This window comes from Talpa europaea (assembly GCF_964194135.1).
Source record: "Talpa europaea genome assembly, chromosome: 10".
NCBI lineage: Eukaryota > Metazoa > Chordata > Mammalia > Eulipotyphla > Talpidae > Talpa > Talpa europaea.
In genome coordinates, this window is record NC_140077.1 from 108,350,065 (window position 1) to 108,601,623 (window position 251,559).

At 40.9% G+C, this 251,559-nt stretch overlaps 2 protein-coding genes across 2 annotated transcripts; one reads left to right on the forward strand and one right to left on the reverse strand.

Moving 5' to 3' along the window:
- Positions 1-54,870: 54,870 nt before the first annotated feature.
- Positions 54,871-217,351, forward strand: TTC29 (tetratricopeptide repeat domain 29; the record flags this gene model as incomplete). Its single annotated transcript, XM_084245598.1, has 10 exons — positions 54,871-54,962; positions 56,762-56,845; positions 79,005-79,228; positions 81,882-82,067; positions 104,061-104,273; positions 109,997-110,082; positions 136,611-136,702; positions 144,675-144,798; positions 149,020-149,248; positions 217,023-217,351. The coding sequence occupies 10 exons, from the start codon at positions 54,871-54,873 to the stop codon at positions 217,349-217,351; spliced, it is 1,659 nt and encodes a 552-aa protein (XP_084101724.1).
- Positions 217,352-240,759: 23,408 nt separating this feature from the next.
- On the reverse strand, positions 240,760-242,434 carry POU4F2 (POU class 4 homeobox 2; the record flags this gene model as incomplete). Its single annotated transcript, XM_084246181.1, has 2 exons — positions 240,760-241,701; positions 242,156-242,434. 2 exons carry the CDS (start codon positions 242,432-242,434, stop codon positions 240,760-240,762), a joined length of 1,221 nt encoding a protein of 406 aa, XP_084102307.1.
- Positions 242,435-251,559: the final 9,125 nt, after the last annotated feature.

Consider the following 251,559-nt stretch of genomic DNA (forward strand, 5'->3'; position numbering starts at 1 on the left):
TGAGCAGCTGCCTTCCAGAGACAGGCAGAGGACACCACCTGCCAAAGACCAGGGTGCGGGCAGTGGCCCCTGAATATTGACTTCTTAATAATTCAGGATAACAGGAACCCCAGGTTATTCAAGCATGGCATGGCCCCTTCAGCGCGGCTACTCTTCACCCTAATGAGTTACTTGAAGAATTAGGTGGCTAAAATGTCTTCCAGCAATTCTCCAAAGAGTGGGACTCAAACAGCTTCCAGGAAAAGTTCTCTGCAACTCATGGTCCATTTCCTTATTTTATCTCTCTCTTCCTGTCTCTTTTTCCCCTCTCCACCCTGGCTTGTCCTCTCTTCCTTCCTTCCCCGGTTCTTATTTATTCCATCCTTGCATTGACATTGTTAGATTGACAGGACAGTACTAAGATTAAAAAAACTTTGGAATCAACTTTCTGCATAAATTCCAGGTATATATATATATATATATATATATATATATATATATATATATATTAAAAGGCCAAAAAGGGTGATACATGGTGGCCTGCTTAGGTTCCTGTAAGAGACATTTGTAGAAGGTGGAGTGCTCCGGGACTTTTCCCTTGACGCCTTCCAGAGCCAAACTTGCATATGAACCCAAGCTTCCTGTCGTGTCATGGAGAAGGAGAGAAACTATAGATTCAGAGCAATTGTAGTCACTGAACCACCCTGAGGCTCTCCTAAGGGTGACCAGGAAGCAGATCTTAATGGCAAGAGGGAACTGGAAGTTCCATTGGCCACCCGAAGGAAAACATCAGCCCGGTGATGGTTTTGCTTACTTGTTGAATAACGATTTTCTTGATGTTCTTTCCCTCACTTATTTAACAAGGATTTATGGATCTCTGCATGTGCCAGGGATGAGATTGGGTTCTGAGTTTACAACAGCAGTCAAGGTTCCTCTCAAGGAACTACCTTGTTTTAAGGCCAAAAAGTCACCTATATAATTTATTATTGACTAAAAGTTATTTTTAAATAGTTTGCATTTTACTAGCTCAAGCTTTGTCAGATAAACATTGAGAAACCACGTGTGTGTATATATATATATATATACATGTACTCATATATTTATGTGTATATATATATTTATATATATTTATTTCAACATGGTTTTCAAATTTCAAAAGAAAAGTTTTCAGAGTTCAAGGAAATAGAAAGTTAGAAATCTTTTTCTTGACTGCCGCTGTTCTACCACATAGAAAGAAGAATTCCTTTCGAAAGATGTATTTTTAAGTGTCTTTCAAAGAAGTTTGGATGTGGACTCCTGGTGGTACCCAGGAAGTGAAATGAACCATAAATGAGACACATCAAAAGTAACTTACAAAGAACTTTTTTAATATTAAAATGATGAATCAGAGCTCAAATTAACAAGTAAAGGAGTCCGCCTATAATGAAAATCTTTTTCCAACATAACACTTCATTATAAAGGGAGTTTTTCTATAATAGAAGCAAGTGTAATTACATTTTTATATATAATTAGGACATTATTATCATTTCACCATATCAAAGTTCATTATAAGACATCTCCGATACATTTTTCATAGAGTAAAAATAAAAAGAGAACAGGAGTCCTTCAATTAGACGCGTATAAGGACATCCACAGAGACTGAGAGAGGCTGATCAAACAGCTTACATAGCCCAGAAGGGACCAGGTAGAACCCACGTTGCTTTTATGACACAGAAGTTGCTTTTTTGTGTGTCCTGCATGATTTCTAATTGCAGTTTTTCACCCCATTTTTTATTCAACCATAAGAAGTTACAGGTGCAGCAGTCTCAACTGGACAGAGTTTTCTCCCAGTTTTCTCTACCATTTCAAGCTGCTCACCACCTGCCGGGGTGTTTACCCAGTGAAATTCTCACTACTGAACACAGAAGCCTGGTGAACCGGAGGGAACCCACTAACTGCGCTCTTTCACCAGGTTTACAAAAACAACTGACGCTCCCTTCTTACACCATCAACTTGAAAAATCTTTGGAAGATAATTAAAGTGACTTCGAAAAAAATGGTGTCATGTTTTAAAGCAGATTATACAACAGAAATGTGGTCATGAAAAATGTGTCCTGTGTCAGGATCTGAAAATGTGTATGCGAATACATTTTGACTTGTAGAAATGACTGTAGAAACATGGTCAAACGTTAATGAAGACAAAATGCACTTTTTGTGCATTACTGTGTAGTTGATGTTTCTTCTGCTGCAGGTGAAATAAGGAAGATGACAAGATTTGGGGAGTGGGCTCTATATTTCCAGCTCAGGATTTCTTTTTTTCGACTTATGTAAGACTCGTCCCTGGGCAGTGCCCTGGGGGATCCGTCGTGTGTGCTCAGCTTGGTCTTCAGATGTCAGTGTCACCATCAACCACTGTGCCCCTTCCCTCTTTGTTCTTTCCCCATCCCCGTTGGTGTTTCTGTTCTGGTGGAATATGGGTTAGCTGGTGGCGGATGCACTGTGGTGGTACTACCTGATGGGGATACCTCAATGTTGTCTCAGCAGCAACATGGGTGGAGCTGGAAGGGATCATGCTCAGCAAAATAAGCCAGAAAGAAAAAGAAAAATACCAGATGGTCTCACTCATAGCAGGAATTTAGAAAACCTAAATAAGGGACCAGGAAAAAAGACTAATTATAATAAAGTAAAAATCAAGATCAACAAGCAACTATAAACCAGGGACATATTACAGTGGGGGGAGAAGGGAGTAGGATCAAAACAAGCGGGGGTGGGAATTGTATGGGGACTATAACCAAGATGAAAATGCATACATTGTGCAAAAATGAAAAATAATGTAAGAAATATATAAAAGAAAAAAAAGAAAAAATAATTAATTTTAAAATAGTTTAATTAAAAAAAAAATCAGCATCTCCCATAAGTGCAGGCTGTGTGGGATGTTTGAGGGAAAGGTTTTTTTTCTGACCAGAGGAATTAGAACTTCAGGGTGTCAGTGTGGAGAAGCTGTAGAACTTTGCCCTGTGCAGACAGAAAACACACACACAAAACACCGTCCTTGACCTTGGAACTGGGAATCTGAACTCCTGGCCAAGGACCTTTCTCTTCTTCCCCAGTCCATAAGCGCTTGTCATGTTTCCCTACAACTCCCACACTTCTGGAAAAGAAAAATCATTACCTCTACTGCACAGTCACTCCTTTAGTTTAAAGGTCGTGTGTGTGTGTTGTGTGTGTGTGTGTGAGAGAGAGAGAGAGAGAGAGAGAGAGAGAGAGAGAGAGAGAGAGAAGGCACACCAGCTCAAACACCTCATCCTATTTTTTTGTTTTTGGATAGGAGTGTGGTATTAATTAATGTATATAAAACCAGGGAAACACATGTTGGCTATTTCCAGAATGAATGATTCAGAAGGTACATCAAGAGTTCCAGATTTATAATTTTAAATAGTAATGAGTATTAATAAGTTATTACAGAAATATCAGAATTAGTTGAATTTGCTGATTAATAGAATCAAACTAAGATAGTATATGGCAAGCTGTCCTCGGCTCTACAGATTCTTTTATTCTTTGTGTTTGACCCTTTTAGGTGCATATTATTTCTTATAATATCCCCAAGGATTGCATAGCAAAATGTTAAAGTAGACTTTAAAGAACCAGGTCACACCTGGCAGAGATGGATTTGAAATAATTCTTTTATCACTTAAATCAAACCGCACCACTTTTCAAATAAGTGGTCAAAACTGTGTTTAACTTGTTTGACCATTCACTTGCATAACAGTAAGTACAGTTATTAAAGACAGAATGAAACCCCAATTAAAAATTAACTTGGCTCCCTAATTTCTTAAACTAAATTTAGAGATCAGTCACTTCTTTCTGTTGGGAGCCTGCTGTGTTTTTGAGCTTGCCAGGACTGTCTGGGAGTGAAGTCGTTATCAGAGAGAGCAGACAACAGCCCTACCCTCAGGTAGACCTTTGGCCTCTTGCTTTGGGATGCTCGTGAGGTTTGATTGTAAGTATTAGAGTTTTCCATGAGAAATTATTTCTCAGAATCTAACACTTGCTTCTTTCTGTCTCATACTAAAATATTCAGAGGACAGTAAAATTAAGATAATCTGTTAGTTATTCTTAAAGAGGATAAATCTATTAATGCTTTCTCATGCCTTGCCTCCTAAATTTAAAATCCCTAAATTAGTAGAGAGATGTGTCAATTTTCCCTCCAATTAACCCACAAAGAATCATCTTTCAGGTACATTATTCAGCACTGCTAATTAAAAGTCTACACGCTATCTCCTCTTTTTTAGCTAAAACCAAATTTATGATGTGTTGAAACAGTCAATGGAGGACAAGTAAATCAATTAGTAGATTAATTTCATTGTACTCTTATCATATGATTAAACTATGAAACCTATCCCTATCTCACACTAAGTAAATGCTTGGACAGAAAATGAGCAAGTTTATGTTGCGGACAATCCTGTCACCCAGCTGATTCTGTGCCTGGAGTCTCAACTGCGAAACTGTCTCAAATGCCACCAGCCCATCAGTGACTCGCTTCTGCAAGGACAAATGTAAAGAGTTGTCATTGGTTTTGTGTGCGCAGATTTTCTAAGATTCACATACTGTTTGTCCATAATATGCATTTATTTATGTATGTTTCTTCCATTTGACTGTAGGTCTTTTGGGAAAAGAAATCTATTTGCTATTTTGTTTATGCCTTTCCATGTTCTCTGTCCAATGTAGATCTTCAGTAAATATTACTGATTTATTTTCTAACTGCTGAACACTGTTCCACGATGATTTTTGCTTTTTTTTTTTAAGTGACAGGATATCATGATCTCCCTGGTAGGCTAGGCTAAGAATGTCTTCCTTCTAAGATCGTATGAATATTGTGGAGACAACCAGGATTGAAAGGCTCTAACAGAAGTCCCCACCACATTTGTGATACAGTCTAAGATTTCTGATGTCTTCCTAAGGAAATATCAAGGATGTGCTTCTTCCTTACAGGAGAGGCATCTTTTCATAAATCAAGGAAAGTATAGGTTTTGCTGCTTTGCTTTTGGAATATAGGACTGGGTGATGCATCCCTTTAAGCCTATCAAAGGACCGATCACACGTTCAGAGAGTCTGAAGTTATGCAGATTCATATTTAATTATGTTGGCCAATTATTTTGCTACACTCACAGAAGGGAAGAAGGGTGACATAGACAAGAATTCCCAGACCGCATACACTACTGCTGTCCCTCCCAGCCATCGCTCCCATGCCTGCATAGCCTCGTGTTCTTGTTTTTTTACAAATGAAACTTTCGTCTGTGAAAAGAATAGCATTAAAGTGCAACAGAAGGAAGCTGTGTTTGGCATTGAGAAGATGATGGAAGTGCTTACAATTTAGAAATGCAGTTTTTGCTTCTCCAGAAGGAAAACTTCTCAATCTCATTGTGTTTACAGTAAAAGCTCTAGACATGTTTTTATAGTCTTGACTCCGAACTGAATGGCTGCATTACTCTGGGGAGTGGGCGCTCTGCTGTTTAGTTCCTTTGGGTTAATATTATTTTTCACAAAGAATACGTGTATTATATTTGCATTTCTAAGTCATGGCTATAATAGGGACACTATTCAGAATAAAATTTAAAGGAGGCTTTGCAACCTTTAATGAAGATCAACCCTCTATTCAATATGCTATTTTCTTATGCAAGAATAGAAATTTTATGAATGATAAAGTTAAATATCTAAATCTATTCCCTTTATTAATATTTCTCAGTAAGAGTGAGGGGCAATTTATAAAAGGCTGAAGTGATTTTGTTTTAAGGTTGCATTTGTGGTTTCATATTTGTTCAGACAGAGTAAATCCTGTGATCATTCTCAAACGAAACTTTAACTTCATGTTTCTACTCCAGGAAATTAGGCAGAGGATGTTGTGCTCCCGCTCCCAGGAGTGCAGCTTTTTATTTGACTGGACAACCAAAGGGATAGGCTTCAAATGATTTTTTTATGCCCCGAGAGCCGCTTTGAGAAAGCTCTCCCTCCTGCTCTCCACCAGGCGCCTGTGTTTTGCAGTCCTGCCATCAATCCCTTCACCCGTGCCCTTGTGCGAGCTTTCATTCAGCTAGATGCTTGCGGACCGACCACCATACTAATAGCTGCTTGGTGGAGCCCCCAGCCTTGCAGTGACGCGCACCAGGAGAGCACACACTGAGGCTAGTGCTTCCATTATTTCAAAACCAGAGTTGGCTTGCTTCGCCACAGCCTCCTACAGAAGAGTTGCTTCTGTAGGAGTCTCCTACAGGAGACTTGCCCTGGGGCTGAGATGCTGCTCCCTCAGTTGGTCAGGCAGACAGAATCCTGTCTCTGTGAGAAGAGGCAGCCCCGTCTGTGATGCTGGGCTGCTGCACCTGCAGGGCAGCATGGCCAGCTGTCATGGCCAGCTCATCTCTTGTCTTTCCTGACCTCTTCTGACCTCGTTTCATCCATAAGTAATGTCTGATGTTTCATCTAGTAGATGATAATAAAATTATTAGGGTCCTGCAGTTGACCAGTTGGCCAGATGAGCATGGTGCACAGCCTCTCCCAGATGCCCTCCATGCCTGACAGATGGCTCTGTCAGTGGTATTTAAAGACATGGCATGTGCCAATTTCTTTTCAGGCCCCTTTAAAACTGCACCAGCCAAGTTTAGTTTGAGAGAGACGGTCAAACAATGTTACTAATATAAAGCTTGAGAAAACTACTTAGAGGAAATAAACAGAAGAGAATTTAAAAAGGATGTGATGCGGTCTGCAGGATGGGTGTGTTTGGGCCATTGTCCTTGAAACTGGTCTCTGCAATATGTTTTTCCAATCATCTCAGTCCTTTTACCTGAAATCCAGGACCCTGTTCTCCCACCTAAGCATGAAAGTGTGAATATGAAAGAGACCCCTCAAGTTTGACATGACTCCTGAATTTCAGTCACTTGCCATCAAGCGGATGGCCTGTGCAGTGCCCAGCCTGCTCAGCTGTCCCTGCCAGCCATGTTGCCTATTGCTTCTGTGGTAACCTCAGCAGGAGGCAGTGGACCACTACTCCTGCAGGATGGGGAGCTCACTACCTGCCGAGGCTCCAGGCATGGACTGTCACTCCTGGAAGCAAATACACCTTATAACTCCATACACAGTCTGTGTATGTCACTGGGAGGCCAAGGTATCAGCATTATAGGCCACTTCCTAAATACATACACCTCAGCTCTACAGAGGGATGGGCACATGGTTCCACAGAGCACAAGTCAGGAGCTTTTTTCTTGCTTAAAATAAATGGGTCACTTTCTGTCTCTCAAAATAAAAGAATAAAAGTGATCTTTGTACTCTAGCAACTATTTTTAATCTAATGCTTTTTACAATGGGCCGGGGTATGCACTCCAGTTTTGTCATTTATTTTTATTTATATTGAAGTAACTTGTTTCAGGTGTTGATGACCATTCGTCACCGATTTTGGTTCATGTATTCAGGGATCTTTTCAATGATCTTTTTAGGTGTGGTGAGAGGTGACATGGCAGGTGAGGGCAGGGCTGTTGTGCTCACAACGCTCACCATGCAGGAGGGAAGAAGAATGACATTTCTCCCAGGTGTCTTACTAAGAACTGAGTTCCTCTGACTGGGTTAAAAACCTGGGCTTCTCAGCAAGTTGCCTTGGAACTGCCCATGTCAGGTAAGACAACACTGGAAGGGTGAGGGGGTCATGCAGGTGGCCACTGGCGGAAATTTTTAGGTAAAGCTCAATTCTGCTCTGCTGAGTCCCTCAAAGTGCTTCCTTGAATCCAGTCTTTTCTTCAGCTGGCTATTGTTGTCCCATGTGGAGAGTCACACGTATCCTAAATTATCTCCCTGCTCCACTTCCTCCTTAAAGAGGCGACATTCCTTGCTCACAGCTCTCGGGAGCTGTTACACAAAGAACATCAGGTCGTGTTACTCTTCTCATTGCTGGAAGCTTCCATTTGGCTTCTTGTTGCCTGTCGGGTAAATTCTAAATGCCTTCTTTTAGTATGTGAAGCTTGTAGAATCTGCTTCAAACCTCCTTCCCTCATTCGGTATCATTCTGTCCCGCACCCCACCCCTCCACCTACTACCACACCTGCAGTCTCCGCTCTGGTCACACAGACAATCCCACCATTCCCCGATGTGCCTTCTTGCTCACCCACAACCCCAGGCCTCCCTACACACCTCTTTATCACCTGTGCCCAGCTGGTAGGCATCTCCTCACACTTTAAAGGTACAAACCCCAAATGAAGTCTTGTCACATTTAGCCTAGTGCTGTTTCCTTCTAGGAGAGCCACAGTGCTTCGTTATTCCTGTAAGAGATGATATAAGTGATTTGCTTACACCGACTTCAGTGGACCCCTACCTTGTGGGAAGGGGTTGTGTCCCACCCATCCTCATATCCTGGGAACCCAGCAGAGTCCCTGGCATGGAGTAACCTGCTAATAAATGGCATGAATGGGATCTTGAATGAATGGAAACCTCAAAGAAAAATTGATTGTGTCTGCTCCAAGCCTTATGCCCTCTGTTCTCCGTTTTACTCATTGTTTCATAAGAGTTCAGTGAGAGAGTAATTCCGGAGACTTTTCCAGAGTGCGGTGTGGACACCTCTGGCACACATCACATTCAGTTTCTGAAAGAGGAAGCTTTGAATGCGGCTACAAAAAGCCAAGTTCAGGACACAGCACATTACTTCTTAAGGACAGAAACTTGGTCTCTGATTTCTCCCAGCTTCCCCTTTGTTAGCAGTTGGGTCCGCCCCCTCTGTATGAAGCCACTTGCAAACTTTATTTTCTCCATGTTTCTTTTCCTCTGGCTTTGAAGAAGTACAGAGCTGTGGCTTGGCATCATGGTGATGCCAATGTTATGATGAACAATGTTAGGATGCCTGGTCGCACCTACGACCACTGAGACAAGCCCAGAAGTTAAATTATGAAGCAAACGTAAGCTTTGAAGAGATTTTTATTTAATCTGTATTCCCCTGTTTCATCTGCACATCCATCCAACACAATCTGCATCATTATTAGCCACATCAACTTGCTAAAAAAAGAAAAAACGGAGCAAAAAGTAAGACATCTGTGTTATAGCATTAATATATTCAAAGGTTTTGACTTTCATCTTGCAGGCATTAACAGTGTGTAAATGCAATGTAAGTGCAACTTACAACGGCACCCAGTTAACAGAGGAATCGTGTAGTTAGGAGCAGAGAAAGGGAAGGCGGCTGGCAGAAAAGACAAGGAAAAAAAGACAAGAGAAGAAAATGTGTGTTTGCGTGGAGGGGACAAGCAGGTTGGGATTATGTAAAAAGCGAGTTTTGTCTATAAATACGGTATTTTGCCTATCGCGCACACAGAGCTTGATTTCTAATTGCCAGCACCATTTCTGAGGCACGGAGGCAACCCTCCAGCACTGTGCTGAAGGTGTGTTTGTGCGGCTATGCCCTCTGGCTTGGCTGCCAGTCTATTCCCTTAGATCAGAGCAAGAAGGCAGACTGTTTTCGAATACCGATCACCTCACCCGGACCTAATCCTTTGAGTTCTCTTTGGCATCTATTCCTTCTGCCAGTTTCCTCTTCTGTTCCTCTCTTTTCTTCTGAAGTTGACAACAAAGACATCCTCAGGGCCCTCCTTGATGTAAGACCACTCTTGATGTTATTACAGTGTGTTTTTTTTGTACCCTAAAGTTGTGCTACTTTTATATTCAGCTAGCACAATATTTGCACACCAGAAGATAAAGAAAATGTGAATATGTTATACGGAGTGATCGTTTCTTTTTAATTTGTACCCCTCAGTGTTTTTGATGTAAACCCTTTTCTTTCCCTGTCACTCATCTACATACCTGATCAAGAACCCGAAGGTCTTCCTTTATAGACAATGTTACTTCTGTACCTTAAATTGGCCTGACCTGCCACTTTTAATTTTAAAAATATGACTGTGTGAGATATGGATGAATATGGAATTTCTATGAAGCACAAAACTTTTGAACGGTTCCTGTCCTCTGTGATAGCGAGTTTTAAAAAGGAAATCTCCAAAGAGCTAATTAGTAGACAAGTAGAGCTCAGCCTGAACAAAGCTGAAAAGATAGCAGATAACTAAAAGGACCTGGCCAGAGCTGACAAAAATCAAAGCCCTGACAGAGAGCTGGCAGTAACCTTGGGCTGTAACTGACAGGGACAATAAAAAAAAGAGTGCTGTGAACCCCAAGGAGAGTGACAGCCTAACTGTGGGCTCTGGGAAGAGATTCTGTCTCCATCACCAGCAAGTGGGGATCTTCCAGCAGGCAAAACAAGACCCCTAGCCGCTGTCCTCAACTCCAGAGAGGTGAACCGGTCCGACCACCACTCATGGCACTCATGGTGGGTGGGGGGGATGGAGGCCAGGAGCTTCGAAAAGTTCCTTGGAAAATGCCAGGCTAGTGGTTACATGGACACTGGTGGTGGTTCCTGCCAAGGTGCCGTGAAGAAAAGCTGAGGAAAAACAGAAAGAGCCAATCCCTGCAAGAACTTATCCAGCCCAACCACCCCTCCCCGTGATAGGAAGTGGAAGGAACAGCAGTTGACGGGAACTTGAGGCAGGCAAGGAGAGAGTGGGGAGCATAGCAAAGAGGAGCAGCAGGGGTCATGGTTTCCACGGTGACAGCAAGGCGGGAGGCAGCACAACAGACTATGGTGGAGGATGATGGGTGTCTTGGTGGTGGGTGTGATGTGGTGACAACACCTGAGCAGGGGGAGTCTTTACTTCTAATCCACAAACAATGACATAATCCAGCGTTACTGCAATAGAATAAGTTAATAAATATAAACTTCATTTGCGGAAATCTCAGATGTGAGGCCTTCTGGCCCAGCGTAGGTGTGTTCATGTTGCTGGAGCATACATTGTTTCCCTAGGGGTGGCAGTTTTCTGTAAGTTTGTTGTGGCGGAACCAAGAAATAAGGCAGAGGCAGGTTCCTATAGAAATTCTGATTCCATGAGCGATGCTGAGGAGACAAGGGAGGGTGGTCGCTTGCAGAGTCATTTTGAAAAACAAAGGTTTTCTTTGGCCTGACTTGTCTGGAAGTCTGTCCCTGACCTGAGCTCCTGAACTGTGAATATGAATATTTGGGCTAAGGATTAGTTTCTCTTGATAAATAAACAAGAAACAAATACAGCAGGCGAGGAAATAAACCTTAATTTGTAAGGAGGGGATAAAGCAGAGAGCCCTATTTTAAAACTTCCGGAAGGGAGAGAATACACAACACTAATCTTAAATCCCACCTCTTCAATTCACCGAGAAGAGAGAGGAAGTTCTGCTAGGTTTATGTCAGGTTTTGGCACTCATCAACCCTATTCTAAAATCCCAAGGGTGCTAAGTTCCTCAGAGGCAAGGAAAAGAAGCTTCCGTTAACTGAGTGTTCTTAAAATTTCTCTATGTGTTTATGAGAGTCCATCATATATTTCTGGGTAAACAATTATAAGTAGGAAAGAAGCCAAACCCTAATGACGTGCTATCACGAAGATGAGGTAGAAGCTGAAAGCGAGCACTTAAAAAGCATTCTGCTTTGAAACCCAAATGCTAATAACATACATTAGGTGGTTTCATTTTCCTAAATAAGGTCTCAGTTCCAGACAAGTTCTTTTGGTTCTATATTCGTCTCCAAGATACTGAGATCTAAATCCTCACTAATACGGTGGCACTTGAAGACATGATCGGTGATTGCAGACTGCAAGATATTATCTCAGAGGAAAATAGGCAGCAAACTCAGAGAAAGCCTCAGAAGGGTAAATCTGAGGGATTTTCTTTTTTTTTTAAAAAAAAAAAAAAGCATATAAACATCCTTTAATTCAGGGGAAATGCATCTCAATTTGCTTGCTCAGACACCAGTGTCTATAATCACATACCCCAAATGCCCATCCCACTTATGTAAATTATATTATTATGGTAAATGGTATATTTACCATTCGTTTTAAGAGTGTCATCGAATCCTCCCTGTACAAAGAACATGTGTGACAAGTTGAAAAGCTTGACTTGGCTCAGAATGAGTCCAATCTCGTCCCGCTGTCTCAGGAATGACAGATAATGGAGGAAGGTCTCCCAGAGCCAAGCAATAGTGAGAACATGGATCATGGAAAATCTACCCCATGTTAGACTTGGGGTGAAGGCATAATTTTTTTGAGATGGGGAGGAAATGTATAGCAGAACACTGTGTTTTTTGCTAGGTCTGCCCATATTTGGAACTGAGTATAAAATCTAAAGCAAATTTTTTTTTTCCCAGCAGGCAACTTAGAAACTATCATAAAGCCTAGGACAGCAAATATTTGCTTTTGGTTTTCCTTAATTTACATCTACAGAAAAAAAGTAAGGATTTTCTGTTTCATATTTAAAAGCAATGCAAACAACTCACCCACAGTAGAACATATGGCTAATTATTTTCTGTAGGAACAGAAGTAGATTTTTGGGAGCCATTTCTAGAACAAAGCCAACTGTCTTCAGCCTAAAACCCTAGCAGGATTCCCTGATCAGGATTCAGAATAATAGCAGGAAGGGCCTGCTGTTGTGAGGAGTTTCCCAAGGTCCAGAATGTCGATAAACTAGGCCACTTGATAACGGCTGCACTAAGGTCAAGAGCCCAGGCTGGCTTTCTCCTGTCACTATTAATATAAAATAAAATAATCATTTAAAAATTTAAAAAAAAGAAATGCCATGTTAATATCTGCTTATTAGTCTAGCATGTGGATGAATATAAATTGTTCAAACATTTTCCAGTTTTTGAACATTTAATTAGTTTAAAATTTTCAGCATCAAAAATAATGCTCTGAGAACAATAACAACAACAAAAAAGAAGTGCAGGAACCCTTGTAGTTTAATCTTTCCTGGCTGGTTGGCCTGCTTTAGTGTAAATCAACTACTGCTTTGACTTTTGGTAAAAATAAACAAGAATTCATGAAATAAATAAACTAGAGATCTTGAATAAAAGGTGAATCTACTCAATCAAATTAATTTTAAAAAATAGTTGCATTAGATCAGTTATGCTGAGAACAAGCCATTAAATTCAATCAAATATTATTTATAAAAGAATTGTCTTCTAATGATTTTCCCCTAACTAAACGATGACTAAATTACCCATTTTATCCCCACTTAACCTGTGTGAAAACCACTGATATAGAAAAAAAGGACATAAAAGTGATCTAGAAAAACATGTCTATTAAAGTAAGAAAGCTAAAAATGTGTAATACTTACCTTTTAAAAAAATCATATTTTAGGGCCTCCCCGGTGGCGCAGCGGTTGAGCGCTGGGTTGCGAAGCTGCCCGCAGCCTCTGCGGCGCCGGTTTGATCCCCGGCTGCTCCCCGGCCACCGGAGGAGGGTCCCACATGGCGCGCAGACCTCTCCTGCCGCCCGCTGCTCCCCTCAGCAGTGTACTTTGGTCCTTCTGCCTGCTCTGCTCCCCGCTCTGGCTCTGGTGAATTCTCTCACCCTCCCGCGCTTCTGACTGTACCCAGTGCATGTATAAACAAAACAAACAAACAAACAAATAAATAAATAAAACATGCCTCTATTAAAAAAAAAAAAATTTTAAAAAAAAATCATATTTTAAAGCACTTGCGGAAACTATTGCTTTGGGCTATTTTTGATTAATAGCATTAAATAGCCAATTACTTATTTCTTTATGATCTATATAGAGAAAGGGGGGGAGAGAGAGAGCAAGAGCGAGCGAGCGAGAGAGAGAGAGAGAGAGAGAGAGAGACTGACTTTCATTTATTCAGTTCAAATGATGAGAAAAAACATTGTGTTATAAAATATTCCCATTGAATGAGGATTTCTTTCTTAAAGCAATTTCAGCGCAGAATTCTCCTGCTCCAGGGTGGAAATGTACATCTTATGTGTTGCCTTCCACGATTACCATGATGTAGACGCGACAGCATTGATCATCGCCTCATAGTTCCTTATTTAACCTGAACATAACAATATTTCTGGTTATTTCCTCCTGTTTTCCAACCTTCTTTCTAAGCAACTTGCAGTAAAGAAGCTTCAACAAGTAAATACTCTCCCTCTGCTCTTCTTGCTTTTCTTCAACAACAAACATTTATTCCATTCTATTTAGTGAATTCTGTTGAGTGCTTGTGTGTGTGTGTGTGTGTGTGTGTACACCCACACATACATACAAATATATATATATATATATATATATACATGCATATATACATACATACATACAGGTAGATAACCTTGAACTTCCAGAAAAGCTCTCCAGTGTTCCTACATAGCTGGCCACCAAGCTTGTCCATGAAAGCTGATCTGAAGGAAATAATCACCTTGGCAATAAAAAGGTGAATATATCCCCCTAGCTAAATTTTACTTTCATAATTTGAAAAGGATATTTGTGCTAATGATATAGCTTTTATTGCCCTTTATTATCAAATACATTTGTTGCATTTATTACATATTACTATATATTAAATTTCTTCTTATAACTCTTTGGATTAAGAGTAAAATTTATCAGCCGAGGAATGGAAGCAATATCTCCTTATCTAGCTCACTAGCAGACCTCTCCTGTCTCACCCTCTGCTCCCCTCAGCAGTGTATTTCAGTCAGTCTGCCTGTTTTGTTTCCCACTCTGGTGAATCCTCTCACCCTCCCGCACATCCCAGTTCTTGTATGCATGAATAAATAAATCTTTTTTAAAAATTAAAAAATAAATAAATAAAACTCTAGCTCACTTGAGTTTATAGGTTTCCCTGTTCTCTGTTATCTTATTTGTAAAACAATGATTCAAATTAGAGGAGAAAATACTACCAGGTGACTTGTCTTCAAATTCTCTCCTTGAAGGGTTGTTTTATTAGATGAGAAAATGAATATAAATTCTCTAGCGTCACACCCAACAACATATACTAAGTCTGAATTGCATATTGGCCCCTTTCCTTTCCTCTAGAGCTCTATGTAGATGCTCGTGGTATTCATACAGAGATGCTAAGGGAAGAATTCTTAAGAGCACATTGAAATATTAACCTTCTCTTTTAACTTCACGGCAACCTGTGAATTATGCATCCTGGATTTCTGCTGTTTTCCCTCCCAGCTTTAGATGGCATATCATATCATCTGCTTATTTAATCTAGGCTCTCTACAAAACATATAAATTGGCTCTTGACTTCTACGGATTCATCATCCAAATTAAGCATAGACGTACAGACATAGATTTATAGCAAGAATATAAATGGCTACTTAAAGGAAATCAACATTAAACTCAAGAGGCCATATTAAACCCACATTATATCCACCTGAGCTGCACTTCCCTTGTGACAGGGTAATTGTGGGGCCAGTTGGAAGGCTGAAGTATGAAGTGGCTGCACAGATGGTGTGAGGGTGGACGACAGGTGTTTGAATAGATACAACCTTCCCACTTGGTCTATCCAACTCAGTGATTCTCAATATATTTTTCTTGCCCCACAAGTTCCATTTTTACTCATATTGGTTCTGCAGATGGCTACTGAGTGAACAGTTACAAATAACAGTAGCGTGTCTTTAAATATTAATCATGACACTGACATGGGCTGATCTAGCCATTGGAAAGATAATTGTGTACATCGTGTCCTTTTGTAATGAGAGGCCCTGAGTGTCTCATGTCATCATGGGCAGGAATTCAGCAAGCAAGTTTGGCTGCCTGAAGAGACTCACCAAGTTCTAGGCTATTATCTGATCACTTATTTTGGAGTTAACAGTGCTTTGTCTTCCTTAGTCTCTATCATCACTAGAAAGAAAGAAGCACATTTAATAGGTCAGCTATGTTGGTATCTTTAAAACAATATTGGAGAATATAGGGAGTTATCTAAAAGTTGCATTAGGCTGAATCAGGCCCTGTCACTTAAACCTAACTGGTCAAAAGTCCTTGAGGCGGTCATCCTGGAGTGTTAGAAAACTGTCCAGCTACAAAGTACAGACTTTGGACACTTGTTTTAGATAAAGCATGAAGAATTAGTGACTGGTTTGAAGGAGACTGAGATTGCTCATCAGGAGATGATACGAGACTTGCTTTGAAGAAAGTAGTGTCAAGTAAGTAAAGAACCAAAGATTCCATCTCCTTCGTTTTATACATAGTGCTAATGATGCTTCTCTTTGCTCCAGCTACATTCTGCCCTCTGGCTGAATCTTAACTAAAAAAACAGTGCAAATTCTCTGTAACAACTGAGAGATTTTGAGTACTGAGCATCACATTGCTTTCATGGGGCAATGGCAGGCTCCATTCTGCATATGAAAGACTCTCTGTCTTGCTATCTCTGTTCTAATCTGTGGGCCTGCAATACTGAACATCTTCAGAATGATTCTAAGTAGGGGTAGCCCAAGATTTTCTGGCTCCTCTCTTCAAATAATGCATAGAAAACACTGTATATGTTCTACGTTGAGTCTGAATCCTTGAGGTTGTAAACAAACCTAGGATATTAGAAATGCAAATCTCATTTACTCTTCCACCCAACTGATTGAGTGCTTTCATGGAACAGAAACCATGGCAGGCAGGGGGACAGAGTGATGGGAAAAATAGAGCAAATCTCAGTTTTCATAAGACTTGGCAACCAACTTGGACTTACAGGCAGCAAACAAGTAAGTATTAAAGCGTAATGACATGAATTGACTTATAGAAATGAAATGTGCAATGAGTACATGTAACAGAGTGACCTGTCTAAGCTGTGGGGCAGGGAGAGGAAAGGGGAGTGGTGTTAGGTAAAATTTTTCTGAGGAAAGTGGTTATGTCAAGAGGGTGCATGAATATTGGTAAGCCAGATAAAGACTGGGGAAGAGTGCCCTAGTCCTAAGACAGAACATATGCGAAGGTGCTTGGACAGGACCTAGGAAAAAAAGGAAATTTCAGAGTTGAACACAAAGATAAGATGAACAGGGCCAGGGTTATAGTCATCCTTGTGTGAACATGGAGTTATCCCTTGTGCATTGGGAAACTGCTGAAACATCTATGTAGAGGCTGAGGGGCAATGTTCTGGAAGGTTTGGATGCACATATGTAAAGTGGCTTTTCTACAAACTCTTGTCATATAATCCTTTTTTCCCCCAGCTAATTGGTAAATGAAGCCAAAACATTTAAATTGCATTTCATTTTCTGGGGAAAAAATGGTTTCCCTTTCTGGAAGCAAGTACAGCAATACTTATATTGTCAGGAACAGTATTTAGTACAATTGGGCGATGCCAGGAACAATTCCAACAACGTAAGGTTAATTCATGTGTGGATAACAATAGATTATACGTGAAGCTATATCACCTCTACCCCTTGATCAATACATGAGGCTTTAACCTAAAAGTTCAATAGAACATTAAACAGCAAAGTTTGTTTATTTAGGATCAAAGAATTGCAATTCAAGGTACATAGCTTTAGGGAGAATGTAAAATTGGCCCCCAGAAAGGACAAAGTTAGGGGGTTTTATAGGAAGAAAAGAGGAGACTAAGGTAAGTAACCAGAGAAATGAGTTGATTAGAGCTAGCAGGCTGAAACTATTTTTGGCCATACATAATTGGTTATTGATTCTATTCTTTGGCAAATAGTCCGTGATCATCAGTCCTTAGAATCAGGCTGTTCATTCTGCTAATTTCTCAAACAAGAATTAGTGAAACAATTGCCATCTGGCTCAGTCCAAAGGTCTTTGGCCAAGTGCAAACAAGACAGGGAGTGCTTTTTCTCCAGCACCATTTTAACATGCTCCACTTTCTTCAGCTTTGTCCAATGCATTGAAAGCAATGAGTTGTGTGTAATGAGCAAAATAACTGTAATGTAATAAGCTTAACTGAAATTCCTAAATGTATCATACAAAATTGAATCACTAGAATCGTAAGTCAACAATGTGTGTTTTCTGTAGACCAATTCTCCCTTACCAAGATGACATTGGCTACTCCCTGTCTTAATGTATTTGTGTCCCGTCTCTACCCGAACCACGCTTCCCTACCCAGGTGTCTCAGTTGTCCAGAATTCCCTACATTTCACCCCCTTCTTTTGTGCTAATTCCCCTGCTCTCTGCTTCCCCCTCCTACTCCTTCCTTTTCCCTGTTTGCCTCTAAGCATCCTCTTTGGCAGCCCCATGCTCCTTGAGCTGTCCTTTATCATCTACACTCCACACTCTATGCTGATTTCTTGTCCTCTCCTGTTCTTTGCTCTTCCTTCTTTTCTGCTCACCCTCAGGATTGCCCCAGGTTTCTACTACTTTTCGCAGGAGAGAGAGCGAGATGTTACGTTCTAGATTTACCAGGTCAGGAAAGAAGCCCCTATCTTTGTTGACATCAGAAGAACCTGGAATCTCCCCTTTCCCTGGGGACCACCCTGTTACACTACTACTAGTGCTTCCACTACAACTACTGCTCTACTACTAGAGACATTAATTAACACATAAGGCTTACACTTGGCCAAGCATTATTCTAATTCTTTTGCATGCATTAGCTCCCTTAATTCTCACAACCCTCTTTTAGAGCAGCAACTATTGTCATCCCCATTTTAAAAATGAGCCCAAATGGGTGAAGTAGTTTGCGCAAGTGGAAGCATTATATAATGTCAGTGATAAAAAAGGAAAGTGCAGGTCAATGCGCACCTTCTACAAATATGGCCAATGGAGGTAATACAGTTTAGAGAGTTATAACCTATTCTTTGGGACCTGTGATCTTGGCTCAATAGACTAAATCTGGCCTGTGTGACTTTAAGCAAAGTATATTGTTTATTTTGAGCTTTAGATTTCTCATCTGTTAAATGGGGACAATAAACCCTAATTACAGGGTTTTAGGAAGTATAGAGTAAGATTAAATTACATAATGTAAAGGATTTAGCACAGGCCTGGAATATAATATAGACATCAAAACTCAGCAACAGGACTTGAAACTCAGCAATAGGGAAAACAAAATGAGAAAACAAGTTGTAGGGGAATGTTTCTGGTATAGAACATAATTGTGTTTCTTCAAGGGTTTAATAACTCAGAGGACTAAGAAAGAATATAGGGGATTCAGGTCTTTCCAAGGGACATAAACAGACTCTCCCCAAAAGCCATCACTTCAGCAGATGGATTTGCTGAAGCTTTGCTGGTCTTTGCTGCAGATCTTTTCTGTGCTTAAATGAAATGAAATGAATCTTCATAGTTGATATAGAAACTGTAAAGGGCCTCCCCGGTGTCACAAGGGATTAAGCACAGCGCTGTGAAACTGTCCGCAGTCTCTGCAGCATGAGTTCGATCCCTGGCCAGCCAGGGAGTTACCCACATGGCACACAGACCTTTCCTGGCTCACCTGCTGCTCCCCTCAGCAGTGTGCTTCAGTCTATCTGCCTGTTCTGTTCCCCACTCTGTCTTCTGTGAATCCTCTCACCTCCTGCACCTCCGGCCTGTATGCCAGTTCTTGTATGAAAAAATAGCAAATAGAAATGGTAAAAAAAAAAAAAAAAAAAAAAAAAAAAAGCAAACATGTACATATGGCATTTAATTGTTTGAGAAAAAAGAGTTAAAATAATTTCTTAGGATTTCTGAGTGATAATTTCTACATGTTACTGTTATTTGGTCTTATCTCAACATTTTACTAAAGTGTCTCTATCATTCACCTTCTATAAACCAATTGAAGACATGAGGCTGGTAATTATTTAAAAAAAAGGAGAGTATCTTTTTGGTTTCATTTTGGAGAAAATCCTTTGATAAACATGCATGTCAGCAACATTTTTAATGCTGTTTAATAAAGCTTCTAGCATGTATTTCTTAGAATATTTTCTTAGAATATTGACTAAAAAACTCAACTATTTTACTACATGCTTGTGAACAGCATCTCCGTTCTTCCTTTTTGGGAAACAGCTGCTTCCTGATTACAAATGATGTGTCTTTTGTCTAGTTTCTTGATGTTGCTGTAGTTAAAAAATCTCAGCGGAAAGTCAATCCCACTTCAGGGACATTAACATATAAAGGCAAAGATTATCTTGCTGTGGGCCATTGTTATGCCCTTAAATAACAAAAATTTTCATCAAAATTTGATACTGAAGTAGGCGACACCGGCTGGAAAGTTTGCCTTTCTTTCCTATTTTCTTAGAATCCCCATAAACTTATTTATTTCAGTAAAGAGCCCGCCAACTTCCAAATCCGTCAGCCTTTGGAAAGCTTTATTTAAATGCGTCCGCCCAATGAAAGCCTCCTTTCATGCCATCTCAAGCCCTGAAGTACCAAAAGGGTAAATAACTTGAAGTATCAGTTTTGACTGACTTGACTTTGAATCAGGTGGCGCCTGCGTAAACAGCTCAGTGAGAGATGCCTCCCTGCCTCTGCTACAGGCTCCCCTGCGATCCCTTATGTTGGGAACAATGATAAACACCTAATTCACTGGACTAATGAGTTAGAGCCAATAGAAAAGGACAAAAACCCATAACTTTTCCACAAACTTAGTTAAATGTCAAGGTTTTTAAAGGCCTAGTTAGCAAGTATATTAGATGAGATATGTCAGTTTCCCAATTTACGGCTCTGACTTGTCTCTTGTGATTCCTTATAGCCTCTAGCCATTCTCCTCTTACCTGAGGCATTCTCTGGCAAAAACCTGATGCTTCCAGTCATTCTGTATTCTTGTGTTGCTTCAAAAATAATTGGACAGGCACCTTTCCATAAACAATCATCATTAGTTATATACGGTACACAGACACGAACTCCACACAAATAAGTTTCAATGGAATGTCTTGAGCCAATCGTGGTAATTTGGCTTGTGCTACAGATGTGATTGACAGAGAGTTAATGCACTTAGCACTTTTCCAGAAGGCTCTGAGTATTAGCTCCTTGATGCTCAGAAAGTCCTGCTCCCAGAAAAGTGACATAGACTTTGACCATTGAGTTTGTTGCTATTCAATAGCCAGTTCCGTTTCCATATGATTAAAGTCATTATAGGAACTGTCAACAGGGGAAGAAATGGAAACTGTCACAAAAGTAACTGTCTGAAATGCTAAAGATTCCCATAATGTCGAACAGTTTTAAAGCAGGGGATTTTAACTTAATGAAGATCAACCCAAATTATAAGGCTGCAAGTTTCAGATATTTTCTGCTAGATTGATCAACCCCACATCCCTCTTTTTTTTTTTCCTTTTAATCTTGGGAAAATTCTGAAAAAATAGAAAAAGATCTCAGTACTTATGGCTATGAACAAAGTTTACAATAAAAATGAATTCCTATCTTTCAAGGATATGTTCTTAGAAGCATGCGGAGACGATAGAAGAGATGAATGCAGTGAAAATTTAAACTGAGTAAAATAAAAGCCTGAGATTTGAAGCATTTTAGTAATTATTTTTACACTCAAGGACCATGATAATGTTAACATTCAATAGAACAGTATTTCCAACCTGATGATGAGCCTGGATGTGTTTACAAATTGCTTCTAGTTACTTTTTTCCTCATGTTAAAAAGGAAAATTCATTATTGATAATTATGATTTATTGCTGTTTTATAATCATATGTACAACCTTGATTTACAAACCATTAGACTGATTTACAAGTTACCCATTTTTAAAAAAATCATTTAACAATTCTGAGGAACATCGGTCGTTATTAACTTTGTTAGATTATCAACTAATATTTTAGCTCATTTTCTTGTGTATGTACAAACTACATGGGAAGTCTGAGAAGTTGTCACAGACCCAAGGAGCCTCTGGGACCTGCTAATAAGTAGGATATCCTGAATGGGACCCTAGAATAGGAAAGAGACATTAGGAGAAACTCGTGAAGCCAATGAAGTATCGCATTTAGTTAACCCATGCTGCTTCCTTAGTGTTTGATAAGTGTACCGCCGTAATTAGATGGCCATTAACACACACACACACACACACACACGCACTCAAATATGATTTGTTTATCTGAAATCCACATTTAACTGGTTATGCTGTACTTTATTTTATTTTTTTAAGATTCATTTATTTATGCATACAAGAGCTGGGGCACAGGCCAGAGATACGGGGGTGGCAGTAAGAGGACTCACCAGAGACAGAGTGGGGAGCAGAACAGGCAGACTGACTGAAATACACTGCTGAGGGGAGCAGCGGGAGAGACAGGAGAGGTCTGCTGCACCATGTGGGTTCTCCCTGGTGGGCCAGGGATCAAACTCTTGCTCCAGAGACTGTGGACTGTTTCATAGTGCGATGCTTACCCTGTTGCGCCACCAGGGAGGCCCCTTTGCTGTACTTTATCAGTTGCATCTGGCAACTCTGTGAGTTGAGAAACAAGAGCAGGAGAAACTAGATGAAGGATTTGCAGGAATTCTCCATAATATCTTTGTGACTTTTCTGTAAATCTGAAATTATTTGAAAATAAAAAAGTTTTATTTAAATTTTAAGAGATAAGTGGAAAAACAGAGAGTAAGCATTTTGCTTTAATATTTTTCTTGGAGCATTTTGCACACCAAAGATAGATTAAAATCTGACACCAGCCTAAACTAATTTTTTTCAATATGTAAACAAGTTTGCCCTTTAAAAATGTATGTTTGCACCCCATTCGCCAGTGAGAGGAGAGCCTGATACAACAATACTAACAGTGATATTCTATTTATTTTTCTTTCTTCACCTGCTATGCCCAGGTTTTGACATTAAGAATATTGTGTTTGATGTTTTCTGCATTAAAAACCACTTTAGGCTTTGGTTCCATTTTACTCCTAGTCAGAAAGATCAGAAAAAGCTCAAGTCACACAGTGAGAAACTTTATCCACTGAATGAGACATTATCCATTCCACCAGACTGCAAATCAAAGAGTATCTCTTAGGCTGCTTAAAAATTCATTTTAAAATCTGATCCTGATTGTACTTTTATGGTAATTTCATACCATCAATCATCCTTTTACCTTTACTCTCTGGGTCCACTGCTCTCCCCATAGATCTCATTCACTCTGCCTCATTATAATTCTTTAGGTGAAAATACAGGGTAAGAACCTTAACAGAAAATGAGAGAAAGATGTAAATTTCTTGAGAAAAGTCAGGTTCACTAAGAAGCAGAGCTAATGATATGTTCTGATCTTTTTTTTTTTTTTTGGTAATTAAAAGATGCAAGGAAAAGGGACCCCCAAAAAGGCAAAAAAAATACCCCAAGTTTCCCATGCAAACAACATATCAATAATCTGTATCTGAGCTCTCCGATATTCCTGCAGGTGTAAGCCGTCAAGGTTCTGACTGGCTTCTGCCATTTGAAGTGAACAAAAGAAATGTTTCTGAAACTCTTGAGAACTTTTCTTTCATTGTGTGACGTCTGCCTGCCCTTCACCGGCCTGCATCCTTTCTAATTCAGCTTTTAGTGGATGAATTATCCCAGTGTGGCTTTATCAGCAGGCAGCCCTGCGCCCACAGAGTGGACCCTGCTCTAGGTATATGGGTTCACATGAGTTATAGGAAATCAATAATATAACTGGTTATTATTCTCCATTTGGCGATGTATATGTGGCCACACCAGCTAACAATTAATCACTGGGAAGGAATAGCATTTGGCTGTGTGTCAGCCAGAAAGCGCTCGTGGCAAGTGAAATGATTTCTAACATCCAGTTTAAGTCAAGCCTGTGTTCAGCCTTTTCAGCATGATTCAATTTTACTAACAATAAATGTTATATTTTTGCTCCATTGATTTGAATGCTGACTCCAGTGTAAAGCATATTTCTTAGAGCAACAAGAAATGTAGTAGATAATAAACTCAGCAGCGCAGCTCAGCCTCGGTACATTTAGATTGGAATAAAAAAAAAAAAGGCCATTAACCACAGGAGGAGGGATGGCTGTCTCTGAATCACCAAGTCCAGCTATTGTGTCATTTTGATGTCTTGAACAAAATGTTGCCATAAACCACAGAATGCCAATAAGAGCAATAATCCCCCCAAAACGGGTTGTTACCGGCAGTTAGTGACCAGTTTCTTAGTTAATGGCCTGAGGGGAAAGGCTTTAAGAAAGCTGTATTCACTATTTCCTCCCAGGCAATTCAACTGGCTGCATTAAACTCCATTTTCATTGGGATTTCAAAATGTTTGTGCTCTGACAAGGCACTCATCTTAAGGTTTTTTTTTTATTAAATCTCCTTCTCCACAGTCTGAGGAAGAACAAATAAGCAACACCTCCATGTGTTGGGGGAGAGATAATTGAAACAGTCTCTTAATTAATAACCTAAGTGACAAGTGACGTACACAAAAATAATATGCCGGTACAGTCACACGAGCGTCTTTGTTCATGATTCAACACTTGCTGCCATGGGTGGGGTGGAATCAGACTCTCAGTTCACTCATTTTGACTATAATAATCCCTGTGCCGTATTTGTGGGTTATTGTGAGGGTCAAGACGAGTCTATTTGTGAGACAGATGAAAAGCTGGGGTCTCAGCACTGCGCCGTGAACGGGGTACCCTGGCCAGTGCCTGGCAACCACCCCGCAGGGACCCTCTCTCTGGTTCATCCTCACAAATGCCCAGAGGGGTAAATTCTACTCTCTACACTAAGGCAGTGCGGTGGCAGTAAGAAAGTGACCAAGGAAATGAGTTTTGGGGAACTGCTTCTAGCAAGTGACTGCACCCAACTTTAGATCGAAAGTTCAAGATTTAAGGGATTCAACCTTTACGTGGAGGTTCAAAAAGCACCACACCCAATGTAAACATTTTATCTGAGGGAATGGAACACCTGTTTACTGTAGGACAGTTTCTGTAAGAAAAATAATACCCGAGGATGCAAAGTAACCTACCTCTAACTCCACAGACCTGGGACTTGGAAGTGATTACTGGGAATGTTTACATTCCACAAGTGAAAATATAAGAATGTTCTAGTAACTCTGTTGGTGCACACTGCCTGCTGCGTTCTTATTTGATATCTGAATGTTATGATGACAGGAATGTTTTACAAACAAACGAGGGAATAGCTGACCTACGCGTATTTCAGGTGATCATGTGGAACACCATGGCCGAAGTTTCCATGATTGCATCATCATCTCCATCATCAGCAACAAACACATTCCTCTTAAGAGCTTCAAAATAATATTGACTATGCGTCTTTTTCATGCACTATTTTCCCTCATCATAGCTACAATAATTTCTTTTTGTAATTTATAATTCATATATGCAATTAACATATTAGAATGAGGCATAGCTACCACCCACTCTTCTCATTTCTTTTTTTCTGTGTGTTCTGAAATTAAATATAAATTTATTTTTATTATTTTTAAAAATTTATATATATTTACATCATTTTTCATTTTTGTACAGTGTATGCATTTTCATCTTGGTTATAGTCCCCATATATAATTCCCACCCCTCTTGTTTTGATCCTACTCCCTTCTCCATGCCCCGCCCCTGTAGTGTGTCTCTGGTTTGTAGTTGCTTGCTGATTTTGATTTTTACTTTATTATAATTAGTCTTTTTCCTGGTCCCTTATTTAGCTTTTCTAAATTCCTGCTATGAGTGAGACCATCTGGTATTTTTCTTTTTCTTTCTGGCTTATTTCGCTGAGCATGATCCTTCCAGCTCCATCCATGTTGCTGAAAATTGCATGAATTTATCTTTTTTGATTGCTGAGTAATATTCCCCAGAATAGATGACTGGCTCAAGAAGATGTGGTACATATATACTCTTCTTATTTCTTTGCTCTAATCATAGGAATACATTTTTTTAGACTTAAATGAAAATGTTCTGACACTATTTGCATGTAGTTCATAATCATGCAGAAATAAGTGTTATTTAATTCACCTGCTTCTAGTCTATTGGTTTTTAATGAAACACCTCAATTACTCAGTAATTGCAAACATTAAGCTAACTTTATAAATAAAAGTAAAAATTGACATTACAAAGAAAATGGCACATGAAAGGCACAGGTCTACTCAGAAATTCAATGCTACCTTAGATTATAAATACTTTTATGTGTGCAGTGAGAAGACAGAGGTAAAAAGCATGCTCTCTTTTTATCTATATTATTATTATTATTATATTATATTACATTTCATTATATATTTGTTCTGTGTGAAAAAAATCAAAGCAGTGTAAGTGAAAGAAATCAAAGTCATACAAGAAAAGCCTTACATAGTAAGTTTATCAAATTGAAATCACATTTCAAAGAAAATAAAAATCATTTGAAATAGGAAGATTTTTGCTAAGAACCAAAGTTTATGGTGGGTCTGACACCAATCCCTTTGAATGGGTAGTTGGAAAATGCTGCAGGCAACAGCAGGATCTCTTACCCAGCGGGGATGGAAGATAAGAGTGCCTGGGCGGTTGAGGGTAGAGTTGCAGACCTGACCTGCTCTGAGTCACCATTTGCAATACAAAAGGCTGTGGAGGGCCCCAGTGAATGCAGGAAACGTGTTTAGTTTGGGCAGTGGAGGGACATGTTGGACCTGCTTCCTTCACATCTGCTCCCTCTCCCCCGCCCAGTGCCCCCAAATGATAATTTCACCAATGTCTGAAATCTCCATTATAGGGACAAAGCTTTTTAGCCTGCAGTGTGCCTCAGGAAAGGCGAGGTATAAAAGTTCTGGTTGAAAGTGAGGCCATGGCCTGTGCAGGGAAGAGGGAGTTGTACCAGCTGTGGCGTGGAGGCTTGGAAGAGCCTGTCCAGACAGATAACTCTGTAGTTTCTAAGTGTTTCTTTCTTTGGCCAACACTTTTGCTTTTCAGTTCATCTCTTAAGGATGTTACGCAGATTTAAAAACAGGTAAAGTAGATGGGTTTTTGTTCTGCAGCAACCATACAGGCTAATACGTAAATGTTTTCCACTCACTGCTTCCTCATCGGCTTCTTGTTTTCAGCCATTAGGAGATTTACTAGAGATGCACTTTCACAAAGACCACGTCACTAACCTCAAGCTACTTATGGAAACACACAGTGCATCCTGGACTTATCAAAATGTGACACATTTCTTGAATGGTGAGGCTATCCAGTTTCCTAAGCCATTAATATGAAGCATTTCAGGGCTAACAGGGATAACAGAATAGTAAGTTCAGCTCCTCAAATGTGCTTCCTTCATTAGGATGAAGACCTAATAAAGCAATTTCTTTCAACACCTTTACCTCCATATGGAGCTCCCTTTGCTAAGGACATTGTATTATAGGCAAATCTCAGCATTATGGCTGGTTAGCAGCCGCTGAATGTAAACAATGTGAATAAATCTGATTTGTGCCTATAACCAACATTCTAACAAGGCAGTGAGCACCAGACTCTGTTCCCATTGTACAAGCTGATCCATGGGGTTTTACTCTGTTATATGTTCTTTTTCAAATTTGTAGGAAAAACTTAAAATAGTAAATAGAATTCTCTCTGCTGAAATTTTTACACCACACCCCCTCTATTTTTAAAGCCCCTTTTATATGAGTCTTTAGTATGAACTATTATCTCATTCAGAACAAAATTACCTTGAATTGGTTGTGTTAACATAGCCCATTTCAATTATGATTTTTAGTTGTTCTATTAGTCGAATACATTTGAGACTCACCAGTAATAGGGGCTTACTTTCCTGACCAAGAAACTAGGGCCTACTTTTTTTTAATAGAACTGGACAGATATGTAGTATTTCATTAACTGTCACACTTTTACACTAGTTCACTTTTACATCACATAGCATAAAATGTTCTAATCACATATCTGGAAATGGTGAATTATAAATAACGCGCTAAGTTACTTGTTAGTCGAATAGGGGAGCAAGAAAAGAATGAGTGACATACTTTCATCCGGTGCATTCCTCGAGGAACCCTGGGAAGCAGCTGAGGACGACAGGCCTAGAGTAAGGCTCCAGTCAGAAGGTAGGGGAGTTCCATCCCAGCCAGGTGCTGTCATTGGTTTGCACTCTTAGTAAGTGTTCCAAGTAAAAAATGTGAGTATAAATTCCAGAATTTCGATCATATGAATCCCAGCAATTTGGATCATGATGAGTCAAGAATGAATCATATTGATGATGAAAGAACAAAGTAACAGATAGAACTCTATTACAAAATACGTGGAAAGAGAGTATAAGAAGAAAGGTTTAGTTCATGAAATGGAAAGAAAATTCAAAGAATTTACAAAGCAATTAACCATGTGATCCTGGTTCATCACAGAGACCTCAGCTTATATATCCTACTTGTAAAAGCTTTTTCTCACCATCCAGCCACAAACAGCCCCAGATGATGGCTGGGACAAAACTGATTATTTTCAGCATTCAATACTATCCCCAGCTTCTATTTTTTTTTTTTTTGGTTAACTTTTTGTTTGTCTCCTCTGCATTAAAACTAAGTATCACAAGACTTTATTCAAATATCTCCAAGAACAAGAACAGAGTGACATTTAGTAAGAGTTCAGTAAAATATTGTTGAAAAAATAAGGAATGAATAAATGAGTTGTCTTGGCTTGTGAAGGATTCATGGTGAAGAACTTGTTGAAGAATGGGTTGTCCTGTGGGCTTATATATACTTCTGTATATATCCCAAATGCCAAACTCACAAATTAATACAAGGGGGAAATCAGTTAAACAAGAATATTTTTTTCTGGTATAGATAACACAATAGCTTCTTGAAGGAGATTCTTTTCTTTTCAGCCTCTGATTTACAATGCTCATCAAATATGATCTGTTTTAATTTCATGGGGGTACATTTAAAACTGGAAGTTTTCAAGGGGCTCTTTTCTCATAACTACCGACTTGCTTCCCCAAGACTATGGGGTTTTAGTGTGATTCTTCCCATTCAATGTAGGCAGGTTGGTGGTTTTTTGGGAGGGGGGAGGTTCATGCAATTGTTGACAAATAATCACCTGCTGTGTCAGGAGCCAGCATATTCCTAGGGAGGGTCTTGTAATAGGAATTGACGATGGGCTGAGGGACGGAGTGGTGATGAAGTGGGAATCTGTCCACCTACACTAGTTGGAAAACCTACTTTAAAACTCACCCAGCACCAACTTAATACGGTTGTTACAGGGAATATGTGAGCTGTGATGGCAATGTGGCAGGCCTAATTGGGACCTTCTGAGAGCTAAGAGGACATGTAATTCTAGCAGGAAAATGTTATTCCAGTCACCAACACTATATTTACTGGAAACTTCCTTCAGCCCTCCCTGCCTTCCTTACTTAGCTATTCAAGGGATGTGATCGATGCATGCAAACTTATAAAAATTTAAACTATTTGGGTACTTCTAGAAATGAGCTACAGAGCTCAAGTAAACAACAAAAAATTCCTCCACAAAAATGAGATATTTATTTAGGTATTGCTGACTTCTTTCTCATGTAAGAGCCGGTCCAGCCAGTCAGAGAACCACCTGGATTTACAGGAGTGACATTTTTTGCAGGTGATTCAAATTCAATCTGAGTTGACCCTCTGAAAGTGAGCCTCAAGGAATTTATAGCTCTGAACATTGACCCTAATTTCCAAATTTAGGTAAATTCTCACCAACCATTTCTTGAACAACAAATGGAAAGTAACATTAGAGAGAAATCTCTACTTTGCTGGCTTAGACGGAGGTTGAGAGAGTGGAAGAAGCTTGTCCTTGGTGGGGAGGTCAATTCTGGTGTCATTAACACCCAGTGAGGGCCACTTTGTGCAGGGGACGCCCGGCTAATGATCTTCTTTTGTCTTTTGCTGGAGTGGACGCCTGGGGTCAACGCACTTCTTGTGTCATGAAATTTCTCTAGGTAATTTCACCTTGATCATGGACAAATAAAGGACAAGAAACGTAATGATTCACAGATGCAAAGAACAATGCCCCCCCACCACTTGTATGCCCTACTCTGTGGTCCTCCATGCAGAAAAGCTTTGAGCAATAACTGTGATTCCTATAGAAATAAAACTAAAAGAAATCAAGCAAGAGACCTGAGAGAAATGTACTTTACCATGCCTCTCCTTTTTATTTGAAATATAACAAAACAGACTTTAAGGTTTTTGTGGGGTATCCAGATTTGGGGGGGGAGAATTTGAAGTCATTCTTGAATATTTTTTATCTTAGGGCTTGTGCTGCCATTTATTGATCATATACTATGGGCCAGATACTATCAAAGTGCTTTACATACATCAATTCATTTAGTTCTCAACTCTAAGAAGCAGGTATGTTATCATTATACCTATTTTTACTGATAAGAGGATGCACAAGGTCACAGGCTTCAACATTGTAGCATTCTGATGACAATAAATTACCATCTAGTTGATCGTTTATAAAAGGACTTGGACAGAACTGGAGAAGATGTTTTCCCAAGGCACAGTGGCAGAGGACCACAAGCACCTTAGTGGAGGGCGTGGTGCAGTAACATCCATCTGAAGAGGCGTGATCCTGTCCTTCTGCTTCAGATACAGTGCTGTCAACCGATATCACCTTCATAAAAAATAATGCAATTAAAATAATTTTTTAAATTAACAGTCTTAGACAATACTGGGAAGGACATTAGGGCATATAACCAGCTGCATTCCAGATGCTGTTAGACACTGGACATGAATACTGATTGGTCAGAATGTCAAGCCCCAGCGACTGTGAACCTTGTAGTCCTACCTTTTCTCCTGCTACCTAAAGTGAAATAAGTTTATTCACGTTCATTACCATTGACTGTGCGCCATGCATCCTATGGACTGTTTACAAACATGTTTGCTTTATTTCACGGAAACATTTTCTCTCAAGTGCTGTCAGGACACTCTCTTTGACAATAGCTCCTCCGTGAGATGTTTACCTCCCTTCATCTCGTGGGTAACTTACAGGAACTTCCTCGTTGATTACACTGGGGACAAGGTAGGGTGATGTGTCCTGCCAGCTTCCCCAGCAGCAATTCTGTTTATCCAGATTTCTTCCAGATCATCTCCAAAGATCTGTCTACTTGCGTTTTATTTCACCAATGTTTTATTTACGGCATCTCACCGAGACCAGGCAGTGCAGAAAGGACCCTGTGTTTTGTGCTAAGTTCTCCTTTCAAAGCTTCATGCTCAAAGAGAATAGACAACAGCATGTCAGGTGACCTTCAGTGGCGGCTTAACAAGCAGGTACCCGACTCTGCACAGAAAATGACTTTATGGGATGTCGTGCTCCAAACCACACCGTGTCTTAGGTCTTTCCCAAGTATTCAAAATTAAAGACTTATTATGAAATACATTTTTAAAAAATTTCACCAGGGGCATTTTATTTTGTTCCCTTTAATATTTTTCTTCCCGGCTGAAACTTACACAGATGTAACAAACATTATTTTCCATTTCTGCCATATTCACTTCCAGAGGATATAATGTCAGACAGAGACATTAATTCCCACTTTGTGTGCGTGCGGCTGTGTTCTCATTATTTGCCATGCCAGCTCTAAACTTTTTCAAGAAGGAAAAAAAAAAGATCTCAGCATGAAACTCATTCCGACTTATGGGGCCCCATGAACTGTGTTGAAAAATTCAGCAGCAAATGTCCTCATCCCATACATGAAGTTCTCTTTGTAAATGCCTAGGGCCTTGAATGTTAGGAGTCACTTTCATGATTGTTTTTGCAGGGAATCTGTGCTACCAAGAAAAGATGCTACTGTGTTTGGCGTCTCCGAGAGCACAGTGTTCTCCTGGTTAGGAACACCTCGGAGCTGCTGGCGTCCTTGCTGGATTTCACACAAACACTGAATTCTTTCAACATTGCCTTGTAACGCTGACTTCTGAAACCAATGAACCAGCCAGTGGCAGGCAAAGCGAGGGAAGTTGCGTCAAACAGTTTAAGACACTGAAAAGACATTGCCCAGGCACCCCAGTCTCCAACTACCCGCATCTGGTCCTCCAGTGAAGTGGAGGGGATAACAGAGAGGAAAATAACACGTGGGGTGACACACCCCAGGAGGGCATGTCCATGCCACTCGGATGGTGAAAGTAGGCTGTTCTCTCTTTTAGTCTCCCCAAGTCGTTTCGGCCAGCTCTGCCTTGGCTCCTGTGCTTCCAGTAGATCTGTGCTGTCCTTGAAAGGTTAGGCCAAAGGAGGTTTCCCTTTTTCCCTGGGGGGATATTATTCTAAGCAAAATAAGTCAGAAAGAGAAATACATACATTGGATGATTTCCTTTGGATGTGCAACATCCAGAACAGTAGAGAAAACGAAACAAAGCAGAACAGCAGACAAAACTAAGCCAGTAACAAACCCTGGAAATCTGACAAAAGAATTGAAGCCACAGAGAGGAAGGGGTCCCACGGACTGGGGGTGCCCTGGTGGTGGGTGTGGATCATTCTTTGTTGTGGGAAGGGATTGTCTTGCGCATTCCATGATATTTAGCAGAATCCCTGATTCTACCTACTAGATGCCAGCAATACCTCCTAAGTTGTGACTGCCCAAAATATCTTCCAGACACTGCCAAATATCCACCAAAGGGCAAAACCATCCCTGGTTGAAAGTCATTGAGTTAGGGAATTGTTGGAAGACAGGACTGGGGATGAAAGGATCATAATTTGAGCGCTTTGGCATGCCAGCAGAGAGTACTTACACGGAATTTGATAGCTAAAAATTGTTGGTGAGAGATTTCTGACCTAGGGAATTATAGAATTAGTATCACGGTTTAGGAAGCACAATTAGCATCATGATTTAGGAAGAATAGTATCACAATAAGTTCTATAACTTTGCATTTTGTAAAATATAAGTATGTATATTATATATCAAATAAGGAAATTCTTAATAACCTTGTGCTTCAGTTTTCTCCTGTGTAAAATGGGTATAATTATAGCATTATCATGAGAATGAATGAGTTACTTCATTTAAAGAGATTGGCTACAACCTGGCACAGTGCAAGTGAAAAATAATTTTTTTGTTAATATGTTACTGTTACTGAAAAACAAGGCACTGTTGTGGCACAAATAACATTAGTCATTTTTGAGGTACGGCTCCCATTTCTAATGTGAATCAATCTCGAATAAAATATTCCAAGTCCAAGACTAACCCAAACACTGACACACCATTCCCTTTTTAATCCAGGATTAAAAGCTAAAAATAAAATGAGAGGAAATGATAAAAAGAGGAAGAAAACTGATTTTAAAGCCTCACAAATATGCATCGGAGCTCCCTGAAACCACATCAAGACAGACGGAAGGCAGCAGCCTGCGAGCCCGCTACGGGGGCGACTCTGAAGGGGTTGGCTTCCACAGTGTAATTGCTAACAAGCCACAGGTGCCAAGCCGCGGAGGCCTGATTCTGAGGAGGGAAATGACAATTCTTTACTCATCATTCATCCCAAGGCGTGCCTGTCATCTCTCATAGCACACAGCGAGTTACCTTTTTATTAGTGGCGTTGGAAGTATTTTTACAGGTGAGCAGCGGCAGCACCCTTCACTGCAAAACTGATGTAAATGAGAGTGTGCAGGGTGGGAGACTGCGCTGCTCCTGCCAGGGGGGTGAGCGTGTGTGTGGCACTCCCGGGCACTGGGATTAAGGGCCCTTTGCTCCCTGCCTGTCTCACTACACTAACCAAGTTGGTGGCAAAGTGCAGATCTGACTTGCTTTGCTCTTTCCCCTACTTCCCTGGCCCTCTAACCTCCCAGACCTGAAATACAGAAAATGCTTAAAAAGTTTAAAATACAAAAATCAAGTTCATTTCATTGATGGCTTAATAATAGGGTCTTACGTTTCAAAGTTTTCAAGATGCTTTCTCATAAGTCATCTTGCTTGAGTCCTACTGATTCTTAAGATAAACCAACAGCGCATGTATTAGCTGCTCCTCACGGAAGGAAACTAACAGGGTATTCAGTGAGGTGCAGAGCCTCGTGCATGGATGGGATGTGACTGTGGCAAGTCTCTTAGTCATTCTGCACCACGGCACCCGGTCATTCACATAGCTCTTCCTTTTTCATTCCTGCAAGAATTTACAAGAATAGTCAGGCCTTTGTCATTCATTGACTGATTTCTTCAGCGATTCTTGCTTGGTCTTTATGCCTTTACTTTTAACCCCCTCAAATCCTTCATCACCCACTGTTGTCAGAATCAAGTCTCCTCGACACCACCTTGCAAGGATTCCATCCCTTTTCAGCTGCGTTCAGCTGTTGTCCAGTCCCATTCTTGCGGCAGAGATTTGTCCTTTTGCATCTGGGCTTTGCTGTCCATGTAGCCCAAGGTTTTCTTTCCCATTCTCGAGGCAGGTGACCTGGATGCTGCTCACGGGGTGGGGAAAACATGGTCTATGTCGCTGGTACCTAATCTCCCTCCCTCTTCTAAGTGAATTTCTTTAGATTTTGAGCAAAGGAAAGGTAGAAAAAATATTCCCTAACTGCTGGGTTGCAAGGACATCAAGCTGTGGAGGGAACAGAAAGTAAAAAATCCTTTCTGTGTTTTGGAGCCACAGCAACCAGGTGTTGAAGCTGGCCCGCTGATTCCCTTCTGTGCTGGAGGCTGGGGCCGGGGGTGCAGCAACTCTCTGTGACCCTGGATCTTCGTTCAGCTGCTCTGACTCCTGGGATCTGAGGTCAGTTCCATGGAGATGAGGTCTGGCTTTTGCAGGATGTCTTCACCATTAAGATCAGAGACTTTCAAAACTTTCATGGGGGCCAGTCTATTCTTTGTGGTTCCAGCCTGCTCATAATCTGCCTGTCCATGCACTTCAGGCTTTGACATTAGACACAGATTCTCACAAAGGGGCTAAATGACATGTCCAAGGTCACTTGATTCATAAGTGCTGCCCTCTAGTAACTGTTGGTGCTCACAACCTGATGAGGCCCATTCACTTAGGTGGTCTGTCTCCAGAGACTGGGCTTGACTATAGCATAGCTGCCTCTTGCAACACAAATAAATTTCAAAAATTTTAAATTTACATATCAAATTGGATCACACATTTCCTACCTCTCCCATTTGTATCAGTTATTTTCCATTTATTACCACGATGGATGAGATGCTCATCCTTTATTCCCATGACAGCCAGTCATTTACAGCTCCCCAAACATTCCCCAAGCTCCCTCACACTCCTGTGCCTTCACACGCCAGTCTTTATTCCCACTGGGCACCGCCATGTTCCTTCTTTGCCACCTTTGGTCCCCTCCAGTAAATCTGCCTGAGAGAAACCTACTCTGTGCTTCTCTGATCCATCCTTCTGTTGAGGATCCTTCTGCTGTCTTTCTTATCCTGGGCATGGAGGTCTGTTCTGGAAATTGGCAACTGGAGCAACAACTTCACAATCTGGCCATAGCTCGCTGAATGGCTAATGCCCAATAAGGGCTCCCAAGGTCATTTCCAGAGGGTGGCTTTACCGTCTATGTCTTCAGCCTTCCCAGCGAATTGTGAGCCACTGAACATTCCAAGATAGAGTCATTTCTGCTTAGACATGGTAGTGTAGCTTCTGTTCCCTGCAGCTGGATTCTGTCTGCAACATCGCAATGGAGTTGTCACGTTTGCCATCAGACTATGCTGATAAACCCAGAACTCCAGTGCAGAGAAAGTTCCTCTTCTGTGGACATTTACCGGTTACTTTCTAAAACAGCAGGTCCTGAATTTTGCTTCACATTAAAATCACCTGGGAAGCTTTAGCAGGCTTGAAAATAGGCAAAGGGCCAGGCTGTGTCTCTTACCAATTAAACTAGATTCTGGGGGTAGACATAGGCATTGGAATGTCCTCAAGGATCCAGCAGAGACCAGTTTGTGCAGTCCAGTTGCAAAGTCAGTGTCCAGGATCCATTAGACATCACCAAACTATTCGAAGACTAATTACAGAAGGTGAAAGGGATTTGGTATCAGAAATGTTTCCTCCCTCTTAGAAGAACTCATTCCACCACAAGACTGAAGCAGAGAGAAGGAACTAGCTGTGGTGGCCAAGGTCACTCCCAGATGGATGTCTTCAAAGACAAGGTCTTTAATTAAAAATTACATTTATACACCAGTTGGTATCCATATCAGCTTGTGAATCAAGAGCCCTGGTCCTGAGGTCTTGAGTCTTATACTTCAAAAATTGTTTTTTTGTTAAATTATTCAAGGTTAATTTATTACCTAGAAGGACTTGAGAAAAATGAGGGGGAAAAAAAGGACCAACACAGTAAATCGTCAGCTACCTATGATCAGTTACCTTTTTTTTTGAAGATTTATTTATTTATGCATACAAGAACCCAAGAACCAGGGTACAGGCCAGAGGTGTGTGGGGTGAGAGGATTCACCAGAGGCAGAGTGGGGAACAGAACAGGCAGATTGATTGAAATGCACTGCTGAAGGGAGCAGCGAGTGAGTCAGGAGAGGTCTGCTGCGCCATGTGGGTAGCTCCCTGGCCGGGAATCGAACTCGTGCTGCAGTGGCTGTGGATTGCTTCATAGGTTGCGTCTTAGCTCCTTGCACCACCAGGGAGGCCCTAGTTACCATTTTCTCTCCCTGTTCCTTCTTTGACTCATCTTGATTTACTGCCTTTTTTTCATGTGTATGAAAAGTGGGTCCTTAGGATTATGAACATTAATTATTACATTTGTAGCATCCATTACTGTTTTCACAAGCACATGTGGTATACATGACTTCAATCTCTTAGCAATTATTAGAAGCAAACAGAATAAGAAATGTTAGCCCCATTTTACAATCAGTTCAGAAACTGATGCACAGAGAATGAAGTAAGCTCCGGAGATCAAATGGAGCTGAGACAAAAGCACATGTTTCTTACAGAAGCTGCTTAATCACCCAGGTAGTGCACACCAGCTGGAGCTTTGTCTACTGTGTTTACAGAAATATGGGTCATGATTATTAGTCAAGTTCACTGAGGCTACACTGAGGACACATTTTAGCAGATGCAACTCCAATTATTTTTCCAACAGAAATATTGTGAGATAAAATAAAAATTGAGGGCTAGCTTATAAAATGTAGGTAGAGCCAGAAATCAGCCTAGAAAAAACATACATCTTGGGTTGGGTTTGCAGCATCAAATGTCACTGTGGTGAATGTAGCCTGTGCAATGGATTTATTTTTATTTCTCACAGACATGAAAGTTGGTGCTTTGAGACAAGCTGAGCTGTGATCAGTTTTACAGAATCAATTCAATTTGCTCAATTTTAGGCCAAGTCATGATTCTTTCCCATTAGAATGGTTTATCTGTACTGCCAGGGAGATGGCAATTTTTGGGTTTCTTAACTTTCTCAGCTCTCTTCTTTCATTTCATTCCTTGGCTTCCCTATCTTCATTAAGACCCATCCCCTAGTCTCCCTGGTGGCACAAGGGTTAAGATGCAACCTATGAAGCTATCCTCAGCCTCTGCAGCAGGAGTTCGATCCCCAGCCAGGGAGCTACCCACATGGTGCAGCAGACCTCTCCTGTTTTGCCCGCTGCTCCCCTCAGCAGTGATTTCAGTCAGCCTGCCTGTTCTGTTCCCCACTCTGTCTCTGGTGAATCCTCTCACCCCACCCCCCAAAGCTCTGCCCTGTACCCTAGCTCTTGTATGCATAAATAAATAAATCTTTAAAAAAAAAAAAAGACCCATCCCCTAGCCCACTCCAGCTTAAAGAGGCTTTGGTTCTGGGCTCAATTTGGCCAAATTAAATGTTTGAATCGACTAACTAGAAAGAAGATATGAAGGATGATCAAGTGCCAAGTCAAGTATCTTACCTGAGGAGAGAAATTTTATCTTGTCACTTACAGTATGTGTTGCCTATTTAGATAAATCGCCCACAGGTCAAAGCTTTATATTTCTATACCTTTCATCACATACTCCAAATTTCAACACTCATGGAAATAAAATACTAATATATCGTTGGGAGTACATTATTCATAATTGCTCATAATTCTGCATTATTACATCCAGATCATACAAACAATTGTGTGTCAAAAAGTAGAATTCCGTGGCAACTGGTGATGAAATTCTCACATGGGTTTTTTTTCATGTCTGCCAGTTAGCATTTATTGCATGCTGATAGTGATACTAAACACTGCCCCAAAAGGAAAAGTCTTGTCTATGCTATATTGGCTATCTATAATTCATTGAGACAAAAAGAAAAGACACACACACACACAAATACTCAAACCCACAATCAAACTGCCAGCTAGTCATATGCTCTGAGAGCACATTTGCGGATAGGCAGGCAGTTAGCTATGGCTCCACAGGAGAAATCTGCCCTCTGCATGCTTCGTGTAATCAGAGAACAGAATATTCTTAACCTTTCATGGATGGATGAACAACAAATTAGGAATTTCTAATTGCCTTCTCTCTGAGGGCTGTCTCCCAACTAAGTAGGGAAGGTTCTAGCAGAAAAGTGTTGTTCATCTGAGGTGATGTTAACTTTTTGTGAAATTAAGAGACCTTTATTTGAAAACAGCTTCAATAGCTAGAGGCATAGAATATAAGACATGTACTCCAGGCTGTAATAATTGCTGGCTGCCCTGGGAAATGGCTTCAAGGCCAGAGCAGTCGTGGCTTCCTGCAAGCACATCCTCTAATTATTGAAAAACCTGTGTAGAGTCTCCATGTTAATCAGTCTCTCAGAGACTTCAGCTTTATGTGGTTAGTGCAGATTTATGGCATTTTTCTTTTTCTGTTATTAAAACTGATATTTCACAAGGAAGAAACTATCTCCAGACAACTGTTAAAATGCAAAGTTTCAGTCATAAAAGAAAACTGTAAGATTATTCTGAGACTATTCCGTAGAGAATTCCAAACAAGGATAAGAAACAACACATCAAAGCCAAGGGGGTAGGAATGGAAAGCAAAAAGGCATGACTTTAAAATATTAACAAAAAAACTCAACAGTTGGCCCATAGAATCAAGAGGTTAGAGTGTAATTAATTTAAGTGCTTGTTATAATTATGGAAATAAACATTTCATGCATAAATGCAAACTGAATTATACATAATTATGAAAGCACTAAACTAATTGGAACATTTGGATTAACATGGTAGGTGCCAAATTGCCTTTATAAACCAATGATAAGGGCCTTGCCTGTATCTTGCATGTCCACAGCAAATATCAGTTAGTAATGGAAAGGGGGGGGGCATATATAGAAACATCTATTTCTCTCGCGTTAGTGTCTTATTTCTCTTGTAGAGTATGCACATATATTACAGACTAAGTCAGAGTGACTCTTACTGAAGAAGGACAAGCTAGGACTGGCTGGTGATGCCAGTTGTAACTGATCTTAAAAGGTGGAAGAGCAGAGACTCAAGTTTCCTTGCCATTTCACCATCTGCCATATTCTTACTAACGTAGACTTGATGGGATACTGGAGATGGGTGGGAGGAACTGGCCACCTGAGAAAAGTTAAAGGAAAGTTGTGCTTCATCATGATGAGACAAAGATTGAGTGTGTGATTCTCCCTCATCAGATGTCAAAGTTTATGTGGTTCCAGCTATCTACCTTCTGGCCCGTTAAAACTTTGTCTATAAATGTATTCTCTGCTCCCAGGTGTACCATGCCCTTGTACTACTTGAATGCTGTCTAAGTCTCTGTAATTTATGGGTGTGTGTGGATATGACCCTCCTTCTACTTTTCTTCTGTCACTGAAAACTCACATTCCTACGAAGAAGCAAAATCCGATCATGGCTTGACTCTAGGAAAACAATCTGATTAAACTTTCCATAGGCAATTTCTACAACCAGATAGCCTGGAGATTGGCAGATGTATCCAAAAGACTGATTCACAGTGAGTCTTACAACTTCTCAAGATTGGAAATAAATATGGTCTGAAGTTCAAGATGGGTGGCCAGGTGATAAGTATGAACATCCAAGAGGCTTCCTTGACTTTATTTTTAGGTGAAAGGGACCAGTTGCAGTTAGGGTAAACCAGTGGGAGAAGCTGATTTAGCACAGGTAGGGACAAGGAACAGCAAGGATCGGAAGCTCATGTTTGTGGTATTATACCTATTTACTGAGGAGAATGTTGAGACCTGCGAGTTTGCCAAGATAAAAGGACAGTCACTTTTATCTTTAGAATACTTGTCATAAGTCTTAGTTCTCTGAAAATCTCTCTAGTGAAATGGAACTCATCCCTCACGTCTACGAAATTGACTATATACATGTACACATATACACACCCCCCCACAGCTCCCTGAGATTTTAGTATTTATGCATCCATATGCTCCACTGTTATTTACATGAATATATATTATAAATACCTCTCTTAGTCATTGTGAATGTAACTTCATTTAAGAAAAATGAGTCTCATGCTAGTTTAATTCCTATGTATATGGGTTACTACATAAATTCATAATACATAATACATGTGAGTTACTGCATAAAGTGGGGATGAGAGTTTCACTCGCCAGTGACTCATCCCTTGAATGTTTCGTATTCTAGGCCTTTTTTCTCTTCCTCAATCCTATCCTCATGTCTTTTCCATGCATTTCTCTTTATGTTTGCATTGTCTGATAATTTGGATATTTTTATTTGAGATTATTTGGCCTATGTCAGGTTTTCTTCCCTGTGGTCCCCAGGGTCTTGTATCATGTTTTTAACTTCTTCTCTTTCCTTGCTCTCTTTTTATCAGATGTCATCCATTGTGCCTCACTATTTTACCCTTGGGTGTTTCAATTATGCATGAATGAGATCTGCCTCGCAGCCGTGCGTTTCCATTTTCAGTCTAAATAACTGCACAAGAATAAAAGTCTCTGCATTGAACTTGAGAGGCTCTCAGCTGGTCGCAAGTCTCATGCTGGCTCACTCTGGCTCTCTCCCAGGTGCGTGTTCAGAGTGGTGTTTAAACTTGCTCTCCTCTGCCCATACCCAGCTATTGATAAGGCCCAAGATTTTGCACTCAGCTCTCTTCAACCTTCATTACCATATTCCAGCTAAGTCACTACTTTTATGTTTGTATATTTGCAATGACTGTGGTAACTTTGCATCTCCTGTCGAATAAGAACAGGTAATTTTCCAGCAGTTTTCCTAAGAACCTTAAATCACAAAGGTTCTTAGTGAATATGGTGGATTATGCTTACTAGGCTCCTCAAAGCCTTCCTTGGGTATTTTTCAGTGTAGTTTGATGGCTTAGTTCTCCTTGCTCTATAGTGATTTAACCTTAAATCAGTAAGTCACTATTCCCTTATTAGATCCCATGGTTTGAGTCAATCAGAATTTCACAGCATTTCAAACTTACCATGGTTTTGAGGAGGTGGGAAAGAAATAGAAAATATCGTCTTAGTTAGCAGGTGTGTGTACCTAACGTGGACAGAGAAGAACAAAGAGAAGTTATTGGCTAAGATGGTTTCCTCTTGTGAAACATCACATTCTCGCCATCAATATAAATTCTCTAGCTCTCCCAACCTGCTCTGTCATGGAACTTACTACTTGTTATCACTTACCCTACTGCACTTATTTGATTATGTGTCTGCAATGCCCAGAACAATGCCTGACCCATGAAAGAAACACAGAAACAAAGGAATAATCACATGACTAAATTAATTGCAAGGATGTTACAGCTGTAACAACAAAAACCATTCTTATGTTACACATTTTAACTATCCACTGTAAATTAGTGCAGTAAGTATTAGGTAGCTGATAAAAACAACTGACCTACATAATTCACGGCTTTATAGCTAGAATAATGTTAGGTGATCTTTTTCCTGAACATTTTTCATATGCATATTTCTTTGAATACAATGCACAAAGTCACTTTAAATATGTCTATGCCATCCTTACATAAGAAGCCTTCTCTGTTATCCATATGATCGGAGCAGCAGGCGTAATGAGAGAAACAACAATACAAAGTCACTTCCTTGCTTGAGTGAACATGGTGGATTATGCTTAGGAGGCTCCTCAGAGCCTTCCTTGGGTATTTTTCAGTCTGGTTTGATGGCTTAGTTCTCCTTGCTCTACAGGCACTAGCCCGTGCAGTGGAAATGTCTGCAGAGGCTGTCCGGGAGTATCGTCCAGGATCTCCTAGCAGCCTCATCTAGAGGAGAAGCTAGCATCATGCCAAGGCGGTGTGGGGGCCGTGTCCTCGCTGTTGTAGCCGCACTTATTAGAGGAGACGTTCTTCCTTGGTCACTCCTATCATGCCACCCGGTCACAGCTATCCGTGCCCTGCACTATAATGTTGACAAACAACCGTGCGTTCTCTGTTGCACCAAAATACCCCCTTGCGACAGCAGAAGAGTGGCTGGAGGTCAGAAATGGTAGCATCAGACATAAGCAAGAAGCCTGCGTTGTCCATGCATTTGGATTTCATGAGATAGAACATTTCAAAATATTTTTAAATGAATGTATAGAGCCAATATAGAGTTGCAAACATTTTATTGCCAAGTGGAGCATTAAAAATCTCTCTCTCTCCGCCCCCACCCCCCACCCCACGTCTCATTGTCTTTGTCATCGATGATCAGAACAAAACGGTGTTTACCAGAAGGGAAGGTGAACTGGGAGTGGGTAAATGAGGCCAAAGAGGCCAACAGGTGGTGATGGATGGAAACTAGGCTTTGGTGGTGAGCATACTGTCGTGTGCATAGATGTTTTTCTGTAAGTCTGTACACCTAGAACCTGTATGTTATCAACCAATGTTACTTCAATCTAAGTAACTGAAGCTTATCAGCTTCAATTAGCTTAGTAGCCCCCCCCACATAAACATACACCCTACTATTTACTGTCACCATCATAAAAAAAGGACACATTAATGAAAAAAAAAGTGGGTAGGGCATCATTTCAGCAGTTCTTTAAATGGATGTGTCCTTAGTTTTCTTTTTTTGCAAGGTTCGGCCCCTGTGGGTGATGGTTCAGTCTTGGTAACCTCCCTGCAAGCCTCTGCCCCAGCCTCGTCAGTAACTGCTTCATACCAGAGACCCCCACAGGCCTATGTGGGTACAGGGAAGATGTTTCGATTTTCATTGCTTCTTTAAATAACCAAATAATAGTCTGTGTTTGTACCTGAGGTAAATATTCCACACTCACTCAGCCAATACCCGCATGACCCTCTCGTCCTGTGGATATCCACAGAACAGCACTATGAAAAACCCTGGGATAGAGAAGTGCATAAGAAAACCAAGGAAAAACTGAGTTTTGCTCACTTACCAGCTAAATCTTTTCTTTCAATAGGCTCCACTATTGTTCATTTTCAAGAAAAATAAGCAAGTGTTCATGGGAGAGGTGATCAGCAGTGGTTCTAAATTAGGAACCATGATGAGAAGCAAAGTAAATACCAATCAACAAACATATGACTTTAGAAAAAACAGCACCATGCCTCTAGGGAACTGTAGAAAAAAATTCAGAACACACCAACCTGCTAGAGCGAAGACTGGGTAGATGAGACATGATTATTAGTTAAACCATCTTAATGAAATGTACAGACCTCTGTGCTCTTTGATAGATAATTCATGTGCAATTTTATTATCTTTCAAGGTTTAATTAAATATTTGCCTTTTGGCTAATCAACAGCAATTAATAAGCGATGCTTATATTCATGCAACTTATAAGAAATGTGGACATGGTCTCCCCTGGAACTGCTGTAGTCTTATGGATGGAAGCAAGAGAGGGTGCCAGAGCAGAAGTAAGAACCTGTGTATTTTTTAGGGTTCCCCAGAGAAACGGAACCTGTAAGATGTGTGGATAAAGATAGAAAGAGAGGGAGACTGATACAGAGAAAAAAAGAGACAGAGGTTAATTTTGAGGAAGTGACTCCTGCAGTTGTGGGAGGTGACAAGGATGAAATCTACTGGTGAGGCCATCAGACTGGAGACCCAGGGAAGAGGTGATACTTCAGGTTAAGCCCAAAGCACATCTGGAGGTGGAATTCATTCTTCTTCCAGGAAGTTCAGTCTTTTTGTTTCAAAGTCTACTGACTTAAGTGTTAATCTCATGTCAAAACAAAACAAAACGACACTTACACAACAATATTTAACCCAGTGTTTGTGACCCAATATCTGGGTCACACTGTGGCCTAACCATGTTGTCACATCAAATCAATCATCACCACCCTAAAAAGAAGACAAAATGAACATCCTTATTTCTGAATACTTTAAGGCTTGAAACAGATGAGAAGGTAAATATACTAAATGCTTGGTACAGTCTCTTTGAAATACCCACCTCTCAGCATAGAAGTAGGAATAGGAATTTTACTGATTGAAAGGGAGAGTGTGACCATGGGGAACCATCTGGAATCCTGTTGGTGCAGAAAGTCTTCTTGTGCTCTATGTCTGGATGTGCACTCGTGACCCCCAAAACATGCACATGTGGAATCCTTTCATTGTCTCCCAGAACAGTATAAAAGTTCAAAGTAAAAGGAGGGCACTTATTAGAAATGTAACCAAGAGTATCATTTGTTTCATTGCTTCAAATAAAATAAATGATGACTCTTTGATCCTCAGCCTGGTTGACCATTTCAAGCATGCAAGATCTCTGTGATTACTGTCATAGTCACGTGAAAAATAAAAGATCCAGGTAGGAGCACAATCATGCTCAACAATGAATGACCAGTGTGCTTGGTCCATGTGGACAGTGGTGACAATTTGGGCATATAATAAGCAATGTCAAGTAACACCCTCGTGGTAATTAATTTGGTCTTTAAAGTATCTGAAGCTTCATTAATGATGTCTAGCAAAGAGAGTCTTAAGATACAGGGGTTTGGGGGAAGGGGAGAAAGTTAGACCCACCTCCCCTGCAATCCAGAATGTAGCCAGAGAATTCTGTTTTAGACATCAAGTTTATCAGAATTTGGGGGGAAAAATTATTCAATGGATAAAAAAAGCTTGAAAAAGCAGTATTAAGGCTACTGGAACCAGTGGAGGTTATGGAAATTCGTTTGCAACAAGAGTCCCTACATCTATCTAACCTCCTGGTACCATTTGTTATCATTTTATGAAAAAGTTGACTGGAAGTTCAACGCCATTTTTTGTTCATAAAATAGAGCCAGAAATTTAGCCTTGTTCTTGTTAATTCCTCACTCCTTCACATGATCGAACTTTCCCTGCAGCTCTCTAGCTAGTTATTATTGCCTGGCTTTCCTCTCTGTTTTCAAGTGCTCCTCTGAAATGACTTCTCCGTCCATCTTCAGGCTGGATGTGGGAACCCCACTGTGAATAACCCCTTCATCCAAGGTCAGGGACCAGTAGATCAAATCTATCTCCTTAGCGTCTGTAACCTCAAGGCATGCAAATACTAGCTCTTCTAACATCATTCAAACGTTTACTCTAATATACCTGTCTCATTCTAACATAACTCAAACATGCTATTTCTACCTCTTTTAAGGATTCATTATTTTCATATTCATTATTCATTATGTGGACAGAGAATACAATTTTGCTGTGTCTTCCTTATTTCCTGGATGTTAGCAGAACAGCTGTCTCAAAGTTATGTTGGGACTTTGACTTTATCCTAATTTCACTCATGGTATGTTTCCTCATATGGAACCAGTATTCATAAGCAACAATATGAATGAAATAATAAGATGAAGGAAACTTCTAGCATAAACCTTTCATGTGGTTAAGTAATAGACTCTTAAATACCCACGGTTCACTTGTGATATAGTACGACGGCAATGACTGTTGAAATGTAGATCATATGTACTGCATATCATGCAGTATAGCTTAATTTCTCCCATAAAAAAGTATTCATGCTGGATAATTACTGTTATTCCTCACCCATGGTGGAATACAATTGTACTCCGCCTTATGAAGTTTTACTATTTAATTCTCACATATGTTTTCATTTCTTATATTTTAATAATTGTTACAAGATTGAATAGACCTGTGCTGTTGCTAGTGATAAGAACAGTCTCTTCCTCCTGGTTCTCTGAGAATAAACTTTCTTTGTCACGACTCACATTAGATCCTTCTTCTTTGCCACTTCTTCCATTCTTGTTCATTCTTTTTTGCCATAACCCTTTGTTTTCATTTTCTCTCTGAAAAAGCATATTGAAGTTTCCGAAGCTTTCAGGCCCATACCGCATACCTGTGTCTTGAGAAATAGTTAGACGCAATGAAGGAAGTTTGATATCTTTGTAATGATAATTTAATGGCCATACTACTTGATGTTAGAAAATTCCTCAAAGTGAAATAGTCAGAATGAGATTACAATGTGTGCAGTCATTAAGAATATCTGATAGGCATGCCATGAATCATATATTAAAATGTGTTCTGACTTCAATTTAAAGCATTAGTTTAAACAATTCTCTATAGAATAAATAGTATCTTGACCTAGATTTTGATTATTATCTTTCATTCAGTCTCAGGACCTTCAAACTCACTTGCCTGAGGCACTCGTGAGCTCCAGGTTTTTCATGCTCATGAAAGAAAGATAAGAGTCACTCTTAAGAAGTGAGAAATCCAACAGTAAAAACACAGTGTGAGGTTATTTTAGTTTCCTTTAACCAAATCATGCTTTGTAGACCCTTAGTTTATGATTATCAATCTATCTTATTTTTTAAACCATAATCCACAAAACTTAACTAGCTGTCATGTGTTAGCACTGATACAAATAAATGGAAGAGAGGGTATCGTTTAAATGGACCCCTTTAGGTAATTTTATGTTAGAGGAAAATACTTTTAACTATCAAAACAAATGACAAATCCCCACTAAGATTTACCATTCTGGAAGCTCACTATCAGCAAACAGCATTACCCCATACTTATACATATTTAAAATTACTCCCATACTTATGCATAATACAATTTCCTGTATTATCTTTCTTCCAAAATACAATCTCCCTTCCTGTAATGATCAGTCTATTCCCCAAAAGGTGTCAACCCAAAATCCTACCTGTTACTGTATTCAGATCCCTGTCCAAGATCATCCAATAATGTCTGATCTTCCTCAAGTTCTGGTGTGATTCCATCTCCATCTTTGGGCTAGATGCAAGTTTGTTTCTGCAAGTTGCATGCTTGGGTATAGACTAGTATGCAGAATTTTCCTTCTCCACTCTATGTTTTCTTTATTTTTTTCCATTTATTACCTCAGCTAATCAGGTTCTTTTCCTGATGAAATAACTTGAAACTTCAAATGGATATAAGCCCTAAGTACTCCATATATGTGAGATTTTTGTGTCTTCTAATATCTTTAGCCATTAGACACAGAAGCTCTGGAAGGAAGTACAACACTTCATTTACCTTCTCCCTTTGTCTTGGTAGCCATGATGAAGCATCTTATTTAATTCCCTAACCCCTCTAGGAGCCTGAAATACCAAGTAGCAGGCTCTGCATTCCGTTCATGGAAACAAAATAAGACCCTAGTAGAATAGTCTCTCCCTTTGGTACTAAGCACTGTAACTCAGCACATCTTAGAATCCTGTTGCTGAGAAGTAAAGTTTCGCAAATGGGATATTATTAGGTGTAATATCAAACAGTACCACTTTCTCTTTTACCTTTTAGATTCTGTGGACCCACCTCTCCTGGTCCCACTCTGATTCCTGGTTCACAGTGCATGCGGGTGCTGTGGGACAGCACCCCAGTCTTGGAAAGCAGTGTATGCCGACTGGCGGGTAAGTCTTCTGTTGTTTCTTTCTATACTGCTGCATATGGGTATGGGTAAAAGCAGCAAATCCATGAGTACTAATGAACCCTCCTACTTCATCCCCTAGAAGCTATTTATGTTGTGGTCATAAATAAAACAGTTATAAGTCCACAGGCGATGCTACTGCCAGAAGTATAGTCAGTGGGCAGGCTAATCTATCTATAGAATCCATGTCTATTCTAATTTGGACAAAATGCTGTCTCCTCTGTGATGCAGCGGGTATAATATGATGAACTTGCTACCAACTGGTGGGTTGGCCTTTCCAGCATATGGCAGCCCATCAGGAACACGGGGTTGTTTGTTGCTGCTTGCAAAGTGGGCTCTCGGTGGTGGCAATGTCCAGGTCATCCCTGGTAAGGCCGCGTCCTTGCTCCTCTGCCTGTCCGTGTGTAACCTCCACTCCTACCTGTACTGTCACATTGTCCATAAGTTGTCAAGTGAGCACCAAAAGAAATTCACCCCCCTCTGAGCGGGGAAGTTTGTCTATCTGGTTATCAATAACCTCTTCTCTCCACTCTGGGTCCATTTTAAGTTGTCTATCATATAATTCTTTCATATCAGCGGTCCTATTCCTTCTAGGTCTCTGATCAGTCAGGAAGCCAAAGTAGCCCAGTGTCTCTCTTGGGAATGGTTTGGCCTTACTGCCTCGGTTGCACAAATGTTGGGAGGGACCTGTGGGAGGCCTGCAGCCACACATTTCAAAACATTGTTGCTTTCAAAGGGCTCACGAGCAGCCACACATTTCAAAACATTGTTGCTTTCAAAGGGCTCACGATCTCTGGGGAGATCATATATATCAACCACCGTGCAAAGTGATACTCATAAAATAAAAGTAGATTGAAGAGGAAGGAGTAGAGAGAAGAGATTCATTATATATGGCAAAAGGAAGGACTGTTCTAGAGTCCACAAAGTTTTCAGAAGGGCTGAGTCTGTACATAAAATTGCATTCGAAACTGATGTCCTTTTGTTATGGAAAACAATCAATTTTCTTTTCTGCTTAAGTCAATTTCGGTCAGGTTTTCAGTCACTTAGAATTCCCTAGAAGTGGGAAATCTTACACTATGCAGAAAGAGAAGGTATTTGTCAAAGGACTTCGAGAAAAATCAGCAAGGGGAAGTATAAGGTCAAAAAGCAGAAAGGGATCACCTAGAAAGCCAGGCTACAAAAGCCTCTTGTGAGAAAAAAGGTGCATGGAATTCACAGTGCTCTCAGTTGAAAAGGCAGCTAGGCCAGAATTCTCACAGGGCACAGTGGGGTGCATTACTGATGCTGCAAGCCTGGAGATGCTCTCCTGACAACAGAAGCGGCCCTTCTGGTGTGGGACATGCCTGGAGCCCATTATAGGAATTCTAATGATCAATAGAATGTATGATGTAAACATGCTTGGTGGAAATAACTTAGTTATTTGCTGTAGCAAATCAGATGTTAGAACGGAAGTGGTTGTTATGCTGGTACTCCCAACAGAATCTATTTATGGTTAATGGGATGACTTGGGTGAGCCTCCTGCTGCTCACTCTGCTACAGTGGACAACAGCAGGTAAAGAAAAAAGCCTTTTCTTTCTGGCTTATTTTGCTGAGCATGATCCCTTCCAGCTCCATCCATGTTGCTGCAAATTGCATTTGAGTTTATCGGTTTTGATTGCTGAGTAATATTCCATTGTGTATATGTACCACATCTTCTTGATCCAGTCATCTATTTTGGGGCATTTGCTTTGTTTCCATAGCTTACCTATTGTAAATAGTGCTGTTATAAATATAGGGGTGCAGATACCAGATGGTCTCACTCATAGAAGGAGTTTAGATAACCTAAATAAGGGACCAGGAAAAAGAATAACCATAAAAAAGAAAACATCAAAATCAACAAGCAACTATAAACCAGAGACACACTACAGGGGCGGTGGGGGGGGTGCGGAGAGGAGGGATTAGGGTCAAAATAAGGGGGGTGCAATTGTATGGGGACTATAACCAAGATGAAAATGCATACATTGTGCAAAAATGAAAAATGATGTAAGAAATTTATAAAAAATAAAAAAAAAAAAAAAAAAGAAAGTCTTGCTCTCCAATACATTTCTACTTGAGAAGGTACAAGCAACAAACCTCGCTCCTGCCCTCTGCATGGATGAGACAGAGCAAAGGTGTCATTTCCTTGCACTTACATGTGAGGAAAAGGAAAAAATGATGGGCTGAGAGGAACAGGCTGACACTCTGTATAAATATAAAACCCTGAGCTCCAGGTAGATATTTAAGAGGTGATAAGACAGGATGCAGGAAGAGTTTCTGAAAGAGACCTTGAGTTGTTCACCCCAGATCAAAATTGTATTGTTTTTAGAAAGGCATTTGGGGCAGTAAAGATGGCTCTTATTGCGACAGGGTCTGAGGGAAGGGCCTCAGGCCCTAAGGGTTATAAGGAGCCAAGCCCAGGGTTCTTTTTCCCATCAATCCTGCGAAACACAAGGAAATGTAAAACATCGAGAAGGCAATGCGGCGCAAAAAATGACAGATGGGCCTCCCTGGTGGCGCAAGGGGTTAAGCACCGCACTATGAGGCAATCCACAGCCTTTGCAGCACAAGTTCGATCCCCGGCCAGCCAGGGAGCTACCCACATGGTGCAACAGACCATGTCTCACCCGCTCCTCCCCTCAGCAGTGTATTTAAGTCAGTCTGCCTGTTCTGCTCCCCACTCTGTCTCTGGTGAATCCTCTCACCCAGCCCCCCTGCATCTCTGGCCTGTACCCCAGCTCTTGTATGCATAAATAAATAAATCTTAAAAAAAAAAAATTATCCAGGGAGGCAAATCCGAGGCCCCTGGGTCAGGTGAACTGGTTTCTGAAAGATGGGTGCATCTGAGAGCAGCCTGGCTTCAAAACCGGGCTGGGTCTGGAGTAACCCCACTTTCCTGGCCCCCGCCCGGCCCTGCACGGTCCTCCGTAGGCTCCGCCCAAGAGGGGAAAACGGGCCAATCACGAAGCCCGGCCCGGCCCAGCCCCGCCCCCGTAACCCTGGAGACGGTCGCGTCCCCTGCGGGCGCCAGCTGGGCCCTGTGCGGGTCTCGGAACCGTCCGGGAGGAGGGGCGCGCCGGCGCCAGCACCCTCCTCGGGTCGGGGAGACGATCAGGCGGGAGCGAGACCAGAGCCGCCCTCAGGGCCGGTGCTCCGAGGTGCGTGAGGCTCCGGGCTGCACCTGCCCAGGTGCTAGGAGGGGGGTTGGGGGGGGCTGTGCCTCCAGACGGGGCGCCCCGGACCCGGCCACCTTCCTGAGCGAAGCCCACACCAGTTGCTGGGGATGCTGGAGCGGGAGTTCTCGGCCAGTTCGCAAGACCCTCCGAGAAAACGGAAAAATAAACAGTTGCAGGAATAAATCTGTTAGTACTGCTTTAAACTAGGGGGTAGTGCAGAGGAACTCCATCTCCCCGAAGTGGGAGACGTCACACTATTGTTATTCCTCATGTCACGTCTGTGTTGGGGTGGCCGGGCACATGCACTTCAGAGGTACTGGCATTTCACTGAGTTGGTTTCTCCCGAAGGGTCTGTCAAGCCTTGGGAACTGTTTTCAAGTTCACATAAACCACAGTGGGTACCTGGTACTTGTTGTAGGAATGACTCTGATTCCATGATTTGGGGCAGGGTCAGGAGTTGTTCTCTTAACTAATTTTTAACTTTTTTTTTTTTTACCTTCTTTGCTATGGTGCTTTGCTTTCTGATATTCAGGCTGAAGTCTGCAGAGGCCTTCAACAGCAATCTTAAATGTAAGTCAAATGAAACATGACCTACCTCCAAACATCTTTCCTGCTTTATATTTTTATTTAACTATTAATGACAGTCAGTGGGTAGGAAATGTATAATTTCTATTTCTTTAATAACTGTCCACTTAGTTACTTATGTCAGAGTTTTAGAACTCTATCCAGAATGTATGATACAAAGGATAAACAGTGACTCTCGAAACTACTTAATATGACTTTTTTTTTTACTTTTCAGAACCTCTCCTCTGTAGTTTTAAAGTTTCAGAGTAAAGGAACTTGTAGTAATAACAAAAGTTCTCATTCTTACATATGATTTCATGGTAATAGTAAAAGCGTATTTATTTTGAACTGTCTTGATGACAAGTCATAAATTTGCTTGCTGTGGCTTGTTGACTTCATTATTCAGATCTCAGCTTTTACCCCAAGTGACTGGATTCTGCAGACAATGGTCAGCCTCAAGCATAGCTAAGTTCCCAAGTAGCCTCTGTCCACACAGTGCGAGGCCTGCCCTTATTTCGTGTTTCCCAGTGCGGGTATCTCTGGGAGTAGTCAGCAAAGAGGGTTACTCTTTGAAGAATTTGACTTGGGGGCCAGAAATTTAAACTCACACCAAGGGACAGGTACAGCCTGACCCAGCACCCTCAAACCTTTCATCCTGTATTTTACCATTCTCATTTGTCTTTGTGTGGGGGCACCAAACTTAGACACTGTAACTGTGATGCAAGAGCCAACCAGCAGATCAAAGAATCCACCAAATCTCTTCTGAATAGCCACAGTGGGATGGCTTCAGGCGGCCTTTTGATCTTAGGCTCAGCACCCCTGGTGCCATCGGTAGCATGCCCACTTGCTGGCACTGGGGGAACTGCCTCCAGGTCCTTCCTAACAGATTGCTTCACCCTGAGCTCCTGGGGCTCAACCCATTTTGAGACCAGCCAGAGAAGTATCTCTTCTCCTTCTCTCTTGCCTGAATTGGGGCCACTGTCCTTCTTGCAGTCACGCCATCTTGAGTGATCTCTTCCGTGGTCTTGAGCTGGTGTTCCAGGGCAACCCCAAAGGGACACGGGATGGCCTGGGTGTGAGTCCTCATCACGCACTTAAAAAAACTCAGGGCAAGATCCAAGTGCAGGAACTCAGAGAAAGGTTGAATAAGAGGTGTATTTACAGGGGAAATGAGAAGAGGGGGGAGCACAGAGAGAGTGATTAACTGGTCAATATGTCCTACTGGTAATGTCTGAGCTGGGACCCCATTGCATTGAAGGCAGGCAAAACCCAAACTCACATGTGTTCAGTTTTATGCTCAGCATGGCTGCTTAACTCCACTCCTAGTTCCTAGCTATCCCCCCTTGAGTTATGGCAGATTTATGACATGATGAGTGCTGTAGTCCTGAGCACCTAAGATCTCTTTGGCACGGAGGTGGGGGTACAGCCCATAAAACATCAGGGGTAGAGTTTATTCAGGACATACTATTCCCCCAACACTAGGAGAATCCAGATGAAGATCATTGTCAAAGACGAACTGTACCATTTCTGCTTCAAGCCCACCTCAGTCATTTTTTAGCACGAGTCCTGTTCCTTATGGTGAGATCTCACCTAGGCCATGGGAATACTGTTGAGCCAACACCAGAAAATGATCCCATTCACATTAACAAAGAAAAAAGTTTTTCTTCAGTCTACAGGTATAATTTAAGCCTGAAATGACAGACACCCCCAAGCACGCTTGCATTTTTCCTAACATATATTCCCCTTGGCTACTTTTCTATGCTAGAATGTAGCTGCTTCCTGCTTTAAGAAAATTCAGCATAAATTAGATTGGACTTATAAATCATAAAGGAGATGGTGATTACTTAGATAAGAAAATAATTTGTTACAGGATTCTTTTAAATATTTGATAAATTTCAAATATTATGTGTGCCATAAAATTCAGTGCACACATTACCTGTAAAATAAAATATCTTTATGTGGCCAAATGTCGATTGTGAAAAACAAAACCTCTTTCCCAACAGGCATAAGCAAGGGAGGGAGTCTGTTCAAGGTGCACCCTAACTCTGAGCTTGAACTTTGCAACATAGATTGGTTGAGGGGTATTTTTTTTCCAACTTGCCATTAATAACTTTTTTCCACTTCATCATTCAGCTCTGACCGCCCCCCATTCAGAGTTTGTGCCTTGAGGCTTGCCAGCAGGGCTTGCGGTGCTAACATTAAACTAAATTTAAGAGTAAAGGTGCACCTGCTGCTAATGTTCTCAGATCAGAGGAGAGCAAAATGAAGGAACTGGCAGCTGAAACTTTAATGGTAGGAAACATTGACTCCGATTTTGAAAAAATCATAGTGGATCCATGTGACAAAGAGGACATGTTCCTTTCTATATATAACATTTGCATTTGATGTCATTCGATGCCTGTATTTTCTGGTAAAAAAATTATCTAACCCAAGTAAACATCAAAAAAGATAAATATTAGATCACATACTGGTGAGGCAGCTGCTGGGGGGACTTATGCACACCTAGATGTGTTATGTTGGCTGGATCAGAACTGCTGGTCAGATCCCTCTGTCTGTCTGCATGTAGCTGAATCATCCTACTATTTGGATGTGTTCTCACTCCATGCTGAACCCCCCAAAGACCTCTGCAATCATTCAGAGATCATCCTTGCCCTAATGCCCTTGGTAGGCAAAATGGGGATCTCAGAACAGAGTCTTAATTCACAGAGGATGGAACTCCCTGACAAGCAAGCATGGGCATTGTTTCCTTCTCTTCATTTTGAAATCCACCAAGGATAGCACAGATCAGAGGGAAGAACAGACATGGCAGAAGGAGACAGATACCTGATGATTTCACTCATATATGGAATATAGCAAAACAAAAGATCTGACCAAACTAAAACAAGACCAACCTTAGACATTCCCCAAAGATGGCCACACAGTATTGCCTCATCCTGTCTCCTCTTACAAATGACTTTGATGCTCTTATCATTGTGGGGATCTGTGTTCATTAGCCTTGAATCTGGGTAGGCCTGTTACCACAGCAGGAGCCAGGCAATGTGCCTTCCAAGGTCAGGCCCTGAAAGTGGGTATAGCTTCTGCCTGACTTTTCTTTGGGAGCCTTGAGTGGCCCCCTAGGGAGCTTGAGGATTCCATGTTCAGTGGAAGACCAAGTCCCATAAGGAAGCCAGGGGTGTGGGCTCTGCAGATAGCCCCAGCTGAGGTTCCAGCAAATGGTCAGCATTAGGCCCCTGATATATAAGTAGTGACGCAGGTGATTCCTGCCCCCACCATTGAGTTACCCCCAGACTTCTTAGTCTTCCCGGCTGCAGCCCAGTCTTCATGGAATAGAGAAAAGCTTTTCCCATCAAACCCTGTCCTAAACCCTCACCCACATAGAATGTGAAAGATCAGAAAGTGGTGGTTGTTTTAAGCCCTCATTTTAAAGTCACTTCATTTTGAAGTTATTTGTTACCCTGTTGTAGATGGGGGCTCTCTCAGGGCACCTGACTCCTTGTTGAGAACCTTTTACTTCTAAGAAAAAGCCTTTATTTAGAAGTGACAGGGTTTTTAGAAAACGGCAGAACATGAGCAATTTTCAATTATTGATCGTACCAGGAAAGCGAAGCGTGATGCTTAGAAATCCATCGTGAAAAGTAAAACTCTCCACTCTTTAATTGCGACTGTGTCCCTAAACAACTCATACCAATGAATCTTCGATTCATTTATCACATTCTCTTCCCATCCACTTCGTGGTGGAGATGCAGGCAATAAATTGGCCAAAAGGCACATAGTAGAAGAAAATAATGAGAGAAGCAACCTGCAGAATCCGCTCACTGAGCGTCGTTCCTGAATAATGGAGCTGTAGCGCTGCACGCCAAGGCAGCTCAGTTCAGATGACAGACTGGGGGGCTCTAGTCATGGTTTAAAGGATTCTTTGAAAGATTTATTCTTTGAAATACCACTTCTGGTTTTGTCTTGTAGTCCACAATGACCACCCTGCCCCCACTGCCCATGACGCGCCCAAAGCTGACCTCCTTAGCCAGACAGAAGCTGCCATGCTCCCCCAGATCCATGCCAAGGTACGTGTCCCATTCCCCTTTTTTTTCCTAGAGAAGGAATTTCTTGCAGTAAGAAATGTCAATAGCAGATCTCAGAATATTCAGAATATTCAAATTTGCTGTTTCAAAAGGATTTAAGACCCCAGTCAAAGCCTAAGAATATATATGTATTTCACAATCAAGTGGTTAATTGATCATTTTATTTCCTATTCCTATTATGTCCTGGCTCCTTAAAGCTTCTGAGATGCATTTCCTTTTTCAAATGTGTGTGGAGAACAGAAAGCAGAAGCTTTAGGAATGAAAAGGTGTAGGGCTTCTGATCCACAAGTTTCAGGGTGCTGGGCTCTGTTCTGGAGGGAGGAGAACACACGTTTACTACCAGGCTGGATGGGCAGGCATCACTTAGCCCCTGAAATGATCCCGGGACCTGAAAATGCATCATCCAACCACCGCTGCCTGGGAAAGGCTGCTGAGCTCCTGGAGGAGCTGCGAGAAATTATAGGACAGAGAGCTCCATGTGCTTTGTGATAATTAATGAATATTAATTAAGGTTGTGTCATTTAGAAATTGTCATTTCTAGTTTTAGTGATTTTTAGTAATGCATATATTATTTATCAGTATAAATAATTTGCATGTATAGGTTTGATTATTTCCTCTGTGTGCATTCTTTTCAATTCCTGCAAGATATAATGATCAAAGTAGTTTGAGACCACTTTGTTTTGAGAAGGATCAGACCTCATTGTTAGTATCTCTGGGGAAGGCCAAAACCTCTGGACCAAAAGAAATACAGTCACCTGAACTGACATAAAAATTCTTTTATAATAGAAATTTGAGAAAAGTTTTCAATATGTACATAACTCAGATATACATGCATTCTTGTTTTTCACTTTGCTTTTGAATATGTGAAATATTCACGAAGTCTGAGAAAGCTTGTTCTTCCTGTCTTTTTTAATGATTGAGATTACATTTTCTTTGCAACAGGAGCAGAAATATAGCCCCTACCTCACATCCCCAAAATAAGATAGATTTTTAAAGAAAACTTTTTCTTATATTTATTTTATTAAAGAACATATTTACCCTAACTATTTAAGACAAAGCTTTGTATCAGTATTCTCCCTTAACTTCTGAAAAAAAATTGTTTAGTACCATATTCTCACAGTTATGAGATGTTAATAGTAACCTTATTTTAAAAGGTGCCGGGTATCTGAAGAATGAATATAATATGCATATATTTCTCAGTAAAGTCTTATTAAAAATCTGTAAAACCAAGTAAAGTCTTCTTGGAACACTGGATCTTTCCACCTTGGATTTTTAATAGTAATTTGAGGGTTGTTTTTTTTTCCACATGAGATTTAAAAAAAAAAAATTCAAACAGCACTTCAAAACAAGCTTTGGTAATGTTTGGATCAAAAAATTATAGAGATTTGTATCAAAACAGGTCTTTTCTTAGTTCCAGATCCTGTGCAAAACAGAATATGACTCCTGTGATTGAAAAGTTATGCTGTGAAATAAGATGAGTAAAATGGAAGGTCTTATAAGCTTTGAGGAGAAAACTCCATTTATTTGAGAATGCAGATTATTTCAATGTATTGGCATTTTATTTGTTTACACTCTGGGTTTAATATTCTTCCCTAATTTGCCACCTGAGAAAATTAAAACTTTAAAATGATCAATCAACAATTAATTCTTTAATGATTGAAGAACATTTATTCTATATGGTATTATACCCTGAATGCTTCTGTCCTGGTAGCATTTTATATGTTTGGTAGCTTTTCAACTTGATAAGGCAGTGCTTTATTACTTCCTCCCCTTTCATTTAGATCTCAATTGATCAAAGAAAAAGATGACATAGATCATTATGTGGAGGTGAATTTCAAAGGATTGTCAAAAGAGGAGGTTGCTGCGTAAGTATCACCTCTTAAAGGTACTTTAATATAAAGTTTGTTTCTTTTGTCTTGATTCTTTATTGAAATTGCAATTTTCCTGTGTGATACCCTTTTTCACTGGAACGTGGCATTTAAAAATTAAAGCTCATTAAATAGAGATAGGTCATGTCTATTGATCTTTCACATATCAAAGTCTTTAATTTTATAGCTTTCCAAATTCTCATATTTACCAAGATATTATAAATTTGCAATATTTTAGTTAAGTCTGTGCTATTAATTGCTTATTAACCTCCATTTCAAAGAGAGTTGCCTGGAATGGGGAGGGCAGAATCTTTAAGAAAAATATTCATATTTTTTTTTCTTGGTCATTAAAACAATAATCCCATACTAATGTATTTTCTTTCCCCCACCAAGAGCTCACAAAAAGATTTAATGGATCATAGTTTATTGGTTAGTTCACAAATAATTCTAAAATGTCTGCATTTTGTTTTGTTTCTTAAATGAACAATTTCAACTTAGTCATTTTACGATTAGCTAAAAACTAAATGTGGTATATATAAAAACAGTATACAAACCCGTGTAGGTTAGTGAAAAATGAAAGAAACCTATGATAAAAAATGAACAGGTTCAATATTTATTACCTTCAGGCCTTTAAATGTAAGCATTGAAAATATGGAAATATTATAAATGTGCAAACATCTTATGGAGGTCATTGAAAAATTAAAATATTTTATGCAGTAAATGCTTTTAAAAAGTCTACAAGTGCTGTCTAGTTAATGAGAATCCACTGAAAGAGTATTCTTAGTGATATATTTGGTATAAGTTTCATGTATTTTAAAATTCTGTCTCTTGATATATTTCATTTAATTAGTTATTATTTTGTCAATTGCATATAACATGGAGAAACATGTTTATTGCTACCAACAGTAGCTATTTTATAGAGTGACAAAACTTTACAATAACTATAATCACTATCTTGCTTGGAACTCTACAGACTGTTATGTGTAGTACCTGGAACCTTTGGTTAAATGCTGTTCTGATTGCTAATTCATTAACTTTCCATGGTAACCTGTTGGATAAAATTAAAGATCAATATTGTATGATAGTATAATCACTTCTCAAGAGAAAAACAAGTCTGAATGATATCTGCATTCTGATTTAAATATAATGGTATCCAAATAGCTGTAGTTGACTTAATAATTTAAAATTAAATAAGCAATTAATCCACATAATCAACAAACTGCAAATCCAGATATCTAAAATGTGCTAACTTTCAGCCTACTCTGAAGAAAACTTTGATCTGAAACAATACAAAATAGGTTGTACAGATGAGTGTTCTTTCAATAAAATTCTTTTCATTAAGGATGCTGGAAATGATTTCAAATCCATATTATTCTACAGAAAGCAAAAACACGGGGTAATTCTGTCCTTATTGCATTCTCTTTAAAACTTCCTAGATTTGAATACTGTTTTTAGACCAAAGCTCTTTTCCTAAGGTAGTGGATGCGAACAATTGGTAGGGTGACTGCTTGTTGTCAACCCACCATTATGCTTTGATTGATATATATTCCAGACCTTGTCCCAGACAAACTAATTGAATAGCATGTAAAAGAGAAAATTGATGAATGATTTCAGTATCTCCCAGCAATAGCCAGCAGGTGCTGTGAGAAATTGTGCATATTCTGTTAGCCAAAGAATTGCTGCTTAAAACTGTTTTATTAGTGATTCAGTATTGAAATAATAAATTGGTCAACAAGCATATGTTAAACACCTACTTCATATATATTATTAGGTTTTTCATGGTGAGAAAGTCAGTGATATTTTATTATAAAATATTTGATCCCACCCTTGCCTCTGAAACAGCAAGACCTATGAGCCATAAACAAATATAGAATGAATGAGTGCTGATTTTTCTGGAGGTATAGCCTAGAGCTCTAGAGGAAATCAGAGAAGACCAAGATGGTAGGGTGAAACCTGACAAGAGAGGTAGGTTTGGAGTTTGACTCCCTGTCTGGTAACATTATAAAATTATCAGACTCACTATAAAATGATCAGTCATAGATCCTTAGTATACAAAGATGTAATGGGGAGAATTTGAAGAATAAAATTTTCAATGAGGCCAACATAGTATCTGAGATCACTGCCAACTCCTTTGCTACACTGCCTATTCCTTTCTAAGATGGCAACAGGTGTAGTTATATATCCTCATACTCACTATGTAATTGATACACAGCAGCCTGGATATTCATAATACACATGTTCTCTCTCTCTACTCCTCAAATAACCTTTCGTCGTCTGCCTCAACTCCCCTTACATGTAAACTCACAGTCTGTGACTTTCCTCCTATTGCAGTGGGTGGAGAGTTCCTAATCTTGTCTAGGGACGACGCCTCTGTTTTGCTTCCATGCAAATATCCCCCTCTTACTTGTTCTAAGACCTGTTCCACACTAAAACGTGTTCTCCTCTGCATTATCAACCTCTCCTTTTCCATAGGCTCAATCTCATTGGCAATAGTACCCACCCTAGTGTTTCCCTTGACTTCTTATCCCTTCCCGGTCCTAGCCCATTTTTCTCTAAACTTTCAGGCAACCAGAAGCACTGTCTCAGTATTTCCACAACCCGTTCTTGCCTCACTTGACTCTACATAGGTTTTCAGCACCAAGAACTCACTGATCTTTCTGTTAAATGCGACTCATGTCCTCCATTTTTACATCTGCTGGTCATGGTTCTGTCTCTGTCTTGCTTGATATCTTCACGGAATTTGACAGAATTGAGTAATTTCTCTTTGCACATTCTGTGCTGTGGCTCCCCGGATGCCATGTTTAGGGTTTTCCTCCAGATTTTTGGACAGTGCTGCCCCAGTCCCCTTTGTTGGCTAGTTTTTTTCTTTTCATACTCACAGTGGTGGGCTGTGTAAGACTAGGTCTTAGCCTCTCCTCCAGCCTCACTCTGTCTGGACCCAGTCTTACATCAGTAAACTGATGACTACCGGTTTTATAAATCCAACCCTCATTTGTCTGTCAGGCTTCAAATTATTATATCCGACTGTCTCCTTGACATATCATATAGATGGATTATAAACAGTCCAAGACTAATATGGCTCCAAACTAAATTCTTGTTTTACCTTTACTCCCTCTTACTCCTGCTTCTCCCCACCAAATATTTCTCCCATAGTCTTCTCCCAATTCTAGTCAGTGGCACCAAAGCAACCTTGAGCTTTACCTTACCTCCACCACATAGCCCGTCTAACCTATCAGTATGTCATATAATATATAGCTCCAAAATACATTCTGTGTTCATCCACTTCTCTTCATTGCACTACCACCACCATCATCCCTTGCTAAAATCACTAGAATGATTTCCTAATTATTCTTCTGACCTCCCCTCTAACTCTACCAAAATTCAGCTACCAGCTCAATCTTTTGGAAAAATTAAATCATGGTGCTACCCTGCTTAAAATCCCCCAAGAATGTCCAACTACTCTTCGGGTAAACTCTAAACTCTTCTCATGCCCTAAATCTGTGCATGGTTTGAACTTTGCTGCCTCTCTGATCTCATTTCCCTGTTCTCCCCACTGCTTACTCCTCTCAGTGGCCTTCTTAGCATGCAGGTGTCACCTTGAGTGTGGCCACTTCAGTTTGTCCTTAACCTCCTAATCCAGTAGCCCATCCCCCCAACCCCCACACTCTTAGTTAAATCTTCTGGGTCTTTTTCTTCTCTAATATGTTTCCCACCTTGTATTTAGAGCTTATATGTCAATTGTCTTCACCCCCAGCTGAATGGAGGTTCACAGGAATAGGGGTATGTCTGTGTGTGCTCTGGCATGTGGTCGGAAACTGGATGTTAAATGATTGAATGAGTGAATGAGTGAAAGAATAAATGCCATTTTAACAACACCATGAAATAGGTATCCTGCTGTGGATAGTCTTTGACTACAGCATTTTCAGGATAGTGTTGCATGTAACTGGTTTGATTATTGAATTGAGGAAATGTAGCTCTTTATATGTGTTTTCTATATAAAGTAGGAATAGAAAATTTATTTTCTTTAAAGATGTATTTATTTATTTATACAAGCACTGGGTACAGTTAGAAGCGCAGGAGGATGAGAGAATTCAGCAGAGCCAGTGCAGGGAACAGAAGAGGCAGAATGATGAAATACACTGCTGAGGGGAGCAGCGGGCGGCAGGAGAGGTCTGCGCGCCATGTGGGACCCTCACCGGCGGCTGGGGATGGAACTGGCACTACAGAGACTGTGGGCAGCTTCGCAGCCCAGCGCTCAACCGCTGCGCCACCAGGGGAGGCCCAGAATAGAAAATTTAAATAAGTAATTGAGCAAGACAGGTTAAAGTATGTCACTGGCATGATCAAATCCAATTGATGGGGGTTCATTTACTTTGAATTGGGTAAAATAATTCAAAAGCAAAGGACTTCTGGTTTTTCTTTCAATCACCTACCTTTACCAAAGGAATTTTCAGTATGCTTCATGACTTACTAAGTGACTGAGTTATCGCCATGCCTTATAGTTAACATTTTGTTTTCAAACAGACTGTACTCACCTATATTTGACACTGATATTATGACTTTATTAGATACATCTTCAAATACTTTTTGGATAGTATATAACTGGTCTTTAACAACTAAAGAAGGGCATGCTGTGTTTTGGTATGTTGATTTTCTTGTTCTGTACTGTATTATCAGGATGCAGTATTGCTTTTAAAGGGACGTAAAGTACCATTTATTATCATAATTGCTTTGAGTAACTAAGTAATAAAAGTGTCATTTATAGATTTAAATAAAAATTTCTTGGGGGCAGCTTTTACAGCTTTAACTATGTATATGAGGATAGAAATAAACAAAACCATCAAGGGACAGAGGATGTTAATCTGCTCAATATTATTTTCTGCTTCAGATATCAAGTTCTATTATGTAGAGGAGTAGATTTAGTTCAAAACTGTGTATCTCAAAGATATTGCTTTCTTTCCAAATATCTTTTAGCATCAACAGTTAGGTTGTCACTTTGTCAGCATAGTGGCAGCTAAAATTACCTGTTACCATATTTAAGGAGTTTGGGTTATGAAGAAACAAAGAACCATTCATTTTCAGATCTTTTAAAGTCTATTCCTCCTACCTCATTTTATACTTACTCAAATTAAATGGCCAGTCTTAGGTTTTCATTTCGCATTTCAAAACTGTCTTCCAGAGCCGCTGTTAAAGACCCTAGGAATACTTATTACCTGCAGATTTAGCACGTGGCCTTTGCACAGTGGCCAAACATCAAAATATATGGAACAAGGTGAAGACGTTTCTTGAGGGTGTGATGTTTCATGGTAACTTGATGGGAGTTAAGACTCCTCCTTCCTAGGTTTCATGCATTTTCTTTGCTTTTGAATAATCTTGTGACATCATTTTGTTTCCTCTTGAAATCATTTTACTCTTTTGTAATAAGCTAATTCTTTATGGACGTTTGTAACTTACATTTTCTGAAAAAAACTTACATTACATTACATAGTGGTGACATACATGACAACATATGTGACAAACAGAAACATACATGACAAACAGAAACAGGGAAGGAGAGGAAACCTCTCTCTGCTTCTAGGTGCTAGACAAGGAAGGAGAGGAAGCCTCTAATAATATATTTAGACTAATAATATATTTAGACTTTCTGAGTGAAGTAAAAGCTGGGATTTGGTGTTCTGAAGTAGAGAGACAATGATTCCTTGCTTTCTCATGAAAATATATTTATTATATATAGTGAATATATGTGTATATGAGGCCTCCCCGGTGGCACAGCGGTTGAGCACTGGGTTGCGAAGCTGCCCGCAGCCTCTGCAGCACCGGTTCGATCCCCGGCTGCTCCCTGGCCACTGGAGGAGGGTCCCACATGGTGCGCAGACCTCTCCTGCCGCCCGCTGCTCCCCTCAGCAGTGTACTTCCATCCTACTGCCTGCTCTGCTCCCTGCTCTGGCTCTGGTGAATTCTCTCACCCTCCTGTGCTTCTGACTGTACCCAGTGCTTGTATAAATAAATAAATAAATCTTTAAAAAAAGATATATATATGTGTATATGAATTTGTGTATATTCATGAAAATTTAATAGCAGAGACTATAGATGGGAACAGAACCAGGATGCCAATGTTTTTTATATAGTTAGTTATAGTGAATGTTTATTTATTTATGCATACAAGAACTGGGGTGTAGTCTAGAGGTGTGGGGGGTGAGAGGATTCACCAGAGACAGATTGGGGAGCAGAACAGGCAGACTGACTGAAATACACTGCTGAGGGGAGCAGCAGGCAAGACAGGAGAGGTCTGCTGCACCATGTGGGTCATCTTCCTGGCCAGGGATCAAACTCCGGCTGTAGTGCCTGCGGACAGTTTCATAGTGCTGAGACTTAACCCCTTGCACCACCAGGGAGGCCCCTTATTTACTTATTTACTTAAATTTTGGTGTTATTTTCCACAGCAGATCTCTAGGATGTGAAACTAAGAAAGAAAAAACCTTTTGACCATAACTTAAAATATAGATAGATAGATAAATAGATCAATTAAGTTTAAAATTGGGAAATTTACAAAATCACAGTTGGAAAGAATTTTTTAAAAATTTGCTCACTAGCTGCAAATTATCTCAGCTTTTTACCTAAACCAAATTTAGGGATTAAAAAGAAGAGCTTAAAATGTCAACTGAGCATGGAAATACCAATTTCCCAGACATTTATGTCTCCGTGTCCTTTAAAGGTTTGCTTTAAAATGCTGTTTTCATGTGTGCTATTTAAACTTCACATCTCTAATAAACTTAAAAAAAAATCTTGATAAGGAAAGGCACAGACTCCTGCCATCGTAGATCTGGCTGTAATGGGAGCTGATTTCTTCCTCAGTCAGTCACACTAGTTTGCTGCTTAGTACTTGAGCGGTCTTGTAATGTTATCTGACCTTCATCTTTGCTTTCCACAACTATTTGGAGAACATAAAAAGTCACTTCTATATAACTGTCAGTGGTCATTTTCTTTGGCTTTCAAAGCATTTATTAATAACAAATAAGTATTTTACATTAAATTTTAGGTGTTCACTTTAATTTACTATTTTTCTTTAAATATGTATAGTCATGTATTTTACTTTGTACTGGGAATTGTTTTCATCATACTCAGAAGTCACATCTTGTAATGAAAGGTACATTTCAAACTGAGTCATGTTACCAATGACGGCATTTAAAAAAATGTTTTCAACTCATAGTAAACTTTTCAGAAATCTTTTTTGATGGACTAAGTAACACGAATTTGTACAACCTGCTGAGCAGTTCCAAACAGATTTGTAAAATTTCTATAAATTGCTTAAACTTATTACTACTCTGAGACTGCTTTCCATATAAACCTAGTTTTAGAAATAGATGGAAGATAGCCAGAGAATGTGGCCCTCCTAACAGTAGCTCGTAAACCTGGAAGCGCCATTGCATGATTTGGAAATCATTTGGGAAATTGCTCTATCAAGGAACAAAGGAACAAAATGAGAAAAGGAGATAAGCAGCAGCTACCATGGAGGTTAAATCAGTTGGATCTGACAGTCGGGGGGAGTCATGACTGAGCCTCTCATCACCAAGAAGTCATTCGTTTTTCCCTCTGTCCTGTTTTCTCCTATGCAGCAAGATGGTTTCTTATTTTGAGTTTTGTCCCAATTGATATTGTATTCTGTCTGTATTAAGAAAGCAACATGAGAAGATCTGAAACTAATTAGACCCTTTCCTGTTCTATGATTAAAAACCAATTCCTAAATTGTCAATATTGCTGTGATTATATAATAGGGATTGCGTTTCATTCTGCTGTTATTAAGACTTCTAACTTACATAAATTAACATTTTATCTCTTGCTGACTTTTTCCCTAGAAAAGAATTGAAGAACCTTAAAGTTATCATTTTGTATTACATGTATGTCACGTGATAAATAGAAAATGAAAGGCAAATAAAGAAGTTTGTAAATATACTCCCCACTGGAGTTGAGATACTTCTCCTGAGGGAACATTAAATTTCACTCTGAACTTGTGTGCAGACTGGGGAAAAAGGGAGCAGTGATGAGCTGTGGAACTCTTGTTACCTGATGAAAGAAGCATATCCGTTTTCTCTTAATATTAAATTCCAAAAGGAAGTTATTACATAGCTTTCTAGAAGAAAAATGGAGCAGCATAAGACTGTTGCACAACTAATGAACAATAAAATGGGTATTTAGACAGCTTGTCATAAATATTACATGTTAGCTTAGCTTCATTTCAGGCAGGATAGTAGTGGGTAAGAGATGGGTAATGGGTGAAAGATGGTAGATGATTACTGTATGCTGATCTCTGTTTTAAGAGATCCTGAAAATAGCCCCGTAAATAGCTTTTATTACTCTCAGCAACCAAAGCATAGAGAGGTTAAGTAATTTGACCAAGGCAATCTAATGTTATAAAGAAGCAGAAACAATAAGATAGGAAAATGATTTATAAAGAGGATGGAAGGAATGAGCTAGAAAGAAAATGGATGAGAGATCAGATCTCCAGATCCCTCCCGAATTCCCAGTACTGCTGTGAGTCTGGAACCTTTCCCTGGGTTCACCTCATTAGCACCCAATCTTTTTGTTTGTTCGTTTCCAGTATTTCTTTTATTTCTTTTTTCGATTTTTTTATTTTAACATTTATCATTTTTTACATTTTTGGACAATATTTGCTTCCCCTCACCCCCTCAGATTGAGACCACATAAAATTTCCTTCCCCAAGGCACCCATGCACCATCACCACATTCCCCTGTGTTAACCCTGATTCAGATTTCCGTACAGTCCCCTGAAGCTTGTCAGAAACAATCTCTTATCCTACAACCTAGTCCAAGAAATATTTACTGAAAAAGGGAATTGTCTGAAAAGTTTAATTTAGTTTTTTTTTTTTCCATTTCAAGATTAAGGTCAAGATTGATGGCTAAATAGCTTTCCTTCCCATGTTTTGAAATTAACCCACAGGGGTGCAAACAGCAGAGAGGAGGAGAAAGAGCTCTCTTGGGGCATAGCAGGAGGTGGGAGGATTTTGCATATAAAATTATAATTATATTAACCTTTAATTTTCCTTTCTTTTGCTACACATTTGGCATTTCTGTAAACAGGACTAAAGAATTCTTTTTATGCTTTGCCCTTACACTGGAGCATTTTGGATGAGATGGGAATTTCTCATTTATTGAAAGTTTGGTAGAACCACCCTGGAAAGCCAAATAGTTTTGTTCCATTGGTGGAGGATGGGGGTGGCGGGTGTTAGAGAAAAAAAATCAGATCTCATCTTGTGTGACTAGCCTTCTGAGTCTTATGCAGTCAGTCTTGATAGTCCATAGTTTGATTTTTTTTAAGTAAGTGTCTACTTATGTAGGTTTTGTATTTGTTGCAATAAAGTTTAGCGTGATGTTTTCTAATCATATTTAAGTCTCTTTGGTACTGTAGAAGCATCCTTTATATCTTGAAGATATGACAGTCATGATCATTAATAACAGATGCTATTGAATTTAAACTCTGGGGTTTTAAAATTAGAATTAAAAAACTCCAGCTCCACTTTTTGTGCAGTGTATGACCTTCAACTTGCTTTTTAAACTGTGCCATAGTTTCCTCATCTGTAGACTGGAGCTTACAATACCTGACTCATTAAAAAAAAAAAACATTGTAAGGTTTAAACAGAATGCATTTGATGTATTGAAAACAGCACCTGGCACATTGTAAGCAAACAATGAAAGTCATTAGTGTAATAACTATAAGAAACGATAATGAGTTTTTCATTCCTGAACTATTTTGGTGACTTCCTTTTTGGTTCTTGAGTCTACAAAGATGTGTTTTTTCAGTTCTTTATTTCTTTATCCAGTTCTTTTGCTTTGTGGGCCAACGTTTTTGTTCTCTATAATTTTATGCATTTACCTTTAACATGTCCTTGTGTGTTCTTTATCTGATTTAATTTCATTGTTAATTTTGTTAGGATTTCATTTTGTTAGGGTTTTTTTTCTAGTATCCTGAGTTGAAAGCTAGCTTTTTCACCTGTGTCAGTTATTTTTGTCTTCTAGTAACTGCGTTTAAATGATACATTTCCTTTTAAATGATTTCTCCCCCAAGGTTTGATATTTAGGTTTTTTTTCTACCAAATCTAAATATATGAAAATTGCTATGATGGCTTCCCTACAATGAATAAATTAGAAATATATTTGTAGATTTTCAGTTAAGTGGGGGTTTTTGTTTGTTTGTTTGTTTGGGGAGGGAAGGAGATATAGGGTGGAGGAGCAAATCAGTAAATGTATGCTTATGAAAACAGTTTACAGAATTTCTAGTATGGCGACAAGATGGTTGATTTTTATAAATAAATAGTTCTAGACAGAAAAAAATCTACATTGTTATTTAAATCAAACTAAGCAGTTATTCAAATATTCTCCCCCTTTACTCCATTTATATTTCTTGGGGAAAATGCACTAAATTTCTGCTAATTCTGTTGATTTTTTTTTTTTTGTATTTTGAAGCTATGTTTTTTAGATGTATTATTTCCTAGCTGCTATATTTTTCAAAAAAATAATTGATGAATTTCTGATTTGTATATGCCTCTTATTTTTATACCTGATTTTCTGCTTTATCTGACATTAATGTTACACAGGCTTTCTTTTTTGTTGACATTTGCACTATTATATGAAAATTCAAAAGAAAGAAAGAATACGTTCTTTGCCTCAAGGAATTATATTCCCTATTACCTATCCATTCAGGCTATTTTTTAAAGTTTGGATTCAACACTCTTTAATTTTTATCCTCTCACAGCTACTTACTTTTGTTCTTACAATATTCTTATTGATACACATATTTCATATGATAAACACTTTCTTAGTTATAAGTAGGCATTTTCTAAATGCTTGAGATTGCTGCAATAAAATTAATACAACATTCAGGGAAAGGAGATATTTACACACAGATGTTGCCTGATCGAAGCATCAGAATGATCAATTACTTTTGCTTTTCATTACTTCACTTTTTGCCCATGTTCTGAAAGTTTGCTTGCTGCGCACAGACATTCTGCAAGAAATCCTGGCTTTGCAGTTCGTAGGCTGCATTACTCACCTCCCATGTAACGCAATTAAAAGAGCACACAGTATAAAAGGATTCTTTTCCTGGCTTACAATTTGGTGGTTATCTTTTTAAGCATTCAAATTGGAACGGGAAAAATAGAGTCTTAATTTAGATTTTAATGTGGAAAAATTAAAATATGCTTAGTGAAGAGATGAATTACTCCACAACAGAAACTTAAGAACCCAAAGATTTGAGGCCGCCTGCTGCTCTAAAATAGTCAGACTTGACTTTTCTCTTCAATTGAGTTTACTACACAGTTCTCACCCAAGAAATACACAATGATAGAACACGCAAGGAGCCGAAAAGTCATTTGCTTTAAGTTTTTCCGTTTATCCAAGGAAAAAGAAGGCAAAAGAGTATAGTTTATGAAGTGCCAACACAGTTTGTAAAGAGAAGCTTTGTAAGTGTATGTATTTTTTTCTCTTGACAAAATATCTCCATCACACCAGATGTCATAATAAGAGATATCCAGAGATAGGTTTTGTCGTTTGCCTTATGCTATCCTCAGTGCTGAAAAGAGCATGAATACTGTTTTGTGAATCATTTTACTTTGTGGTTTTTTTCCTTTATAATTTACACATCAGCTGCATTTCTCTTAGATACTTGTCATGCTTATAGTTCAATAGAGACTGCTTTTCTTGCCGTTATTTTAATACTCCTTAGGTCTTTTAAAAGAATGTATGTTTAAAAGAAGCAACATTTGAATATATATATAAGATAAAACTGTAGAATTGTTTGGTTGACTTTTCCTAAAGAAACCTCCTCCTGCAGTTATTTAATGTAAAAGGTTTTTTTCTTGAAAAGGTTAAAAAAAGTTCTAATCAACTTTTGTACATTATGTAGAACTTCATTTTCTAAACTCTGCAAAAGAAAGTTTCATATTTAATGGGAAATCATGAATTATTCCATTTATTATCTACTTCCTCCTTTCAAAGACATGATCTGGATAAAAGGCGGGGTGAATAATTTCAAAAAATACAATACATTTTTAATGGGAAGGTGCAAACTACAGATTCTCATGACTATTAGCAAGTGTAGAGGAAACAGAATTTTACTTGCAAAACTCATCAAACTCTTGCAAAGATAAAATGTATGACATACTTTAGTAAAAAAGGGAACACAGGGAGCTGAAGTTTTCTTTTTAATGCAACTTGTTGTTTTTATTAAGTTTTATCTTTATCTTCTCTAGCTTTACATTTTCATTAAAAATGTGATAGAATTCAACTTACATAGAAAATGGATAGTTCTTTTATTTATAGAGATGTATAAAGACCTAAAGAAAAAAATTTAACTGATATTATTTGAGGCAAAATTTCCTAGGTAATAGAATTTCAGAAAAATTGGACAGCAGCAATCAGAGTAATGTTCAGAAAAGCAGAGTGACAATTGTATGGAGTTTTACTGTTAATAAAAATGTTAAATGCCAATTTAGACAAAAATATGGAGAGATGGGCCCACATAATCATGCCTACTTGTGTTTGTGGTCTGCGGTTTGTATGAAGTTTGTTTTAGGGGGTGTTTTCCTCTTTTTTATGTTTGTTGTCATATTAGAATGCAGGATATAGCACAAGTAGATTACTTATTCATATTTCTTTTATTGATCATTATAATTTAATATAAAAACTAACATTGTTTTTAGACTTTATTTTTCAGTTAATGTTTAATTGTTTATATGACCAATATACTCAGTATGAATTGGTTTTATGATTATACTTTCCTTATAGTGAAAAGTTACAGTGTACATAAAAGAAAAAAAAGAAAGAATCCATGTAATTGTCTCATTAAACCAAAGGTGTTTAGACCCAAGTGCGGTACTTGTGGCTTGAAAATACTTTCACTGAAAATTCTTCTTAAACAGTGACACTCATTTCATATCTTTCTGTATCTCATCTTTGACTTAACATAATCCTTTGTAAAAGAGTTTGAATTTCTAGAGTTTGCAAGTGACAAGACCATTATAAATATGTGAAACTAGCCTGATAGAAGGAGCTTTCTGCCAATTACTTTTCACAAAGCCTCTAAAGAAAAACTTTCTAATGTGGTTAAGTTTGAGATTTTTAGTAAAGAAAATGTGTAGGAGTTACAAAAGAAACACTTTGTAATATTTTTTATGGATTGATGAATGATTTACACAATTGATGGACAATCGTGTTCTTCAAATACTTGATTAAGTGGGAATCACTTGATTAAATATTTTTTAACAGATTATGCGTGTAAAAAGTGCCTCTATATCATTAGGGAATAAGTTGTTATTTATATCATTACGGGAATTAAAATTATGTAATTGTAAGGACTGGGGTATAAATATTGATATATAAATTATATAATTATGCAATTATATCATTTTAAGGATTGCAGTTATATAATTGTAAGCCTTGCATCTAATACTGGTTCACAGTAACCAGCAAAATACTGTTGATTGATTAACCTTTTCATTGCTCTCTCAAAAATTTACTACCTTTTATACTAAATATCAGTTCTAGCAAAATTGAATCTGAGAAATAATCTTTGTTCCACCCTGCACAAGTATTCCATATATCCCAAAATAAAATTGTCCATGTTAAAGGGATTTTTGTTGTGCTGCTAGGATAATTCTTGCTTATCAAATTTTTTAATATTTTTTTTTATTGAAAAGAATTATTTTAGTAATAGTCACATTTACAAAATACTATTGGACAAATTTTTTTAGTTACTACTATTTGGTTTTTTAAAAGAACTGAAAGTGAACTTGGGTTAAATTGTTATCAAATAGCATTTTTCAATTTTGTATATGTGCTTTTAAAGTATTGATATTCTGACTATGCTTTCTAAGTTTGATTATTAATAGATGAAAATTTGCCCAATCTAAAAATATAAGCAAAACTTGCATATTTAACAGTTTCCCTTAGATATTAAAATTGTGTAAAAATAATCACAAAAATTTCTAGTCTACAACCTCTTAGGAGTGATTTTATTTATTCTTGTCATCAAATAGGTTCAGCTATCTAAAATAAATCTAAATCTAAACTGAAATAGAAATCATGCTATCTTAATACTAATTTTCTGAATTTTTGACCTTTTTTTACTGATTCATTTTTTTCATTTTACACAATAAAAATGATATCAAATTTATTTGGATAGTAATTTTAATGATATTTCTGGATAGTATAAACTAACACATATATGTGTGTTGTTTCTTTGGAATGAAGATAAAATGTTGTACATTTCAATCTTTATTAAAAGGGGCTTCTATAAAGTTATAGCAATATGTAAAGTATATTATGGTACATTGTAAGTATAGCACAATAGATGTACCTTCAAATCATTTTCTCTTAAAACAAATATAGCTAATAAATTTCACATAGAAAATAAAAGTCTTATAATGACTGTGATATTAAAATTCCTATTACACAGTTAGTCATAACTGCAATAATATTGTTACAAGAGTTATCTTGTTTATTGAAATATATGCTAAAATTATACTTCAGCTGCAGTGATTGTATTATGTTTATTATATGATCATTTTTCTTTAAGGAAATTCTCCTAAAATGTTTAGGAAAATTAATAATAATGTTTATTTTAATGACTAATTCTAACTGTAATGACTGATTACAATAAAGGATAGATTCTTTTATTCCAAGTATAACAAATTCTACTTTTAAAGATATAATCATGTAAATATTTAGTTAAAATAAATTATATAGAAAATAAGCAGTGATTATCAGGTGCTTATACTGCTCTCCAAATATTTAGAGAAACCATCAGAATTTAAAAGTGCCTTTCATATTCATTTTATTTGGATTAATAGAAATGCTTCATTAAACATATGTATTCTTATCTTTAAAATATATTTCTAATTTTTCCAAACATGAGAATTGAAAGGTTTGAAAACTGCCTTATTTACATTTGGCACTTGAGTATTTGTTAACTGGTCTCACAGACAGCTACATATTTTCTTGTTAACAGATGGATGAGATAGAATTCCATGCATAACTTTACATTTATCTTCTTTGAGTGTCACCTTATTTGCATATCAATTAAAATAATATCTGTATTAAGATGGAAAATGAAAGTTATCAAATTTGCATGATGTAACTGCAGTTTGCTAAATTTCCAGTAGATGCCCCCAGAGACCAGTCAACTCATTGGAAATCTTTTAAATTTAAAAAGACCTTTTTGTATATTGAAAATTTCTCTTGCTATAAAGTATATGGAAAATAAATTAAAAGTCCTAAAAATCTCAACTCTCTAATAACACAAGTGTTGCTGAGTGGTAGGTAGTGTAGTTCTTACCAATATTGTCAGTAGTGATTGTTAAGGACTTAAATGTGTAAAATTAAGAAAAATGCTTTCAACTTTCATTAAATTCTGTATGCCTTAAAGTAAAATAGTTTCAAACATAGTTAAATTTTTCTTTTTAACTCCTTTCTCTCTTTTATGTTTATATGACTAGGGACATCCTATATCTTTTGTTTTAACTTTTTGGGGAAAATTATTCTCACAGTAATAAAAGTGATCTTTTTCACAATTACAAAACATACCTAAATAGCTTTTATGATTTTTATTGGTTGTGTATGTTAAGAAATGAATTTTCTCCTTCATTCTAAATATACACAATAGCTACTACCTACTTTAAAAAGTCTGGTAAGAATAGTGACTCACTTTATCCCATGGAAATTATACTAACTGAAGCTATTTAAGTTTTAATGTAAGAGTGAATGCAATTATCCCATAGGTGATTCCAATAACATTTATTCCGACAGTATGAATGTAAGACTGTTATAACTGACACATAGATAACCCACTAGTGACTTATAAATATTAACTTAATGGAATAAAAATAGTATTCTGGCTTTTGGTTATAGATTACATATCTTTTGAGTTTATCTTTGTCAGATTACCTAAAAATTTTATGATCTTATTTTAAAGTATGGTTTTTTAAAATTGCTTTCAAAATATTTTACTGAAGTTTTATCTTGATACAGTCTTTCAGCTCTTCCTGTACAAGTATCTCTGTTAAAGCATATTAAGCACATACTTGAATAGTTGATAGTGTATTTTGATGCTGAAAGTTCATCTAATAACTAATATAAATAGCTGTTGTATAAGTGCAGAGAGAAGAAAATAAGTTGTCATCTGTTCATTCCATTCATTCGTGTTTTCCCTGTATGTAGAAATATGTGCTTCGTATCCTTTTCCCATTATGCTTCACACCTTTGAGTGGGAATCACCTCTGTTTAATTTGTTTTGTGTAAAAGTCACTGGCTGGCTGCTCCCTCGTTTTAAGTGAAGGGGGGTTTTGGAAGAGTCACAGTGTGACCCCAATTTCTTCCCCTGATGCAGCACGCACATGCACCAGCATGGATAAAGACAACAGTTTTCATGTTGGAGAGTAATGTCGTAATTGATCAGTTTTGCCAAATTCCTAAATAACCAATGCAAGCAAACAGAATATTGCATGGAGGAGGAGATGAAAAAGGTTCCACAATACTTAATAAGCGAGGAGGCCATGGGGTGCCATGGGGTGCCATCTGAGAAACCTGGGTGTGATTTCCAGCACTAGCACTTCCACCTTGCGTGGTTTGGGCGAGCCCGGCCTCACAGAGAACACTCTTTACCTGTATAAGTGCGAGCAGTATTTGTAGAGTTATTGTGCAAGTTAGAAATGATGCTACATGATTCTTGACAAGTTGGAGGTGCTCTATAAGTGGTATTTATTCAAAGTGGTTTAAGACAGAATTTAAAATGTTGCAGTATCTCCATGGCTGATTATGGAAAACTCCCATTCCCTCACATCTCCACCCACTCACTACTCTGGAGTTTTGTCCAATTGTTCAACTTTACATTGTTAGATTATAGATTTTTTTTTTATTAATCTCAGAAACTTTTAGGGAAATTTTAATGTAAATTCAGAATACTTTCTTGTCATCTCCATTGAATAATTGCCTTTATGTAGTAGTCAAATCTCTATGAAATGCATGACTGCTTAATTCTGCTGTGATAAATCTGTTTTCTAAAGCTGCATCCCTAAGCCCGATGCAGCCTCAAGTACCAATGTGGCAAATATCTTCCTTAGGCTAAAGACTGAGAGAGGGCCAGGGTGACGGTGAACAGCACCACTGGCACCTCTTGGAACAGCAGGCTGACGGGAGGGAGCTCTTCAAATTCCGTAATATCAAATCGCTACATAAATTTTACCAGAACTGTACATCCTCCCAGTACCCTGACTGCAGGTCAAGATTTTTTCATCTTGTACTCGAAAAGAACATATTTTAACTTAGACCAATATTTGCTTTAAGAGCTAAATGAAATAAAAAACCAATAACTTGATGTCCAAATGAAATCATGAGTATGAATTCTGTTCCTCTTCCTATTTGTGTTTTGAAAAAACGCCTTTCCATAAAGTGGGTGAACTTTGGCTACATTAATGAAATGTAAAACCTGACAAATCCAAAGGGGATGGAGGAAGTTGACATACATTTTAATTTGGGGATAGACAGTTCATTTTAACAGGTGGAGATGATTCTGGCTTACAAAATTACCTGCGTGAACCATGAAGGCTTAACCAGGCCCTGTGTGGTGACCACCAGCACTGTCCTCTGGAGTGTGAGCAGCGCAGCTCAAGCAGGCCGCCGTGCCTACCAGTGCTCAGACAACGTGCATAGGAAATACAGGGGAGATGAGCCCCGTTAGATATGTATTTTTTAATACATTTCTATTTGAAATCTCTTCGGCAAGACTGGTCTTTTTTAAAAATGTACTAGAGGTTTTAAAAATTGATGTTGGTTATCTATCATGGATGTTTTGAGGCTGAAAGATGTCTTGGAAAGAATTTTAGTCCTGTCCCTTCTGAATTAGTTTGTGTTCTTGGGTCTCAGGTGGCAGACACTGATTCCAGCTCAATAAAGTGGGGACGATTTTATTGCAAGGAATTAGGTAACTACCTGAATTTGGGAAGAACCGGCTCAGATGAAAAAGACAAGGCATGAGTTCCCTGAAAGCATCAAGGTACAAAAAAGCTAGTGGAGACTAGCCAGGCTGTCCCGGCCAGTTTGACTGACCTCTGACAACTTTCGTTGTGTCCTTGTTTCAAAATCTAGGAGAGAGGCTAGTGGCTTCATCTGGATGACTCGCCCCCTGCTGGGCCAAGGAGTCTTTGAAATGAAGACCCCACCAGAGGATGCACAATGTGGGCCGCCATTTCCAGCAGTCCCTCGGGGAACCACCCCTTCTGGGGGTTCCTTAGGGAGCTGCTCCCTCTGAGGGTTCCTCAGGGAACTGCCACCTCTGGAGGTTCCTCAGGGAGCTGCTCCCTCTGAGGGTGGCCCAGGTCCTTCCAGAGCACCCTGCTCTGCCAAGGGAGGGATAGAAGTCTGGGAGGAGGTGGGTATTGTTTTTCTGTCCACATGGGATTAGGACGGAGCAGGCCTCCTGATTAGTGTTTATCTTCATTGTTTAAAGTCAGTGTTCTAATTTTTTAGTTTTCAAGTCATTTTCTTTATTTTGCAACTAAATGCTTTCTTCACTCACAGGAAAGCATCAGCAGCCACGGCGCAGACATGCAAAGGGAGCAGCCCTTATCTGAAACGAGGCTGGATTTCCAGCCCCTTGCAGATCTCCTATACTGCCCCCCAAAACTGCCCATTGGGGTGTCCCTTCAGGACCCATGAACTCAAGTTATCTCAAACCAAGCTCATTGTCTTTCCCCAACCTGGTCAGCCTTCTGTGGTCCCCTCTTTAGCAAGTTACAGCTCCCCAGGACCAAATCCAAAACCGTGTTGTTGTGCTGGTTCCTCCCTTTCCTTCACCCACAGCGTCCACTCAGCACCGAGCTGTCCATTCGTCTGTCTCCTCAATATGTCCTGAGCCCACCTACTCCTGCTCACCCCACCTTTCCTGCAGCCCCAGCCCCCTGGCCCCATCTTCCCAGGACCACCAGTGTCCATCTCTCCTCAGCCCTCAGCCTTACTCTCCTCGCAGCGATTCTCTCGGATCAGATGTGAATCTCAGAGACACAAGCTCAAGGATTGAGCAAAATTGAAAGTCTTTATTTTTTCATAACTTAATTTTAATTCCTGGCCCTGAGCCTTGATCCTCCCTAGTGTAAAAATCCAATCTTGTCCCCGCAGGTAAAGTCAGTCCAATTCAGTGATTTCTCAGGTTATTCAAGATTCAAACCTCTCTCTCCCACACCCTATTTTTCTGAATAGAAGCAACCGAGCACTGGTGCGGGGTTACAGGACCGTGGAGGTGCTAGATTTAGCAAATAAAACTACAGGACATACACTGCAATTTGAGTTTCAAGATGCTTTCAAAAATGTGTCCTGTGCAATATTTGGGGTATACTAACACGAAGATATCATTTGCTATTTGCCTGATGTTCAAATTTAATGGGGTATCCTGCCCAGTATATCCCAGCAACTCCAGCCTGGGGGGTTGTCAGCATCTACTTTCAGATCTTGATCTAGGACCTTGTGATGCACACAGAACTTGCATGTGTAGCATCCATTCTTCTCAGCTAACGTAACTCCAGCTTTTCTTTGGGCAGCCGTGTGCCTAAGAGCAGGCAGGGCATTTGGAACCAAGGTGGAGACCCACTAGCAGGTGTCTTTCCCAGAGAAAGACACAGTGGGTGCCACCCACTCTCTCCTTTCTTCTTGCCTTGAAGGTGGACATGCTGTCTGGAGCTGCAGCAGCCCTCCAGAGACCAGCCGGGGGACAAGCATGAAGGAGAGATTAGATGGTCCCAGAGGCATGGACCTTGAATTTGCCAGGTCACCAAACACGGGCCAGCCCCTGCCTGTGTTAGGCTTCTTATGCTTTCGTCTTACTTGCAGTTGGATGCATTCCTAGCAGCCATTTCTCTCAGCACTGGAAAATGCTGGTCCACCTCCTTCAGTAGCCTCCCACCCCAGCCACTTATGCTCAGAGTCACAGCTGTGCCCTCCTGTCCCCAGAGGGCAGCCCATACAGTACCCCCTTGCTGTGACCCGATGACATGATGGTAGAGTTACCAGCCATCTCTTTCCATTTTGTGACCTACATGTTGCCGACCAAACTATTATGACCTTCCACTCGTACCATTCGGGGTGATGGGGAACTGTAGGCTGGTTCTGGGCCTCTTCTTCCGAGAAATCCCATACAGTGACTTCTGCTACCTTGACTTTGTATAGAAGGAGATTCCAGGGAGGACAGGGCTCTTCACGACCTCCTTCTCCATAGTTCTCTGCTCACCTGGGGCATGGGGCAAACAAACACCTGCTACTGTTTTCTCTCTTCCCCATTTCAGATTTAGGGTCTCATACAAAATGGTGGCTTCTGACATTTTGCCCTAGGTAGGTGATATCCTCTGATGGACTAGACCTATCACAGTGGGGAAACTTCATCTGGCTGCCAGTAGGGAGGGAGCAGGTAAGTGGGATTCCCCCCAGATTTTTCTAGAATGCATTCTCACCATTCTCCTGACTCCACCCTTGACTTCCCTTCTGCCTTGGAGTCCAAGCTCTACACCATGACTCTGACCCTTTGATCCGGGGCATCCTGCCCTTTTGTTTTTTAAACTTCTCTCTCACCAGTCCCCTTCACTGTTCTTTTACCTGACCATCTACTCAATAGGAATTCTCAGCAGGTGGGACTCAGGCATTTGGGTTTCCATGTTTGTTTTTAAAATCTCTATGGATGAATCTATTGCTAGTCAGGAGCTGAGAATCGATAGTGCAAGACTTCACATTTCACATACATAATTTTGTTTGGTTCTTAGAAGAATTCTGTGATGTAGGTCAGGTGTATATTCATGTCCACATTTTATAAATAAGAAAAAAGGTTAGGTAGAATGGGGTTCAACTTTGGGCGTTCTAACTTATCGTAAGCTCTTTCCAACCCCACTGAAATTTTTGTTGCTATTATACTATTAATGTTACATCATGTCAGTTGTTCTGTTTGTCTCCTACTTAAAAAAAAATTTAAAATAATTAGTAGAAAGTTCTATTGGTCTCTGATTGTCATTTAGTGGACGAATGAACCACCTGTTACCCAACATCTGTGTTTATTTCCCGTAGAGCATTTTCATGACTGGAAATTATTTGTTTACCTGCTTGTTGATTGTGTTCTGCCACTAGAATACAAACTATACAAGGGCATTGAAACTGCCTAAAACAGTACCTGACACTTAGCAGGAAACTCAATAGTTATACATGACTAAGTTAGTGGAGGATTCATTTGTTACCTTACCTCCTTGCATATGATTTATTACTAAGTTAGAAGTGAATTATTAATCTAACAAACCATGAGCTTAATCCTACCTGAAAATTATTTAAAAATATATTTAATAGATTTCATTAGACATTTCCTACAGAATAAATGAGCGAACGAATGAATGTCCATAACATACAGTGAAAATACTTAATATAGAATGTGCATTTTTTGTATTGACTGTCATGTTTAAATTTTGCTTGGTTTATTGATTGTTTCGTTTTGGTGGAAGGCTAATTTATCAAGTATTTTTGGATACCATCAATTGCTATGTCCAAATGTTTGTGTCCTCCACCTATGTTGAAAGCCTAACACCCACAGGTGCTGGTATTTGGGGAGAGGCTCAGTTCATGAGGGAAAACTAGTACCTTATAGAAAAGACTCCAGAGGGACCCCTCAGCCCTTCCACCATCTGAGGTGCCAGCTACGAATCAGGAAGAAGGCCCTCACCAAAAAGTGGTCATGCTTATGCCTTGATCTCAAATTTCCAGCCTCCAGAATTGTGAACGTTGCAGTTTTATTGTTCATAAGCTGGTAATATTTTGTTGGTAATATTTTGTTATACCGCCTGAACAGACTAAGACATCAGCCAACTCGCTTATTTATTCTTATCCAAGGGAGCTCAGCTCTGGAACTAATATATTTATAATGTAGTTTCATTAAAATTACTGTATTTAGATAGCTCCTGGCATCTTTCATTAAGCTGAAGTTGTTCAATTAGAAGTGATTGAAGCAAAGGTAGTTGTCGGTGAGGGAAAAAAGGCAGCGTGGTGTTTTGTGAGAGGACAAAAACACTGCACGGATTTAAAGGATTAAGCAACATTATGAGTGTTCTAATTCCTATTCCCAGTTACCGGAACTCGTACAAGAAGAACATCTGTGTGGACATGCTCCGAGACGGCTATCACAAGTCCTTCACGGAGCTCTTCGCGCTGATGGCCAAGTGGGATGACCTGAGGGAGGCTGCCAGACGTAGGTCCGTCTTCTGGTTGCAGAGACCCCTGGAGGAGCAGCCAGATAAACTGGACCACCTGTACCACCACCTGACCAGGGCGGAGGCAGCTGAGAGGAATGGTGAGTGGAGCGTGGGCAGGAGCACCCGAGAGCCAGCAGAGCCAGGGCCTGAGGGGAGACTGAATTGCTTCATGTATGAATTTGAAACATGAAGACAACTCAGGGTCTTTGTGGAGTAACTGATAGGGGATGTGAGTCATGAGGCTCCCCAGACATGGGGGGAGGGGCGGGGAGGGGCCTGGTGATGTCATCAAAGCCAGGAAACACAATGCATAGTTCCTAATAATATTTCCAGAACTTTCTAACATGCTAAAATCTCTAATATCAGTAATGATTAATTAAATCCTTCCATAGTATTATATAAGCATAACCTGAATATTGACTTTCACCGAGGAGATTCTTTCAAGGAGTACCGTAACTTGAAATTATACTGATTTTCTAGCATTTACAGAATGGCATTGGAAGGTGGTTATTTTGAATCATCAAGGAAAGAAAGGAAATCCTAGAAATGAATATTTAAATTTGATATTCTGAATCATCCTTTCCTTCAACTTTTTGGGTGAAAAGTAGCACAGGACTCAAAGAGAGAAAAGCTCAGGCCCCAATATGACGATGTCTATTTTTCAATTCAGGCCTTTCTATGGGAAAAATAAGAGTTTTAGATGACTGTTTATTATCTAATGCTACAGTGGGGAAAGTTCATGGGGCCTTGCAAACTGGACCAGAAGGGTAGCAGAAAGTCTCTAAACGTCCCTAGTGGAGACAGGACATATTTGCCACCAGATTGTGTCTGACTTAATTAAGAACATGAGATACAGAAAAATCTGAGCCATTGAACTGTTCTGTGTGTGTGTACAGGAGGTCACGTTTGTATTATGAAGAGTGTTTAACTGCCTAATTGAGTTCAAAAATAGAGTCCTTTGGTGAATTTTATAATGTGAGTTGCATATAATTTCTGAAGAAATTAATTGTTATTAACAAAAAAATGCTATTATAAAATACCTACATTCTACTATCAAACTCAATTTCTGAAATGATATTTGCACTGAAAATAGAATTGATGAGGATAAAATTTGCCCATTATTCATTTTTTCAAGCTGAATTCATTTTATTCACTAAGTCTTTTAAATAGAGCCTTTTCATTTGAGTAGCATGAATATAAGCCAAATACATCACTGTCACAGAGTGTCATAAATATGAGAAACTTGTCGTAAAGCATTTTGTAATTATAAAGAAACTGAAATGCTAAATAGTCTATTTCAAGGAAGAAAACATTTTAATTTATACTGTTACATTAAAGAATGAATAGTAACTATACATATAAACAAAAATGTTTGTCTAATTCCAAACATGAATGAATTCCAAACTTTATAATAACTAAAGTCTTATAGAATGGTATAATTAGAGGACATATTTTCTTTACTAAGTGATTTCCATATATTCATGGTAAGTAAGGTTGTATTTATAAAGTGTCCCTGATATCATTTCTTATATTATCCATTTATAAGATATATCTGTATTGTTACGATCAGTGTGTTGTGCCCCACGAGACTGGGGAAGAGATGATAATAATGATACTGGGTAACCCCATCAGTAGAAAATTCAAATATTATTTACACTTGACTTTAAATTATTGTCAAGAGTAAAGCAGAAATTTCTTTTTCTTTTTGTTTAGGATATCCAAAATATGTTGTTCTCAGAGTTCACAGCATGTTTGTAGGTTTTATACAGAGCAAAACAAAATTAATTGGTGAAATAAGTTTGAGAAACACCAAGTGAATTAATATTGGCATTGAGCAGCTTAGTCTATTGCAGGACTTGTCAGGACCTTTAATGTGCTGGTATATCTTGTCTGTTTCAGTGAAAAAGGGAAATTGGCAAGAACATTTCCTAAATTAATTTCACCATAGAATCTTCGTTTAAGGTAGTGTAATGAATATTGATCTAAACAAGCAACAATAAGATTGATTTTCATGTTCGAAGTATACTGCTGACAATACAAGAAAGTTACCTACAAATAAGGATAAAAGTCTGTTTAGAATATTAAGGATGCAGGATATATATTAAATTGTCCTGAAATACATTCCTTTATGTTTAATATTCTGAAAGCGTTCTGTTTTCCATAGGATATAGAGCTTAGCTGACAAGTATTCTTTAAATATGGAATTTTAATAGCTTATATAAATATAGGTATTCCCCACTTTTTGAAAATATCGCACTTCACTTTTACAAAAGGCTTTTTTTTTTTGATGACTGGAAAAAAATATGAAGAGGATTTTTACAGCAAAAGACAAAAGTGAGAAAATCTTATCTCCTTTATTTACATTATCTTTTTTGCCATTGCTTTCCCTGGAATTTAAATTCTTTTCGAATCTTTAATAGAAAATATACTTGGTGATGTCCCATATGCATTGTTCCAAAAGGAATAAGCACATTGCTGGTGTCATTATCTTGTCTTTTGCCTAACTTAGGCAAGTTCTATAGTATGTTAGCCCCTAACATGTTTTAAATCTTCAGAAAGATTTTTATTTTTCTCATGTCCATATACTTTAAATGCAACAGTTTTAGTAGTTAGGCTCCATTAATTTTTGCATTTAGATACTTTAAGTAATCATGCTTTTAAGGAAAAAAGAAAATAAACACAAGTTTGCCAATGGAAGGGAGAGGCCACATTTTTCTAATGCAGTCTGTGATGTTTTTTCTCTCTTCGAAGGGTACTTTGAAGATGTCTACACTAACTTGTATGCTCTGGCCTGTTACTTCAGTAATCCTGAAGACAAGTGGGTGAGGAACCACTTCTATGAACGCTGTTTTAATGTTGCACAGCTGATCAAAGTCGACGGTGGACGGCGAGAAGCCGAGGCGCACGCTCACATGGGGCTGCTGCATGAGGAAGAGGGTGAGTAGATGCTGGCCGGGGGCTTTAGGGGGTGTAGAGGCAGGACTGGACACAGTGCAGGTTCTCTGATCCCATGCAGACCGGGTAAAGGGGGAGTCAGAGTCCTCAGTAGTTTTGCAGGTTTATTATTGGGGTTCACCAGGCATATGGCAGGCAGGGGTGCTGGCTGGGGGGCTGGGTGAAGCAAGTCTTCACTCTATCTGGACTCTCTCTCGTTCGTTCTGCTGCTTCTCGGCTTCTGCTTCGGCTTCTACTGCTGCTGCTGCTGCTGCTGCTGCTGCTGGCATCCCCGTGACGCTGCCCTTAAAAGCACAGTCTTACCTCAGCTGAATCCCATCTACCTATGCCCACACCCTATTCCAGGTGCCCGCCATCAGGCATGCATTCAGGACAAGGATCCATCATCTATCCTGATGGCGGAAGGGCAGAAAAGCCTGATATTTTCTTTATCCTACAGGGGGCCTGGAATCCGGGGACCAGAAAGTTATGGGCGGTCTAGAAAAAGACCTGACACTGTTGTAGAAGAATGTAAATTATTGAGTTTAAACAGCAAAGGGGTGTGACGTACGGACCCAACCGCAGTATTGTACACAGAGGTCCTCCACCCAGCGCTCAGCCTGGCTCCCTGGGTCAGTCTCAGAAACAACCTCCGCAGCACCCTGCATGTCCCAGGGGCTACGTGCTGTGCCATGTGGGGTCCCCCCACACTCTTCAAGCCCTCCTTGTTCTCATTTTTACTTGATTTCCCAAGTTTGGAAATGTCAAGGGCGAGGGAACACACGCTGTCATTATCTTAGCACCCGTCTATGAAAATTTTTAATAATCTCTATAACTGAGATATCACCCCAATGATCTCTGAAGGAAATCTCCCTTTAAATATAACTTCATTCTCAATATTGTTATCTGGAGACAGGCGGGAGTCTGAAACAACAACAAAAAATCGCTGAACACATGTTTTGTATGATGGTTTAATACAGATTGCAAATAAAATTCAATAATTACATTTATTGAATTTAAATTAATTGAAATCTCAGTTATTTTGGGGGGTGAAGACACGGGATTACCTCCTCCTGCTACTCTCAGCTCACGAGCTGCAGGACAAAGCCAGTAACCCCTGAAGCAAGACGGGGCTGCAGTGTGCACTGGGCGCAGGGTGCATCACAGGGAGGCCCGGTGCCAACTCTGAGTGAAGATTTGCTGCGGGTGCTTGTCGGTCATGACCCCTCCGTGCCTGCTACCCCGGGTACAGTCTGAAGATGCTTCACCTGTAGAAAGACTCCCCACCCTAGAGCAACAAGTCACCTGGACTGTGGTTAACTCTGTCCGGGGGCTGTGAGGGAAGCTCTGATCACGTGGCTGAGCTGTGACTCCATTGTGCTGAGGTGCCCATTCCTGGGCCAGCATTTTTGGTTGGCTGTGGCACCAGCCCCTTCCCTGACATGATCAGGGGAAATGGACTTCAGGTGTTGCAGGTGCAGCTCGGCTGGAGGTCAACAAGGTTAACCTCATCAGTGTTCATGGTGGATAAAATCACAAGCACCTTTACGGGGTACCTCCTTCCATGGATGTAGGATCTGGGTCCAACCCTTGTCTTGACCAGATTAGTGAATTTAGCACTGTGACTAGCTGATATCCATGGGAGCCTTGCAGGAGGTCAGTTTCTTTTCTGGGGGGTCTGACCTGGAGGGATTACATCTTCCCCTAGTAGCTGCCCTACCCATTTTTAGTGATCATGGGAAGATATCCTCATTAGTCTGTTTTCCATGCATTTCATGAGAGTGCCCCAGCTTTCCTCTCAGTGTCAGATCCACTCCATCTTGTCAGCTCCTTTCAGTAACAGAAACAAAGAAATAAGCAAGGAGTTCTATCATTGAAGGCCTTAACCCCTCAGATATCCCACTGCTTTCAAGGCAAGTTTCTAATGGTCGCTAACTGAAGATCATCCACACCACCAGTCTTGGTTTCCCCTGACTTGCTTCCATGAAGACATGGTAGGGAACTGGATTGATGCCCACTAGCTAGACAGCTGCCATCTAACGAGGTCTTGGTCAGCAGCCCCAGGCCTGCGGGAGCAGCGTTTCTCTGGGAGAACTTGCAGAGGCCAGAGCAGCAGAAGTGGTGCCTGTGTTTGGGGCAGTGTCCTCACACTCTGGGTGTGACGGGCACCAGACTCGATGGCGACATGGAGTGGCAGAGCCGTGAGGCAAGTTCTGTCCTCCCAGCTTAGCATGCAAGGCTGGATGTAGGGTCGGCCCCTCCCCCCTATAACTGGCATCTGGGGGCCGGGGGGCCGGGACAGGCCTGAGGTCTCTGCTGTGTGCTTGCAGCTGTGTAATATGACATGCAAACAGCAAGATTTGCCACATAGGCATTTATGGTTTGGGGAACAGCAGTCTCTCCCCTGCCAAGAGAGAGGGACTGGGATCCAAGTCTAATCAACATGAAAAATAAAAAAACCCAAAACCCAACCCAGCCAATATCAATATTAAAAAAGCACAAAACACTAAAGCACTAAAGATTTGCCACTTTTCATTGTAATTTTATAACAAATGTTTATTGTGTTCCGTCTATGTGTAAGACACTGGGCAGAGTGCTGGGAATACATGTCGAGAAAAGGTATTGATCGTCCCTTGTTCCAGAGCCTTAGATTTTTTTTTTTTTTACATTTCCCAATTTTATTAAAAAATAATTGGCATATAACATTATTTAAATACAAGGTATACAATGTGGTGATTTGATGTATGTGTACATTGTGAAATATTAGATTACATTTTCTTCACCTTACCCCATTTGCATTTTGCTGCTGTTGTTCTGATGGTGAGAACATTAAAGCTTCGCTCTCCAAACAATTTTCAAGTGTGCAACTCTAGAAAAGTTCTGGAAAGCCTTCAGGCATAGATAAATAGCAGCAAGTTGGACTTTGTTTTGAAATCCATTTAGTCATTCTATACCTTTTAATTGGTGAATCCAAGCCACTTGTATTGAGATGTAAATGTGTTTGCCATTTTATTGTTCTAATTATTTTTCAGTTGGTCTTTTTAAATTTGTTTACATCTCCCTTTATGTTACAAGTTCCACTTCTATTGTCTCACGTGATACTTTTTCTGATTTTTGTTTGAAGGTTATTCTGAGGTTTGTTTATGATGACTTGCCATCATACTTGATCTGGTAGACCACATTTTTCTTCCCTACTACTCAACATATTATAATTTAGGTATATATTATCTCTAGATTTGCTTTGCCATTGTTTTGAAATAATTCCTTTAGTACTTCAAGTCTGGACATTTTCTTAGTATTGGACATTTTCTTTTAATTTTTGGTTTCAGTGAAGCACTTTATACTTCCTTCTCTTTTGAATGAGTCTGGCAGGATAAAGTATTCTAGGTTGAAGGCCCTTTTCTTTGAATATTTTCATTATCTTCTGCCATTCCTTTCTTTTTTTTTTTTTAATAATAAATTTTATTTTTATATTCCCCCATACAATTGCAAACGCCCCATTCTGACCCCCAGAGCCTTAGATTTTAATGGAAGAGGCCGGTCACTACTCTGATAATTACAGTAATGTGGGCGAGCGTGCTGGTAGGAGAGGCTCAGATGCGCCAGGTTCAAATGTGGAGGAATCAGAGTTGTTGAAGATGGCTTGTAATGCTTGTGCAATTAAGCACGTCTTTTATATTGCTGGTGATAGGACAAATTAACCCGACATTTCTAGCACACAATTCAGGAATGTGTTTCAAGAGTTTAAAAATTTTCTGAATCCTTTAACCCTGCTATTCTACTAAGATATGATCAGATATGAAAACAAAAAATTACATAAAGACTACTAAGCCTTGCTATATATAATAATTGTAAGAAAAAGAGACACAATACAAATGCCCTACAATAGACTCATCATTATTATAATTACATAGGATGAACTCTTATCCGGCCATTCAAAATGCTGTTTTCCAATAACTAGAATGATGAGGTACCATTTATTGCATTGTAAAATTGGTATAACCTCTCTGGAAAACAGTATGAAGATTCCTCAAAAAAAATGAAGAATTAAACTACCATATGACCCAATAATTACACTTCTTTTATTTATTCAAAGGATATGAAAATGCTAACTTGAAACGTGTGCGACCCCTGTGTGTGGTGCAACCCTATTCACAGTAGCCAAGACACAGAAATAACCCGTGTGTCCACTGACAGAGAGCAGCTGCTACCAGTATATGCACTCAATAAATACGCTTTGGCTACCTAAAAAGAAGAAATCTTGCCTTTTGCAGCAACACAGATGGAACTTGAGATGTTGGGGAAGCGGGTTTAGTCTGAAAGTGAAAGGAAATTACCAAATGGTTTCACTCGTGGAATAAGGGTAGTTAACACAACTCAACAAAAATGGCTCTTATTCTCTAATAACAAAATGTGGTCACCAGAGAGGTAGAGGAATGGGGTTGGGAGGAATAGGTTGAGGGGGTTCAGTTTTATAGTGGTGAATGATACCAGATCTTTGGTATTGGGTACAGTTGTGTGGAATAGACATGTATCAAGGTGTCAAACTCTGCCCCAGAAACTTAGAAAATTTTGTAAACCAATGGTGAAATCAATCAAGAAAGTAAAAAAAGAGGGCCTTTCTGGTGGCGCAGGTGTTGGAGCGCAGCGCTGTGAAGCTGTCTGTAGCCTCTGCAGCGCCGGTTCAATCCCTGCTGGCCGCGGAGATACCCACATGGCGCGGCAGACCTCTCCTGTCTCACCCGCTGCTCCCCCAAGCAGTGTATTTCATCAGTCTGCCTGTTCTGTTCCCCACTCTGTCTCTGGTGAATCCTCTCACCCCCCTCCCCCCGCACCTCTGGCCTGTACCCCAGTTCTTGTATGCATAAATAAATAAATCTTAAAAAAAAAAAGAAAGTAAAAGAAGAAAGAAAGTTTATTTCTGGCCAGTAGGCTGGGAGCTGGCACTTCTGGGCTGAAACTGGAGGAGCAGAGGTTAGTTCCCTGCTAGCCCTGTTTTTGCCATGGCACCTTGGAGGACTTACATGGAGATGGGAAAACCACGAAAGAGAAACAACCTGGACCCCAGAATGAGCATTTGGAGGGAGCTGTCCCGGAAAGTCATCCAGCCCTCAGAGGACTGCTTGTTGCAAGATGACTTTGTCTCAGCCCCTGGGATTTCGGGGACTATTGATAACAACAGTGCAGCCTTGTCTAACTCTGATCTGCTGGGAATGAGGGATTTCAGGAGTTCTGTGAGTGGATTGTGGCAATTTCTTTGAAAATTTCACACCATGTTCTAAAGTTTCCCTTTGGAACACGGTCTCTGATGTCTTTGTACTTCTCCCAAGATTTCCATTTCAATGTTGTAAAGACTAAGTTCCTCAGTTCAATAATACCACTTAGTCTTCCAAATATTCCTTTTCTATTTTTAACAGAAAAAAAAAAAGATGAAATTTACTGTTTCCATTATGTTTCTGTATTGTTTATCTAGAATAGGCATGTGCCATATTTATGATCCCAAACTGAAAGTATACAACTTTAAAAAAAAAAAAAATTATTTATTTATTTAAACAAGCACTGGGTACAGTCAGAAGCATGGGAGGGTGAGAGAATTCACTAGAGCCAGAGTGGGGAACAGAACAGGCAGACTGACGAAGTACACTGCTGAGGGGAGCAGTGGGTGCAGCAGGAGAGGTCTGTGTGCCATGTGGGACCCTCGCTGGCGGCCGGGGATCAAACCCACACTTCAGCCTTGCAGCCCAGCGCTCAACCACTGCACCACCAGGGGAGGCCCAAAAGTATACAACTTTTTAAAGCTGGCTGATAGGATGACACTCTATCCCAAGTTGAAGATGGTTTTTTGCCAGTTGTACAGGCACCGACACTCCTTGGGGATCCCCTGACTGTTGTTACTAAAGATGAAGGAGAATATCGTGGGCCTTTTGGCTGACCCAGCCTTGGAGTTTCCGTCTGGAGCAGAGACTCTAGACCTGATTACAGGTCTTGGAATTGGGACCCACTACTCAAAATGGAAGCTCTCTGACTCAGCCCAGGACTCCTAGCTCCCTTCACTTATGTCTCTGGGAATCTCCCTGAAGCTAGCTCTCAAGTTGTGTGGAAGAAGGACAGCCATTAGAGCAAAGTCCCCAGAGAGGCAGGCACAGTAGTTGTGGTTGTCAACATTGAACGCTGCACCCAGACTTCCCTGAGACTTGGTGCCGTGAAAATATGGAAGAGATTTCACATATGCCTTATCCGAGAAGGTGGGTGTCCGATCTGTTGTCCCTGAGACAGTCCACCCTGAAAGTGTCTCTTTCACCCAGATCATAATTCATACAGCTAGAAACACCTAAGCTTTTTTTTTCCTTAATGAAGAACATTTTCATTATTATTATGTTTTTCCTCTTATGTATTGAGGTAACACTGGTTTACAACACTGTGTGTGATTTAGGGGAATCTGTTCACGCCTCACGCACCCACAGCCCCAGACCCTAAGCCACTGGCCCCCTCCTCCCTTTGTTTCCACTTTTATCTCCCCTCCACATCTAGCAGCCTCAATTCTGCAGTCAGATTTCTAGCGCAAGTTTTGGTTGAGTTTTGTGTGTTCCCTTGGTTTGTGTCTCTATATTCCACATACAAGTGAAATCATCTGGTATTTGTCTTTCTCCTTCTGACAGTTCACTTAGTATCATCCCCTGGAGTTCCATCCATGTTGCCACAAATGCAAGAGTTCATCTTTTTTTTACAGCTGAGTAGTATTCCATTGTGTGTATACACTGCATCTTCTTAATCCACTCATCTGTCATTGGGCACTTAGGTTGTAGGAACAGCTAAATCTTTGTGGGCATTCTCAAAGCAGACATCATGGCTGACGAACAGCTTGGGACAGACCTGTGCCCTGTATAAAGACCACAGCAGACCACCTTGAGCACATGGACACTCCTGCTCTGCCTGTGCTGCCTGTTGAAACATCTGGGGCTCTCAAACCATCTCAGTATATCCCCCTAATATCACCAGCCCCTGCTCACCACCTAGTGGTCATAGGCTTTCATCGCCTTGTATTTTATCACCTGCTCCAGCCCCGGGGTCCCAGTGCTGTATGGAGGGTGGTAGTTCTCAAGCATTTCTCTCTATACAAACACAATCATTGACTTTTGGCTTAGACAACATCTCCTCTGAGATTACTGAGATTTAAACACTCCCCTCCCCCCAAGGAGAAGTGAACCCCACTAACCATGGCTGTGGTCAAAGTCAAAAGGGTGAGGAGTATTTGCTACCAGTTCTACAGCTTCTCTGTCCCGTCTTGGAAGCACACTGAAATTCAAATGAGCCAGAGTAACACTTTCTAAAGCAGATAATGACAAATCAGAGTTAAATGTTTCAAAAAGCAAACCGTCCCAAACTTGGGTTGTTTAGTATTGTAAAAAAAAAAAATAACACCAACCCATTTTGGAATTGACCAAGACACGCAGCTAGACGGCTTGTGGCTCGGCCATAGCTAGCGTGACTGATGAACTTCTGAGACCCTTTCGTCACAGTCGTGAAGTTCACTTGCCCTTTTGCGTCTGCCGGTGTACTCCAGGTTTGTGCATTCCTCACCTGCCCGCCTTCAGGCTCCTCGAATCCTTCTTCCAGTGGGTCCCTCCAAATCCTGGATGAAGGGAACTCCATTCCCATTGGCCTCTGGAAACAGGGCCAGAGTGCGTTAGAGAGTTTTCTGGTTCCTTGGCCAAAGCCCTTTTCTCGTGGCAGCCTTTGCAGCGACTGATTCTCACTCCCCAAAGCCCAAGGGCCACATACAGGAGGGCCCTGTCCGGCCCTGGAGCAGCCTGTGCTTTTGGGGACTTGGAGGCATAGCCATAAGGACCAGGTCTTATATTCTTTCATCCCAGCCTCTTAGGCCTAACCTCATACTCGGCCTGATCCTTCGGCCCTGTCTCCTCTCTGCTTTGGCCTCATACTTGGCCGTGGGTTTGAGCTCCCATGTGCATCTCACATGTTGCCATGTCTGTGATTCTACTTCTCTGTTTGGGGGGATCCAGGCTGGGGCCTCTTGTGTGGAGCCAGTGCGCTGCCTCCGGCATGTTCTGCTTCAGGTGCTGACAGCATGTGGTAACTACAGCCCTGAGACAGGACAGCTGTTGTCCACACTGCTGGTACTTTGTATTTGCTCATTTGAGAAAAAATTGTCAGTTTGTAGGTATGTGGGTTGAATTGTGGATCCCAAAAAGATGTTGAATTTCTTACCCTGTCCCTGTGAACGTGGCCTTATTTGGAATCAGAGTCTTTGCAGATGATCTAGAGAAAGTGAGCCCAATAGGGTGGGCCCTGCACCCCACGTCTGTGTCCTTGTAAGAGGACAGATTGTGGCCCAGAGACAGACAGGGACCCAGGGGAGAGGATGCACTGAGACAGAGCGGCAGCACTCTCTGCAGGTGGAGGAGCTCTCTCCTTGGGGAGAGAGGCTGGAGCACAGACTCCCCCACTACCCCCAAAGGATCCAATCTTGCCCTGGAATTTCAAACCCCCAGCAAGAGCTGTGAGCAGTAAGTGCTGTTGTTTAAGCCACTCAGACGTGGCGCTGTGATGACAGTGCCACAAAACGAGTGCACAATGAGTGTGGCATCGGTGACCTTCCTTCACTGCAAAACAGATGTTATTTCAGTGGAAAAGACAAGGCTCTCGTGACGGAGGAGTGATGTCACATGACAGGGAAGACCGTTAATGCTCCTTCATTTTACACCGACACAGAGAAAGCGTTTCTGGTGGGTGGTGATCAATTGCATAATTTCTTTTTTTCTATTTTTTTATTCTAAAATAATTTAAGGAAATTAAAAAACCCTCCTTATTATCTCATATAAATAGTCCTTGCCTAGAGTTTTTACTTTTTACCTCGTACTACAGAACTGTGACTTCATTTGCTGACCATTTTTATTCTTTGGCATTTAAAGTATCACAGTACTCAGTTCTCAAAATAAAGCTTAAAATGCAATAATGCCATCAAAGCTTTTACATCATCAAAAATGCCACGTCAAAATGGATAGAAATTTAATGGTAATTTCGTATTTGTTATGGAATAACATTTGCCAGTTTATTAGAAAAACAGCCTTAATAACTAAAAGAATTGCGAAGGATACATCAGTTTTTTAGTGTGGTGTTTTATTTTCTCTTTCATTTTATTAAAAATTAATAGATAAGCGCTATTGAAAGGATTTAAAACCTATCAAATACACAAAATCTCAACTGGGGCGGTCTCTGGAGAAGGACACTGATGATGTGGAATGACAGGGGCATCTTAGTTTGCATTAAATGCCTTTTCTCACTGCTAGAATCGCTTAGCCCGTGCATGTATTATTTTTAAATTGGGAGGAAAACTAGCTCATTTTTAAAAGTGCATGGAATTGCAAAGTACTGAAAAGGACAGAAGGTTTCTACAGTTGGTATAAAGTCAAGGTGAAGATTAAAGAACTATTATAGGTCGGATCGCACTATTAATAAGAGCGAAAAGGGGGTTACTTAATAGGCAACTGTCTTGATATCAAGAACTTGAAGGCATTTTCTTCTTGTCCCTGTTCCACTTGGGTGCTGAGCTATTCATACAAATGAGGTGACTCTTTGAAGAACAGTAGCTTGGGTGCGGAACAGAAGACGGTGATTAATTTTTTGTCAGTACTTGCGAAGCATGAAAGTTGATGTTGCAGGAGAGAGGCTATAGGGATGACACTAAGGGTCAGGAGAAACGCCTTTCTGTGGCCTAACAGGTGTTCTAGATGTCGTGCATTGTGGGACAGTCCTCACATAAAACTAGGCTGGGAATATGTATTGTTCCAGTCTTTTAGAAATGAATTTTAGAGCCAAATGGAATCTTAAAAGCTGCTAGTCTGGAAGCTGATTTGCTAGATGAGGCTGCAGCAGTGGTAATGAAGCCTCTTGCACATGGGGGGTGCTCGGCTCGGCCCCTGGCTCCATACCCAGTCAGCTTCCTTCCCCCTCTCCATGTCCTCCTCAGCAGAAGACACAGAAATTGGGCCTCTCTGGTGGCCGAGGGGTTAAGTCTCAGTGCTGTCATTGCTATGGCCTGAGTCCAAGTTCAGTCCCCAACCATGGAGCCAACCACATGACTCAGCAACCTCTCCTGTCTCCCCGATGCTCCCCTCAGCTGTGTATTTCAGTAGATCCGCCAGCTCTCCCTACTGTGTCTCTGGTGAGTCCTCTCACCCCCTGCACCTTTGGCCTACACCTGAGTTCTTCTATGCAAAAATAAATAAATAAAATCTTTAAACTAAAAAAAATCATTAAAATCTGCATGTCCTTCAGATTGACTTGGCAGTGACATTTAGGTACTTAGAACTAGTCAGATACAAGCACACACTGACAGACAGACATGCACACACAGCTACTAAGTCCCCCTTCTCATGCACAAGGCAGGTGACACTATCCCCATTTCAGCTTTGCAGGAATAAGACTCTGAGAGGTTCAGCACAGGTCGGGACCCTGGGCCTTCAGATCTTTGGTCTGTGTTTCCTTTCCTCTACCCCACTCTGCATCTCTGCACAAAGCTTTGCTCCACAGAGACCTCATAAAATTTCATCTTCTGGGTTTATTATTTATTATTAAAATGATAAGAGAAGGCTTCTGAAGTCAGGCTGGCACTGACAAATTTTGAATTTAAAAAATTGTATTTCCTTCTGTATGACCTCTGTTATTTGTCAGTTTGTCCAACCATTTGCTTTCATGGTCTGTTACCAGTGCTCCCCCACCCAAGCATCCCATGCAGTGGTCTGTGAGAACCCCTCTCCTCAGGGGGTGCATGACTCCCTCGTGATTTCATCTCAACTACCGTGTTAGCCTCTCCACATTGCATGTATAAGGGATGGTTCTCTAAGGAAACGAAACCCACATGGCTGATACCCTCTAGAGAGCCTTCCAAATGCAGGGAGCAAAGCAGAAGGGACAACAATTAACAAACTTAGTGGGAACAGGCAGGTTTGAATGACTTTATGTCAAAGCTTTCATCATGTGTTGAAATCCACATATGAACTAATCTCTCCAATAATTGTGAGTGGGGTAACCTAGAAGCGGAGGGGTGGTGCGGTGTGGGTGTAGGTTTACGCTGTGGACGCTGTCCACAGCCTCTGCAGCGGGGGTTCAATTCCCGGCTGGCCAGGGAGATACCCACATGGTGCGGCAGACCTCTCCTGTTGCGCCCGCTGCTCCCCGCAGCAGTGTATTTCTGTCGTCTGCCTGTTCTGCTCCCTGCTGTGCCTCTGGTGAATCCTCTCACCCTCCTGCACCTCTGGCCTGTACCCCAGCTCTTGTATAAAAATTTAAAAAATCTTTAAAAAAAAAAAAAAAAGACTGGTAAGGAGAGTGGGCTGGTCTGTTGGCTAAACAGATGGAAAGGAAGGAAAGATGATGTCCAGACATTACAAGAAGAGACAGCTTCAGTATCTCATACAGGTTGGGGGGGTCAGAGTAAGCGGAGGAGGGGGGGTATAATTTCATATTCAGTATATTTTGCCATGAGTAGCTACAGTCTATGTTCAGGCTCCATCACTTGGTTAGAAAAATGCTACAACTGTAACTCGATTGAAAAAGCATACATTTTTTTCATATGCCTGTTGGCCATTTGCATTTCCTCTTTGGAGAAGTTTCTTTTCAGCTCTTCTGCCCATTTTTTGACTGGGTTATTTACTTTGTTTTTGTTAAGTCTCATCAGCTCTTTGTAGATTTTTGTGATCAGTCCTTTATCATCAGTGTTGTGTGCAAAATTGTTCTCCCAGTCGGTGGGGTGTCTGTTTGTTTTGGTTACTGTCTCTTTTGCTGCACAGAAGCTCTTTAATTTGATGTAGTCCCAGCTGTTTATCTTTGCCTTCACTATCACTGCTGTGGGTGATGTGTCTGTAAAGATGCTACTGAGGTGTATGTCATGTAGTGTTTCACCTATATTTCCTTCTATGTATTTTATGGTTTCAGGTTATAATAAAGTAAAACTCAAAATTAACAAGCAGCTATAAGCCAGAGACACACTGGGGGTGGGGGGAGCAGAGAGGAGGGAGTAGGATCAAAACAAGGGGGGTGGGAATTGTATGGGGACTATAACCAAGATGAAAATGCACACTTTGGGCAAAAATAAAAATGATGTAAAAATATATAAAATTAAAAAAAAAGAAAAAAAAGAAAGAAAAAAGAAAAAGGATACAGTTTGCCAAAGAAACAGGATATGAAATGAATATGTAGGAAAAGAGCCAACCTCTCTAAAAATCTATTTGAATAATTATTGAAATACCATTCAATACTTTTTAAGATACAAAACAAACAAAAAGCAGTCATGACTCCTTAAAGTAATACTTACGTGTATTGCTGGTGATTCTGTCAGACGTTTAGGTGGCTTTGGAAAGTAACACAGGAATGGGTTGCAACCATAAAATTTTACATATCCTTTTATCTGTTAATTCCACCTTTAGAAAATCTAAATTTTTTAAAAAAAGATACAACAATGAAAATACCTATCAAAGCATCCTTTATAATAGAGAAATAATCTAAGTATCTAAGCACTAGACAGATGTTTTAAGTATACGTCCCTATCCCCAAAATATTCTAGTCTTTTTAAATGCTGTTATGAAAATATGTGATCTAGAAAATTAGCTCCAATTACATAATTTAGGTAAGCAGACAAATTCCATTGCTTTACAACTGTGTGAAAAATGTGCATGAAAAGGAGAATGAAACTTGACCAAATTTTGATGGATGGTGTCATTGTTAGTAATTTGTGAGATTTTTCCCTGTAGACTGTCTTTCGTGCTGATATAATAAATATTTTTGCCCTTAAAATAAGAAAAATCCATATTGCATGGTACTTTGCCAAATATCCTTTTATGCTTTATCTAGTTTTGTTTCCAACATTCCTTGATTGTCTTGGGAATGTGTTAGGGTAACTGAGCATCCTGTGAGCTGGCACCCAGGGAGCCCCCAGGAGGGGTCACTTGAGGTCTTGAGGTCGGGAAGCAGAACCGTGCCAGGCAAACCTGGGCAAACCAGTGACACCAAATACAGTGACTAGCAGTTTTGTTTTTTAAACTTAGTTTTTTATTCATGCACCAAACAATAGTGAGATAATAATGGTTTTGTTATTTGCTATTAATAGTTTTTGACAAGCATAATATGGTCATTTTGGGTTTTAAATGGCTCTGATTTTCTATTTAAATTGCTATCATATTTTAAAATTTGTAGCAATGAAGCCTATGCTATATACTGAAGGCTGCAAGGGAGTAACCATCAGCCAACCAAGGGCCTCTCAGTGTTTGCCCTTGAAAACAGGTTCACTAGTGGGCATCGTGAATCCTCTGAGGGGCAAAAATAAATAAATATGACCAAGCAAAATCAATAAAATAAGTAAAAACGACCAAACAAAAACCAACTCCAGCCGCGCCTCCCACCCACTGCTTAATTGACCAAACCTCCCTGCAGTTTCTCCCCCTGGCCTCTGTAGTCCTTTTTGTCTTAATACACAAGCTCACTGGGAATATATTTTCCTCTTAATCATTTAAAAATAAATCTTATGTGATAGTTGGCCTCCCTCCACACCCCTCCAACACATTTAAACTACTGCTAAACTTGTGTCTCAAAATTCCCCTTAGAGGAAAGTTTTCCCAAAGGATTCTTTGGAAAAGCCAGCATGGGATCCCATCCAGGTTCCAAGCTGATCCCAAAAGTCCAAGCATGGACCATGGATCTCTCCCGAAACCCCACCCCCAAGTCCTTGCCACCGCTGCTCTCAGACTGACACCCGCCTGTTGGAAGTGAGGCTTACACTTCATCGCTTCATTGCTGGAGTCATTTCCAAGACTGAATTTAGAAAGCAGGTACAGGTAGGCATTTTCCAAGGTGCCTCTGACTAATTAAGTGTTAGAAACTGACTCACATTATTTTTGAATAGAAATTAATTTAGTAGTTAAAAGTTAGTTGTTTTTGTTTTTCAGAAGTAAATTAACCTTGTCATTTCTACATAAATTAATTGTCACTTTTGGCATGTGAGTTTATTCTCCATTGACTGTGTGTACATGTTCCTCAGACCTTATAGTGTTTAATGAAGAGATCCTTTTTAAGTATTGATAGCCACAAGAAAATTATACCATGTTTGATCTGTGTTAAAGAATCAAAGTCCAAGATCTTTGAATGGAACCCAGAATAAAAATGTAATTAGGCTACATCCCTAAAGTCTGATATATCTTTAAACAAGACTGCAAATGAAACTTTATTAGAACTTCAAATGAATTATTTCATTGCCTTTTTTTCAAATTCATTTTCTTCCCCTTCCCTTTCATGTCTGTGTTCCTGACATCGCTGCTTGTATTTTACCTGTCTTTTTCAGGGTGTTTTAATTATTTACTGCTTAACGAGTAGCACAGAGAGGAAGCCTCGTTCAGAGGTGCCTGCTATGCGGCAGATTTTTCTTTTTCAAAGCTTTTGCAAGGAGATGTTGAAGAGTTGCGCAGAGTTTACCGCTCTGGCCACACTGAGAGACTGTTCCGGAGGTGTTATTTCCTCCAGCAATCTGAGAAGGTGCCCCCAGAAATAGGTCTCCAGCACTACCCCTGGCCCAGAGTGAAGGGGACACTGGATGAAAATTGCTATTTCCAGCCAGTGCCTTTGGTAGCTTTCCATTTGCATAAGTGATACTGCTCTATAAGTCTAGGTTTTATTTTTATTTTTCAAAGATTTATGTATTTATTTTGGCATGGAAGAACTGGGGTGTAGAACAGAGGTGCAGGGGGTGAGAGGGTTCACCAGAGACAGAGTGGGAGCAGAACAGGCAGATCTACTGAAATATACTGCTAAGGGGAGCAGCAGGTGAGACAGGAGAGGTCTGCTGAGCCATGTGGGTCAGCTCCCTGGGAGGGACTCAGACTCATGCCACAGCCATGAAAGCGTTGAGACTTAACCCCTAGGCCACCAGGGAGGCCCCTAGGTTTTCAAGTATTCCATTTGATTTGCTCCAAATGGTAAACGGAACGAAAATATAGATAAGATGTCATGAAATTCTGACGTGTCGAGGAAACCCCAGGCACTGCATGACCCACACAATTTGCAGCCACACCCTGAGGTTGGCTTTGCCCCTGTGTCTTAGCACTAACGCATGGATGTGGATGACCAGTTGTATCATATCACAGTGTTGAGGCTCACACTTTGGTCTCTGTTTTTAAGTTAAGCATTGGAAATACGATTCCTAAGAAGGAGAATTATCTAAGGATGGAAAGTCACCAAGTCCTGCAGGTATCTAAGCTTTGCCACCTGCTTGGTATGTGAGTTTAGTAAAGAGAACTTCATTTCCTCACCTCTGCATATAGATACGAGTGTATACAGCAGTGTGCACACATACATGCATAGGTAGTTTTGTAGTTCAGTTGTTCCTTTAACACATATTTTCTATTTAAGTGTGTGTTCATGTATATTCACACTGAGATCACATGTATTCATACATGCACATCGGCAGTATATGTAGTACCTACATGTGTGTATCTCAGCTCGTGTCATGCTTGGCACATAAGTACTCAGTTGACATTTTTCTCTCTCCATACTCATATAGATTGTTTTCAGTTCATGAGGTTTTTTTTGTAATATGGAAAATAGTGCAGACCTGACCATCAAATCAATGACGTATAGGGGAAAAGCTACTGCTTGCCTCACTCACTCCCATCTTCTCTAAATTAATCAATACCGGTGCTTTAGTATATATGCTTCCACACTGTTCTCTTGGTTCATGCAAACATAATCATCAGAATGTGGTTTATTTAAAATCTAGAGCAATGTATAATTCAAATAAGAATTACATTATTGAGTAAGTCCAGAATAACTCATTAGTTGATCTAATGTCAATATTGACTTTATTTCTCCGTGGACTTTTATGCTTGTCAGCACTTTGTAGTATTTTAAGATGAGGTGAAAATCATTAAAGTAAAGCTGTTATATAAAGAAAAAAGTAAACTCTAAGCTCTTCAAGGTGTATATTGGCTGGTATTAATTTCCTATTGTTTAGGCATTACAGGAGTGTTTTACATTTTTAATTTACATTTTAAATTATATGAGTAATTTCTAATTGTGAACATTTAAAAGTAAAGCTGCCTAATGCTTATTCCTTAGAAATTACAAAACTTGGCTAGAAACCAGCTGTATGAGGTTTATTATGACCTTAGAGCCATTAAGTTTGTGCACTGCTTATGTCACTGACTGCAGTCTTTGAAAATCCCAGCCAACTGCCACCAATTACAATTCCTCCAGAATATTTTAGAAGTCCAGGCAAACCTTCTGGATTTTAGAAATTAATTTACTTCGGTCGTCAACATCAGCTGTAAAGTTCTTGTGAGTTTCCCCCATACCTGCCTTCCTAGAATCCTTTTCATTGTCTAGTTTAGTGACGGATGCTTCTTAATGGGGGTGTGGTCCATCCTTATGAGGTCCATCTAAAACCTTTGCTCAAAAGAATACAGCATCCCCTTTTAAAATAACATCTTAAATTTCTTCTAAGTGCCCACTGGAGCTACTCAGAAGTCATGGGTACATTTTGTCCCCAGTTTGTTAGGGATGCAATTGAGTTACAGAACAAAATCTTTGTTTTCCAGCGTTCCATTTTGCACTATGTGCTGAGGGTTATAGCACGGAACAAATCTCCTCGGACAAGAGATAAACCCTTGAAAGTGATCATTTCCATTGGGAAGTGTGACAAATCCTTAACTATTTCAGTGTCTATAGTGCCATTGTAATGCTCATAATTGAATGTAAAAATCAAAAGATTATATAAATTGTTCATGCAGTTAACTGAAATGGAAAGCAATGTCTTTTGTTTTTACAAAAAAGCAATAACATTTCTCTCTTTTGGCCACTGTTCAATATTGCTTCTAGCAGATTTTATGTCTATGTGTCATACAAAATAGTAACTTAACACCAAAGATGTCCGGTAGCTCCAGATTAAAATGTAATACGATATACATAAAGCTTTATTGTTCCTTTAGGTTGTAGTTTTAAACTAAAGTGGAACATTTCCCTAAATTCCTCAACAAATGTGCACAATTTAGAACTAAGTATGCTTAAGAGTTATGCCAGTGCTGCTGAAAAAATAAGTCTTACAGACCTGTCAGATTATTTTCACGCAATTGTTTCTCTAGCGATATTTTTACTGGCAAGTGTACAAGTTTATAGGAAAAGAAATAATTAGCTACTTTCAGAATTGCTGATGCATAGGAGCTCAAGCAGGCCAGCCCATGCCTCCTAGAGATTGTGACATTTTAAATTACCTGAATAATACCAGGAGCCATCTTTGGACATAATTAACACCTTGCCTAATTAATGTCAGTTCTAGACCATCAGACATCATTTATGGAGTATTATTTTATTCAAACTTGCTTTCACACTTATTATGTTGTAAACTTTAGATTTGTGTGCTGTTTTTTTAAGTGGAGCAACTTCTTTTTTTTTTTTTCTTTCCTTTTTCTTTTCCCTCCCCCTTCAAGTAATCAATGCACTGCTGAATGAGTTCATTTTAATGCACTCAATCATGCCTCTAATGTTCGTAGCTTACGGGCGCAAGCATCAGTAATGCAGGAATGTTATATGGCTTTAGTTTGGGCCATTTCATAAAATATTCATGGAATCAAAAATGTGCATCAAAATAGCGGCTGGGAGAATTACATTTATGTTCCTGCTTTTATGGCAGCTTCACATTTAAACCCATTTGTGTTAATATCTAGTCAATCTTCCTACTTTAAAAAAAACTAAAATGGGAGAGATCATATACATTCTCCTTTGCTTAATATTTGTTCTAGACATCTGCTGTGATACAACAAATATCTATAAACTTTCAGAGCTTGTGGTGCAGGGGAGTGGGGTAAGCAACAATTTGGGTAACACCCAAATATAAAAGATCTTATTTTCACTGCCTAGTGTTTGTCTTCACAGTCTACCCTGTGTTTTGCTGTTGACAATATTGTTGGTATTGTTGTTGTTGTTTTTAATAAGTGGATGGATTTCTTGTTTGTGTGGGTTTTTGTGATGGGAATCTCCTTTGTAGTTGTTTTAAGACTGCACTTTCTATTTATTTATTTGTTTATTTATTTATACAAACACTGGGTACAGTCAGAAGTGCAGGAGGGTGAGAGAATTTACCAGAGCGGGGAACAGAACAGGCAGACTGACGAAATACACTGCTGAGGGGAGCAGTGGGCCAGACAGACAGGAGAGGTCTGTCGCACCATGTGGGACCCTCCCCGGTGGCCAGGGATTGAACTGACACTGCAGAGGCTGCGGGCAGCTTCGCAGCCCAGCTCTCAACTGCTGCACCACCAGGGGAGGCCCAAGACTGCAATTTCTATTAGCTGGAAAACTACAAATGCACAGCAACCTCCTTGTTTATGTAAATGTCATGTAATTATTTTTAAATTGAAGGTTAGACTTCTCTAGCCCTACCTGGACTAGAGTTTTGCGTAGCTGTTCACATGCGTCTCCCAGGGTGTGGATTCTGATACCGCATGCTGTTGAGGTGAATTGATTACTGATAGTACTGGTTGAATGCCAGTCTCAGTTGCCCCAACAAAATATTTTGGCTCCATTCTTTTCTTTGCTTAGCTTGAAATAATAGTGGGCTCTGGATTTTTGCTTAGCCTAGAACCAGGCATTCCAGGTGCTTCGTGAGCAACCACTCCTTAGGATAATCCTCTTTCAGCCTTGCTGTGGACTTTGCTACTCGGTGATGACGAAGACTCACCGGTAATTCCTGATACAACCTGACAGAGCTCATGCCCTCTTTGGGGCCCTTTTAATCTATGAATATTCTAGAGACCTTCTTTTTTCTGTCTTGCTACAGGTAACTATTTGTGATACCATGTCATTGTCTCTGCCCTCTTCCTGTGGATTAGAATGTTACCGATTCCAGAGAAGGAATCTAGAGCCCAGTCCCTGTGCAAGATGGATGCTGGGTTCTGAATCTCATCTGATGGTTCTGATATTTTAAAGTTTATTTGTTTCCATGGATAGGCTGTATATCAAAACTTTGAAGCTGCAGGTGAACCAAATTTGAAAATCTGGTGCTTGATCTTCACTTACATTTACATTTGGCTTTGTTAAGATTATCACAGTATTGATAACTTTTGATAATATTTCTCTCAGGTATATTAACTTTGAGATTTTCATATAAAGGCATATGCATTATGCCCTATTGAATATCTAGTCTTAATATTAATATGAGAGGCTTTACCCAGAATCTTGAAAGTCTTATTCACAGTTGGAACTATAAAGTGGATGGAAATCTTATCATTGATAATCATGCTTAAAGGAAAATATTTGCATATTTAAATTACTATGCTCATAGTATAGACATATATTTTAATATTTTTAAATTGAATATTACATTATAGTATAATATGAACTTGCAGCTTCTGACCAGCCTTTACAAGTTGTTAGGAAGACATTTGTGTGCTTATGGTCATTTGGATCAGATCCTTGCTAGCCTATGTACTGACACCAAATAATTTTCAGAAATGAATCTCCACATCTGAGAAGAACCAAAAAACTCTACTTCCTCTATGTACGTATCTTAGTTTAAAGTAGTGCCAGAATCTCCAGTACCCTCATCTGTGGCAAAAGTGATTAAGGAAGGGGAAGTGAAACCATGAATAGCTAGATGGGGTCACAGATGACTAAGTCTGGGGCCCCCAAGGAATTCCAGGGGCCCCCTAATGTCACTACATGCTTTAGATTCAAATAGGGAGTTCATGTGCAGGCCATGTAGCTGTTTATACATCAATTCCTCCAGAAGAGACCAGTCAGAAGCACATCAGGGGCTGACATTTGCTTTCATGCTAGAAGTTATTTGGGATCCCCTGAGGAGCACCACAAAATTAGGGGACTATTTAGAAGAGACTAGAAATCACATAACTCAAGCATTACTTTTAATGAGAGATTTATGTCCAGAGACCACATTTCTAACACTTATGTTTCTGACTCTTGGCTTAACTAGCACCTGCTACAGTAGAACCAGTCTCTGTACATTTTAGATCCTATGTTTAAATCCTCAACATCCTTAGAAGCTATTTGAGTCATTTAACCTCTGTAAGCCTCAGTTTCCTCTTTAGTGTAAAATAATTATTTTATTTTACCTCACTAGTTTTGGGAAGGATGGCTAAGACAATGTATGAGGAAGAAACCTTCCATTTGGATTAGCACCTTGTGACCTGTGCTATTTTATTAGTGAGCATCTCAGGAGACAAGTAGACCCTTCTGAGAGTTGAGCCTTGGCCAATGATCATGAGCTAAAAACAGGACAGTGATTCTAGCCTCCAAAGCTCTAACAAAAATAAAGTTCAGTTAAAATGGCTATTTCCCAACTATTGCAAGACTGTCTTCCACCGCACTCAAGGAAGCACTCATAGTAACCAGGGGAAACCAATGTCCCGAGAACCACCCTTACTTTGTTCATTCCTGAGGGGCAGCCTGTGCAGGATGCCTGAATTGTGCTTAGAGGAGAGGCAGGCTTCCCTGGGGTACAAAGACATAGCCCCCACCTTTTCTCCACTCTTCCTCACCTTCAGCCCTCTCCACATTTCCTCCATCTCGCCTTCCCCCGCCACTTTCTCTCCCTCCCACCACATAGTCCTGCCTCCTTCGATAAAATCCTGGGCAAGAGTCTAAGTTCTCATGTCCGTTTTCCATCCTGATGCCTCGTCTGCATCTCATTGTAACTAGTCGGGTTATCCAGAGTTCATCTCCCAGCTCGTCTCCTGGAATTCTTAGTGAACCTGTTATTCCTAACATACCTTTGCCCTCTCTGTCTGATTACTCTGTGTGATCACAGATGCTATCAGGTTCTTCCTACTCTCCTTACAGTTCTCCCCCGCTGCCCCGCCCCAGAACAATCTAGTTTACTCCTAGTTCCCTATGTCTGTTGCCCTATTCACAAGGCCAAAGAGAAATGTGTACCTGTGCCTTATGGATAGATGGATGCTGGCTAGGGGAAAAAAAGGCCTCTCACATACACTTTCCAACGATACAGAACTATACTTCACAGGCAGAAATATAGTTAACAGAGGAAACATAACCCACACATGTCAATGTTCCATTCGAGTTTTCAAAAAAACGAGGGTCAAGGGTATTTGGCGGGAAGGTGTTTCTGGTGAAAGGGACTTCAGGAGACATGAAAAACTACACCTGCTTTTGTGGGAAGCAAGAAGAAAATTGTCAGCTAACTGTAAAAGATTGTTGAGAACAGTGATCCACCTTGAGTATGTGCACCAAAATGAAAAAAAAAAAGAATAAGGAATTATTTTTTAAAATAACTTCTATTGTGTATTTCTTATTACCAAATAAATATACTTGGATGATAGAACCATTAGGCATTACAGATAATCAGGAAGGAAATCCCCACCCATCACCCATCTAGCACTGATGATGTTTGGTAAATGTTTTCTGATGTTTCTCCATATTTTCACTTATTATAAGCACCTGTCCATGGAATGAAATATTCTTCGATAGTGTCTTGTTTATGTCTTTGTAGTCTTTTTTATCCTGTGACAATTTCATAATACAGTTTTATAAACATCCCCCAGGACACGTTCCTTGGTCTTTATCTTAGCTGCTGGGCTCTCAATCAACCCCGTGCCTTTGTTGAAATTTTGTGCAGATTATTTGCTGATTATCCACCTCTGTTGTGTTTCTTGATGAATACTATTCTTTATGCTTAAATGTATTTTTTTTACTGAGGTAACATGGTTTTGCAACACTGTATGCATGTGATTTACACCTCTTTACATATATGTTACCACACCAAGTCACCGAAACACCCATAGTCCTCGACCATGGACCCATGAGCCCTCTCGCCCCTTTGCTCCCTACTTCTCCTGCCTCCCGTAGCCTCGATTCTGTAGTCATGCCCCCCTTTAAGAGTAAAATAGAAGAGGTACGCAAAATTTTTGAAAATATGCTCTGGCCTGTGGTTTATGTTTATGAATGTTGTTTATTCTTTAGGTCAGCTTCTGGAAGCTGCTGAGCATTATGAAGCATTTCATCAATTGACGCAAGGGCGTATATGGAAGGATGAGACAGGTCTCTTTCTCAACTTGTTGGCCTGCGAGAGTCTCCTGAGGACGTACAGATTACTCTCAGACAAAATGCTGGAAAATAAAGAATACAAAGAGGCCATCAAAATTCTAATAAAAGCTTCAGAAATAGCCAAAGAAGGTGGGTAGAAAGAACACTCTCCACGCTGTTCGCTTTAATAGGCAGGCGCTGCTTCTCCCGGGAGTGAAGTAAAAATCGTCAAGTGTTCGGGTGATTATTTCCTATGAAATGCAAAGACAAATGCCATCAATATACTTTCAGATTTCACTGTGAAACAGAGGTGCCTTAGTGCTGACAACAAGCAATCCATTAGTTTCCTGAGAGTGTTATCTCCAAAATTACAACCCTCTGAGAGGAGTGTTAAAAAACAAAGAATGCATAGTAAGTGGGCAAAGTCATCTGCAAAAGTTGAGGGTGTGTGTGTGTGTGTGTGTGTGTGTGTTTTCTGTGTGTGGATGTGACTGATGTTATGTCTCTACAATCTGACAAACATTTCACTGTTTGTAAATTCCCTAGTGTGAGGTCATAGGAGGTCATGATACATTTTAAGTTGGGAGTTAACAGGACAATAGAACTCGAATACATGGTCGAGTAGACACTTGCCTGCCAAAGCCAAGGCATGGCCTTTGGACTGGCAGCAGCCAGTCTATAGAATGATATCATTCCCATAGAATGATATTCTCAATGATATTCCCATAGAAAGATATGGGAAATGTTTTTACATAATTTTTGGAGCCCACCCTGGACCTGCTGCCTCTGAACCTGTGGGTCAGCAGGACGCCCAGGTGATTCCTGGGCACACTTAAGAGCAGCGAAAAAAGTCTGGGAGAGCTGGTCATATCCTTAATGTTCTATGTCATTTGCATATGTATAAAATGTAAAGGAAAAATTAGGAGCATATATTCACAAGGTTTTCCATTATGAAATGCAAGGATATTTTATTACTATGTAAAGCATATTAGTAGTGCAGGCTTTTCATGAAGAAGATAGCAGTTATGCTTTGGAACTAATCTTTATTTTCCTTTTTGTGTGCTTTTGATATAACTAAGAAGGCTTCTGCTACTCCAAAATCAAGAAAATTTACCCCTGCATTTTATTCTGAGTTTGATTGCTTCAATGCCTGCATTTCTCTCTCTCTCTCTTTCTCTCTCTCTGTGTGTGTGTGTGTGTGTGTGTGTGATGTAAGAACTTCTCACTTGATGGTTTGCATGTGGATTGCAGTTGACTCACTACCATTTGTTGAAAACACTATTCTTTCCCAGTAAGTTTTCTTGGGAGCCTGTCAAAAATTAATTTACCATAAGTATGTGAGCTTTTTTCTGGGCAGTTAGTTCTATCGATCTAAATGTCTTTTCCTATTTCACTCCTACATATACTTGATTATCATAGTCTTGTGGTACATTTTGAAATTGAGAAATGTGATTCTTCCAATTTAGTGAATTAATTTCCCAGTTAGAAGTGGAATTTTTCCCTTTCATTTTCAGATTGTTCATAGCTTGTGTTTAGAAGTAAAATTGACTTTAGTTTACTGATGTATCTTGCAAGCTTGCTAAACTTGTTTATTAGCTTTGATTTTTTTTTAATATATTAGATCATGTCTTCTGAAAATATGTTAATATTTTCATTTCTTCCTTTCTGATCTTGATGTTGAAGGGAGGTAGAAAATGACACCCCCAAAAACCACTTTGGCATAAAAAATACTTTGAGCTAAAGGTACTTAAGAAAACAACAGAGCAATAAATGACTTTCTAATCGCCCCCATTTTTTTCTGCAAACAGAAAATTAAATACGGCCATATGAAAGATGCCTCCCCTAAACTATGAGGATAGAAACATTCTGTTTTGGGAATCAAAGCCAAGAGAATTTTGTACAAACAGACCTTTTGCTAAAACAATTCTTATTTTCCCTTAACTTCCCTGAATTGTTTATCAATAGTTACTTTTCCACAATTGTTTCTCTTTGTTCAACCCAATATTAAAACATACATGTTCCGCCATTTCTTTTGTCTCTTCATTCTTTATAAAGGCTCCCATGTCACCTAAATCCTTATGTAAATTTGTATAATTTTCTTCTGCTAATCTGTTTTATATCAATTTAATCTCAGCTATGGCTCAATTTCCCTAAGATGATAGAGGTAAAAAGTTTCCTACTCTACAAATGCCTTTTCTTTTTCTTGCCTGGTTACCCTGGCTAGGAAAGCACAGTATTAAATACAGTTAGATTCAGGGGACTTCTTTGTCTCCATCCTGATCTTAGAACAAAAGCTTTTAATCTGTTATTATTATGTGTATCAGCTGTGGGTTTTTTGTAGCCTGTTCAACAGGTTGAAGAAGTTCCTTTCTATTTTTGAGTTTGTTGACAGTTTTTGATCACTGAAAGGGACTGGATTTTTGTTTAATACTTTTTTCTGCCTCCACTGAAATTATCTTGTGGTTTATGTCTTTTCCATTACCTTGGTATATCACATTGAATGATCTGTGTATATTGAACCAACCGTGCATTCCTGGGATAAATCCCACTCCATCTTTTTACTCTTTTTATATGCTGCTGGATTCAATTTGAGGCTATTTTGTTGAGAGGTGTGGTATCTATATTCATAAGGGATGTTGGTTTTTTGTTTTCTTGTGATATCTTCCTGTAATTTGATATCAGAATATTACTGGCTGATAGAATGATATGGGAAGTGTTTTTACATAATTTTTGGAAGATTAGTGCTGATTATCCTTTAAATGGTTGGTAAAAAATTCACTAGTGAATCTGGAGGCATCGGGCTTTGTTTTTCTGTTTTTAATCTAGCTAAAGTTTTGTGGATTTTGTTAACCTTTTTAATGAAACCATTTTTAAATTTTCTCTATTGTCTTTCTATTCTGTTTCATTTATTTCCATTCAAGTCTTTATTATTCCTTCTTTTTAGTTTGGGTGTAGTTATAAATTCTTTTTTCTGGTGTTTTAAGGTGAAATTCTTTTTTCTGGTGTTTTAAGGTGAAAAAATGTTCCTTTTTTAAAAAATAGGAAATTATAACTACATTTGTTCTTTTATGCATTGCTTTGGCTGGATTCCACAAGTTTGAGGTTGTTGTATTGCTATATTTTTTCTGATTTATTTACTTATTTATTATGTTGAGCCTTGCACCCCACACATCCATCTGGGGTTGTGTATTTTTATTTTTTGTTATTTTTTTATAATTTATTTTTTTATTTTTATATTCCCCATACAATTGCAACCCCCTGATTTTGACCCCAATCCCTCCTTTCCCTGCCCCCACCCCCAAAGTGTGTCTCTGGTTCATAGTTGTTTGTTGATTTTGATTTTTTCTTTATTATAGTTATTCTTTTTCCTGGTCCCTTATTTAGGTTTTCTAGATTCCTGTTATGAGTGAGGCCATCAGGTATTTTTCTTTTTCTTTCTGGCTTATTTTGCTGAGCATGATCCCTTCCAGCACCATCCATGTTGCTGCAAATTGCATGTGTTTATCTTTTTTGACGTGTATTTTTATTTTCAGATCTAGTAATTTAGGAGTTTACTTAATTCCCATATAATTGTGAGCTTTCCAAATTTTTCTGTTATCTATTTTTAACTTCATTCTCTTGTAATACATTTGCTCAGTAGCATCAACCATCCTGACTACCTGAATTTTTTTTCTCAGCACTGAAACCTGATTTTTTTCTCTATACCCTCACTTAACACTCCTAATCCCCCTTGCCATGCTTTCTTTTTTTGGCCCTACGTACTTATCACCCACAACTTACCACATAATTTATTATGTTTGTTGTTATTTTCTGTCTCTGTGTGCTAATATGTAACTCCCCAATGACAGAGAATTTGCTGGTTAATTTACTGATGTATTCCAAGTTTGTAGGGCTGTGCTTGGCTCACAGTAGGTCCTCAATAAATTTTCATTGAACAAATGAATGGGTGACTATATATTAGTTAAACAACAAATGGAAGTTTTAGGGCACATTTCAATGAAACATGTCAGTTACTCCCAAGTATACTATCTCTATCCGCTGCCCTGCCTGAGAGGTCCTCTCTTTAGACTGTCTAATAGATACACTAGTATAATTTAGATCTTGAAAATAAAAGCATAGTGTTTTCTTTAAGATAAATGACTGTTGACTTGGAGTGCAAAGCCAATATTAATTTAACTCACTCAAAGAAACACAATATAAATAGTATTTCTCCCTTTTTATTCTTAAGTGTCTGTGTCCCTCAACTTTAATAGTGCTGATATTTTCTTCTATTGTTTTGTTGCTTTCATTTTATTTTAACATTGTCTCATTTAGTAAGCAGGGAAAGTTGTCATGTTTAAATTTTATTTTAAAGCTAATATTTTTTATTAGTTTATGGGTATGGCCCAGCTGCTTCATTTAGTTACCTCAAAATCTATCTACAGGGTAGAGTTTTCTTTCTTTCTATTCCTTTTTGCTGGGCTTTCTTTGCATAAAATTAGCAGCTATGATGATCTGCTTTCAGCACAGGTCATTGCAAGTGCTTTAACACAGATATGCAAGTACCAATCACAATCAATCAGCTTTTAATTATGCAAGAGTTAACTTCACAGCCTCTTCCATCTACCCCATCTTGCCTTACTCTAGCTCCTCTCGTAGCCCCAACACTCATAATCCAATAGTGGGGAAGTTAAGCCCAGATGAATAAAAAGAGTTAAGTGTCTCCAGACTGACTCCCTGGCACCATTAACTTTGCTGCACTGAGATCTTGAGGGTATAATTCCCTGCAATCGGTAAAATTGCTAGAGAAGAAAAAAAATGCCATCACCAGCATTCGCCATCCTATTTTCTCGCCGTTTTCTGATTGAGCCACTGTTGCACAAGTGGCAATTCAGTGAATAGTGAGAGTCATGCAGCAGAGAGAATTGCTGCTCTTGTGAAATCCATCATGGTTAGAATGCAGAGTTCAGAAACCTAAGGGTACTTCCTTCCAAAATCAAAAACAAGGGTGAAGGGTGGATCTGTCAGTATTTGCATCACACAGGAGTTAGGTGGCATTGAAAGTCAAAGAGTTCCACAAGCCGAAAAAGGATAGCATTCTTCATAAAAATAAGGATGCTTAATAATTCTTATATTAGATTTACATGTTATATTTAATACATAAATGTAAGCAAATTACATGTTAGATAGTACGATGTGTGTCTTGTTGAGCCACACTGCACGTTTCCACATTTTGCTTTTGGATAGAATTTGGCAATTGCAGGACCAAAACATAATATACAGGGATTAGAAAAACTTAGTTCCTCATATAAAGATGATGAAAAAAGCATTGCCAAAGAAAAGCAAAATACGTCAAGATTTCAAAATGTACTTGGAATTTTGTTCCAAGAAGCCAAGCCCTGTTAGTCATTTTGACCCAAGTTTTAACCCATAGCTTTTAAATTGCACCAAGCTAAAATAACAACTCCTTGATTTGCTAATTACCTGCCCAGTTAGAGACTTAGCCCAATGCCTGTCTGTGAGTATGTGTGTTTGTACACTAGTGGGGTTGGTACACTTCGCAATTATTCATGTGTGCAGGAGCAGCTATCCTGAATAATGACAGGGTTTTACATAGTGGATCATGATAGGAATTACGTGTAAAATGTCAAAATGATCACACGGGTCCCTGCATGGAGAGGGAAATGCCTCATAATTATATCACTAATGCATCTCACTCTAACCTGGTAAACTGTGTTTGCAGCAGTCTTTTTTTCTTCTCAGTACACAGGAGAAACGTGTTAAAATAAACTTGTTAAAATAAATTTCTACTATCTGAAAAAGCAAAGATTCTGTTGGTTGTAGTAAATCAGTTTGTCTAATGCCATGGTCATTTTCCTACATTTTCACTTTAGGAAATGACAAGAAGATGGAAGGACAAGCTACCTATTTCTTGGGCTTAGCATACTTGGCTTCTGGAGATTATGACACGGCATTAACGGTAAGTTGAAGTGAACGTTGATCAATTTTAATTTTTATTTTATTATATTTATTTTTTATTAAGTAACATTGCTTTATGAGACTGTGTGATTCAGAGGTTACACCCTTCAGATGTGTGTTACCACACCACACCCCCAACCAGGCCACCGGTCACCCTTGAAACTCCTTCCCTCGTTGTTTTCCACCTGCAGCTCCTCAGCTGTTATGCTCAATTCGACACTCAGATTTCATTGGATTTTATAAGGTCAACAGAATACTAGTGGGCCTGACATTAGTGTATCTATTTGTGGAGACTAAAACAAAATAACAACATTCTAGAAGCATTAAAAAATGGTTTTATTACTCATAGAAGGTAGTGTTAGCTCAACTGTCATGAAATGTGTTAGGAAATATGAAAATAAAATATAAGGAGTGATGTGACCCCCCTCCACTCCCACAGCACAAGGCCAAGAAGAAATGAGCTTAAATGACAGTAAAAATTAAATGATGATAAAAAATAAATACAGCAAATTTATAATATGGTCTGTTTAGAAAAGAATGTGGTTCTCAGGCAATAAAATGGCCTTCAGTGCATGGGGCGGGCGGTGATGGAGGGCTGTGTTAGTCCCAGTGTGAGAAGTAGCCTGCTTCCTGATAAAGTCAGTGTTCCCCTATTTTATGACCATTTTATTTGATTTGTTTGGCTAAAACAGACAAATGTCAAGTGCTCTCATTTCTGTGATATGATGATTAGAAGAGATAATTTGTATAAAATTTTAAGAGTTCCTGCCTGGGCTATAATGCACCTTTGATAATTATTGGCTTTGATTACCTTTACACTCATCTCTGTCTCTGGACTTAGTAGTAGTAGCAACAGCAGCAGCAGCAGCGAAGATGGGAGGGAGGAAGTAGATTCCAAAGTTCTGAAGGACTTGGTAATAGACTCAATGTGGGAAGTCAGGGAGATAGAGGTGCCATGTGGTCTGGCTCTGGAGCTGGAGGATGCTGGTGTCATTGCTGGGGAAGATTGGAATGTTCTGGACGCCCAGACCTGGGGTGGATCTGAAGGTTAGCACCTGCTGCCAAATCTCTGGTTATCAGAAGTTTGGTTATCAAGAATCTGGTTATCAAGCCATAAAAGCAGTAAATACTAGCATTTCTCAGGTAAGGACTCTCGACATACTTTTTGGAGAGTATATTTTACAATTCTCTGGAGTGAAAGGGCACCAAAATGGTTACGTATTAAAATCAGGCTGGTGGAGGGTCGAGTCCCAGCTACCACCTCATCATGAGACGTTGTATGAGACTGAGCCTTTCTGAGCGCTGGTTTCTTCATCTGTCAAATGAGATAAGACTCCCTCACTCAGCACAGCTTCATGAGTATTCAGCAACAAAACACATACAAGATGTGTGGCATCAACTCAAAAGTATAGAAAACTGTAGCTATTGTATTATTAATAAAACACAAATGATTTTTGAAAGTGTTAGATGGTCTTACATTTACAGAAATCACTATTCTGGTTTTTCCCTGGTATCCTCAAATACTACACTTAAAAGTATCCCCAAACCAACGGTTGCCATAGGAGAGCATAGGTAAGCGAGTAGGGGAAAATCTACACAATCAAAGACGTTCAGAGTTTTCCTCAGAACAGTAATGCACGGGAAAGAGCGTCGTGCGTGATACTGCTCCCGGCTACACAGCAGTAGTTCTCTAACTGCTAGTTGGTCAAATACATGGACCCACTGTACATGTTGATGGACAGTCCTCATATCCAAAGGAACTACAGTTGGGAAGAGGACGTGGGGCTTGGGGTTAGAAGACATGGATCTTAATCCCAGCTGCCACATGCTAACTGTTGACGATCATTTAGTCACTTAACTTCTTGGAGGCTCACTTTTGTCTGTACAATGAGAGTGTCAATAGCAGCTTCCCTGTATGTGTGAACATTAAGTGAAAAGAAGTGGCTGTTCATACTTTATTTATTTATTTATTTTTTTAAACATTTATATTTATACAAGAGCTGGGGTACAGGCCAGAGGCTCGGGAGGGTGAGAGGATTCACCAGAGGCAGAACAGGGAGCAGAACAGGCAGACAACAGAAATACACTGCTGAGGGGAGCAGCAGGCTAGACAGGAGAGGTCTGCTGTGCCATGTGGGATTCTCGACGGCCGGCAGGGATCGAACCCGCACTGCAGAGGCTGTGGACAGCTTCACAGCACTGCGCTCAACCCGCTGTGCCACTAGGGAGGCCTAGCTGTTCACAGTTTAGACTAGAAACTGTTTTTAGAAGTAAGATACTACTATTCCTGCAGGCTTCAATTAGCCCTGAATAGCGCTATGATGCTGCAGCCAGTAATCTTTATGGAATATCTAGTCAAAGTACCTGCTCTATACATTTTTTCCTTAGCTACAGTTTACTAAGTTTATTCTATGGAAGTTACATAATACTCAAATTTATCTTTGTATTAGCATGTATGTTTTTAATGGCACTATGATAAACCAACATTTTATGAAAACATTTTTGTCATCAATTTATTCATAGCTTTTCCTTGGCCTCTAATCAAAAAAGAGGGGGAAGGGATTTGAATTATTTATTGAAAGTTCCTGGCTGTCCAGTGCCTGGACAGCCCCACCAGGTGACACTCCTGCTCCTGGGTCACAGCCCCATCACTGAGCTTGGGGGCCAGACACTGGCTGTCATCCAACAGAAGGTTCTGACAGTCCTGCTCGAGGACACTCCTGACACTGTGGCTCATCTGTAGCTTTTTTTTTCCTTTTTTAAAAATTCATATATATATATATATTTTACATCATTGTTCATTTTTAAATAATGTTTGCTTTTTTGCCCCCCACCGGGTGTAGTCCCCATAGAGTTTCCTTCACCAGTGCACCCGTGCACCATCACCTCAGTCCCCTGGGCTCCTCCCTCCCTCCCTCTGATCCCTCTCCCGCCTCCTCCCCTGCAGGAGGTCTCTGGTTTATAATTGTCTATTTGTTTTTGTTTTGTTGTGTTGTGTTTTGTATTATTATTTTTTCCCCTGATGTCTTATTGGGTTCCCCTATATTCCTCCTATAAGTGAAACTATCCGATATTTTTCTTTTTCCTTCTGACTTATTTCACTGAGCAAAATTCCTTCTAGCTCCATCCATGTTGTTGCGAATGGCATTAGTTTATCTTTTTCACTGCTGAACAGTATTCTTTAGCAGCTTTCAGCATGCTGAAGAGGGCTTGCTCTCAGCTTGAGATGCTTCCAGTGCAAGCTCGGGGCTCCCACAGTCACTTTCCTGCTCCATCAGAGTTCTCCCCCACTTCATCCTTGCGTGCTGTGGCCCATCTCAGCAGGCTCCTCTGGACTCCAAAAGGAGCAGTGGCTGCAGATCTCAATCCCCCTCATTGTGGCCACACTGACCTGCTCGTTAGTACCAGACCCTTCCCACACATGCTCCCACCAACACACCAAGAACACTTACTTCTCACCCCATCCATTTTGTTCAGCACAGACATGTTCAAGATATCCTGATAGGACTGAGAAAAAAAAAAGTGATAGGATCAGAAAAAAATTAATAGAGGATTCTTTTCTAATTTAAAAAAAAAAGATTTATTTCCACAGTGCATCGAATTTTATTACTCCAAATTATTAAGCGATCGTTTATGGCATGCAATAAGCATGTATTCCATGTCTGGTCTTACCTAATGCCTTTTTGAGCAGTTAGCTTTATTGGGAAAAGAGCATATTACCTAGTTCATTAAAAAATGTGTTTTAATAATTTGGAGATTATGGAAATGTAAAATGCTTTACTAATAATTTTGCTATTGTCTTTAAAGTCATGGCGTTTATAAAACATTTAAACAGGTCTTACAGGGATAATTTAACGTAATTTTTGCAGTGAAGATTGAATAAAATCTTAGTAAATTGAATGTTTTTGAAATTTCCTCATTAATAGGGAGTTTAACTCTCTCTAAACTTTTTTTCCTATTTAATTTTCCTAATGGTTCTTTTGCTTTACAATGTCACAGCTTAGGAAAATAGCATACATCTTTTTCTTCTTTTTAAATGATGACTACATTATGATATTTGTCATATAAATTATAATATTTGTCATTTAAGTGACAAAAGCAATGTAGAAAAATCAGAAACCTCCAAAAAATCAAAAACCTGTGTATTTTTTAAATAGTAATCTGAATGGCAAAAATTTGCAAATCATAGTCCATCATAGAATCATAGGAGACTCCTTATGTGAGGGAAGAAAGGTCCAGGCCTAAATTAATATAAACACTGATTTTCTAGTAATAAAATCTATTGATTTTCTTGAAATTGGAAAGCTGGTTTTAAATTCCCATGAGATCTGGAATCCCATTTTATCCAAAACTTCATGATTATTTTACCTATTCATTAGAAAAAGAAAGCTCTCCTTTAGTGATTCTTTACAAAGCAGCTGAAATGTTTGTTTTCAGTCCTTCACATTTTAAGTATAGTGCAAAAAATTCCGGTATTTATTTTTAGAGAAAAAGAAGGGAGGGACAATTATTTTTATTTGGTTCATCCTAAAGAGGATGAACTTTGAGACTCTGGAAATTGAACACACTAATCAACTGTACCGAAGAGTGACATATGGAATATAATGTATGTAGATTCCTTAAAGTTCAAGGCCTCGCATATGAAAATGATCTCCAGAGCAATAAAGCAAGCTGCATAGTTCATCACAAGACTAATTGAATGACAGAGCTAGAGGCAATGACACAGCTGTGAGCACGTGTTGATCTAGAAGCTGCATCCCAAGCGCAAGAACCTGGACATGGTGGGCCTCCCTGGTGGCCTAGGGGTTAAGTCTCAGCACTACCACCTCACAGCCCACCGTGATGGCCTGAGTTCAATCCCCAGCCAGGGTACAGACCCACATGGCATAGCAGACCTCTCCTGTCTCACCCGCTGCTCCCCTCAGCAGTCTATTTCAGTAGATCTGCCTATTCTGCTCCCCACTCTGTCTCTGGTGAATTCTCTCACCTCCCCCCACCCACCTCTGGCCTATACCCCAGTTCTTCTATGCAAAAATAAATAGATATATTTTCTTAAAGATTTGTTTATTTATGTATACAAGAGCTGGGTTATAGGCCAGAGATGCAGGATGGTGAGAGGATTCACCAGATACAGAGTGGGGAGGGGAACAGAACAGGTGGATCCACTGAAATACACTGCTGAGGGGAGCAGCAGGTGAGTCAGAAGAGGTCTGCTGCGCCATGTGGGTCACCTCCCTGGCCGGGGATCGAACTCGTGCTGCAGTGGCTGCCGATAGCTTCATAGTGCTGAGACTTAACCCCTTGCGCCACCGGAAGGCCCCAAATAAATAAAATCTTAAATTAAAAAAACAACCTGGAGATTGTGATCACATCAGCTGTGTTAAACAGTGATAGTGGCGAATTGCTCCTTGTTCTCATAGATTGAGCCAAATTATATATTTTCGGCTACAACACAAAATGGGTAACTTCAGAAAGAAAAATGTAATTCAACATCTTCAAACGCACCCAAAATATTCTCAAATGTACCTGTAATGTAGGCAACTCCTTGATTAACAGCTTTAGATATTATTCAGTGCAATTGGTACTCTATAAAAACATACACTAGATTTTAAAAAACAGCATTAATACAAGGCTCCCAGTATTTAATACATATACTTAAAATTATTTTTAATTATTTTCAACTTATTCCCTATAGAGACATGAAGAAGTTTGCCTTGAAACTAGTCAAACGACTGGTTTAAGGTTAAATCTCCATTTTCCCAGGGGTGACCTGCATTGATCCTCTTTTTTGTTGTTGTTGTTTCTAAATGGTCACGATGATACCTGGGGCTGGCCAAGAAAGAGGAGAACGACCCGCCCACCAAAGGATGTTCCCAAAAGTAATATCTCGATATGAGTAACAGCTTTCTTTTGAGAGCATTTCTAGGGCAAAGGTAGATAATATTCTTTTACTTAAAAGCGTGACTTAGAGGCAAAAAATTAAAGTCAAATAGTAGGGAAAACTGGCAGCTCACTCAGGCCTGTGGTTAGAATGGTCTAAAGGGTGGCAGGGATCATGTGTGGTAGTTACTCCATGGTGTGGGGTTACCCCATGGTGTGGGGTTGCCCCGTGGCGTGGGGTTGCCCCATGGCGTGGGGTTACCCCATGGTGTAGAGTTGTCCCATGGTGTGGGGTTGCCCCATGGTGTGATGTTACCCTGTGGTATGGGGTTGCCCCGTGGTGTGGGGTCACCCTGTGGTGTGGACCAGTGCACGGACCAGCACCCGTGGGAGGATGGGGGAGAATGTGGAGGGCGGGTGAGGAGGAACAGGCATGCGAAAACAATTGAGGCTGGACATGAGCAGACCAGGAAGTGTGTCCTGCTCTAACGAGTGTGAATAATTCCATTCTGTCTGCTAGAGTTTCAAAATAAATAACATAAAATAATGTAAGCATGAACACTTTGATTGCAGCTAGAATGTGGCTGGTGGTTCTTGCTGAGATACACATTTATAGATTTTTTTGGGGGGGGGTGGGGGGAGAAGTTTATGAAAGAATCTTTGGCATTTCTGTCTAAATATGATGGATGCACATGTTTGCACTATTAGACTAATACGCTGAATGTTCGGTTTGGGTTTCCCAGTAGGAGACCTCAGGGCTGGGTCTGAGTGTCCGCACTTGGCTTACAGATGGGGTCAAGCCTGTGGGGATAGAAAGAAAGAAAACAAAGAACCAGACAAAGGACAAACCAAAAGCAACACACAGAATATCTGACTGTAGAATTGAGAATAGCAGAGTGGGGAGCATCGGGGAGAGTAAAGCAAGGAGGGGCCCATTGGGCTGTGGTGAGGGACAGCAGCTGCCTCGGCGGTGGTGCAGGGTGGCCACCTACGTCTACAGAGGTGCAAGCCTATGCCCCTGAGTCATATCGGTGTTGTGTTAAAATTAAAATAAAAATAGTAACTTTAAAGAAATGTTTTATTTAGGAGAGATTCCAGAGGCAGGGAGTTTGCAGAAAAAGCCAAGCAAGGCCTGTTGCCGCTGTGGCAGTTGGAGCTCAGAGCTGCTGGAACATTCTGGAAATCAGTGTAGAAACAAATAGTCACCCCAGTGGAGGGACAAGCTATCCTGGTCGACTGGGAGCTGCCTCACAGGCAATAGTTCTCTGGCTGCTCCAGTTTATTACCAGCCCGGCCTCAGACAGAAGGTTCCAGATGCTGGTGTCAGCAAGCCTGGGCTGCTGAGATGGGGGGAGGGACCCAGACAGTCGGCCGACCCCATGCCAGTCGCGTGATGTCTACGCTTCCTTTTTCTTGCCCCACAGTGGAGAGGATAAAATTGTCTGTGAGGATTAAATGAGACAAAAGACGAATGTGCTTGCTAACATTCAATACATGGTGACTGTGCTCTTCTAAGAAGACAGGCTCACAGGTGAACAGATCTGTTGATTCAGGAATTAACTCACTTAGGAATTTCTCTGAAGGAAGCAATTATTAATGTCTACTAATACTTGGCTCCATTATTGTTTATGTAATTGTTAGTAAATACAGAGATGTAGCTGTGACCTTTACATATACAATGTTATGAGTGAGCAGTGTTAGAATGGTGGCAAGTCCAGAAACAGAGTAAATGGACAATAGCAACTTGATTAAATGTCCTAAGTATCCTGTGATGCAATACAGTGCAGTCGATAAAAATAACACTATATTTATTGTTTTATAACAATATATATTTTATATATTTATAAATTTATGTATAAATATTTATATATCTATACATTTATAAATGTCTATTTCTATATATTTATATTTATACATTTATAAATGTGTATTTTGTGTTTATATTTATGTATTTATTTATATATTTGTGTGTTTATATATTTACACATATAAATATTTAAATAAACAATATATATAAATAAGCAATATATTAAGCAAAATATCAGGGTAGAAAGCAATGTGTGTTATGGTCATGCTTATATATATTTACATTATATACATGAAAATATTAGAAACATGAAATTATTTTTGGTAGTTATCTGTGGAAGCTGGAATAATGTATGGCTTTAATTTTCAGTCTTTTGGGGAGTGAGGGATCTATATTCCCCCAAATTTTCTACAATTAACACTTATTGATTTTGTAATGAGAAAAAAATCTATTTTTTCTCTCTATTCCATTAAAATTGAAAAACTTCAATTAATGTTTTCAGTAGGTTTTATGCACACTATTCATAGTAAACATCTTCCATATAGGATTAATCTTAACAGTCATTTCAGCAGCTCATCTCAACCTAAAACATTAGAGAAAGTTCTTAAATGCTTAACAAGTAATAAAGGATATTACAGACAACCTGATAAAGTAAAAAGATAATCATGTAAAATATCAAGCAAAACTAGAAAACTATAGCCCTCCAGTTTTTGGTATCCTGAGCAATTTGGATCAAAGTCCACAGAAACAAGAGCGGTAATGGCTATATTGGTGGTGGGCTGTTACCTCATTCAAACTCAGGTTCAAAGCACAGTTTTTAATTAGGTCTGGGCAATTTCTTTTTGCTCAAGCAGATTCTTTATTGTAAGACTGTACTGTCAATGGGGGCATAGACATGTGTGACATATACTAATCGTACTTGTAATGGGGAACAAGAGCTTCTTACTGGGAAGATTGAGGTGATGACATTGGAATTGAGCCTTGCAAGATAAATAGTAGCTGTGCCCTTGCTGGAGAAGCAGCAGCGAGAGTGAGGGCAGAATGTGCTACTGCAGCGTGACCTTCGGGGAGGATCCTGCTCAGTGCAGGGCTATGGTAGGAGGGGCAGAGAGATAGGGCCTGCCTGAGAGTAGGAAGTCTCTAAGTCGAGCAGCAGCTTGTTCTAGAAAACCTGGTATTACAACCTGAAGAGAGAGGAGAAAGCATACATTGTACAAAAATGAAGACTGGTGTAAAATATACATACATAAATAAAATATAGAGAGAGACTAGAGGAGGTAAGACCCATTAGAGGGCTCTTCAAACATTTGGGGTGAGGGTTGATAAGTCCCTGAACTCTGACAATGTGGTATGGCTCCTGATAGACACAACTGAGAGGCATTTTACAATTTTACAACTTTCTAACTGGCTTGATCAATGTAGAGAGAGTAGAGGGAAAATGAATCTGAAGTCTTTTGTTTAAGCAATCCAACGTATGGTGGTGGTGGTAAATGAGACAAAGCCTCAGGAGGGGAAACAGTTACCCAGAAGAATTTTTAGTAGTAATTTAGAGGTGTTATTTTGGTCTTCCCAGAAGGTAAAAGGCATTGCTGCCACCACCTTGTGACTTATGATCTTGCCCCTGGCCTTTGGATTGCAGATTTCAGCACCACCTTTCCATCCCAGTGAATCTCTAGCACAAGTGAAGCCACTCAGAATGCTTACCTGGTCATTTTCATTTTTTAAATCAGAGCCAGTCCTCCTTGGTGGGGAAGATTTAGCTGGAGAGCTTCCAGAGCCATGGAGAATAAAGCTGACACACAGAGAGAAATCGAGATGAGAAATGGAAAGAGCTATTCCCAGTGGTATCTGAGTCTCTCAGTCCCCATTTTGCCTGAATTAGATTGGGAGGGTTGTCCAGTGAAATCAAATGAACCCTAACTGATAGAAGAGTATCATATGGTCTTTGTATGCTGTGTGTCTAGAACTGTACCCAACCTTGTCATTTATTTATAAGCTTTATCTCATATAATAGAAAACCCTAAGAGGCAGGTCTCATTACTATTTTCTACCTACTCTTACTCCCATTTCCCAGATGAAGATGATGGAGACTTAGATTAGATCACCTGTTTGCACAGGTGACTCACCTGTTGGGCACAAGCCCACTGGAGCGACACCTCTAACTGCTGATGGTGTTGCCAGTTAAGGTGTTGTCAGTGAGACCATCTTAGATGCACGTATTGAGTCTCATCACAAATCTCCCTTATAAATTTTTCATCACATTCTCATCTGTTCTGCTTAGTGAACTGCTGATTGACATAAACGTTTTCTTATTCTTGTCCAGTAGAAATTATTATTAAATAACACTTGAAGCTTCAAAATAAAGTCACTTCCCTGCTGCTGGGCTAGTTCAGAATTAGCACAGAGTTTGTGGTGAAGGACATAGGAGGCCCAAGTGGCAAGTGGCATTGGGCCTGGAGCAACCTGCTCTTCCGTGTCTGCTCCAGAGAAGGATGTCAGGAAATGTCACCCCTCATTTCTCTTTTCCATCTCCCTCTTCCCTGCCATTGGCATAAGTAATGGGGTGCCGTGGGGTGCCCTGACTTTGCCTGGTTTTTCCCTGGCTATTTTGCTGGCAATGAAATATGTCACAGTGCAAGGGTTAATAGAGTTGCAGAAAAGAAAAAGTAACAGAATTCGTTTGCAAATGCAGTGTACTCAACACGTTATTCCTACAACCCCAAGATCTTGCTCTTGACGCAAATTTCCCATTTACTAGCAACTTTTAATAAATGCAAAAGAAAGACCCTCAAAAGTACTTTTGGCTTTCAGTTGAAAAAATCTGATAGGGCAAAATGCTTCTAATTTTTGATCATTTGGATTGATTGATTGATTTATTTATTTATTTAATTTATACAAGCACTGGGCACAGTCAGAAGCATGGGAGGGTGAGAGAATTCACCAGAGCCAGAGCGGGGAGCAGAGCAGGCAGAAGGACCGAAGGACACTGCTGAGGGGAGCAGCGGGCAGCAGGAGAGGTCTGCGCGCCATGTGGGACCCTCCTCCGGTGGCCGGGGAGCAGCCGGGGATTGAACCAGCGCTGCAGAGGCCGCGCACAGCTTCGCAGCCCAGCGCTCAACCGCTGCGCCACCGTGGAGGCCCTATCATTTGGATTTATAAATTACGAATAGGGGACAGGGTTCTCAGAATTTCCTTTCTCTCTGTCACCGTCCCAGCAATTACCACAGTATGACATAGAGGTGAAGAGCGTGGCTCAGAGCCACACTGCTTGACTCTAGATCCTGTCTGGACGCCTATTATATCCTGTGACACTGGGCGAGTTCCTTAACCTGTCTGTGCTCCAGTCTCCTTACCTGCAGCATAAGGCTAGCACCCAACTCACAGGATGGTTAGGAGGATTGAGTGTCTGGCTGACTGTGCTCCCTCAATAAATGCTGGTGAATATTACAGACCAGTCAAGGTATGACTTGCTGGCTTAGTGCAGGGGGATGATGCCATTCCTGACGCCCTTGCTGCCTTACCACATCAGGGACAAGTCTCCTAACATCCTGCTTTGTAAAATGAAGATGATATTTATTATATAGCACATTGATGAAAATTCGAATGGAATAGTAAAGAGATAATGGTTTATTGGCCCTTATTATTGTACTGCAAATGATTTAGCTATACATTTTTCCTAAATTTAATTAAACATATTCATTTTCCCTATGAGCTTATATTAGCTTACAGCAGAGTGACTGTTTATGATGTTCATTTTATATGTTTATAATATCACCGATATTACAAAAATAAACATTTTCCTTTAAAAACATTTTGTAAATAAACATAAATATTTGTCACAAGGGTGCAAAGCCAAAATTACTTTTTAATCATTTGTTGTCATAGATTACATGGGAATGGAACAGCACCACCCAGGCAATGACTAGGGGCTTGTACACTGCTCTCGAAAGTACCAGAAAGATCACCAAATTGGGGGTCGCACATGCTGGGTTTTGGTTCTGGTTTTGACATCAAACTCGTTGTCCTTGGACAAGTCTGTTAAGCCTCGCTAATGGGGGTCACTGGGCACCAGTGTTTTGCATTAGTCACCAGCAGGTCAGGTGGTACCAAAGGGAACCAGCCCTGGGTGCCCAGCCGTGTGGTGCCCTTGGCAGGCAGCATGGTGGCTCGGAGGTGGGACAGCTGGCCAGACAGCCCCGGCCCTTCCTGACCACTTACCGCTCACGTGGCCTCACCCTGGGGGCTTCATCTCTGGGCCTCAGATCTTCACTTAATGTACCATAACAGTGTCTCCTCCCGGAGTGCTGGGGAGTTAAATTTGTTGCACGGTAGTCTTAGGCAGTCCCTGCTAACACATCCCGCAGATGGTTCTGGAGCACCTACGCCAAGGCCCATCCCAGGCCCTTAAATTACATCAACAGCAAAACAAAGATCTGTGTCTTTGTAGAGGTTCCACCCCTCTTGGAGAAAGACAGTGAGGACTGAACTTCATGCACAAGCAAGTTAGATGGTACATCAGATGATACCAGCACTGCAGGGGGGGAAAAAAAGCAACAACAACAGTGTATTCCAGGCTGCCAATGCAAGTGATGGGGGAGGCGCGGTCAGAAGAGGCCTGACTGAGAAATGCTGATTGAGGCCAGACTGAAAGCAGATGGGCCAGGCGGCCGTGCACATCCTCAGCAGTGGTGATGTCAGTGTCTGGGCTGAAGCGGCTGATGTGCCTCGGAGGATGGGGCACAAACAAATAGAAAAGATCAGGTGTGGGGTCTTGGAAGGCCTTCCGGGCCATTTAGGATTTTTCCTGAGTGAAAAGGGTGTCAGTCAGGCAGAGGAAGACATCACCAATGCTCAGCTGGCACTGACTCTGGCGAACTGTTAGTATTAGGCCGCTCGATGATAAGCAAGCTGCAGCCAGGAGAGATGAGGTTGCTGTCTAGAGCACTTGAAGGTGGGCTGCAGTGGGCTGCCCCATGGGGCAGGGAGAAAGCTTGGGGTGGTGATGGGAGGCAGCACGATCGGCAGCACCCCAACCATGGTGCTTCAAGGCAACAACTTCAAGCTCCAAGAAACCCAGTTCACATCCTTCCTCCCCCTGACTCCAGGACACTGTGTACTAAAGCAGGTGATGCAATCTCTCTGCATTTCCTTTTTCTCACCTGTGCGGCGGGAACACCATGATTCATCTCAGCGTGCTGTGAAGGTCAAATGTACACGAACATCAAACTCTCTGCCCCCGTGGCTTGTGCCCAGTGGAGGCAGTGGCACAGCTGGTGGAGACAGCACCCGGCCGCAGGACCCGGGGCTCAGCACTGGGGCTGCTGCTGGGTGGGTTTGTCCATGGTAGCAAGGCAGGTCTCCAGACTCGCAGGAAGTAGAGCTACGACAGGTTCCACGACAGAGATCCGAGTGAGAACAAGACGAGGACAGTTCCGTTGTCTGGAATACACGTTGGGGCGTTTGGTCTAGAGGGACGCAGCAGGAGCCCAGGGACTTCTTCCAAGCCTGAGATCAGAACATGACCTGCAACAAGCCGATGTGATCCTGAGTTTCTGCCTGGACAGGAACGGTCGGGGGGGGCGGGGGGGGGACTGAGACAGGCTGAAGTTGCTAATGGGGAGCACTCCAACTGGGAGAGTGGCAGGGCTCAGGGAGCAAAGCAACTAACACGTTCTTACAGAAATGATCTCTGCCGTTCCTTCCGGGCTCTATAATTCTCAATTTCTAACTATTGATAAATAATTTGAAAACGCCAAGTGTAATGGTAATTTCCTAGTTTATGCTATAAAACCAAAAGCTTACTCTAGGAATGCTAGTAGCAATTTGTTTTCCCATTTTATTTTCAGCTCATATGTTATTTCAGAGCTGATCAAAGGCATTGGTGGCAAAGTATAAAATAAATCACACTTCTAAATAAACCACTAAAGAGTGTTAAATTGATTTAAGTGATTTTAGGAATATTAATATTTAAAACATCTCTGTCCCAAGCCTCTTTATGACTACCTATAGCAGTAATAACTACCATTTCATTCTACCATTCTTCATCCTATAATATTACATAATAAACTGTGTAAAAACATTTTTAGCACTGGAATAGAAATGTAGGATTTCAGCTGTTTATTTATGTTTAAATATCTTGAATTTTATTCAGTTAATAAAAGTATACTCGATTAATACATTTATTATCCCCTTTGCCGAGGTTGAGGTGAACAGATCGCAGGCTTGGGTTTTTATTATTAAAGAAAACTTCGCCTTCCACTCACATACCTTTGCAGTAAATTTGGTTTTAAGCAGCGTGTATATCAGGATGGGTCCCAGTCTGGAGGAATTTTCTAGATGCACAGTTTTGCATTTGGGGCTTACCTGAAAATATTCTAAAAACCGCACATATGATTTTTCATAAGCGTTGTTTAATCCTGGGGGAGCAGGCGGACTGCAGTGCTGGAAGGAGTATCCGTGACTGTCCCCTGGTGGGGAGGTTCGGGCACCAGCGCCCCTGCCTGCATGTGGTGTTAGAGTCATGTAGGCTGAGCAGCTTGGCAGCCACCTGTGCCAGTGTGGACACACTGACCATGAGGCAGCCAGGCGTCTGGGTCACGGTGCACACACGCCCACAGGCACTTCAACCTGTCCCTGCTTCTGTACTCACCGGGTCCCCAGTCCTGCCAGACCCACAACTCGCTTCCTTCTGCGCCTCTGCCGGCTTTCATCGGCCCCCCTTACCTCCCCAAGACCCTCCACCTGCTGGTCTGCCGCGTGGCCCTCAGCTTCCCGGCCTCCCAGGCACCCTGCAGTGCCCCCGGCCTGGCTCTGCACCGCCTGGCCTGTCGCTGCTCAGTGCTCCGAGCCACGCTGGCTTGTTTTGTCAATAACCATTTATTTGTTGCTGGAATAGTAGCAGCCATTACATCTGACCTCCCTGTTTCATCAATTATGGATAGATTATTGGATGTGAACGTCTGCAAAAGCTCGCTGCTGAACTCACCTCCTGACTGGGATTAGATAAAGTACTAAACTGTTGTTTATTGTCAGGCCAAAACTCTACTGGGAAGGCAGGGAATTCCAAGAGTGGCAGAGCCTCATCAGAAGAACCAAAAATCGTTGCGTATTGCCACCGTTTCCCCTAAGATTCCAGCCATTTATTATTTACACCTGTTACTCGCTGTTGTTATAACCTACTTGATAAAAGCTCTTGGCAGGCTTGGCATTTCCCGTCATTGTCACATCTGTCAGAATGGAAATGACTCATAAATTGCTCTCTTGTCTCTTCTATCACAGTGAGGGGGTAATAGATGAAGCTTCCTCTGTGTGCAAGCGTTCAAAGGAGGCCCTTCCCACCATGTTTTATTTTGAAGAAGCATGTTCGCACGGCTGCCATGAAAGCAGTACACTGTGGATTGAAGTTAGGCTTCGCCAGGTTTACCAGAGTAATGGCCAGGGGGGCCGAGGATAGCACATTGCACAGAGAGGATATGCTCCAGATGTTTCCCCAGGCTTTCCTGGATTTCTGGGAAGGGGGAACCAAAATGAGATTTTTATTGAATCCTGCCGTAAATGAGCAAGAACTCTGGTAGGAAGGATTATGAAGAGATGGGGCCTTTACTGCCAGGGGAAAGACCAATCTCCATGTGGTAATTGGTTCATGCAGAAATACAGGCGTTTTCACAGGATTAGTGTCTCCTGAATCCTTCCCCGTGGGGATTGGAGAGCAACGTGGAGCAGGGGCCCAAAGGTCTCTGGCGGAGGGTGTGGTGCGGTGACAGACACCTGACGGCGTGACCCTATCCCTGAGTCACATACAGTGTTGGAAACCAATGTTACCTCAATTAAAAAAAAAAAAAAAAAAAAAAAAGATCAGATTTGGATGGGTTTGGTATAGAAGAGTTTTGGAGGAAAAAACAAAAAATACCTTCCCGGCAGAGCCCCCCAACCCTTTCCTGGGGGGCCAGCGCAATTGTTTTCTAGGGGGTCCCATGGAAGAAGGTTGGTAAGTGGCCACTGCGGGGGACGCAGTACCAAGCTGAGCTAGTGACTTTTCGCTGCTCTCCCCTGTCTCAGCCTGGTACTGGCGAAGGTAGAAACTATATTTGCCGGCCATCATTCTAGGTACAAAGACAAAGAGAAATGATTCACCATCCCTCCACACGGGGAAGAATTTTTCCTGAGACGCCATGGTTAATCTCACCTGATTTCAGCCCCGGCTCGGCTCACAGGGCCTCACTGCACGTGCTGGCCGCATGGCTCATGACGAGGAAAACCTTCATTTATTGAGAATGTGCCTGGAAGAACAAGCACATATTGAGAAAGGGCGAGCTTAGGTCACTTGGAATGTCATTTTAAGTCCTGCTCCAGGAATCTGGCTTGTTTGCTTAAGCTGATACTTAAGCTCTCCAGCACCGACTAACGAAATTTTTCACATATTTACTATTTGCTACAGTTATAAAGTACCATATTTTTTTATTTTATCAAGTGATATATATACTAATTTACTATAAATGCTATATGTTATTTAAGTATAAACCATAACTAACAAAAATATATTATTTTGCACTTATATATTATATAGCAATATACTATATTATACTGTGTTGTATTATATTTATATTACGTTATGTTATATTATGTTATGTTATATTGTATTCAGCTCCTATATCCACATTAATGTTTCTACAGGCAGTTCACTGCCTTCCAAGGGCTCTACCGTATTCATTCAACAATACTCCATATTAACATAAGAGTTGGAGCAAGAGACAGACAGCAAAGCACATGTGGGTCCTGTCCTTATAGCACTTGTGATCGAACTGAAGAGGGATAAATATTGATAGACAGATAGATAGATGGGTGACACTATACTAAGTGCTGGACTAGCACAAAGAATTGGTGTGTATGTGTTTGCATGTGTGTGTATTTGCATGTGTGTGAGTGCACACACCTCAGGTTACTTGCTTGCCATCTTAGCTCCATAAAGCCCTTCTTGGTTTTACTTGTTGGAGAGGAGCAAGAGATTCATTCAGAGCACCTCAAGGGAGGGAACTGATTGTAGAGATTCCTATGGTGACAAGAGACCATCTCCTCTGGGTATCCCACCGCTGGAGAGAGGACCCCAGACCCATGGAAGCTGGAAGCCAAGGGGCAGGACTTCTTATTATTCCTCACAGCACTGGCCAGTCCATTCTTTGTTGACACTATCACTCTCGGCCTCCATTTATCCCTGTGCTGCTTCTCATTTCTGCTGTTAACAAGTCCTCAGCCCATCCGAACTTCCTAAGAGAACATGACTGAACTAACTGATCACTACAATCTTCTATTGAGCAGCATTTTCTCTGCGAGGACCCGTATGGACTCCAGGTCTGCCTTTGGTTAAGGGCCTCCTACTCGAACATAAAACAAAGCCTCTGATAGATTTTTCTAGTAGGAGGCTAACGGCACTGAGATTTCCTTTTCAAGGAACTGTATCTCACTCTATGATTGGACTGTGCAGGGTAAATATTTCCATGCCTTCTGATTTATAGCACAGAAAACAACAATTGAGAATTGGAGTAAAACGTCTTCATTAATGTCTCCTGTTAACATTTTAAGTAAAAGGCTCTAGTGACCAATTTAAGAAAATGCAACTTTTTAAAGCACAACAGGAGTTGTTTTGGGGTTTAAGAATCACCTATATATTGGGTGTATAGAGGTTTAGGTGAAAGAGGATTCTTAGAAAATTTTTAAAGAATTTTATCCATAACCTTTTGAAAATACAATGTAAATTCCTAGCATGTGAAAGATTAGCAATACTATTTCTGTTTATGACCTTAAAGGGTAACCTTGAATTTTCATCAAATTCTTAAGCATTTCAGGCCATAAAAGAAGAGCACTGATAATTGCATTTGTAACAATCAATGAACCCATAAACTCTGCTCATCTTGCTACCTCCTATTCCAATGTAGGGACATTTTTCAAAAGGTAGTTCATGAAGATTCTGTGAAATTTTTCAAGTGGCAGAAAAGCATGGAAATAAAATTTCAGTTGAATGAACTTACTCATCATTTGGTTTCTTTTTTTTAAGTTTAAAGAGCAAATTTATTGGGAATTTTAAAGTCAAGGATAAATTATTGAAAAAATAAAGGTATATCAAGGTAGAATTCCATGTCCAATTCATATTTTTGGAAGGGAGTATTCTAGATCATTTGGGTCCCCTTCCCGCATCATCTTCCAAACTGTTTAACTAAAGCTCAGGGTAACTAAGTGACTGTCTTAAGGCCACACACTAGAAAAGAAACTAAAACTCATGGCTCTTAACTCTTGGTCCTTCTGCACTAGACCATGCAACCTTCACTGTAAGTGGTGGACAATGTAAACTGTCAGCTGTTGACAGAGTCCAAATGATGAGTAATGCATTTCAGCGAGAAGGAATATGTGCTCCAAATGATGGACATAAGACCAGACCACTCCACGAAAGATTACAGTTTGAGTAAAATGCAAAATATTTGACTTTTTGTATCATAGTTTATGGAGCTGCACATGTTCATTCACTATCCCATATTTGTAGAAAAAGATTACAGTATTTATTGTATGTCAGATACTAAGCCTTTGTTGAAAGTGTGTAAGAGCCTCTAAATGATGTGAGACCCCTTCTGATTATCCTCATTTTTACCACTTCCCAGCATTGTCTATTACTGACTCTGGTAAAATTCACTGAATGCTGTGGCTACTCCAGTCTGGTCCTCAGCCTGTTACTGCAGTGCTTGTCAGAAATCATTAGCCACAGATTTCTTTGACTAATGTTGCAGCTGATTGTCTGAATCATGTTCAGACAGTGTAAATGAGGCAGAAACATCCTTTCTGCTCACCAACTGTGAAATGGCTAAAGGGGGTTAGATTGCCAGAAATCAGAATAAATGTATTTCCAATAAGATTTGACAACGATTTCAAGCTCAAGATGGCAAACTTGATTTTTCGTTTCTATATTTCTTGTGGCACAAGAATAAATCTGTATCATTGCCTTTTTCTCTTTGAAGTATCACATTATCTTGAACACAGTGCTGAACTCCTGTTATGCAGTGGCACAATTTAGGGTTTGTGTCAGGGGTGTAGACCGAGTTGGCTGTACTGCCTCTTCACGGTAGGCAAGGAAGGAAGTAAGAAAAATTCACCCTCGGCAATGGAATCATAACTTCTTATTTCCAGACAAATCCAATAGGTGCCCCTTTGTGGTTTTACAGGCATATTTCTTTTTTGTCCAGGTGGGCTTAATCCCTTCTGGAACTCTTAGACTTGCAGATGACACTAGAAATAAAACATTCCAATGTGGCTACACTGTGGGGAGCTCATTCTCACTCATTTCAAGCATCTCGAGTAACTGTTAGGAGACGTTAAGGTGGGAGAACAGCCCCCTCTCAGGACTGTAAGGGCTGTGACATGGACAGGGCTGGCTTACCTTGTGTTGTCCTGCAAAACACAGCCGTGGCTAGCAGGTGGAAGTCACAGATTGGTCTCTACGTAACCAGTGCTTTCCGGATGTAATTCGACGTATCAAGTGGCTAGTCTTACTAGCACATTGCTCCGGTAATGAAAATTATCCAAACGAAGCCTAGACCAGGGTTTCTCAGCAGCGACACTTAACGTTTTGGGCTGGATGGTTCTTTGTTGTAGGGACTGTGATGTGCATTGGAGGGTTTCAGGAATGTCCCCAGCGTTAGTCGCTGGAAGGCCAGTAGCAGCCCTCCCAATTATGACGATTTAAAATGTCTGCAGACATCGCCAAGAATCCCCTAGAAAGCAAAATTGCCCCCATTTGGGAACCACTGGGTTAGATAAGTACTTGGGGAGATTAAGCCGTTACTTTATTCAAATCCTGGCGTACTGTTTTACATGCCTCATCTTTTCTGAGCCTTCTGACATCCCTTCGAAGTAGACTGTATTCGATTCCACTTTATACCCAAGGAAGTAGGACTGGGGCGATCAAGTCACTTCACATGTGTCACTCAGCTCAGGAGTAGACTTGTGTGACTCAAAAGTCAGTGATATTTGGAGAAAATTTGAACACCCAGAGGGAGTTTTAATTAATTATCCCAAATTAAGTCTCTTCCAAAACCTTCCAAAGCCTGGCCTATGCCCCAGCATGGGAGTTCCTACTGATTTCAAATATTGAATTAATAAAGGAAGAAAACCATTCAGGGGAAATTAGTAAGTGGAAAAATATATCTAGGGAGAGAGAAAAAAATGCCAAAAATATGAAATGAAAGTAGACTCAGAATTCATTGACATTTTTGCAAAATTACAAAATTTCTGTCTCAAATGGGCTAGATGCTAAAACTTATATGGTGGTTTCTATGAGTTATTTTTGTACTTAAACAGTGGTGGTTGTTGAGTAATACTAGAAAGCAGAAAGACAGAAGCTATGAATGTAGAAAGTCCTGCAGAAATCTGTGTTTATATGCATGTAGAATAAAGGGATGCTGTACCTTCAAAACAATAATCAAATTCTTTCTTTGTAAAAAATATGAGATAGATAAATTGTCGCTTGAAAGTTTGTCACGTAATATCAGTGAAAGCTGATACCAAGTGTATATTATGGAACAAAATGGTCTTGCATGAACTTTAAAGCAAACTTTTCTATTGGAGTTCTGGCTTCTTTTACTTAGTAAAGCTTTTTGTCTCATTGTTATCACTCACTCCCATCTCCAAACCTTTGCTCAAGCTGCCCTCTCCACTATTGACCCAGTTCCCACCATCCCTCAGGAAGGGACTTTGCATTATTCACTGCTGTACCTCTAGCACCTGGAACAAGACTTGACCCACAGTAGACTCCTAGTATTGGTTTAATGAATTAATTGTCTCTAGACTAAATTTTTAGCCCTTTACACAGACTTTCAACATTATATAATGTCCATTTCTGTTAAGTCTTACTGCCTTGGATATAAGATCTAGAGCGGGTATATCTATATTACATACATAATAGATAGGGCATGTGCATAAGAAAGCATATATTATAAACACAAACATCTGCACACATACATTATAGATAATTTTATTCTGCGGTCACATCTGATGATGTATGGAATATCCTGGAAGAATTTTTTTGCTCTTCCAGGACATTCAGTGCATTGGTTCTGAGGGTCAAAATGATGAAGAAAGGATCATTTAGTGAGAAGGATGCAAAGAGGCATCATCAGCATCTTCTACCTGATTCTCACACCTGCTTCTCCTTTCCCTCTTCCCCTCTTTCATCTCTCCGGTACTCCCAGCATAAAGGACATTTGGGGAAAGCATGTAGAACTTCCAGAAAATCTGAGAGTACAGAAACAGACGCCCCCATATAAGGTTTGGAAAATCAATCCCTGCTCGAGGGATCATATCATAAGGTCACATTTCAAGGCAAGGCTGCCCTTTTTTTTTTTTTAAATAACCTTTGCCACAAATTATCCTGGCACACACTGCCTGAATTGTTTCATTTCACCTTGCTGCACTGCATAAAATACCATCCAGAAAAAATGTTTTGGAGTTAGCCAGCAGCTTCTTTTGGAAACTGTGACTTCTGGCAGAGGTAAAAATCTTTGAGTCATCCATATGTAGAAATGAATTAGTTTAGTCAGCTACTGTTCTATCATTTAACTAAGGAAATTTCCCTGGAAAAATATTGACATGGAGGAAAAGTGTGGTGATGCTGTATGGAGAGAAAAGAGCAGACGTTAAGTTATCTCAGGATTTCTCCCAAGGCAAGCCTGTCTTTCACCAGGGAAAAAAGAAATTTTTTCTCTGTCATCCTTTCTTTTTTATTTAATTTTTATTTAAAAATATAATGATTTGATATTTGTATATATTGTGAAATGATACAAATCATCACAAAAAGTCTAGTAAACGTCTATATGCTTTCTAAGCAGCATGAGAAAGGGTAGCAGGAAGGAGCATTGCAGTGATGGAACTTTTCCATATTTGACCGTGGTGGTGTTTACATGAATCCAGACGTGTGAGAAAGTAACATAAAATTAACACACACACGTGAGTGCCTGTAAAACTGGTGGACTCTGGGGCCTGCCCTGGTCCTGGCCTGCCCTGGCCTGCCCTGGCGGTTGAGCAGCACGCTATGAAGCCGTCCGCAGCCTCTGCAGCGCCTGTTCTATCCCCGGCCAGCTGGCGAGGGTCCCACATGGCGCTGCAGACCTCTCCTGACTCGCCCGCTGCTCCCCTCAACAGTGTATTTCGTCCGTCTGCCTGTTCTGTTCCCCGCTCTATCTCTGGTGAATCCTGTTCCCCTCCTGCACATCTGGCCTGTACCCCAGTTTTTGTATAAAATAAATAAATAAATCTTAAAAAACAAAAACAAAAACTGGTGGACTCTGAATAAGGTGGAAGGATGGATCAGCTCTGATAATGCACTATAATTCTGCACGATGCTGCTGAGGGGCAAGCTGGGTGCAGGCACGCTGAGAGTTCTCTGTGCTACTTCTCACCATGGCATGTGAGCCTACAATGATCTCAAAATAAGAAGTTTGTTTTTTTTTTTAAAAAATGAAGTGAGACTGTTTTCTTATAATGACCGCTGAGCAAAGGGGTGTTGCGCTGATTCCATCTAATTTGGAAAAGTTAAAGTGATAGTCACTAGAGTGGTTTAAGATAAGTCAGCTGTGACTGTGGAATTGAGGCTGCAGGGAGGGAAGAGGGGAGCCAGTGGGGCAGGGGCACGATGGACCGTGGTGGAGGACTGTGGACATCTGAGGAGGTGTGACGCTGCGCCTCTGAGTCACATACAGTGCTGTAAACCAGTGTTACCTCAGTAAAAAATAAATAAATAAATAATAAAGCAAATCAGGTATGAAAAGCAAAGAGAAGACCATGATTGAAATGGGATTTTTTTTTTTTCTGTTTTAATGTCTAAAGAACTTAGGGGAAGAACTACAGGAACTACAAGGACTGGGAAAATAGCAGAAGGCAAGAATGGGGGCGAGGTGTCAGTATCAAATAGTTCATCTACCTGTATATTCACAAAATGCCTTCTTATTTGCTCCCCTCTTTAAAGGTGCCAAAGCTCAGGTACAGAATTTATTCTTGTAATCTTCTGGGAGGACAAAGCTACTTTTCTATTCTCTTTTTCTTTCCATCTCTCTCATATTTATGTGCTGTATATACATCTATGTGTGAGTGCATGTGTGTGATTATATCTCAGTTTGCTGACAGGTGACAATCTCGACTTAAATTCAATGCTCCCTTGAAGGCTATTGTAGCAAAAGAAATTAATGATCCTTAAAATTTCATTTAACAGCAAACTATTCTTCAAAGAAAGTGTAGCCTACTGCCAGCATTATTCTTTTGCACACTTTCATTTTTTACACTAAATATTCTACAAGTTTTATTTTTAGGTGACCCATAGAAATTAACATCACTTTAAAAACTTGGATTTTATTGGAAAATGTCATTCCAGGTAAATCAGTTTTATTCTGATGGGAAGATAAAGCCCACTGACTTTAAAACTGCTAATGAAATAGTTTTCAGAGCTTCGTCTCCATAATTCACAAAAATTATGGGGGTGATGTGATCCAGTGGCCATGTAGCAATTCAATTTTTATTAGGTATAAACTGGCTTTGCAAACTTGGTCACCTCGTAATCATGCCCAGTTTGGTGCTCATTGAAAATGTTTTCCTCTGTCATTTGACAAAGGTTCATTAACTTCATCGCCCATAAAACTTAAAAATATCTAAAAAATTTTTTTTTCATTTCTTTCTTCTTTCTTTTTTTCCCTTCGCCCTCCACCAAACCACCTATGCCCATTTTCCATTTGTCAAAATATTCTGTAATGATGGATTTTACCTTCCAGTCTCTGGACTAGTTTCCAACATACTGCACACCGCAGGGACTTTTGAACAATCAAGTATAATGGATCCTTCAGATTTCCACACTGGATATTCTCACATTAAATATTTATAAGAAAAAAAGTTCCAGTTTTTATCCAATAATTCAAGTTGATTGATATTTGCTAATTTGTAAAGTGTATCCTGCCTACAGTTATGGCAGCTTACTGTAAAAAGCAGTTATGGTAGCTTACTGTAAGATCAATATAAAACATCTATTGTATTTTCTACAAAATTAGTAATTTCATATGATTTTTCCACTTTTATGGGCCTTTTTTCTTTTGTGTGTTTTTTTTTTTTAAACAATGTTCTCCCTCCACCTATGAGGTTGAACCACATATTTCACCAATCTGCTGGGACAGCCCTTGTATTTTCCTTAGGATTTCACCTTTCTGAGTTTCTCATTTGGAAGCTGCTCTATGGCACTTATCAAGGTCCTCAATATGGATTTCATGCCATTGACTGTTTCCATATTGGACCAGTAATGAACTCCATTCCTCTTAATGGCCATATATTTCCCACTTTTAGGCAGAATGTTTAAGGCAATATATGAATTCTCTCAAGCTGCAAATACAATGTATTGTCTTTACTTGGGGGAGAGAAACTCTCACCAAGAGCTTTTCACCAATGACTGGTTAACAGATTCCCAAAGAATTCTTGTCCTAAGGCTCACATAGCACCTGTGCTGGCCTCACAACAATGCTCAGAGGCAAGTTTTCCATGCTACTTCCAAGGAAAATAAATTTGGGGCACCTCCATGGTCTAAATGTATTGACTCTAAGTTTCCTTTCTCTAATAGTCAGTGTTCATTCCAGAGACCACCTCTGACTGCACGAAGAAACTCATTTGGACTCAATTCCGAGGTCCAAGCCAAAAGCCCAGGCTAAGCCATTTTTGCCTCTGCTGCCCCCCGGAAGCAGGGTCGCTAGTTTGTGATGGGGCTGTCAACAGTGAAGTGTCCACCCATTTCCTGAGCCCCAGGCCTCCTACTTATGGGCTAGAGAAAAACACCTCAGAGATAAAATTGGGCACCTCTCATGTTACTGTCTTACTTCAGAGCTCACAGGGGTCTAGGACATGAGAGAAGGGTGCAGTCCACATAGTTTAAGCCCTCCAGGAATCTGTCTTTATCCATAGCTAATTCACAGCATTGTGTCAGTCCAAACTCTGTACCACTAGATTGTAAATGCCTTGAGAGCTGCAAACATGGTCTCTTCCAGAGCTGGAAGGGATTCCACTAAGTAAAATAAGTCAGGAGAAAGAGAAATACTGGATGGTGTCACTTACAATTGGAATATAGGAAAACAAAGGGTCTGACAAAGCCAAACTTTAAAACCAGCTGTGGAAGTCTGGCTATAGAGCGTTAGCCTCAGGGGGAGGGGGTAGGAGCGAAGATGGGAGTAGAGGGGCAGCATGGACTATGGTGGAGGATTATGGGTACGTTCTTAATGCCACAGTGAGTGCACCTGTTGGCGGGGGTGAGGGGTAGCTATCAAATAGCTAGCAAGGATGTAAGACAGTGGCACTTCAACAACAAATAAAATAAAAAGTATAGACTATATTAAAAAAAAGGAAGATTTCCTAGGGAATAACATAGCACATATATAGTAACAGTTTTTTCTGAATTAACACCTATTTTTTGGCACAAAATGTAATAGTATTCAATCTTTAATACTCTAGAATGTCACATAACAATATATGGACTAAGAAAGACACTGGAAAATCTTTCCCTAAATGTTTTGATATTTGGATTCAAGAAGGACTCTTATAAATTCACAGAGATCAGGGTTTCTTCCAAGTGATGCAGAAAGGTCTCCATCAAGGTGTAGCAGACAAAACCTCAAAGCTGTCAAGTCATCCAAATGCAGACAGAATGAAAAGAACAGTCAGGGTTTATACAAGGCTGATTAAGAGGCTTAACAATAAGCATCAAAATCTTGAACATTGAAGGTTGAGGCGGACTGGAAACACTTAGTAAACATGGATCAGTAAGTTTTAAAGTGAGTGTTTTGTCAGTCAGTCAAGCAGTCATTTGCAAACCACACGAATCCCAAATGTCACCGGGTATCGCTTCCCAGATATTAACTTGAAGAAAGTAAAGACAACTGTCAACACTGCCTCTGACGCTTAAATCTTCTGAGCTGTCTCCTTCCAGCCTCCCACTCGGACCTCCCTCCCACTGGCTCGCTCACCCAACAATGCCTTCTGCTAATTCTTTCTTAGAAAATGTGCCAAAAGGATTTCCGTGGAGGCCCTTGGCCTGTGGCCTCAGGTGTGTAATGGATTGGTCAAGGGACAATGAAGGAAGAAGAAAGAATGGGCATCTGTGTTAAGTGTTTTCCTCCTGCTTAGCACAGAATGCAAAAAATAAATAAAAAGGAAAACTCTACCATATAGATGGTGTCAGTGTTAAATTAAATTAAGATCATATGTTTGGCTGTGGCAGTCGTAATCTGCTGATTATTGAGGAGATTGTTGGTAATGAAGTACATTTGTAAGAAATATTTTTAGTGTGTACCGAAGACGTGTACAAACTGTGAGATATGCAACTAATAAAATGATAGATTTAGAAATTGCGGGGCACCTAAATTCATGCTTTTCAAACAGCTATTTATAGAAAGAAAAGTGATATTTAAGCTACCATAGTAGAACATTATAATCTGCCTTATATTACCTTAGATAATAGTCTCATATTTTAAAATAATGCGGGTAAGCCATTCAATTATTTATTCACACCTAAGTTATATAAATGGGAAGATTTGGGATCTTGCGGGAAAAGAATTATTTTTACAAAAGTAAGACCTCACCGTCACGGCTGAAAGAGATGGCTGTGAAACTAGTTATACTATAGATAAAAATAAAACAAACCACTATGAATTTTTAATAGACAAAAAATATTTTATAGAGACATTAAAAGCAACTATTAATTTTAATCTTTCCTGTCCTGAAATGAAGCATCCATGTATCTGGCCATGCTCGAGGTTTAATATGCACCTCTCTTCTGATAGGTCCTTAACACTTACAGTGAAATCTCTGCAGACCTGGATGATGATCTCAGCTTGGAGAGAGCCTATGAGGCCATAGCCAAGGCCCTGCAGAGGTGAGTTAGCACATCCTTGTCTTGCTGTCACTGGCCACTCAACCGTGAAAGACTTAAATTATTTGAGGTCTGTCGCTTTCTGTTTCTGCCTGCTTCAATTTTAAGCAGGGCCCTTCTTAAATGACCCTTTCATCCTAAGTTACTTTAAACCCATGTGGTATTTTAAAATATGCACCTACTCTCTACTTTGTCTGTTCCTCCTTTGTATTATTTTTTTTCTTTGATTTTCTGTAAGTTTAGCCACGACCTTGAACAAATGGGAAAAATTAGGTCACATCTCACAGGTGAAAAAAGCAGAGCGCACAGGAATATATAGTACGCTTCGGTGACTGTGGCTCGCCGTGACCTTCGAGAGCTCTTCTTGAAGGAATATTCCCGTTTATGCTCCCATCATGCCTTTCCATTAAGATGTCTCTCCTTGGAGTGTATCGAGATCAACCATTGGGTGCAAAGACAGTATTCCGTGTTTTACCTAAAATAGAAAATTTAACAAAAGAGTGCATGAACAACTTCTGATCCAAACTTTTCCAGGGAAAAGATTTGATTTGCTCTTGGCACATTGTGTGGGGAGCTCTGTCTACTCCATGTCATTGTTGCATTTGACAATAGCATTATGACGTAAGCCAAGACAGAATAGGAAGTGGTATGTGGTGTGGTATCTCACATCCAATATACAGATTTTCTTTTTTTTTTTTTTAAGATTTATTTATTTATTTATACAAGCACTGGGTACAGTCAGAAGCGTGGGAGGGTGAGAGAATTCACCAGAGCCAGAGCAAGGAGCAGAGCAGGCAGAAGGACCGAAGTACACTGCTGAGGGGAGCAGCGGGCGGCAGGAGAGGTCTGCGTGCCATGTGGGACCCTCCACCGGGGCCGGGGAGCAGCCTGGGATCGAACCGACGCTGCAGAGGCTGCGGGCATCTTTGCAACCCAGCTCTCAACCGCTGCGCCACCGGGGAGGCCCCAATATACAGCTTTTCAATAGTGGTAGTAGGAGTAATAATATTAACAACAGAGATTTTATCAAGCTCTAATTTCTTGCATTGGTAGTTCAGTTCTAACACATACAGAGTGGTTTCTTCATTTTTCTTATGCTTAATGTAGTCTTTATTGTATTCAAATAAAATATAACTTATGGTCCACATTCAATAGTGTGGAGTTGACTTTAGACTAGATTCTTTGGTTCTTTAGATTTTTGGTTTTGTTTTGTTTACTTTCCTTTTTTCTTAATTAATTAATTTTATTTACTTACATCATTGTAGTCACTCACCACCACATCACCTGTGGGCCATCAGCACATCCCCTGCTGTTCTTGCCTCTCTGGTTTTAACCCTCTTCCTACCTCTCCCTCACAGTGTGCCTCAGAGCTACAGAATTATTTCTTTAAAGATCAAATTGTTACTGAAAAAAAGGTACTTTTTATGACTTTTGATTAGCTTACCATTGGTTTACAATATATATAAATTTCGTGGATATGATTTCACACCTCTCTGCACCCACCACAGAAGATACGGTGCCATGCACACTATCAACTTGACCCCCTCAACTCTTTCCTCCACTGTCCATCCTCTTCCCCCTGATAGCCACCATATTTTCATACAACCTATGAGTTAGTTTTGTTGTGTTTAGTTGATTTGCTTGAGTTATTTATTTTCCACAAATTAGAGAAACCATCTAGTAGCTATATTTCACTGTCTGACTTACTTTGCTTAGCAGAGCCACCCCAAATTCCATCCATGTTATCACAGAAGACAAGATTTCCTCCTTTTTAATGACCAAGTAGTATTCCATTGAGTATGTATACTACAACTCCTTTATCCATCATCAATCGATGGGCATTTAGCTTGTTTTCATGTCTTGGCTGTTGTGAGCAATGCTGTTATGAACATAGTGGCACAAATATCTTTTTGAATTTGTGTTTTATATTCTTCAAATGAATTCCTAAGGACAGCATTGCTGAATCTTACAGTATTTCTATTTTAGTATTTTAAGGCGTTTCCATACCATTTCCACAGAGGCTGCATCAGTTTATATCCCCTCCAACAGTGCATGAGAATTCCTTTTTCTCCACATTCTCTACAGCACTTGTTGCCACTCTTTTAGGCAGAGCTGGTTCTCCTAGGTGTGTGGTGCTACCTCGTTGTGGTTTTGATTTGCATTTCCCTAATAATAAGTGAGATTGAACATTTTTTTCAGATGCATGTTGGTCATCTGTATTTCCTCTTTGGAAAAATGTCTATTCAAATCTCCTGCTCATTTTTTGAATTGGTTCTTTAATTTTTTTGTTGTCCAGATGTATGAGTTCCTTATAAAGACAAGATAGATTGCCTTGTCTTTTTTTTGTAGTGGGTTCTTTCATTATATAAAAGCTTTTCAGTTTAATGTAGTCCTATTTATTTATTTTTGCTTTTGTTTCCTTTGCCCTTGGAGTCAAATTTCTAAAGACATCCCTGCAATCAATGTCTAGGAGAATATCACTTGTTTTCTTCTATGTGTTTTGTGGCTTCAGGTCTTATACCCAAGCCTCTAATCCATTTTGAGTTAATTGTTGTGTGTGGTGTTAAATAATGATCTCCTCTAATTTTTTGGCAAGGTTTCCCAACACTATTTGTTGAAAAGGCTTTCCTGAAAGGCATTTTAACACACTAAACGCCTACTGAGCTGAAAGTCAGTTCAGTATATAATAGTCACTATTATACAATTACCATTACCAGTGTAATAATTATTAAATATTGAATAATTACCTGAGTATTAAACTTTCAATACCAATGACATGAAAGGTGCTCTGCAAAATACCAAATAAAATGCAATGCTGTCCGCTGGAAAATGGCTTAGGGACACAGACATATTTACATGAAGAATATGTGCATTTAGTCAAGGAAGGCAGGCTAAGCCATGCAAGCAACCTGGGAGTATTGTGGTCCTGTAAATAGAGATTGATAGCTTGGAAGAGCCATCCAGCTCTCCCTTAAACTTTAGTTTTCCAAAACAACCAGCAAGAAACAGATATTTGAACATAAGAGATTGGTTAGTATTCAATTTAATATCTCTTTGGAACACACCAGCTCTGCGCCCTTTTGCCCCATAGTTTGATTATGCAAGGACTAAACTCTTCTGTTAATACTTTCCAGAATCAGTAGGAAATAGTTTTATTATTTGTTTTCATTTTTAGTAGCTGTCCTAGCCTATACCTGGAGAGTTAAATAAATGTATCCTTTAACATGTTTAGAAAATAATCTTTACAAAGATTATCTTCAAAATATTATTATTTTACAAAAGAGAGAAAGCTCCCGGGAAAAACATTTTCTTTTATAAGTGTATATTGAGCACCTACTGGGTCTCAAGACAAGACAGGCTCCTTGGTTACTGATGGTGTTTTGGAAACATGACATGAGGTTGTCTCAGACTTATTCTCACCTGTTAAACTGGTGTCTCATCTGGAATATTTCAGTCTCCACTACAGGAAGCAGTAAAAGTTAAGGGGAGAATTGAACTATTATCTGGTAAATATTGGCAACAGTAACAAAAATCCAATGTTTGAATTTGGCTGCTTAAGTGTAGTTTAGAGTCAAAGTGTGGGAAAGGATACAGCTGTATTTGATGCAATATGAAGTAGGGACTCCACTCTCAACAGTCTAGCAGCCTGCCTCAGGGCTAACAAGTAAGGGACAAGAGATTTATCCCCATCTCACAAGTGAAAAACAAATTCCACTTATAAGAATTCTCATCTACTCAAGTACCAATGAAGCCATCATCAATGGTTTGTCCGGCAGACGTGGGTTTTTAATTTTATAACATTGTGCACTGCACAAAAGAGGGCAGGCCATACTTCTCATGAGGTCACAGAAAAAATGTGTCCCAAGGCCTCCGCAGGCTCTGCGATCAGGGCCGCCATTTTGCAGCCATGTTGGTGCTATGGAAGAACACTTGCAATAGTGTTTAGCCTCAGCATATTTTATCATTTGTGCAAAATGACTTGAGAGTGTGATCTATTGACACACAGATATTTTAAAGACAAAAACTGTACACACGCACACACACCTGCACACTTATATCCCTTTCTTCTCTAACCTTTCCTTCTTGGATTAGCAGCCATGTGCAAGAACTGGAGCACAGGCAAAATAGAGGAAATGATGGTGGTGGCAGCTGAGAAATAAATCAAACTGTGTATGAAGCTTAGCATCACCTCTAAATCTCTTTTTCCTAACCTGTGCAATTGCACAAGTTTCACTAATGGTAGCCCTGTCTCTATAAACATATTTTATCTCTTTAAAGGAAATGGAAGGGGATAGCCATGTCTAGGATAAGTGTGTGTCTAGGGCCATCATCTGAGTGTGCATGAAAGGTGAATAAACTCTGAGACTGGAAGCTTCTAAAACAGTTATAAGAATTTATGCCAAGCTTTCAGTTGAAAAACAAACCACATTCCCTCAAGACTAGGACCTGGTAATACAGGGGTGCCCATTTGGTAATGCTAGACCCAGCCCTGGCTTTAGAGTTATCGATGAAGATTTTAATCGTGAACAAGGTGTGTTATTTTTACTATTAGTCTGAATAATATTAATTGCACAAGGCTTTAAGCAGAGTAACAGAAAATAGTATTTGCAGTGGATTTCTTCTCTATTTGCAATACTAGCGAAAGACAGAGTTGATTTTCTAAAATGAAAACAATTGCCCCGACACAGCTACAAAAGCCAGAATTGTTCATATAACAAAGAGAAGGTGAGTTGAGATATTATGTTGTAGATAGTATTACATGGACACAATTTGTGTAAATCCAAAAGAAAAAAATACTCCATTTTCCTTATGGCATTTTTGCTCCTCATTTACTGAAATAACTGATTTACTAAAATGCCACAATTTTTAAAAGGATGACTTTTAAAAGGAATCTAGAGGGAGAAAAATCTCCCAAATGAGAGCTGTTCACCATACACTGGTTATAACTAGCCCCTCTCTGGATTTATTCCATACCATACTTGTAAATTTTCTTGCAAACTCAGGTTAAATTATTTCCTAGCGAACTTTCCACAGTGGAGATCTTTCAATCAATCAGTGCAAAGTTTCAAGTGTGAAAATTACCTTTCTGTTATAACTGAAAATTAATTTCTTCTTGCTTGAGAGAAATTACATGCCCTAGTAATTTTCATATATTCCTTAAAATGGCACATCCAGGCTTTGATGTGAAATTTCCTAAAAATGACCCCCCAAAATACATCAAAACATTTCTATTAATTCATGGAATTAAGAATGGCTTTTTACATTTTCTCCTGTCACTGATTCCATTTACCTTATTACTTTCATCTGTGGCCCACAAACCTGGTGGCACAGTCAACAAACCCCTCGTTGGCTGTTTCATCTCTGCCCTATTTGATTTCTTCTCTCTGAGTAAATGATTAAGTTTTCATGCATTGGTTCAACCAAAATCTATGTTCACTCAACCATGTCCTTTATTGATTACTTCTACTGCAAACAGTAGGCCAAGTGTGATATACATAATTGGACAGTTGTCAGGGGATGTGGGTGTTAACGGTGCTGAGGTCCCAGTTGGAAACAGGAATCACCTTGATACACAAATATTCTGCACTGTTTCATTCTCATCCTTTGGACCGAGGAGTCCTGTTCCTCAGAATATATGTTTTTAACTCTCTGAGGTCTGGTTGAATGAGTTTAATGATTATACCATATAATATGCTGTTCAAGTTGCACCTGTGCACTGCATATAGAAAACTGGAATTAATATTTGTCTAACATTTTAACCTTGTCCTTTCACTTATACAAATAATCAGAGCTTCTCTGTAAAAAAAAATATTTGATTCTTTCCCTCTCCAAGAAACACTGGCTTTGAAATCTAGTGCTAACTTTTGACTTTGGAAATCCTGTAAGCAACATATAATGTTTATATTTCAGATGCTGTGTTCACTTTGGTGACACAGAACTGGACATTCATTGATGTTATTACAGATAATATCACGGTGAACATTCATGTACAAGTTTGTGTGTTGACATATGTTTTCATTTCTCTTGTATAAAAGTAGGAACCAAATTAATATGTAATTTACAATAGGAAGACTGATTCTCGAGCAGTATTTTATAGAGCAAGTTCCAGATAATTTTGGATGTTTTGGGAGATCTGTAACCCCTTTGGGAGAAATAACTCGACTCACCCAGCAATAGTTTTATTTATACTCTTTTGGATTTCTTGTTCACTGAACGTGTTTTTTTGTTTGTGTATATGTGATTTAACAATCCTCAGCAGGCCAAACCTAATCCAAAATGTGCCTCCATCAAAAACATATCAACTTTTGGGAACATGAACATAAATAAGATTCAGTGAGACCATTTAGGCTAAATAAAAATAATAATTTCCCCCTAAGGTTTTGAAGTGATATGCAAAGAAGTCTCTACTTTTGTTCTTATTTCAGCAATTTTTTTTTTTTTGAGAATTACAGTCCTAGAAACTGTTTGGAAAGTTAACAACATCAATTTGATAAAAACATTTTAGTTCTAGAAATCTACAAGTTCGGTGAAAATTCTAAACAGTGTAATATTTTATTAATAATTTTATAAGCTCAAGCTTTCTCACTTCCATTTTAGTTATTCCACAAAACAAGTATTTAAATTAATGTGTGTCCCTCTCTTTGCCTGTGTTTGAAATATGCCTCATTTCATAATTTTTCTGGAAATTGGGTTGTGCCTGAATGTGGAAGATGATTCCTAATTTTGTTATGAAATCATAGGGAATCATAAAAATATTTACAACTTCAAGAATGTGAAATTCCATACCATTTCTGTTGGTAGAGCAGTCTTTTACCACTAAGAAAGGGAATAAAAATGTACTTGATAGTTTGCGATTCCAAGTAAACAAAAAATACTGGTTCTTTAACTCTCCCCCCTAAAAAATAGACATCACAACTCATATGCTCATCTGTGTTGCAGAGTGTAAGTTCAAATATGGGTGTTTAATTCATTGCATTTTGAAAGATCTCCCAAAAGTAATGCTTAGCTAAATTGACTTTTCTTCTTAACTGGTGGAAGATTATACTAAGTATAGAACTGTGGGCATGATAGTTTTTGTTTCACTGGAAAGCAGTAATAATATTAGTGACCCCCTACTATGTTTCAGGCTCTACATATGTGGCATTTTTCATCTCACAACAATTTATGGCCATGTTTAAAATGAGGAAACTGTAACTGAAAGATTATATCTTTAAAAAAAACTAACAACTTTATTGAGATGTGATTCATAGGCCATATATTCAGCCCCTTTGTAAAGTCTACAATTTTTTTTAGTATTTGCACAAAATTACGTAGCTATCACCCCTATTTAATGTCATTACTCCAAAGGGAACCCCACACCCATTAACAACCACTCCCCATTTCCTGCTCACCACAACTCTGATAACCACACCTCCTTTCTGCCTCTTCTGGGCATTTCATCTAAGTGGAATCGTACAATATGTTTTTCTCATGACCAGCTCCTTTCACTTAGCTTATTTCATGACTGAATAATATTCCATTGTATGACAATGACACATTTTACTTGTCCATTCAATTGATAGATATTGTTTTGTTCCATTTCTTGGCTATTACAAATAATATTCCTGTGAACATTCATGTCCAAGTTTGTGTGTTGACGTATGTTTTCATTTCTCTTGTATAAAACTAGGAGCTGAATTAATATGGTTATATGGTAACTCTATGTCAGCATTTTTGAGGAAGTGCCAAGTTATTTTCCAAAGCAGCTGTCCCATTTACCATCTGAACAGCAGTGCATAAATGTTTCAGTGTTAACTCACTATATACTCCAACAAAGACAAGTCACATCATTTTCAGCATTCACAAGCCACATGTTGTTAATTTTATTACTGTTCACCATCATGCACTTTCTACAGCAAAGATACCAAATATCTTTTCTTCACTGCAATATTAAGTGAGATGACACGCCACTATTTTCCTATGTTGCTTATTCTAGCAAAGGAGAGATGGCAGAAGCAATTAAGTACTTGAAAAAAGTTGTGAAGATTGCGAGAAACAATTTTCAGTGCCTGGATGTCGTGAGAGCAAGCACCATGCTTGGAGACATCTACAACGAGAAGGTGAGTGTGTGTTTCCTGTGTCTAGGGAGAAACTTGCAGTGTTTTACAATTCTATGCCCATTTGATCCTCATCTTCCCATGATATGTTGGGCAGAGAGGTCCCGGGGACTGCAGATTTAGTTAATGCACAAGGCCGGGCTTAGAAGAGACCCACCTAGTTCCTGTCTTCCAGGACGCCCGTGCCCTCAGGCACACTTACCACAAGTGCTCACAGTGACTCAGACTTCACAGCCACCCAGATTAAAAGTGGTTTTTGGTGGGCCTCCCTGGTGGCTCAAGGGGTTAAGCACCACGCTATGAAGCAATCCGCAGCCTGTATAGCATGAGTTCGATCCCTGGCCGGCCAGGGAGAACCCACATGACGCAGCAGACCTTTCCTGTCTTGCCCACTGCTCCCCTCAGCAGTGTATTTCGGTCAGTCTGCCTGTTCTGCTCCCCTCTCTGTCTCTGGTGAATCCTCTCACCCCCCGCATCTCTGGCTGTACCCCAGCTCTTGTATGTGTAAATAAATAAATCTTTTTAAAAAAAAGTGATTTTTGGACTTGAAGAGCCATTAAGAGATTTACATTCAAAGGAACATCGATATTCCAAGGATAATAGTTGCTTTGCAGACGGTTACACAAACTTTCCTCTCTTGCTCCGAATTTTTGTTTAATTCAACTGTGATGCCCCTGCTCAGTCCTTATGGAAGAGAAAACAGAATCCCAAGAGTAATTCTGAAGGAAGGACAGAATTCTAGCAACAGATTTGTTCTGTGAAAGCAGAGGAAAAAGTCTAAAATAAAAGTTCCCAATCAGGAATCATTACTACTGGAATACCCAGGTCATACTGAACTTTTGATTTACCTTCTCCTGACTTGATCTTTCATTACCGAGATTCTCCTTTGAAAAGGATATGAAAGAGGTTTGTTTTGCAGTGATAATTGCTGTTGGCTCATGAGTAGAATCTGTCATAGTGGAAGGCAGTAGATTGTGTTCTCAAACTGTCTTTATACTCCGTATCTTCATCTTTTTAAGAAATGGTGGATGTAGTTATTAAAAGCACTAATTCTGAGATCAGACTGGGTTAAAAGTCTCGCTCTTTACCTACAAGATTATGTGACTGGCACAAATTAATTACCTCCTAGGTAGCTCAGATTTCTCATCTTACATTGTTGTAACTATTTTTGCCAGGAGTTTTTACCTCAACATATATTTTATATTGGTATCTCAATGTATGATTTATTCTCTGATCATTAATTCTTGAAGAAGAGTTTAATAAAAAAAAAAAAAAGGTTAGAGACATGGATAATATCCAAAGAGTGTGTCAACTAACCAAAAGTTTGGTTTTTTTACCAGTTTATCCCTGTCCCAATATCAAGTTGGGAAGGTTTGCAATATACCTGTTATCTTCAAATTTGCATGCCTTCAAATATACAAGTTGATTCCTATACCTTGCTGAGTTCTTACATTTTAACAGATGTCCCTATTTTCTATAATGATTTTAGTGTATGATTAAAGCTAATGCATCTTAAAAAATCCTCTATCCTAATTTGTCTACCTTTTACTATATAGTTAATAGAAAATGGGCTGTCCATCCCACCTCTCTGATGTAATCTTTTGATGGATTGTTAATTAAATATATATATTTATAACTAATATATAATGATCAAATGAGAATGTTCTAGGGAAAATAAGTAGATAGAGATCCTTTATGATACCTTTCATTTCCTAGCAACATCAGAGACTAACCGCATCTTTAAAACAATTATTCCAACACTATGCAGGGAAAGTGTAAAAGAAATTATTCTTTACTACTGAAAATAATACCTATTAAGCTTTCTCATTGGATAAAAGTGACATTTCAGACACTAAGAAGTGTCTGGTAAGAATCAGAATAATGCATGAAAATTCTGTTTTTTGTCTATGATGTCATCAAGCTCCTGTCCTGAAGTTGTCCACTAAGTGCTAACCAGAGATATTTGTAACATTCAATGAAGTCGTCACTTCTAATAAGATGTGTTTATGAAGTGTATAATTCCTTTATATATTCTCAAATTCATCTTCTAGGTAGTCAGGATTAATTATTGGAATCTTCAGAATTTAACAATAGGATTGGGGTTAACTTATAACAGGAACTGTGGAAAGGTTAGGCAAGAACTTCAAAGAAGACATTAAATTTAGTTACTAAATTCCTTAAGAATTAAAAATCTGGAAATACTGTACATATTAATGAAATCTCATTCCAAAATGGTATGTATAAGAATGCTTGCATCTGCCATATTAATGTTGTATTTCCTTAAAAATGTTTTTAAACCAGAGGAATTTCAGTTGGTAGTTTTATGGCAGCTGTGTGTGTGTGTCTGCAGATTGAACATTGGGCACAATTTAAAGGAAAAATAACTACCTAATTAAAATGCTGTTATTTTAAGTGGAATAAAAATTCACTTGTTAGGCAACTTCCTCTAGCAGCAAGCTCACCTACTTGTGCACTGCTGACTCCCCACTGCCCAAGTCTGCACAGGGTAGTTACTCAGTGAATGAATAGATGAATGAATGAGTTTGTTCATGAACATGATTGTGGAAATTTAAATATATATATACATGATTCTGGAAATTTAAATATATGTCCACTCATTTATGGTTCTCAATTTTCCTAATTAAGCATCTCACTTCAAACAATAGACTAAAGCTCAGAAGCATAACTAAATAATATTTATTTATACTTCTCTTTTTTATTGAAATGTTTGTTTTAACCATATGTGTTCATCTACTTTGTCCTATAACTGTTGTTCAGCAAGACAAATCTATCATTTTAAAGAGTTTTATTTTCATCTTCAATATTTGTATTCTTTCTCAATCAAATAAATTACCCAGTTGGGGTACAAATATCTTTGGTGTAGTTTTATTTTTTCCTAATTAAGCAGTCATATCCTCATAATGAATTCTATGTTTTGTGCTTCAAAATGAGGGAAGAATTGCTCACCATGAAGAACAGAAATGTTTCCTAGACTCTTTCCAAATGTAGTTCAGTCTTAAAATAATTTCTTCCTTTGAGGAGAAATTTTTAACAAGGTATTTTAGAGGACTTGGTGGGAATGGATAGTATATCTTCCTGGAGAATCAAGTTCATATTTTATAGAACAAGATGCTGTTTCATCACAAAGTGACTGACAAACTTTAATGACATAACAGATAGGAAGTAATTAGCACTGACTGACACTTTGTAAGAACTTGGTAAGTGCTACTGTGGTAATAACTTTTAGGAGAAATGAGGATGACCAGAAGAAAAAAGAAGAAGAAAAAGCAATCTTCGAGTTTTTATAACTTGTAAATATTGCAAAGGACTTAGGCAATAGATACACATTTAAATGAGTTGTGCCAATGCTGATGGTATTTATTTTTAAATATTAACTAAAAAATAATTTATTTTGGGATAATAGAATCTTTCTTTTTAATTGAAGTAACTGCTTTACATTGTAGTTTGTGTATTAGAAGTATCATAATTATTGGAAATCCTGGATTACCTCCCTGTTCTCAGTCAAGATGGCACCTGAACATGGGCGAGCAGGAGCAAAGGCTGAATGAGCAGATACAGGCATTCTTTTCACTGACCATCGACTCCATGATTGAGAACAAAAGTTGGTTTAAAATATCTCATTAAGGGCCTCCCCTGGTGGCGCAGGCGGTTGAGCGCAGCGCTGTGAAGCTGTCCGCAGCCTCTGCAGCGCCAGTTCGATCCCGGACCTCTCCTGTTGTGCCCGCTGCTCCCCTCAGCAGTGTATTTCATCAGTCTGCCTGTTCTGTTCCTTGCTCTGTCTCTGGTGAGTCCTCTCACCCTCCCACGTATCTGGCCTGTGCCCTGGTTCTTGTATAAATAAAATAAATCTTTAAAAGAAAAAATAAAAAAATAAAAAAATACCTCATTAAGTAAATGCAATGCCATGAGTAAGCAAATTCCATCCAAATCAGTGTGAATTAGTTCACTCTTTCCCAAAATTATTTTTGCTACCCAATATTAGGTTGGCAGATATAATTTTCTTAGTAACTTGACTTCAAGATGTTCTATGGTTTGTCATCACCACTTTTTAAAAAACACCCTTACTCTGAGAGACACCCTTTTGTCAGCCCTTTCTTCTTGAAGATGTTAAAACTGGTGGAATGTCGGTGTGGTGCATGTCAACGTGGGCAAATATGTGGAAGGTAAAATGAAAGTTCAGGAAAGAATTCTTTCTCTTTCTAGGGATACTACAAGAAAGCTTCGGAGTACTTTCAGCAAGCTTTTGACACATCAGTAGAGCTGACAAGCATGCCTCTTATGGACGAAACGAAAGTTCACTACGGAATAGCAAAAGCTCATCAAATGATGATGACAGTCTCCAATTATATCGAGTCTGCGGATCTCGCCAGCCTTAACTGCCTGTTGTCATGGAAGGAGAATAGAAGGCGCATTGGTCCCGATCCATTTATGGGTAAGGCATTGGCTTTGGAAAGCGATTTAGTTTTTGAATCATTTTTAGTAGGTAAGTCATTTTCATTGCAAAGGTTTATTCACCTACTGGTAGTTTTAATTTTATTGGTAATTTTAATTTTCTTTATTCATTACTACTTGAGTGTGGTGTGTTCTTTTGTGATAGATGGTACCTTTGTTGTGTAAAGCAGGCATAAAATAGTACTGATGATTAGCTCTTCTGAACTGAGATGCAGCTTTATATTTTAATAGTTTTTATTGGAATAACATGGCATTATAACATTATATGTTTCAGCACTGTAAATCAACGTCTGTATTTGGTACATTACATTTGTCATCGAAAGTCTCATTTCCATCTTTCACCCTAAGATTAACCCCTTTTACCTGAGTTACCTCCTCCAGCTCCTTCCCTTCTGGTAACCACTATTTTGTCCTTATTGTCTACATGTTTGGTTTGGTTTTGTTTGTTCCTTAGTTTTGTTTTCTTATCTTCCATTGTGAGTGAAATCATATGGTGTTTGTCTTTCTTCGTCTGACTTATTTTACTTAATATAGTACCAGCTTGATACACCCACGCCATTGCAAATGACAGGGTTTCTTCTGTTTTATAGCTGAGTAGTAATCCACATCTTCTCTACCCAGTCATCTGTTGATGGACACTTAAGTTGTTTCCAAGTCTTGGCTATTATGAAAAATGGTGCCATGAACGTGGGGGTGGATATATTTCTTTAAATAAATGTTTTCATGTTCTTCAGGTAAATACCCAAAAGTGGGATGACTGGAATTTCAATTTTTTTTTCTTTTAAGGAATCGCCATCCTGTTTTCCATAATAACTGCTCCAGTTTGCCTTCCTACAAATAATATACAAGGGTCCCCTTCTCACTACATCCTCCCAACACTTCTGTTTCTTGCCTTTTGGATAATAGCCATTCTCACAGCTTTGTTTTGATTTTAGATGCAACTTCATTTTAACACCTTGACAACTGAGACAGCATATAGTTGTTGTTGTTTTCACCACATAAGAATTGAATACTTCTAATAATAAACATTGACTTACAGTATTTTACTGTTCTTGAGAATGAAGCAAGATATTTGGGGATAGTTCAAATAGCACCGTAAGGCCAACTTTTGTAATGTGAACAAGCAGCTCCTGTTTGGAACTCTCTTTCCTTAAGTCATTTAGATGAAGCAATGATGTTTTGGTGTGTATTTCCTCTATAGAATAAATAGTAAATAGCACTAAAGTAGCATAAATGAATTTTATCCACTGTTTTACATCAGTAGAATACTGCTTACCACTGTCTTATCTTCTTGTTACAAAATAAGGAGAGTTCTAGTTCCAAATATAGGTATGATAAGAAATCCTGCTAAGTGAAATAAGCCAGAAGAGAGAGAAATACTGAGTGGCATCACTTATATGCAGAGTATAGAGAAACCAAACAAAGGGTCAGATGAAGACAAGCATTAAAATCAGCCCTTGAAAGCTGACCATAGATCTGAGGCATCCAGGATGGGGGAGTGAGAAATAGAGCGAGCACAGTGGACCATAGTGGTGGTGGGAAAGCTACGGTGACCACACCTGAGGGGAGAAATCCTCTACTGTACAAATATTAACAAGAATATAAAACAATTGTTCATCATTTTTTTTAAATAATTTTTTGAAAACAGGTGGCTGGTTACATTTTGATTTATCTACCCATTAGACTCTTACTTTTTCTACCTAGGAGATAAAACAGAGGGAATACCATCCATCTAGTAGATGACTTATTCTGATAAAAGCTTTGGAAGAGGATAAATTGAGGTGCTCACATCATCAAATTTCTCTTTGATAATTGCTAATCATCAGGGATGGTCATGGAGGATGCCTGGGCTCAGACTTGAGACTAGCTATGCCTCCAAGCTGTGTGTCCTGTCGCAATCCTATGCCAGCCTTTGAAAAAGTCTCCTTTGCTTTTCTTTACTCTACAAAATGATTTATTTTTCTATTTTTTTATTATTTTGTCTCCCTATTTTTTTGAATGTTGTGTTCTAAAGGGCTTAGGAGCAGAACAAATAACTGCATTTCAAAATATTATCCAGACATGTAAAATCTCAACCATCACATGGTGGAGATGATTCAATTCTTCAGAATGTCATAAAACTACATCCCCTTACTAATTCATTTGACCAAGAATAGAAATCTATGCATGGATTGAGTTATGTCTTTATAAAGTGAAAAATAATGTTTTAGATTCAAATGCAAAGGAGAAGTTAATTCCATACTACTGGTGTGCATATATTTTAGTTCTGTTTGGAAATAAAACCTGTAGAACATTATACTTGCTTGTTTGACATTTTTAGCTCTAAACATACAGAAGTCCACTTTAAAATGCTGCAAACTATTTCTTAAACTCCAACTCTTATTGTTCTGCCTTTGCTTTACATAAAAATCTTCATTGGCTCCCTACTGCCTCCAAGTATAAGCTTCTCAAACTTCTCTGACCACCTTCCTTCCCTGTCTACACATACACACACACACACACACACACAGAGTTCTTCATTATCACTAGGGAAATGCCACCCATTTTGCAAGCTGTTTCTCAAATCCTAAAATCTTCCCTGATTCCTCTCTCTTGAGAATGCCATCTCCTTTTTCAATGTCATTGCTATCTCCCCACACTCTTCCCATGTGTCAAATTCTAAATCTGTCATGACCAGTTGCCTTATCTGCCTAATGAGAGTATGAGTCTCTTGACAACAGATCCAGATTCTTAGAATTTGTGCAAAAGAAGGAAACATAGCAAACATCTACTGAGCAAATATTTGTCAAATGGAATGGAATTCAAAACGAGTAGGTACACCCTAACCATAACTCGTTTGCCTCTAATCATCTTTTAAACAAGAGTCATAATTCTCCACCTCCTCGGAAACTATGAAAAAAACTCTCTGACCCGATATTGGGCTTAACTCACCAACTGGTTTTCATGTGAATGCAGAACAGCGACGGTGACATTGACAAATGAAGAAAAATAGAAATATTGAAAATCTGAGCTGCTTTCAGGTTTTCAAACTGTGTCTTTCTTTTATGAAGGAGCAGCTGTAACCTCACGCTTTAAGGGGCTCCATGTATTCGGATAAAAAAGCTGATGAAAGATTTGAAAGATACATTCTAAGAGCTGTACAGTTATTGTCACCTCTGAAACTTCCATCCTCCAAACAAACCATTAACTCATGGGGAGGCAATATTCTTTCAAGCAGAGGAAGCTGCCCCTGAAGGGAGCAGAGCAGTGAGAGACTCAGGTCTCCAGATGAGACACAACAGCAATTCACCCACAGGCATCTCTCGTCTGTGGCTTTCGGAGCAAATGCACCACATGCGGCACCTTCACACTTTTCTAATACTCTTAGGTGTGGTTGGGATGATTTCACGTTCCTCCGTTCCTTTCCAAAAGTCAAGTAAGAATAGATTCTCCTCCCACATCTAGGAACTTGGGGGGAAAAGGAATTCAAATTCACTGAGTTCAATGAAATTATTCAAGCCTGAAGCAACAGAAATTGGTTGCTCTGCATGGCTTAAGGGCCTCCGAGTTTTTGCTGCTTTCTCCAGAATATAGTTTATGTTCCTTACCAGAAATATTATCACCATCATCTTTTTATTTTGATGAAAAGCTAATTCATCTTACCATTTGGAGATCAGAGATGTGCATATGGAAGGATAACACAGAAGCAAAAGCTTTCCTTATTCAGTATAATAGACCTGTTGACCTGGAACTGTTTTTATAGCCTGAAACTGTTTTAAATCCTAAAAACAGATCCTGTTAGTAACATGGTTTTAAGACACAATTTTATTGTAGCCAAATGTAAATTATATCAGAGAAGCAGGATGTAAACAGTAGGAAACAGCCCTGCCTATAGAAATGATTAGTATAGTCTCTAGTCAGTACTTCAAGACACTTTCTGTTTTCTACAAAACAGCATGTACAGGTTCTCTCGAGTGCCAGAAATAGCTCCCTAGTTTTATGAATCATTTAATCCTCTTAAAGGAAAGCAATCAAGACCATGAAGTTATCTGTCAGATCTTGGTTTATATTGGTTGAAGGTTTGTTTAATGTCAAACCACATCTTCCTACTCCAGATCTTGACTTATATTTTTCATTCACAAACATGAAGCTTTTTCAAGAATGTGAAAAGGTCACTGTCATGAGTGAGTCTCATGTTCTGTTATGATTTGATCAACTATTTCTGTTTGGCAAACAAGCCAACAATGAGAAGAAGGGTGTGGAACTGGCCATAAAAAAAAGGGGGGCCTCCCTAGTGGCGCATGGGGTTAAGACACAACCTATGAAGCTATTCGTAGCCTCTGCAGCACAAGTTCGATCCCAGGCCAAAGAGTTACCCACATGGCGCAGCAGACCTCTCCTGCCTCGCCTGCTGCTCCCCTCAGCAGTGTATTTCAGTAGGTCCACATTTTCTGTTCCCCACTCTATCTCTGGTGAATTCTCTCACCCATACACACCTCTGGCCTGTACCCCAGCTCTTGTATGCATAAATAAATAAATCTTTAAAAAAAATAAAGTTGGAGAATCCACCCTTAAATCCAACTTCCTTAAGCTATTCTCAAATTCCAAAACCTTCATGTATCCATCTTACCTTTAAATTTTTTTTTAACTTAGATGACAGGTTATTCTCCCCTTAATAAATCTGGTGCAAGCTAAATTCTTTCTCTTCTCTGCAGAAAAACACACCATTATTGCATATAATTCCCAGAGGGTTCAGTCACCATTGCTTGTGTGAGCCCAAGTCTTTCCCACCCCCCAGAACCTGCCCCTTTACTCTCCGGGCTTTGGCTGCTCCTTGGACTTTATGACTAGTCCTGGCCAAGGGGCAGAAGTTACTTCTGGGCCCCACCTGAGCTCCTACAGCTGATTCTTTTCCCTGCTGTAGTGACTCAGAGGAAGCCTTAGTAAAAATGATGTGGCCACCAGGTGGAAGCTGCCTGAATTGTTAAATTTCCATGCATAGAACTTATTTCCTGGAACTTCGTTCCTACCTGCAGTCAACTTTCTGTGAGCACAGAGTCATCCTTTATTATGGTGAACCAGTGAGATTTTTGGAATGTTTGTTGCTTTATTCTGACCTGGCTCCATAAGCTTCAGGATCCTTCTTGATGGGTCCCTAGAGAGCCACTTGGGACTCTGGTGGGAGGGCTAAGAAAGTTCCATCTCATGTGACAATGTATGGTGTTATGAGTCAGTCTGTGATTTTTATTTTTTCAGATGCAGAGACCCTTAAAATCCTTTATTTTTTTATTTTTTAATACTTTATTTTATATAATTCTTACATCATTTTTCATTTTTGCACAATGTATGCATTTTCATTTTGGTTATATTCCCCATACAATTGCAACCCCCCTTATTTTGACCCTAATCCTTCCTCTCCCCGCTCCCCCCACCCCACCGGCTCATAATGTGTCTCTGGTTAATAATTGCTTGTTGATTTTGATTAAAATCCTATATTTTTTAAACTTCTGTTTCTATTCATACAAACAAGCCCGATTAGACAAGTGAGAAATGAAACTAAAATAGATACTCTATGCTACTGTCAAAAAGCTTACAAAGATATGCATCTTTTCTGTTAATTTAATTTAAATAATGATAGCTTACCTAAGAAAGAGCTTAGGGAATTCATTGGTTTCTGAAATTGATAAGAAAATAAAATAATTCCAAAGAAGAAACACTGAAAAAGACAAATCAATACTTAGTGATAACCAAATTTCTACATAAAAATGACAGAATTTGAGCCTGAATTTAAAATTTCCTCATTCAAATATAATCCATTCATCTTCACATTTTTTACAATGCAAGTGACAAGTTTGCATCCTTAGGAATCAAGTATTTCTTCAGGAAACAAAGGCTCACTTCATTGGAAATAATAATGTAACGCTAGATCCCAGGGGTTGAAAGATCTTTTTTTTTTTTTCTTTTTCTTTTTTTTCCTCCTCTGAGAGTCTCCTTCTCTATCTGCTGCCTTGGTTCAATAAAAGAGAATTCTTGATTGCTCAGACAACAAGTGTACTTCTTTTAGATTCTGCTCACAGTTCTGGGTAGCTGATGGTGTTACCACTTTTAACTTTACAATGTTCACTGAACTCACCGCTTCCAAAAAAAAAAAGGGTGACTAGGTTTCTGTAACCTGGTTTTCTTTTAATTTTGTCTTTAATTGCTAAATTTGAAAAGCTTGTGAAAGGATTGTTGGATAAATCATAGCAAAACTGGAAAAATATGCTAGGGCAATAGCAGTAAAAAGCTGGGGCTTGAAGTTCTGGAAAATGCTATTGTCACCCCTTTATGTTTGTCTCATTCCCAGTGAGGGCTCTTACCTCTACTTCTAGCTATGTTCTGTTACTTGGGGCAACAAATTCCAACTGCTGTATCAATTTAGCTAAACACTTTCTACCGTTGTTAGAATTGGATGGAAGAGGAGATAAAAAGAACCTCTTCTGTATGCATTTAATCTTCTCTGGTAAGGCTCTCCCAGGAGAATTCTAGTGAATCTTGATCCATCCAGGTCTTTTGAACAAACAAATGACAATATGTAAAACACAAACATATTGAAGACAAATTTATTGACTTCTAATTATTGCCATAGTTTCCCTGATTCCGGTTCTTCTATGGGAGTTTTTCTTACTAACCCTTACCTAGGCATTTTCTTCATTATGAGTTTTGATATTTTAAACCATAACATCATTCAAATATTAGATCCATGACCCCATCATTTATTGCCCCTTAAATGTGCACACTCTGTCCCCCATGGATGTCTATCATCAGAAAAGAGCGAATGATTTTATAATCCAGATACTTTAGCATAGTTAATGGAATAGTAAATACTACTTTCACGACAAATATTGTTTTATATTTTACATAGAAGGCATTGTTCTAATACCTTAAACAATGACTGAATTGAATGACAGTCACTGAATGGATAGTTGACTTCTCAAGGGTGAAATGTGCTTCCCGCAGACGAGTACAATGTGTGCAGTCAAGGAAAAGTTGAGCAAGAATATCATTAGGAGCAGCACCATTATATTTCTTAATTTTAATGCAGGCCCACCTTAACCAGTGTCTTGACCTTCCTGAAGTGAACCCTGGAATCCCTATGATGCACCTGAGCACATTTACTTTCTGAATCTTCTGAACAATTGTCTCTATTAAAAGCACCTTCCTCCAGGGTCTTACACTGTGATCTTATTTGAAGATTTATATGATGAAATGTGAATATAGTGTGTCCCTTAGTAATTTGATTGACAGGAAATGGAGAACAAAACATTACATGCACAGCTTTTTAATAATTTATAATTACTTACAGGAATCTACTAAGTTTAGGCACACAATTATATGACTAATTATGTTGAAAATCTAAGTGGATGCTTAAATAGATGACCGTGCCCTGAGGCCTTTCCAGTTGTTTCTGCTGTCTCATTTAACCATGCAAATGTTATTAAGCTTTCCTGGCTAAAAATTTTCAAGCATGTGCAAGTGTAATTGCATAGATAATTATGCATAATACTGTCACTTTCTATATCTAACATAGGAATTTTCCTTTAAAAAAAATCATTTCTACTGGGTAACTTTCTCAGTACATGTCAAAAAAAAAATCATTTGTAAAAGACAGGTAGACCAAAACCAACCTGTATTGTTCTTTCCTTAAGGATCTTCATTATTCTCATTAGCATTTAGATTTGAAGGAACACAGAAAAAGCAAGTCTTATATTTAAAGTCAAACAAATTAGAAGTTTAAGTGAAATAATCTATGAGCACAAATACATCCAACTAAAAATATAATCTATTATTTTTAGAGCATGTAAATATTTAGACAAACTTGATAACAAGGTTATAAAAGGACTTAACTGCTATGTCCTACCAATAAAACTTGCATACAGCAAGTCTTTCAGATTTGTGCTGAACTAACTATGTTTATACAACAGCACAAAAAAAAAAAGTCCAGAAAAATAAAAAACTCTGCAGAGTTTGGCTTGCTTGCAGCTCATTGGTAGAGCCTGGCTCATGTGACTCTAACCAGCTGCAAGGTAAGCTGGGAAATCAAGAATCTGGAAATAGAGGTTTAGATCCTGACTAGCAACCTCTAGAAATAGTACTAACTGCTTTAAAAAAAATAAGTACAAAGCAAGGTGAGAGAATAAGAGGCAACTGGGTTTGGGGAAGGCTGTTTTATAAAGCAGGTTCAGCGAAATCTCTCAAAGAAGCATGGTTTGTAGAGAAACTTGATTGGGATGATGGAGCTAGGTGGGTGGGGAGAAGCACTCTAGGTGAAGCTAGAGATGACATAAGCAAAGAAACAGTGTTTTCACAATAATCACCAGAAGACCAACTTGGTGGGAGCAAACTGAATTAAGCTTTGTGTTGCAGCCAGATAATGTCTGTCTCTGAGGCCATAGTGACAACTGGATTTTATTCCAGTTACAATGGAAAATTGTCACTGAGGTTTGAAAATAAGACTCTGACTTTTCAAAAGATTGATTTGGCTGCTGTGTGAAGAATAGGCTGTGAAGCAATAGTCTTTCTGACTAACACCAAGTCAGAAATATCTATCACCTTCTAGCACGGAATACAGATTTGAATCAAGAGTTTGACAGAACAATACTTACTGCATGTGAAGTTCTCTGGTATGTTCTTTTGTCATCTAGTCTATTCCATTTTAGTGATTTTGAAGAAAGTATAAAATTCTTACTGGAAAAAAATGACATTGACATAATTGTTGGCAACTCCAGATATTCTACTGCACTGTTATGGATTCAAGTATTTTAAGATCCTTGTGGAAAATTAAACTTCACTGCCTTGGGCAGTTTCTCAAGGGTGCACCTCAAGGACCACTTTCCCCAAATGACCTGACTGGCGCTGTTGGGAGGGTGGTTATAAATGCACATTCTCGAGCCTCACCACACTCTTACTGAATCAGAATCCAGTGGAGGAGTTTGAGGACCCACTTTTAACAAGTTCTCTGATGATTGTTATGCACAACAAGGGCTTTCAAGTTCTTCAATATTTTAAGGTGATAATGCAAAGTTAGCTTTTCTTCCTGCATTTATGGTATTTCACTAATATGTCAATCCATTTAGTGGGCTTCAGGAAATCTTTCTTAGCAATATCAGTACTGATGAACGTTATTATAAATTCACATGTAAAATATGGAAAACTTTAAATCAGTACATATCTTTGCTTCCTTGATTTTCTTTTTTTTTTAATTTGTAATTTATTTATTTTTGAAGTAATATTTGGACACCCCCATCAGGTACTACCACCATTGTGCACCCACCACCAAGTCACCCAGATTCCACCACCGTTGTCCATTGTGCCTCCTGCCCCCTTTCTTCTTGCCCCTGCACCCTGGGTGCTTCAGATCTGCAGTCAGCTTTCAAGGGTTAGATTTTAAGCTTGTCTCTATCTGAGCTTAGTTTCTCTATATTCCATATATTAGTGACACCATCTGGTAATTATCTTTCTCCTTCTGACTTATTTCACTTAGCATTATCCCATCCAGCTCCATCCATGTTGCTGCAAATGGCATGAGTTTATCTTTTTTGATTGCTGAGTAGTATTCCATTATGTATATATACCACATTGTCTGATCTGCTTGTCTGGTTGGGGGCACTTAGGTTGTTTCCGTAATTTAGCTGTAGTAAATAGCACTGCAATAAACTTGGGAGTGCAAGTTTCCTTTCAAGTTAGTGTTCTTGAATTTGGGGGTAGGTGCCTAGGAGTGGAATTCCTGGGTCAGATGACAGATCTGTTTTTAATGTTTTGAGACACCTCCATACTGCTTTCCGTAAGGGCTGCACCAATCTACTTTCCCACAAGCAGTGTCAAGTGTACCCTTTCTCCACAACCTCACCAGCACTTCTTGTTTCTGGTCCTTTTCATATGATCCATTCTCCCAGGTGTGAGATAGTATCTCAGTGTTCTTGATTTGCTTTTCCCTAGTGATAAATGATAGTGAACATATTTTCACGTGTGCCTGTTTGTAGTCTGCATGCCTTCTTCAGAGAAGTATCTATTTAGTTCTTCTGTCCATTTTTAGATTGGGTTATTTGTTTTGTTTTTTGTAGAGTTTCATGAGTTCTTTGCAGAGCTTTGATATCAGTCCTTTGTCAGATGTATGGATATCTATTTTAAAATCAAGGGAAAGTCCTTGAACTCTTTCTTCTATAAACCTAACCCTTATTGTCACTTCATATCATTCATCAAAAATAAACCTTTTCTCTGATCAGTTACCTTTCCTTTCTCTTAGATATTTCTAAAAGTTCGCTTCACCAGGACCCATGTTGAAAGGTGTTTAACCAGAGCACATTCACAACTCCACAATTCTAAGTGGTAAATGCAGCATCATTTCCCCATAGCTTTGCAAGTCGTTGATTTTCACTAAACAACATTCTGCACTGACTTGGGTAAAATTTCCTCATCGTGTTATTCTCTTTTGGCGCATTCTTGAGACAACAGCTTAGATCGTTTTTCTTATAAAGGTTTTCAAAGTGTTACAAGGATATGTGGGAAATGTTTCCTTACTAGGTTCTAGAATGCAACAGGAAACCACCCGAGCCATTCTGTTGTAAATCATATGCATGCAAACCAAGCTGACACATGTGATGTTTGTAAGGAACAGGGCTTCCGACCTGATGCTGTAAAGTCACTTTGTAAAATGTTCGCCAATTTCACATTCACTTGTGCTCTGGATGGAACAATGGCCCCACCTCCGTGCGAGCTCAGGGACATCTTCCTCATCCCCCTGCCAAAGCAGAGTCGCATGGCTCGTATGGCTGCTGTCAAAGGAATCATCTCAGCTTCAAAGCAAAAAAGAGGGACCGAACTCTTATGTGTGCATGGGGAAACATGGGGTTAAAGTGGCCTGTATCGCAGGAAGTGTGCTCTGTGGTGAGAGCTGCAGTCTTAGCTAATGACTTGTGGGTTTGGAATCCTCAGGCCTCTCAGGTGGTTTCAGTCGATCAGTTTCAGCAGAATGATGAAAAGGTTGAGATAAAATAAACTGACAGTTGCTACTCATCGTAGGCAGCAGGCTGGACCAGGCAGCTGAGACCCTGGGAGCCCTCTTTCTTAAACAAAGGCTTTCACTGCAGTGAGCAATGAACTCCAAATAAAAAAAAATGGGGGCAGATTGGCAGCTGGTGACCGACAGGAGGAGGGAAAGGAGGGAAACACAGCAATTGTTGGCTAATTAGAAGTCATTCCCACCTACTTAATACCAACCCATTAAGCAGAAAACACTTTTCATCTTTCTCTCCTGCTACACATGACATTATACTCCAATCAATGCCCTTCCACTGGCTGCCCCAGTGCCCACAAATGAATACACTGCAAATTTAAGAATGTGGTAATTGATTTGGGATGATGAAACTGTAGCTTTCATGATGTGTTTTCTGAAGATACTAATGCAGTGTTGGTGATGGTTCGATAAAGTCGTCATATCTGTAAATGGACAGCTGTCAAAAATTGAAACACAGAAGAGAAAATCTAAACATAGGAGGCTTACTTGAGCCTTCATGGCAAATATTCGAATACTTGGTGTAATAAATTCAATATCACTACCACCATTTTGACCCTCTACACACACACACACACACACAAACACACAAACATACAGGTTCATACAAGCGGCCAGCAGTCTGGGGTCATTTTATGTGAGAACAGGAGACCTTACAAGCTCAATGGCCTTTTAGTATATCACACAATTGTTCTACTGATGACCCTTAGCAAGCAAGAAAAGATGATATTTATTTGCATTCTGTTTCAGAATCTTGGGAAATTTTCTTCTGTAGACCTTCAGTGAAGTAAAAATGATCTCCAAACTTCTAGTCCATCCTCTGTCTCACAGAAGTTGATAGGCCCCACCCAAGGGCAAGCAGAGCAGGTGGGAAGTCGGAACCTGAATGCACACCTCAGAGAGCATACCTGAGCCGCATCCCATGTCACTGCACTCCTTGCAACTACTGTATTATTAGATATGTTGAGTTTTGAAACTAGGTAAATTCAACTTCAAAGGTCTACCATCTGCCTTCTCAAAGGATGCTGGGAAATGAAGGAATGCAATATTTGAAAACTATTCCAAGCTACTGAGTTACTTGTTCAGCCTACTTCATTGACTCTTTAAAAAGGTTAGAGGTAGAATGAGTCTTAGGCTGGTTGGCCACTGAAGAGCAGGGGACTAGGGCAATTGAGCTCTTCAATTTTTATTAATCCACTAATTTTATCTTGGAAGAATAATTATGATAATCCTTTAGAGTGCACCATGCTGTATCCTACAAGAAGTGATGTTTGGCATAAGTAGAGAAGACATCTCTCAGAGACACTCCCATAAGGTCACAAAAATTTGGCTGCCTCTTCCCACTTAAGAACTAAGCAGGGCCTCCCTGGTGGCTCAGCGGTTGAGTGCTGGGTTGCGAAGCTTCCCGCAGCCTCTGCAGTGCCAGTTCGATACCTGTTGCCGCGCAAAGGTCTCACATGGCGCACAGACCTCTCCTGCCACTTCTGCTGCTCCCCTCAGCAGTATACTTTGTCATTCCGCCTGTTCTGCTCTCCACTCTGGCTCTGGTGAATTCTCTCACCCTCCCGCGCTTCTGACTGTATAAATAAATAAATAAATCTTAAAATAAAAAAAAAAAAACTAAGCGGTCTGTGGATTACCTGCAGCTGAGATCTAGCTCCTTTCTCAGTAGAGAAACACCAAAACTCTGATGAACTCCTTAAGCCCTTAATTCTAATACATGTTTAAATGACTGCCTTTCTCAAGAACAGATGTTTGTGAAGTTATGTTAAGTCATAGCAGATTAGTCTAAGTTTATATTTTACAATAAGACAATTTCCTTGTGTGTTTTTGAAGCAATCCCACTTCTAGGTATTTACCCAAATGACACAGAAACATCAATTCCAAAGGGCACCTGCACGCCTATGTTTATAGCAGCACTGTTTACAACAGCTAAGCTACAGAAACAACCCAAATGCCCAAAAATAGATGACTGGATCAAGAAGATGTGGTACATATACATAATGGAATATTACTCAGCAATCAAAAAAGATAAGCTCATGCCATTTGCAGCAATATGGAGGGAGCTAGAAGGGATCATGCTCAGCGAAATAAGTCAGAAGAAAAAGAAAAATACCGGATGGTCTCACTCATAGCAGGAATCTAGAAAACCTAAATAAGAGACCAGGAAAAAGTCTAATCAATACAAAGTAAAAATCAAAATCAACAAGCAACTATAAACCAGAGACACACTACGGGGGGAGGGAGGGAGGGAGGAGCAGGAAAGGAAGGACTAGTGTCAAAATAAGGGGGGGTGCAATTGTATGGGGGAATATAACCAAAATGAAAATGTATACATTGTGCAAAGATGAAAAAAGATGCAAAAATTATAGAAAATAAAATATTTAAATAAAAAAATAAAAATAAAATAAAAATGAATGTTATTCTCTACCCCCCTAAAAAAGTGTTAATGTGTAAGTATTCACAGTCTTCCTTCAGCCGCCACAACTGTTCAGTTTCCCTCTCCTCCTATATCCCAAAGGAAAAAGATTTTCATTGGCTGCTAAAGATGCTAAATTGATTTACATAGAGGCTAAGTCTTCATTCATAAGAGAATGAAGAACTGGATGACTGGGAATAGAGACTAAGATGTTGAGAAAGAAAGAAGAGAAAGAAGGCTTGTGTGAATTTTAGTGGAGGTGTGGCATCTGTAAATAAGTTGCATAATGAAGGAAATAGGAGATTAAGACGTGCTATGTTGGATTATGAATAAATCCATTTGGTGGTATCTGAAAAATGCAAGAATTTGAATTATACTTCAGCTGCTCTTGTTGTTGAACAGTTTTCCCTCTTGTTATAAAACTCTGAAACTGGACCACATGGGTTTCCAGCCTTATAAGGTTTTTTCAAATTACCTCTTTGCATCCAAATTGTCTTTTTTTGTGGATGCTAACTTGGGTAGCTATGGTAATTAAAAGAGGTTAATTTAAATAAAACAAGGCTCCTTATGCTCTTCCTCTCTACTTCAAATAGTTATTCATAACAAAGTAATAATTACAAGATAAATTGGATTGTTTTATCCTTTTCTACTTTTATGAACATCTCCTTGAAGGTATCATAGGGTAGCTGTAAAAACAGAATAACACTACAGTTGACTGCATTTTACATCTTGGAATTGATTATACTGACAGAAGAAAAATGCTTTAATGATCAGTCACTATCGTTTATTTCTTACTTGACAAAATCGATGAACTAGCTGTTACACTGAATTTGCTTGTCCCAAATTTAATTCTCTGTCAAATTTCTCCAACAGAATGATGTCAGAAAATTAGTTACACAATAAATAATTTATTTCTTAAGTAACTTGGTAGTATTGTGACTAGCAGTCATTTTATTTTGCTTGTACCCTTCTCTTGATTATCAACGAACCTTCAACAATACATGAATTTCAAGTATTTCCATATGGACTCCAAGATATCATTTTTAATATCTACAAAATAGTGAACTGAATATTTTATTTATTTATTTATTTTTTTGCTTAGCACCGTGTGCCAATCACCCAGCAACAGGGCTGGGCACAGCAATGGTGGCTGAATGAGCAACTGACTGATTATGTCATCCTGCTTCACCAGGCTCCATGTCCTCCATCTAGACAGCTCAGCACACAGAGCTAGGCATCCTGCAGCGGGGGAATTGTCAGCGTACTATTTATTTTTTTATTTTTTTTATAAATTTTATTGTTATATTCCCCATACAATTGCAGCCCCCCATTCTGACCCCAATCCCTCCCCTCCCGCCCCCGCCCCCCTAAAAGTGTCTCTGGTTCATAGTTTTTTGTTGATTTTGATTTTCACTTTCTTATAGTTACTCATTTTCCTGGTCCCTTATTTAAGTTTTCTAGATTCCTGCTATGAGTGAGACCATCCGGTATTTTTATTTTTCTTTTTGGCTTATTTCGCTGAGCATGATCCCTTCCAGTGCCATCCATGTTGCTGCAAATTGCATGTGTTTATCTTTTTTGAATGCTGAGTAATATTCCATGGTATATATGTACCACATCTTCTTGATCCAGTCATCTATTTTTGGGCATTTGGGTTGTTTCCAAAGCTTAGCTATTGTAAACAGTGCTGCTATAAACATAGGGGTGCAGGTGTTCTTTGGAATTGATGTTTCTGTGTCCTTTGGGTAAATACCTAGGAGTGGAATTGCTGGATCATATGGAAGCTCTATGTTTAGTAGGTCCAGAAATCTCCACACAGCTTTCCACAGTGGTTGGACCAGTTTGCACTCCCACCAACTGAATATTTTAAAAGTGGTTATTTTCTACACAAAGACAGCAGGGAACGCATGAGACAAAATAAAACTCCTGGGCAGAAAGAATGAAGAGACAGACCACAAAGTAGAAGTTTCAGTGTCTTCTGTGCATTTCAGGCAGGGTGTCAGAAATCAATTGGTAGAAATAAAGCTAAAGGTAAAGGACTTGTGAGTGATAGTTGCACCACAAGTGCACTTATGAATGAGGGTGTTACACCCAAGAAGATGTCATTGTAGTTACTTGTTTTAATTAGCCAAACAAAACAGTATGTTTAATGGATGTCTTGCTTTTTTAGTTTGTCTGCTTTCTAGTTTTATTTGACCTGGAGAATTACTTGTGCTTGTCATTTTTTATTTATATTTATTGAAAATTAAAAGTCGGACCTCCCTGGTGGCGCAGGCGGTTGAGCGCAGCACTATGGAGCTGTCCGCGGCCTCTGCAGTGCTGGTTCGATCCCTGCCCGCTGGCGAGGGTCCCACATGGTGCAGCAGACCTCTCCTGTCTCACCTGCTGCTCCTGCCCGCTGCTCCCCTCAACAGTGTATTTCGTCAGTCTGCCTGTTCTGCTCCCTGCTCTGTCTCCGGTGAATCCTCTCACCCTCCCACACATCTGGCCTGTACCCCAGTTCTCGTATAAATAAATAAATATTTTTAAAAATTAAAAAAGAAGAAAATTAAAAGTCAAGATTTTCTCATAACCCTCAGACTCATCTAGTCCACCATCCAGTTTACTCTAATACCAAATTTCTTTCGTAAAGCATTCATGCATGAAAATATTTCTGTACACAGATAGGTGGACTGACTTTTCTAAAGATAACCAAGGGAAGACATTTCAAAATACCACTGTGATAAAATTTCATTTTCTGATAGTCCCACACCAGCAGTGAATCATCTGAGACAGTGCTGTACCAGAGCAACTTGCACAGGGCAGGCAGGTTCACTGTCAATTCGGGCAGACAGATAAGAGAGTCCTAAAGTTGCCACAGGTTTTACAGGCCTTTAATGCACTCCCAGGGAACTAGAGAGAGCAGGGCAGGGAGGCTGGCATGCAAGGAGGCAGGCACCGGCCAGGCAGGGGAGCCTGGGAGGCAAGTAGGCAACCAAGCCACGAATCTGCACTGTTTTCTGGCCTTTCTCTGATGTTCTGGGTCTCATGGTCTCATAGTCTCGCTTCAGTGTGGTCCTCCTCACGGTGCTGCCGCTGCTGCCTTTATCCCTCTCAGCTAGGCACTTACACATGTGTACACCTGTGCTCTAGGAGACTGCTAGCACGGAGAAACAGGGTGATGGAAGATGCAACTTTTAATCTTGCACTTAGTAAGTAGCATAGGCATTTTAAACAATAAGGGTGTATATTGATAATGCAGAAAGTGAAGGGCCTTCCTGAAAGAACTAAACTGCTAGCTTCTTATAACATTCATCCCTAGAATTCTGTTGTTTCTGTGCTGATGAAGCAGCATTTTAAATGCTTTAACATTTTTAAAGAAATTCTTTTGCCTGTTTGCTTGGAACCACCACATTTTACATCTTTGTCCATTTAAAAGAATTTGGTTAATACATTGCCCTTTTAATGTTCTTCCATCTAATTTTGGGAAGGGTGACCAATGTCCCAGTTTGTCAGGACAAGTCCTGGCTTATCCTTGTTGCCCAGTGTAATTATTAAGAACAGCTATTTCACTGTCAGAAGTGTCCTGTGTGAACAATAAATTACATGATATCTCTTTAAAAAAAAAAGAAAGTGAAGGGCCTTGTAACATCTGTGTGCACCAAGTTTATGAAGGTTCACACAGATGCCTCACCCACTCAGATGCCTCACCCTGTGCGTTCCCCAATAACTGGCACATTGTGGTTCCTACCGATGTGTTAACCAAAAAGTACTTTGAAAATAAATATTTCACTAAATTTAATTTGTGAGAAGCTGGTAGATTTTAGCAGATATAGGAGAATAAATTAATTCTGGAAATTTTACATCCTTCAAGTTGCCCCTTCACAACTATTAAAATTTAATTAAAGTGTTTAAAAAGTCCTCTACAAAGCATAATCTCACATTTATTTCAAATAAGAGGATTTTAGCAGAAAGTAGGTAACTTTGATTTAAACATTCTCTCCTTTTATCTCACATCCTGAAAATTGATACACATTTAAACATTTTTTGCTTTCTCTTAAAGCTAAATTTTTGAGATAGAATTGTGTTTACTATCCTTGACATTTCAAAGAAAGTAAAACATATATAATACTTTCAAATTGTAAAATGCTCCCATTTTTGAGAATCTCTACAGATTTAGAATCCCAAGTAGCTATAAATGTCATTACTAAGATGGGGTGGGGGTGAAATATAACACCTTATCAGCTAAAAAAGATTATTTGAATGCAGTGTTGAATTTAAGACTCACTCTCTAGTTTCAGCTGTATAGTTTTAAGAGGCTCTAAAAGCAGTAGAAATAGCAGGTGGTTCCATTCTACATGAAAACCTATAAATTCAATCTTATTTTGACTAGCTTCCAGAGTAGTCTCCCATTAAGAGGATATTCAGAACCAATGTGAAGGAAGTAAAATGAGCCCTTGGCAGTGTCACCAATAGCTGAGAGCCAATGACTGGGGGCAAATGCGGAGGTGCTCAGACTCGGCCAGCTAGAGCCAAGTCTAATCTAATCCTGATCTGTGCTAAACCCCACACTGTGGCGGCTATCATGACAGAAATTAAAACAGAAAATCATGTCATCTATTTCTTTTGTCTAAAATGTTTAATTATGCCACTATTTGAAGTTGCTGGTAAATTTCAAATATTACACATTTACAGTAGATCTAGTGAATGGTTCACATGTCTTGCTTGAATTCAATTTATAATATTTCAGGGTTTTGTGCTAATTGCAGTAATGTCCTTAAAAAATATATTGCTTCTCCTTGCTTATGGTATTAAGCCATACATACCTTCATGCTGGGAAAATTATAAATTATTTGGCAAAATTTGGAAATTAGCTGGAAAGAATCAGGTTATAAATAAAATGTCACGCATTGTAACAAACAAATGCTCCATTGAAGTTAGCAATAAACGATTATTTTAAAATCTGCTTCCACAGTCCTCATACTATAATTCCAGAATGTGCCATTTATTTCATTCTTATACATATTCATTATCTTTACTGCTGCTTCTCAGCAACAGAGAATTAATAAGAACCTCAACATGAAGGATGCAGAAAATAGATTTTTGAACTTAATTCCCACTAAAAGAAAATGAAATAAAAAGAAATAAAGGGTAAGTGACATACTGAAGTTATGTCCTTTTCTGAAAATTTGGCTGGCATTCACCTGGTAGCACAGATGTAAGGATGAAGAAAGGCAGACTTGAGAGAGAGTTTTGTACGGAACCAACAGATTTATTGTTGGGTTACATCTGGGTATGACTAACAGAGAAAGAAAGGATGATTCCTAAATTTTGACGAGCAGCTGGGTAGATGTGCTTTTGTCTAGCAAACAACCACACTGGATGGAAAAAAAATCAAGGGTTCTATTTGGGAGGTATTATGGATGCTTAATATGTTTATTTAGATCTTCAAGTAAAACTTTCAAGCAACACTTGGATCTCTAAGTCAGAGGGAAGGACAGGACTGCAGATAATGAATGTGAGAGTCATACCTTACAGATAGTATGTGCAACAGCTATACTTCATGAAAATAAAGGAGGAAAGTGGCCAAGGTCAAGGTCTGGGACCAAGGATACTCTCCAAGTAAGACTTGGATTCTGGAGGAGGAGCCAGCCGTGCAAACAGGTGGGAGCACCAATGACTACATATGCATGAAATACTTTATTTCCATTGAAATGTTGAATAATTTTTTGTCATTCATTTTTAAAATGAATGACTAAGCTGGCAAAATTAAGGAAAATACCCAGGATACTAAAACATAATGCAATTGTAATGCTTGAGACACAACAAATAAGTCATTTTGACTTAAAAGGAGAAAACAAGAAGACAGTGACAGCCTATGAGGTCCAGGGGTTATTGGCTGGGGTGGGGCGAGGTGATCCAACAGAGAAGGGAGACATTCTGGTGAAATGGAGGGGAAATCTTTGGATCAATGTTCTTTTTTTAAAGATTTATTTATTTATGCATACAAGAACTGGGGTACAGGCCAGAGGTATGGGGAGGGGGGGTGTAGGAGGACTCACCAGAGACAGAGTGGGGAGCAGAACAGGCAGACCGACTGAAATACACTGCTAAGGGGAGCAGCAGGTGAGACAGGAGAGGTCTGCTGTGCCATGTTGGTATCTCCCTGGCAGGGCAGGGATGGAATTCGTGCTGCAGTGGCTGCGGATAGCTTCATAGTGCTGTGCTTAACCGGTTGCGCCACCAGGGAGGCCCTGGAACAATGTTCTTGTTTAGGTCAGGGGGTAGGACCTACTACACATATAGAGACACAACAGATTATTGTATATTAATTTTGTAGCCTGCTCTTTACTACAGTTTATTATTTTTAATAGCAAATAGTGATAGTTTGACTTCTTCCTTTTCAGTTTGGATACCCTTTATATGTATTTTCATTGTCTAATTGCTCTTGCTAGAACTTCTAACACCATCTTGAATAATACTGGTGAGAGTGGACATTCTTGTCTTACTAATCTAAGGGGAAAAAACTTCAGGGTATTTTTTTGTTGTTTTTTTATTTTTTTACCGCAGGGTATGATGTTAGCTTGGGTTTGTCATACACAACTTTTATTTTGTGGCGGTAGAATCCTTTTACATACTTTTTGTGGAGAGTTTTTAATCATAAACGAATGTTGAATCATGTTAAATGCTTTTCTGCATCTATTGAGATGATCATATGATTTTTATCCTTCCTTTTGTTGATGTGATATTGCATATGTTGATTTGCACATGTTGAAATTGAATCCATGGCATAAATCCCAATTGATAATGATGCATGATTCTTTTAATTTATGTTGAATTTGCATTTTGTTGAGGATTTTGGCATCTGTTTTCATCAGAGATATATTGGTCATGTGTGTGTGTGTGAGAGAGAGAGAGAGAGAGAGAGAGAGAGAGAGAGAGAGAGAGAGAGTGATGTTCTTGTCTAGTTTCAGAATCAAGGCAATTTTGGCTTCAAAGTATGTGTTTGGAAGATTTCCCTTCTTTTGAATTTTATGAAAGATTTTGAGGAGGATTAGTTACTAATTCTTCTTTAACAATTCAGTAGAATTCACTAGTTATTCCATCTGGTCCTGGCTTTTGTTTTTTAGAAGGTTTTAACTATTGTGTGGGTTTCATTACTTGTGAGTCTAGTTAAGTTTCCTATCTCTTTCTGACTTAGTCTTGGAATACTCTATGTTTTCTAAGGACTTGTCCATTTCTTCTAGTATGTCCAAGTAGTTGTCATATAATTGTTCATAATATCCTTATGATGCTTTGTATTGTTGTAGTATCTGTGACAACCCCTTTCATTTCTGACTTTATTTATTATCCAACTAATTTTTGTAAGAATCAGAAATCCTGCATAGTAGTTGTTTAGCATAGAGCCTTACGTGTATGGGTTCAATAAATGTTAGTGATTATTTTATATTAACTCTAACGTCTTAGCTGTATTATGTCCAATTAGCACTTACCATTTTGATAGGTTGATAGCCCCAATAAGGACAGGAACCGGTGATTAAATATACTAATCATAATTTTGGGTACAGAACAGAGCTTACAGGCACATTAGGAGAATATGCCCAGGAGCAGAGAGCTAAGCCTTTGTTATTAAGAAATGTGTGGATCTAGTTCTTACTTTTATGGTCAATTTTTGGTCAAAGGCTGTATGTTGTTCAGCTGTTGTAATGAAAATGATGAGCATGTCTGTAATAGTGCAAAGAAACTCTAGTGATGGCAATATTGCAAAAATATTTAAAATTTCCTTGAATGTAAAGTTAGTCATAAAAGCTAAGTTTTCTGCTCAAATCTAAACCCACAGATGCAGAGACCTCATATGGAAGGATCAGGATTTAAGGGGGCATGAATCAGGTGACGCACGAACAGTGCGTAAGAATACTTCTTACATTCCCCAAGTGCATCGAAGGAGCAACTGGGGTTGAGAATGACTAGAATTATAAGTCTGAAAATTATAAAGTCTAGCTTCTTTTCCCTATGCCACCATTGGCTGAACCACTCATCTAACTTCTCTAGGTCTGCCTTTCTGTCTTTTTCAATAGAGATGGTGTCTGCCCCTGCAAAGGAATTGTGACAAATAGACACATAAAGCTTTAGAAAAGTTTAAAGCCCGATGCACAATTGTTTAATTACTTTTATTGTGTTATCATCTCTAGTGCTCATCATTTGAATGTTAACATTAGCCTTATTTTCAATGAGCTGTAGTGTGTGCTGTGTTTTCAGAAATGCAGAAATGATGGCGATATACAAGCTACTTGAACTATGGGAGGAGTAACAGAAAAGTATCTTCATGAAAGTTAATTCTGGATCATTGTTGTCCCATACTGATTATCAGCCCAAAGTATAACTAAGATGATCACTGGATCTAGGGTTTGCCCATTAAATGGAGATCCATTTGTTCTGCTTAAATCACAGCCAAAATTAGGACTGACAGTCTTTTGTTTTTAAGGAGTAAGGTACTTTTGGACCGATATCTTTAATTGGGGAGTGCATATAAGTATATCCTTTATCGTTATTTTAGTATCAAAAGCTATCAATGGTAGATCAGTAACCAATGGTAGATCAGTCTATAGTCTTTCACCATTATATTTTTGTAAATGTACCTTAGATAAATCCCATCATTCATAAAGAGAGATATTTTAAACCTAGAAATGAGAAAAATATTCTAAAATGTGATTTAAAAACTTGAGTGTTTTATTGTTATCAGATAATATATTTATGGCATATAAATTAATAGCTGTTAAAAGAAAAAAACAAAAATATTTCCAGTCACTCGAGTAAAACATTCCAATATTGTCTTATGTACCTTACAATTTCATCCATAAATTCTTATACTAATGGTTTGAGTCAAAACTCTGATATTATAGAGCTATATGTAGTTTTAAGAAAAGAAAGATTTGAAGAGGGAAGAAATGCTTGAAAGAGACTGTTTTGTTGCTGAAAGTTAGGCATAGTTAATAGGTTAATTTCTGTTTATTGAATAAGAGAGCGCAATGCTGATTGATATAGTAATTTCAGTGTTTGCTATGGCAAATATTTAGCTCATTATCAGTTTTAATAGCATTTTGCAGAACAAGCCTTTTCTTGACATCTAGAAAATACTATTAAATTTCCCTGCATAGATACATTGTTATGACATGCAATAACTACTTGAATATAAAGGGGATTAATAATTTAAAAGGTGTTAACAAATTAGGGCCATCATTAAAAATAGACTTTGAACCATTTTGTAGCAAAATCAGATTGAGGTAATGCTCTGCTCTTATGATAAAGAATTACTGCATTAATTCTGCAAAGTGAACTTATTGCTCCTATTCGTCTCCAAAACCCTGGAGCATTAAAAGACAGGAAGAATGAAATGATCGCTGCATTTTTTTCAGGCACAACAGCTCTAATATTTCCATCACAGTTTCACGGCTCAGCCAGTCTCGTTGTGTTAATGGGGGGGGGCACCCTTCAAAATGTCATCTTTTTCTTTAATTTTGCTTTTAGCCTGTCCTATAAAATTGGGCCAGGTTTTCTCAGTCAGTTTATAATAATAAAGAATTGTATTTAACTTAGACAACATCGATATTGACTACATGATTTAAAACTGTTTTGCATCTGACTTTAAAATTTAATCCTCAAATATGTTGATGATCTTATTTCCACATCTGTTACCCTCCTGATGGCTGGAGTTGGTTTGAGAAAAGGGGTGTCCCTTTTCCCCTCCTACTCTGTGTACATCCTTCCTGAAACTCAGCACTTTGGGGTGCAGAGGACAACCCCACAGAAGTTGTTTGATCAAGAGAAACTGGTAGCAGTACTCTCCTATTTCAATCTTCAAATTCAATACTTAACTTTCTCTACTTGCTCTGGTAAAAATACTCCATATAATATACTTTGAATACTTTTGTGTTTCCTAGTAATTAAATACTCTGTGCAAGTTATTGACACAAACTGAAAAGAAAATGAAAATGAATGTAGAAATTGCAACTATGATGCACATGTTCATGGAATATTAAAGCTGAAAGAGAATTAAGAGGTCACCTTATCTGCCCCTTGAATGCTAGAGTTGAGGAAACCAAAACCCAGATGGGTTAAGTTGATTGCCTTGGCCCACAGCTGAGGCAGACCTTCTCCATGGTTATTTTTGCACTATCAGCCATTCTTTAAGTCTGAAATTTCCATCTTTTTCAATATGACCTGAGTACCTTATGGGTTACCACTGTTAAATGGAATGAATACTGGATGTAGGGTCAGATGTCTAGAACCTGAATCCTATATTATACATATATCCTTGGAAAAAGAAATCAGTTGACATCTTGTTGGTGTCAGTTTCCTCATCCACTTAAATGTAGATGCTAATACCTTACTTTGAGGGTGCTGTGTGAATTTACTGAGCTTATAGATGTGCAAACACTGTAAACTATGAATCTTTATTCAAATAGAAATTATTATTAAGAAAGAATGTCCGCTTCCACTAAATTAAGGCATTTTGTTATCTGGGAGGGGAATTATTAGTGAGCTAACACATTAGCAAGGCCTTGAGGCGATGGGACAAGACAATAAGTTTTCATTTGGGGTCGAGGAAAGGTGGAAAAAGATTGAAGGCATCGACAATTAGAGCAGAAGGTGAGGGACGGAGGACAGTCATGAAACAGCCACAGAAGGAAAATGGAGGAGGTGGAGCTCCACTTTACAACTGAGAAAATGGAGGTTTGCAGAGGTTAAGTCATTTGACCCCAGTGTCCTGCCAGAGGGTGATAGAACCAAGGCTGAAACCAGGGCTCTATGACTGGGAGACCAGGTGTGATTTGTGACAAGGGGAATGATGAGCAGTGTCATAAAGAGAATGAAATTTTTGCACAATGGTCTTAAAAGAACATTCTTTTCTTGTGTCAAAGCTGGAGGAGAAAGGTTCTGAAGAAAAACTAAGAAGGCCGTGGAGATCTGTAATGCCAGCCTGCACAGGCAGTGGTGGGAAAAATATCTTGTTAACAGCACATTTAGGGAATCATCGTAAAGGGACTCTGATTGGAATTTGTAGATGATACTCTTCAACCTTAAAGAATTTATTTAGAAAACAAACAGCTTCTAAGTGTCTAGGTCTAATCATACCAATTTGGCCATTAAGATTTAATTATAACTTAATTATAGTAATTATATAGCTTTATATTTGAATTATATAACTTCATATTTGAGAGTACCTATTGGTTGTAAAAGTAGAGAAAATGAAGCAGCTATAAAAATCTTAACAAATAAAAAGGAGGATTTGTTCGGTGGTAAATGCTGACTCAAAGACCAGACTTATACATAAAGATCTTCTAATCAAAAGTGTCTCTTGTTGGTGGGTGTGGTGCGGTGACAAGCATCTGAGGGTGTGGTTCTATACCTGTGGATCACCTACAGTGTTGTGAACCAAGGATACCTCAATTTTTAAAAAAGCTTTTTTTGGCCCAATCTCAGAATGATTTGCTTACATCCATCTGGTTTCTCTGTTTGAGGTTCAGGAAGCTGGTGTTTCTGTCAGCAGCAGACATTAGTTTTGGAATGCAAACATCCATAAAAGGTCATGGTCTACTTAGCATAATCTTGACTGCTTCCCTCCCACATTTAGCTGAGCACAGATGAACTAAGACCCTGAGCTTGAATGAATCAGTTTTCAACTCAAGGCCTTTCTGCTCCCCAGATTCACTCCATTTCTGAGACCCCCAACTTGGCCTCCGTATTCTGCTTTCCTTGAGAATCCAGCTACCTGACCCGCAGGTGTCCGGCAGAGACCGTATATACTGAGTAGTGGTCTTCTCTAGAGAGTCAAAGCTTTAAAAACATTTCAATGTGATTGATAGGTTGATTTATATCCTTTGGATTTGCTCTCCCATCCCAAGATTCATTTCTTCCCCAGTCAGGGCATCATCATCATTTAAAATGGTAAATCTGGGCAAATGCCCAGGTCTGCTTGTCTTTTGAAGGCTGCCTGTCCGTCAAATCATTTGGTTTGGGGCCACGTTACAAAATAAATGCACTGTTGCTTTATTTTTTTAAATATTTATTTATTTATACAAGCACTGGGTACAGTCAGAAACACGGGAGGGTGAGAGAATTCACCAGAGCCAGAGCGGGGAACAGAACAGGCAGAATGATGAAATACACTGCTGAGGGGAGCAGCGGGCGCGGCAGGAAAGGTCTGTCGCGCCATGTGGGACCCTTGCTGGTGGCCGGGGATCAAACCGGCGTTGCAGAGGCTGCGGGCAGCTTCGCAGCCCAGCGCTCAACCGCTGCACCACCAAGGGAGGTCCCGCTGTTGCTTTAAAGGAGGACAAGGAGCACCTTGTCTGCCCTGAAGGGCTGTGTGTGTGTGAGTGTGTGTAGGTGTGTGTGTGTGTGTACAGGTGCTTTCAGGAAGAAATGACATGCAATGCTGTCTTTCTAGGGAAGATAAAATTAGAGTATGAATTCCAAATTCAGACCACTCTGATCTCAAAATTAAAATCTGCAAAGTTGAATGCTTTTTATCTAAATGTTAACTTGTGATTTTTTGATTTCTTTGAAAATAATAACTTAGGAGTATAAATTATTGTATAAATTGATTTTCTAAAAAAAAATGCTTTCTGTGAACCTCTCCTACATAATTTCCCTTAATATATACACTTCTTCTTTTTTTATATTGAGAATGTACCATTCTAAATTCTTAAAATAGCAGCCAACTACACTTTACAATATATCTGGACGTACATGCCTTTAAGATCTACAAGGCTAACAAGATGTACAAGCTTTTAAATGATTCCTAAAATTCTTTCCAACCTTTAATTGCATTTTTTAATCTATAAAATGAGGAAATCATCCACTCAGGTGTTTAACTTATTACTTATTAAGGAGGATCTTTTTGACTGTACATGTAAAATACGTAATGCCAGGGTCAACAACCCTTTGTATGAAAAGGGAAAAGAAAATAATCAGTAAAACTAGAAACTAATGATCTTAGTGGACAAAAAATAAACAGAGAAAAGAAAAACAAAACCCTCTCGGTTGTTGTCACTTTCAGTCGATAGTAAGAAAAAAGGCTCACAGGAGCAGCACCCCCGGAAATGATCATCAGCTTAAGCTGAGTTGATTCTGAGCCTTTCTGCTCTCAACTCCTTGTCTGCTGGAATCGCCTTCCCAGAATTCAGAGCCTAAGTCCTTTACTGAGCGCAGGTGATGTAATAGAAGCAGCTGATATCTATGTGAGAACATGATTAAGAAAGGGAAACACTCTTCCCTATCTGCGTCTAGGTTTAGGAGACACTCTCCCAGGTGGATTCTATTCTAAAGTGTCCTCTTTCTTTTAAAAATGAATCATTCTTATTGAAATATCTATATACCAATTAACCAGGACGTGGACATCAGTAGTGCCTTAAGGAACATTACTCGGGGGTGACCGAGGCCGGGCGCTATGACGGGCCACGATCTCCGCCCCACCGCCACAGCAGGGGTTCAGGCTGCATCTCCTCTGAGTAGCCCCTGGAGGTTAGTTTAGAGCAGCATTGCTGCCTCAAAAGCTGTCAGCCCTCTGGGCTACAGGAATATGCTGTCTTTAATAAGAATCTTGTGCGAGACAGTCGCGATGACTTGGCGCCTTTTTTTCCCTCCCCTCTACCACTCTTGAAATGGAGCAGATCACAAGGTGATTGAATATTTAATGCTAAACTAGTTCCAAGTACTAGAAAGCATCAATATCTTCACATTCATATGCTATACTTTCCCAAAAAAAAAAATGGTTTAAGATGCTCCTCCACTCTGTGCTCTGGAAATACCGTTGTATTGTGTCGCCCTGAAAAAATGGTGAAAATTAAGTCCAGGTAGGCGTCATCATCATGTCTGAAGAAGGAATAAGGTGCAGATGGGGGATGTTCTTCGTGAAGTCTGTAAGAACAAGTTTGGAGGTCAATGTCTGACTTTCACTTTCAGGGTTCACTTTGGCTGCTCACTGAGATAAAGAAACTTATCACTTCTCTTTCTGTCATTTTGCTGCCTTCCATCAATTAACCATTGAAAGTGTGTACCGTTTTTTAACAAAAGGAGGCATTAGCTAAACCTATCTGAAAGCTATTCCTTAATAACTTTTCATGGTGTTGTCTTAGGAGCACTAACCTGAATTCAGTTGACATGACTTTTAACCAACCTTTTTCCATCTCACAATACTGAAAATCACAGGAACTTGCACATGGATGAAAGTTCTCCCGTAATCTACACTACATTAGGTAAAGGCAGGGTGGTCTGAATCCAGAGCTGGTCTTTGACCTGGATTCCCATCGACAGCAATGCCTGGTATCAGCAAATCAAAACTAGAGAAAGCAAGTATCTGTGGCTGCATCTGTATCCCCAAGAAGAGAGGATGCCTCACCATGATGAGAGGTAAAAGAACTTCTCATTGACTTAAAAGGAGTTTCTCCTTGGCATAAAGCAGTCATAGTTTTAGGGGGTATGGGGGCGGGGAATGATGATCACAGGCAGAGCAAAGCCACGGAGAGTTGGTTGAACTCAGCACGGCTGAAGAGCCTCGCAAGTCCGAGGAAGCGACAAGTCCTAGGAAATGTAGAAAGAGAAACACGACGCGTCTGGACACTAAAAGTCCAATCTGAGTCCTTGGAGAGTTGAGCGGAGCTACTGACGTCACAAAAGGACCGGCCTCTGGGAGAATTTCACCTGTCGGGAACTCCGTGCCAGCCCCAGAGCCAGGAAGGACTCCGCTGAACCTTGGCAGCTCAAAACTGAATTAACAAAGACCTGTTTGGTTGTCAGCTTTAATAACTGGTGTAGCTTATGGGCTCATATCGTTTATATTTTTTCAAGGTATTCATGTGCTGGGAGTCAGTATACCGGAAATCAAGGTGGCAAGTCATCCTTCAGTCACACTCGGAGCACAGGCCAAGCCAGACAGACTAAGCCTGAGGTCACAGAAAACAGTATTGTGATTTCCTTTTTAGCCCTGAATCCTTACGATTCATTTTTGATCGTTAATTTTTTTTTAAGTATAATAGTGTGCATGTGCGAGAAGTTCCTTCATCCCTAACAATTACATGAACATGAATACATGAAGCTGCAAGGATGTGTACACTAAGCACTGTGTGCATTCATCATTGCTCACATTGCCTTCTGGGTTGGGCGGGGAAAGAATGCAAGGGGTTGAGCAGGTCCAAAAGTTCCCGACAGTAATCCTGACTTTGTTACCACACATTTTCCTGAAACCAAAATAGAACATGCTGCCGTTCATAGAATTAACGTTTCTGGTGAACCCTAATTGTGTACTGCAGAGTTGCTTAGGAGAGATTTTCTCTGAGGAGGTGACTCTTCCTTAGTTGGCTGCAGCAGCAGTGGGATCTCACCAAAGAGGTGGCCAGCATTTGCTGTCTGCAGACTACCTGATCTTAAAAGACATTGAGAACAGCAGAGAAAAAAAGAAATTGTACAGAACCCACAGATAGGCTGCTGAGAGCTATGACGTTCCTACCTTACACATCATACCCCCACTATATTCACGCACCCAGACTGGGAATGAGGCCGGCCTGACGCATAAGTTCGGCAAGAATGAATCTGCTATTATTAGTTTTTGTGAAAATGATTAAGCCCCGTGGATTCAAGATCAGCCCTATTTTTCAAGCAGTCAGAGGCAACTAAACCCAAACTAAGAGACCAAATGAGAAGAAGCCTGGGCAGAGATAACGCTGAATCACACAGGAACACAAGCTGCCACCAGATGGGATCAGAGCTGAAAACAATGCAAGGTCATCGATTTGGCAGTTGTTTTATTTAAAAATCTGCTAACAGGCAACATTTTTTAAAAGCCTTTTAAGGAGACTGTCCATCACAAAGGCATAATTTAAATCAGAATTCTTACAACCGTTTCCCAAATTCCTAAAGGCAATCAGTTCCATTCAAATTAGTAACTCAGATAAATCACCATTAATTAGCTAATATAAGCCAGCAGGTGGTTTTGAGCCCTGAGACATTCCCTGGTTATTTAAATTATGTATACTACATCACGCTAAAGAAAGAGTGAGTAAAAGGAAGCACAGAGACAAATTTATTTAAAAAAAAAAAAAAGTCTGTTTAGGGATAACACTCAACTGAAATCTCCTGCAACTTCCACATCTTACCCAGAGGAATACAAGACAGCTTTGACCCTCTGACTCAAAAAATAGCATTCACCGACATGCACTCTTATTTCCACATTGATTATGCATGCAATATACAAAGTGTGCAATGGAAGCTTACTTGAATATTTTTGTTCTAGAAAGATTACCAATTACGAAAGAATAGGAGAGGAAGAATTGTTTTTCATACATAATTTGTGACACAAGAGAATCTCCTTCATAATCTTTATGCCCTTGTGTTCTTTAATTGACCTACTCTAATTGGCGTAATTAAGGGTTATTTCCTAGACTGTGAACGGAGATAAAGGCACAAAGTAGAGCTGCCAACCAGCTAAAACTGTATTTGTAATTGAATGGCGTAGGAGATGATTACTTTGTATTGAAAATCAGCTTGTCCTACGAAGAAACTTGGCTTAATCCTGCGAGGGGGCTGTCCAGTTACTGTCAGTAATGTCTCCCTAAACAGACAGTGAACTTTTTTGAACAAATAATCCTGTTAGACTCCAGGTACCTAATTTTTGGACAAGAAGAGTATTTTTTAGACAAAACCAGATGAAACCCCAAATGTCTAATTTTTTCTGTCCTGTTCATGCAGCCCATAGTGTGCGTCATTTTAGACTCCATAGGTGTGATGTAGGCTTTATGGGAACTTTAAGGCATGATGTGGTAAAATAAACCCTGACTACAGACTCTGCTAATGGAAATCAGAACCTCCAGGCTTCCGTTTCAATGTGAGGTGGGAGTTTGGTAACCGTTCATTTTTAAGAAGCCCAGGAGTTTGTGTTGAATCTTCCAGTAAAAGTCCTGGATTAGCTAGCTCCTGAAGGCTAGACTTGGTTCTGGGTCATTCTGTGAGCTGCTTTGGACCTCAGATCCTGAATTGGACCTCTCCAACACAGCTGAGGGAGGAGAAACCAGAGGAATCCACAGGATCAGAGACGGGAGGAAGTGCTCCCTCAAACATCTCTCACCAAGCAGGACCTTCATCTGGGGGCCGGGCAGACACCAACTTTGCTCCTCCAGCAATGATACATAAAAATCATCTAGAAGTGGGCCTCCCTGGTGGCGCAAGGGGTTAAGACACAACCTATGAAGCTGTCTGCAGCCACTGCAGCACGAATTCCATCCCCCGCCAGGGAGCAACCCACATGGCGCAGCAGACCTCTCCTGACTCGCCCACTGCTCTCAGCAGCGTATTTTGGTTCTTCTGCCTGTTCTGCTCCCCGCTCTGTCTCTGGTGGCTCCTCCCACCCCCCCACACACACCTCTGGCCTGTACCCAGTTCTTGTATGCATAAATAAATAATTTTTTTTAAAAATCATCTGGAAGTGGTATTTTTGCTGAAACTAAAATGATCAGGAAAATACATTTTAACCACTGTTTTACTATAGTCACATATTCATAGCAGGATCAAACTACACTGAAAACCACATCTCAAGTGAGGAGTCACCCTCAAGCCATGTAACTGCGCCACAAACACAAATACCTAACATCATCCTGTTCAGCCAGTCCGGAAATTTAACATTTCTGATTTTTAATGTGCCTCGCCATCCTTTTTCGGGCATACTAACAAGTCCTGCGTGGTGCAGCCTGCATGGCTCCAGAAGCATGCACAGCCTTGTTGCTTGTTTCTTGTAGCCATGGCCTTTGATATCTTTTTTTTTTTAAGTTCGTAATAATGCTGTGACTACGGCTGTTCACAAATATTTTATTTATAAAATCTACCCTCCCCCAGGGCTGGTACAGAGGATCTACAAGCTGAAGGCTAGTCTATAAACTGCATGCACGCTAGGAGCCTGAGCTGCTTTCTCAAACATCAGTGGCCGAGCTGGGAGTTGAGACAGAGTGGACTCGCTGTGCTTCCCAGCTGCAGCGTAGAAAGCAAAGTATCTCTTTGCAAATCAGCTTTCCTGGTGTGGCATTCTTTAGACAAAAAGAAATACATGGTGCGGTCACCAGAGATTGTTAAATGCACAGCTTCTTCCAGTGTGAGCATGAATGATTAAGGCAGAAGCCAATGATGTTTTTTAAAGACCTAGACCCAACTCTATTAACATCTGAATTATAGGGCCTCCCTGGTGGTGCAGCGGTTGAGCGCTGGGTTGCGAAGCTGCCTGCCTCTGCAGCGCCGGTTTGATCCCTGGCTGCTCCCCGGCCACCAGAGGAGGGTCCCACATGGCGCGCAGACCTCTCCTGCCGCCCGCTGCTCCCCTTAGCAGTGTCCTTCGGTCCTTCTGCCTGCTCTGCTCCCCGCTCTGGCTCTGGTGAATTCTCTCACCCTCCTGCGCTTCTGACTGTACCCAGTGCTTGTATAAATAAATAAATAAATAAATAAATAAATCTTTAAAAAAAAATCTGAATTATAAACTTCGGACATTGTTCGTGGCGTAACATGGGAACATATTCTGGGAGACGTGTCTTAAGTGATTTTGTCGTCGTTGAGCAGATGCCCTGGAGTGCAATTGCATAGAGCTGGAGGGTCTGCCTGGGCACACAAGGCCTTCGTGGCAGAACCCGGAGGGACCACGTACGGTCTCCCTGCCAGCTCCCGAACCTGGCAAAGTGGTGGGAGACTGTGTTTTACGGCACTGAGCCGGGTCTAGATGGTCCTCGCTGTGGACCCTGGACGGGGCTGATCCAGGCGTCACTGAGAACAGCACGGCAAGGATCCAGGGAGGGCAAATGGGGCGCTACATTTTGCATCAGAAGACCCTGCGGGGGCTGAAGACCAGGATTGTTCCACCGCTGGAGTTGAAGTTGAAGTAGTCTCCCACCCCCGGAGCAAGCTGGACTTCACTGACGGCTCAGCTATTGCTCAGACCTAGCTCAGCCTGATGTCACAGATCAAACAGCCAGGGAAAGGCCTTCTGCATCTCCCCTCCCTCGCCCAGCCACGCTTTCCTGCTGCAGCGCACAGAGAACACTGCCTTGGCTGGTCATTCCCTCCAGCTCTCAACACCCAGATCCCAGGACCAGTGCGTCCTCTCTACCTGCCAGCCCGTCACTTGCCCTTCTGTTTCCAGGTTGCTTTGGATCTTGCCCATAAATTTCTTTTTCCCACTTGGCCCAGGAGGCCCTAAGCCCTTCTTTTGCTAGCTTCTTGGCCGTCTGTGCTTCCCCATCAGTCTGCCAACTTCTGCCGCTGTCTTCCTCGAGCCCTTCCTCCAGCATCCCCACCCGTGCGCACAGAGTGCGCCTGGTCACATGGCTGCGTCCGGGGCCCACGCCAGGCACCTGGGCGCTGCATGTGGTGTGACGGGCACACTGCACCTGGCGAAGTGGGCTCATGGCGGTGAAGGAGGAAGCCCCTCCCCACCGTCCTCTCGACTTTTCATATTTTCCCTCCTAAAATGTTCCAGAGTGGGGCACCCTTTACCCTCTTCATCTCCAGCGCACCCCACACATCCCAGATGGGGCGCTGCATAGCCCACTGGCCGATCCTTCCTCAGGCCGGTGCAGACTAGCTGAGGCTCAAGCTTTTTGTCGGCCCTGGAAATGTAAGATGGATAAAGCACCATCCCTGCCGTCCGGGAGCTCGCACGGGACAACTGAGCAGATGCCAGCACACTGGGAGTTGATGAGAGACGCCCGCGTGGCCCCCACGGGAGCAGAGATATCGCTGCCCCTCCAGGCCGCCCTCCCCTGTGCCCGTCATGGGACAGGAACGTGTGAGAAGGGGGCTTGCATTGAGGAGCTATGGGCATTTACTCTATTGGTCTTTCACTACGCTGGAAAATCTGTATGAAAAGGTAAATCTAAGTCCACCTTTTCATTCTTTGTCTCTTCTGTCTCCCCTGCTCCTTCTCCCCTGTACCCCCCCCCAACACACACACACACACACACACACACACTCCTAACACACATGGCTGCACTGGGGCCATCTGATAAAAGCCGCCTGCATTCAGAGCAAGAATAACCAACAACCAGATATTCAGGGACGTTGTCTGTCCAGACATAAAGGTGTGTCAGAGGAAACCGCGGCTGTCACTAGTCATTCCTTCCCCGCCCCGCCCCGCCCCGCCCCGCCCAAGGCTTTCTGGCAGTGCCCTTCCTTGCTGGGAAATAAGCCACTGTTACAGATAAGCCGGTCTTCCTTACTGATAAATCAAGTGTGGGCGACTCAGGTTTGCGGGGCTCTGCTCCTCATGGTGAACTGGCGACCCACGCGGCCCCATTCCAAGCTCCGTCGTTGCCTCTGGTGAGCTGCAGAAATTTCTCCTCAGTCAGCCCCAGATGTGAAGACCCGCATGCTGCCGGGCCCTACCGCCTTTGTGGGGACATGTGGATGAAATGCTGTCAGCCCACACTGGCTCACTCCTTTGGGTTTCTCAAAAGCAAAACAAGCAGCAAATGCCCCATAGAAGGAGGCCCAGTCAGTGGATCAAGAAGATGTGGTGCATATACACCATGGAATATTACTCAGCAATCAAAATAGATGAACTCATGCAATTTGCAGCAATATGGATGGAGCTGGAAGGGATCATGCTCAGCGAAATAAGCCAGAAAGAAAAAGAAAAATACCGGATAGTCTCACTCACAGCAGGAATTTAGAAAACCTAAATAAGGGACCAGAAAAAAACATAATTATAATAAAGTGAAAATCAAAATCAACAAGCAACTATAAACCAGAGACACACTACAGGGTGAGGAGGAGGGAGTAGGATCAAAACAAGGGGGATGGGAATTGTGTGGGGAATATAACCAAGATGAAAATGCATACATTGTGCAAAAGTGAAATATGATGTAAAAAATGTATAAAATTTAAAAAAATGAAGGAGGTCCAGCCAGGCCATAGCAATCCTCCAGCTCGGTGCAGTCACCCCTGAACTCAGACAAGAAAACTGAAGTGCTGAAGACTTAGGAGTGAATGGACCTGGGCTCAGTATTCCTTTGGACACCATGAAACTGAAAAGTGTCTTGTGTCCCCTGCTCTGTTGTCTTGAGGACGTGAGAAGAAAAACTGTAACCCAGAAAAGGCAGCCTGGCCAGGCAGGGCTCGCTGTTGACCCTCCACCTCTAATCCAACCTGACACTGCTAATTTTGGCATCAGCGTCTGAAATGAAAATCAATATCTGTTCTGAGCTTGGCAGAGAGTGACAGGACCTGGGTGGAGCAGGCCGGGTACTTACTGTCAGGGATCTCTAAGTGCGTTGGTAGAAATTTGCCACTTTAGAGCATTTAGACACTCACTCAAGTGGAATCTGATTGTCTGGGTGGCGTGGTGGACGGCGCTCTCCTCCAGCACCTCCTGGGCAGATTACAAAAGGCTTTTCAAGGTGTCTTGTGTTCTTTTTTTAAAAGCTGGTGTTCTTGGGCGCGTTTCCCACATGAGCTGTGGAGGCTCGGCCTGACCTTTCCTGCGAAGACACAAGGTCTTTGGCGAATGTAGGTGACCAGGAAAGGCCTGAGGGGCCCGCGGACTGAGTTTCCTGTGATGTCAGGCTGGCAAGTTAGCTCACGCTTTCCTGAAAGGAAGTCCTCTCTGAGGGATGCATTTTACCTTGTGTCTTCTGCCACCTTTGTTTGATGTGCCCATTGACATCGCCTCTGAGAAGAAAATTTTATCCTTAAAAGATGTGGCCTGTACATGGCCTGATTTAGTCTGACCTTTACCTCAGTCGAGTACTCAGAACAACTAGGTTGTTTCAATAGAAGAAGAGGCGAGGGGTCCAGAAGGGCAGAGGGCAGGTCAGATAAAAACAGAAACCAGACTTTTGAGGGCAAATATAATGTCCTCTATACAGGTGTTGATTTCTGCGGCTGTGAACCTGAAAGCTGTATAACATCACACACCAGTGTTATTTCAGCCAAAAAGAAAAAAGAAAATGAAGAAGAGGGAGGGGAACAAAGCAAAAAAGGGGTGAGGGAAGGGAGACCAGTTGACACTAATGTGTATAAACAATTTTTTTTTCCACTCCTTTGAGGTACTTCTTTTTTTCTAATCATAAGATGTATTTACAATGCAAGCTGCTTTCTATAGTGCCGCAGCTGTAAATGAAGCCAGCATTCTTTCCTCAGAGAAGGAGACAGGGAGGAGGAGACTCCTCAGTGCCCCCCTGCCCCCCCACCCAGAGTTTTACCGGGGTAGTCGCCTTGCAGCCAAGTCTAATGTCACAAAGTGGAGTCAGACTTGACCAGCCAGATCAGCCTGTCCAGCCATAAGCTCAAGCCAGGGGCCATCCCAGAACCCTCACTCCAGAATGGAGAGGAACATGGGGTAAATAGCCCTGGACATTTTCCAAAATAAATATCAGACATGGTGGTTTTTTTCACTAGTAAAAAGGGAAAAACTATTCAGCACAACCTGGATGCTCAGAGACCCTAAGCAGAGTGTGGAAAGACAGAAGTGAGGAGAAAAGACCCCATGGGGTGGGGATTCCCCTGCAGATAGAATCGTGGTAAAGGGCACTGCTGGCATTAGGCCACCCAGATTCAAATCCTCGCCCCCCAATTTACAGCCATGCCCCTTTGATCCTTTGCCCCCTGCATATTCAGCTATAGTATAAGGTTATGATATCACCCCAAAGAATTACATGATAACGCATGGGAGCCCATAAGTTTCCCAGATACTGACCCTCCCTATTACAGCTTCCCTTGGCTGAAGGAATTGACCACCAAGCAGAGTCTAATAAGTTCTAAAAGATATCCAGTGCCCAGAAGAACAAAAGTGAATCACCTCATTTAGGAAAGGCTTCGCAGGGGACATACTTCTGAGCTGTGTTGAAAGCTGGGTAGGAATTCTCAAGGAGCCAAAGCAAAGGATGATCTTGAAGGGTGCATTTTCATGAGAAACCCTGGCCTTGAAGGTGAAGCAATTTGAACACGTACCCGGAACACGCTAGGAATATGGCTGGAACTTCCTGGGAGGTGCAAATACAATGGCGGTGGCAATATAGAAGGCAGACCAGAAATTAAGAAAGCCAGGTGCAAGGAGGCTAGTTTAGTGGTTATTGCAATAATCCAGAGAACAGATGACCTGGATTAGGGCAGAGTCAGAGGGAATGGAGAAGAGAGGACTAGATAATCAAGCTCTTCATTTCTTATTCCAGAAAAATAAAGACCCATCTGTAGCATCATGTAAAAGTTCCACACCCTACGTTAAAAAAAATAATAATAATTACTTAAGTATCACATGTTAGCACTAACATAGGCTTCTTATCAAGATATCAGAACACATGCTAATAGCAGCCTGGCTTGTTGGAATATTTATCTGAAAAAAGTTGAGTGCAGCAGTTCTGTCTCCTCACACCCTGACTTGAGGTGTTAAGAAAGTGGCTCAGGAAGACCCTTTGGCCTGTGTGTGTCACTCTTAGGATGAAAGTCAGCTGACTGTGAACAATAAGTCATCCGTTCCTACAGCTCGATAACCTAACACAAAGTGGGATAAGAAGGATTCCATTTAAATAATAGGTCTAATAATATTTAAAAATATGCTTCTTAAAGTCCATTAAGCACTAATCTATTATTTATCCAAGAAAAGTTTAAAATTAGGTCTGTGACTGCCATTCTTTCACAAAAGCTCATGAAATTTTTAAATTGTGACATATCTCAGAAGCATATGAAACATATATATTTCATCCAAATATCCATGTATTAATCAAAAGATGATGCCAAATTTCATAGCATGTCAAATCCATACTTAATTACAATGTTCAGAATTTACCTTAAATTATTAGAATAAATCATTATCAGCCTATAGGTTTAGTCAGTATTCACTCATTCAAAAATTAACTATTGAATAAATATTGTAAGCATTCTAAAAATCTATAAATTAGCCTTTAAGAAGTTTTCATTTTTATGAGCAAGACAAATTCTTGAGGCTTGGGATACTCATTTGGAACACATTTGTACATACATTTGGAATATTTAATATAACAGACGTTTGGTTATTTTTTAGGAAAGTATACCTGTGATTTGGATGAGTCAAAGAGAAAACTTCTGGAGTAGGATAGGTGACCTAACTCTGTATCTTGACTTGGGCTATGATTACTTTATAAAAACTTGTTAAGCTATAAATTTGTTTTGGATCAAAAAAAAAAGAAGTTTTCATTTTTAAAAAAAGTTTTCATTTAATAGCAGAATCAAGATACATACACAAGCATTCAAAGAGCTATGAGAGAGAATTCTGTCTTTGTGGATATATTTTGTGGAAGTGTTGACCTCCAAGAGTGAACAGGATTCCTTAGCTAGCGGGGTCAGGAGAACAGAAGAAAGCATCCAGGTAGTTGGACAGTGAGGAGGAAACAGAAAAGACACAAAAATTGTATGAGAAGTGCCAAAAAACCAGTTTGTGTGAGTATCCTATGGGGACATGAAGGTGAGCTGGCGTTAAGGTGGAGAGCGCTGAAAAGTTTGGGGCTTGTGTCTTAGTCATTGTGAAGCTTCTTTAGATTTTATACAAAGAATCTGGGAGAAAAATATAGATGGATATTAGAGACAAGAAAGAGGATCCAGGGAGCCGGGGGGAGACTGCTATAGTTGGGCCAGGTTATGGAGGCTAAGTCATGGAGGAAGCCATGAACATGGGGCGAATTGGCCAATAAAACCCTTATGTTTAGATATTTGACTGATACCTTTTCTTCTTGAAATATGAATCCTGTTCTGTAATTTCAGTGACAATAAGTTCATTTTAGGCACTTTGTAGGATGCTATGGCTAACACGCTGAAACATGAGCTTTCTTTCCAAATACTCTAGTGTAATAAAAACAAGAAATGCAACATGTCAATCCTTAAAGCATAAAAAGCATCCACAATTAAATTCTACCAAACTTTTTTTAATATTAAACTATTTTTATTGAAGTAATGTTGGCTTACAAGACTGTCGAGGATTTAGGGTGACGTACATCCTTGAAGCTTTGAGCTCTTGCTTCATTGTGATCCCGTCACTCAACCTGTTAACTGTGGGTGATTTCCCTTTGCACATAATGATCCTTCCTGCATTGTCTTCTCTCATTTCCTTGATCTCTTCTCCTTCAATGATCATATCTTCCACCATATCTTAGCTACTTATTCCTGTAGTTAAATCTAGACCTTTTCAATAGCAAGTACTGCTGCTCATAAACTGAATTTCAAGTACATCCCACTCTCTCCTGCATTTCCAGTTCACTTAATAAAATAAAATTTCTATCAGGACCTGTTATCAGTTGGACTTTCCTTCATTTTCTTCATGTTCTCTCTAGTGTTTCCAAATCCTCAGCAGATATTATTCTTTGGCATTTGGGAATGAGAAACAAAATTGCAGGTGGTCTCAAGAATTCCCCAATAGTATTATTGTTAAAATTATTGTTAAAATTATTGTTAACATATTTATTTAACAATTATTGTTAAAATACTTCAATTGTCTTCATACTCTGAACTTCTTATTGATATATTTCAATCTATCACCCCAAAAATACAGGTATCCAGAGAAATAGTAAGTCAAGTAAAATTTACAAAGACTGCTCACTGTATCGAATACTCAGTCTGGGAAATGCCTGCAGGTGTGGGGCGGTGGGGTTCAGGGGGCGGTAAACATTCCAAGAACAGCAGAGCATCCCTGTAGCAGTTTAATATATCTGCTCAGCATCACAGATCAGAGATGGCAACTTAAGCTTTTATGTTGCTTCCAAAGCTTGTTATTTCCTGGAACGCCACTCAGAGAATGTATATGAAGTTTACTGTCCACATCAGTGAATAATAGTTATTTGCAAGAACAATTCACATTAGCCACGGACGTGGCCACAGAGCACATGGCAGCGGCTGGAAGCAAAACTGACTAGTCTTGACTGTTTTGCTCTTACAAGCTCTCATTAGGTTTCCAGAAATGTCAACTGCAACTTTGATCCCAACTGCATTTCCTGCAGTTGCTTTCAACTTGATGCTAGTGAATTCCTTTAATAAAAAAAAGAAGGAACGAAAGTAACATCTTCATGTTGTTAAGCTTTAATTCTCACAGGGGAATTATACTTTCACCCCTTGTCCCAATGCATCATCTTTTTCTTTCTCTTTTTTTTTTTTTTTTTTTTGCTGAGACTCAGGATTCAGCAGAACACAAATTTCTTGAGAAATCCCAGGAAGAAACTGTCACGTGGCAACAGTCTCTCGTCTTGAGGCAGCTTAGAATCCGGGGTCCCTCCGTCGGCCCCTCTTCCTCCTTCATACCTGCCTGGTGAAACCATAACATGAACTAAGCTTCACTCTCTCTTACTTCCTGTTTGCATCTTTACAACTGAATGTTGCTGCAGAAAGCACACAGCAGTGCTGACTCATCCTGTGCCCATTCCTGATTGCTCACCAAGTGGGCCCTCACTGACCCCCCAGCACTCTGCACCCTGGCCCCCACTCTCTCCTCTTCCCCCAGTCAGTGATTTCAGATTTTGTTACTCCAATCTCAGCACTTCCTTTCTCTCTCCCTCTCAAATAGTCTTTTTTTATATTTTGTTAAAACTAATGCACAGCCTCCCCGGTGGCGCAGTGGTTGAGCACTGCGTTGCGAAGATGCCTGCAGCCTCTGCAGCGCCGGTTCGATCCTTGGCCGCTGGGCGAGGGTCCCACATGGCGCGCAGACCTCTCCTGCAGCCTGCTGCTCCCCTCAGCAGTGTACTTTGGTCCTTCTGCCTGTTCTGCTCTCCGCTCTGGCCCTGGTGAATTCTCTCACCCTCCCGCGCTTCCGACTGTACCCAGTGCTTGTATAAATAAATAAATCTTTTTTAAAAAAAAATTAATGCAGACTATACCATAAACATTGGTTTCAATTCTTGGATGTTCCAGACATTCTCAGTGCGCCTTTATTTGGCTCATTGAAAGTATTGGTTGTTAGCCGGTTGAATAACACAAAGCCTTGACAATAAGGTGGGCTGATCCTCGCTGTATTGGTCTTTGGGTCGCCTTGGGGTCTTGTCCTCCATCAGATAAGCCATCGAGCCCACCCCACGGCAAGGGTTGTACAGGTGACAAGTCAAGTGGGTACACAGAGATTCACATCCTAGGATATCAGTGCTGTCGATAACTCTACTGTGTGTAAATCTATATAATTTAAAGTCCTGACCACTGAGCTGAAAAGCCATGGTATAAATGAACACTATAGATGCCTCCTTCTCCCTCGCTTGGTGAGTCAGAAACGAAGCTTTTTTGTAGCTGAGAGGAGACTCGCCCATCCTCTCTCTCATTCGATGACCCAACTTCCTCTTTCACCAAAATACAGTCAGAAGAGAATTTGCATAAAGGTCCTCGTCATGTTTACCCACCCGCCTGCATCTCTGTGTGTGCTGCATGCTCTCCGGTTCCCCAGGTCACCCGTCATGCTCCTGGTCTTGGCTGTACCTCCTACCCCCTCCGTCTGACTTTGTCAAGACCATTTCCTCCAGTTATTCTCCCTCTCACTCCATCTGCACCACACAGTCTCTACATCATTCCTAGCAGCACAGAAATGTGCAGTCCTTCCTCTCATCTTTTTTTAATTGAAATTTATTTTTATTTAAATATTTTATTTTATATAATTTTTACATCTTTTTTTATCTTTGCACAATGTATGCATTTTCATTTTGGTTATATTCCCCATACAATTGCACCCCGCCCTTATTTTGACTCTAGTCCTTCCTTTCCCCCACCTCTCCCTCCCCCCTAGCCCCCCACCCCCGTAGTGTGTCTCTGGTTTATAGTTGCTTGTTGATTTTGATTTTTACTTTGCATTGATTAATCTTTTTCCTGGTCTCTTATTTAGGTTTTCTAGATTCCTGCTATGAGTGAGACCATCCGGTATTTTTCTTTTTCTTTTTGGCTTATTTCGCTGAGCATGATCCCTTCCAGCGCCATCCATGTTGCTGCAAATTGCATGTGTTTATCTTTTTTGAATGCTGAGTAATATTCCATGGTGTATATGTACCATATCTTCTTGATCCAGTCATCTATTTTTGGGCATTTGGGCTGTTTCCAAAGCTTAGCTATTGTAAACAGTGCTGCTATAAACATAGGGGTGCAGGTGCCCTTTGGAATGGATGTTTCTGTGTCCTTTGGGTAAATACCTAGGAGTGGAATTGCTGGATCATATGGAAGCTCTATGTTTAGTAGGTCCAGAAATCTCCACACAGCTCTCCATCGTGGTTGGACCAGTTTGCACTCCCACCAGCAGTGCAGAAGAGTTCCTTTTTCTCCACACCCTCGCCAACATTTGTTGTTGCTAGTTTTTTTAATATGTGCCATTCTCACTGGTGTAAGATGGCATCTCATGGTAGTTTTGATTTGCATTTCCCTGATTGCAAGTGATGTTGAACATTTTCTCATATGCCTGTTGGCCATTTGCATTTCCTCTTCAGAGAAGTTTCTTTTTAGTTCTTCTGCCCATTTTTTGACTGGGTTATTTTCTTTGTTGTTGTTGAGTCTCATCAGCTCTTTGCAGATTTTTGTGATCAGTCCTTTATCATTAGTGTTGGGTGCAAAAATGTTCTCCCAGTTGGTGGGGTTTCTCTTTGTTTTTGTTATTGTCTCTTTTGCTGTGCAGAAGCTCTTTAATTTGATGTAGTCCCAGCTGTTTATCTTTGCCTTCACTATCACTGCTTTGGGTGATGTGTCTGTAAAGATGTCTTTGATGTGCAAATCACGTAGTGTTTCGCCTATATTTCCTTCTATGTATTTTATGGTTTCAGGTCTTATGTCTAGTTCTTTAATCCATTTTGAGTTGGTTTTTGTGTATGGTGTGAGGTAGCGGTCAAGCTTCATTCTTTTGCATGTAGCGACCCAGTTTTCCCAGCACCATTTATTGAACAAACTTTCTTTGCTCCAGTGCATAGTCTTTGCTCCTTTGTCAAATATTTTCTTTTAACCTCACAGTCACCTCCAATTGTGTTCCTTTTTGTCGTCATTGTTTCTAAATATGTTCTTCTCCCCTTGTCTGGAAGCCTCTCTTCTCAGCCTTCTCAGTGACTTCCACATGCCAGACCCAGCAGCCGTGTCTCAGGCCCTCACACCTGTGTGATCTGCCAGCAGCACTGAGCAGGGGGAAACCGGCCTCTCCTGCTTCTCTTCACCCGCTTTGCCTGACTGGCTTCTGCCTCCCCAGCTGCTCCTTCTTCATCGCCTCTGCTGCTTCTACTCCATCTTTCTGACCTTTAAATGTTAGAATGACCCATGGCCAAAGCTTCGCTTTCTTCTCTCTCCTGTGTGCTCTGACTGCCCATTCTTTTCTTGACCTCATCTAATTTCATGGCCTTAAATATCATCGATTCACTAATGATTCTCAATGTGTATTTATAGCCTGGAGCTCACCCTGAATCATAGACTTGGGTACACATATTCCTGCTTGACTTCTCTACTTAGTACCTAACAGACATCTCAGACTCAGGCTGCCCAGAATCATAGTCGCCACATTCGCCTCAAGGGGGCCCAGCGAGAGGACCCTCCCCCAGGATCTCATGTCTCAGTTAATGGGTGTTTCCTCCTTCCATTGGCACAGATTTAAAACCGGGTGTCACCCTACGTCTCCTCACACCCCATCATATCTGTCAACAAGCCTTGTTAATTGTTCCTTGGAAATACACCCAGTATCACGTAACTCCATGCTCCCCACTGCTACCAGGCTCTCGCATCTCCTGCTTGGTTTATTGCAGTAGCGTCCCATGCAATTATTCTCAACACAATGGTCGGAGTAAAACCATTAAATATAAGTCAAAGTATGTCACTCTCTGCGTCAGACCCTCCAGATGATTTCCCATCTCATGTGGAGTAAAAGCTGACATCCTCATGACCAGTGGCACCGCCAAGATGTAACCCTGCTGCCTCTTGGACAATCTGTCCCAAGTATTTGCTTGACCCTTCCAGAGTGTGTGGTGAAGGGGGCTGCAGCACATCCTCACCACTTGGCTCGTTATAGGTCATTATGTATCAATTTTTTGTATACTTACCTATTTTATATGTATGAACTTGATACTGTCTTATCACTGAAAAGCTTATAGGTCATTTTACTTCAAGTTCCTTTCGTATTTTTCTTCAACCTAATTCATCTTAATTTCACTCAATCTCTTAATAGGATGATTATAGGGTTCGCCATAAAGCTAGTTTTTCTAGTAACTCTCGGCATCTGAACATATATGATTATTTTTAAAATCTTTCCATTCATTAAAACAAAATTTACAAACTGTTTGTCCACATCGAGTATGTCTGGCTTTATAATACCTTTTGCTCCCTGCAATTATAGTCTGAAAAAAAAGGGAAACTTGAGGAGGGGAGGTCACTTGTGTACAAACGATAACCAGCGGTGCAACTGCATCTTTCTTTTCCTCCCCTGCCCTGCATGTGCACGCACACCCAGCGACAGGACTGAGCAGGGGAGAGATGACTTGACACCCTCTTTACGCTTTAAAACAATCGAATCCAGTGCTTAAATAAATAAATCCATCTTTAAAAAAATAAAATAAAATAAAACCATCAAATCCATGAATATTGAGATGATTTGTGTAAACAAAACCACCTGTCGTTAAATATTTCTTGAATCTCAGATGTTTTTCAATTAATTTAAGCAACTGTGCATAAAAACCTCCTTTCTTCTCTGAAGCATTTAAGAAATGGTGACTAAAAGTTTTGCTACTTTGATTGCAAGATGAGGAAATACTAGCCTCAAGAGGAAAACCAGTTCTTTAAAACTGAGTATTTCCAAATGATACAAACCAACCACTCATTAAAGAGTTACCTAGTTGGAGAACTAAAGAAAAAAAATCATCTGGCATTTCAAACCGGTAGCTTTGTCTTAATTATATATCTTTTGTGCTTTCATCTAGACTTTTAAGAGCAGACATATCCCTGCAATTTTTCTTTCAACAGACATTTATTATTCATCTACTATGTGCCAGCAATATCCTGTCACATTGTTGAAAAGTAAATCATGAGATAAGACTGCTCATTCAGAAAATATTAAGGATGTATTATCTCTAAGACATCATCCAAGGTACAGCAGATTCAGGGATGAATATATTACTTTTCCAGAGAGAAAAAAAAATCTGTAATCTGAAGTGCAGAGGCGGTGATTATATACTTAAACCACAAAAAGCTTTTCGAAAATGACTCTGTAAATAAGTCCAGCTGCACGCACACTTGTATAATGTTGGAGAAATATGCTCTGACTCAGAGATCCTCTGCTTATCAAACTTGTGACCACCAGTCATGGCGTCAAGGAATCTGAGCAATCCAGAAAGCCCATGGCCTACTTTTCCTGGGGTGAGCATCTAATTGCACGTGCATGAGCCCGTTCATGTCTTAGTGTTGATTTTGAAATGCTGTGCCCCCCTACTCGACTGCCTGCAGTTAACTGCATTAAGAAACTATACATAAAACTCTTATTTCTTCCCTAAAGACCAGGCACTAATCCAGATAATTACGCTATGACTTCCGACTGAGCTCCTCACCACCTCTCTCAGCGCCTTCGGCCTAAACCAATCAAATTTGAGCCTGGCTTCAAACCCCACCCCGGCACCTGTCCCCAGATGTGTGTTTTTCACTTGGCAGGTGCTCAGTGATATGTGTTGAATGAATGACAAATGAATTGGGGTTCCCAGTTGTCAAACACAGTGTACCTTCAACATAAACTGTGCCCACAGTTAGAGAAGCGGTTTAAAACGGTGTCTTTCCTAGAGTGGAGCAGCATGAATCTCTGTCTCGTTCATTACCGTACAAGTGAAATAAAAAATATGCTTAATCAAAAGAGTGTCCGCTGAGCAATTGGTTTGTTACCTGAGTTGTACAAAACCGATGTCATAATGGCCCAGAGCCTGTCTAAGTGCATTTCAGGACTCTCTGTGTGTGATTTTTATTTCTCATTGTCCTCACCTTCTCAGGAAAGAATGACTGATAGCCCTTCCTTGGGATATCTTGGCTTTTAAGAGTGTTGTTTTATCTATTTTTTATGACCAACCTTATGCTTGTTAAGTGTAATTTTTGCTTTATGTAACATAAAAAAAAAATCTGTGATATGGTGCCCCGTGAATTAACAAGAATGGCCGGACAAAAGACAAGAAATCTTTTAAAAACGAATGTTCACATTAAATACCTTGGATAGGTAGGCCTTCTGGGGATTTTTCTTTAATGCAACAGAAGCGCACCATTTCTGTTTTCAGAAATAGTTTCTTTCAGATACTGAGCTCGTCTAAAGTCATATTGTATAAGTAAGGGCTTAGCTTGTACATTAGTATTTTACATCTCACGGTCTTACTAAATCCTTTTTTGATCAATCTGATATTGAACAGATCTATATTGATTTCTTCTACACTTGTTTATGGTATTTATTTTGATATATCTGGGATTAAAAGCCAAATTAACAAGTGTAATCAATTTTCTTAGTGATAAAGAAAAGTCCTCCAGTGCCCTTAGATACATTCATCTAGGGATAAAAAAACTTAAGTGAAGATGTTGTAATAAATGGATCGATTTATTCAATCACAGGGCATAAAAACATTAGCCCTGGGAAAGCACTTTCCTCCAAGAGCTTTAGCTACTGACTTTCTCTCGTGTTGCACCAAGTGATTTGCATTTTTAGAGAAATTTCATGTCTGCAGTGAGCTCCAGTGAAAACATGAATAAATTGCTTTCTTTCCCTCTTTTTCTGACTTTATGAAGCTGAATCCATTAGGGGTTGAACCAAAGTATAATGAAATAAAGGCAGCAGCTCACGTGATGGAAGCCCCGGATTGGATTTCTCGCTGGTCCAAGCTCCGTCGTCCTGGCCAATGTGTCAGATCAGCGGTCTTCAGGGATATCCCTGCAGTGGGGGGCAATTTTTTTTAACTGCTGCTTTAGAAATGATCTCTAGGAGACGAGAAATTAAATGGACAAACAGCGATTAAAAACTAAATAGGCTTTCCACAGCGGTTCTCCACCAAGTCAAATAAATTAACCTCTCCAACCCTGACACAATATAATTACTTCAGAGGGGTTCTTGTCTCTCTCCTCCCATCCTCTGAATTCCTAGAGTGAGACCGAGTGTGCCAGTGATGGAATGGGCTTTGGATCCAGACAGACCTGGGTGTGAGTGTGCACTGAGCCAATGCCAGCTGACATTGAGCAACTGAGTCTCCCCAACTTGTGGTTCCCTCATCTGTAAACAGGGACAGTAACTTCTAGGGTAGTTTTAAATGTCTTTATGTTCACTAGTACAATATGTAACCCCAATCCATAAAACTTAATTTTTACTTATGATCTGAGTGTTGCATGGGGCTAAAAGCAAGACAACCCCGACCTCCTTTAGCTGAATTTACTATTTTGCTTTTACATAAGTAGTAAGTATAGATAAGATTGTAAGTATAGATAACGATTCTCAAACTAATGAGCAAGCAGAGCAGCTTGGGGTCTTTTAAAATGCAGATTCTGATTTAACGGGTCTGGAACAAGGCCTGAGAATCTGCATCTCTAGCAAGCTCCAGGTGACACTGGTGCAGCTTGTTTGGCGAGTCAGAGATCACTGGGAAGTGGTATTTATTTTGAACCTTATTTCTCTTGATCTTTATTTTAAATAGATCCATTCATTTTTATGGAAATTAAAAAAAGAAGGCTAGCTCATCTGAGATCTATCAGGTTTTGGTGGGGGAGTACTTTGTAGTGACAAGGTACATATTTACTCATTACAGTGTTGAAAAAATGTCAGCATTCAATGGAAGATTCAATTTTTGCTAAAACATCAATTTTTATCTCTTATTAAAAATATAATCTCCGATATAATCTTCCATTCCAACATTGTTTGTGTATTTTCCAAATGCTGTTATTTTTTATAAAGGCACCAGAAGAAAACATGCAAATCTATCATTTATGTTCATATTTTATATATATATAACATATATACATATATAACACTTCATATAATTGAGTTAAGGAAATTAAACTTTGAGAGTGATAATAAAATGGTTATTTTTTTAATTCATTAATTCATCTGCAAACTTCTGTTCAGAGAAATATATGAAAAGGATATGTTTTCAGATGAATCTTTAGAGAAAGGCATTCCTGATTTCAGATTTGGAGAATGTGGATTTTTAAATCTTGGGCTTTTTTTTTCTTTTTAACCAAAATGGTTCAGATGAAAAGTACACACCAAAATATAAATACAGGGCCTCCCCAGTAGCACAGTGGTTGAACGCTGGGCTGCGAAGCTGCCTGCAGCCTCTGCAGCACCAGTTCAATCCCCGGCTGCTCCCCGGCCACCGGTGGAGGGTCCCACATGGCGTGCAGACCTCTCCTGCTGCCCCCTGCTCCCCTCAGCAGTGTACTTCATTCCTTCTGCCTGCTCTGCTCCCTGCTCTGGCTATGGTGAATTCTCTCACCCTCCCGCGCTTCTGACTGTGCCCAGTGCTTGTATAAATAAATAAATAAATCTTTAAAAATAAATAAAAAATAAAACCTTAAAAAATATATATAAATACAAAAGTCCTGGCCGACACCCATTTTTGATTTATCACAGCCCGCCTCAGGCAACATTCGACCACTTGACGCGGATTATAAGGACTTTACCTGCCTTTGCTCTGGTGCTGTGTGCTCTACACTTCTAGAAATATTATAAATCCCACAACCTACCATATTTGTTTAAACAGTCAAATATCTTTTGAAGAAAGTTAATAGCTAAATCATCTTTCCTATTTACCCAGGTGCTTCCGTGCCTGGCGTCCTCCATCCTCAGCTGTATCCAGATTCCCGTCTGGTGTCATTTTCCTGATCCTGAGGACCTTCTCATTCCTCATAGTGCAAAGTTGCTGTTGCTGATAACTTGCTTTTTTCTGCCACCATAGTCCATTGTGCCTCCTACCCTCTATGTTCCTCAGTCCTGCAGTCAGCTTTCAAGGGTTAGATTTTTTTTTAAAGGTTGATTTATTCATGCATACAAGAGCCAGGGCACAGGCCAGAGATGCAGGGGGTGAGAGGATTCACCGGAGACAGAGTGGGGAACAGAACAGGCAGATTGACTGAAATACACTGCTGAGGGGAGCAGCGAGTGAGTCAGAAGAGGTCTGCCGTGCCATGTGGGTAGCTCCCTGGCTGGCTGAGAATTGAACTCATGCGGCAGAGGCTGTGGACAGCCTCGCAGCACTGCGCTCAACCCACTGTGCCACCAGGGAGGTCCCCTCAAGGTTTAGATTTTAAGATCGTCTTTATCTGACTCTTAGTTTAGTTCCTCTATATTCCATGTATTAGTGACACCATCTAGTAATTATCTTTCTCCTTCTGACTTATTTTGCTGAGCATCATCCATTCTAGCTCCATCCATGTTGCTGCAAATGGCATGAGTTTATCTTTTTTGATTGCTGAGTAGTATTTCATTGTGTATATGTACCACATCTTCTTTATCCACTCATAGTTGTTTCAATAATTTGACTATGCTGCAGTCAACACAGGAATCCAAGTTTCCCTTTGAATCAGTGTTTTGAATTTTTCAGGAAGATGGCTAGAGTGGAATTACTGGCTCAGTAAAATTACTGAGTTCTACCTTTTTTATTTTTTCGATGAACACTTTTATATTCCTGTAACTATTCTTGATCTTTGCTCTCAGATGTAGCAAAGTTACCTGGAAAGTGTTGGATCCTTGCTTCTAAGATCTTTTAGGTGGTGTCAGAGAAAGGCTGAATTTAAGATACTAATTCCTCACTTCTGTGTACTCATATGCCCAGTGAATTATGAGGTTTTCCAGTCTGGCTGGAGGAAACAGGTAATATACCCAGCCTTCTGTGGATACACTGCACACATCCTTTGGAGTTGTTCTTTTCTAGCCTCTGGTACTTTTTTCACATATACTCTGAAAAGTATTTTCTGAATACCTGAGGGTGACCTTTCTAGAACTCTAGGATCCTCACTGTTGGCCACTCTCTCCTCTCCAGCACACTGGTTGCTAACTCTCATTGTCTTACTCTCTCCGCTCCATCTCCTCAATTAGGGGAGCCTGCTGTGCTCTTCCTGGGTCCTCCCCTTGCCCAGGCTCCCATGGCCTGAAAACCTAGTCAAGGCAGTGAGCTGGGGCAATTCTAAGGTTCTTATTGTTTGTGTCCTGTCTCTCAGAGGTCTCTGGATTTTGTTGTCTGATGTCCAGTGTCTGCAAAATCACTATTCCATATATTTTGTTCAAAGTTTGGCTTTTGTTTGTTTGTTTTCAGGGAGCAAAGAGTTGTTTCAGAGAAGAATGCAGTCCAATTTCTATTATTCCATTTTGACTAGAAAAAAATGCAGACTATATAAAGTAGCATCAGTAGGAGAAACAAAAATAACTGTATAAAGACATCAACATTACATTGATCTGAAGAAAGTATTTAGTGTTTGAACATAATGATAGGCCTGAATCAGATAATCTCATTAAAAGTTCAGATAGCAGAAGAGGAAATTCAGTATCATTCTGCACCAATGCAGTGTCTTCTGTATTTCAGTAAGGTCTAGATCCATTACATCTATTTAAGATAATGAGTTCGATGAGACTTCTGGTCCTCACATTCATTTGTATAGGCTTCAATTTTTTTTGAAGATTTATTTATTTATACAATAGCTGGGGTACAGGCCAGATGTGCGGGAGGGTGAGAGGATTCACCAAAGACAGAGCGGGGAACAGAACAGGCAGACGGACGAAATACACTGCTGAGAGGAGCAGCGGGTGAGACAGGAGAGGTCTGCCGTGCCATGTGGGAATCTCCCTGGCTGGCCGAGAGTCAAACCCACGCTGCAGAGGCTGTAGACGGCTACACAGCGCTGCACTCAACCCCCTGAGCCACCAGGGAGACTCTAGGCTTCAAATATTAACAAAAGCCTTTGGAAAGAGAATTGCTATATACTAAAATCTGGGATATATGCAAGAACACGGTTTTGACACTTAAGAGAATCAACACCAACTTGAAAATGTAGTGCCATATATCTAAGGTGATGTGAACCTGTTCCCTGATGTCATGTGTAGTGCTGTAAACCAATGTTACCTCAATAAGTGGATAAATATAGTGAAAAAATAAATAAGCTGCAAATTAACAGGGGAAAAGTGCATATCTTGACTATTACACTCATCACATACTGAACAACCACAGCACGATTCTAATCAAAGCAGAGAGCAGGTTTCCTTTTTGTTTATTAAATTAGGACAGTGTCAGCAAGAAAATGTATGTATTATTTTGGGTACAGCAAGATTAACGCTGTAACCTCAGGCTTTGGTTCATAGAATTCTCATGGAACCTCATGAGAAGAAGAATTCTCATGAGAAGGACCATGAATAACCATCCAATATCACCAGAAAGGAAAGAAGAGAAGAAAAAGAAAAGCGTCAAGTCATCTACTGGCATCAAGTGTGTTGATGCTTAAAACCTGCTTCCCAGGACTACTGATGGATGACATTACTCTTTGTGGTTATTACATGCTGGCTCTCTCTCTCTCTCTCTCTCTCTCTCTCTCTCTCTCTCTCTCTTACACACACACACACACACACACCCTCAACTTCCATTCTCCCACTTTCTCTGTGTTGTGCCCCAGGAGACTGACTTCAGACTGCATCATGCTGGTTCACTTACTTGCCTTCTGGCTTCCTGGCATGGATTTATCTAAAGGGAATCACCAGCAGGAGACCTGGGGTGAGGGAGGTGGAGAGGTCAGGGAATTATTCCCCTGCCTCTCTCTCTTCAGCTCAGCGCTGACAGCTGTGACACTCTCCTTCTAGACTCTACTGGGTGACCCCTTTTCAAAACATGCCTCTCTCAAGCAGAGTGCAGCAGCGCTATCCTCTCTGCCCTCACCCTTCAGCCCCAGGGAAGATCCTGGCAGGGAGACCCTCTGTTGTGAGTCCCCGGGTGCCCAGCATCCCTTGTCAGTTACTTAGCTCTGCCCTCATCTCTCAATAGTCCCTTCGTTAAAATCTCTTTAAAATCCCAGTTGAAAGTGCCATCTGTTTCCTGCTAACTGATACCCACTCCTTCTGTATTGTGAATATCAAGTGGGGTGGCTTAAGGCAAGAACGTACAAGAAATATCAGGAAACTTCACTTGCTGAAAAGTTCAGTTGATTAGAGAACAGCGCTAATGAGGCCAAAATGTGTGTCTGGCTGTGCTCCCGGAGCACAGGCTGCTCCCTGACCAGCCACTGTACACACCATCAGTTACACGGCAGCCTTGCCAGAAAGGACACCAGAGCCGGTGCCAGCCCAGCCCACTTCTGGGAACATAATTCAAAGACTAGCGACCAACTGAGACAGCTTCAAAATCATCTTTGTTCCCAAAGGACAGCTTCTGTAATGGATTCTAATGAAAATTTGATATAGATTATTTTAAATAGTAAAGCTATACCCGTTCATATCTTTTTCAAAGCTCTGTGTTCATTGCATGACTTCGTGTGTAGCTAATTCATGAAAATTCAGATTAGATTATCAAAATATACCATATGTTGGTAAAGGGTCCAGGGTTTATAGGAATATATATCTAATTCATTTCTTTAAAATTCTCTGAACTGCCATGTATTAAGCAAGTGAAACAACATAATCATCGCCTAAAGAATAAACGCTTAAATTTTATTTTGTGTTTGTTTGAAGTTATTTTCTGGTTACTGAATATGAATGACAATTTTCAGTTGATATACATATTTTCTCAAAATGAAACACTTCTTGCTTCAATACTATTGCCTTGTAAAATCATATTATAATTAGGCCACTGTAGACCTACTAATGTATTAAAGTTGCTGTACTGGATTTATTTCCATGGTGTTAATTTTATATAATTTGAATGCATATGAGAGAGATGGAGAGAATTCTGTTCCTTTTGCAGAAATCAGTTTCTGGGACTCACTGTCAATAAGAATGGAGTACTATTTCTACTGATGTTGAATCGTCCTTTAAGTAAAATGTGCTAAAATACTGAAGCAACCTATAATCCCATCACTGGTGGCATAATTCTGATATCCTCTGTGAGATCTGATCATTTTTTATCCATTGCATTTATTCTTAGTCATTTTCCTAAAGCATAATCTGAGTTTTATTTTTGAACAAAACCTCTTGAGTCATTTTGATAAGGTCAACAGAAAGCGCAGACTTTAAACATTAGGTGATCAACTTTTTGACAATAGCAGGACCCGCATAGCTAATGGAATAATAGCCTGCAGGGTCCAGCTAAATATGATATACGAATGTAATCAACCTCTGTGATGACTATTCAGAAGTAATCCCTTTAGCTTTGAACTGCAACATATATTTCAACAAGGCAAAAACCACATGAAGAAATTCTCTGCAGACCACACGGATACAATACAGCCTTCATATCCTGCCCTGTGTGTTTGCTGCTTCTAGTGAGTTTTAAATTTAAGGTAATGACTACTGTATATTCATGTGGACCTACAACAATACTTTTGATTTGTTGTGGAAAGGTTGAATCCATTACCAGGGGTCTAGTCTATAAACTCTGACACCACCTTTAAGTATGAGTTATTATTTACCCTTTTCTAGAGTAAGGCCACTAAAAATTTTTTGCATGGCAGAATTATAAAAATTCACTTACCTTTTCAGGTAGTGTCTCCTCTACTTCAAGTGACACTCCCCTATGGATAACATTTCTTAAATCTCATTTATATATAATACTGCCTTAAATATATATTGTTTTCAAATAAAGGGATGGGATGGTAGGTTGACTGCAGTTTAACATTTGCTGACTTATTCTGTTGCTTTGGTGCAGTAAGAGCCAAGTGATGTTATAAATGAGACCTTTTGTTATGCACTTGAGCGTATCTACCATTCCGAAGTCTTTACTATTAGCATCAAAAGAAATACCTGTTTCTATTGAAATGACAGTAGAAGCAGGTTTCAATACAAAGCAGCAACTTTGTATTGATTCTGGCCTCCCTTGCTGGAGTGGGTTTATTCCTAACCTTCCAACTTCCTCTCAGTCCTACAGATCAGACATCTCAAGTCATACTCTTAGACCAACAACACAAAACCTTGGTCAGGAATCAAAATGAGTGCTTTTACAAGGATGGAACCAAGAATCAGAGATGTGTGCTCATATGCTCCCCTTGTTGCAAAAGAATAGAGGTACCAGCACACCAGAATAAGGGGTTCAAGTATTGCCTTCTGGACATTAATCATTACTAAGGTTTCCCAGCACTGGGGGAGTGTGAATGTCTTTTATTTAAATTAGCCACTATAGCCCAGGTTGAGTAAAAGAATAGTTGCAAATATACCTATTCTCACAGAAGCTATCTGGAAGATATTTGACAGTAAAAAAAAAATCACCTTTGCTCAATATCTAGAAAATAAATACTAAACAATTGTTTGAGACCAACCAGGCATTTCAGACTTGGAATATCCAGGAAAGATTTCTCCATCTTAACAGATAATGTTCCATTCTGACAACGAAAGGGAATGCTGAGTTTAAGACATTAGAGAGTACAAAATAGGCATGAAGATATTAACACAGTTCTATGGATTACAAAAACTATTGAACTGAGACGCCTATGATAAAGATCTTTACCTAAAAGAATGACAGAACATATTATTTAATGCCAACCTCCTATTCCAGATCCCCAAAATACTGTAGCTTAAGAATATAAGCAATCGCTTCTTCCTTAATCTCAAAATGAGCTGTCTACACTTATAAGTTAGCCCTATAGGCATTCAGGGGGACATGACCTTCCAGCTCATTGCCCCATCACCCCCTGGGCAAGGTTTCTCAATCAGGCACTATTGAAATATTGAGCTGGATAATATTTTTTTTTGAATGGGAGAGAGAAAAATGGTGCTACGGGTGCTGTAGGGTATTTAGCAGCATCCCGACCTTCTACCCATCAGATGCCAGTGGCACATCCACCAGCCAGTTCTTACTATCAAAACCTACTCCCAACATTTTCAAATATCCCTGTGGTGCAAAAACACCCCCACTGAGAACCACAAAGCAAGCATCCTAAGAGAACCAAGTGGAAGCTTCATAGTCATTTCTGATTTAGCCTGCTCATGCAATTACTTCTTCCACATTCTATTGATTATGAAACAGTCCCGTGGAGAGCTCAATCTTCAAGAGAAGGGGAATTAGATTCTGCCTTGATGGAGGAGTGGCAAGAAGAAATTTATCGTGTCACCTTAGTTGGACAAGAGAGGGACACGCAGAGTGGGAGATTTCCTAGTGACCATCTTTAAATGTCTGCCCTGGTGATAACATACATTTTTATCTTACATGTAATAAAGGTGTATATCTCTGAAAAGGGATCCTCATGTACACGCTCAAAATAACTTTAAATTGTGTTTGTGATGAGTCATTAAATGTGCACATCTTTTTCTTTAGGAGATTCTAGAAGAACCACACTTAGAAGTTTATCTCAAGACCCAGAACATTTGGAAGAAGAACTCAGTGGGTATGATAAATCACGTCAAGTTACAATTTAGTACCCACATTGTGCAAGCTTCTATGTATAATCTAATTCTCCAAACATAAAAGAGAGTCATATCATCTAGCACTTGAAATACTATTTGGAAAAAAAAAGACACAGATTTCCATTTAAACATTGCATCAGGTTAAGTCTTTTTGCTCTTTCAGGCTATGGTATCTTTTAAAGCAAATTTCTTCTACTTCCTAGTCCAGTGCAAAACTTAATTTTGTAATTTATTTCAGGTTTCCAGATGATGGAAAAAAATGAGATTTAAGTCAGCTTTTGACTCAACAATAAAGCAAGAAGAAATTTATCGTGTCACCTTCGTCATTGATACCTGTAATAGGAATATGTCACAAATAATATGGAGTTCTAATAAAAATGAGCATAACTATGTTTTCATTGAATTTTGTATTGCTCTGATCCTCTGTTCTACAAGAAATACTCTATCACAGAATCAAAGTTTGGTTCTCCCTAATCAGAAAATAATTGTAAGTTTAAAAAATCTATGCTAAATATATCTGGAGAAATATCTACTTAAATCTAAGAGAACATCTTCTACATATACAGAATATAAGACAAAGAGCATAATTTAAATAGGCAAGAGATTTGAACAAGTATCTCACCAAAAAAACATGTGCATACACTAAAGAAGCACATGAAAAGGCCCTTGACGTCATTAGTCATTAGAGAAATGCAAATTAAAACCACAGAGATGTCCTTACACACCTACTAAAATGGCTGAAATTTAAAAGTCTGACAATACCAAGTGCTGCAAGGATATGGAGTAACTAGAACTCTCCAAGTCACTAGTAGAAATGTGAAACTGTGCAGTTGCTTTGGAAAACAGTTAAGCAGCTCTTTATCATTTGGACACACACCATGTGACCCAGAATCCACTCCTGGATGTTTCCCCAAGAGAAATGCAAAAATAGGTCCACAGCTAACTTGTGAATGAATATTTATAGCAGTTTGTTTACTTAATAGCCAACACCTGGAAATAATCCAAATGCCCATCCGTTGGTGAATGGATGAACATATTGTAATATCTTCTAAAATGAAATCTAACTCAGTAATAAAATAAAAGCAACCATTGATAAGTTCAGCAAGATGAATCTCAAAAGCATGATGCTAAGTGAGAAGTCAGTCACACAAAAAAAATTCCATTTGTATAACATTCTAGAAGAGACAATATTACACAACAGAAATCAGATCAGGAGATGCCAAGAGCTGGTGCAGAGGAAGGAAAGCAGCGGTAAAAGAATTTGCTGGAACTTTGGGGACCATGAAAATGTTCTGTGTCCATGGTAGTGGATGCACATCTACATATCTTTCCCTAAGATATGAACTGAACTATACTGAACTATACACTTGAGGATGAATTTTACTTTATAAATGATGACTTGATAAATTGGCTTGAAAACATAAAGGAGCATGTGACAGTAGAATAGATCCAGCCTGGTCACATGGTTTTTAAATTCAGTTAATTGTATTTGTGGTTATGCCGATCTCTGTATGTGTAGTAAAGGTTTTAAATGATCTAAACCCACATGTGCACTGTGATTATCGGGAAAGTGGAATGATTTTACTTTATGTCCAACTATTAGATTTTTTCCACATGTAACAATATATTGCATATTATGTCTTAATAATAAAAATATTAAAAACAAAAGAGTCTCCCACTATAGTGTAAAGTGTGTCCTTAACCATTTTTCTTTAAAAATGCCTGATCTCGCCTCACTCTAGTTAAAAAGTAGTAGCAGGGTCTTCCCGGTGGCGCAGCGATTGAGCACTGGGTTGAGAAGCTGCCCGCGGCCTCTGAGGCACCGGTTCGATCCCCGGCTGCTCCCCGGCCACCGGAGGAGGGTCCCACATGGCGCGCAGACCTCTCCTGCCGTCTGCTGCTCCCCTCAGCAGTGTACTTTGGTCCTTCTGCCTGCTCTGCTCCCCGCTCTGGCTCTGGTGAATTCTCTCACCCTCCCACGCTTCTGACTGTACCCAGTGCATGTATAAATAAATAAATAAATAAATAAATAAATAAATAAATAAATCTTTAAAAAAAAAAAAAAAAGAGCACTATCAAGCTATCCCTGGCCACTGCAGGACGAGTTCAACCCCTGGATGGCCAGGGAACTACCCACATGGCACATCAGACCTCTCCTGTTTTGCCTGCTGCTCCCCTCAGCTGTGTATTTCAGTGGATCTGCCTGTTCTGCTCCCCACTCTGTCTCTGGTGAATCCTCTCAACCCCTGCACCTCTGGCCTGTACCCCAGTTCTTGTATGCATAAATAATATATCTTTAATAAAAAATTTAAAAAAAAAATAAAAAACAGTATCAAGCCTGAGAAAACTTTTCCTTTCATAAAAATAATTCTAGCTTTGAAATTTTAAGTCCAGGGCCTCCTGGTGGTGCAGCGGGTTGAGCGCAGTGCTGTGAAGCTGTCCGCAGCCTCCGCAGCGCCGGTTCAATTCCCAACCAGCCAGGGAGCAACCCACATGGTACAACAGACCACTCCTGTCTTGCCCGCTGCTCCCCTCAGCAGTGTATTTCAGTCAGTCTGCCTGTTCTGCTTCCTGCTCTGTCTCTGGTGAATCCTCTCACCCTCCCATGACTCTGATCTGTACCCCAGCTCTTGTATAAATTAAAAAAAAAAAATCTTAAAAAAAGAAACAAAAAAATGAAATTTTAAGTCCAACTAACAAATACATTTTTTTCTCTGAAATCATTTCTGTAATAACAACCTCTTGCTATAGTATCTTCTTAAAAGTATACCTGGAAGGGCCTCCCCGGTGGCGCAGCGGTTGAGCGCTGGGTTGCGAAACTGCGCGCGGCCTCTGCGGCGCCGGTTCGATCCCCGGCTGCTCCCCGGCCACCAGAGGAGGGTCCCACATGGCGTGCAGACCTCTCCTGCCGCCCGCTGCTCCCCTCAGCAGTGTACTTCAGTCCTTCTGCCTGCTCTGCTCCCCGCTCTGGCTCTGGTGAATTCTCTCACCCTCCCGCGCTTCTGACTGTACCCAGTGCATGTATAAACAAAACAAACAAACCAGCAAACAAATAAATAAAGCATGCCTCTATTAAAAAAAAAAAAAAAAAAAAAAAGTATACCTGGAAATTTTCATAAGAATATTTTTAACAAAATGTCCACATCTGTGAAAACACTTCTGGAAATTAAATACATCAAATATAAACCTGTTGGGAAGGTCAAAAGAAACCAGAATTTACAATCAAATGCTAAACAGTCACACTGCTAAACCTCTGTTAGATGTAATCAAAAGGTTTCTTTAGCAGTTTCTCCTTAAATTTTAATTTGAGTCATTTTTATTTGTGAAAGTGAAAACAAATCTGAAAACAAAATCAAGGTTTTATGATGACAGATGCAAATCACAGTGGCATCAAATGCTAATTCTTAGGATCTATAAAAGATCCTTCTATAAATAATGCAACAAGGACCACTCACTGTGAACTTGTATTTACAATGGCCTCTAATTCCTTTTTTATCAAAATGACAGTGCCTAAAATGCATTCCATAATGTACTGTTTTTCAGTTTTCAGCTTCTCCTTTAAAACTTGCTATGATGTCATGCCTTTTCTGTTTTTTCTACTCTAATAAAGATGCCCTAAAAGTGGTTAAAAAATGCATCCTTGGTTACAGCAAACAAATATCTTTGCCACATTTCTGGAAACACCAAAATTATCCCAGGAGGTACCCACTGATCTACTTTTTAAAGGACCCTTTCAATTTCTTTCCTCCCCACAAGTTTTCTTTTCTAGGGGCCTCCTCTGTCTTTGGAACTGTGTCTGCAAACAGCTGAAGAAGCTCAGCTCCCGGTGGACAGTAGCAGATGTATCTGGCAGGTAAAGGTTTAGTTGCTCTCCTAAAGGAATTTGCGTTTTAAAGTAATCGAATCTTCAAATAAAAGTGCAAAGTTCAGACAGTTGGATTTCAGAAGTTCGAGATATGGGGTCTTTCCAGTGCCCCTGAAATCACATCTAAGAAAAGATGCCTTTTCTGTTTGCATGCACTCACTTACCTGCTCTGCTTTGCGGCCTTTGCTCAAATACCACCTACTCAGACCAGCCTCTCCTCACCCTTTTTTGGTGGGGGGGAGGTGAAGAGGAGGGACCCTTTGATGACAGAACTTTATTTTCTCACGGTCTGGAAGCTAAAATCTGAAATCGAGATGTCAGCGGGCCCTGCTGTTTCTGCAGGCTCCAGGAGGAACCTGTCCCAGCCTCTCAGCTACTGTGCTCCAATTCTCTTTTTGAAAACACACACACATCATCATCCCCATAATAGCTGCCTCCCTTTCCTATCCCTTTCCCTGCTTTATTTTCTCTTCATAGAATACTATCCAATTTTATTTTAAACAGCTACTTGCTTATTCCTTATATTTCGTCTAGCCCACTGTTAAGATTCTGTTAACATTTGCTAAGGTGCCAGGCTGACAACGAATGTCCACAAGAGAGGCCGAAACACAGACATTTATTGCTCACAGGAGCTGGAAAAGTACAAAGCATGCTGTGAGCGGCTCCCTGAGGTTGGGGTGGGGGCAGTGCGCTCAGGCAGCAAGGAGGGCAGGGTGCAGCCTTTATTAGGGTTCGTGGGAGGAGTGCTTTGGATTCCCAGATGAAGGCTGGATTGGCCAATGCAAACCAAAAGGAATAGGGTTTTCATAACCTCCATGAGGGTCTTATCTAAGGAGCACAGAGAGGAAGCCTCTAGAAGGCCAGGGAGACTTACAAGGGCTATGGGAAGAGTTATATCAGGAAGGAACTTGTGCCTCTTGTGAGCTGCAGCATGTGCTGATAAGGGTGTGACCTTAAAGGGTCACTTTAAAGTCCTTACTATCTGGTTAACCAAAGAAAATGAATGCCAAGGAGCAGCAGTGTGGAGGCTAAACTCTAGACACCCACTAACTCATTAAGTTCTGTGAGTGTGAATGTTAGTCATCTGAGTCATAAACACAGCACTAGGATGGGAACTGATATATATATATATAAACAGGTTCTCAAGTAAATATATGTTGAATGAATAGATCCATAGATGTATGAGTGAATGAATGAACAAACTCCATGTTTGATACTCATGAAAGTGGAGTATGACTAGCCACGGAGGAAATACTGGTGCAAAGCCCAAGGGACCACAGCAAGACATTCTTCATATTTATTAAAACAATAACTTTTGTTGAGTGCCAGCTATGTGTCTAATCCATGACTACAAAAAGATATCAAACAACGATCCATCCCTGAGGCTCACGATATAATTAAAAACAGAATATACTTACAAAGAAATAGTAATAGAAGGTAATAATTCTGTGATTCGTGGTACCAAATGTTTCAAGTTCATGAAAACAGGTGTGTGCATAAACCTGAGATTTTAGTAATTTTCACAAATATTAGCAAACAAGGGCTTTAAAGCAGATTATTATGAATTGGTTTATGATTTTAATGGAAAAGATGGCCATAATAAGCATATGAGGAATCTCAGCTGAGAAACAAAAACTATTTAAAAAAGTCATATGGAAGTCCTAGAACTGAAAATAATGCTGCCATATATTTTTTTAATTACTTGATTGGCTTAATAGCCCATTGGAGACTGCAGAAGAAAGTTATAGTGAACTTGAAGGCAAATCAAAAGGAATTACCCCATGGTCAATCTGCCTGTTCTGTTGCCTCCTATGTCTCTGGTGAATCCTCTCACCTCTGGCCTGTACCCCAGTTCTTGTATGCATAAATGGATAAATCTTTTTTTTAAAAAAAGGAATTACCCCATAAAGCACAGAGAAATATGACTGAAAAGATTAACAGAAAGAGTAACCTGCAGAACAACATAAAATGGTTTAACATCTATAGTATAGATTCTCAAAAGGAGAGAAAAAAGAAGTAAAGGCAAAAAAGAATTTAATATTTATGCAAAATGTGATCAAAAATTATACATCACGAACAATGGCAGACTTCACATCAGAATAGCCATTTCACAGAGGGAAAAAATAATAAAATGAAACAACATAAAAAAAGATATCTGACATCATTAGCAGCATTATCAGCTCTTCCTTTTTTATTTATTATGCATTGGAGAATTAATGCTATTAAGAAATAGAATGCACCAGATTATGCGTACATTTAATGCAAAATAAACTAATGTTAAAATTAATATTCAACCAAAATCAGATTGAACTTCTCAGATATCAGAATCTTGGAATTTTACCCAAAAAGCAATTTTTACTACAATGGTATCATTAAAAGCAACAGTAAGCATTTTTAAAATTTGACAATAAAGGAAGAACAATTTCTTAGTACTGTCAAATGACAGATTGGTCCTGTTTCACTATATGCCTCATCTGTGTTCCTAAATAGAGGCATCCTTTCCACTGAGGTTGATACAGGTACACAGAACTTTAGTTCTCTTTTTTTTTTTTTTAACACTTTCTTCCTTTATTGGGTATATTTGTTGTTATGTCTAGATCAAAGATGATTTATCACAGATGTAGAAGATTTAAGTTATTTTTTCACCTGGTGAAATTTTAACAAGGCAAACTCAACATTTTGCTTGTTATCCATCCTTCAAGATGTCAAGGATTTCCAAAGAGAATTTTTTCTTGATAGACTCATGCCTGAATGGAATTAAATAATAATTAAAAATACCCTAAATTGATATTTTTAAAAGCTATTTTTGTTAATATTTGAATAGTAACACAATCTCAAAGATTAATGCTAGTCCCTATATGATTTTTATTCTTCCATGCATTATTTAAATTTTATAAATATTTTCAGACTCCAAAAGGATATAACATTCTTCCTAAAGTTATCTTGCTAACATAGTCTTTCTTAATATTAATCTTTTTCTAAAATCCATTTCCTTAAGTATTTATTATTTGAAATGTTATGATTATTCTTCAATGTAAAGTTGGCAGTTTTCACAATCATTAATTATTGCTGCATTTTGTTCTTGCAATACCATTTATATTTGCACTTTAACAGATTGATAAGCTGCCAACATTTCAAATCTATGGAGATATTGTTTATCCCAAACTACACATAGAATGCATATATATTCAAAACTAAACATTCAGATAATGGCAATAAATATGACTTATATACCTTGGCATATAATTGGCACTGTTTTGCTGGTTCAGTGTGATAGTAACTTATATGATCAAACGCTGACGCAGCAAGCATTTAGGGATGACAGTTGAAGTCAGCATTTGGCAGGTCAGCCTTCCAACGGCCTTAGCCTAAGGCAAAGACAAAAATTTTGCCAAATGTTTTAGCTAATACCAAACTAGAGTGGATCCCTCAAAGGAAGTGTGTGAACCAACATCTATCTCCCAGATAAAACCTCTTCCATAGCCACATAATCTATCTTCAAAACCTTTATCTCCAAACCTTACATTTACCCAGATACAGAAATGTCACAGAGATTGGGTATAAAGATACTCAGTGGCTCAAGTTCCAGTTGTTTTTGGTGCTAATGCTGACATTCTCATCCATCACCTACCGCCCGCCCCGGTGAACACCACACAAAAGGTAAGAGACTGCTTGAGAACAGACTAGGGTAAAGTGGGCTTCCTGGTGAATTCTGAATAAAAGAATGAAAACTAGGTTACTCCAGGCATAAAAGCAATTGCTGTAAACAGGAATCAAACAGCTAGAACCAAAATGGTAAAAACTGAAAGATGAAAGCGGTTAACAATAGCCTGACTCAGTGCACTAATCTAAAGCGAACTTGAGTGTGTCAACGAAGACATGACGACCGACCCAAGGTAGATCACGTGCATGAAAACAGATGAGCGGATGGTCTGCCTTTGCCCAACCCCAGAACAACAGCCAGAATCTGATTCTCAAGTATTGTGGCCTCTGATGGCTTCCGACTCTAAAAACTTATTGATGATCCCAAAGGGCTTTGGTTTATGTGGGTTGTGTGTATATATTCATACTCTCCATGTTAGGAATCGAAACAGAACATTGAAAAATATTTACCTATTGTAAAGTAACTGAAATCACATGTTAACACAAATGGCATATTTTTATAGAAATTGTATTTTCCAAAATAAAAGGTCTAAACATTTTATTTAGACCTTTATTTCATTTTATGTATTACCAATCTCAACAAAATAACTGAAATAAATAACTACACAAAATGATCTTTTTGTAAACACACACAAACTATAGAGCAAAATATCGACATGAGTTCCTGTGATTTTGGTTTTTCATTTATATATGTGTGATTGTTATTCCCTTTGTTTACTTATTTGTATCTTCTGAGTTTCCCAAATAAATATGTGTTGGGTTTAAAAACCACATAAAGGGCCTCCCTGGTGGCGCAAGGGGTTGAGCACTTCACTGTGAGGCGGTCCACAGCCTCTGCAGCAGAGTTCGATCCCCGGCTGGCCAGGGAGAGACCCACATGGTGCAGCGGACCTCTCCTGTCTCACCTGCTGCGCCCCCCTCGGCAGTGTGTTTCATCAGTCTGCCTGCTCTGTTCCCCACTCTGTCTCTGGTGGATCCTCTCACTCCCCGCATCTCTGGCCTGTGCCCCAGCTCTGGGATCCATGAATAAATAAATCTTTAAAAATAAATAAAAACCACATAAAAATATAAGTGGTTTTAAAAACATATCATTTCCCTTCCCCAAATTAATGGAGAGTAATTTAGCTAGTATCTCAGCACTTGGTGCAACTTCATGAAACCTTGGGAACGCTTATAAATTCCTGGGCCCCCAAGTAAATTTCCTCCACATGTTCTACTGAAGCATTCCTCCAATGCAGAGTACTCAGTGTTTACTGTGAATGAGCAAACTGCTCAAATAACCTTCAAACTACTACCCAATGCATTTTTTATTTGACATCAATCAATTTACTTTCTGTCCCTGAAACCAATTTTATACTTAATATCCAGTTAATGAATAAAAGTTACACTGTCTGTCCATATCTATTTTTGTGTTGAAAGATAAACAGAAATATTTCACTTTCATAGACTTCCCCAGAATGCTTTTTCATAGTCTGGTCTTTAAACTTATTTGGATTCTCTTCCGATCTATGTCCATATATAAAGATGAATAGTGTAAAACTATTTTATTAGAAATATTGATTTTAAATTTAAAACTCTTGAGACTAAATTTCTGGTTTCAGGAAAGCCAGAGGGGAAACAAGAAGCTAGGTGTTCTGTGTAAATAAGCATCGTCAGGACTTGCCGTTCTTAGCATTTCTACAAGGAGACAGCGTGCAATCAGGTGTAATTCACACTTCTGAACCTCAGCTGCAAAGAATAAAGAAATCGGTGACATGATATTGCCAGAGCTGAGGCCAATCAACAATTTAAATAGGTCACGTGCATAATATCAACACATGTTCTCCCTTCTCATCCACTAGATATACTGGCAAATAAACAGAGTAAGATTACCAAATGCTTTCAAAAATGTCTGCTTTCACAAAAGAAAGAAAGAAAACCAAGGGAGCGCCTTGGTTCTTTACTCTAAAGAAAACCAAGGGAGCGCCTTACCAGGTCCAATAAGCAACGACCCAGCCAGTCAGTATCCTTCAGCAGATCCTGTCCTGGCCTCCAACAGCTGCTGTCCATGGGCAGGAGGATTCTTCCAGCGACAGAACTCTTACCAAGAAATGTCTGGGTTCTCCCAGTGGACCTTCTGGAAAGTGATGAACTCTTGCCTCCAGACTTCCTAAGGCTCCATGCATGTGGCCAAGGAATGCCAAGTAAGCAAAGCCTCCTTTTAAAGAAAAACAAGTCCACCAGTTTGCAATATATATATATATATATATATATATATAATATATATATAAATACATATTTATATTAAACTATTTTCACATAATTTGCATTTTTGTAATTATTTTTTCTTGCTTATTAATAAAGCCCTTTATGGATAGAAAAGAAAGGCAAGACAGAGCAATGGGGAAGAGACAGGCAACAGCTGCCCCATGCTGGCTAAGCCTAGTTCCTTGCCTTGGTCTTTCCAAGCTCAGCCTCACAACCAGCAAAATGAAAACCTGCCTTGAAATGAGGTGTGAAGGAGGTGCAGACATCTGCTTAACATTTGCAATGCTTTCTTTTGCTTTTACCTTATCCGCATTTCTCATGAAGTCATAACCTATCGGAAAGGCCTCTAACAAAGTTTCCTCCTACCTGAAGTCTAGTAGCACCTATATGCTGACTCACTCCCTGGCCTCAGGTAAGTCCTTTCATCTCTTGGTTCCTGTACATAGAAGCTTGGACTAAATCATCTCTCACACTTCTTTGATTTCTTTTAACATTTCATCATTCTGTGGAGGTCTTTTTACAAAGCCTTAGCTGCTGTGCTTCAAAATATAGGGCACAATACATTCGCAGCAACGTGGATGGAGCTAGAAGGAATGATGCTCAGTGAAATAAGACAGAAGGAAAAAGAAAAATATCAGATGGTTTCACTAATAGCAGGAACATAGGGGAACCCAATAAGACATCAGTGTGAAAAAAATAATAACAGTACAAAACACAACAGAGCAAAAAACGGACAATTATAAATCAGGGATATACTGCAGGGGAGGCGGAGGGAGAGGTGTGACAGGGAGGGAGGGAGGAGCACAGGGGACTGAGGTGATGGTGCACGGGTGCCTTGGGGGAGGAAACTCTATGGGGACCACACCTGAGGGGGTGGGGGGAAGCAAATATTGTTTAAAAATTAAAATAAAATAAAAATATATATATAGGGCACAATAAATTCGACATCTTCTGTTGGCGCTCGCTAACTCTCCTTCCCTTGGGTCCTTCTCACAGGATGAATTTGAAACTTTCCCGTTTACCAGTGTGCTTATTACCCACACTAAGCCTTTAAGCTCAACCATAAAATCAAAACGCTAGTATTAAAAACAAAAAGAATCCTTTCCATTTAACATATTCACAGAAAAAACTTAGCTATTAAAATCTAGCTATATAATTAAAATTTAAATAACCACGGTAATGTAAATTAGGTTTCAGATAAAATCTATGCTAAGAGGAAGGGAGAATTTTGAGGGGGAAATAAAGAATAGAATGGGAACGAAGGAAGTTAGTTGTTTACCTTTAGATGATGTAGGAACAGATTTTTAAAACCAGATGACTAAAACTCTGTTAAAATTCTATCATTTAGGGCCTCCCTGGTGGCACAGGGGTTAACATGCAACCTATGAAGCTGTCCACAGCCTCTGCAGCACGAGTTCGATTCCCGGCCGGCCAGGGAGCTACCCACATGGCAGGACAGACCTCTCCTGTCGTGCAGTGCCCGCTGCTCCCCTCAGCAGTGTGTTTCAGTAGATTTGCCCTTTCTGTTCCCTGCTCTGTCTCTGGTGAATCCTCTCACACACACCCACATCTCTGGCCTGTACCCCAATTCTTGTATAAAAATAAATCTTTTAAAAAATTGTATCATTTATTTTGTTTATAGTCCACATATGAGTGAAACCATCTGGTATTTGTCTTTCTCCTTCTGGCTTATTTCACTTAGCATGGTCCCCTCCAGTTTACCTCAATTAAAAAAAAAAATTTAAAACTCTGTCATTTGTATTTGAAAATAAAACCCTGGAAGTCAACTTTTATCATTTTTATATGGTACCTAATGTCTACTAAATCCCCCAGACAATAAATAGATTAAATTATCTTCGCTACACACTTGTGTTGCTCAGCTCACTCCCCAACCTCCCAGCAGAACACATAGGTCTCCGGCTGCTGACTGAGCTGCTAACCACATCCCTGCCCACCCCCAGGTCACCCTGACCCCTCCCCCCCACACTCCCAGGCTGGTGGTCAGGCCTTTGCCAAGAGTCAGAGACTCAAATGACTGGTTCTGCTCTGTAGAGCATGCTTGGCAATTGCAGGAGGCACTAGATAACTTTCTTCCTTGTCTGCAATGGATTCAATGTTGCTTTCACAGTGGAAAAGCCAAGCTAGTCCTCTCCCAGGACTTCTTACTATAAGGCAACAAAAAGCATTCTTCTTCATAAAGATTTTAAAGTTCACTTTAGAGGCAGTGTATCTAGGGGATTTAAACGGTGGGTGTGGAGAACAAACCCAGGCTCTGGAACCCACAGGGGCACCAGTGTAAACCCACTGTCCAGATGATGCTTGGCTAGCTACATGCAACGTGTACACTGAACATGTTCCAGTGTTTTATTTCAGTCTACACCATCTGCCCTTTCCATGCCAAGAAAGGGGCTGCACCCTACAGTACAGAGCTCCCAATACCTGGAGGCACTTCATATCCCTCCATCTCCATACAAATCCTTGCAGACGCCCCACGGCCAGAGGATCTCTTCAAAGCCCTGCTCAAGCGCCTGCTCTATACTTCAGCTGCACTAAAAACTGTTGTATTGCTCACAGGGCTGAGTTTGCACATTAGAAGGATAACTGAACCCTGGAATCTTGACACATCCTGACACCAGAAAAGGGTGAATTAATTAAAAGCTTAACTAATTCTCCTCACCCACTCCATGCTAGAGGCCTAGCTCGGTGCCACGCCCTGCAGAGCGACTGTCTGGAAAGTCACCTCCCTTGCTGGGAGGCCTGAGGCTCAGAGTCTTACATAGTGGCCCTATTGTTATATATTCAAAGCAAATAAAAATAGGTTATTTTGCGGGGAACGGAGGCTTACTGACATGCTGTCATTTTCTTAACTTTGTGGACACCTTGAGATTCTCATCTCTGCAAAAGCATCACTGTCCACAACCACAGTTGCTAAAGCGTGAAGTAGCTGTTTATCTCCCCAAAGCAGCATTTTCCCAAAATATTCAATTGACACATTGTGCAAATAATAAAAGTGACACTGAAAATTAGGGCCGTGCAGCGTGCACTAAAGGGCAAAACTGGCAATGACCCGCCCACTGTGCAGGAGCAGCGGGAGCCACTGGGAAAACCTTCGCCAGAAGCTGCAGCCTGTGGGCAGCCCCTCCCTCAGGCGTCGGTGGAGAAAATGGTCCAATCGGCCACTTAGAACTGCAAATGGGCCAATCAGGCAGGAATCAACTGGGTGGGAGGACCCTGGCGGAGGATATAAGGCTGGAGCCATCTTGGGAGGCCCAGACTCCTCCCGCTCTGTTCCTGGCATCCAAGGAAGAGAGCAGCAGCATCCGGCAAGCGACCTTGGAAGAAAGAAGTGGAAGAGCTTCGCAGCGGCCCAGTGGCTGTCCCTGCTCCTGTCCTGCCTCTGACATCGCCTGAAAGGGGCCCCGGGTATGGTGTCAGAACTGTTGGTGGCTGTGTGGGCCAACAACTCACAAAGAGCTGTTAACACTGGTGTTTCTGACACTGCTGCCTCCTAGTGACTGGGTGACCAGCACTACTGGTCAGTGCTGCCCAGCACTGGGGACAGGTGACCAGCACTCCATGCTTTTGCAGCCACCGCTGATGTCTGGTCCAGCGCCTGGTGCTGTCCGTCCAAACCTTCAGACTGTGGCTAGTGCTGCTGTGGCCTCATCAGAGGCCCCACCTGTGAGCACCTCCAGCTGCGGTGAATTGGCTCCTGGGCTGCTTCCTGCCAGCTGCTACGCACCCCAGGCCCTGGTTGGCAGGACAGCACCATCTAGGATGAGTGACCTTTTGCTTGGGACTGCGGGACACAATGGACACTATCTGAGGTGAGTGAGCTGGCCATTTGTGGTCTGAGTAACTCTTTGATTCCCCTCTTTGTTAAGTAAACCCCATTATTGTTATTACCCTGAGCCTGAGTGGTCTTGCAACTGAGCGCGCTGGTGAAGAACCCACAGACCATAGTCTGTTCTCTACTGGGCACTGTCCTTGAATGGCTAAAGCCCCCCATAATCCTATTTTAGTTGCAACCATGAAGAGACTAGACACCCATGCTTGACCAGCCCAAGGGTCCTCTCCTAGAAGCGTAGAGAAATTGCAAGACACCTGGCAGGAAATTTGAAGAAAAAAAAATTGAAACTGGCCATGGGCTCAACCATCAGTTTGGGTAGCTCAGCCTCCTCTCTACCCCCTGTTTCTTCTGCTTTTTCTATCATAGGTTCTGGGTTGACAAGTATAAAATCTGGTATCAACGAACTAATGTTTATGCTGCTGGAGGTTATATGGGTATAGAGTTGGAACCCACATGTGAATTTTGGATTTATGTTTATGGGCATGTTCGTGGTTATGTTGGTATACATGCTGTTTGGTTTAAAAGAAGGTAAAATATCTGGTGAAAAACTACGTAGGGGCCTTCCTGGTGGCGCAGGGGGTTCGATCCCCAGCCAGGGAGCAACCCACATGGCGCAGCAGACCTCTCCTGTCTTACCCGCTGCTCCCCTCAGCAGTGTATTTCAGTCAATCTGTCTGTTCTGCTCCCCACTCTGCCTCTGGTGAATCCTCTCACCCCCACACCTCTGGCTGTACCTCGGTTCTTGTATGCATAAATAAATAAATCTTAAAAAAAAAAACAACTGCAGGAGTAGCTACAGAAACTGCAAGAGCAGATACAGGTTGCCTTCTAGAAATCGGATCTGGGGAAGTAGAAGCCCGTTTGAAAGGAAGTGAGAATTCTCTTGAAAAACCCCAGGAGCAGGTACAGAAACAAGAAGCCCATTTGCTGGCACAGAGGGAAGGGGACCAACCATCCCCTTCCCTAGGGGTCACAGAGAGGCCCAGGAAAAGGAGACCCACACCAGATGCAGCCTTGAACCCAAGGTGCGGAATCCCTTCCTTGTGCCCAGTGCCCTCCTGAGGAGGCCTTGGGGGCTCGGCAAGCCTCACTGCCCCCCAGCAATAATACTGGAATGAGTTCCCCTCACACCAGAAGGGTGCCCACTATGGTCAAGGGAGATGCTCTGGGTCAGGACTGTTCCCTCTTTTTCAGTTCCCAATGGGGGGATTGAATGAATGTGTTCACCTGCTGGGTATTTATTGGTCTTATAGCCCCTTGGCCCATGCAGACCTCATGAACAGGTACAATTATGTCCCTTCATACTGGCAGAGCCCCCCAAAGATGACAGAATTGATTGCATCTGTTTTTGCTTTCTACTGACCTAGCTGCAGACACGCAGTCATTGTAATGTGTAATGTTGACCATATCGCTTACATGTGACAAAAGGAGAATGATTTTGGGAAAGGCTAGGGAAGAAGCCGGTCATTTCCACTTGGAGGATATAGACAACCCAGATTAGAAGGAGCTGTCCCTTTAGTAGCCCCCAGCTGGCATCCCAAAAATGGATGAATGTGAAAGTTGGACTGCTACTAAAAGTGCTTGTTAGTAGGGCTAAGGCAGGGGATTCTAAACAGAAAGATTTTGGTAAGGCATGGAGGTTCATCAAAGGGCCAAACAAGATCCTTCAGAATTTTTAGAAAGAATAATGCAGGCATATAACACATATACAGGATATAGACACATATACAGATATAGACCCTGGAGCTCCGGAGCGCGCTAGATGGTGAACGAGGTAGCCTGTCAGTGTGCTCCAATATAAGGAGGATGGTGAATAGGGTTGACGGTGCTGCGGAAAGGACGCCTCCCAGTTAGTGGCACAGCCTGGAGGGTCTAGAATGCAAGAGGGTGAAGGAGTCTGAGAACTGCAATGGTGTTTGTAGAAGGGGAGACAGGCCTGGATGCAGAAGAAAGCGAGGAGGCACAATAAGAGAACCTCTAAGCTCAATGTGCTCACTGCAGAGGAAGGCGCTGGGGAACAGATATCCTTGGACGGCCACAGCACACCTGTACCCCTATTTCAAAACATCTTTGAAGCAGGAGCAGAGAAAATACTCTCCTCTAACTGCACAAAGAGAGTAAAAAGGAAACTTTGTCTACTTTGCCACCTACTAAATTTCTGAAAACTATGTTGATTCTAAAAATGAAACCATATCATCTTAGCAAAACAAGGAATAAAAAGTTTTTCTAATACTCAGATTCCTAGAAACCAATAGGAAGAACCTATTCTCATTAAAGGGATAATGGAGAGAGCACGGCTTTCATTAACCTGAGAGTGTTTACAATAAATGTGCATCAACGTAAAATTATCAAGCAAATATATTGCAAGTGCATTCATTGAAATGGTAAATGCATGTGAAGGTCAAGGGCGACCCCCCACACACACTAAATTTACTCCTTTCTCCACTTAACTTTAGCAAATTATTATGATTTTTTACATAAACTAAATAGGCTCCAAGGGATTAAAAGTCTTCATTCTGCCTGTGTCGATCCAGATATGGGTTGCAGAGGTGTAGGGAAGGATGGGTTGTATTAACCATGATTTGATGAAATATAAATCGTTGCTCCAACTTCCTGCTGCCACAGCAGACCAGACTGACTTCCACGGGCTCACATCAGTCACTCATCATGTTCTTCAGGCCTTTCTCTCCACAAGAGTAAATTTTTTAAGGATAAGACATGTTTTTCATTCCCAGCATCTTTCAAAATACCAGAGACTCAGTAACAGTGTGTTAAACTTATAATTTATATATTCAGTTTACCAGTTAACATAATACTTCCAGGAATCTCAGCGAAGAAAAGCAGCCCATAAAGGGAATATCGGGGTTTTATATCTCTCTCAACTCATAGAGACAGCAGCAGAATTCCCTAAATCATTGTTACTTTCAGAACATACTTTTGAGCTGTGGTCATCTCTGTTGATGGGATATTTTGAATGACCTGCTTTCTTTACCTGCTGAATTCCCACCTACCTGGAACATCAAATCTGGCTTCTCATTCCCAGGTTATCAACCTCCTAGATCCCAGATATTTGGCTGGTTTCTTTTTTTTTTTTTAATAAACCTTTTATTAACCTTTCATGTGTGCCAGCAATAGAGTATTTTTTTTTTAGATTTTTTAAATTTTTTTAATTTATTTATACAAGCACTGGGTACAGTCAGAAGCGCAGGAGGGTGAGAGAATTCACCAGAGCCAGAGCGGGGAGCAGAGCAGGCAGAAGGACCGAAGGACCGAAGGACTGAAGGACTGAAGGACTGAAGGACACTGCTGAGGGGAGCAGCAGGCGGCAGGAGAGGTCTGCGCACCATTTGGGACCCTCCTCCGGTGGCCGGGGAGCAGCCGGGGAGCAGCCGGGGAGCAGCCGGGGAGCAGCCGGGGAGCAGCCGGGGAGCAGCCGGGGAGCAGCCGGGGATCGAACTGGCGCTGCAGAGGCTGCGGGCAGCTTCGCAACCCAGCGCGAAGCTGCTGAGCCACCGGGGAGGCCCTATTTGGCTGGTTTCTGAGATCAGGTTCTGGAAAAACCTGATCTGGAAAAACTGATGTAACTGCCTGACAGGTTCTGGGTGATTGCATTTCAATCTTAGCAATCTACTACAATAGCCACTATTTACATGTTAGCGTTCTACCCCTAAAGCTGACAAATCATGTTTCTTACTTCCCTAGATATACCGTAACCACTTAGAATAGCATAGAATGTGAATTATTTCATCTCCCATTTCCTCAAGAAATATGTGATAAACTTATATCTAAAATACTAGTAAAAGGCTACATTTTATGTGATTAGTACAAAAACCTGATCAACTGAAACTAGAAATGACATTCTCAAACTGTCATCTTCAAATAATTTATACATTAATATTATAAATAATTATCTCTGGTGAAATGTAACAATTATTAGGTAAACAAAGCAAGTGAGAGAAACAAGATCATTTTCCCCATCTTCTGAGAAAGAGAGCAGATGTAATATTTAACACAACAAACGCTCTCTGATTATCAAGGATCCCACTTACCTCCATCCAAAAATATTTGAAGTTACACACAACAAAAGGAAAGGAAGAATTAATGTTTTCTGAGAGCCTAAAATGGGCTGGACATTGTGTTAGGAACTCAGATAATAGTCAAAGCAACGAAGGGGATAGTATTGGTCTCATTTTACAAATGAGAACAAGACAAGACTAGCTTTGTTCCCAAGATCACATAATTTGGAAGGAATAATGCCCAAATTTGTTCAGATTTCTATCAAGTCTATCCAACTCCAAAGTGAAGGTAGGCTGACATCTTCATAATAAAACTAGAAAGCACAAAATGCAAAAGAAATTAAAACACTAACAACTAAAAGCAAGTTAGAAAAAACTAGAGAATGAGAAGGTAAATATTCAAGTATATATATATATATATATGTATATGCTTATTGCATTTTAACCCAATTCTTAGCCATAGACTGTCAGTCAAGGCAAAGAGAAATCACAGGGGTAACTGCTCTCATTTACCTGATAAAAGGAGAACTATTAATTTATCAAGAAGGAGAAATAGCTCTGGAGTTCTAAGAGGAAGGTCTTATGTAAGGTCACACACAGAACCTCCCACAACACAATCCACTTTCTCCATAACAGTTTTTGAAAGACTGCAGAGATGTCACTCACATAGCTATTTCCCACATGGGCCCCTGCCTGTAGCCAGGTACAGGCAAAGCAAAATAGCGTGCTGTTAGCATAATCGAAGAAAAAGAACAAGATGATGTCACCAGACAAAATCTCAGTTTCCTCAAATCATCACCTGTGAGTCTTCCCCTGGTATCCCACAATCATTAGTAAAACCCCTTTCTGACAGCAAGAAAAAGGAACCTGTTGCCTGTGTCAGAGCCAGAGCTCTAGGTCATCCTTGAGGTCTTTGAACCCATCTGTCAGTCAACAAATATTTACCAACAGGTCATATGTACCAAGGTCTAAACCAGGGACACGTTTTCTCGACGAATCTGATGTACTCTGGTGAAAGTTGCACTCTGCTGGAGGAAACAAATCACCCAAACACAAAAACACTAACATTCAAGTTGCAATGAGGGTTACAAAGTCATTACAGAGTGCCACAAGCGCCCAGCGACAGCCCAGAGCAAAGGCAGGGAGCAAGTTAAGAAAGGCATCCCTGAAAAAGTGGCTGCAGAGCTGAGATCTCACTCGCTTTTGTTCAGCACATAATTAGCCCGTCTACATATGGGGCTCCATGAAGTATCCTGAACACACAGCCACATCAGGGGCTGTGAAGTATACAAAACAGTCTAATACACACATCTGGGAAGAAACTGAAATTCAATTAGAAAAGATGTGTCCACATGAGAAGTTGGTAATACCAGGACGCATTAAAGAAGCAGCAAAGAAGTGACACAAATAAGTGATAATGAGAAAAGCAATCGATAAACCACGAAGAGCTGGATTAACCCAGAAGGAGTCCTCAGGACATAGTGTGAGAAGGAGTTAGACAATGATGGTTTGAAGTGCTTCTGTCTAAAACACATAATAAAAAATACATTTTATACCATAGTTCAATAGAAATAGAACTAAAATTGAAATATATTGATTATTAACACATCAAACCTCCAGTTTCATAAAATAAAGCTTATTCTCACATCATGCACATTGAATGTTTCTACTCGGTTTCATTGAAAATTTGTTTTGCTATTTGCTGGTTCATTACCCACTAGTATATCCCAAACTAACAGCTGAACTTTCTGTAGCAGAAAGGATTTCTCCACAAAGCAAAGGCCCATCACAGAGATAAAAGGAAACCAAAAAGTCAGCCAGCTCTTGCCTCCTGCAAAGGTGGTCCAAGCTGACACCACCTCTGCCTAACACCTTCCACCACCTCCTGCTTCTCCTCGTCTCCTCTCATTAGCCTTTGGCTTCACCACACACCTATAGTATCACCTTCTCCAGGACACATTCCTCTCCCAGCACCTCCCCGCTGCCAGCAGCATCAGCCTGGCGCTTAGTCAAATGGGTGATGCTTTCTTATGGGAAAATGAGGGAAACATGCGATCAGAGATCGTGAGACAGGCACTATCATAAATTTCTTTGACCCATTGTTTCTATCAGTAACACTTTTGGTGACATACATGTTCTTGAGCTATTTTTACAGCATATTGGGTCCCCTTGGATAGAAGAAAGAAGTTGTAGGACCTTGAGTCCAAACTGGTCAGAGCTGGATGATGAGGCATGTGCAGAACCACCAACAGGGATGCACAAAGGGGGGCTCATTATAACACTAGATACAAAAATCCCCAATTCTGGCTGAATTTGGCCTCTATTTTCTGACCATATGACCTGTGATGACACATGTACAACAGACGCCAGAGAAACACCACCCCAGCAGTACAAAAAGGAAACTGACCAATTGTGATGTTGTCTTGTTTGCTTCTTGTTAAAGGCCCTGATCGCTATAAAAACCAAGCCAAGGCTTTAATCAGGGAGCCTCCTTCTAAAGGGGTCTCCCTGGAGCTCTGGCACTTGCTCCATCACTTAAAATAAACCCTAGTGCTCTGTGTCTAGAGTCATTGCTATGTTCCTGAGTGAAAGTCTCCAGACCCTCAGCATGCAGCCCACAGCAGCTTTCCATAACAATATGACTGGATCAAAATCCCAGATTAGACATAAATTCTAGTCCAGAGGCTACACAAAAACAGAAGAAATTTATCCATTCACCCAGGATGTTTCTGTATAAGCATTAGTTTTACACCCTATTCAGTTTTCACCCAATTCAGTTTTATAATTGATCAGGCTCCAGCTACTAGAGATAGAAAAATATCTCAGGCACAGCAGCTACCTATTTTCCATAAATTCTATGGTGATCGCTCATCATCACCACCAATGTGGATACACTTTTCCTCTAGAAAAGAGAGCTATTCTTTGGCCATGACTATCTGAAATCCTTACTCTCATGAAATATAGACAATGAAGCCCTCAAAAATCTGACCTGTAGATTTGACCTCAGAACCTAAGTGGGATAGTGCCATCCCCAGCAAGTTCAAAAACATTCTGCAAGAATCTGGAGAAAAAAAAAAAAAAACACTTTTCCAAAGAAAACATGCAGGTGGTCAACAGGTGCAGGAAAAGACACTGGGCATTTCCTACTAGTAGGGAATTGCAAATGAAAACAACAATGAAATCTCACCCTACATCTGTGAGACTGACAATTACCCAAGAGACAACAAGCTGGTTGTTGGAGAGGATGTGGAGAGAAGGGAACACTTACACACTTTTGGTGAGAATGTAAGTTGGTGCAGCCACAAGGAAAAGCAGTATGGAGAGCCCTCAAGAAATAAAAATTAGAAATTCCTTATGATCCAGGTATCCCAACTCTGGATATTTACCTGCAAGATACAAAAAAAAACCCCACTAATTTGAAGAGATACATGCACATCCATGTCTATAATAGTATTGTTTACAGTAGCTAAGAATCAGAAATGATGTAAATGCCCATGGATTGATGAATGATAAAGATATGGTATATATACACACTGGAATATCCTTCAGCTCTTTAAAAAACAAAAATAAAAGAAGAAACCCTGCCATAGATGAGCCTAAAGGGAATTATGCTCAGTGAAATAAGCCAGACAGAAAAGACACTGTATGATGTCACTTATGGGTCATATATAGAGAGAACAAAGAGATGAAGTAAGTAAAACAAAAATAAACTTTCACACTATAAGAACAATTAGCAATTAGCAGGAGGAAGTGTGGGGAGAGGGGTAAATCATGGAAAAGGGGGTGATGCTGTGGTGAAGGATAGATTTGGACTTGAAGTGGTGAGTTTTATGTACTTCCATGACAGTGATGTCAACCATGAACACCTAGAACTTACATCAGTTGTAGTGTGTTATTACGTCAATAAACAGAGTGACTTTGCAGACAATTCCCAGTTTCTCTGTAAGGAAAAGACAGTTGTTGAAAAAATAATAGCTCAACACAAAATGATTATCAGTCTGAATCAAGCAGGGAACAGGTGAGAAATGTATCCACTGCTTTGTGGATATAAATGATGAAAAAACATGTATTGATTAGGTTTCAGATATTGATCAGAACTGATAAGCACATATTTCTCATGTTGCCTCACTGACAAGCCTTCTTTGAGAGTCTGCAAGAATAGCCTTTGGCCTCCACTGGAGGACCTGGGAATGTTAATAGCCCAGGAAGTGATACGTGAGAGAGGCACTGCAGAATTCCTCAGCTGACCTACAGTCTCTGGGTCCTGGCCTCACCCCCAGAGTGAACATTGCCTGGGGAGAGGGGGGAATATTTGGGGGTGTGTGTGTAGTAATCTGAAGAGTAATGCTGCTTAAAAAAAAAAAAAGGCATTTACTGCTCTACAGCTAAACCAGGAAGGCCATGGCCGTCACTTCTGTCCAGCAGGCTTGGCCCCACCTGCTCCAGAAAGTTGGCTTTCTCCTCACAATGAACCTTCAAAGAGGCCCCAATTTTAGGACCCAGGCTCCCTAAGCAGGGAATAAGAGGGGCTCCAGAACATGAAGGTATCTGTGGAGTTTGGGGGACTACAGGACCTGTTACTAGATTTGAATCAGATCTGACTCTTGGTCTGCAATCTATCCAAGCCAGGGGTGAGGTAGGTCATCACCTCTCCAAACTCGGGCCAGTAGCTGAGAGCGGCTGCTCCTTCGCTTACCAGGGCCTTGGCGGTCAGTGTTCAGGAGCTTTGGGGTCCGCCAAGGAGAGGCACGTGGCTGCTGTTCTGTCTTTTTGTGAAAAGGCCTGGGGAGTTGAGTCCCCGGGGTTCTGGGACGGGGTAACCTGCACATTCACATCAGGCTAGATTGGGGTGGTGGGGAGCCCTCGACGTGGCGTCCAGCCCTGCACTGCGCTGCGCTTTCTGGGAGGGACTCGCTGCAGGAACCAGACCTTCATGACCCCCTCAGGCCATAACCGGGCGCAGGCGGGGGTGCGGGACACGAGTACAGGTGGGGGGTGGGCACTGCGCCTCTCCCGGTGCAGGATGCCTGGAAGCGCCCCCTCCCAGCCCAAGGCCCCCGGGGTGCCCACGTGGCACCCGCCTCCTGTCGCCTCCGATCTGGGCACCAGCCTGTGGCTCCGAGGCCCGGGCCGCCCCCCGCGCCTCCGCCCGAGACCGCAGCCGCGCGCCTCCGAATGCAATTTTGACCGGTGCGTCCCCGGCCGGCCGCCTCGGGCCAAGGCTGGGAGGGAAGCGCAATCGGAAGAGAAAAAAGGCAACGGGGTGGGGGAGGGGACCAGGAGCGAGGCAGGGGTGTCATTTCCACCAACTGGGCTCTCTCCTGACCCAGCCGCTCATCTGTCACCGCTGTCTCATTCCTGTTATTTACATCTGTCTTTAGCATTCTAATTACTCGCTTTATTACTTTAGCCTGGAGGAATCCTGTAAAAAACAACTGAGATGAGGGCCCTACCACACAATAAAACTGCCCAAAATCCCCACTGCACATTATACCGAGCACTTGAGAATATTTGTGCTGTTATATGACCTCAATATGTCCTTAGATTGATCTTATTATATCTTTCTTTCTGCCTTCTCTTCCCCCGTGTGTGTAATGAACTCTTTTAAGGTGTGGAGAGCAAGAATAAGCTGTTCAACCAATGAAAAAAATGGGATTATTTTTTCAGCGGGACTTAGGGTGGCTTTAGGGACTATTCGGAGGTGTGTGGACCCATGATAGAGGCGGGTCCAGTTCCAAAACTTGTGCTCTTATGTTTACTTCAATGTGATAAAGTCGAGACATCTTCCCGTATAGGCTTCTGAGACTGAGAGAATCTTGGAAATTTAGAGGCGAGAATAAAATGCCTAATGTCTTTCATTACCTTGCATGAATCTGAGTTCCCAGAAGGTCTGGGGTGGGAGTGAATTTACCCTAGGAAGACAAGTGGCATTCAAAAATCATGGTGTTTGGATTTTTTTTTTCTTTTCTCATAAGATTTAGAAGTGTGTGGGGGGTGGGTGTGTGCAGATTCTTACTGAGTCTCATGGCAAGATTCCCAAATACTCTCCAGACTTGAATCAAAAGGAGGCTGAGACAACCCACCAGAAAATCCAGGCGAATGCAGCTTCCTAACTGTTATTTATTCCTGCTAGTGGAATTATTGTTGCACTCAGTTGCAATTTTCTGGCTGTGCTAATGGTTTTCTTTATTGTGTTACACTAACATAATCTCCTCCAGAAAGAAAATGACAAAATATATGGATTTTTAGATAAATAACTGAGGTAATTTATTGGCCTTTATGCTCTTCTGATGGGGTGGTTGATAGATAATGTAATAATATGTACATAATTAAGCGGGCTGACTGTACCTCCGTCAAAATAGGATCAAGGGTGGTGTGTGTGTCTTGTCTTCAGGCCTACAGTTTTCGCAATAGATATTTACTTCCTCTGCCCTGTGGAAGAGGACAGACCTCGGGAAGTAAACAAATAGGCACTTCATAGGCATGGGAGTGTGAAGGGGGCATGAGAAGAAAACTGGTTAATTCTCTCCTAAGGGTCTTTAGATTAGGGTCTCATTTTCTGTATCCCCACCTCTTCTGGTATGTTTCACTGAGCCATGGCCCATCAGAACTGAGGAGAAGAGAAAGCGTGCATTGGCAATAAACATAGGTTTTCCCAGAGAAATGAATAACTTACACCCAGGTCAGGGATAGGCCTTTGAATACCCCTCCCTGGGACCCAGACAACTGCTGTCAAGGAAGTGCAAAGGCTCCTGGGAAATCACGGAGCGTGAACTTGGTCACCAAATGTCCCTTTGCCCTGGCTTCTGGAGGTTGCCCATTCGAGGCATGGTGCACTTGCTCTTCCAAACTCATCTAAATTACATCAATAACAGAGCGCACTCTTTAATGAGCTCTCAACTTTAAAGACTTGAAGGATATTAACAAGCCGCTTGACAAATGGTGCTTAGAAGCACATTAAAGACGCTGCTAATGGAGCGCATAATGACGGCTAATTTTCGATCAGATATAAATTAGAGCCCCAACAGTTATTTGCCTTAAGGACTTTATGTAAATGATTCTGTTCTGTATAAACTGAAAAGCGAAGAGCGCCCTGCCATTTTGGCAATCCTTGTGGATATGATTAATAGATCCGCAGCAGAGCGGGGCAGAGACAACTGATGGCATTTCCATCTAAAAGTCAGTGTGTTTAGGTGGTAAATAGGATCTCTTCGAGCGTCGACGTGTGCTGCTTCTTCAACCAAAAGAGTGAACATGTCCTTGGCTTCTGCTTCACATGGGCAGAGAGGTTCACCAAGGGAGAGCATCCAGCCCCAGCCCCCTGAGGAGCCAGCAGCTCACACTCACCGCGACCCCCAGAACAGCCGCAAGTCTGTCCTCTGCTTGGCCCCAAACCCACATTCTGGGCTTCCTCAACACACAGCCCCACATCACTCTGTCACAAGAAACTTTATTGCATCCAAGCTCCAGCTATCACTTTTCAGATCCTCTCTTCGAGGTGTTGCTTGAGCGCGCCTTCCCAGCTCTGCACAGAAGTCAGATTCTAGTAGTGGAGAATGGGAGAAAGGAGGTGGAAACACTGGAGCTCAGAAAGGACAGGCTGGAGGAACTGGAATAGCTTCCTCCCCAGCTGTGAGTGGAGGAGAGCTCCCGGGGCTCTTTTCTGTGCATACATTAGGAATTTCTCTCCTCAAGTCATCAGAATGTAGGAAAGGGTTTGACTCTGGATTTCCTTCCAGCCTACTCATGCTCTGCTGGCCAAAGGAATCTGGAAGAAATGTTGTGTTACCTGTGTCCAGCTTTTCTACTCGTTCACCCCCACTGGGCATCAGCAGCAGCGGTGAATGCCAGGCTGTTCTGACAATATTGTTCAGAGCTGCATCTTGTGGGTGGCATCCTCTCCTGAAGGAGGGCAAACAGTGTGTGGGGGAGGAAATTTACAAACCTGAGGAACCATCCATCTTAGGCTTGTCAGTGGCTTTTTACAGACATAAACTCAGCCTTTCAGCGGCAGGAGAGTCAAGCATAACTGCCTCTCAGAGCAGTAAGGCAGTGACACCAGGTTCTAAGGTCTCCTCACCCAAGGCACTTGAGAAAGGAGAACAGAGAAGGGTGGGGAGCATGGAGGAAATGGAAGGATGAGGTTTGAGCATCAGAGAGATTTCGTCTGGACCAATCAACTCATTTCATCTTGCAGTAACTGATACCTAATGACCAGGAGTTAAATGGTGGCGAGTAAGGCTGTTCTTAGCACCATTACTGAGTTATGAAGTGGCTTTCAATTGGGTTACAATAAATACAATTGTTGTCTTCCATTAAATTTGTCCACTCCCTCTGCTTACCCTCCTCCCAGTGGCATTCACTTGTAGTGCTAAAAGAACATGCAAGAAGCATCTGAACATTTCTTGTACCCACCAGTGCAGGATTCTGCAGCACTTGAGCCCCATATGGAGAGCAGCCTCAGCTCACAGTTTATCTGACAGTGAAATCCTGCACCTTTCTGGTTCCACTGGCTGTTTATACTCTGCCCTGACGCCAGAGTTGGGTGGTAAAAACGATTTCTGAAAAATAAAACTTAGAGTTCACAACAAAATTAATCATGAAACTGTAGTCTCTGGTCTCTCCTGGTTTTAAGGGGAAATACAGCTGAGTTTTCCAGAATGAGGAGTGGGGTTCACCACATTTCAGCATAGAGAGCCTGATGGGCTTATGCTTTACCTCTCTCCCACCCCCTCAACCCCCCCGGAGGAGAGTTCAAGTCTCCTTTAGGGAATTCTGAGATTTTTTTTACAGTAGTAACCAGTTATCTAGGTACTTTGTCGTCTCTCCTTGGTGCAAATGGAGAATCCCTGGCTGAATGGGGTTTGGCTGGTCCCCAACCCACCCTTTCTAGAAGACAGCCCCTCTATCTTATTATAGCTCCTCTTTCTCTTCTCTGCATCCTCACGGTCTACGTTAAGGAGGGGCCCATGGGGTCATCTTGGCACCTCCCCTTTCCCTGGGGAAAAGCGGAGAGCGCTCTCCTATTAACCACCGCCCCGGCTCAGACCGGCTCTTTTTTTCTTGTTCACCTCCTACACTCTGAGTGAATCCCAGGGAAAAAAAATAAGTGTTACTGAAAAGGAAGCAGCATGAGAAAAAAAAATCAATGAAACGATTTAGGAAATGGAAGAAGGGGCCCCTCTGACAATACTGTAATTAAAAGCTCACAGGGCTGCAAAGTGAAACGCTGATGCAGAAGTGCAAGTTGCCTGACCCTGTAGGCCCATTTCAGGGAAGTTTGAGACTTAATGTAAGGGGGTGAACCCCAAGGTCCTCAAAAAAAATACCCAAAACAAAAACCAAAAAAACCGACCGACTTCTTTCTCCAAAGGAATCAGAAATCCTCACGGAGGCATTCTCATTCTCACGAGCACCGCCCCGCCTCCCCGCCCCCAGAGAGGAAAGCTCTGGAGGTGGGCTGGAGCAGTGCCTGCCATCCGGCTCCAGGTGAGGTGGAAGGTGAGCTCGCTCCAGCATCCTTTGTTAGAACGTGCAAGTTTGCACCAAAACTGAGACTTTCAAAGCAGTGGGCGAGGCTGCCCTTCTGGAAGCCACTACACAGTCCCTGGGAGCCCAGAACCTTCAGTATTGAGCCTTCATTCCCAAAAGAACCTTGGGTCTAATTTTGACCATCACCCCAGCTGAGTCCAGCTGCAGGACCGGCCCCCGTGTGTTCTGGGGAGAAACAGAGGCTTCACCCTCCGGCCGGAGGTCCTCAGCCGAAAGCCTGAGCGTTTGGGCTCAGCGCAAAGGACACCTGTGGTGAAATGTCAAAGCCTGCCCCGCGCCCTCACAACCTGACAGAGGACAGGCTTGGAGGTGAAGCTCCAGGGCCTTCCCAGGGGAATCACGGGTCTTGGTTAGACTGAGGAGAGGTTTTGAGTGAGTGCGGCAACTTTCACCAAGGCACACTGCTTGGGACGGCTCCGAGTGTACCTGAGTGTTGCTTAGTGAACAGTCCCCTAGGGATATTACCCCAATGGGGAGCTGCCAGGAAAAAAAAACGCAAAAGCTGCCAGGGGGGATCTGTACCTCTCTTCACGGTCTGTGGCCCTGAAGTCTCAGGCGGAGCTTCATCTGCTCCAGGAGGTTAATGGGTTTGTCTCAGCAGGTTCTTTGCTCACCTTTAAGATACAGAGCTGGTTTGGGCCTGTGTGAGGGAGCGAGTGCTGGGCCATTGCTGGCAGCTTCACAGGCCGTCCCACACCTCACCTCTACCCTCTCCACCCCCCACTGCAGACAAGGAATGGAAGCCCTGGGGTTTATAGCTGGAAAGGCAAGAGGTGGAGACGGAACAGAGAAGGTTACTCTTCTGGGCCAGACTCATGGCCTTTCTGGGATGCCTTTCCCTGGGTGTCCTGCCCAACGTCTGTTGAATTTGGAGCAAACTGACCTTATTCCAAAGGGATCGCCTGTCCCCCTCCCTTCTCTTGCCTTCCCCGTGGCCACACACTGCAGGCCAGGAACTCCCCACACCAGGACCTCCTCTATGTATGGAGACCTGCCAGCCGGCACCCAGCTTAGCCAAAGTGCTCAGAGATGCCGGCGGCCCACAGGAAAAGCTGGACCATTAACCCTTCCTCGCTCGGGGAGCCCAGCGTGGAGTCTCCCAGGTCTTCTGAGAGAACAAACTGCCCTGCGAGGCTCCAATCATTTACAAACCCACCAGCAACTTGTATTTTTAAATAAAATCCCATTGATGCAGCACGTTGGCATATTTGCCAGCATGTGCTTCCTTCAAACACATTGGCTCCACAGTTACCATTTTCTTGGGGCCTCCACTTATTTAGAAAAACCCAGAGGCTGCCAGACCAGGCTTCATCAGAGAATCCTCTTGTCCCCATAACCCTCCCCACGCGACTCAACAATATACACCAATAAAACTTGGTGCGTCCCGGTTCCAGAAAATGAGAAGTTCGTGGAGAAAAGGGGCGAGGAAGTGTTGCATTTATGAAAAATTAGGACAAAATGTGAAGACCCCTCACTCTGAGGCTGTGGGCCGGTCCAGCGAGGGGGGCGCTGGCCTCAGCGAGCTGCTGCGAAGTGTGGGGATGGGGGAGGGCGCTTGCTTTCCGCCAAGTGACAGCTGGAGTAATGGCTGCAGACCCAGACCGGGTGGGGGCGGCTGAGGCTGGGGGGGCGGGCAGTAATTACTAGCCCTGCTCCCCTCCTACCTACTTGAGCGCTAACGCGTTCTCTCAGCGCCCCAGCTGCGCGCTGGGCTGGCTGCGCGGCCTCGGGGCATCCTGGAGCCTGAACAGGGGGCGGTGCACGCTTGAGACTTTAAATCGAGGTTCCTAAAAGGCCTCTGAACTAGAAGGTCCCCAAAGTCCCATTCTTGCAGGGCTGTGGAGCCACGGAGAGCTGAGCAGACACTGCTCCACGCCAAGCAGCCCCCACAGCCCTGGCAGAAAGTGGGGGGGGGGTACAGAAGGGGGTACGGGGCAGCATGATCCACCTGATCCGTCTGTCTGTCCGGGACTGAGACCTTCCCGAGAGGGTTGCAGGGAAAGCGCGGCCAGGTCCCAGCCCACCGCGCCACCTCCATTTCGGGCCCACAAAAGCAAGAAGCCCTGGACCGGGCGCGCACCAGTTCCCTTGGGCCCCAGACCCCGAAGGGAAGCGCGCACCGAGGGGACCAGGCTGGGGAGGGCAGCGCGAAGGGGAGCGGGGTAGGGACTCGGTTCTCCACCTCCTCCCGCCGCTTCCCTCCCGCAGGCTGGAAGCCTCACGTAGTCTGGGATTTTTTTCAGAATAATTGATGGGTCCAGTTCTCCAGAGCTTTCCCAGCGAGAGTGCGGCGGACCGCGCTAGAATTTAAATAGACGTGATTAGTAAAATGCGAGGGGGCCAGGCGCCCCGGCCTCCTTCTTGCGGGTTCCTGGCTGCGCGGCTGGCGAGGCGCCTGCTCCCCCAGGCTCTGGCGGCCGCGAGGGGGCCAGGCCAGGCCAGCGCCAGCGAACGGCTCCCTCCCGACCCTCCAGCCCCGTGGACTCCCCCCCTTACCTGTCCCAACCGCCTCTCACCACAGCGCACCCGAGCTGGAGGAGCGAGGCGCTGGGGCTGGCTGGCACCCCAGGCCGGCTGTGCAACGCGGTGGGAAGCCTGGGGCTGGGACCGTGGTCCCCCAGAGCCACCCAGGCGGGCCCAAGGGTTGGCCTCCAAAACAACAACTAGGAGAGCCTTTGGGTGATCCCCAAGTCTCACCCCCCCCCTTTTCTCTCCCTCCGCCCTCATCCTCAGGCCTCCCTCCGGGCTGCGGAGCCCCAAAGCCCAGATCTCAGGGGCCCTCTTCACTTACCCAAAGCTCTAAGAAGGTCCCTGCCACAGAGAAGTGACCTAGGCTGAGAGACGCCTTCGTCTTGCTTCTCTCTTACATCCCTACCTCATCGATTTGTTCCTGAAAAGGGGGCTGTGCATTCTTATAACATCTACGGCCAATTAATATTGCATTAACTCTATTTAAAAAAAAAAAAAAACAAAAGCACCAGAATCCTGCACCCTATCAAAGCCATCTATTATTCACGGACATGTAATTGGAGACCTACGATATGTGTGTTACGGGCCAATGGAGGAAAACAGTCGTGACAATATTTCAGAAAGGAAGGAGATCCGAGGGTATCTAATATTTAATTTCAAGTCTGTGGTTTTCTAATTCGAGATTAAAAGCAGTCACGTCTTTGAAGCCAGACAGTTGGTATAAATGTACAGTTAAAATATTCTATTCCACGGTCCCTAGACAGAGCTCTCTGCTCGTCCCAGGCTTCATTAAATTTTTATTATCATCCCAGACTAGAGCAGGGAATGAGCCGAAAGACTGTCCATCTAATTGCAATTGATAAAAAAAAAAGCTCTTAGATCCCCCTCATTTCAATATATTAACAGCAGTTTTCTGCCTATGTCCAGTTTTTCCCAGCCCTGTGATACCCACAATCAGGACATCACACAGATGCATTTTACACTTTTGAACAGGCACTGAGCTTGGCTGTCTGCCCTTTGAGGAGGGGGGAGTAGTGGAGAGAGAGAGAGGGCAGTGAGATCTGGCTTCAGAAAGTGATGCTATATGAAGGGGGGGAAAAAAAAAGGTGACATCAGTTCTTGAAGCATCTGGTGAAAGAGCAACCAGAGACGACATTTGCACTAGGCTGGTTTTTCCTGTGGCAAGATGAAAGCATATTGTTACCCAAACAAAACAAACATTATTAGACCAGGCTGCACTTTTCGACAGGCTTTCCATGGTGTAGGATGAAAGCAAAGAGTAATATTTTCATTTTCTTTCTTTCTCACTGCTGCCCCCCCATCTCTCACACACATATACACACACACATAAACCTTAAAACGTTTGTTCTTCTTTCTTCTTGAACCTTATTCATGTGCTGTTGATCTGTCACACTAGAAGACTGTAGGTGCGTGTGTGTGTGTGTGTGTGTGTCTGTGTGTGTGTGTGTGTTCAGGGAGCCCATCTCAACAAGAGTGCTTTACATTTTTTGAAACTGGTGTAAATAAAGCTTTTCATCTCCAGGCATTGAAAGTACAGAATAAAACCCACAGTTTGCTTTCTGAGCAGCTTCCTATTATCACATCGCCACTTAATTTTATTTCTATTCTCTCCAAGTTAAATAGAAAGACTGACTCACAAGGGAGCTGCCATGTGCCTACAGACTGGGGATGTCAAGCAGAGAGACTCACTGTGCAAAGTTAATTTCAATTCCCGAGGAGGATTTCACATTCTGGCTGGCTCTGACCCACAGTAATTAGCTGAGATAACTAATGATTACTTACTTATTCCTTGTAATTATCTGGATTTAATAATTCGCTGTGTAATTTATTAATTCACTCATAATAGCCTTTCAGTACTGGGAATGGCTCCTTTAAAGGAGCAAAGCAGGAAAAATTTAGTGATTTTATCCTCATTGCCATAAATCTGTCCCCTGACAAATGTAGACTTCAGGAATATTTCTATCATCATAACTATCTGGGAACCTTTGTCTTCCTTTTTGTCTTATCAAGATACCAATCAACCCCCCCCCTTATTCTGTGACAGACCTTCCCTCCAAAGCCATCTGAAAAGTGAAGTGCATGTTTGAGTTCTAATGTGGATCAATTTACCTAGAAATATAAATTGTTTTCACCAAACAGCTGAAACGATGAATTTCTGAACTTCCTGTCATGATTCAATTGGAAAAATTGAGTTTCATCCTATGAACAATGTGCCTTGAAAAACCTCATGAACTTAATTTTTTTTTCCACCATCCCCTCAAGACTTTCCCCAACAGTTAGATCAAAATGAATTGATTCATTTAAAGTTTGAAAAGAAGCATTTTTACCACCCAAATTTCAATTCTTGTAACAAAGAGAGGTCCCAGCATTTCTGTCCTTGATGTAAGAGGATAGTAAAAAGTTGTGGATTGTTATTTGTTTAAAATATATTTTATAGAAAATAAGATAGTATTATATTGTATATGAATCCCAATTATTTCATTTACTTTTTCATATTTCCATATTCCCCTCCCCCCATTATGTCAATGAAACTTAACTGATAAAAGTTTGACCAACTGTTTTAATATAGGAAGGGAGCGCCATTCCAGATGGTGTAGAGTATACTTAGATATTAGCCAAAGCCTTACATGACCTTTGTCGTTCATCACTTATTCCATTTCAGTTTAGTTTCAGATGATCACATTGAACAAAAATATTGGACCATTTGCTTTTAGAGAAGTTTTTTAAAAGCTACATGGTTCTGAAAAGTCATATTGAGGATGACGAGTATGCTGCTAAGTCAATTCATTCAACATCTCTCCAATAAAAAAGCAATTGTACACCTTGAGGGAAAAAAAATCAGGAAATGAGTCATGAATGCCAATGGATTTGGTTGATCTGAAAAGGTCTTCAGTCTCATTTTGCTATTTACCCAGCTGAGGATTTTGAAAGTCAATGCCAAATAGGTAATTCTCAATAGTTTATATGAAGTTCCTTCTAGTCTTACCTTTAATTTCTTCTTTAAAACTAAGTTTTTCTCTCCAAATTTCTGGTTTGCTTTGGTTTGTCTCTTTGCAACTGTTTAATAAAAACACTCAGAATTTATTTCCTTTTAAAATTCTATTTCCCCCATAAAACCAACATATTGAAGCAGCCTTAAATAATGGATATAATGTCCATGTTGTAAGAAGAATAGATTTATACTCTTGTAATAACACAGAGAGGATGAATTTAAAATATCATATGGTTTTAAAAGTCTAAGAACAAAGGAGACAGAACACCTGGGGAATTGGGGTAAGAGAGGAAGGAAGGAAGGAGAGATGGGTTTTCATTCTCAGCTGTTGAAGTAAATAGTTTTTTATGTCACTCTAGTCATGAAAATCTTGAACAGTCATATATATTCATGCAAGTTACCATGTACAGCAAAACATAAAAATACCTGTTTTATTTATAAATAAGATTCCTCAACCCCTACTTAAATCAAGGATTGTTTCCTTCATTTAAAGATGCCAATGTTGTAAAAAGAAACCACTATCACACCTGTCCATCTCCCCCCCCCCCCCCCGAAAACAACTCCCCTTTCTCTTAATACAGAGATCCATGACCCTTAGATAATAGCCACATATGGAAAGGGGGAGGTATTATTTCTTTACTTTTTATCCAGATCATCCAACCTGACTTGCTACACATTCAAGCAATTTATTTTATTTTCTCCACTTTGAAAAAAGTAAGCACGCAGTTAAGTTCTCCATTGGCTAGAATTCTGTGGGCAAACGCACTTTGGAGGAGGTCTGGCACCTGTGGTTACTATCCATGGTGCTGAAATCTGTACTCACTATAATGAGATTGGAGACTGGCTGTTTGAAAAGGCTTTCGGGAAAACTTAATCTAAGTATGGGAAGAAAAATCCAAGAAATGGGAGAATGCACTTTCAGCCTCCAAAACATACAATAAAATAAATCATTAACATCTCACCATATCTGAATTCACAACTTTCTTTTAAACAACTTTCAGTATCTCCTTAGACATCGATGCAATTATTTCTAAATGGACACAAGGATTTCTTGTTTCTTCAGGTATCTTCTTTAGTTATAGAAAAAGAAATCCCCTCCCCCAGCCATCCAACTTTTCCAACTTTTTGTTACGTCTGAAATTCATAATCAGCATTCCAACAACATTTAATCCCAACTTGAGCTACTATAACAGCTTTCATTGACACATGGAATATTTTATAAACTCATCCTCAAAATAAGAAACATCCCAAGATAGTTCCATAGCAAGGATCACAGATCAAGTTATCAGAATTACCTTAGAGCATGCATGATCTGGTTCCTTCTTTGATCAACAGATTTGTGTGATATTTACATCATTAATAATGTAAACATCTAAATCAGAATTTTCCTGAAGAAGAAACTCTGGAAACCTAATACATTGCTCAACTGATGTAGGAAGTCCAAAATTTATTAAAATGGATGAAGATGTCTTTAAACTGGAACCAGAAGAAGAAAATGGGCCAAATTTCTTTGTGCACCACCACCAGTAGAGAGACTTCCAGTAACTCTGGTTTCTGGTGAGTCACAAAAAGGGGGCAAAAGTGTGTTATTTTGAACCAACCCAGGACTGCTTGCTGGGTCCACACCGCCTATTGCAGAATGTGATTTTCCTCAGAGATTATGGGAAAGAGGAGGGAGGTACTTTACTCCATAACCCAGTAACCTAGATGCTTCCTCCTCTGCTCTGGCTTTGGGGCACAGCTCCCCAGGAGTGGTGATTGAACTGAGAACTCTGGCGGGCCATCCCCAGGACACAATCAGTGTGCCCTAATCCCCCAAATAGGCCTTGGTCTTTGCCACACCCGGTCTCCTAGGGCTGCTGAAAAACTGAGCCCAGTTCCTTTCTTCCTTTTACCCACGCAGTATCACTACTCACAAATATTCTCTCTGCAGAATTATTGCAGATCTAGAGAAAGTATTCCAAGCCAAGTATCTGGAGACAAACATCAAGATCTCATCTGGGCAGAAAATCAAAGCATCCTGAGATGAACTTTGACTATTAATAGTCCACTATAAACCTTGTTATTTGTATTTTCCTAGAGCGACCGCCCCTACTAAATCCAAGTATGACTTTAGGAACAACCTTTCCCTAGTAAACCATCAAAATGTGCTTTTGATTTAAAAAATTCCCCATCAGAATAATTTTCATTAAATGAATTAAAACAACATCACATTTTAAAAGCCATTTAATTTTAATAGCATATTTTAATGAAAAAAGCAGCATACTTTGCCAATAAAACATTAAAATCATCTCTTCAGTGAAAGACAATTAAACAACACCAAAAATAACTTAATACATTACCATAGTAAATAAACCATCTATTAACAAAAACGAAAAAAAAAAAAAAACAGGTCCTATACAGAACTGAAGACTTCGGAGAGCCTCAAATGGAACAGCAATACAGCAAAATTTGTAAGAATATATCTATATGTGCGTCATTTTGAATGAAATATTTACAATAGATAAGGTTCCAGTCATCATGTGCCTAATTTTTTTTGTTCAGAAAGAATTCTACCAAACAATGGTGAATTTACAAGCAGTGCACTGTCTTTCTTATAGTTCAAATTAGTTTTTCTACAAACAAACCTCCAATAGGAAAAACTGAAGGATCCTAGAAATGTTACAATGTAGTAAACAAAGCCAGGGAAATGAGAGGATGGAAATAGCTTGGTGAAATCTTAGAATCTGGAAAGGCAAGTGCACCCAAAATTAGAAAATGATGCATGACAGGCTTCCAACTGTTTCACTTCCCTACCATCAGAGGTATGAGCGTGTGTGTGTGTGTGTGTGTGTGTGTGTGTGTGAGAAAGCTGTGTAGTGGAAACAATGTGGGAATCCCCATTAAATATGTAACGAAGTAAACAATACTTTGGACACTGAATCAGATCTACAAGATAAAGACATCCATTACTGAGTGTGGACTCACAAATCAGAACACTACCAGCAAAAAACAAAGAAAAAAACAATCTTCATTCAAGTGAGAATATACAAATGGGCCAAAAGGAACACAGTAAAAGAGGAAAGCTGTAAAAATTCAGTGAACTCAGCAAAAAAAAAAAAATATTTTTGAACTTCACTACCCATACTTTCCCCCCATTTTTAGACTAAAGAAGTTTAATTAATTAGAATGTGCACAAAATTAAGTTGCCAGAGAGATAAATTAATAATTTACAGAGGGTTGTTCGGCAATAATCTAATAATAGCTTTCAAGATCAGTGAACACAGCAGGCGCAACTCCTTTCTTAGACATTGAACACTTCAGAGAGGGAAGAGGGGGTAAGAACCACAATAAAAATATATATATATGTATAGAATATACAGTGTAAATGCAGAAAATCTGCCATCTTTTTTTAAAATTCAAAATACTTTAGAGATGTCTATCCCATTAAGCATCCACTCTAGTTTAAAGTTTCAGTTCTGAATCAAATTCTATTTCTGAAAAATAGCTGCAAAGTGTACTTTTCAACTTCAACAAGGGTGCTGTCTTTAAGAATAAAAACAAATCTTACTTGCTCAGTCTCGCGGCCTTTTAACAGGCTGTCTCGTCTGCCTTGCTGCAAACAGCCAGATCCAGACTCCCTCTGAAGAAGCCGAGGTGCCTTTTCCGGGGAAAGTGGGGTCACAAGGGACAACTTCGCTACCACTCGACAGGTCCCTTCTTTTGCCTTTTTCTTGCCTTTGCGAAACCGTTTCACATTCTCCCCGGGCCTGGGCTCAGTGACTTGCCAGTTGGCTTGCTCGCCAATCCGCCTTCCTCTGGATTCACATTTACTGGAATTGTTTCTGGTCGCCAAAGTGGAAAGAAAAAAAAAGCAGGAGAGAAGAGAGGGAGAGGGAAAACAGAGGGGGGCTGTCCCTGGGGGGAGGCCGAGGGACTCCTAAATGCCCGCGGAATATTTCATTCTTTTCTGTTTCTGCCTCTGGTTGCAGAACCAAACTCGCACCACGTTTTTCTTAAGGTCCAGCTTCTCCGCAATGGCGGCGATCTTCTCCGAGGAGGGCCGCGGCTGGATGGCAAAGTAGGCTTCCAGCGAGCGCTTCTCGGGCGCCGCGATGGACGTGCGCTTGCGCTTCTTCTCGGCTCCGTTGAAGAGCTCTGGCTTGGTGAGCTTCTCGCGGTGGGACTTCTCCGCTTCCTCCAGCCACGCCTGCAGGATGGGCTTCAGGGCGATCATATTATTGTGTGACAGCGTGAGGGACTCGAACCTGCAGATGGTGCTCTGGCTAAGCGAGCCCACGCCCGGGATCTTGAGGTTGGCCAGCGCCGAGCCCACGTCGGCCTGGGTCACCCCCAGCTTGATCCGTCGCTGCTTGAAGCGCTCGGCGAACGCTTCCAGGTCCCGGGGGTCGGCGTCCACGTCGCTCATGCAGCCCATGTGTGAGGGCAGCCCGTGCGCGTGGGCCATGCTGAGCGCCGCTTGGTGCATGGGGTTCATGGTGGCCATGTGCGGCGCGTGCGCCGGCGTGGACACCACCGCGCCGTCGGGACCCGCCATGGCGCCCAGGGCCAGCCCGGGACTCAGGTGCTCCAGCAGCTCTCCCTCCAGCGCCTGGTGCGGCTGGTGGTGGTGGTGGTGGTGATGGTGGTGGTGGTGATGCGTGCCCGCCAGCGCAGACGGGTGAGAGATGGGCACAGAGGAAGACGAGGCAGCCGACGTGCACGGGATGGTGTTCATGGTGTGGTAGGTGGCGTCCGGCTTGAAGGGGCTGTGGTGGGGCGGGTGGTGGTGGTGGCTCTTGCTCTGGGAGACGATGTCCACGGCCGCCAGAGCCTCGGCGCGGGCCAGCAGACTCTCATCCAGCCCGCCGAATATATTGCTCTGCAATTGCAAGTAAAAGGCACACATTACGCTCAGCAGGGAATTGCGCGCGCTCTCTCCGGAACCGGCGGCCCAGAGCTCCGCACCTCCAGCGCGCCTACCACATTCCCAGAACGTTAAAATAATAATAGTAGCAACACTAGCGCTGGTGACGGTTATAATAAGTGATCCTGGAAATAGCAGGTGCGGAGAGCAGGGGGGCCGCCGAGAGCAGCCGGGAGTGCGCTAGGAGGAAAGTGAGCCTGCAAACACAACACAACACGACGCGCGCAGGCAGCATCCCAGGTCATAAAAATTAATACGAAGGAAAGACCCGCAGAATACATAAGAGAGAGGGAGGAAAATTGGTTGGAGGTGTGGGGTGATTTGCTGTGCCAACATGAAAAAAACATCAAGCAGATAAAGGGGGCTGTCAGAACGTGCCTGTAAGCGGTGATTATGCAGAAATACGCACCGGTGGGGTTGGAAGACACGCTCTCCGCATCGCCTCGGAGCCCCCGCCGGTGCCGCTGCCGCTGCTGCTGGAGCTGCTGCTCCGGCCTCCCGCGCCCCCGCCCCCGCCGGCCCCGGCCGCCGCGGAGCTCGAGCTGCTGGGGGAGCTGGCGGAGGGCGCCGCGGGCGCCGAGGAGCCGGGCGAGGCGCTGTGCAGTGCCGAGTACTTGGGCTCCACGTGCAGGCTGCCGCCGTGCGGCATGCTGAACGCCTGCTTGCTGTTCAAGGACATCATCATCATCTTCCCGGGCGCCTGTCCGTCGGGCGCGCGCCGGTGCCGCAGGTCGCCGGGACCCTGGCGCGCAGGGCTGGGCAGGAGCGCTGGCCCGAAGGGCGAAGCCAAGTCGCGCGCCCTCGCCTCCGTGTCCGTGCTCGGCTCGCCCGGCCCGGGCGACGCGCTCCTCCGCTGCCTCCCGCCGTCCGTCTGCGCGGCCGCTGGGCTCCGCCAGGCTCCGGCTGCAGACCTGGGTGCCCGAAACTGCCCCGGCGCGCGGCGGCCGCCGAGTTATACTCGGCTCTCCCCGCGCCGGCCCCCGCACGCCCCCTCCCTCCCGCCCGCGCCTCCGCCCTCCCCTGGTGGCGACTGCCGGCTGCAGCTGGCTCTCCGGCGTCGCGCCTTCTCCCTCGCGCTCCCTCCAGGCTCCGGCGCTTTCAGTCCTCCAGGCGCCCGCCTCCCGCTCCCCCACCACACCCGCCACCTCCCCTTGCAGCCCCCGCCCGCGCGCAGAGGCCGCCGCCCCTTCCCGGCACCCCGCCGCGCGCACTGGAGCTCCCCCGAGGCACCCCACCCCCGGCCAGGTCCCGCGCGCCAGTCGCTGGGCACTTCCCGCTAAGACCGGCCTCCACCCGCCTCCCGCCTCTTCCCGCCCCGCTCGGCCTCCCCGGGGAGAGGAACTCTCCAAAAGAAAGTTGCAGGTCGGCTCGGCCCGCGGCGGGTTTCCCCAGACTACCCGGAGCGCCTCTTACCTGACTGCCTGCCCCACTCCCGCCTCCTGCTCACCGCCGACTTCCAGGCCTGCTCCCCTACTCGCACCGCCCCTCCCAGTAGCTCGGGTGACCCCGACCCCCCGCGCCGGCCCCCTGCGGAGGACCCGGCCGCGGCCGCCGATTCGAATCCTGCGCTCGGCTCTGCGCGCCCGCCGGGTGCGCGCGGCGCCTGGCGCTCGGCTCTGCGCCCTCTCGGCCCGGCCGGTGCCTGGTGCCGAAGAGACATGGGGTCGGCGGGCTGCGGGGCTTTCTCTCACTCGGTTTCTCGCAGCTCTCCGCGGATTGGATGGCCACAGAGCGGCCCGGGTCGCCCATGCGCAGGCGACTCCCCCCCACCCCCACGCGCACCCCCACCCCCAGTACCCCACATCACCGCCGCCGACACACGCGCCTCTCCACCCTCTTTTCTTTTCTTGCGGATCCTCCTCTGTACCCAGTTCAGTTTGAGTTAGGACTTGGGCGGACCCAGTGGCCAACGCTGCCACTGGATTTATTATTCTTCATTAGTCAGATCAAAGGAGAAAGGGGCAGCTGAGGGGAGGGAGGGCCAGAGATCAGAGCGCATGTGCTGCTGAACACACACGCGCGCGCAAACACACACACACACACACACACACACACCCCCTCGGGGGCTCGCACCAGCCCCGCTTATCTTCATGGCCACAGTGTCTCCGTGCAGAATCTATTTTTGGCCAACACTTTGCGCCCACTTTTGTCCCGGAGCGGACCACTTTTCTGGAAGTGGACACATACTCTCACTCTCCCCTGCACACACGCGCGCGCTCGCACGCGCACACACACACACGCACACCACCTTCCTCTCGTCCACCCATGGTCTTCTGTCTACTTGCCTCCACGATGGGGCTGCTGTCACCCCCGCCCCCCGCCCCCCGAGCGCGGAAGGAGCTGGGTGCTGGCGAGCGCGAGGAGGTCCTTCTACTCGGATGCTGGAGCCTGCGGGTGGCCCGGCCGGATGGGGCCAGCTGGGAGCAGGTGCAGGCACACGGTGCCTGGGGAAGGCGAGCAGGTGCGAGAGCAGGCGGCAGGCCTGAGAGGCTCCGGCTCTCGCTGGGACACAACAGAGTGGGAAGGAGCTTGGCGAAGGGGAGCCATCGAGTGGTCAGCGCCCAGAAGTCCCGCGGCGGCAGGGAGCAGGGGACCGCAGGTCACCGGTGACCTCAGCCCGGCGGGATGGCCGGCTCGGGGCGCGAGCACCGACCTCTGGAGTCCAGGGAGCGCTGGGAAGGCGGCAGCACCCCGAGCGCGGTGGGCTCTGTCCATGGTCCTTAACCACCCTACCCTTTCCTGCACCGCTCTTAGGCTTGTCTCTCTCCTCCCTTAGTCGAGAAAAATAATAAATAGTAGCCGAAGGGGATTCCTACCAGCAGTGTTCCCGAGCACGAGCTCTGAGAATCCTGGACACGGGGCTGGATGGGGGTGTTGACATGAATGGATGTGGCTTGAGCCGGAAGGTTCAAGCAAATGCTTAGGTGTTTAATTTCTACCTCTGCAACAACCAGGGTAATTTTCAAGGAAATAAAGAAATGACATTGTACAGCTCTCGCTGTCTCAAGCTTTGAGAAATGAAATAAATCAAAGTTAAAAGCTTGAGTATCATTTAATTATAGTGCGAATAGCGCTTTGAAAGAAGTAGAACAACATCTCTAAACAAATTATGACTGGGCCAGGAAGGAATTATTAGATTGAAATTTCATTTAGGCTCGGGAGACACCGCGCTTCACTGTGTAATCTGCTATGCCTCATCTGATTTGTATGCTTAATTCAGCTTGACGAATTTATTAGTTTTCATAATAGTGAAAAAATTGAGCAGCACTATGGGCTAATGCATTGTGTGTACTATAAATTGTATGTCATCGTGAAAAGGCTGAAGTCTGTGGAAATCTTTTATTAATGTCGGTGTAAGAGGGAGGATTTTAGTGCAGGCCTTGGAGAGGTTCACGACAAACTCCACTGTTGCTGCGTCTCACTGGTCCATTAACGTATCGTCATACTAATTAGACTACTTCATCAGTGATATAATTTCAAACTTCAAATTATGTTCTAATTAACAAGGGTTGTCCAATTTGCTTAATCTTCAAAAGGGTTTGGATGGTTTAATTAGTATAAACTGTTGAACATCTCTAAAGCCTAATAAAATCCATAAAAATATTTTGGGTATATTTTCCCTAAGTACTGTGTAAAGACCAAAGGGCTCTAAGTGAGAGTGGAGACAGGAACTAACAGGAAGACAAGTGTCCTCATCTACTCAGATCCCTCCGATGGTAACACTAAATGAATCACGGGAGAAAGTCTGGCTAGTGCATCTCCTAAACAGTGTGTTTATGCGTTTAGATAAAGGCATAAGAATATCAAGGAGAAAAACCACATGGGGGAAAAATTCTTCTCTTTCATTAGGTGCCTAATTAGATGTAAAGTGAAAATGCAACCCCGAGGAGTTTCCCAAGCATTATTGTGGCAACAGTCTGCTGAACTTGGACTGCAAAATCAAATATTTGGGGGTGTTTTGAACCTCTCCCTGTCCCCTCCCCCTTCATTGAGCTTAATTACTTGCAATAGTTGTTTTAATGTATGTTGTCACCTGGGAGTATTGAGAAATGCATATCGTTAATATGAATTAATCTTGATTTTAATACCAACTGACAACTGATCTCCAAAATGCTAAACACTTGTCACCACTTCATATGGTAAATAAGATAGTCTAATAAATTCATGGAATAAAAGGGGCACTGTTGAAAGGACTGGACAAACTTTGTTTGATATGGAATGTATCTACCGAAACTATTTTATGCAGGACAACTCCCAAGTGACTATTTTCCTGATGGCTAAAATCCATCTATCATTAAATTAATTTGAAGATGACTGTTTTCATCTCAACTCTGTAATCCCAGACAGGAAAAAAAGGAAGCTCTTTCTTCTGATTATCCAGTTGAGATCAATTAGTATGTAGTTGTGGAGTAATTCAAGAGTTCAGTTAACTTTATTCCCTTCCCTCTAGAAAACACATAGCTTAAAAAAAAAAAAGTCACAGACCTGGATTGCTCATTTTCCCACTCAAAGTGAAAAATGAACAGCAGTGATTGTGTTGCATTTGAGGGGAAATGCAATTCTTCCCTCATCACCACGACTTGCAATCTTGCACTCTCTTTCAAGAGTGCCCAGAATACCAACATCTTTGTGGAGATAGCAATAAAACTCATTTGGGTTTTGCCCACAGGCGTTGTTGCAAAGTGCTCCATGTGTGTGGAAGGAGTTCTCTGAGGAAGAAAGACTCCAGCCCTGAGGTAGCCGAAGCCCTCTAAACAACTGGAGAGTTGAGAATCTACCTAAGGGGTGGAAGTGAATGGCCCAATAGCCCAGAACCTGCTCCCTGTGACTTCAACACACACTCTTACGTCCATGCACCTATTTGCCACGATGCCCCTGGCCACCTTCAGAAACACCCAATAAACAGAAAATAGAGAAATGTTTGTTTCAAAGCAGAGAAATGGCACGTGGATCAACAGTGTGACTGTGCAGGGAGAGCCTTCTTCTGGCCAAGTCTCTTTGTTTGACAACAGCTCTTGGCCAGTCTGCTGTCAGATGCGGACAGATGTGCCCCGTCTGGGGGGGGGGGGGGCGAGGGTTCTTTTAAGGTTGCACCCAAACCCCCAGGGCAGCCGGCTCACTGCAGTTGGCACCCCCTGGCCCCTACCCACAGCCCAGACCAGCCCTTGATCATCCTGAGGGGAGAAATCACTGTCCCTCCCCTGTACCTGAGCCCTAATTTACTATTAAAATTTGAAGCCCTGCGTTCATATTTTACCGGACGGATGTATTTTGTTAAATTTTAATCTGTTAAGGACAGTGTGATTTCTTTGTATTTCAAGACAGAATTGGGTTGGATGCCCAGGAAGATTTCTTGTAAGACAGACCCGGCCTAATCACTCACTATTTCGAGCCTGGGGGAGGAAAGAGGAACGGTCGGATCCCCCATGGAATGTCCTAAAGGTCAAGCTGCGGTGGATTCTGAACCGAAACAGAACCCTGAGCCTAGGTTTTGGGCAGAAGGATAGGGGCGAGATGATTAAACCCCCTCCATAGCCTGCCTGTTTCAAGGAGGATAGAAGGAGGGAATTATCGCTGAAATTGAGATTTTTGGAAGTGCCCACAGAGCTGGCAACAGGACGAAATGCCAGAGAAGGAGGCGCCCCTGAGCTTGCGTGTTGGACGTGGCGTAAAGGGGTTCTCACCCAGGGGTGATGGTTTTTGAGCAAAGACACCTCTCCTCTTCCCTGCGCGCCGACCATCGCCCTGTTGTCTCTAACTTTGCGTCTCTGCTGGGTTCCCTAATTGCAAGGCCCCGTCACTTAGGATTTGAAGGAGCCCTCTTGGCCCAAAGATGCCAGCACCCCTTATGCCAGCTGGCGCGGCCTTTACTCAGTGTCTCCCAGAAGAACTGGCAGCCTCCCCGCGCAGGCACCGGGCGGGCGTCTCCGGAAGCCTCTGCCTCCCAGGCCCTTCTGGACCGAAATTCAGGCTGGCAGCTCTGCGCCCCGACCTCTGCTCTTCGGGCCAAGGGCGGGGTCTGGGCCTGGGGCGCGAGCGGCCGTCCTCTCTGGAGGGCGCGCTTCTGGGGACCGGGCACGCCCTGCGGCTGCGCGGGCCCTGAAGTCTGAGACCCACGCGGGGGTCTCTCCAGGCAACCCTGCGCCCAGGACTGCGACGGGCTTGGAGACCAGAGGATGGACCCGGGCGCAGCAGAAAGGAAAGCAACGGTTCCCTGTCCTCCTGGGGCAGGGAACGGAGCAGAGTTCAGTTTGCGGGCGCGGGGCGCGACCCACCAGGGCCAGCGAGGAGCCCGCGAAGCTCTCCAACGCCCTCTCGGTTGCGTCTGGTAGGTTCTCCGACGCCGAGCGTGGAAGGAACCCGCGCGCGGGGACAGATGATGAGATTCACTGAAGTCGAGCAGCCCTTGGAGCGAGCACTGCAGGCGCCAAGACATTAAAATCTTCCCCGGGGAAGGGCTCGCTGCTCCTCGGCTCTCCCCGGAGCGCAGAAGCGCGGAATTCACACACTCACGCACCGACACACACACAGACTCACGGATGCGCTCACACCCACGCACGCTCACACCCATGTGCCCGCGCTCACGCACACTTAGACGTGCACAAGGGCTCCTCCCTCCGCCCACCCCAACCTTCAGCGCCGTTTTGGGGGGCGGGTGGGGCGGGGCAGACCTCGGTGCTGGGTCCTCCAGCGCGCACCTGTGTATACCTGCCCCGAGGAAAGTGTTATTTTCGCCTCAGTGCATTTCCTGGGTCCCTCTGTTCCCCCCTTTCCAAAGTTAAGTCCAGTCACGAAATCAAACTTAAAGCTTTGGCACAATCAATGAAGACCTCGGCAATCAGGGCGCCTGGCGCTTCCTGGAACTAAAATAAATGCAGGAAATCGAAACTTAATTACTTGAAAGAAATCCAGAAATTCCTCTGCATAATTTATCCAGTCATTTTTAGTAGCGTTTGTGTTCGGTGTAGAGTATGTTAACTCTATGCTTTGAAGGGTTTTTGTTGTGGTTTGTTTTTGCATTTTGAAAGGACAGGCTTATTAGGAAAAGGAGGCACCTGTACACTCACGGGGTGGGGGTGGGTGGGGGGACAGGAGAGCTGCTTAATTCTATACTTTTGGCTAAGGTCAGGCACCCCCTTTGTAGATTCCTTGGGTGTGGGGGTGTGACTGGGCCTCTCCTCAATCTGGAGCTTTTCTTGCATAGGTTATTCCTCTTAGCGCTCCTCAAAGGTGATCCAGTGCCTTTTCTTCTTCAGAAGTCACCAACTATGATGGTGCAAGAATTCCTGGAGCCGAGTGTTGTGTGTAGTCCAAAATTTTTTTTAGAAATGTCACCCATTCTCTCTTCGTTTTCCCACTAGTGCTAGTGTTTGAATTCTGGTGAGTTATTGAAATTTGAACCCAGGCCTCTAAGTAAATACAAAACCAGGATGATTTCTTAGAGGGACTAGTACACCATTCTGTGGAGATGGAAAAATTGCTAAGGGGGACTTACTCCCTTCTCTCCAGGGAAGTTCTCTCTTCACCCGCCTCCCCTGAAGTGCCATTATCTTCCTCAGGTTCTGGACTAGAATATTTGTTCTGACTGAAGGCCTCTTCAAGGTACTTAGCTGCACCATAAACCCTGGACACTAGTTTCTTCCTCTGATAGTTGTTCCTTTCACACTCAATTTCTCCTCTCCTTTGCTTTCTAATGGATTGAGAATCTTCATTTCTAGATGATCTTCAGTTGAGAGAGCAACTGAAGTGAATGCTCCTGCGTTCAGCTTGAAAGATGCTCGCTAAGATGAAAGAGGGTTTTGTTGTTGTTTTCTTGTACATAGCATAACCCTGACATGGGACCATTGGGTAGTTTAGAAATCTGGTGATGACGAACGCTATGTCCAGTGAATTTGCAGAAGAAAGCAGCCCCTGAATCTATTAGCATGGTGAGGGGGACTCCATAAAGACAAGCTTTCCCACAGACACCTCCTAGAAATTTGAAGTAATGTTATGAAAGCATGAAAAATACATTGGGGAACAGCTTGGAAACTGAAGTACATTTTGATTTAACTTACATTAACAGAAATGTAATGTAAAAGTGAAAGGATCTAACAAAACCATTAATAATTAAAAAATAATTACAGATAGTCTATCCTTACTATTCATAACCACTCAACACTTTAGACAAAGAAAACGGAATACTCTTAATGGGAATGAGATGTGAGCAGACTGCTAATGAGAAGTTAACCAAGGGCTGAGCATTTGTCAAAAGAAACCAGTTTCCTTGTTTTCCCCACCTGCACATTTGAATTCTCCCAGTTAGCTGGACTCTCCTCTTCCATCAGCATCTACACTGAGTGTCAGGGTTTAGGCAACAGAAATCTCTTGAGCAATAACAACACAGATCTTATCAAATTCCAAAGATGCAGGGCACCAGATGGCTTGTCTATTAACCTCCTCATTGACAGATATTTATAGGTGCCTAAGAGATACATGCCTCTGTAATAGATTTTGGTTGGACAGTCCCATCCCAGAAGGGTTTCACAAAACAATGATTCTCTAAAGACTGAAGTTTGTTTCCCTGTCTCTGTGTCCCTTAAAAAAAAAAAAATTGTCATCCCTTGAGGATTCACTGATGTCCGGGTATTAAAAAAATATATGTGAATGTATTTTATTCCTGCTACCTAAATTGCATTTATTTTCTTTTCGGTGTGTATTTTTCAATATCCTAAGTCTTCAGGGTGGTATTCTATGCATAATCATGCAGGAAACCTTTAATCATGCACTAGACCTTTAAAAAGGTGTTGGGAGGGAAAACACAGTGACTCCAGTCTGATTTTCACTGCATGTGCTTCTTTACTTTGTTTGAGAGACACGTGGGATTGCCCCTAGAATGCTCCGTTGACGTTCGGAGGCACTGGGAGGAAATCAAAGCAGCCTGGCGGAAAGCAAACTTCACTGTCTCTTGTCAGAGATAAAGGGAAGTCTTACAAAAGGAGAGATTTGCAGACATACAACTGGAATTCAATGAAGTCATGGCTCAGGCATGTGCTGGGAAGCCACCAGGAAGTGAGACCTGCAGCCCATGTCAAATCTTTTGCATCTAAAGAATTGGAAGCCTCCTTCCTTCCCCATCCCCAGGTGAATTAGACACAAAATAGCATGCCTTTTGTAGGGAACAGAAAAACCTGGGGACAAGTGCTAAAAGATTGACTGCAAAGATTACAGAAACTTCGCAGCTATATAAACATGAGCTGGGTGCATAAAACATGTTAGATTCCTTGTAAGCATCCACTCTCGATTTTTTTTTTATATATGTAGGAAGGACACTACAACAATGACAATTCATTTACCTTTAAACATTCTTTCTTGAAATTTTACATATGGCATATGATTTGCCTGTAAATTTCATAATACAAAAGGGCATGAATCCACCATAGAAATATAATATTTGTATCCGGATATGTTATTGCTGCTTTCTTCCCTTCTCTCCTTTATATGCATATATTCCCTTTCTTTCCTTTATATGCATATATGAGAGATACATGCATGTGCTCTGATCGATGTTGTAGCTTATTGCTTGACTAGTTTTTCTGGATATGCATCTAAGACATTAAAATACCCTAGCATCTTGGGCCTCCCCGGTGGCGCAGCGGTTGAGCGCTGGGTTGCGAAGCTGCCCGCAGCCTCTGCAGGGCCAGTTCGATCCCCGGCTGCTCCCCGGCCACCGGAGGAGGGTCCCGCATGGCGCACAGACCTCTCCTGCTGCCCGCTGCTCCCCTCAGCAGTGTACTTCGTCAGTCTGCCTGCTCTGCTCCCCGCTCTGGCTCT